This window comes from Catharus ustulatus, chromosome 29 (genome assembly GCF_009819885.2).
Source record: "Catharus ustulatus isolate bCatUst1 chromosome 29, bCatUst1.pri.v2, whole genome shotgun sequence".
Taxonomy (NCBI): Eukaryota; Metazoa; Chordata; class Aves; order Passeriformes; family Turdidae; genus Catharus; species Catharus ustulatus.
The window spans coordinates 3,181,475-3,422,101 of NC_046249.1; the positions used below are offsets into that span (position 1 = coordinate 3,181,475).

The 240,627-nt window shown below is 59.1% G+C and overlaps 16 protein-coding genes and 2 non-coding genes across 23 annotated transcripts; 8 read left to right on the plus strand and 10 right to left on the minus strand.

The window, feature by feature from the left end:
- Positions 1 to 10,993: 10,993 nt before the first annotated feature.
- Positions 10,994 to 24,353, minus strand: MIDN (midnolin). The gene is made up of 8 exons (XM_033082479.1): positions 22,453 to 24,353; positions 20,303 to 20,528; positions 19,229 to 19,316; positions 18,863 to 18,925; positions 13,837 to 14,223; positions 13,235 to 13,367; positions 12,821 to 13,123; positions 10,994 to 11,753 (listed from the first exon to the last, which is right to left on the minus strand). Exons 2-8 carry the CDS (start codon positions 20,518 to 20,520, stop codon positions 11,491 to 11,493), a joined length of 1,455 nt encoding a protein of 484 aa, XP_032938370.1. The 5' UTR covers positions 20,521 to 20,528; positions 22,453 to 24,353; the 3' UTR covers positions 10,994 to 11,490.
- Positions 24,354 to 34,435: 10,082 nt separating this feature from the next.
- Positions 34,436 to 37,396, minus strand: ATP5F1D (ATP synthase F1 subunit delta). Its single transcript, XM_033082016.1, has 5 exons — positions 37,226 to 37,396; positions 36,334 to 36,487; positions 35,878 to 35,966; positions 35,297 to 35,425; positions 34,436 to 34,559 (listed from the first exon to the last, which is right to left on the minus strand). The coding sequence occupies exons 1-4, from the start codon at positions 37,358 to 37,360 to the stop codon at positions 35,303 to 35,305; spliced, it is 501 nt and encodes a 166-aa protein (XP_032937907.1). The 5' UTR covers positions 37,361 to 37,396; the 3' UTR covers positions 34,436 to 34,559; positions 35,297 to 35,302.
- A 140-nt stretch (positions 37,397 to 37,536) lies between these two features.
- LOC117008294 (CACN subunit beta associated regulatory protein) lies at positions 37,537 to 45,685 on the plus strand. The gene is given in 11 exon segments (XM_033082013.1): positions 37,537 to 38,160; positions 40,265 to 40,336; positions 40,907 to 41,052; positions 41,140 to 41,201; positions 41,498 to 41,663; positions 41,731 to 41,905; positions 42,099 to 42,251; positions 42,574 to 42,645; positions 42,647 to 42,782; positions 42,896 to 43,079; positions 43,401 to 45,685. Coding segments are annotated over 10 exon segments (2,325 nt in total). The 5' UTR covers positions 37,537 to 38,160; positions 40,265 to 40,288; the 3' UTR covers positions 44,584 to 45,685.
- A 443-nt stretch (positions 45,686 to 46,128) lies between these two features.
- STK11 (serine/threonine kinase 11) lies at positions 46,129 to 77,728 on the minus strand. 2 transcript variants are annotated; one of them, XM_033082015.2, is made up of 11 exons: positions 76,798 to 77,728; positions 76,310 to 76,685; positions 71,177 to 71,260; positions 67,917 to 68,006; positions 67,033 to 67,165; positions 66,429 to 66,565; positions 65,808 to 65,935; positions 58,859 to 58,916; positions 51,662 to 51,855; positions 47,855 to 48,074; positions 46,129 to 46,678 (listed from the first exon to the last, which is right to left on the minus strand). In XM_033082015.2, exons 2-10 carry the CDS (start codon positions 76,597 to 76,599, stop codon positions 47,866 to 47,868), a joined length of 1,323 nt encoding a protein of 440 aa, XP_032937906.1. In that variant the 5' UTR covers positions 76,600 to 76,685; positions 76,798 to 77,728; the 3' UTR covers positions 46,129 to 46,678; positions 47,855 to 47,865. The 2 variants fall into 2 exon arrangements, with proteins under 2 accessions (XP_032937906.1, XP_032937905.1); XM_033082014.1 differs by having other exon boundaries at positions 76,310 to 77,728.
- Positions 77,729 to 82,394: 4,666 nt separating this feature from the next.
- Positions 82,395 to 129,546, plus strand: SBNO2 (strawberry notch homolog 2). 3 transcript variants are annotated; one of them, XM_033082304.1, is made up of 32 exons: positions 82,395 to 82,435; positions 88,763 to 88,988; positions 90,261 to 90,334; positions 95,026 to 95,149; positions 106,114 to 106,278; positions 109,901 to 109,993; positions 110,481 to 110,577; positions 110,773 to 110,933; positions 111,322 to 111,455; positions 112,015 to 112,105; positions 113,153 to 113,296; positions 113,766 to 113,883; positions 114,272 to 114,377; positions 115,017 to 115,170; positions 115,554 to 115,730; positions 116,396 to 116,493; positions 118,572 to 118,654; positions 119,534 to 119,734; positions 120,088 to 120,260; positions 120,651 to 120,782; positions 121,040 to 121,175; positions 121,484 to 121,596; positions 122,087 to 122,158; positions 123,218 to 123,326; positions 123,556 to 123,630; positions 123,923 to 124,066; positions 124,205 to 124,299; positions 124,414 to 124,506; positions 124,671 to 124,802; positions 124,992 to 125,068; positions 125,459 to 125,649; positions 126,521 to 129,546. In XM_033082304.1, the coding sequence occupies exons 2-32, from the start codon at positions 88,869 to 88,871 to the stop codon at positions 127,081 to 127,083; spliced, it is 4,245 nt and encodes a 1,414-aa protein (XP_032938195.1). In that variant the 5' UTR covers positions 82,395 to 82,435; positions 88,763 to 88,868; the 3' UTR covers positions 127,084 to 129,546. The 3 variants fall into 3 exon arrangements, with proteins under 3 accessions (XP_032938195.1, XP_032938196.1, XP_032938197.1); XM_033082305.1 differs by lacking the exon at positions 82,395 to 82,435 and adding an exon at positions 86,212 to 86,302; XM_033082306.1 differs by lacking the exons at positions 82,395 to 82,435; positions 88,763 to 88,988 and adding an exon at positions 91,650 to 91,848 and having other exon boundaries at positions 90,283 to 90,334.
- A 1,100-nt stretch (positions 129,547 to 130,646) lies between these two features.
- Positions 130,647 to 132,441, minus strand: GPX4 (glutathione peroxidase 4). The gene is made up of 7 exons (XM_033082307.1): positions 132,334 to 132,441; positions 132,005 to 132,099; positions 131,707 to 131,851; positions 131,481 to 131,632; positions 131,326 to 131,350; positions 130,983 to 131,042; positions 130,647 to 130,908 (listed from the first exon to the last, which is right to left on the minus strand). The coding sequence occupies exons 1-7, from the start codon at positions 132,430 to 132,432 to the stop codon at positions 130,876 to 130,878; spliced, it is 609 nt and encodes a 202-aa protein (XP_032938198.1). The 5' UTR covers positions 132,433 to 132,441; the 3' UTR covers positions 130,647 to 130,875.
- Positions 132,442 to 132,809: 368 nt separating this feature from the next.
- On the plus strand, positions 132,810 to 135,281 carry POLR2E (RNA polymerase II, I and III subunit E). The gene is made up of 8 exons (XM_033082418.2): positions 132,810 to 132,949; positions 133,110 to 133,284; positions 133,464 to 133,579; positions 133,988 to 134,068; positions 134,221 to 134,279; positions 134,466 to 134,544; positions 134,671 to 134,744; positions 135,007 to 135,281. The coding sequence occupies exons 1-7, from the start codon at positions 132,893 to 132,895 to the stop codon at positions 134,734 to 134,736; spliced, it is 633 nt and encodes a 210-aa protein (XP_032938309.1). The 5' UTR covers positions 132,810 to 132,892; the 3' UTR covers positions 134,737 to 134,744; positions 135,007 to 135,281.
- Positions 135,282 to 135,671: 390 nt separating this feature from the next.
- ARHGAP45 (Rho GTPase activating protein 45) lies at positions 135,672 to 150,331 on the minus strand. Its single transcript, XM_033082417.1, has 23 exons — positions 150,190 to 150,331; positions 148,176 to 148,503; positions 146,996 to 147,139; positions 145,940 to 146,024; positions 145,782 to 145,854; positions 145,450 to 145,528; positions 145,122 to 145,259; positions 144,848 to 144,912; positions 144,477 to 144,587; positions 144,145 to 144,225; positions 143,799 to 143,978; positions 143,503 to 143,640; positions 143,081 to 143,271; positions 142,644 to 142,783; positions 142,221 to 142,298; positions 141,891 to 141,992; positions 141,503 to 141,666; positions 141,104 to 141,292; positions 140,630 to 140,767; positions 138,414 to 138,652; positions 137,936 to 138,185; positions 137,728 to 137,830; positions 135,672 to 137,560 (listed from the first exon to the last, which is right to left on the minus strand). The coding sequence occupies exons 1-23, from the start codon at positions 150,277 to 150,279 to the stop codon at positions 137,232 to 137,234; spliced, it is 3,435 nt and encodes a 1,144-aa protein (XP_032938308.1). The 5' UTR covers positions 150,280 to 150,331; the 3' UTR covers positions 135,672 to 137,231.
- Positions 150,332 to 151,550: 1,219 nt separating this feature from the next.
- Positions 151,551 to 156,321, plus strand: CNN2 (calponin 2). The gene is made up of 7 exons (XM_033082211.1): positions 151,551 to 151,672; positions 153,783 to 153,904; positions 154,223 to 154,289; positions 154,387 to 154,524; positions 154,679 to 154,795; positions 155,061 to 155,207; positions 155,284 to 156,321. Exons 1-7 carry the CDS (start codon positions 151,610 to 151,612, stop codon positions 155,548 to 155,550), a joined length of 921 nt encoding a protein of 306 aa, XP_032938102.1. The 5' UTR covers positions 151,551 to 151,609; the 3' UTR covers positions 155,551 to 156,321.
- Positions 156,322 to 156,821: 500 nt separating this feature from the next.
- On the plus strand, positions 156,822 to 172,177 carry ABCA7 (ATP binding cassette subfamily A member 7). Its single transcript, XM_033082360.1, has 51 exons — positions 156,822 to 156,873; positions 158,227 to 158,516; positions 158,623 to 158,716; positions 158,892 to 159,033; positions 159,116 to 159,243; positions 159,308 to 159,429; positions 159,503 to 159,697; positions 159,795 to 159,884; positions 159,984 to 160,209; positions 160,295 to 160,434; positions 160,510 to 160,626; positions 160,774 to 160,953; positions 161,030 to 161,238; positions 161,336 to 161,512; positions 161,710 to 161,932; positions 162,036 to 162,257; positions 162,369 to 162,573; positions 162,642 to 162,758; positions 162,933 to 163,104; positions 163,254 to 163,385; positions 163,467 to 163,606; positions 163,683 to 163,820; positions 163,933 to 164,144; positions 164,256 to 164,328; positions 164,597 to 164,799; positions 164,909 to 164,957; positions 165,173 to 165,235; positions 165,674 to 165,691; positions 165,831 to 165,985; positions 166,069 to 166,193; positions 166,269 to 166,367; positions 166,543 to 166,738; positions 166,861 to 166,955; positions 167,129 to 167,161; positions 167,511 to 167,616; positions 167,698 to 167,772; positions 168,007 to 168,176; positions 168,244 to 168,421; positions 168,507 to 168,622; positions 168,776 to 168,920; positions 169,008 to 169,131; positions 169,220 to 169,352; positions 169,898 to 170,018; positions 170,127 to 170,189; positions 170,266 to 170,372; positions 170,604 to 170,745; positions 170,814 to 170,948; positions 171,025 to 171,128; positions 171,224 to 171,316; positions 171,399 to 171,636; positions 171,711 to 172,177. The coding sequence occupies exons 2-51, from the start codon at positions 158,451 to 158,453 to the stop codon at positions 171,849 to 171,851; spliced, it is 6,747 nt and encodes a 2,248-aa protein (XP_032938251.1). The 5' UTR covers positions 156,822 to 156,873; positions 158,227 to 158,450; the 3' UTR covers positions 171,852 to 172,177.
- Positions 172,178 to 172,397: 220 nt separating this feature from the next.
- LOC117008576 lies at positions 172,398 to 172,504 on the minus strand. The gene has a single exon (XR_004420332.1). It is a non-coding gene; the product is annotated as a U6 spliceosomal RNA (small nuclear RNA).
- Positions 172,505 to 172,821: 317 nt separating this feature from the next.
- On the plus strand, positions 172,822 to 184,965 carry TMEM259 (transmembrane protein 259). 2 transcript variants are annotated; one of them, XM_033082322.2, is made up of 11 exons: positions 172,822 to 173,417; positions 175,253 to 175,519; positions 175,795 to 175,960; positions 178,080 to 178,190; positions 179,081 to 179,203; positions 179,524 to 179,624; positions 180,488 to 180,545; positions 180,854 to 180,937; positions 181,418 to 181,550; positions 181,888 to 181,987; positions 182,640 to 184,965. In XM_033082322.2, exons 1-11 carry the CDS (start codon positions 173,193 to 173,195, stop codon positions 183,444 to 183,446), a joined length of 2,175 nt encoding a protein of 724 aa, XP_032938213.1. In that variant the 5' UTR covers positions 172,822 to 173,192; the 3' UTR covers positions 183,447 to 184,965. The 2 variants fall into 2 exon arrangements, with proteins under 2 accessions (XP_032938213.1, XP_032938214.1); XM_033082323.2 differs by having other exon boundaries at positions 175,795 to 175,906.
- Positions 184,961 to 191,337, minus strand: GRIN3B (glutamate ionotropic receptor NMDA type subunit 3B). Its single transcript, XM_033082321.1, has 10 exons — positions 190,876 to 191,337; positions 189,530 to 190,128; positions 188,046 to 189,096; positions 187,520 to 187,665; positions 187,205 to 187,320; positions 186,888 to 187,039; positions 186,644 to 186,808; positions 186,354 to 186,421; positions 185,900 to 186,232; positions 184,961 to 185,515 (listed from the first exon to the last, which is right to left on the minus strand). The coding sequence occupies exons 1-10, from the start codon at positions 191,335 to 191,337 to the stop codon at positions 185,479 to 185,481; spliced, it is 3,129 nt and encodes a 1,042-aa protein (XP_032938212.1). The 3' UTR covers positions 184,961 to 185,478.
- Positions 191,338 to 192,988: 1,651 nt separating this feature from the next.
- Positions 192,989 to 201,733, minus strand: WDR18 (WD repeat domain 18). The gene is made up of 10 exons (XM_033082513.1): positions 201,504 to 201,733; positions 200,895 to 201,005; positions 199,383 to 199,516; positions 198,865 to 199,006; positions 198,152 to 198,295; positions 197,883 to 197,947; positions 197,656 to 197,780; positions 194,755 to 194,921; positions 194,220 to 194,288; positions 192,989 to 193,968 (listed from the first exon to the last, which is right to left on the minus strand). The coding sequence occupies exons 1-10, from the start codon at positions 201,711 to 201,713 to the stop codon at positions 193,837 to 193,839; spliced, it is 1,299 nt and encodes a 432-aa protein (XP_032938404.1). The 5' UTR covers positions 201,714 to 201,733; the 3' UTR covers positions 192,989 to 193,836.
- Positions 201,734 to 203,263: 1,530 nt separating this feature from the next.
- Positions 203,264 to 219,971, minus strand: ARID3A (AT-rich interaction domain 3A). Its single transcript, XM_033082482.1, has 8 exons — positions 219,565 to 219,971; positions 218,690 to 219,005; positions 207,581 to 207,653; positions 206,294 to 206,477; positions 205,868 to 206,115; positions 205,283 to 205,579; positions 205,118 to 205,204; positions 203,264 to 205,014 (listed from the first exon to the last, which is right to left on the minus strand). Exons 1-8 carry the CDS (start codon positions 219,969 to 219,971, stop codon positions 204,809 to 204,811), a joined length of 1,818 nt encoding a protein of 605 aa, XP_032938373.1. The 3' UTR covers positions 203,264 to 204,808.
- A 3,555-nt stretch (positions 219,972 to 223,526) lies between these two features.
- R3HDM4 (R3H domain containing 4) lies at positions 223,527 to 230,722 on the plus strand. Its single transcript, XM_033082501.1, has 8 exons — positions 223,527 to 223,706; positions 225,858 to 226,012; positions 226,486 to 226,604; positions 227,098 to 227,221; positions 227,629 to 227,714; positions 228,640 to 228,725; positions 229,038 to 229,093; positions 229,747 to 230,722. The coding sequence occupies exons 1-8, from the start codon at positions 223,663 to 223,665 to the stop codon at positions 229,848 to 229,850; spliced, it is 774 nt and encodes a 257-aa protein (XP_032938392.1). The 5' UTR covers positions 223,527 to 223,662; the 3' UTR covers positions 229,851 to 230,722.
- Positions 230,723 to 230,826: 104 nt separating this feature from the next.
- Positions 230,827 to 230,933, minus strand: LOC117008575. The gene has a single exon (XR_004420331.1). It is a non-coding gene; the product is annotated as a U6 spliceosomal RNA (small nuclear RNA).
- A 295-nt stretch (positions 230,934 to 231,228) lies between these two features.
- MED16 (mediator complex subunit 16) lies at positions 231,229 to 239,500 on the plus strand. Of its 2 annotated transcripts, none has more exons than XM_033082410.1 (15): positions 231,229 to 231,270; positions 231,510 to 231,684; positions 232,067 to 232,174; positions 232,293 to 232,462; positions 232,973 to 233,404; positions 233,661 to 233,766; positions 234,392 to 234,547; positions 235,130 to 235,341; positions 235,576 to 235,782; positions 236,197 to 236,407; positions 236,526 to 236,659; positions 237,018 to 237,210; positions 237,430 to 237,646; positions 237,997 to 238,080; positions 238,805 to 239,500. In XM_033082410.1, the coding sequence occupies exons 2-15, from the start codon at positions 231,549 to 231,551 to the stop codon at positions 238,929 to 238,931; spliced, it is 2,493 nt and encodes an 830-aa protein (XP_032938301.1). In that variant the 5' UTR covers positions 231,229 to 231,270; positions 231,510 to 231,548; the 3' UTR covers positions 238,932 to 239,500. The 2 variants fall into 2 exon arrangements, with proteins under 2 accessions (XP_032938301.1, XP_032938302.1); XM_033082411.2 differs by lacking the exon at positions 231,229 to 231,270 and adding an exon at positions 231,277 to 231,397.
- Positions 239,501 to 240,627: the final 1,127 nt, after the last annotated feature.

Sequence of the window (240,627 nt, forward strand, 5' to 3'; positions counted from 1 at the left end):
CAGAGCCCCACACACACACCAGACCTCCTGCAGCCCCCCAGTGGGGTCCCACTGCCTGTGTGGTGCAGTCCCCAGCCCCCCACGCAGGACCGTGCACACATGTGGACACATGCAAGGAACACACGTGTGCAGGTACTCACACACAGGTACCTGCACCCCCATCCCAGCACCGGGTACCTGCACCCCCATCCCAGCACGGGGCTGCTGCTGGGTGTGTATGGGGTCACCTTCATGTGACCTTGGCCAGGGTGTGACAGCGCTAACCAGAGCCAGCACTGTGCAGGAAGGGTCAGAGCTGGTGGCAGTGTGAGGTCCCTCTGTCCCCAAGCTGCCCCTGTCCCCAAGTGACCATCTGTGACAGGGTGAATCCCACGCTGCCAGTGCCTCAGTTTCCCTCCTGGCACTGCTGCAGGAAGAACCAGACAGAGCCAATCCCCCATCTGCCAGTGCTGTCCCAGAGTGGGGTCCCCCCCTGTGCACATGCAGAGCAGACATCAGTTCCTGCATGTGCACACCCAGACACGCGTGCACAATCTGCACCAGCACCGTGCACACGAGTGTGCCGCACACCTGGGAAATGCCACACACCTGGGAAATCCCACACACCTGGGAAGTCACATCTGCACAGTCTCAGGCGTGGCTCCAGCGGGTCCCCCTCACCCCCACCCCGTGTTCCTGGGCCCCTCGGCAGCCCCGCACCCGCTGCGCCCCATTGCAGCGTCGCCGTGGCAACGCTCCAGATTTATCAATGGAGACACTGCGGAAACGCTCTGGGGGAGGAGGGAGGGAGGGAGGGAGGGGTGTTCTGTGGGAGCTGGCGGGGGACAGACGGACAGACGGATGGCTGGGGGGGCTGGGGTGCAGGACGGGCTGTCGCGCTTGCAGAGTGATGCACACGCATGTGTGGGGGTGCGCTGTGCACACACGGGGGTGAGGGGAGCTGCGAACGAGGCTGGCTGAGTACTCTGGATCTTCCCCAAGGTTTTCCCAGCCCCTCGGCAAAGCCTTGGGGGCTGGCGGAGGGCTTGGTGCCCCGTGTGGGTGCAAGGAGAGGGTCCTGGGGTGAGGCAGCCATTCCCTGTCTGCATTCCTGCCTGATCTGTCCTTGTGGCTGCTGACAGCAGCAAGGGGCAGAAGCAGCAGCTCCAAGAGGCCAGGGCTGATCCAGGAGAGAACTCTGATCCCAAGGAAGTGGCCAACACGTACCAGGGGTTGTCAGGGCTGCGGGGTTCCCCTTTCCTGGGTAAGTTCTGCTGGTTTCACACGTGGGCTGTGACTCAGGCACCCGACTCTATTCCTGTCCTGTCCCTGACTCAGCGTGTGGCTCCAGGCTCTTGCTGGCCCCACAGGGAAGAGGAAGCAGCTCAGGGACTCCCAGAGCAGCAATGTCCTCAGCCAGTGTGGGATCCTCACCCTGTTCCCCCCGCCAGCAAGGCAGGAGCACCCAGGGCGCCTGCACTGACCCCCAGCCCTGCACTGACCCCCAGCCCTGCAGCCTTCAGCCTCACAGGCTCTCCCTCCCGTATGAGGCACCCGGATGCCGTGGGGATGGGCACAGCTGCCCACACCCTGCACACAGCCGGGACCTTCCCTGCAGTTCTTCCAGGAAGGGCTGGAGAGGAGGAGATGGGGATGGTACGGCAGGTTCACACCAGCTCAGCACTTTCACAGATCTCGCCAGCCCCGTCACACCCGGCTCATCACATGCCTGCTCACACCCACCCCCCGCTCCCGCCCCGGGCACCCGGCCAAACCCACAGCAGAAGGGGTGGAAAAAAATCCAGTAAGCGACTGACCGTTTCCCAGCCTCACCACAAAACATTCCTGACGTTCTGAGTGCGTGTGTGCACAAGGTCCCAGATCACACGGTGCTGATGGTGGTGGCACAGCCCCACCAAGGACTGGGGACATGATGGACCCTGTGCTGGGGCACAGCATCACTCACAGACACACGCTGGCTCTGCCCTGGCTGCAGCAGAGCCTGGGGGAAGCACTTTTGATCTGAGAACAGACAGAACTGGCTCAGTGACGGCACCTCCAGGTCAGGGGCTGCAGGACCAGGACAAGGCAGAGCTGGGCAGTCAGCTGCCACCCCAGAGTTCACTCCCAGCCCAGTGGGCACGTGGCCGAGCCGCAGGATGCCCGGGCAGGCCGGCCCTACCATGAGCTGGGCATTGCCTGCAGTTGGATTTTACACCTGCCAGCCCAGGGAGAGGCTGCACAGCCCCAGCCCAGGTGAGCTTGGACCTTGGAAATCCCCGGCTGCCAGAGCCAGGTGCCCGCCAGGCCCTGGCCTCTGCAGCTCCTGCAGCTCGGCCAAAGGCAGGTGTTTGGAGATCCCCGAATCAGCAGTGCCCATCAGCCCCTGCCCCGCATTCAGGACCCTCAGGTCTGTCCTGTGCACCTTGTGTGACACAGCAGCTCTGTGACTGCTCCCAGTGCTGTGACCACTGTGGCTGATCAATGACTGGGGCGCACCAGCAGCTCCCTGGTGCTGGGGCGCGGAGGAAGCTGCCAGCACAGCTTCACACGGACTCGCCTGTTTGTTTGTTTAACACATGAGTCATTCCCCGATCATGGTGTCCCCGATCGAGGCGTCCCCGTGTCCCCATGTCCCCATCCACACCTGCCTGTGCTGACTCACCGCTGGCCATGACCCCTCATTGCCACCCACTGGCCCCCAGCCCCACCGAGGGGGCTGCAGCCCCTCAGGAACACATGGGGTTCGCTCAGGAAGGCAAACACTGTCATGTTCAGCAGCACCTGGGGCAGGAGCTGGCGAGGGTTAAGGGGTTTGGCTGAGGCAGCAGCTGCAGCAGCACCATGCCGGGTCACGGGCAGTGACGTGGGGGCAGAAGGCCACAGGCAGCGTGGGCAGAGTGGGTCAGGGCGAGCTCAGCAGAGCCGGGGTGGCTGCACCAGTCATTGCGAAAGTGAATCTGGTGAGCAGGGCCTGGGAACGGGCGGGTGGGGAGGGGGCAGCTGCTGCACCTTGCTCTGACTCACAGAGGCTGCCTGTGCTGTGGCACCGCACCTTGGGTTCTGCGTGGCACCTGGGCATTGCACGGGGCCACTGACCCCCAGTGCACCTGAGCACTGCATGGCACTGCTGGCTCCTGGCACAGCACTCTGGGCATCACACAGCACCACTGATCAGCTCCCTCTGCAGCCACCTGTCCCTGCCCAGGTTCACAGTGCTGCCTGCATGACACTGTGGCACGCCAGACCCTTGCCCAGCACTGGGCTGAGAGCCAGAGCAGCTGCAGAGCCCGGTGCCAGTGCTGGCTGAGCGCCAGGGGCAGGTGGAGCTGCAGCCACAGCCCAGATCCACAGCAAACCCAGGGCAGGTGGAGCAGCCCTAGCCCCCCACGCAGAGAACAGCCCCCCGGGCTGGAGCTCGGCGCAGCTCCTGGCACCACTGCCCGGGGGTGGCACAGCCGGAGCCGCCCGAGACACCCGGGAAACGTGCCCGGTTCGGAACCCCACGCCCAGCCGGGGCGGCAGTCGGGGCGTGCACGGTGCCACCCCAAGCCTGGGGCATCCTCGTCCTGCACGCCCGAAGGCACCGATTCCCAGGGACCCTCCGTGGGCAGGGGACAGCGCTCCGAGCATCCCCACGGGGACCAGCACCGGCACCCGCGTCCCGCCGGGCCGGCCGCAGCTCCCGCGGGCTCCACGTGGCCGCGATGGCCGGAGCGGCCGGGGGGTGGGGAGCGGCAGGAATCCAGCACTGAGTCACGGCTTCCTCTGCGAGCCCGTGAGTCATCCCGGCAGCGCCAGGCGCCCGAGTCCGGCGTGCGGAGCCCGCGACGCGCACACGGCTGCATGTGAGGGCAACCCCCGCGTGTAGGGGGGCCCTGCACACCCGCCCCGTCCGTGGGATGGGTGCGAACACACACACAGATGTGCCCGAGAGCACAAGCACAAACACACGTGGGTCTTGAATCCCCATGTCATCCTCATGCACAAATTCGGGAGAATTCTGTGCAAGGCACACACGAGTGCAGCCGAGCGAGGATCCGTGCTCGGCCCCACGCTGACCTGCAGCACTGCCCTGTCACGTTTGTACATCTGGAGCCCACCTGTGCAGCTGGGGCTCACCTGTAGGGCTGCAGCAGCACTTTCTCCTGCACCTGAGGCTGTGACTCCTCATCTCGATGCCCTGGAGAGGAAGAAGAGGATGTGGGGAAGCTTTATCCAGCTGCAGATCCCCTGCTGCATGCCAAAGCTTTCTGCCACCACCCACGCAGAGCTCTGTGCAATGCAATGGGTGCCCACAGTACCACATCTGTCCTCCCTGCACAGCTGGACCTGGGGCGCAAGGAAGGAGGGCTGCAGGGTCTGCACAACGCCCCCCCAAATAAACACACACACAGCCGTGGGTGCACACGTGTGACCTGCACCCACCCTCACATGCAGCACTGGGACACCCCCACCGCCACCTGGCACTTCGCACCCACAGCTCCCCGAGGGCACTCGCTGCACCCCGTCCCTCTGGGGGGGTCCCCACCGTTTTGAGGGGGTGTGGAAAATGCACTCTGCCGAGCCGGAGCTCAGTGCCACGACCACAGAGACGGGGGTGGGGTGGGAGTTGGGGGGGTGGGGAGGGATGGTCAAGGTTATGCTGCGCCAAGCCCGGCCCACGATGGAAACCGCCGGGGCCGGGCTCCTGCCCCAGCCCGGGGGAGCGAAGCGGGGGCCGCCCCCGCCGACGTGGCAGCCGCTGCCCCGAACCTCGGCGGGGCTGAGCCGGCGGGAGCCCCCCCTGCCTGCAGCCGTACGAACGAGGGGACCCCCGGGCGGAGCCCCCCGGGCTCCTGTCGCCAAGACCCCCCCCCCCACACACACACAGAGCACACGGACCCCGGGATGGTCCCTGGTCAGGACCCCCCCTCACACACACACAGAGCACACGGACCCCGGGATGGTCCCCGGTCAGGACGCCCCCTCACACACACACACACACACAGAGCACACGGACGCCGGGTTGGTCCCCGGCCGGGACCCCCCCTCACACACACACAGAGCACACGGACCCCGGGTTGTTCCCCGGCCAGGACCCCCCCCTCACACACACACAGAGCACACGGACCCCGGGATGGTCCCCGGTCAGGACCCCCCCTCACACACACACACAGAGCACACGGACCCCGGGTTGGTCCCCGGCCCCCCCAGCGCTCCGGCTGCGCGCTGGCAGCGGAGGGGGGGGGCGGTTGCCACGGTAACGGAGCTCCCCGCGCGCCGGGATGAATGGGCCGGGAGCGCGCGCGATCTATGAATGAACGAGCGGGGCCGGGAGCGCGGAAAGCCCGAGATGGATCCAGGAGCAAGGACCGGAGCCTGGGGTCCAGCCCCGCCTCCCCACCGGGACCGACGATCCCCGGGAAGCCCCCGCCCGCCCCGAACCCCTCCGAGCTGCGACCTGAGCTGTGCCGGGAACCGGGGCCGGAACTCGCGGGGTGCCCGGTGCCGTCCCGCTCCCTGCCCGCGGATCCGGGCCGGGCTTTGCCGCCGCGGCGGGCAGGGGTCCGACGGGCCGGGGGGAACACCCGGCCTGGATTCCGCGGGCAGAGGGGAACGGGGAGCACCTGACTGTGCCCCAGGCCCAAGACCTCGACGCCCCGGTGGCCGAGGGGCTCCAAAGCTGGACCCCACTTCGTGCGCCCCTAGCCTGGGCACCCCCAGGGCTGATCTCGGTCATGGATGGGGGCTGCTGCTGGGATTACCGAGGGAACCCCAGCCCCGGGCTGCCCTTCTTGGCTCTGGGGTACCCAGGGGCAGAACGCGGGGCGTCCCTGGGGGAGCCTCGACTCCTCCGGGCTCCCTCCCTGCGAGCCACAGGGCCCCAGCCCTTCCCAGCTCCCCCTGACCCCTCACCTCCGCCCCTGTAAGCGGTTCCCAGAAGGCAGGATGGGAGGGGGGGCAGGACGGAGGCGGGGGGGGCAGGATGGGGGGAACAGGGCGGGGAGGGGGCACCGCCTCATCTTCCCAGCAGGGTCTGGGTCAGCGCTGGGTGTCACCGTCCCCCAGGACAGCCCGTTCCCAGCACAGGCCAGGGGCGGGGAGGGGGTGGGGAGGGGGCATTCCTGGGCTGCCTGGGGGCTGAGTCACCCCCGGCCACCGCGGCCACTCGCACACGCAGAGACACGCCGCGGCCACACAGACACGGGGAGCAGAGCACACGGGGACACACGCGTGTGGCCGGGTACGGGCACACAGAGCGACGTGAGTGTGCAGATCCACGCAGCGCTGCCGCCGCGGTGCCATGTGTGGGAACATGCTGTGACACACGCAGACACACAGCATCCACCCTCCGTGTGCGCACACACATGTGCACGCACATATGGATTCGGGGGCGGTGCAGGCACGTGCCCCTCTCAGCCTCCCCCCGCACAGCACAGCCAAGGGCTGAGCATCCTCCAGCTGTGACCAGCGCTCGTGGGGACCTCCCCCAGCACCCCGTTCCTGGGCGATGGAGGCCGGGGGGCTCGAGGGGGGGCTCCGGAGCCGGTTGCGGGGGCGTGCGGCCGAGCGTCGCCGGGGCTGCGTCACCGCGCTGACGCACCGTCGCTACCTGTGGGTCCCGCTGCTATAAATAGCCCCTCGCACGCCCCATCTGCCGCTCGCACGGTGCATTGTGACGGGGGGAGGCTCCCGCTCCGTGCCCTCCGTGCCACCGGGTCCCAGAGGCCAAGTGGCCTCATGCCAGCCCCGAAAATCTGAGCGGTGACCGGGGGGTAGCGCGGTGGTGGTGGCACTGTGCCACCTGGCAGGGCCTGGGCTGGCAGGGCCAGCGTGGACGTCACGAGAACTCCTCGAGGTCCTCGTAAACACGGTGACGCACCGGCGCTGCCCTCTGGCCCCGTGTCCCACTAGCCCCGTGTTTGCCCTGGCCCCACTGCCCGGGGCTATGGTGTGGGGACGAGACCCCCATGGGGCAGGCTGTGGGGTCGGGGTCACACAGGGGTTACCCTTTAATGAGACCCTTCAACTATGCCAGTGTCACCCTGTGGATGCCAGCTGGAGCGGGGAGCTGAGCCCGTGCCCCCTCCCACATCTCGGCTGAGAGATGCTTTTGGGGGATTCTCCAAAAGGAGGGGAGAAGGGAGGTTTGGGGTTTTTGTTGCTGCCAAGGGCAGGCAGCCAGGCTGGGACGCCTTGTGTGAGCAGGGCCAGTTCCCAGCGCGGCTCCTGCTGCTGCTCCGTCCCCGCTGCGACCTCGGCCCCGGCGGGTGGGGGTCCGGGGGGATGGGCTGGCCCCGCCACCCCCGTGATGTCACCGCCCATGCACGCCGGGCTCCACTGGCCGCGGCTGCCGGCCAAGCTGGGGGAGCCGGGGAGGCCCCGGGGTTGGCGAGGACACGGGGGGAGCCTCTGCCCCACCATGGGCTGGGAGGGAGCCGGGGCGGGGGGGCTGCTGTGCACACAACAGCCACGCGTGTCCGGCTGCGTTCCACGCGTGTGACGTGCACTGCACACCGGCTGTGTGTGCACCCGCACAGCCCACCCAGGGGTGCTGCAGCCCCTCGCTGTTTAGGTTTTTTTTTTTTTAGAAGCCCCCAGACCCCCCAGCAGCCTGGGCACGCCAGGGCTGTGCTGCACACGCGTGCACATCGGCTGCGAGCTCCGCATGCACACGCGTGTGCAAGGGCCCGTGGACACGTGTGGGGCAGTGGGAAGCTCTGGGGAGCGCCGTGGGGCCGCGGCCGGCGGGCGGGGTGAGACATTCCTCACGGCGCTTGTTATTTTATCTGGTTCAAAGTCAGTTCCTGGAATGTTTTTAATTCCAGGATCCATCCCTGCGCCGGCAGCTCCCGGCCCCCCCCCGCGGCCGCCTCTGCACCCCACACCGGGACTGCCTGCCCACAGCCCGGCCCCACAGCCGCACCGGGGCCCGGTGTGGGGGCTCAGCATTTCGGGGGGCTCTGCACCCTCAGGGACACCCAGAGCGCACCCATGGGTGCCCCAGCCTTGGCGGGTGCCCCACAGCCGGGTGGTGGGGGGACCGTCTGCAGCCCCACGCGGGGGCCTGGGCTCGCCCCCACCCGGGACCCCGCTGCGGCAGACGCCGTGTTCCCAACTCGTGCCAGGGACACGCGGCAGCGCGTCGCCCACCCGGCGTCTGGCACCGCCGCGCCAGCCCCGTCTCTCGCCCGCAGCCAGCGCCGGGTGCAGCCGCAGGGATTCCAGGGGGCTGTGGGGCTGGAGCTCCGTGATGTACCCCACACCCTGAGGGAGCTGGGGGCGTCCCGGGGGTCCCATGGGACGCGGGGTCGACACACAAGGCACAGCCACCGCTGTGGGCCGTGGGGTTCACGGGCACACACGGGGTTCACACGCGTGTCTGCAGGCTGGGGAGTGCGGGCGGGCGCTGCCGGGAGGCCGGGTGTGTTTGTGGGGTGCAGGGTGCCGCGGGTGGGTGTGCAAGGGCTGGGCGTGCAAGGATTGACGTGCAACCCTAAGCATGCCTGCGCCGGGGTGTGCCCAGCACCGCGGGGCCGCGGCGTGGCCGGCGCCGTGGGCGTGCGCGGGGCCCACGGGTGTGCCGGGAGCCCTGGGAGCCGCGGCTGATGTGGGTGTTTCCTGGCGCACCCTCTGCGGCAAGGGCTGGGCAGAGGGACAAGGGGGGGCACCCGGTCCAGCTGCCCCCACCCACCGGCCGTGGGTGCGTGGACATACCTGCCAGGTGACAGCCATGCTGTCCCCACAGCGGGCACCGCGCTGGTGCGGTGGATTGCTCCATACTGGGAGCGCTGGGATGAGAACAGCCTGACAGCGGTGCCGGGTGCTGGGCAGGGCTGGGGGCAGTGGGGAGAGGAGCCAGGTTGGGGTGCAGGGGGTGTGAACCACCCCAATAGCTGGGTGGTGAGGGGATCTTTGCCCAGCCTCGCCCACCGCCAGCAACCCCCCTTTTATCAGCGGCATCTGGGGGCCCTGGGCGCGGTGATGTCACCCTGTGGCGTGGCTCGGTGCGGCGCCCCGTGTCCCGGCTTGTCTCCTGCCGTGCCACAGACACCTCCTGCGGGTGCCCGCTCCGTCCTGTGCCATGAAGCCGAGCCATGGCTCCGGGGCCAGGCTTGTCCCAGCTCACACCCTGCAGCACCCACTGCTCCTCCAGGACCTCCCAAACCCATGGGGAGGCAGCAGCTGTTGGGACCCCCCAAGGATGGACTGAGGGGTCCCTAGGGGAGCATCCACAGCGGTTTTGTTTGCGTGTCCCCTCTGTGCTCGGCTGCTGGCGCTTGTCCCTGCGCGCACACGCGTGTGCGTGTCCCCCGCGTGCCCTCCCGGCTGCGATTGCCTTACAAGGCCGCCGCCTTGCTCCTGCCGCGGTCGCTGGCTCTTCCCGTTGCCAAATTTGGCACGGGTCGGGGGTGCGGGGGGGGGCCAGGGGCTGCAGCGGGGGGAGCCCGAGGTTTGCTCTACCCGAAATGACGTCAAAGCGGGGCGCGGGGTGCCCGGTGCGGCACAAGTCACCGCAGGAACCTGAGCTGCTTCCGCTCCCGCCCGGCTTCCTCCGGAGCTCGGCTGCTCCTGGGGGTGCAGGGTCCGGCCAGGCTCCCCCCAGCCCCACACTGGGCCCCCTTGGGTGTTCCCCATGGGAAGAACCGCTCATTTCCCGTGCTGTGTGCGAGGTGCTGAGTGCCCCATGGAGCTCTGCATTGTTCTCTGTCCCCAACCCCGGGGCGTGGGGACAAAGCTGGGACATGGTGGAGGGGACATGACAGAGGGGACGTGGGCAGCCGCTCCTGCCCCCTCCCTAAATAACAGCTCCACACCCAGTGAGGATTCACCCCGCCCCAGGTGTGCCTGGAGGTGACAGTGTCACCGCGTCAGTGTCACAGCACAGTTCCGGCGCTGTCCCAGCCCACAGTGTCCCCCCCACGGCCACCGACACCCCGAGCCCCACGGCCTCCAGCGTCCTCCCAGGGATGCTGGGAGCTGCAGGAAGAGAGTTGCATGGATGGGACGGTGCTGAAACATGGCCCCAGGGTCACCCCCACTCACTCCATCACCTTCCCCGGAGCAAGTACAGGTGGGGAAACTGAGGCACGGCCGCAAACTGAGCCACCAACCACCCCCCCACCCCGGCCTGCGGCCACCCCGCCGTGACGCAGGAGGGAGGGAGGGAGCTGGCAGGGAGCTGGCACTCAGGGCCAGCCCGGCTGGTGCAACCGGCCCAGCTCCTCCGGGCAGTGGCCAGTGGGACGAGACCGGGAGCAGCCAGGCAGATGAGCACACACAGGTCGGGGTCTGGCACCCAGAGAGGGCTGGAAACACCTCAAGGAGACCCCAGACCTGTTCCCTTACTGGGGAGGATGGGGCAGCTCCATGGTCCCTCTCCTTCCAGGTGTGGGCACATGTATGGGGGGCACATGTATGGGGGGCACCTGTGGCTGTGCCATGTCCCCCTAACACTGATGGAGTGCCCAAGCAGAACCTGTCTCCCCACACCAACACCAGACACAATTGCATCCAGACTGCCCAAAATTTATTTCAAAAATAAAAAATAAAATATTAAAGACCGAAAAAGCCTTGCTCTCCCCCCCCGCCCCCCCTCTCCCCAAAACACACACAAAAAAAAAAAAAAAAAAAGACTTTTACAGACAAAAAACACATCACATGGGGGCTCTATTTGCACAGATCCTGACGGAAAAAAATCCAAGTCGGACAAGAAAAAGGATCCTACGGCCTATGAAGACTATGTCAGTATTGGCTCAGTCGGGTCATTAATGTCTATAAATACCGGCCCCGCGGCCAGGACCGAGTTTGGGGTTATTTATTCAGGTTTTTTTTTTCTTTTTTTTTTTTTTTTTTTTTTAAGTTAAAAAAGAAAAAAAATCCAACCACCCAAGCGGTGGGTGGGAAGGAGTCCAGCGACTCGGAAGTTGGGCTCGGCCGCGGAGGGAAGGCGCCTCTGCTTCTCCCTCCCTCAAACAAAATTAACACCCCCCCGAAAAAACAAAGCCCCCCCACCCCCGTCCCCCCTCCCCAGGCTGCGGCGGTGGGGCCCAGGCACACGTGTCCCCCCGGGGGGGCCCAGCCCCACAGCCGAGCAATGCTACATATAGAAGGGAAGGAAAACAAACGGCCCCCAAATTGGGGGGGCTCCAGCACCTCCGAGAGAGACTTCATCTCCTCCTGCCTGCACCGGGGGGGTGGCACAAGGTGGGGCTGGTGCCCACCCGGCTGTGCCCCTCTTCACAGCAAAGCAGCAGCTTCGATACACCCCAGGGCCCCTCCAGGTGCCAGGAGGCTCTCCCCCAAGCTGGGCAGGCCGCAGGGAGGGGGCAGCTCCTGCTGCTCCCCCCCTTTGCCCCAAACCCAACTGAGCAGAGGGGTGGGGGTCTCCCCCTGACACGCAGGTCAGCCCAGGGTGTCTGGTCGCAGGAGACAGCAAAACTCGAGGAGCCCCAGCCCGTGACACCGGCACTGCCTCCCCAGGGCGGGGGCGGCGAGCGGGACCCCCCGGCACAGTCCCCCGGCTCTCTATGCTACGACAAACTCGGATTTCATCTCGGCCTTGACCTCCGGCTTCCAGACCGAGTCCTCGAAGTCCAGGTCCAGGCTGCCCTCGCTGGAGACGCTGCTGTTGCTGTTGGTGCGGCCGGCCTTGCGGTTGGGCACCCAGTGGTACGGAGCCCTGGCGTCCCGCCGCGCCTTCCGCCGCAGCCGCTTCTGCTGCAGCAGCAGCTGCAGCCGCTCCACCTTGCAGCGCGTCGCCCGGTTCTCCGTCTGCCGCAGCCGGTCCCCTGTGAGGGAAGAAGGGAAAGGGGGTCAAGGGGGGCTGCCATGCAATGCCATGGGGGATGTGCCAGCCCTGTCATGTGGTGTCCCTGTAACAGGCAGGGTGACCCCTGTGATGGGGACAGAATGGGCACGGTGGGGTTCCCTGATCCATGGTTGTGGGACACAGCCCACCATGTAGCTCCCAGTGGGCTACTCCCATAGCAGGTGCCCTCCAAAAGGAAAAGGGTGAGGTGGTTACAGGGGCGTGGTCTGACCTACATCCTGGAGGGTCACAGAGTCCCCCATGGCACAGTCCTTTGATATCCCAAAAACAGGGTGCCCACTACAGCATCAGGCTGATCCTCAGTGGCCTACAGCCCTTTCTTTTGTGCACCACAAAACCCCTCCTCTATCCCCCTGGATGGATGGGGAGGGGTCCTGGCCCAGAGCAGAGCTGGGGGTGGTCCTGGAAGACCTGGCCACACCAGCAGGGGCTGGAGCCAGCACGGAGCCACCCCCTGTGGAGAGCTGGACCACCCCCCTGGCTAGGAGAGAAGGAAGAGCGAGCCCTGAGGGCGCTGAGCCAGCACTGGTGGTTTCACTTCTTTCCTCTAAGCAAATCACAGGGGGGTCTGGTGCGGGTGCCTGCGACACCTTCCGGCCCTGGCGCTCACAGGTGTGCACCCAAAAATGCCAGGGGAGCCACTGCCATGCCCCAGCCAGGCCCACCTTCACCCCCATTCTGGGGAGATGGGTTTGGAATGGGTCTGGGTGACCCCAAAACCTCTGCCCACACAGCAGGGACAGGCCTCAAGTTCCCAGGGCAGCACGGACACCACAGCCACCTGCCACTCCCCCACATCCCCACCCACACAGGGACACTCTGTCCCCACAGAATTTGGCAAAGATGACAACACAGGGTGCGTGGGGTGACCTCCTTGAGTCCCCAGGGGTGCTGATTATCCTTGAACCCCCTGACTGACACCTGTTCCCAGTCCCTCTGTGCTCATCCCAGCCATGGAGCAGGGACCCCCAAGAGGAACAAACCTCAATCCCCAACCCCTCTCCACTCAGAGGCAGCCGGACTCACCACTGGGCTTGCACATCCGGATCTGGCTTTGGCACTGGACGACGGGGTGCAGGGTGGGGGCGGCGGCCGCCGGCAGCGGCTCTGAGGTAGTTTTGGTGGCGAGGTCTGGAGAGGCAGGCGGCGATGAGGAGGAGGAAGAGGAAGAGGAGGAGAACTGCGTCTGGCAGCGGAGCTGTGTCAGGGACTGGGGCATGCCCTGGTAGTGTCTCGTGGCGCTGAGGAGGTCGTTGAGGATCTGCAGGATGGTGCCAATGTCCCGCCGCGGCCGCCCGCTGCTGTCCTGGCAGTTGGGGTGCAAAGTGCCTGCAGGGGGTGGGGAAAGAGATGGGTGTGAGACACGCAGCCCCTCCAGATTCACAGCCCCATTTCTCCCAAGTTTCCCCCAGAGCCCCCCAGGAATTCAGCAGCACGTACCGGAGAAGGTCCCTGAGAAGACCCCAGGCGCGTGGTTGACGAAGCTCTCGATGACCGCCCCGGGCTTGCGGGATCGGGCTGAGGGGGCTGGACTGCTGCCCGGGGAGCTGCTGCTGCGGGAACCACAGTCCACCTGGGAGGGGAGAAACATGGCATCAGCCTCGGGTAGGGGTGTGGTGGGGCACACAACCCAGCTCCTGACCTTCTACCACTCGGCAAAAAGCCAGGTCAGGAGAGCCCAGACAGGGAGCAGGTGCAGCAGGCACCAATCCCAGCTTTTCCTGGCATGCAGGGAACCACCCTGGGGTCCCGACAGCCTCCCTGCTGTGCTGTGCGAGGGGGAAAGGGAAACAACAAGAGCAGATCCTGCCCACCCATGGGGACAGGCAGGGTGTGGGGACAGGCAGGGTAAGAGCTTGGGTTACACCCTATCCTTGAACCCCTCCCTGGGACCTGGGGACATTCTGGAGACCAGACTGGGGACAACCCATTTCCATACATGAGGAAGCAGAGGGAGGGCCAGGCATGACCACATCTGAGCTGGGAAAGTCACAGCTTCACCCCCTCCTTCCCCAAAGGCCCCAGGACACCCCCAGACTCACCTCTGAGCAGGAGGAGACCACGCTGCTGTTCACCGTCTGCGTGCTGGCCCCGTGCGACCGGAACATGCCGGCGGTGACGGGAGCGGCGTGAGGGGCGTTACAGTACATGGGGGGGGCCGGTGCGGCGGGCGTGGGGCTGGGGGCCGGGCTCTGCTGGCACGTGGGCACCACGGGGATGCGGGCGAAGCCTGAGCCGCCGGCACCGTGCAGTGTCCGGCAGTGGGGGCTGGCGCTGGCCCCCGCCTCGCCGCGGCTGGCGATGAGGTGCCGGTGCTGGAGCTGTCCGGTGCTCTGCTGAGCCGCCAGCTGCAGCTGCACGAACATCATGTGGTCACCCACGCGCAGGGCCAGGGTCAGCGGGGACCGGCCTGACAAGAAGTCATTGACCTGGGGAGAGAGAGAAGGGACCCTCATCAGCCAGGGCACAAGCAGCAGGGCGGTGGTTGCCCTCCCTGGTGCTGAGCAGGGGATGGTGGCTGCCCCTACAGGTTTCCCTCAGCCACAGGGATGGGTCACTGGGGCAGAGAAGGGGTGACTCCCTTCCGCAGCCCTTCCCAGGCCCTGACCCGTGCCAGGCTGGCAGAAGAGCCCAGCTGCCGTCCCCACGCGACCCCAGCCCGGTGCCAGCTCTGTCAGCTGACGGTGCCGGGGGGTATTTTTCTTCCTTCTGCCCTTCCTGCCCTTTATTCCCCACCACTGAGTGGCCGTGCCTGCCTGGCCACCCTCCCCAGCGCTGATCCCGGCGGGCAGGGAGGGCAGGGGCCGCAGATGGGACTGCCCAGAGCTGCAAGTCTGGCCAAGGGCCAGCACTGCTGCTCCGGCCAACGCGGTGCCAGCGGGAGGGGCGTCCCCCCCCAGCCCCAGCTCCGGGGGGTGCTGGCACAGGGAGGAGAGCAGGGGGCAGGTGAGGACATGCCGGGTCCCTGCGTGCCCACCACCGTGACTCAGGCAGTGCAGCCCACTTGCCCTCCTCCCCTCCTCAAGGCAGCTGGGGGTGGGGGACAGGCCCTGCCCAGCCCGGAGGCTCCAGCTCCGGCAGGTGATGGAGCAGCTGCAGCGTGGAGACAAGAGCCAGGGCCTGACCCTCCCCAGGCTGCAGCTGTGGCGAGTCCCCAATGCCCAGCACCTGCCACCTCCCAGCTCACACCCCTCAGCCTCCCCTCAGTCACATAAATCATTTAGCAGCTGTGCCAGGCAACAGGGGAGCACCCCAAGCACTGCCCCACATTCTAGGGGGGCTGGGACAGCCGTGAGCCCTCCCTCATCCTCATGTGTGCTGCAGGGGGGCTGTGCCCCTCACCCCTGCCAGCCCAGACGGGTTAATGGGGATGATGCCCTCCCTTTCCACCCTACACCCCCCTCGCTATTCCAGGGCATGCAGGGCCCGGCTTTCCCAGCCTGTCACCTGCAGCTCCTGATATCATCCCCCCACATCCCAGGGCACCTTTGGGGTGCAGCCATCGAGGGGTCCCCAGTGGGCCCAGCACCCCCCTGTCCCCAGCGCTGCAGCGGGGCCCCCCGGGCCCCCCCAGCCCCGGCCCCGCTCCCCCACGCCCCGCTGCCGCGGAGGCCGGTTCTGAGAAGCCGTGGGAAAAGCAGCTTTAAAAATACCAGCAGCAAAGCCCTGAGCGTGTCAGGCGGAGGCTGCAGAGGAAGGGGTGGGCGGGAAGGAGACGCTGCAGCTCTGGACACGGAGGTTACAGGGCAAGGGGGCGGCAGAGGACGGCGGGCGTGCACATGGGCACACGTGTGCACACGCGTGTGCATGCACACAGCACCTGGCTGCAGGAAAGCGTCACCCCAGCCCCCGTCCTGCCTCAGTTTCCCTTCCCATAGCAGCCTGGATGGCCTCATGCCAGGCTGGCAGCCCCATCCACACTGCTTGGCCCCATCCCGGCTCTCCGGCCCCTGCATGGAGCCCATCAGAGCTCCTGGCCACCCCAGCCCTGCTGAGGCTCCCTGAGCCACTGTAGGGGGTGCATTTCACACAGGAACCCTGCAGACCCCAGCATCATTCACCAAAGCATGGGAAGGGAACCCAGCTGGGTCCTGCTCGGGCTCTTTCACAGCCCCATCCCAGCCCCTGCCACTCTCCTCCAGGCCTGGCTCTGCACCCAGGTGTGCCCGGGGGAGCCCCGCGCACCTCCCCGGGGCCCCCTGACGTCAGCCGGCCCCGCGGCCGCCTCCCGCTCCCTCTGACTCACCCCTGCCCTGCCTGACCCTTCGCCAGCGCCGGGAGAAACCAGAGCACCCCAACCCGGCCAGGCCAGAACCGCCGGCACATCCCACCAGCATCAAGAGCCCCCCCCCTCCATCCCCACTCACGGGGGTCCCGCAGCCCCCCGCAGCACCCCCGGGGCTGGGCCGTGGCACGGAGCCGGCCCGGTCCCCGCGGCGCCCCAGCCTCGGGGCTCCCAGCACCCGCCCCCACGCCGCTGCCAACCTTCCCCCCCCCGGCGAAACCAGCCCGCTCCAATGCAAACACGTCCCACCCAGCCGCCCGCTCGGCCGCCCACGCCGGGAGGACCCCGTCCCTCCCAGCCGGCTCCGCCGCGGGGGCCGGGACAGCCTGGCCGAGGGGGCTGGGACTACTGAGCCCCCTAAAGTCCCCGCACCTAGGGGTCCCCTGGGACCCTGCCGAGCCCGGGGGGCTCAGCTGCACTGTACTGGGCTCGGGGCCCGCAGGGATGGGGCAAGTGTCTCCCAGCTGCTTCTCAGAAACGCCGATGACTCAGAGAACGCCGCATTCCCGCCTCGCTCCGACGCCTGGCCCCGCGTCACCCCGGCCCCCAGCCCCAGACACCCCCGGGCCCCCAACCCTAGGCTGGCAGAGAGCAGGAGCTGCCCCCAACGAGCCCCTACCCCGGACAGGGAGAGCAGCACCCCCAAACAGGCACAAGGAAACCATCCTGGGAGATCCAGATGGCAAAGGCAGGGCCAGGGCACGGATGAGGAGGGGGAGCAGGAAATGTCCCCCCGAAGCCCCTGCGGGGTCCCCAACTGGCACAGCTGGGCCCCCCCATCCAGCCACCTGTGTCGGTACCCAGGGGTTTGTCTGTGCCAAAGGGGGGCAGAGGGACAGAGTCCCCCGGCCACATTCCTGCAGCCCTGGAAGAGCAGGATGTGTCATCCCCCTCCTCTGTTCCTCCCCCTCAGCACTCCTGGGCAGAGGGACCGGGGGAAGGAAGAGCCGAGGCAGTGGGACTGCACGCCTGCCATCCCTGGAAAGCGGGGGCAGCCATGTGGGGAGGAAGGAAGTGCAGGAGCATTTCCAGGAAGCCCCCGTGCCCAGCAGCCGCTTCCCCAAAGGCTGGGGAGGGGATGGCAGCGCCCCGGCCCCCCCGCCGCCCCCAGAGGAAGCGGCTCAGCTCTCCCCGTGCTCCGGAGGCTGCGTGACGCAGGCAGAGCCCAGCAAAGCATGAATGGGAGGAGTGGTTTCCTGCCCCCCCGCCGCCCCCCAGGTGCTGGCGGTTCCTCCTGCTCAGCCCTGGCTTCCTGAATCACCAACCGGAGGAACCTGCGGTGGGCAGGGAGGTGCGGAGCCGCTTCCCGCAGCCAGTGCCAGACCGTAGCCCACCCACCCTCCTCCGCCCGCTGTGCTTGGTCTGGGGGGGCACAGCTCTGTGCAGGGGGGTAACCCTGAGCTCCACGGGCTCCTGGCTCCCCAGTCCACTCCACCTCGCTGCCCACACCCGAGCAGAGCTGTGCAGCCCCATCAGAAATATCTGCAGCCCTGAGGCCAGGACTGTGAACCTCAGGCTGGGCTGCCAGAACCAGCCCTCTCCCATAGCTCTGCACCCCAGCTGGGATGGGCAGCAGCTTTGCAGCCCCTCCACGGGACACCAGCAGCCTCTGGCACTGGGGATCCACAGGGGCTCCAGTCCAAGCTCTCTCCTCCAGCCCCCATGGGGTTAAACCAGCTGCCAAAAGTCAAGGTCACCCCGGGCAGCTGAGGGCACTGCGGGTCAGTCCCTGCGGGCAGGGCAGCCTGGCCCTTGCCACATCCCCACGGGGGGAGGCACAGCAGTGCCCACCAGCCCCTTCTCTAACCCTGGCACCGTACGGGGCTCAGCCCCTTCCCAGAATTCAGCAAGGCAGGTTATAAAAACCCTCAAAAACCCAACCCTTAAAAAACCGAAGCTGCAGCATCGGCCAGAAAAAGGAAGGAAAGAGTTTCACAGCAGTAACAGAGACGGAAAACAAAGGAGCGGGGCCTGCACGGCTGGGGGTAAATTCCACCTTCACGGCAGGAGCCGGCGGCTGCGCACGCACCCACGGCTCACCCACGGCTCTCCCACCCTGGGAACGCTTCCACCCCTCAGCTGAGACCCCCCCAGCACTGAGGACCCCCACCCGCCCACTCCCCCCCTCCAAAACTCCTCAGCGATTCAACCACGGCCCCGCCAACGCCGCCCACTCGGCCCTTTCCGCACCCCCTCCTCGGCACCCGGCGCCCCAGCACACAAGGCCACCGAGCAAGGGACAAGGAGAGGGTCAGAACACCCCAGCACGGCCAATCTGCACCCGCCAAGGACGGCTCCAAGGAAAGGGGGAAGAACCCTTTGAGCACTGGGAGGGGAAGCCAGGCTCTGCAAGCCCCACGAGCTCTGCCAGCCTCCTTAACATCCATCACAGCTGTGGGGCAGATGGGCAGCCCAGGGTGAGCACTTTGGGGTGGGGGCTGCAGCCCCACACCCCCGGGCAGAGCCCTGAGCCACCCAGCGCTGCCACCGACCTGCGGCGTGACCTTGAGTGAGTCACTTCACCTCCCCGGCTCCCGGCTTGTTTGGGCTGCGAGGCTGCGGCGTGGGACCTCCCTGAGCCTGGCTGCACAGGGTGACGGTGCCCGCCCCGGGCACCACCCTCAGCGCTCCCAGCCCTGCTGAAGGTGAAACCTCAGCGAGGCACCAACGCCAAAGCTTTTGGGAGGGGAAGCAAAGTGAGGCCGCAGCTGTCCTTCCTTCCCCCTCCCACCCACCCACCCTCCGCCTTTGTCTCCATTCTGCCCCGGCATCCAGCCCCTCACCTGAGTTTCAGTTAAGCTTTCCAGAGCTTGCATCACCGACTGTTCTGGCCTGGACGCCTGGGACTGGAAAAAAAAGGAGGAGGGGGGGGATTAACGTTACAAATGCAGCAAAGGAGGGGGCGTCCGCAGCAGGAGGGAGGGATGACATGTCACTTCCACTATTTCTACACAAGCCCTGAGAAAGGAGTGAAATACTAAACCTGCTGCCGTGCCCAACCCTGTGCTGCCTCCTCAGCGAGAGCTGGGGCAGCAGAGCCGCAGGGCTGCCAGCACATCACATCCTCATCCTCATCCTTGCCCGGGGCTTTAATAATAGACAGGGACGAGTGGGTGGGATGGAGGGAGCAGCAGGAAAAGGCCACTCACCATCAAGCCGGCCTCCACGGTGGGCACCAGTGTCAGCTTGCTGCCTTCCACAACCCCCAGGTCCTGCAGTTTGCCAGAGCTGAGGCGACTGTGGGAGGAGATGCCAAAAGCAGGGTCAGTGCAGGTCGGGCAGCCCCCCCAGAGGGTACACACGAGAGGGGGACATCAGCTGCATGTCTGGCTGCTCCCAGGGGACCAACAGCCCCCCAAGCACCCCCACCTCAAAAAATTCCCAGCCTGCACATGCAGGAAGGAGCCCTGGCACCTCACTGCTCAGCTGCCCCCCAGGGGAACTCACGGTGTGGGGCACCCCTGCCCTGGGCATGGGGCAGTGCTGAGGGGGCCAGAGAACAGCTTAGCTGCAGGGGGGTGTGTGGCACAGGAATCTGCCCACTGGGGGGGCGGTCAGAGAGAAGTTGGGACCAGTGTAGGTGGGGGAGGCAGCACTGGGAACGTGCTCCCTCATCCCCGCGGGTGCCAGCAGATGGATGTGGTGTCCCCGTGTGTCCCCCCCCTTCCTCCCTGATCCGGGAAAGACTCTCCAAGTTACTCCCGGCCCGGCCCCACGCGGGCCCCGCTCCACGCGGGGGGTGCGCAGCCCCTCGGCCCGGGCCCCCGGCAGACAAAGGCCCCCCCGCCGCCCCCGGCGCTGGGGGCTCAGGGGGGGCCGGGCCGCGCCGCCGCCGGGGCTGAGCCCAGAACAAAGGGCCGGGGCACGGCCGGGCCCCGCCGCCCACAAAGGAGCCCCGGCAGGGCCGGGCGAGGGGGCGGCGGCCGCGCTCCCGGCCCGGCCCGGCGCCCCCCTCCCTTCTTCCCTCCGCCCCGGAGCCCCCCCTCCCTCCTTCCCTCCCTCCGGCCCGGCCCCCGCTCGCCCCCGCCGCGGCCCCCCGGGCTGCCCCCCCCCCCCGCCCCGCACAGGAATGGGGCCGGGAAGGGGGAGGGGGCGGGAGCCTTTGTGCGGTGCCGAGCCCGGTGCGAGGGGGCCGCCCCCGCGCCCAGCCCCGCTGTCGGGGGCTGGGGACCCCGGGCCTCCCGAGCCGCGCCGAGCCCCCCCCGTACCGAGCCGTACCGTACCTCTCTTTGTGCAGCAGCGCCAGACGCTCCTTGGGCACCTTGAGGCGCTGAGACAGCCGCCGCTTCAGCCCCTCCACCGTCTCCTCGGCGGGCACCGAGAGCTCATAGCGGGTGCCGGTGGTGGTGTGGATGTAGAGGTTCATGGGGGGTTCGGGTGGCCCCACCTCGCAGGCGGGAGCCCCGCGGCTGCAGCTCCTGGCGCCGGGCTGCGGGTCCATCCGCCGACCTGCGGGGGCAGCGGCGGTCGGTGTCGGGGGGCGACGGCGGGACGCGGTGGGGGGGGCGGCAGGAGCGGACAAAGGAGGGAGCGGGGCCCGCTCCGCCACACGCCCGGCGGGACCCACGGGAGCTCCGGCTGCGCGGCGAAGCCTCGGGCGGGGGCCGGGAGGAGGCGGAGGGCGGCTAGGAGGGGGGTCCCCAAGCGGGGCTGCACCGGCCGTGCCTTCTGCGGCCCGGGCAGAAAAAATTATATATATATATATAAAAATAAAAAATATAAAATCTCCCGTTCTCGCCCCGCTCCGGTGGCTGCCGCGGGAACGGGGGGGGCGGTGGAAGCGGCGCTGCCTGCCCCTGCCTGCCGCCTCCTTTCTTTCTCCTCGCCGCCGCTCTGTGCTCTCGGTGCGGGGTGTCTGGGGGCGGGGTGAGGCCCGAGGCCGCGGCGAGGGGCGGGGAGGCCGCCTCGCTCCCCCTTCTCTGGGGCCGGACCCGCCGAACCGGCCGCCGCTCGCGCTGCCGTGGGAGCACCGGGGGGGAGGGAAGTTACAATGTAGCAACGTCCCGCGGGCGGGGCCTCGCCCTCATTCACTCCGGCTCCTCCGGCGGCCGCGGCCAATGGGAGCGCGCCGAGCGCCCAGACATCCGCGGCGGCGGCCAATGGGAGGCGGGCGCAGCTTCCCCACGTGGCCCGGTGGGCGGGGCGGTCCGGCCGGATTCCTCCCGCCCACGCGGCCGCGCGGCCCCGCCCCCGGCCCCGCCCCCCGCGCGCCCTCGCGCCGCGCCTGGAGCCATTCATAATCCCGGCGCACAACAAAGGGGCGCGGGGGGCTCGGGGGTCCGGCCGGGCTCGGGCAGCGCTGGGCACCCGCCGGGCCGCCCCGAGCCGGGCAGCCGATGGCGTTGGCGTGCGTGGCCCCGGCGCCGCGGAGGGGTGAACGCGGGACACGGGCAGGCGCCGGCCCGGAGCGCCGCGGCGGGGGCGGTGAGCGGCCCCCGCACCGGAGGAGGCCGCTGCGGGAGGTGACTGCCCGCGGGGCTGGGCGGGAGCCGGAGCCCCCGGAGCCGAGTGACGCCGGGGTACAGAGGCGGAAAGGGCGGGGGGACACGTACAGTCACCCGCGGCCGGTCACACCCGCCCGGTCACACGCACCCGCCCGGTCACCCTCCCGGTGACGCCGTTACAGCTACGGGGAACTGTCCCGATGAGGGGTTAAGCCCCCTGTACCCCTCCAGCACGCTCTTGCCCACCCCCCACAGTCCCGCAGCTGAAACCTCCACCCCAGCGGCCCCAACCCCGCCTGCCGCTGCCCGGGGGGTGGAACGGACACCCCGCAGCCCCGGGGCCCCGTCCCGGCACCCGCACCGGGGGGGGCTATGAGTCAGCAAAGCGCGGGCGCCCTCTGCCGGCCCCGCGGCGCCTCCTGCGCCCCGGGGGGGCCGCGGGGGCCGCACCGGCGGCGCGCCGGGGAGCCCTTACCGAGACACCGGGGAGCCCTTACAGAGCCACCGCGGAGCCCGGGCACGGTGCGCCCCGGAGTCACTGCTCGCCCAGCGGGCTGGAGAACCCCTGCCCGGGAAGCACCCCCTCCGGAACGCTGGGTCTTGGGAGCGAGGAGCCGCTCCCCGGGACGCGGTGGGAGCCGAGCGGGCGCACCGGGGTCCCGACAGCTGGAGCGAGGGGAAGCGATCCAGCTCCCGTTCCCCGGAGGCAGGCAAAGCTCCAGGTGACCGAGGACACGGAGGGTCTCTGAGGGTGAGCAGAGCTCCCGAACAACCGAAGAGGGGCTCTGCCGTGCGTCCCCCGGGAGCCCCGGGGAAGTGGGGCCACCCCACCCGCTCCGGGTAAAGCAACCGAGAGAGCGCGGTCCCGGTCCACGGATCCCCCCGCAGCCCAACCCGGGCCCCCACCAGCCAGGCGCGGCTCTACTTACCGAGCACGGCCCCGCGGATCCCGGCGCGGCGGGAGCTCAGCTGCCTCCGGTGGCAGGAAGAGGGAGAGAGACCCCAGAAACGTCCCGGGGGGAGGTGGTGGTCGGTGCGGTGTCACCTCCTGAGCGCTGCAGCCGGTCCGAGCGCAGCCCTGACGCGGAGCTGCCGGGGAGGTGCCCCAAGTTTTATCCCGCACCGCCCGGGGTGGAGCCTGGCGGGGGCAGGGACCGGGCAGGGACCGGTCTGGCCCCGGCAACGGCCCCGGCAACGGCCACGGCCCCTGGCCCGGCGGTACCCGCACCTGCTCCCGCGGGGGGTCTCGGTCCTTCCCCCCCGGTCTCAGTCCTGTTCCAGGGGTCCCAGCTCTCGTTTCGGATCCTGCTTCCGGGATCCCGACTCGCCGTCCTCTGATCTCGGTATCAGCCCACCGGGGGCGTCTCAGTCTCTGCCGGGGTCCCGGCTCTGCCGCCGCTCCGGGCAGGGCAGGGGCGATCTGCTCTCCACGGACCGTGGGGAGGGGACAGACCGGACACCTCTCCCCCTCCGCGTGCCCCGTCACCAGGGTCAAAGTCAGTCCGTGGGCAGGGAACGGATGGGCTGAGCTCTCCTTGGCAGCCAAGCGTCAAAGCTGCTGCTGCTGCCGCTGCTGCCTGTGGAGACTCAGTCATGTCTAACACCGAGACTCACTGATGTCTAATAACAAGGTTGGACCATTCCTCCCTCAGGGATTCCCTCTGCCCAACCACGCACTTCCAGCAAGGACACAGACTTAGCCTCACGGCGTCTTTTGAGCAAGGGACAAACGGGCTGGTGGGCACCAGTTCCGGGGCACGATGCCCCGAGTGCCACGGAGCAGCAGCTGCTTCCTCCCGGGCCAGCGGCCGCCCCGTGCACACAGCGAGGGTGCCGGGGAGATGCTCGTGACGTCGGGCTGCCTCGCCGGGTCTCTCCCTCGCAGACAATGCCCTGGCACACCGAGACACAAAGCAGCTGGAGGGGGGATCTGGCGGCCAGTCTGCAGCGGGGAGACCCGACCCGTGAGGCAGCAGCGCCGGGGCCCGGCAGGAGCCAAGGGGGGCTCTCTGAATCCCCAAAATGCTGCTGCTGTGTCCCTCCCTCCCCTGGGGCGGGTGCAGATGGCTGGGTGGGAGCGAGGCCACTCGTGCAAGGCAGAGAGCTGGGCTGGGAGGGAGCCTTTGTCGCTCTGCCCACGGCCCCCCGCCCGCCCCAGCCCCCTCCGAGCTCTCGGGGGGAGATGAGCTCAGGCGGCTCCGACTCCGGCTCCTGCCATTGTTGTCCCTGGGAGAGGGGCCGGGGCAGGGATGCGCCATTGTTCTCCCCGGGAGCTGCGGAGCCCCGGGCCTGCGAAGCCGCCCCTTGGGGGGCCACATCCCCAGCTGGCTGTGCGGGGTGAGGCCCTGGAGCAGCGAGGACAGGGGACAGCCAGGGCCACAGGCTTGGCCTTGCCACAGCTCAGGCTCGTGCACCAGGAGGGGCCATGATGGGGGCAAGGTGTCACAGCAGAGCCACTCCCACAGGGAGCAGGGTCCGGCCGGCAGCTCCCAGACCAATCTGTGGGGAGGGACAAGGGGACATTGTGGTCATGACTGGGAGTGTGGCCTGCTTGGGCTCTTTGGCAGAGCAGTCATGCCCCAAGGGCAGGGCATCTCCCCACATCCTGGCAGCCCTGAAGAGCCCCTTTCCCAGTCGCCACCCTCCTCACATGGCTCCATCTCCTTCCTGGGAGGAAGCTCATCTCCTCCGGCAATCCCATGACTCCAGGAGCTGGTGCTTTAGGAAGTGTGTGCAGATTTCAGTATGGTTGAAGGTATCTGGATCCTCCAGAGACACAAACTGGGAGATCCCAGGATTCCCAGCAGCCTGGATTTTGTGTGTTTAGTTTATTGTGTTGCCCTGGGAATAAATCGTTAAAGATTACAGGCAGACTTGGGCATAATTGCTGCGCGGCATCCGAGGCTCCTGCGTCTCCAGAGGGAGCGTTCTCCAAACCCCGCACGGCTGAGCAGCTCGGGGAGAGACGATCCGATGAGCAAATACCTACACAAATCCCGCTGCAGGCCACACGCAGCTCCCGCAATCCTCTTAGCTAACCTGGGCCCTGGGATTAGCCCCCGCGGAGGCTCACGCACCCGGGAGGGCGGCGCGGGCGCGGGCTGGAGCAGAGGGGCTTACCCGGGTCCTGCCGGGACACTTCCCACGGGGCCTGGCTGCCGGCACGTCCCGGTGTCACGGCAGAGCCAGGGCAGGACCGTGGTGTTGGCTCCTCTGCGTCCCACGGTCCTGCCGGCCCCAGCTTCAGCTGGGAGCCCCGAATCTTTTGGAGGCTGGTTCTTCGAAGTCCTCTCCCTCGAAGGAAGGGAATTCCCAGCCCTCCTTCTTCGGGGAAATCCCCCACCAGCCCCGGGCAGCAGCTTTTCTCTTTTCTCTTTTTCCACTCTACTCCCCCCCGCCCCCTTTTGGATTGAATTCTTGGCTGATTCCACAGCTTTGGCAAACTGGGGATTTTATCGCAAGTCTCTGCATTCCACTCGCAGGCGCGGGGTCATGGGATTAGGGCAGAGCTGATTCCAGCTCCAGAGCAGGGAGTGCAGGGAAAGAGGGGGCGTTTCTCGCTCCTGTGTCTGCAAAACACACCGGGCTGCAGCCTAGGGGAGGACCTAGGTGGGACGGGAATCCTTTTCCTCCCTCAGCCCTCATCTTGGGGAGGGGAGCGATCCAGCGGCTTCCAAGGGGCTCCCAGGCCCGCAGTGCCCAGCTGGGGCCTCGCATGGAGCTGCCGCAGCGAGTGGGAGCGTTCCCACGGGCGCAGGGCCAGCGGCCGGGATCATGCGGGGCACACCCCGGCAGGAGGGTGCAGCCGAACCACTGCACCTCCACCCGCCCGGCCGGCCCAGCCCACCAGGGCACCGCCGGCACCGCCGAGGTGGGAGCGGCGCTGGGCTGGGGGTCCCGGCGCCCCCTCCCCGTCCCCCGAGCCCCGCGGGGCCGAGCGGCTCAGCTTTAGTCACGGTGGCAGCGGTGACTCAGTGGCCCGGCGTGCTCAGGTGAGCCACCGCTGCTGCCGTGAGTAAGGAGCTGCTGATCCCACCCTCCCGACACAGCGCTGGGCACGGACCCCCACCAGAGCCCCCCATCCCTGCAGGCTCGGGGTGGACTCGTGGCGGGTGCGGATGTCCTTGGGCAGGACGGCGGTGCCTGTGCCGGTGACGCTGGCGGGGCTGTAAACACCCAGGCGTGTCCTTAGAAACACACAACCGGCTCTGTGTGTTCCCAGCTCTCGGGGACGTGTCCTGGTGGCCTTTGGCAGAGTGTCCGGGCGTCACAGCCTGGGGACACTCCAGCTGCCAGCCTGATGCAGCCGGAGCCAGTGGCCCTGCCTGGCCTCACTTGCCATGCCCTGGCTCTGGGGCACCCCACACTCGAAGGGACTTTGCCCCCCACCCTGGCCTTGGGCCAGGGAGTCCCAGGGACGAACTCACCCCTGGAGTGACTCAGGCAGACCCCTCGGGGGGTGGGCACACGGTGATCAGGGGGACCCCAGCACAGGCTGGATAGCTCAGGCCAGACCCCAGGGTGAGTCAGCTCTGGTGGGGGGCTGAGGGCAGTCCCCAGAGGCCCCCACCCACCTGGCCCTGGCCCCGGGAAGGATGGCGAATCCCTCTGGATTTAGCAGCGCCCAGGTATGGAGCCATACTTGGCTTTGCTGGGCCATGGCCCTGCTGCCACGGTGAGGCCAGGGCTATTCTGGGCTCCCTGAGCTCACGGGCCCCTTCAGGACACTGAACTCCAGTTCCTGCTCCCATCCCAGTGGCTCCCAGCCCTCGGCCTCTCTGCTCGTGGCCCCCTCAGCTGGGGGAAGCAGCCCTGCTTCAGCCTGCAGTTGTGATGGGATGAGCAGGGGAATCCATGGACCACATCCCTGGCTACCTCCTGTCCTGCTCCGTTCCCCAGCTCTGCCTCTGTCCCTCTTCCCCCGTGGCCCTCGTGTCCCCCAAGCCCCATCCTGCCCCCAGCTGTGTGCTGGTGTGGCAATTTTTGCAATTCGGGTCAGGAGAGGTCCTGGTGGCTCCATCAGTACCATGGGGACACGCTGCCAGCTTGTGCCCACCAGTGAGAGCCTCCCCTGGGCACAGCCAGGGGCTGAGACCCCCTCTTAGAGCAGGACTCAGCTCCTGTGCCTGGGGAGCCCTGCAAACACGGGTAGGAAACTATCAGGGTGAGGAGGGGTACCCAGGCCACAGAGCCCCTGCCACTGTGACCAAGAGGCACCAGAGCCCTGATCCCCGACATCTCCTGTGCCCCCTGCACCCCCTGACCTGCTCCACCCCTCCCTCAGCGCCAGCGGCTGTTTCCCAGACGCTGCCACATTTCTTGGTTTGTTTTAAATCCCGGCTCCAGGAGTCAGCCGACAGCTCAGCTGTTGGTGGTGGTGTTATTATTGTTGTTATTATCATTATTATTATTTTAAATGCTTAAGCGAGTTGCCAGCCTTGGGGAGGGGAAGGACTCAGGATTTCGGGAGCCTCTGTGGATGCACACGGAACCTTGTTCTGGGGTGACCCAGCCTTGTAAACCCGAGGGAAAGTAACTCCCTATTCCACCGTATCCAATCCCATCCCACCCTATCCCAACCCATCCCATCGCACTCCAGCCCTCTGATCTCACCGTGGGCTCATCCCGCGAGGCGTCATCCCCAATCCTGGGAATGCTCGCACAGAGGGTGGCAGAACCGTGTGGGATGGATCCCTAGCCGGTGCCCAGAGCCGGGGGTGATGCCAGCAGGGGATCGCGGTGCCCAGCGGGGAGCAGGGGGGGCGTGGGGCGGGTGTCCCGCCGGGCTGCCCCACGCTCTGACACACACGGGCGCACACTCAGCGCTGCGGCATTCCCGCCCCGCGCCTGCCCCCGGCTCCCCTTGGAGCTGCCTCAGGAATGCGGGAACCTCACCCGGGCGGGGAGTGCGGTGCCAGCGCGGGGCCGCGGGCACTTCTCCACCCTCCCCCGCCTTGGGGGGCCAGCGGGGGGCTGGTACCTCCCAGCCTCGCACGGGATGTGGCACACACAGACCTGGTGTGGGCCCTGCCCCCTCCCTGCAAGGCTGGCACCTTTTGACCCCCAAAACAGGGAAGGAGGAACAGGATCCATGCAGGCAGGATGTGCCCCAGGAAACCTCGACTCGGGCGGGATGGGGACGGGAGGAGACACTTCCTCCTGGCCTTGTCCCTTCGCACACAAGTGCAACCCCTTCCTCCCGAAGGGGCACAGGCGTGTGCACAGCCACGCGTGCTCACCCCGCACACAGACACCGGCACACGAGCTCCGTGCGTGTGCTCACTCTCGCTCGGCCCCGGTGGGTGCTGCACCCCCAGCCACGCTCCCACACCCACGTTCCCACACCCGGCCGTGGGCGCAGGCACCCCCTCCCTTCCCGGCCCCCCGCGCTCCCCCGCGGCCGCAGTTCCTGTTTACGGTGATGGAGCCGCCTGCCCGGCCCTCCCCACACCGGAGGGGGGGTGACCGGGGCACCGCTGGTGCTGCTGCCTCTCTCGTGCCTGGCACCGGTGCTGATGGGTTCCCGGCTGAGCGGGATCATCCCATGGATGCAAGACCACGGCTCATTCTGGGAAAAGCAGCAGGAAATCCTGACGGGGAAAAGAGCTGGACCCCGCGTGGCATCGGCATGGGCAGGGTGCCACGAAGCTGCTGTGAGTGGAGTGTGGGTGCCCCTGCCCGGTGTTGGGATGTCCCAGCACCGCCGGACTCTCCGGCTGGAGCAGGGTCCCATGCCCAGGTGGGGGGCTCAAGGCAGGTTCCATGCCCGGGGTCCAGGTGTGTCACAAGGAGCCGAGGGAGGAATCCAGCCCTGGGCCGGACCCACTGTGCTGCATTCCCCAGCGCCGAGCCACGCTGAGAGGAGCCAGGCTCAGCTCATCCCAGCACTCAACCTGTGGGGAAACTGAGGCACCGGCTGGGGAAGTGACTCACCTGCACTGTGGCCTTTAAATGCACTGCTCCGATTAGATAATGGGCGGAAGGATCAGAGGGAGCCCGACAGCCCCTCATTAAACCTTGGGCTGCCCACAGAGCCTTCAGCTCTATCAGAGCCCGTGGCCACCTGGGCCGGTGCTGGCCCGCGGGAGGCAGCCCTGCCCAGAACCCACCCACTCACATCCGCAGGCGGCTGCAGCACCTCACATCTGTCCCTGTCGGAGGGTTCTTGCCCACAGGAGATGCTGCCTCTCCCACGCCCCCCTTGGAGCTTGCAGGAGGTGGGGAGAGGCATTTTGCAGCCCCCTGGCAGGACCCTGCACCTTTGGGGTGCCCTACTTGGGACACAGGGGCTGCAGCCGGCCGGGGTCGGGGTCGTGGCCCATCTGCCAAGACAGGATGTGGGGCCGGACGGGGGATACAATGTGGGGAAGTGAGAAGGGGACAGCAGGGACGGGGACATCCCGTCGGCACAAGTGGGCTCACAGAGGACGCGGGCACCCGCAGCTCCGACTCCTCCAGGTCCCCTGCGCGCCCCCAGCTCTCCGGGTGCTCCTGCACCTGCCTGGCCCGGGGGGCCCTGCCTGCAGCGGCCTGTCCGCGGGCGGCCGGGACGCGAAGGAGCTGGTTGGGCCGGGCAGGTGTCGGGTGGGAGCGGGGTCCGCTCAGCCCACACAGGTGTGGCCGCGCCGGCTGCGGCAGCAAAGCTCCGCGCCCGGCTGGCCCCGTCTTGCTGGGTGGCAGGAGCCTCCCGCGCCGCTCGCAGCCCGGGGCGGGCGGGCACACCCCGTCATTACCCCACAGCAGCTGCCGGCGCTGCCCGGGCAGGGAGGGGACGGCAGGGCCGGCACGGCCAGGTGGGGAGGGGGACGGTGAGAAACCATCGCCCACCCGCGCCTGGCCCTCGCCTGCTGCAGGGAGGGCAAGCGGGGGGCGATCGTGCCCCCCTCCCTGCGTGGGCCCTGCGGGGGCACCCCCGCGCCCCATCCGTGCCCCCGACGCGTGGGGGAGGCAGCCGGGGTCAGGCCCAGCAGCTGCTCAGGACGTGCCCTGCGGGTCCGCAGCGCACAATGACCCCATTGAGGTCCCGCCGGGCGGGGGGGGGGACACCCAAGGTGGTGGTGGCAGAAGTGACTCCAATGTCACGCCAGGCCTCAATCCTGCTATTTATACCCGGCGGAGGGGTGGCCTTTGAGGGAATGGGGATGGAAGCGCTGCCGACCCCTCCCTGCAAGCATGCGGGGCATCCCGGAGGGCAGCGGCCTCGGTCCCCCCCGGCTTGTCCTCCCCACCCCACGCCCTAGCCCGGCGCCAGCCCCGCCAGGAAGAGCCCCAGCGCCGAGACCAGCTGCAGCCGCTTCCTCCCGGCCCCGCCAGGAACTGGGGAGCCCGCGGGGGCTCCAAACCCTGGGGGCTGCAGCGGGGCAAAAAGAACCGAGCAGCGGATGGAGGCCCAGGGCTCGCGGGGGGCTTGCACCGGGCACCTGGGTGCTGGATGCCAGGATCCAGCTGGGAACTCCTTGGGAACCTCCCAGCTTTACCAAGGGCGAAGTCCCGGCACATCAAAAGCGGGCGGAGGCAGCGGGAGCCGGGTCAGGAGCCTTTGGTCCCTGCCAGCGCCCGGCTCCACCACCCCACGGAGCTCCCACCGCCCTGCACCGGGGTCCCGTGCCGGCACACCTGGGTCCGGGGTCGTGCCCCCCTCCACGGCGTGGCACCCAGCCCATCGCTGTGGCAACCGCCACCAGCTCCGGGTGTATTTTCTGCACCAGGGCCGCCGTGGGAACCTGGACGGGTGCCACCTCATTCCGCTGGGCTCTCTGGGCCGCCTTTGTAGCCGGCGTCGAGCCCAGCTGGCAGCCGCTTCCTCCCCGGGCTCCCCCTGCCCCGCGAGGGTCACGGCCCCGGCCGGGAGGCGGTGGGAGGGGGCTTTGCTGGAACCCCCCGCACGGGGCCACGCACCCCCTCTGCCCCCCTCCAAGGCTTTGGGCCACCTCCAGCAGAGCCAAGTGCCAGTGGCCTCCAAGGCCGCCCCGAGCGAGGGTTGTGCCCATGGCCACGGGGCACCGAGTCCGTGCCAAAGCACCTGGGACCCCCAGGGCAGCGCGCCGCCCCCACCGCCCCCTGCCTGGCTCCGGCAGCTCCCGGGGGGCTCCCCGGGGGGCTCCTCCACCGGGGTGGAATCGCCAAGCACAGCAGCACGGTCTGAGATTCCCATGTCCCGTTCCCACTCTCAGCCTGCCAGTGGCGTTCCCCATCCGTGCCTCAGTTTCCCCACGAGAGAACGCGCCCCGGGCCAAGGTTTGCCGCGTGGCCGGCGCGGCGCTCCGGGGCTGCTGGCCCGGGAGCAGCATGACAAGCTCTGTCGTGCTGGCTGCAACACCCGCCCTCCTTAACACCCGCCGGCGCTCGCTCTTGTGCCCAGATTTTGGGGGTGAGGCCGCTGGGGCGATGCTCCCCACGGCTTCGCTGCCATCTGCAGGCAAAGCAGCCCCAGAACCGGGACCGAGGGGCCCCACCGGGACAGATCCTGGTGCCAGACCCCGAGCCACGTCCCGCTCCTCCCCACAGGGTTTTCCCTGAGCTGTGCCATGCTCCCTCCGCGGGGCCACGTGCGTGGGAGGGCGTCGGAAAAGGAGCATTTTCCAGAGCTGGAAACCCAGAGGAAAAAGGCTGCCGGCCGGAACGATTAACGCGGGCGAGTTAATCATTACAGCAGCCCCCCCTCCATCCTAAGGAAGCTGTGAGGATTCGGCCTTCAAGCTGCCCAAGGGCGGCGTGGCCCAAGGACACTCCGGGCTGTGCTGGCAGCGTGTGGAGCCTCCGCTGACCTTCCCACGCCAGGGCCAGCAGCAGCACCCGCGGGCTTGGGGGTGGGAGGGGGCCAGCTCTGTACCCAGGGAGCTGCCCGGCACCCCGAGGGAGCTGCTGCCACATCCTGCTACCCCTGGCAGTGTGAGGGGTGGGGGCAGCCTCTGTACCCCCACCCTGATGCTACAGGGTGGACACCGATGGTGCGGGGCAGCAGCTGGGACAGGCCACGATCCCCAACGCGCCGGGGTTTGGGCAGGGAAAGGGGCGGCTCTGCCGGATGAGTCAGCCCAGCGGGAGCGGGGCTTCCTGGGGCTGCGGTGGGGTTTGGGGTTGTTTTTCCTGCAGGGAGAAGAGAGCTGGAACCTTTCGCCTGCATTCGGGACTGGGTGGGACGGGGAAATGCCACGCGGCCAAACGCAGGGAGGGCCGCCAGCACCGGGAGATTTGGCCTGGCAGAGCCCGGCCCGTCTCGGAAATCATCCCCCGGAGAAGCGACGCCGCCGGCAGAATCCGTGATGCTTCACTTTCCGAGCGCTCCCGGCCCCGCTCCCCACCCTCCATCTGGCAGCAGAGGATGCGAGTCATGGGCGAGAGCCCCGGGAGGAAGGGGGGCAACACCAGCCCTCCCTCCTCTCCCACCACGTTCCGGGCAGCCCTTCCCCTCTCACACCCACCACGCCCCAGCCCAAAGCCAGAGACAAACAGGTCCCGGGCTCCCGAGAATAACTCCGCCACACTGCCGATGCTCCCAGTCCTGCATGGCCACAGCAGAGGCAGGGACCCAAAAGCAGGGGCACCTCGGCACCCCAAAAAGATGCAGAAACCACGGATGGAGGCTGCCCTGCCCCAAGGCAGGTGCCAGCACTCCAGGGACAGAAAAGTGCCACACTGGTGTCACAATCCAGGCTGATGTGAGGTGTGGGGAGAGGAGGGAGAGTCACCTGCTGAATCACATCGTGATCCACACTAGGGCTGCCCCCCACCGCCCTGCCTGCCCCCAAGCTGAGCTCATCCCTGCAGCACCTGCACAGCAAGCCAGGAGCAGAAAAGGGCTTTGCCTCTGGAGCAGCTGCAGCCACACATCCCCTGCACAGTCAGGCCATTTTCGTGGCATGCAGCAGGACGTGACTGATGGAGGCTCTGGCATGGGCAGTGGGAGCCGGGGGAGGAGGAGAACGTGGCTCTGCAGAGCCAAGATAACAAGCAGGGAGGGAAAGGGGCAGAGGCAGAGGTGAGGGGCTCAGAGCTGAGGCTGCAGGGAGCAGACTGAGCTGGGAGTGTGGAGGAACTCAGGGATTCACCCACACACCCCCAGAAGTGCAGCTCAGGGTGAGGAGGGCTATGATGCCAGCAGCCAGGCACCCACAGTCCCTGCCCAGTGCTGCTCCCATCCTGGCTCGGGACAAAACCTTGTCCTTATATCCATAAGGCTCCATCCGCGGGGTCTCTGGACATGGAAAGGTCCCTCACTGCTCCCCCCAAACGCAGCCTACAAGTCCCAGCAGGCGTCAGGCTGCAGAGCACCCGGCCAAGGGCACCCTGCGAGGGGGGCAGGACCGGATCCCTCGGCCCCCCCAGCTCCCCCGGCGCTGGCGGGAGGCAGTGGGAAGAGCTGGTGAGAGGACGCTGACGGAGACACTTTTTTCCCATCCTAAAAATAGCAGCTGGCCGTTTCCCCAGCTTCCCAGCCTCGCCAACGCTCTTCCATTAGATGAAAAACCCGAGGCAGCCACCTTCCGTCAGCGCGGCTGCGTGTGCCGGGGGAGGCTCACGCTGCCGAAATAGCAGCTGGGGACAGAGAGGGGCAGCGGGAGAGGGAAGGGAGCCGGCCAGCCCCAGTAATTCCCAAGATGTTTTAATTAGCACAGCTCTGACTCTGAAGCTTTGCTCATGCTCGGTGCAAAGTCTGACCTTTAAGGAAAAAAAAAAAAAAAAAAAAAAGGGAATGAGAGGGGAAGGGGAAAAGGCACTGGAGCAAGCTGAGGAGCTGGAAGTCGGCTGAGCTTCAAATAGGCTCCGCGTCAGGCACTCGGAGGCTTTTAATAAGCCACAGAGTGAGAAATTTAACACCACGGGCTCTATTTTTGATCACTTGTGAAGGGGGGGGAGAGAAAGACAGAGTGAGCGAGAGGAGGGGGAGGAGGTGGCGGTGAGAAGAGGAGGCAGCCAAGATTACATCCTGGGTGGCAGTGCTGAAAATAGCCGTGCCCTGCTCTGAGCGGGGAGCGGCGGGAGCCGCGCGGGGCCCGCGGGAGCCGGAGCAGCAAGCACTGACCTCACAGGCAGCCAACGCACCTTCCCCGGCTGGAACACTGCAGGGAAAAGGGGATTAGAGCGACGCAGAGGAAGGGATGGAAGCTCTGCACAGCAGTGGAAACTCGAAATCCCTCTGGGAAGGCGTGGGAGGGTGGCACGGTGTGAGGGGCCCGGCAGCAGCTGGTGCAGCAGGACACTCAGGACAAACATCCCGGATGCCTGGCACAGGCAGAGCCGTCCCCTTGCCCAAACCCACCCCCTCCCAGCTAGCCGTGGCCCAGCGAGCCCTTCCTGCTTCCCTGGGCTGTGAGGAGCCCTGAGGAACCCCAGATGCTCTCCTCAGACTGGGCTGCACCCAGCGAGGACCAAGCTCAGCAGAGCAGCTCCAGCCCTCCCCAGCACAAACAGCAGCAGGAAAGATTCGCACCATGCACAGCATCTGCTTCCCTCTGCACACCAAGCCCGTCTGCAGGAGCAGAGGAAGTGCCACTGGCAGCAGCAGGGGTGGGGCAGAGCCTGGCAGCTGTTGTCCAGCTGTGGGAAGCACTGTGCAGTGCCAACGTGGATTCCTGCAGTGCTGGAGCCAGGAGTCTGAGGCAGAGCCAGTGCTGGGGCAGGGAGCTGGCACAGGACAGCTCTGGAACAGACCTGTGCTCCTCCTGTGCTGCTGAAATCTTGCTGTCCAAGTGCTTACTGGAGATGGCTGGAGCACAGGGAGAGGATTATAAACCTGTCTGATGATGATGGACCTTCCAGGGGTGACTCTCCCTTGGGTATGCCCAGCCAAACCCCAGGGCAATGCTGGTGACCCCTTCCCAGGGTGAATCTGCCTTGGGGCAGGAGCTGGGAACTGCTCCTGGCTCCAGCTGCAATTGCTGCCTGGGAAGAAGGCGAGGTGCCACAAGAGGGGGTCACATTTCCTTTTAATTGATCAGAACCATTTCTCCACCTCCATTTGTCCCGTTCTATCTGTACATCCTGGGGAGCAGAACAGGGACAGCCTGGGAGTTCTGCATCCACAGTGGGATTCCTGAAAAACACAAAGTGGGGCTGGGTTAGCACAGGGTGGGCTCGGCTGGGCCATGGATCCCAATCCCAGGGCTTGGCCCCACTCAGCTGCTCAACTGTTCTGAGTAAACACAAGCCACCAGCTCTCTAGGACCAAAGAGCACCTGGACCAGAGATCAGGAGAGAGCAGGAGCTGGTGCCCTCCTGTGCTCCAGGCTGAGCCCGTTGGAGGCTGTCAGTGACTCACAGCCCTGCACAGCACACGCTGCCACAGTTCCCGGCTGCCAGCACGTGGGAAGGGAAGGGATAAGGCACAGTCTGTGCAGGGCAGAGCAAAAAGAGGCCACAAGGTAAGAGCCTGGCCTCACCTCCCCTGAGACTGAAGCTGTTTGTCTTTAGTGGGAGCACGTGGGGCAGAGATCACATGCTGCTCTCCCTGTGGGGCCCAGCATCTCCCCTCTGACCCTGAGCTGTCCCCAGGTATGACCAGTCCCAGTGAGGACCTGGGGCACCAGAGAGACCCCAGCAGGGACCACAGCTCCCAGTCTGTCCCAGCACCATCCACCCACCCTTGTCAGGGCTGAACTCCAGTGTCACAGCAGGGCTGGACCCCACAGTCCAGCCCAGGGTCAGCTCTGGGCTGGGGATCCCCTGAGCCAAAGGACAGCTGTGGTCACTACTCCCCAAAAGCAAGGCAGATCCCCTCACCCTGCCCTAGAGCAGGTCTGCATGCTCAGCCAGGCTGCAGGTGAACCTCACCTGGATTTACTCCAGAGCCTTTACCAGGGCTTCATTAGCTTCTACTTTAATCTGAGCTTCTGCTTTAGCAGCTTCATCGGACGCTGCTGCCATCTCTGACACAGCTTTCTCCAGGTTGGATTTAGCAGTCTGGACATGAGGGCACAAAGAATGTGTGTCATTGGGAGACACTGCAGGAGAGGGGACTGTCCTTCCCTCCCTCCCCTGCAGCCCCTGGTCCTTCATCTGGATGCCAAGGACCCGCTGACTTGGGAGCCTCACAGAGCTACAGACACAGCTGTGCTGGCCCCAGACACCTTATCAGCAGCGAAAAGCTGTTCTGGAGGTGAGGACAAGGTCAGTGTCTGTCCAAGGAGCAGGAAACAGTGTGGAGATTTATGAGTGCAGAGCTCCCTCTCTCCAAAGAGTTCACCCACCAAGGAGGAGCCCCAAGCCTCTAATCCCAAAATTTAGGGGGGTGCAGGCACAACCCTGGGTTCTGGGCACAGGAAGCTCCCAAGACAAGGACTCCAGAGCAGAGAACGGGGGCAAATCCCTGCCAGGGAGGGAGCCCAGGGCTGGTGAAATCTCTGGGTACTCACAGCCAGGTCCAGCATGTCCATGGTCACTGCCTCCTCTGCCAGCACCTGCACCGTGGAGTCGGCGTGGACAGTGACAGAGCCGCTGCTCACTGCAAGGCACAGCATGGGGTGGGTCAGCCAGGGCTGCCAGAGGGGCTCAGCCCAGGCATCCCCACCATCCTTTCCCAAAGCAAACCCTCGGCCCCCTACTGTCACATTTCCAGCATTCAGGGACTCAGCTGCCACCCCAAGGCAAGCTGGAGCAGCAGATTCTCCCAGAGACTGGGCAGAATCAAGACCTGACTCCAGCCCACAGCTCCCAGAGCAGCTTCCAGCAGCCTCTGGCAGGCTGGGAAAGCAGAAATCCCTGGAAATGCACCAGGCCACACCTGGATGGGCAGAGCCTCCCTTGTGAAAGTGCCAAGAACACCATCCCCACGCACACCTTTCCTCCCCAGCTGCTCCTGCCTCGCTCACCAAAGTACTTGGTGGCCGTGCCATCCTCGGCGTGGACTGTGACAACACCCGGCCGGAGCACCTGGAGCGTGGGGACGTGGGATGCCAGGATGCCAAAGGAGCCGGTCAGCGTGGGCACATCCACCTGCTTCACGTTGGCACCGTCGTAGAACACCTGCATGGAGAGGGCAAAGGTGCACAGTCACCAAGGACGGGAGGCATGGAGAGCCCAGGGAAGAGCCCATCCCGAGGGAGCAGCCCAGCTCGCAGCTCCTGGCAGGTGCAGCACGCCCAGGTGTGCCCAGGACAGGCTGTACCTGCACAGGGTGGGAGCGGAGCCGGGCTCCAGAGCAGAACTCCTGGCAAAGGCAGTGGGGAAGCGTTCCCAGCTCCCAGGGGCATGGCAGGGAGGCGGCACATGGAGACACAGAGTCGGGAGTGGGCGAGAGGCGCCGGCACAGCCGGGAGCAGCCTGGGAAGCGCGTGGGGAGCCCTGAGCTGCCGTCCCCGCTGCGGCCCACGCTGCCGGGCTGTCCCTGTCCCCAGCGCCAGCCCGCGCCCTGCCCCGGGGACAGCAGCGGGCCCGGCGGGGGCGGACCGGCCGTGTCCCGCTCCGGGGCTGGCAGGCACAGCGGGGCTGGAAGGGCTGGAGCGGCCTCGGGCAGGCCCCGGGGGCGCCGCGGCGGGGACAGAGCGCCTGGGGCAGGCGGGCAAGGCCCGAGGTCAGGGCCAAGGTCAGCCCGGTGACAGCGCTGTGACAGCCCGGCCGTGCCCCGGGAACCGCAGAGCCCCCGGGAACGAACAGCCCCGCGGGGGCGGCAGCACCGGCCGCGTCCCGCCCGCCCCCGGCCCTCAGGAGGCACCGGGCGAGGCGGCGGCGGGGGCACAGGCACTAGGGCCGGGGCAGGCCTACCTGTGTGGGTGAGGCGAAGGTGAAGGCCATGGCAGTGGGGCCGCCGGCGGGATCGGCATAGCCGCGGGCGGGGGGCAGCGGCAGCGCGGGGCGGGCGAGGCGGAGGAGGCGGCGGGCGCAGAACATCGCAGCCATGGCGGCGGCGGCGGCGGCGCGGGGCAGGCCGGGACGGCGCCGGACCACAGCTCCCGGCGCACCCCGCGCGCCTCCCGGCGGAGGAAAAGCGTCACGCTGCGCTGCTCGGCCTTATGGGAGTTGTAGTCTTCTCCCCCTGCCGAGTGCCGTGGTGCTGGGCGGGGGGGCTCGCTCCGCCTCCGCGCTGAGGGGCCGCCGCACCCCCGGCCCCCGGTCCGGCCGTGCCCCAGCGGCTCGGGGGGCTCCGGGGCAGGGATGGAGACAGGGAGGTGAGACAGGGATGCAGGTAGGGCTATTGGGCAGGCAGGGGTACGGGCAGGAGTGGTACAGGCAGGGATGCAGGCAGGGATAGAAGAGGGATGGTGCAGGCAGGGATGCAGGTAGGGGTGGTGCAGGCAGGACTGGTGCAGGCAGGGTGAGGGCAGGGATGGAGGCAGGGCGGGTGTAGGCAGGGGTGGTGCAGGCAGGGATGCAAGCAGGAGTGCAGTCAGGGCTGGAGCAGGCAGCGCTGTAGTCAGGGCTGGGGCAGACAGGTGCAGGCAGGGATAAAAGCAGCGGTACAGGCAGAGCTGCGGGCAGGGGCACGGGAAGAGCGAAGGCAGGAGTCAGAGGCAGCAGTGTGGGTCGGGCAGAGGGGCAGGGGGTCCGGGCAGGGCTGGTGCAGGCAGGGGCTGGGGCTGCCCCTGTCCCCACGTGACGCCCGCGCCGCGCGGGGGCGGCTCTGGTTCATTCATAAATCCCGGGGCCGCCCCGCCGCACCGAGCGCAGCGGCGGCGATGGAGCCCCGGTCTCGGTTGTAGGTGAGTGTCTGGCTCCGTCGCCTCGCGACAGCCCCTATCGCGACACAGGGAGCCGGCCCGGCCAAGGGGGGACCATCACGCCCTGCCGCGCGTGGAGGTCCCGGTGGCTCCTGCCTCGCTGTCACCAGCCCTGTCACCAGCTCTGCCTGCATCCTTTATCCGTGCTCCACATCCCTGTCCCACATCCCTGCCCGCATCCATCATCGCGCATCCTACATCCCTGTCTCCATCCCTGCCCCACATTCCTGCCTGCATCCCGCATCCTTGCCTGAATCCCGCATCCCTGCCTCCATCCCCGCCCCACATCCCTGACTGCATCTCCGTCACCGAGCTGGGGCGCGGGGCTGCAGTCTCAGGGGGCAGAGCGGGTCCTCCCCACGCCCCCAGCCCAGCCGCGGTCCAGCCGGACCCCGTGGGTCCCACACAGGCGTGGGGCACAGCCCCGGCCCGCCCCCCGCTCCCCTTCCCACGTGCGGAGGCGCGGCACCACCGGGGTCCCCCGACCCCGAGCCCCCGCCCCGGGCACTGGCGGCGACCCAGGGTCCCGCCCCGTGTCCCCCTCGGGGGGGACAGCCCGGGGACCGGCCCCCTCCTCCAGACAATGGCCGTCCTGTTCCTGTCGGGTCGCCATGGAGACGGGATTCCTCCATGATGGGGAACAGGAGGGACATTCTTCCTGCTCCCCCCCGACCCCCGCTCCCCCCGCCTCGGGCCTGAGGGTCCCCCATAGGGATCCCTCCCGTGGGGCTCCCATCCCGTAGCCGCTCGTCGGGGTCCCCCCATGTGGTCGGAAGCGGGGCCGCCCCACCCCCTTACCCTTTCTCGGGGGTCGCGGGATGGGTCCCCTCACCTCGTGCTGCATCCCAGCAGCTTGGAGATGCCCGAGGGCCGGTGTGGGCAGGGGGTTCTCCTCCTCGGGAGACCCCCAACACCCCGATATCCCTCCAAGGGGTGGTACCCCGACCTGTGACAGTGCTGCCCTCAGCCATCACCGTCCCTCACTGCCAGCTGCGACACGGCCACCCCTGCGCTGTCCCCACGAGTGACAGTCCCCACCCCTTCACGGGCTCCATTCACATTTTTCACTGACCTAATTTTGAGCCGCTTCCAAGTGCCCACCCCTGCCCGATCTGGGGGTCCCCGACAGAGCATCGCCCAACCAGCCCAGGCTCAGCCCCTTCAGCAACCTGGGGACACACGGAGGGAACACACGGCCTCGCAGCGGGAACTGGAGCTCAGCAGCCCTCGGGAAGGGCCGGATACGCGGGAGGGTGACGAGGTCCCTGCCGGGTCGCCAAATGTCGCAGGGCCGATGCCGCGGAGGGGAGTGGGACCCCTGTCCCGGCGGCTCTCGGTCCTCAGGAGCTCGGCCCCCCCCCGGCCCCTCGGTGTCCCCCCCGCGCGGCCAGCTCGGTGACGGAGCCGCTCTCGGGATGACTCACGAGCGTCACCCGTCGTGCTCCGGCGACACCCACGCCACGAGCTGTGGGGCGGCCACCTGCCCCCCGTCCCTGCCGGGAGCCCCCGGCGCGGCTCCCCCCGAGCTTCCGCGGGCACGGAGACCCCCGGCGGCAGAGCTAGAGCTGCGTTTGGTCCCCGGGGACGGCAGCGCGGTGTCATCCCGGACCCGGAGCAGGGACTTCACTCCCCGGGCCGGCTCTGGCTACCAGCACCAGCCACCGTTTTGAGGCTCCAGCCCCAGCCGGGTGTGGGGACCGTGGCCGCTCTCTTCGCGGGGCCGGGGGCTGTGCCCACGCGAGTCCGGGGGTTGGGCGCGGGGGGCGGCTGTGCCTGGCGGGGGTGAGGGGCTCCCTGGGGAGGGGCAGCGGTTCTGCCCCCTCCTCCCCATCCCTTCATCCGTCCATCCCTGCTTCGCTGCTGACCACACCCTCCATCCCTTCATCCTTCCCCTGAGCACACCCTCCCTTCATCCCTCCATCCCGGTCCCTCCCTCCATCTCTCCATCCCGGTCCCTCCCTCCCGGTCCCTCCCGGCAGCTCCGCACCGCGGTGCCGGGCAGGGGCCGGGCAGGAGCCGCCGCCGCCGCCCCCGGCCCGGCCCCGCTGTCCCGGCCGGTGCCTCCCTCTGTCTCCCCCCGCCCCAGGACACGCTCGGGCCGGGACAGACCATGAGCGATGACCCAACACCCTGGGACAACGCGACCGAGAGCGCCACGGTGAGTCCCGCCTGTCCCTGCCTGTCTCTGCCGCCCCTCCCCACGCCTCCAGCCTCGGGGTCCCGCGGGAGGGGGGATGCATGTTGGGAGCTGTGGGGTTCTCGTGGTTGCCGTGGGGCTTCCGTCTTTGCTCGGCTGGGGACGGCAGCAGCCCCGCTGTCACCCCTGCTCTGCCAGTGCTGGGAGCGGGTGACAGCTCTCAGTGCCCTGCGCGCCGCTGGGATGCTCTGAGTGCTGGGGGTCCAGGGGGCTGGGGGCTGCTGCCGGATCAGCCCCTCTCCCCCGGGCAGGGGGAGTGAGCCCCGACCCCCGCGGTGGGGCATGGCTGGGGGTCCTGTCGCTGTCCCCATCCCCAACCCGTTCCCTCTCCCGCTCGGCGCGGGGGCCGCAGGCGGTTCAGCCCCCTCGGCTGCCGTTGCCTTGGTGCATGCAGGGCCCGGGGGCGGCGTGGGGTGGGGGGGCGCGGCGGCTCTGGGGAGCAGCGCTGGCGTCAGCGCGGTGGGGGCAGGTTTGGGGTGGGCCAGGGTCCCCCAGCGCGTCCCCGCGGCTCAGCTCCTCGGCCCCGGGCAGGCGGTGCCCGGCGAGGTGTCCCCTCAGGATGGGTACGTGCTGCTCCTCGCCCTGCTCTCCATCTTCATCGGGGGCACTCTGGTCCTGCTCTCGGGCATCCTGATCATCTGCCGCCGCTGCTGCGAGGCCGACCGCCGGCACTCCAGGTGGGCAAAGGGTGACGCCACTGTGCCCGGGGTGTGTGGCACCACGAGGAGGGTCGGGGGGCGCCTCTGACCCTGCTCCCCCCGCAGAGCCAGCGATGACCCCGAGAAAACCAACACCACTTACCTGGATGACTCGCAGCAGGCGCAGGGTGAGTGACCCGAGTGCTCTGCTGACCCTCCCCTGTTGCATCCCAAGTTCCGGGGAGGGGAAGTGAGGCAGCTCCCGGGCCCTCCCCTCCCAAGGTGCAGCCCCCGGCCCCGCGGCAGTGACCACCACACACCCCTTGTGCCCTCCACTGTCCATCCCTGGCTGTGGAGCAGGACTGGAGCAGGGAATTCCAGGCTGGCATTGAGGCCATGAGTGCAGCAAGTCTGCCAAGCCTCAGCTGAGGAAACCGGGGTGCACCACGGTGGGGGAGATGGTTGCTGACCCCCTTCTCTGCAGATATCACCGGCAAAGCAGAGGACCCCGAGTGCCTGTCGTCCTCCAGCTACCGGGATGCGGAGAGTGAGCGGTTCCTGTCCTCCAGCTCCTCCACTGCCCGGCGCGTCTCCTTCAACGAGGCCGCACTCTTTGAACAGGGCAAGAAGACCCAGGAGAAAGGGAGGAGGTGAAGCTCTGGGCTGAGGGAGGGACAGGGGGTTGGGGCTGCTCCTCCTGACCCAGCTGTCCCATAGGTACACACTGACAGAGGGAGACTTCCACCACCTGAAGAATGCCCGCCTGACTCACCTGCACCTCCCACCGCCTGCCCTCAAGATTGTCACCATCCACGAGTGCGAGTCCAGCGAGAACAGCCTGGCCATGACCCCCCGCCTGCCGCCACCCAAACCCGGTCTTGCCCTCTTCCAGGTGAGCCCCCACTGCCCGAGGGGCAGGTGGGGCATGGGAGCCAGACATCCTGCAGCACCCCAGGGAGGCATCGCTGGGCCCAGGGTGGGAGTGGAGGGCATTGCTGGGAGTAGACACAGGAGGTCCTGGGGTGCACGGGCCCCTCCTGGTCCCCACCCTTATGCAGACCCCCTGAGCCTGCTCTGCTTTGCAGTCCCCCACGGGGGCCCTGCCCCGGCCAGTGCTCCCCAGTCATGCTGTGGGCCCCAGCTCTGCCCTGCCCGGGGACACCTACAACTCCACGGTGGACACCAGCTTCACAGAGGCCAGCCCGTCTGCCTCCTCCGACTCCGGGGAGGGACCCTCGGTGAGTGCTGGGGCAGGGGGCCGGGACTGGGCTGGGGAAGGGGCTCCCAGCCTGCACAGCCCCAAGGGTCCTGTCCTGCTCCCTCCCTGCTCGCCCAGATCCCATCCCAGCCCCCCTGCTCCGTGCCAGTGCTCAGGAAGAGATGTGGGCATCCAGCTAGAAACAGATTCTGCCCCCCCGCCTCGTCCCTGCCCCGGGGGACTTTTGTGCATCTGCTGCAGCCCAGCTCTGCGGAGCGGACAAAGGAGCCGAGTGGGATGCGGGGGGACTGGGGGGGCATGCTTGGGTCCGAGCGCCACTCACGGCCCCCCCATACCCCCAGTTCACAGCAGCACCCAGGAGTGGGAAGGCGGCTGGGGCGGGCAGTGGCGGCCCCGGGGAGCCCCCCCCGACCCCCCCCCCAGGGCACCGTCCTGCAGTTCTTCACCCGCCTGCGTCGCCACGCCAGCCTGGATGGGGCCAGCCCCTACTTCAGGATCAAGAAGTGGAAGCTGGAGAGCACCCAGCGGGCGTCCAGCCTGGACACCAGAGGTGGGGGTCAGCCAGGGCTCGGTGGGGCCGGGCAGGGTGGCTGGACATGTGTGGGTGGGGGGCTGGTGGTGCCCGTTGGGTTTGTTCCCCCAGCCCTGCCCTGCACCCCTCAGGGTCCCCCAAGCGTCGGCAGTTCCAGAGGCAGCGAGCGGCCAGCGAGAGCATGGACCAGGAGGATCGGGACCCCCATCAGACCGACATCATCCAGTACATTGCCCACACGGACGACGTGTCCTTCCACCCCGCGGGGGGCCCCTTCCTGCCCTCCCCCGCCAGCCCCCCACCCTCTCTCGGCAGGTATTTTTCAGTAGATAAGAGGGGACGGGGATGGGTGAGCCGGGCACCGGGAATGCACCGAGGGACCTCGCGCTGCCCTGGGCATGGGGGGCTCCCACCTCTGCGGCTCTGGTGGGGCAATCGGGTCTGGGGTGAGGGGTCTGGGGGGCCTGGTGATGGGGAGGTTGGGTTGGGGCATGGGCACAATGGTGGGGACAGCATGGAGGATTGGCTGGCACCATGGCACCGCTGCGGAGCCTGCAGCGGCCGGGCTGCACATCCCTGCCCGCTGCCTGCGGGGTCAGTGCGGTCCCTGACGTGACACCGGCGTGGTGCCCGCAGGCTAGAGCCAGGCGAGGGGGGCGCGGGCAGCCCCGGCGAGCCCGGCGTGCCCGAGCAGCCCAGCGCCTACCACGACATCTGGAGCCTGCGCGCCTCGCTGGAGCTGTACGCGGCCTCCGAGCGCAGCAACGACCAGGACTCGGTGCGCAGCGACGGCGGGGACAGCGTCTCCTCCGCCAGCGGCGTGCCCCCCTGCCCCTCCCCTTCCCTGGACGAGGCTGAAGGCCCCGAGGAGAAGTTCTGGGGACGGCCCAAGTCGGAGGAGTCGGAGCCCGGCACACGCAAGCTGCTGCAGATGGACAGTGGCTACGCCTCCATCGAGGCGCCCAGCCGGGGGGGCGAGGAGGGTCCCCCCAAGGACCAGACGGCCTCCGAGAAGCGCATTTGCTTCACCAGCGCCGGGCGGAAAGGAACCATCTTCGAGAGCTTCGAGGGCCGGGAGCCGGAGGAGGAGGAGGAAGAAGATGAGGAAGAGGAGGAAGGAGGGAGCACGACCCTGGGCGCAGCTGGCGGGGGACACCTCCGTCCCCACAGCCCCCTGGCCTGGTCCCCGTACGGGCAGATGTTCCCGGGCCGGGAGGGGCTGCCCCGGCGGGACTACAGCATCGACGAGAAGACGGACGCGCTCTTCAACGCCTTCGTGCGCCACGACCCCCAGTTCGACGAGTCCCCGCTGCGGGGGAAGCACCGCTCCCGCACCCACCTGCGCAAGCAGTGGCAGCACACCAAGCAGTTCAGCGACCCCGGCGTGCGGTACCCGGCGCTGGAGCGGCACCGGACGCCCCTGCGCCGCGGCGACAGCGCCAACTACCCCCTGGACTCCCGGTTCCACAGCCCCCTGCCCCGCATCGTCAGCGCCGGCGACGAGGAGGCGGCCGAGGCTGCCGATGGGGTCCCCCCTGCCCCGGCGCTGCCTGACCCCGAGATCCAGGTGATCGTGGAGGAGCCCGGAGAGGCAGCTCCCGAGCCCAAGGCTGGCTCCGAGCCCCCTGAGGACGATGACTGCTCCGGCCCCGGGAGGTGCTTGGGGCTGGGCTCCGGCTCGGAGCTGATGGACAAGATTGCCGGCGGGCTGGAGGAGCGGCTCTATGGGCACCTGAGGAAAGCGGCAGAGAGAGAGACCCCCGAGTGCGCGGTGGCCGTGGCGGCCAGTGATGCCCCCCCCGACCACGGCACGGTCTAGGCCCAGTGTGAGGGGCACAGGGAGGGGCTCGGCCCCACCAGGGTTCGGGGCTCCATCCCCTCCTGCTGCCGGCACGGGGTGCCCGGTGCGGGAAGGGGGTCCCGACCCAAGCCAGGAGGGCGACTGTACCCTCCCAGCGGAGGGGTCCGGTAGCGTGGGGTGGCCGAGCCCCCCGGCTCCCGGGAGCGAGGGCCCGGGCTGGGGGAGCCCCGAGATTCGGGGCGCGGAGGAGAAGCCGGGGGTCAGCGCTGAGGGACTTTGCTGAAGCCCCCACCCCGCTGAGCCCCCGTGGCACCTCCGCTCTCCCCTCTCTCCGTGGTTTTACAAGCAATAAGCCTCTCGTCCGGCCGGGAATGTCCCCGCCAGGAAGGGGCCGGAGCTGGGTGTCCCCGCTCCGGGGGATGCTGCGGTGCCACCCTGGCCAGGGGGTAATTTGGGGAGGGGGGAGTCACCTCCTCAATCCCAAACCTCCCCCTCCAAGATCTGCAGGGAGCCTGGGATCTAAACTGGAATCAGTGGGCCTGGGTCAGGGGGGATTCTTGAGGGGCTCAAGCACCTCCTGGGGAGCCCCAGAGTGGCAGCCCAAGGGCTGGGGGGGCAGGATCGGCCCCGGGGACCCCAAAAAAACCCCCCGGAGGGGTGGGGGGCTGCCCGGTGCGTGCCCCTGGTGCTGCCCCCCGGCCCAGGGTTCAGGGTGAGAGCAGAGTGGGGCAACCCCAGCATGTGCTGTGGGTGGTCCCCAGTGCCCCCCAGCACCCCAGGAGCTCAGTGGGGGCTCAAGGATATTTATTGATTTTACAGAGGCGGCGGCTGCTCCGCAGGGGGCGGGGGTGGGGGTGTGTTCGCTTTTTATTGGGTTTTTATTTGTGTTTCAAAGGATGGGTGAAAAAGAGAAAAAAAAGAAACTGCCCCAGCCCAGCCCTGGCTGTGGTACCTGGGACTCGGCAGCCGGGGGGGGAACAGGCAGGGCCCCCCCAAACCCCCATTGCATGCGAGTAGAGGCCGGGTTGCCCCTTCCCTCTGCGCAGGCTCTGCCCAAAGCCCTCCCTCCATCACCTCTGCGTTTTTAAGTCTATAAACAAAGAAGAAAAACCAAAACCAACCGTGACGTGTCTGAGCTCTTTTCTTACCTTCTGCCCCCCCGGGATGGTGCCTGCCTGCTGTGGGGGTGGTCTGGGCCTGGCATTGCCCCACAAGTGAAAGGTTTGCCTGGGAGGGGGCAAACCTCCAAAAGGAAAAGGAAAAGGAGGAGGAGGGGCTGGTTGTGCCTGCTGGAGGAAGCACATGAAACCCACCTGCTGTTTTCACTTTATTTTTCTTTAAAAAAGAAAAAAAAAAAAGGAAAAATAAAAAGGAAAAACAGGGGAAAAAAAGAAAAAAAAAAAGCCAAAAAAAAGCCAAGTTGGCTGCCAGTGCCCCGATCCCTTTGGAGCCCAGATTCTTCCCAAGCTCTGAGCCCTTCCTGGGCCCTGTTCCCTTCCGAGCCCCTCCGAGCCCCCGTGCAGCATGCAGGTGTCATAGAGTTCTGCTTTGTCTTAATACCTGTTTTTTTCTTTTTTTTTTTCCTCATCTGGTTTATTTTAACACATCACGATGTGTAGGAATCTCTAAATATACCGCAAATATAAACAAAACCAAAAAAAAAAAACCAAAAAAAAAAGAGGAAAATATATAATATATAACAGTAGTCTAAAACATAAAGTGCACGGCAATGGCTTTGCACGACTCTACACGGCCGGGGGGGGCCCGGCAGGGGGGAGGGGGAGGGTCCCACCCCCCCGACCCCTCATCCCACCCTTCCCATCGCAAAAATTGAAAACAGAATCAGTGTCTTGATTGGCAAAGAGTGATTGGGGGAAGGGGGGCAGCGTCCTGGCAGCTGCAGAGTTCAACTTCCAGGTGTCCGGCGGGGAAGGTCCGGCCACTGCAGCTCGGTGTCCTGGCGCTGGCCGGAGCAGGGGGTGCAGGGAGGGAAGGGGGGCTCCTTGGTTGGTTTCCTCTGGTTTCCTTTTGGATTGCAAGCACAGTCCAGTCCCAGGAGAGAGGCAGAGCTGGGGTGAGGAGGGGGACGCAGGCTGGCCCAGGCCCGGGGATGCTGTAGGGAGAACAGAGAGAAGGGGGTTAGGGAGGGAAAGGGGTGCCCAGTTTGGGCTGCTGGCTCTGCTCCTGCCCTGCACCCTGCTCTGGGGCTCCCTCTGGCACCCTGTGCTGTCCCTGGAAAGTTCTGGGAGCTCCCACAGAACGTGATCCCTCAGCCAGGTGAGCCCAGACCTGCCCAAAGCAAAACCCCGAGGAGAAAATGGTGCCAAAGAAATGTCATTTATGCCAAGGAGGGGAGCATTCCCTTCCTTCCAAAGGTTTCTAGGTTAAGGGAGGGGAGTGACCCAGCCAGGCTCAGGCAGCCCTCACGGAGCTTTCCCTTCCAGCAGCATCTGAGCAGGAAGGGGCAGCAGGAGCAGCAGGTCCGGGGAGCCCCATCCCAGGCTCCGGCTGCACTGACTCCCCGCAGGTGACTCACTGCCCCCATGAATTAAAGATGGAGCTGCCACGGGCCTCTGACAGCTGCAGGGGGAGGATCCGGCTTTTATTTCGGGCTTTTTTCACACCACAAAGCTGGTCGTGATCCAGGAGATAACAGAGCTCAGCCCCAGCAGCGCCGTGACGAGCATGAGGCCGGGGGCGGATGAGGCTGAACATGAGTCACTGCTGGCTCCGTTATGAATGAGGGGTGGGAAGGAGGGGACAGGGCTCGGAGCTGGGGAGGAAGGAGCCGGAAGGAGGGGGGGAAGCAGGGACTGGGCTCAGCATCCCCTGGAAGCAGCTTGGGCATGGCAGTGACCTGGCCATGGGTGACAGAGCCACCTCCTGGGCCAGGGGCAGGTCCCATGGGGGCTTCTCTGGGGACACCCTGGAGCTTGGCATCCCTCTGTGCTCTCCAAATCCAGGTGTGTGGTGAGGCTGGGAGCAGGGCAGAGGTGCAAGGGAAAGGGGGTGTCCTGGCACAGCCTGGCCACAGCCCAGGAAGGCAGAGGGATCACTATAGCACCTCTCACATGACAGGGCAGAATAGAGCAGAGCCAGGTGGGCAGAGCAGAGCTTTGCACCCCCAACCCCAGCCGATCCAGGCCTTGGGTACCAGGGACTCTGCAGAGGGATGCTCAGGACTCAGGACTACAAAACACCCCTCAACTCCCTCCCCCTGCCCATGCCTGAGGCAGGCTCAGATGTCCCCCCACCCTGTTGGGCAGACCCCAGGGTGCCCCAGCAGTACCTGGGCAGAGCTCACTGCTGCTTGCAGGTGGAGAGCTTGCGGATCTTGCTGCTGGCAGAGCAGGCCTTGCGGGAGGGGTTGGAGGAGGCGCTGGCCCGGCGCTCGCCCTTGGCCCTGGTGCTCAGCTGCCCCGGCTCCGTCCCGTTCATGCACACGGCCTTGGGCAGCCCCCTGCCGCGGCTCTGCCCGTTCTGCCCGGCCTCCTCCTCAGGCACCTGTCCTGCAAGGGAACGGCCACGGTGAGGGGGTGGCAGCAGAGCCCCAAGGAGCATCCCCCTGCCTGTGCTGGGCATTGATCCTGATGCTGCTGGAGAGCTGAACCTGCTCCTGTGAGGAGCGCAAGGGAGGGATCCCCAACCCGGGATGTGCAAGGCTGGGAGCCTCAGAGTGCACCTCCCTCCCCACTCCCCTCCAGGACTGTTTGGCCCTGTTCCCCCAGCACAGTGTCCCCTCCTCCTTGGACTGTCTGGGACCTGAGGCAGCAGCCTGGCTCCTCTGGGGAGCAGTGGATGAAGTCACTCCTCTTCCTCCTGCCTTCTCTGCAGGTCCCAGCCCCAGGTAGCAACTTTGGGGTACCCAGGGGCTGGGTGTGTTTGCAGAATGGGGCAGCACAGCCTCTCGTGGCAGGGCTGGGGTTCAGGTGTGTCACTGTCCCTTGATGGGTGTCATCAACCCCTCTCCCTCCTCAGCTCCCGGTGACTCAGCAGAGCAGGTAAAGAGCCATTTCCAGAGGCATCTCCTGCTGCCACAGCCACAAGGGGCTTTGATCACATCCTCTCACTCAGGGAGTGCCAGAGGGACGTGGCTGCACCCCTGAGAACACGGCGCAGCCCCCAGCCCAGCGCAGGGCTGAGCAGAGGCTTCGTCAGGCCCCTGGCTCGCCCCCACCGGATCCAGCCGAGGCAATTTCCTTCCAGCAGGAACGTCACGCTCCAGGGCCCTTCAGTTATGACTCAGAGGTTTGAGTGGAAGCAAAGGCTGTAAGACGATTATGTATAATTTTCTTTAAAGGATGCTCAATCCTTTCTCCGCCAAGGCCGGGCGGGACGTCAGCTCCGCTTGCGCCAACGATCACCCCACTGCTGGGAGCTGGGGGGGACGTGCAGGGCTGCTGGGAGAGCTGCTTCTCCCCTGGGGGAGCACAGTGGGGGTCTCTCCTCAGACCCCTGTGCCTTGCTACATCATGCCTGGCCACTGTCAGAGATGGGGAGGGAGGGGTGGGTGTATCCTGGGTTACACTGCAATGATTCCCTCCTGGATCTCCCCCTGTATCCATCCCAACAGCTCCCAGCGTTGCCACAGCTCCCAATCTCTGCCTTGTGGCTGCTTACCTGAGCACTCCTGCCAGAGGAACAGACAGGGACTGACTGACCAGGGACAGCTCCTGGTTCTGGGCACCCAACCCTGACAGTTGATGGCACCTGCAGTGCCCACCAGGCTGGAGCAGCCCAGCTCCTGGCCCAGCTCATCACAAGGGATTGTAGTGATGGTGGGGGTGTTCTGCACCCTCCAGGGCATGTGCCAGTGCCTCTGGCACTCTGGCAGTGGCTGGCACAACAGGAGCCCAGGAGCACAAAGCTCATGGCCCTGCTATGGATTCCTCCAGTGCCTGACCCCTCTGGAGGAGTGATGGCTGCAAAGTTCTAGAAGAGGGGGACACACTGGCCCCAGAGCCCCCAGGCTTGGTGCTCCCTCGGGGGCTCACATGGGTCAGGCTGCAGCCTCAGCCCAGCACAGCCTGGCTGCAGCACCCCAGAGCTCCAGGTTTATCTCCCATCCCTCCATCCCACCAGCACGACTGCAGAGCCTCAAACAACCCCATTCAGAGCAAAGCTGAGCATTTCTCCTTCCCCTCCCTCGGCTGAGCTCGGGCCAAGTCAATTAACATTTCTGACTGGGGAGGGAAAAAAGAATCTATCCAAACAGCTCATTTGTCTTTTGTGTGACTCTTCCCTCCTCCCCTCCTTCCTTGCTTCAAAAGCACAGTCCCGGGAGTCTATTATGGATACCAAGGAGGGAGGTGAATCGTGAGCTAATTTTACCTCCTTCACCAATGACAGTTGCTGACGTTCAAATTAATGAAAATAAAAATTCAGCACGGGCTGAAGTCTTGGCAACTGCTGCCCCCGCGGAACCGCTGACCCAGCGCTGTGTCTGCCCGAGCAGCTCCTGCCCACCTCACCCTCACCACCAGCAGGGCTAAAAATAAAATAAATAAAGGGAGGGCTGAGAGAGGAACCAGGAACGTGGCTGCTCATCCCTGCTACCCCTCACATTCTTAATGGCTCCGCATCCAGCTCATTCAGGCACCAAAAAAGGTTTCAAAACAACACCACAAAGAGCTTTTGAATCGCTGTTTGTCAGACTGAGCACACAGGCACCGTGAGCAGCCAGGAATGCACCTTCCTGAGCACCAGGCTTGGCTCAGAAGCTCCAGTCCTGGCTGTATTTTCCAGCCTCAGACTGAAAAACCCAGGAGCAGGTGCTGCAGGATGGGGCTGCAGCAGAGGAGGGGTTAATGTAGGACAGGAAAGAGCAGAGCTCAACCTCTAGACCAGAGGCAGCACAAAAGCACGATCACATCCCTCCACTGCATGAAGAGTGGGGAGAGGATTCTGCCTCCAGCCACCAGCCATCCTCTCCTACATCCTCTCCTAGCACTTCCCTGGATGGGAAGTTTAACACCAATTGAACCAGGGGCTCGGAACATTTACATCTCCCCACAGAGCTGCATGAATCTTTAAATAACCCTTTAAAAATGAAAGCACTTCCTCAAAGCCCCTTCTTCCTCTGAAGAACACAGGATTTAATGAGGTTTCCTCTTTCCCCCCACTCAAACCCAACACCCACCCCCACCCATGAGTCACTCACACTCCTGCTCTGGCTGCCCAGCAGAGCCACAACTGAAATGATCCTTCATGTACAAGGGGGCTTTTAATTTATATTTTAATGTGGGATCACTGCTAGAAATGCAGCACTGGGCAGGTTCAAAGGGATGCTGCAGGAAGACTTTGGTGGAAAAATTCACATTTATTCCCTCTGCAGCTGCCCCCACCTCTGCAATGCCTCACAAATCCACCAAGCTTCTGTGCTGGGACCCTCCTCATCCTGCTCCTCCCATGAGCATGTTCCTGATGTTGAGGGGATTCCTCCCCACCACAGACACAGCACATCCCATCTCACCAGCCCCTCTCATGCTCTAGGTCTCTAATCCCTCTGAAACAGCACAAATTACATGGAGAACATGGAAGATCTTCCAGTAATCTGCCATGACAGCTCTGATTTGGGTTTAAATGCTGCTGTTTGTATGAGGAGGGTGAAATTCCTGGTGTCACTGTTCCCAGTGTGATCCTTAACCTCAGACACCTGCCTGCATGGGGCTCCCCCTGCTCAGCTGGGATGGACATGGGGGATGGGGGGAGCACTGGCAGAGCTGGGGCCAATCTCCCAGCATGCAGAGGATTCCCCAGGTGTGTCATGTACCCTGAAGACAGAGTCATTTCAGGGCTCTGCTCACAAATAATTGATTCTAGCAAAAGTGGTCCAAAGAATTAACTGTGCTGGACAGCAGAGTCCAGCAGCAGCTGTTCCTGGGAGAAGGGAAGAAGCTGGCACAGGAGTAACAATGGGAGGAGCATCCTGGTTGATCAAATCAAAGACTGAGGAATCTGGAGCACCATGGCTCATTCACACCATTCCACAACCAAGAATCTCCTCCTCTGCTGAAAGGATTATTCAGACCTCGAAGCCTTTCCTAAAAAAACTTTAAACACAAAAAATTCCCCCCTACAACCACTTCTCCCCTACCTGGTACTGTGAAGTCCTGAGTGTAGATGATATCATCTTCAATGTCATACAAGTCATCATCCTCTTCCTCATTGTAGCCATGCAGATCTTCCAGGTAAGGCACCGCCGTCATGCTCCTCCACCTGTCCTTCGTCTCGGGGCTGGGAGGGATGGGCACCAGCGCCTCTGCCTGAGCATGTTTCTTCCTAAACCAGCTGCAGAGAGCCCAAGGGCAGAGCTGGGTCAGTGCACAAGGCATGCAGGAGTCCTTCCCATGAGGACCAGCCCACCCCAATGTTCTGAGCTGGGAGCTCCACCCACGGCAGGTTCAGGAGGGATCAAAAGGTCTGGCCAGGTGTCAGTACTGGAGTGTGCTGAAGGGACACTGGGGACAGGACAGGCACACAGGGCAGCTCAGGGCCTCTCTCTCCATCACCAGCTCCAGCCCAAACTACCTGTAAGTCAAAACACATCAGCAGAGCTGCCAGAGCTCCTGAGTTTTACTACCCAAGCAAGGAACTTCCCCTATCCTGAAGCTGAGGCTGATCCAGCCCAACAGACACAAGTTTGCAGGATCCCAGCCTGAGGAAAGGGGCAGTTACTGCAGCAGTTTCCTCTAAAAGCCAGTTTGCACCAAGGCCACAGCAGAAACACTTCTACTTTATCTTTTTATCCCTCCCTGTCTCAAGGGACTCCTATCACCACCAAACCCTGTGCTGCCACCTGGCCAGGAAAGGATATCAGCTCTGAAAGCTGTTCTTAATCAGATCAGGAATCCAGCAGGCTGCTTCCCAGCAGCATCCCAGAGCCAGATGGGATAAACCTCTTAGGTTTTCATTGTACTCCCATAGCAGAGCTCTGACTCCACACTGTCTGGGACATCTCCCAGTGCTGCATGTGGGCACCCAAAGTTTCTTGGAAGTGCTGCTGAAGCCTCCACACTCCCAGTGACCCCCTAAATGCGAGTGGGAGCAGAGGTTCTTCCAGACACAGGTACCTCTAACACACATTTCCAGCCCACACAAGCCTGATGGGACACAAGTGCTTCCCATCCTGCAGTTGGCATCCAGTAACTGCTGGCCTCCAACCACGGAGGAGGGCCTGAGCCAGCCCAAGAACTCTCACCAACCTGAGCCATCTGGTTTTTATCACCCCAGTTCCAAATTCCTTTCAGGAAGGAAGGCTGAAGGCACCTCCTGCGCAGAGCTGTAATTATCATTTTGTTCTAGTCTTACACTGCTTTGACAGTCGGCCTAAAAAAAGTGGGATTCTAACAAAACTATCAGGAAAAGCGAGGAGTGAGGAGATAAACAAATGGAAATGCAGCTACTGGGACAAATCAGGCAGGATTCAAGGGAGGAGTGAGCTCTCATCCAGAAACTGCTTCACCATCAGCATCTTTAAACTGTTTTCTCTGCAGCAATGGAGTTTTGGAGCCAGGCAGCCCCTTGTCTGCAGGGAGGAGGGGACAGGAACTGCTGCAGGTCTCAGCTGGCAATTGTCACCTCTGGTCCCTGAAGGGGCACTACAGGAGTTAAGCAAAGCCCATCCCAGCTGCTGGAGCAGCAGGAAGGGAGCAGGACCAGCATAACTGAATTCTGGCCTAGGGCTCTTCACAGATGCCATGGATGGCTTCCTTGGTGACGTGCGTGGCACACCACTCTCCTAATCCCATCAATCCATTTCCCTTCCTTGGAGACTGTGCTCAGCGAGGAACTGACTGCCAAGACAGCAAATCCAGCCTGGGATGATCCAGCCTGGCAGGATCAGCAGCACAGGGGCAGAGGAGGCACCAGCCACCAGCTGGTTTGGCCAGGGGCACTGGGATCCAAACTCAATACCAGAGCCCTTGGGAGAAGGGAGGATGCAGGACAAATGAGATCAGAGTGACTGCTGGTAAAAGGAGAGTTTTAAAGGGAAAAAGCCTGGAAGTCTACAGCAACTGGTGTTTTTATTTTGCTGTATTTCAGCTCTGCCTCACTCTTCCCTCCTGTCCTACTTACCAGGAGAGTAAAAATAGGTTTTTATTAGCAGCAGAAACCTGAATCACTGTACTCCAGTCATTATGCTTCCATCCTCCGGGAGGTGATTTCAAACACTTGCATATGCATATATGGTAATGAGGATAGAGAGTGAGAAGAGAAATCCATTGAAGTTCTAAGAAAAATCAAAGACCTCTTGGAAGGAGCCTCGAGCAATTCTGTACAGAGTAGTGGAGTAGTTCCTGGCAAGGATTTTCCAGCAGGGACAGACATTCCGCTTTCTGTGCTGGTGCTGGAGGTTGTCACTGAAGATTTGCTCTTCAGCTGAGGACCACTGGCTCTTGGAACACCCTCATCTGCCTCAGGAAGCCACTGCCTGAGCCAGAAAGCAGCACCTCCTGGTCAGTGATGGCAGTGAGATAAAGCCCCTCCTCAACCCTGCCCTCACCACCACCCAAAACAGGGGCTGGGTCACAGCCCTGCTGATGAGTGCCCTGTTTCACCAGTTATTCCCAGTTTCAGGGATGTTTTCTGAGCCAACTGCACTGGCACACACATGGTTACCTGGTGCTTGTGGCAACTGCTTTAACCCTGAGGGTAAAGAATAGATTTTGGATATCTCAGAAGCGCCCCTTGTGCAAAACATCCCTCTGCAAGAGGCAGATTCCTCTCTGGTCTCTCTTTCAAAGGGCTGGGAGTGGCTTAGAAATGCTTCAGAGTGAAGGCAGCAGTAGTAAGGGATTATTTCTTCCTATTCCACAAGCTCATTGAGGCGCCTGCAAAGCTCAGAACCCCCAGCCAGCAGCAGCACAAGCGTTAATTGTGATCCTGCCAGGCAGAAGTGGTGCCCAGACAGCTGCTGTCAGCCACAGGGAGATAAGACAGCAAGGGTCAAGGACTGAAGGAAAAGAGGAATCTGGGTTGCCCAGTGCTTAATGAGCCTGTTTGGTTTGCAGCTCCCAAGCTCAGATCTCCCATCACAAGTCCTCCCTCTGCTCTTTTCAAGTCCTGCTATAAGCAAGGTTAAAATAAGAATCTTGTAAGCACAGCTGCAGCTTTCCAACACTCCCAGCTATTCACTTCCCATTTGGGTCACAAACATTGCAGTTGGCTTGGTTTGCACAGGGATGGTTTTCTCTGAGAGCAGATGCCAAGCTGCAGATCCCTGCCCTGCCAGCCAGGGTCAGGACAAGTGATTCTCCACCTCCTGTGATGCCATGTAAGGGCCTCGAGCTCCCTGGAAGGTCACTGTCACCACAAGCAGCAATGAACAGGGCTCCAGTTTAGCTCAGTTCCCTCACAGGCAATCGTGGAAGGCACACAATGTCCCAGGGAAAGGCAACACATGCCAGCAGTGTCCCTGCAATCACCACTCCAGCTCTTGTTGGATCAAGAGATGTCCAAGCTCTTCAGCCAGGTTCAGAATAAACAGAAGTATAAAAACAGCAGTTTCTCTCAGCTGGTGGTAGGAGCAAAGGTGGCAGAGATGGCTCAGACTCCTACAAGGAGTTCTGGAGATTCAGTCCTTTAACACACCATGTTACAAAACTGATTTGCAGAATGAGAGTAAAAGAAGGAAAGATCCCTTCCAGGTGCTGCCAGAGGGCAGGAAGATTGAGCCAGGTGCCTCAGGAAGGAAGAGGAATGCTTCTTTGTGTCCTGCTGAAGGGAGATCACTGCCTGGCACTACAGAGGAGGGATGGGGAAAGCCCACAAGGCAGCAGCAGAGGCTCAGAGAAGCCCCTCACCCTCCCTCAAAACACAGTCCAGGAGCACAGTCAGCCCCTGCAAAGGAGCCCTCAGCAGCACCACACAGATTCCCAAGGGGTTTGGTACCCAGGATTGAACAGCACAGCATCCCAGAGCCTCACTCCAAACCCCACAGGGAAGGCAGCAGAGCAGCTCCAGGAGGGCAGGAGGAGACCCCAGCCCTGCAGGTTAATTTGCACCTCCACTAACAAAAAGTGGAAGTGCCTCCTCTCTCGTGCTATGAACTCCTGCAATCGGATCTGAGCCTGAACAAATTAAGTGTGATACTTGTGGAGAGGGAAGGGAAGATGGTTGCCTTGGAAACAAGGGACAGAGGTAGAATTCTGCATCCACTTCATCACTTTAAGTGCTGCAGCAGGTCAGTGAATTAGTAACAAAATGCAGTGTATGAGCAGGAAGCCCTTCAGCAAAAGCACAGGGCAGAGGGGAGGTGGTGGATAATCCATAGGGAGGAGGTTGGAACTCCCTGGCTCTTGGCTGCTTTTCCTCCCTGCCCTACAATCCCCATCCCAGGAGCACCAAATATTCAGAGAGCTGAGCTATGAGCATTGGTTTTCCACTGAACATGGTCCCACTTGGATCCTTCCAGGGAAAGCAGGTTTTCAGGCTCTTCCACTGCCATGCAGGGCTCAGCTTCTGGCAGTTCCTAAGCTCTGAGATGACAGGCTGGGAGAAGTTTAAGTCATTTCCATTTCCAGCTCCAGGTCTGCTCTGCATGGACTGGGTTGAAAAGAGCAGCATTTGCTTTGTCCCACTCCAGTTAAAGTGCAGAGACAGGAGTTTGATGCAGTTCAGCTGCAGGAGGGAGGAAGGCAGCTGGTAGGGATGAAACTCAGCAGACTCTTCCTCCAGCATTCCTCTGCTGCTGCAGGGCAGAAGCATTTGGAATAGCTGACAGGAATAATGGGAGGAATGGCTGGATTACCATTGCTGGGCTGCCTGGATGCCTTCCCTGCCTCCTGCAGCTCTGCTCCCTATGGAACAGCTCCCTTGGTGCTTCCTCAGTGCCCCATAGCCACTGATTTTAACCCTGATCCCACTGCAAGGGGCCTTCACATTTTATGGAAGGTGAAGTGGGGAAGGGTGGATCCTGAGCCCCAACTCTGTGGCTGCAGGACACCTTGGGATCACCCTTCCCACAGGGCAGGGGAACACTGCCCCTTCCCACCACCCTGACACAAGCCTGGTCCAGCAGCCTGAGTGCAAAACTGCTGCCTGGGGCCCAGGGGCTGCTCCTGCTGATTTCAGAGCACTTTGATGATCCTGACTGTCCATATGAGTGAGTCCCCAGGAACAGCAGCTCAAAGACATAAAAGGAGACTTCCAGCAGCATGAAAAGGCACGGGGTGATTCTGGTTTGAGACGGGATCCATCCCAGCAGGGCAGCCTAGGGAAGTTGCTTGATGTTTCTCTGGTTTAGTTCCTGCCCTTAGCACATGCTTTTGGGGGGAGGAGTGTAGAGAAACCCACAATCATTAATGATTTACTCCTGCCAATACATGAAATCTTGGAGTTCTAGAAATCAAACCTCTTCTTACTAAAGTGCTTTCCCAAACCCCTCTGCCAATACCCGAATGCCTGCCTGCTGTCCTGGCTGCTGTGTTCCATTTAGAAAAAAAAAAAACCAGGGTCAGGTTAAGCATCAGGGCTAAGTTTCTATTTAAAGAAAAGCCAGGAGAATGAAGCTCTGGATTCTTTAGCACAAAAAGAAGCTGGACAGACACATCCAAGGCCCAGGCCACAAGCTCTGCTGTGCTTGATGTAATTACTAGATGCCACAGCAGGAGGAAGGAGGCAATTACTAATAGGGGAGAAAAGCCTGTTAAGAAGCACTGGCTAAGCTCACACAAAACTAATAAGAGCCTAAGCCTTGGAAATTCTCCTGGGTTTGCAGGTAGAGTCTTTCCTCAGCCCCTCATGGTGCTGTGGGATGAAAAGCCTCAGCACAGCAGCCGAGGAGCTCGGTGGCTGCCCTGTGCCAGAGGCTTGCTCCAGTTTCTCCAGCTTTCTAACTACAGGCAGTGTCCCTGGAGACCCCTCTGTGCTTCCAGCACAAAAAAAATCACTGCCAGGTGGGAGGAGGGCAAAATGGAGCATCTGGAATTGGGGAACCAGCTCAATCACCTGGCAGTGACCCATGGGGGCCCAGGGCAGTTCCTGAGCTCAGGGTGGCCACTGCAGCCACAGGAAAGGAAGTACTTTTAGTGCTTTTCTCAACACCTACTGATGACTCCATAGACTTAATTCCTGTTTCTTTGCAGTGCTTCCTGACAAAGCAGGGCAAGCTGATCCCCTCTGGTCATGGCCACTGATACTGGGAGGCATGTGCAGGGAAAGGCAGCCTCAAATGGAGGCTTTTAGTACCCAGAGCCCCTGAAAAGCTAGGCATGGGGCTTAGCTACTACACAAGAGTCATCCTGACACTTGATTAATCACCTGGGCAGCTCCATAAACCCTGCCCCCCCAGCCCTGCTTGCACCCTGGTCTCTCCAATCCCTGTTGGAGCCGGTCCCATTTGCTCCCTGCAGAGCCCCAGCGCATTTCAGGCCTCTCAGGCTCTGGCTGTGGCTCCTTGGGCACCTCCCAAGGACCATCACCTGACAGCACATGGCTTTTCCAAAGACACAAGAGGAAAGCAGCACTCTTGCTGCAGCATGGAGTGGGCTCAGCACCACTCTGGATCACAGCCTTGCTTTTACAGCTCCCAGAAGGATCTGGGCAGGCTCACAGGCCAAGCAGCTGCAGTCCAGAGGCAGCTCTGCCTGTCCTCAGAAGCACTTCCCATTTCAAGAGGAGATAAGCTAATGCAGCCTCCGCAGTGAAGCAGCCTCATGATGCTTTTTGTTCTTGTACTTTTATCCGCCCAGGAAATCTCTGCTCGGAGCCAGCGTGTTCAAACAGATCCTTAAAAAAATCCCTCAGTGATAACGGGGCATTTCCCCCCCTGACTATGGCACGGAAAATGGGGGAGGATATGGGGGAGGGAGGACTGTGATATTAAAGAGAAAGAAAAAAAAAATTTCCTATTGTCCTGGAACGGTTTTCCACATACTGACTCCATATGGAGCAAATACCAGGGGATATTTCTGTCCCCAGACTGGCCAGACCTAACACACGTTACTGAACAGTCCTACTTCAATAACACAGCCTTCAGGACCTCCTGTTCTGCTCCATTAGTACTTGCTGGCCTCTGGAAAAAATTATCCAGAACCCTTAATTATCCAGAAGCAGGCACGCCACAAACAGACGTCCAACATATTCCTTATTTACTGCTTAGCAATTCCAGCGCTTCACCGGATGCTCTAATAGGAGGAAAAAAAGCCAAGTGGAGGTTGCCAGAGCCCCAGCAGAGCTGGAGGAAGGAGATCTAGTGACTTCCATGTGTCTGCTGTCAGAAGGAAACAGGAGGTGAGAGCAGGAGCACAGGTACAGGAGGAGCAGGAAGAGAAGGACGGGTAACACTCACTTGTGCTGCCTTATCTGCTGTATTGAGAACCTCTTGGCTGGGTCGTATTCAAGCATCCCTGAAAAGAAGGAAAAAATTCCAGGTGTGACCAAACACTCTCAGCTGAGCTGAAGCCAGGAACACAAAGCTCTGTCCTTCCCTCCCCCTCCCTCCCTGACAGCCATGCTGTGTCCAGTCCTGGCAGCTCCAGGCAGGATTTGCTCCATTGGCCACAGGAAACTCAGTATAAAATCCCAATCCCATTGCTGGCCTGTTCCAGTCTGTTCCTCAGCTTCCCACCAGCAAAGTGGGTAAAGCCCTTCCCTCCCTCCCAGTGCAGGGACTGAGGCTTGTCCAGCCCTCAATCACAGCTCCAAGAAATTCTCCAGGTGAGGAAAATCAAGAGTTTGCATTTCCATGGAAGAACCAAAGCCTCTTGCTCACTGTCCCAGATCCTCTGGTCTAGTGAAATTCTATTCTGAGGAGAACTAACAAAAAAAAAATATCCTGCTGCCCATCCCTGTGTCCTTGGCTAGGATTTGGATTTCTGGGATCATCTGCTGAGGTAGCTGAGGTGGGTGGTGAGCAGAGTGGGGAGAGGAAGAGCAGCTCATCCCTATTTTCTCTGGGAGAGAGGGAGGTGGATTCCTTAAACAGCCTCCTGGGATGCCCACTCTGCTCCACTGCCTTTCAGAAGCTTCACAACTCAACAGAAGGGAAGGAGCAAATTTTGCCATATTCCTCAGAAATGAGTCAATGGAACCCTGAGAGTTTTATCCAGCAGCATCCAAGATATTCTCCAATGAAGGTTCCAGGAATATATTCACCTAATGAACATTAACAAGGCCTCCTGGCTGAGCACTTCAAGGAGTTTTGCTTTTACTGGATGATCCCCTGTTGCTCCTGAAGCACCTGCACTGTCAAGTCTTGCATGAAGAATGAGGGTTTGGAGATGGGTTGGAACAGGAGGAACCCATCTCCAGCAACCAGAAACGTCTGGGAAGCAGCACTCACTGTCAAACAGGAATTCAGAAAGTCAGGACAAGAGCAAAGTGCTGGGGAGAGCCAGGACAAGGACACATTGAGAACTCAGGGGTGGGAAATAGATCAGGCTGGAAAGACATATCCTAGAAAAAGCAGGAAGCTACAAGGGCAGGTGAGATCCTACAATTCAAAGGTCATGGAAGAGATAAATCACCACAGCACAAAAGCTGCTCCAGAACATCTTCCCTGACATATCACATCAGATATGGGCAAAGAGGGGGGGATAGGACAATATAGTGGGGAAAGCCTGAAATTATTTTGCCCCAGAATCCAAAATACATTTTGCCCTGGCAATTTGGGAATGTTTATCCATGCTGGTGACAGCATTAAGAGCTTTGAGGCAGATGGGATCGCTACTGATCCACATGACATCACATGAAGTAGGTTAAAGCAGTCCAGGAAGAGCTCACCAGGTCACAGGTCAGGTTCCTGGCTCAGGAACTTGAGGCACTGGAATCCTCAGAGCCCAGTTCCTCAGAGTTTTGGATTGGTTGGACTGAGTTTTGAAGGTGTCTGAGCATGGAAACTCTACAACCCATCCCCTAGTGCAACCTGTTCCAGAGCTCAACCCTGGCAGCAAAGGAGTTTTCTCACGTTCAGACGGAATTTCTCCTCACCTTACAGAACACGAAATAAGTTCAGAGGAAAAAAAAAATCCCACACCTAATTAAAGAACCTATTAATAAGATGATCAGACAGTTTCACAGCTGAGCTGCCCAAATGAGTTGGCTTTTTTTTTTTCTGTTTAAGAAATAGGGCTGCAAAGAGCTCTCACATGAAGTTTAGGGGACATGAAGTTTAGGGTTGGGTTCTCTTATTAATCTTGTGAGAAACAGGGAAGTCAGGACACCACCCACTCCCCCTATTGATTTATTTACCAACCACACTTCAAGGTGTTTTTGAAATTTAAGGCATTTACCAGATGAAACCGGTACAAGCAAGAGAAGTTTAAGGTAAATGATTAAAAGAGGCCCAAGAGCAGAAATCACGAACAGCCAGGGCACAGGGAGCTGTTGCTCTCAAGCCATTAAAAAGGCAGAAGGAAAATAATGGAGCTAAAGGAATTTTTACTCCAATGAAAAATGACCACATTTGGGGCAACATTTGAAAGAAAACGGAAAGTGTCCTCGCTGAAAATGTACATTCATACATTCAGCTCTGAGTCACTCGTGGCAGCTCCATGGCTCAAGTCCTGCACTGAAGAGAGGCTTCAGCAAGACAAAACATCATGTTCTATTCACCAGGCAAGTCATCCCGGAGCGTCTGCCCGCAGCAGCCGCCGCTCGCGGCCATTTAGGGTAAAGACTTCCCTGGAGTTTATCTGCGAGCAGGGATGGGACAGGCTGTGCCAGGGAATGCTTCAGGAGGCCCAACTGCAAGCTCTGCTCCCCAGTATTCCCTGTGTCCATACAGGGGTGTCACAGAATCACCGAGTCCAGCCTGTGGCTGATCCCCAATTTGTCACCCAGAGCACGGAGTGTCATGTCCAGGGGTTCCTTGGAGACCTCCAGGGATGGGGGCTCCAAAACTCACTGGGCAGCCCCATCCACCTGACAGCCCCATCAGCCTGACAACCCTTTCCATGAGGAAATTATTCCTAAAATATAAAGTCCTCTCATGGAGAATTATCAGGTATTAAACTGATAAGAACAGCCACCACACAGTCGTGCTCAGACAGGGGTATCGTGTCCTCTGCAGCACATCAATAGTTTCAAAACCCTTTCAAATCACAGCAAGTGACAACCCAGAAACTGGAGATCATGGATTTGCCCTGAGCTCCTCACAACCCCCAGCCCACACACTCAGTGATCCTGGACAGGCACAGCTCCAGGGCAGAATTCCAGAGTTCAGAACACAGGACAGTCTCAGGTGTGGGGCTGGAGGAACAGGAAGAAATCCAACAGCAAGGTTAACAAATTCAACCTAGATTCCACTTCAGTCTCCAACTCGAATCAACATTTAACAACCACTGTAAAACCAGTGTGAGGCTAATCTGTAAATGAGGCAGGACCTTCTTCCTGCACTCAGCTGGCTGTTCTGGCCTCAAACTCCCTCTGCAGGCAAATCTTGAGCCTGTGATCCATGCCAGACCTCACAGACAGCCCTGGGGACTCCTGCCACAGCAGAATTAAAGCACCCCACTGTCACCAGGACAAATCCTCTCACTGTCCCAGCAAGGAAAGGTCATGGAAGTGAGAAAACAAACTGCTGAGGATCCAACCACTGTGTCCCAGGTCACAGGGCCTGGAAATCAATCCAGATGCTGATTAATGCAGAGCTGCAGCCTCAGAGCTTCCTCTTCCAGTAAAAGTCTATTAGACTAGGAGGAGGAAAGCTGACCTTGTGCATTTTTCTGGTCCAGAAGCAAAGTGCACAGGAGTTGATAAGCCATGGGCAGATGCTGCCAGAACCTTAAAGCTATTTATAAACTCTTCCACTCTGACACATCTCTCCTGACTGCACACACAAAACAGCACCAACCCTTCTTCTTTCCATCCCTGAAGAGTATAAATAAAGCTTCATCCCTGATTAGGGAGACAAAACGAGGAGCAGCATCCCAACTAATCTGGAGGATATACTGTCATGAGAGTCTCTTTACAAGCCAAATACCACTGAAGCTTTAAGTCCTCTAAACTCTGCTGTTCTGGAAAAGGGGAACAAAGATAAGAACAAGCTCAAGGGGAAGAAAAAGTAAAGATGCACTACAAAAGTAGTCAACAGAAGAACAAAAAAACCTTACAAAATGTGTTTACTTCACAGCCCGGCTGTGGGGCCTGTGGTCAGCACAGCTCTGGCAGACAGAGGAAATGAGCACTTTGCTGCACTGAATTCTGCCTCACTCAAACCCAGACCAGGCACTCACAGCCCTACAAGGGCTTTTAGAGCCTTTCAAAGCAACACAAAGATGAGACAAAACCGCCAGAGCGACAGAGCTGAGCTGGGGGTGTCTGTGCTGCTCACACAAACACAGCCATTTACAGAATCTGATCCACAGGCAATGGATTCAGCTCCAGCCTGCTGCAGGAGGAGCGGGCACCAACCAGGAAATGCAGATGTTCTGGAGGAAAAGCAGGAACTAAATAAAGTATCCAGGTTTGTCACCATAGCTACGTGGTGCCACCACTGCACGGCTCAGCCCTGGGCCTCAGCAGATGCTGGGGAGCTGTTCAGGCCTCCAGAGCAGGCAGAGCTGAGGCAATCCCACCCCAAAATTCATCCCCCTCGAGGCCACCTGGCATGCTGACCACTGAAAAATGTGCCTCACACCAAGCAAGGGGAATATCAGAAGGTTTTGTCAGCTTTTGCAATGCAGCAGCTTGCACACGGGAAGATGAGGGGTGGGAGACTGTTCTCAGGTGGGAGAGAGGACAGGAAAAGGGATCCTTGGGCTTCCCACTGCCCTGAAAGAAAGGGGTGCAGCCACCTCCTCCCAGACAAACTCCTCTCCTCACCAAACCCACTCGACTCCCACCTCTGTGGTACACAAGCACAGAAGGGATGCAGACAGACAAACTGACAGCAGTGAGGATGAAAGAGGAGACTCAAGCTGTAAGAGATGGACAAAGGGTACCAAATCCAAGGCTCCTCCATGTAAAATCAGGCAGAGGGAAGAGTAGGTAATTCTGGCTCCAGATCTCACGCAGGGGTGGGAAGAGAACTAGGAGAGGAGTTATTGTGCTAATGAAGCACAAGATTTTAAGCTGTCAATATCCTCAGCACAGGAAAAGAGAAAACTGCCACGCTCCTTTTCCCTGGGGGAATCACTAAGTGCAGCTGAGAGGCTGATCACAAACCTCCAAGGAGTTCTGCTGGATGCTTTAGGAGAAGTGCTGCCGGACCAACAGGACTGTGGGATTTGCTCCATTTGGGCAAAACCCAGCTCATTAAAAGGCCACATTTGGAGTCAGCAGTCACAAGCCAAATGCCACACAGAGCTCAGGCCACTGTCCCCTGGGGCTGGCAGGTACAATGTGAAGCACATCAGGGCAGGAGCAGCCACCGTGTCGGGCTCAGCCGGATCCCGGCTGTGCCGAGCGCCATTGGAAGCGCTGCCTTATGTAACGCCTTCGGAAAGCTGCTAAAGCTGGCTAATGCTTTTGGAAACACATGGAAATAACTGATTTCATCATTGGCACGGGGCCAGGGAAGCTAAAATAACCTCCGAGGGGGGCTGCGGAGGTCTGGCAGCTCCTCGGTGCTGAGGGGCCGGGGGAGCCCCGGGCGGCGGCAGCGGAAGAGCTCGGACTGACAGCACCACCTGCCGCCAGCACGGCCGGCACCGAGCCAGAGCCAGAGCCAGGGCCTGCTCTGAGCCTGGAGCTGTGTCCCTGCACCGAGCCAGAGCCAGAGCCAGGGCCTGCTCTGAGCCTGGAGCTGTGTCCCTGCACCGAGCCAGAGCCAGAGCCTGCTCCGAGCCTGTGTCCCTGCACCGAGCCTGTGTCCCTGCACTGAGCCAGAGCCAGAGCCTGCTCCGAGAGTGGAGCTGTGTCCCTGCACTGAGCCCGTGTCCCTGCACTGAGCCAGAGCCAGGGCCTGCTCCGAGCCTGTGTCCCTGCACCGAGCCTGGAGCTGTGTCCCTGCACTGAGCCCGTGTCCCTGCACCGAGCCAGAGCCAGGACCTGCTCTGAGCCCGGAGCTGTGTCCCTGCACTGAGCCTGGAGCCAGGGCCTGCTCCAAACCCGGAGCTGCGTCCCCGCACCAAGCCTCTGTCCCCACACCAAGCCAGGAGCCAGGGCTGTGCTCTGAGCCTGGAGCCTGTTGTCCCTCCACTGAGCCCATGTCCCTGCACTGAGACCAGAGCTGTGTCCCTGCACTGAGCCCGTGTCCCCACACTGAGCCTGGAGCCCATGTCCCTGCACTGAGCCTGTGTCCTTGCACCGAGCCAGAGCCATGCTCTGAGCCCAGAGCTGTGTCCCTGCACCGAGCCCAGATCTGTGTCCCCGCACTGAGCCTGTGTCCCCGCACCGAGTCCGTGTCCCTGCAGAGCTGACACGCTGCCAGCAGGGGGGCACAGCCCCCCAACAACCCCACAGAGCCCAAGGACCAGGAAAACCAATGTGAAACAAGACAAACATGCCACATTTGGGGGCTGATTCCTCACAAAGAGATGAAGAGAACAGAGAGGATGAGCCCGTGCTGAGAGCTGGGGAGTGTGGTTGTACCTGGCTGTTCTGCTGCTGAGGAGGCACTGGGAATGCTGGTCAGGCTGTCCCACAGGCTGGAATCACATCCCAGCTCCTGCCAAAGGGGCTCACCAGGCTGCCTGCTTGCCCAGCACAACTGCAGCCCTGCCTGACCACTCAGATTCCACAGGTAGAGACAATTCAGCACCAAACCTCACACTGCTGCAATAAGTGATGGGAATAAAAAAACCCCAAAAAGCCACACAAATTTCTCCCCAGAAAGTGCCACTCCTGGTCCTATCCCAGCCCTGCTGTGAAACTGTCACTGCTCCAGTACCCTGCAGCTCTGAATTTGGGGGAAGGAGACAAATGGGACTGAGACAAATAAGTCCAGAGCAGAGGTTGATGAGGAGGGATGGCAGACCCTGAGTACTCAGTGTGTGACATCAGGGAAAGCCTGGACACAGCATCAGAGCACTCTCACTGTCTAAACCTGCTATTATTCCATTTAAAATTTAACCTCTTGTGGCCTTTGTTTTTAGATGCAGAAGTTTCTCAGAGCACAGGAAACAATGCAAGAACCAACTCTCTACAGTAGCGCCTGTGAGCTGTGAAGGGGGTTAGTGGATCTCAGGAAAACACCACTGCTGAAGATCTGCCAAAGTTTTGTAAGGCTCTAAGTACAACCTCCCTGAATAACAGGATCCCATATCCCCACAGGACACTTGGGAGGAAGCTCTGGCACTGTGCAAGCTGTTTCATCTATAAATGTTACCCTTTTGGAAGCAGCTGGGAAGACTCACCTCTCAATAAGTCTGAGAGCGGAGGACCACAATCCTCTGGAATTGTGTAGTCGCCTTTCCCAATGTTTTCAAATAATTTATAGATATTATCCCCTTCAAAAGGGTACAGACCCGTTGTGATATTGTATCTGTGAAGACAGAAGGAGAAGCAGGATGAGAAGAACACAGGTACTCAGTTCTTACCTGACTACATAATTCAAAAGCAGCCAAGAGGAAACCAAAAGAGGAATATTTGGCAGTATGTGCAAAACCTCTTTAAGCTTAGCCTGCCTTCCTCACAGCTTTTCATTCACAGGGGTCAAAACCACCAGGACATCTCCCTGACAGTCTGGGATAGCAAAAACTTAAAAATAAATACTGGAGATATTTGTGGTTTTTGTTACTGCCCTGGCTGAGCCTCTGGGAGCTGAGCAACAGCTGCAGAGTCACTCATGGAGAGCAAAGATCTCCTTGTGCAGAATCACAGGTACTTTGGGGAGCATAAACCCACCCACAGAGCGAGCAGCACCCCCTCTCAGCTCCCCCCTCAACACAAGAGCAGTGATGACAGAGCTGGGCCAGGACTGAGCTGTCTGAGGGTGTCATTAGTTATGAAGTTTCTGGGGGCTCCTGGGCACTCACAGCGTCACCCCCGCAGACCAGATGTCGACTTTAAAGCCTGAAAAGGTGTCAAGGCCATTGGCAATTTCTGGGGGCTGGAATGCTGGCGACCCTTGGCTCGTCCTGCACGTGTCATCCTCCGCAAACGGATGCAATGCCTGCAGCAGGAGAGACCAGTGTCAGGCTTCCAAGGAAAACAAACTGGGACTCTTGGAAAAGTTCCACCTGGGAAACAACAGGGAAAACTCCTCTACTGAACATCTACAGATGATGAGATCATGCCACAACAGCAGCCACACACACCACAGGGATGAGTCTTGCACCTCTCCTACCTAAGACAGTCTCCATATTAAGAAAAGGATGAGTTTATAGAGCCTATCCCCATTTCCCCCCAGTTTTGGGCTCATTCAGGATTGACATCTTCCTTCTCTGTGCTTCCTGAGTGGAGGTTTCATGCTGTTACTAAAAGAAGTGCTTTGCCAATTGCAATAAATTTTCAGAGTCACTCAGAGCACTCTTCAAGTGCAACAGAACCAAAGTCTAAATGCACAATAAATCAATGACACCACAGAGGTGACCTCAATCTAAAATGTCCCATTCTGACTTTGCTGTGCTTCTCACATACCTCTGCTACGCCTAAATCAGATATTTTTAGTGTCCCATTGGTTGTTAGCAGGAGGTTTCCCGGTTTTATATCCTTGTGGACAATCCCTTGGCTGTGCAAGTATTCTAAGCCATCTATAAGCTGACAAAAGTACCTGCAGAGAGAGGCAGAGGGGAAAAAATATCAAACACTTTTAGCCAGCAGAAAGGAGCTTTTGCTGTGGTCAGAGACTCTGAGACATCATTGTAACCCACACACAGCCTGGCAGTTGTAGAGGCAAGTGTTTCATCTCATAATACCCAGAAATAACATTAATGTGCCTGAATTTCACTTAGGCTGTCTGTAATCTCAGAGATCTCTTAAAATAAAATGAAAATATGATCATAAAATTATGTAGTTGTCACAGATTTGCTGCTCTGCCTGATTTGATCCTGACAATGTTTTTGTAGCTATTCCCAGACTTCTCAATTTTTTTCCTTTGAGGAGTAAAAGGGACTCCAGCTTATCCCAGCTAACCACCCCAGCTATCAGATCATGCTGGATATTGCCAATCCCTAATCCATCCCAAGGCCTTTAAAGTCTTTTCTGATGCTCAACTGTGGCTTGACCTCCATTTAGGTAGGAGATTACCCCTCACACCCCTTGGGATGGCAGGAACACAAGGACCAGGGCGCTGTTGGGCAGCTCAGGAAGTAAAAAAAGAACAGAAAAATCAACAGAAGGATGGTTTTCCTCCCAGAATCTAAGGGTAATCCCTGATGGCCACTTCAAGAGCTTTTCACCTTTCTGCATGGGTGTAAAATATGACATTATTCCAAAGGCAGGTTTGCTTTCAAACGCAGCTGAGCAGAGCAGAACCTGCTCTTCACTTGAGAGAACACAGTGGGGAGAGGAACAGAACTTACCCGTGAGCCTGAAACACTGGAAACCTCTTTTCTGGGACACTGTCCAGCATTTCCTGCATCCCACACACACAGTACTCCATCACCATATACGTGAGGGCAGAGTTAAGGAAGTTCCAGGGTTAACAATCCTCAGTGTTAAACATTCCTCAGCAGAGGAATTCCCTCATCCCAGAGGGAATGGCTGCACTCCCCAGGTACTGAGGGACGTTTCTCCAGCTCCCACAGGACAGGAAAGCCCCTACAGGAAAATCCTTCTGTCAAATGATCATCTGCAGCTCCGTGACTAGACCTGGAACAGGATGGGAACTCCACAGAAAATAAGCTGGAGATCTCACAGGCATGACAGAGTACAGGGAAACACCCTGAAGTGGGCACAGAAAGTTGGGAACTCCCTGGCAGAAGAGCTGGGTTTTCTGCACCTGAGATGACAGTGAGCTCCTACCACCTTCCCCAAGGTTGGTTATTCCTCATTCCCCAACCCAAACAATCCAGCTGTGTGCTGTATGGAACAGCTGTTGATTACCCCCAGCTCCACAGGAGCACTCCAGTAGCAGTAAAGAGGATCCTTGGAGAGCTGGGAAGCTTTTTGAAAGCACGTGGATAAAAACAGTTACAACAGAATGCCAAGAGTTGGTGGCACTTAGCAGCATTTACTCCCTTGGAGCATATTTCAGTTCTTATCTCTGTAAGCTTTAATCTTGGGGCCAAAAATTGGGAACCAGACTGCCTGATGCTGTCATTGCCTGTTTCCTCCTCTCCCTGGGCTTTTAAAGACAAAGTCTGGCTTGGAGAACAGACCTGGGACACTGGGGAGTGTCCAGAGGCTGCCAGGGCTCCCCTGCAATCCCAAGCATGATCAGTTATTCCTCCAGGCAGGTGCCTTCTTAATCTAAACCCAAAATAAGTTACTTTTGTCCCAAGAAGCAAAAGTTGATTCTGCTCCTGAGAAAGAAGAGGCAGAAGGGAGACTCCTGCCCTGGGTTGAAGACTCTGCTGCCCCTTTCCAGCATGTTCCATCTAGCAGTTCCAAACACTGAAAACTCATTAAATTCCTGCTCCATTCCCCATGATCTGCTCTTCAGAGAGACCCTAAAATACTCTAAATATACTCTAAACAAGATTTTATGATGGGCATGAAGACACTCAGTAAATCAATAAAAGCAAGAACAGGAGAAAGAGCTCCAAAATTAATTTCTACCCTTTCTTACTCTGGCAGAAATCTGTGAATTATTTCTATCAGAGTGATGTGGAAGACATCAACTCTCCCACTGTCAGAAGAACAGTGATGGCAGATATTCCAGACCAGCTCCTGGGGAGCAAAGAGGCTCAAGGACAGCCTGGCTGGGTGTCATTAACAGCCAGAGTGCTCCTCACCCCTCCCTGGTCATTGATCCACTTCAGGTTGATCAACCAGATTAGAGAACAGACTTCCAGGCTGGAGCAGATCTATTACAGGTGCCCCAAGCTCTCAGTTCTCCTCCTCCAGGGGTGCTGCTCCCCCACTCAGCTGTACACACTGGTAAAAGAGTCCCTGGGATGCTGCTCATGGAACTGGGTTCACTTTCTGCTCTCCATTCACCTCCAGCTCCACACTCCCAGCCACAGCAGGCCAGCAAACAGCCCTTAAATACTAGAAGTTGTTGATATTTTTAATCCAGTCACCACAGCTTTCCCCTTCCCACAGAAAATCACTGCAGGTTTTTATTAGGTGAGGTGTTCAAATGCTGTCTTAACCTGAAAGGAGCCTACAAGGGAGATGGAGAGGGATTTTTTATAAGAGTGAACAGTGACAGGACAAGGAGAAATTTCTTCCCACTGACAGAGAGGGGGGTTAGATATGAGATTAGGAAAAAGTCTTCCCTGTGAGGATGGTGAGGGCCTGGCACAAGTTTCCCAGAGAAACTGTGGCTGCCCCTGGAACCCTGGAAGTGACCAAAGCCAGACTGGACAGGGGCTTGGAGCAGCCTGGGACAGTGGAAGGTGTCCCTGTCCATGGCAGGGGGTGGAATGGGATGAGCTTTAATAGCTTTACTGTCCTTTTAACCCAAGCCATCCTGTGACTTTATGACAAACAGCTCAAGCCTGCAGTGCACTTCCACCAGCAACGGAACACTCAGGTGGGAACAGAATCCTTCATTCCACAGCCCCAGTTTCCAATCTCACAATGCTTGGTCTGGAAATGAGGATTTTTATTTTTTTTTTTTAATCACCAAGGGAAAAGTTGACATCTCCCCCTAAACCCCAGCTCTGCCTCCTGCAAGGAACCAGCACAGATCTGTGCATGACTAAGGGCTCTGCCTCCAGGGCAGCCTCAGGGAAACAGTCCCTTTTCTGCTGGATCCTTCCCAAACCTGTTCCCCATGTGGCTGCTCAAGGTCTGCTCTGTCACAGCCCAGGAAATGCAGCACAGGCAGCGCCAGCCAGGAGCTGGGGAAGGGTTTGAACAAAATCATGGATGAATTCCTGCTCCCAGTTCCAGTGAAAACAAATTCCCCCAGTTACTGCCAGAATCAGCACAGGGAGAAACAAACTTTGTGAGCATGTAGGAGCAGATAAAGATAAAAATAACAAATCAACCTGTCCTTGCTAGGAAAAAGCACTGAAAACCAACTGTGGACCAGCACTGCTCAGGAAGTCCAGCAAAGAGCATCCTTGGAGAGATCCCATTTCCCAGAGATGGCTTTGGGTTGTCATCACCTGGTACCAACACACGATGTCTCTCTCGGGCTCCTTTTCCCCACGCTGCCTCCTCCCTTCTACCTAATTAAACAGGATCTCTCTGTCAGTAATTGACTCTCAGTCCCCCTGCTCTGTCGAGGCCACAGCACAAGCAGAAGTTGTCACACTGCTTTATCCTAATGATCTGGTGGCAGAGTGTTTGATCTAATTAACGCACACAATTAAATTACTCCTTTTCTGGAGTACTGTAATAAGACAGTAGTTAGAAAACACTGTCAAAAATAAAAGCATCCCTTGTAGCATTTATAACACATGCTACAAGGGTTCAGCTCCAGGAACTTCCACTTTGGTTCCAGGCAAAGTGCTCTCACATAAAACTCAGCAAAGTGAGGATAAAATTGCCTTGATCTGTGTGAATTTGTGTTTGTGTGGAAAGTCTGCCAGGTGGGCAGTATGGTTAATAGCAGTGAAAGTAATTTAGCTGCAAAAATTTAAGCTTAAGAAACATCCAAAAGGGCCTTCCCAAAAGCAGAGAACAGTGGGATTTCAAACCTGATGAACAGCCCTGTGCAAAAGGATATATTTTCTGCTTCTCCTCGTTGTACAACACATCTACCAGCTGGATGACGTTTTTGTGCCGTAATCGCCGCAGGAGCTGGATTTCCCTGCAGGCAGAGACAAGGAAAAGGTTACATTTAAAAAGCTTATTCCCAACTCCATTTCTTCCAAAATTTCACCCAAGCTTGACTGAATGGCTCAGAGACATGAACTGAATCCTGTGTTTGTGGGGACTTAATAAGGTAAAACGTGAGGAGCCACCTTCCCTTGGCTCAGGGAACAGCCCCTTGAATGTCACTTTCTGTCAGCTGTTCTGATCTTGGTCTCCAGGGATTTTGTACCTGCCCCAAACCACAGTTTAGTCTCTTTTGCATTAAACTCATCCTGCAAAATCCCACTGGATGCCAGCTGTGGAGAAACAGGCAGAGCAGGACAGTCAGGTCAGGGTGGTTCTGTTGGTGCCTGGCAGTGCAGGTCCTGCTTTTCTCTTTGTTCTGCTGCTGCTCCATCCTGGGCTGTGCTGAGCTCCCAAATTCTCCTTCCCAGCTCCCTTCCAGAGCGATTTGGCAAGTGCTTTAAACAGTGTGGTCACACTTCATCAGCTCAGCCTCTGGGAAGCAGCATTACAAGCAATTCTGAGCACAGCTTTGGAAGTGAGAGCCCCTGCCCAAAGCCAGCTCAGAGCCCCTCACGGGCACAATTAGCAGCTCCAGTAATGAGCTGGGGCCAGCACAAAGGCTGAGCAACGACCAGGAGCTGCTCCTTGGAAAGGCTTCTCTGATGCAGGAGTGCAAGGAGAATCCTTGCTGATCTTTAAAGGATGCCTGTACAGTGTGAATTATTTCACTACCAAAGTTAAGGCCAGACACACTTTTCTCAGCTCTGGATTTAGAAGAAGCCACCAAGAGCTGAGCAGAGATCGAGGATACCACAGCAAAGCTCCCAAGTGTTCTGTGGACATGGCAGACAAGTCTAATTATAGGAATGACCAAAGGGCTGAAGTGGATTAAATTAGCACAGGAATTGCAAGCCAGTGTCAGTGTGGGGCTGAGGAGATCCTGCAGCATGGAGGGAGAGTGCTGAGAGCTCCAACCAGAGCTGCCAGAAGGGAACAAACACAAACACAACTGCTTTAAGGCCCAAATACTGGGGACACATTTAAAATCCTGATCCCAACAGCTCATTCCCATAATACAGCTCGGAAGCACAAACACTAATTCCTCCCACCTTCAACGGGCTAATAAATATCTCATATTTCTGTGATGATTTCCCCCCCCAGGAGGACTTTGCGAACCAATCCGAAATGCCAGGGCAGTGCCCCCACCCCTGGGGCAGAGGCCAAGCCGCCCTTTTCCCAGAGGAAAGATTACTTCTATTTTTAGCCCCTCTTTTGCTCTGGAATGCCTGAGGAGCAGGGACAGCCAGCCCAGTCACCTCCAATCCCGTTTGCTTTGCAAACCCTTCGAGCAGGGGAACATTGGTCTCACCTCCTCAGAACAGGCCTAAATTTGATTTTTTTTACCTTCCAAAACTAACAACAAAACTCCACCACAGCCCACTGCAAGTGTGTGACTAGACAGAATGCAAGAGGGCACAGTCTGCTTCCAAGTTCAGCCCCCTTGGAGGGAGACAAGGAGGGAAAAGACTTTCTAACTCGAGCTCTGTCAGATCCATTAAGCTCATCCTGGTGGATTAAAGCTTATCCCTTGCAAGGTACCTACTCTGACAAATAACAGGGGATATTGTTGCTCAGAACTGTAAATAGCAAAATTGCCCCCTTATTCCATGTGCCACACCATCTTGGAAGATGCCAAAGGCAGCCTGGAAAGCACACTCTCCTTCCTGGACATCTCCCCTGTTCCAGTTCTTCCTACAGCTTGTTCCCAGCCATTTGTGCCTAAACAAAACCCAGCCATGCAGCCAAGATTCATTCCCTTCCTTTGGCTCACAAGGTTCTTCCCACAACATCCTGAAAGCTTAGGAAGTGAAGCACCTGCTCCAGAACTGTGTGAGCCCAAGGGCTGGAAGTGCCAGGAAGATCCTGGATTTGCTTTTTCCTTTTCCTAGTCCCAAGGGTCCATCCACATCCTGCTCCTGCAGGGATGTCTGGCATTCCAAGCTCTATATCCATCACAACCTGTGCTTTTCCATGGAGTACAGGTCCCAGCATTTCACCTCTCAACATCCAGCTCAGCAGAGAAAATCCTTGAGCCACGCAGCTCCATGGGGAACACGTGTCTGGGGAGATGGGATCAGCCCATTCCCAGCTGAGCCCACACCTCCAGGGCTTCCAGCACGTCCTTCCCCAGCAGAGCTGTCCCTGTTTGGGGATTACAGCTTGGGACTTGCAGACCTCAGGAAGAAACTGTCACAGCACAGCCCCATAACCCAGGTTAACCCTCTGAGGAATTCCAAGGAGCAGAAATTCCAACCTGAGCAATTGCCGAGGTGGTAAGTACAGCACAGGGCACTTGGGATCCCACAGAGCCCCAAACACTTAATTAACGTGTCAGGCTATTAGCACACAGCATTATTAAACCTCTGCTGCTGCAGCCACAGGCTGCCAGGTTTTCCTGCCTCTTTTTGGCAATCCCACTAAACTCCTTTTTTTTTCAGGGATGAGACCCAGCAGTGTCTGCCTGATTGAGCCACCTCCACCTGCTCTAAAGAGAAATGAAGATTCTACCAATGGATTTAAGGAAACTGTGTCTTGCAAGTTTAAGCCCTCAACGTCCTCTCCAGGACTCAGAGAGTCCTTCAGGGTTCATTTTCCTGGAGCAGAAGTGGAGTATTTTGGGGGAGAGAAAAATAATTTGATTTTATGTAAGTCCCAAACGCATTTTAGTTGCGATTTCTGGGTCTCCAGAACACCAGAGACAGGGTTGGCATGAGGCTGTGCCCTGGGTTAGCAGCAAGGAGTGACCCAAGTATGGCATTTACATCCTATTTCCAGCCAAACATCTCCAGGTGCCCAAGGCCCAGCTCAGACCTGTATGATCCTCCACTGCTCATTACTGCATTTTCATTACTCCCTGTGTGTTACTGCTTGTGGAGTTACCCAAGGGCCACAATCTAGGAACGTTTTCCAGGGAATTCCTTGGATGACAGCTATCAGCACAGCTGGGTACCTGTGAAGGGGCAGAGGCAGGAGCTCACCACGGTTACTCCATCACCTCTGCCCAACAACCCAAGCCTCACGTGCAGCTTTTCCGTGTGTGATAGGAAACACTGGAAACCACTTCAGTGATCAGATTCCTAGAGAGAAAGCAGAACCTGACAGTGTGATCCAGCCCACAAACTGATTTCCTGCTCTTCTGTGCACAGGAGCAGTTTTTGGGTATAAACTCCTCAAAGCTGCTCCAACACAGCTGCCCAAAGTGAGATTTCAGTGCACTCTGGTCACATTTACAATAAAACACTGTGTCAGTGTCCTGTCCAGCACTACCTGGAGACCCCACAGCAGTTTGTTCCTCCCACACTGACCACTCAGACACCTGGGTTTGGTCACATTTCTCCACACTCAGAGTAGACACAGGTTTCACTCCCTTCAGCAAGCAGGGATAAGCTCAGAGTGCCAGGGTACCACAAAATACAGCAGTTTGCCTTAAAATTCCCCACTGAAGCAGCAGACAAAGCACATGGATAGGTGGGCAGAGGGAAAAGGATGAGGGAACAGAAATAGGAATTGAACTAAAGTAAACCCCTGGGTACAAGGCAAGACCTAAAATCTGCCTCAGTGTTTTGGAGCAGGTGGGGCTGAGTCAGGAAACGTCCACAGAAAACCCCTTGTAACAACTCCCTTAATGACCCATCTGATACTCACAGCACCACTCTAGACATGAATAAAACTTCCACGGAGTTCATCTCAGGACATAGGAGCATTCCCATGGCTCTGAGAGCAGGGAACTCTCCTGATGTGGGCAAGCTCTTTTTACCTAATTTACATGAAAAGCTTCCCTAAGGAGGAAACTCTCTCCAGGTTCCCCAGTGGCAGCTCTGGATGTGCCCGTGGTGGGACCCAGGGACGGGGCACTCAGCCTCCACCAGAAAAACAAGAAACATTTTATTACACATTAACCAAGTTTGCTCCATTCTGAACCTGCGCCAGGAAGCGAGAGACAGGGAGGTCCCAGCCTTGGGATGTGACTGTTCCACAGCCAAGGCTGTCAAGAAAGGTTGGAAGGCAGAGTGAGAGAGCTCCCTGACAGCAGTGCTGGGACAGGATGTGAAATATCTCACAGCTAAACTGGGAAATCAAACTGAGGGACAGAAACAGGACTCTGCAGGTCAGGGCTCACCCGCAGCACAACACCACAGGAGTCTCCTCGACCTCTCAGAGTTCTCCCTCCCAGCCTAGATAAACCCTCATGGGTTGTTTAGGCTGCAGAGGCTCCTGCACGGCTGATAAGCAGCTCCTGGCAGGGCTGGGACGCAGCTGCTGCGAGGTCCAGGGAAGGGAAAGTTCCCACAGCAGCCCCACAGATCCAGCCCTGCATCTGGCTTCTCCTGGGGTTCACTTCCATGAGGGCTTTGTGCCCTGAGTAACCAGGTGTGTCAGAGGCACAGACAGCCAACAACCCTTGTCCCCATTTTACAGCCACAGAAATCAGCCAGGGAGAGCCTTGAGTTACCTCCCAAGGACTTTAGAAATGAAACCAAGGAAAAAACCCAAAACTTCCTGTGCCCATGGGGTGCCCCATATATTGGATTCTGTTCCAGGCACCTTCCAAGTAGGTGGGAGAAGGAATTGCCACCACAGAGAGCTCCAGGGCTATGGGACACACCTGGGCAGGTACAAGAATAATAACCCCAACTGTGAGGACACCAAGTGTGTTTGTGTCCCCTCATCTTTCCTAGCCAGGTGAGGGCAAGGTGAGACTTTACAGAGGAATTGCTTTAAGAAACACTATTTTATCCATTAAACGACACCAAGTGGTGCATTCCAGACTGTCCCAGCCCTTGGGAACCTGTCCCTTCCCTGTGCCCAGCCTCACCCCGAGCGCTGGCTGCTGTTCAGAGGGAAGAGATTCCTAAATACCTGTGGATTAGGAAGCACTTCCACAGCAGAGCCACGCTGCCAGCTAAAACAACACAGGAGCTCAGCTGGTAAACAAGGACCAAGTTCACCTCCTCAGCTCCCAGAACTCTTTACTCACTTTTTCACGTTGGCCTCCCCGTTGGGGATCCGGCGCAGCTTCTTCTTCTTCAGGATCTTCACAGCTCTCCTGCACAGGGTCTCTGAGTCCAGCATCTCCTTGACTTTGCCGTAGGAGCCCTCTCCCAGCAGGTCTCCCATGAGGTACTTGCCGATGAGCTTGGCCCGTTTGCGCCGGGGCTGGTAAATGACCTCGGTGGAGTCGATGCGGTGGATGAACGTGTCCATCCCCACCGACATCAGCTCGCTCTCCGCAAACATTCCCAGCTGCTGGGGCTCCTGCAGATCCATCCTGGATTAAGTTCCTTAACCTGTTTTTTCCTTAAGCGCTCAGGGCTTTAATCCTGTTTGTTAGTTTCCAACACTCCCTTTTACTCCTTCTCGGAAAAAAAATATCCAGAAGATTGTACAAACATGAATAATAATAATAATAAAAAAACAACCAGAAAATAGAAGGGGGGAAAAAAGAAAAAAAAAAGAAAACCAAACCTAAGAGCTGCTTCCAGGTCAGTTGGATGCCAAAAGATCCCGGTCTGGCTCCAGAATGTCTTTGAAAAAGAACATAAATCTGTGACGGGACACACTCAGTTTGGGACTCACTTTGCTTCCAACCCGGTCCCACTGCCGGGGGCTCTTCCCAGTCAATTGGCCTTGACTGGGCCCAGTTTGATCCTGCAGAGTTAGGTCATCTCCGGGCCGTCAGGCCACCCCGTGGAACCACAGCAGCTCCCAGTCCCTCTCGTGACTTTCCATCCCTAGGAGCTCATGGTTCCCAGCCGGGGTGGGAAGCTGTGCTCCCGCCGCCCTCCCGGGAGCACGGGCCGGAGGGGGGGGCTCAGCCGTTGGGGAGCTGGAACCAAGTTTCCTTGAAGGAGTTTTCCGAAACAATTCTCGCGTCTTCGCTTTCGCCTACAAAAGTTTGAGGCCTTGGGTGCCTACCGAGAGCTCCCGGGGGCATCCTTCATCCACCGGGATTCCGCCTGGCACATGATGTGTCACCACCTCTGCTCCGGGTGTCAGGACAACACAACCCACCCCGGCCCCGCCGACCCCGGGGGTCAGGGGGACCCTCAGCCCGGTGCCCAACACCCGGCTCCTCCCGGGGGGACCCGGGGATCTTCTACCCGGTGCCCGGCCCCTCACGGAGGGAGGTCAGGGATGCCCACCTGGCCCGGACGGTCTCTCCCGCACCTCCCACAGGTGTCAGCGGAGCTGGGAGGGTTCAGCGGTGGGGCAGGGAGGGGTGACAGGGGACGGGACACTTTTAGTGCGACAAAATCAGCGCTGGAGCCGGGACGGGACGAACTCCGGGGGGGTTCGGTGACCTCCGGGCCCTGCCCGGCCCGAGCCGGGTCTTTCCCCGCAGGCAGCTCCGGCCGCTCCCGCCGGCCCGAACGGTAAACTGGGGGAGGGGGGCGGGCGGCCGAGTCCCCCCTCCCCGCCGCCGGGCGGGGGAGCCGGGCCGGGCCCCGGCTCCGCGCTCCGCCCCACCGAGCCGCCGCCTCCCGCGTCCCCCTAAGTTCAGGGGCCGCCCCTCGGCCGCTGCCCCCCGGCGCTCTCCCGGCCCCGGTCCCGTTCCTTGTCCCGGTCGCGCCGCCCCGTTACCGCCCGCCCCGCCGCGCGCGCGCCGCCGACGCCGCTGCCGCCATCTTGTCCCCGCCCGCCCCCGCCGTTCCGTGCCCCCCCCGCTCCGCGGCTCGCGCCGCCCCGGCGCGCGCCCCCATTGGCCGCTCTGCCGGCCCCGTCCCTGAGCGCTCGAGCGCTGATTGGCTGCAACCGCACAACGTCGAGTTCCGGTTGGTTCGTTACGAACAACCCGCCCACCTACTCCGGCCGGCGGCGGGGCTATGTGATAGAGTAATTGAGCTGTCCGTCACGTCTAGAGGCGGGGCTTAAGGTGCAAGTCAGATGTGATAGGTCCTGGGAGATGCCCAACGGCAGGGAGGGCGGGGCTGGCTGCGGCAGCGCGCTGTGATAGGCTGGAGAACTGTCCGTCACCGCTCAGAGGCGGGGCTGTAGGAGGTGAAGGGCGGAAGGGCAAGGGGCACGCGGCTGTCATGGAGACGGGGCCCGGCCCGGAGCCGGCCCTGCCCCGCCGGGGACCGGCCCTACCCCGCCGCGCTTGGGCCGCGCTCCAGCCGCTTCGGGTTTGGGATGAACCCGCTCCCCCCGCGGTGTTCCCCAGCCCACGCGGTTCTGCTCGGCTCCGGCCGTGCCTCCTCCCCTCCTGCCCCTCCTGGCCGTGTAAGTCCAGCCAAGTAGCTGCGAGAGCATTCCCAGAATTACGGGGGTATCCCCAAAATAACAGCGCCTGTCTCCAACGCCCCAGCCAGGCGCCGGCACGGCCCGGGCTCCTCTCGACGCTGCCTGCCCCTCATGGCCACGGCACAGACGTTTCTCCTGCGGGGATCCTCGTAAGGGTTGGGCTGCACTGCTTTGCCTGCGGTGGCGTTACAAGGGTCTCCTCCCGGTTTAACCGGACACCTGAGCCCCCCGCCCAGCTCGGGGAATTGTGGTACAACACCTCCAGCCTCTCCCACCGGGAACAACGGGAACCGGTGCCGGTACATTGGGTTTGTGCAGTGCCAGCTCAGAGTAACCACGATGCCCCGGCAGACACCTCCAGCCCCGCTGTCCCGGAGGGTCAAACCCTTTAGTAAGAGAGCCAGACTTGGCATGGGAGCACCAGCTCCGAGAGCTGAGTGGTTATTTTGAGGCAGGGCAGGACAAATCCATAACTTCTTCCTTTCCACGGGAGCTGCTGGCACTGCACGGATTCCAAAGCACAGGTGGGAGGGATCTGAGCCTGTTTTTGGGGGCCTGAGCAGGGTCAGAGCCCCCAGGGTCCCCAAAGGGTCAGAGCACAGCAAAACTCCAGGGCCGGTTTGATCAAAGAATTTGAGCCTGTGAAGGCTTGGGAGGAGGTTACAAGGGCTCCAAAGAGGGGGTGCAAAGGAGGGGAGCTGCTGAGCCCTCCACTTCTGCTAGCACCGCCTTTCCCTCCGCCCTCAACGGCTTCTGTCACGACAGCGCCTGGCCCCGAGTGATTTACTCCAGTCTTGGCACTGAGTCCAAAGTGCTGGAACCCATCCCCGAAATTCTGGTAAGTGCTGTGCATCCCCTTCCCGAGGTGTTCCCAGCAGTGGGAGGGCAGGATCAGCTGGAGGAGCTCCTCGCACTCCACACTCTGCTCCCTGCCCGTCCCACTGCCTGTCCTGCTCCCTCTCCCACCAGGGTGGCAGAACAATCCCCTCCAAAAGGCAAAATCCTGCTTGACTCTCCAGGAAGTGGCCACTGGAGCTGGGCAAGCCAAGGACTCACATGGGGTGTCCCCAGGAACCCCTAAGCACCCCTGCCCTATCTCCCATTGGGGTTGTGGGTGCTTTAAGCAAAGCCAGAGGCTCTTGGCCTTTCCCAAATATTTGCACCAGCATTGTCCCCTGCAGTGGGGAGGTCACAAGCTGGGCAAACAGGCTGAGACCTGCCAAGCTCATGGCACATGGGGCACTGCAGGACCACAGCCCCTGCTGTCCCCTCACCCTCCACAGCCCCACAGCCTGGCTGAGGGGGCACAGAAGGGTCTATCGGGACATGCAATGGTTTTGTCAGACCCTGGCACCCCTGCCAGGTCCCATCCCTGCCCCCTGCATGGCCCCAGCCCAGCACTGCACTGCCAGGATCCTGCACAGGGCAGGGTCTGTCCCCTGGCTGTCTCTTCCCGCAGCTCTGGGGGCACAGGGCCAGCTGGCGGCATGGCTCCACAGCCCTCACCCCACGGAAAGTCAGGGGATTTCCAGGCTCTGGGAAAAAACAGGAACTGGCAGCGGGTGACAGCAGCTGGGCACACCCCGAAATGGAGCTGCTGTGCAGCAGAGCTCATGGGATCAGGGCCCCAAAACTCCCATCTTTGTCCCCATTTCCTGAGACTGCGTGTCTCAGAGTGAACAGCAGCCTGGGAAAGGCTGTTCCAGGAGAAGCCAGGCTGTTTTCCAGGAACATTGCTTCTGCACAGGGGCAAACAGACCAGGACACAACTCAAGACATTTCCCCACACCTCCCACCAGTGCAGGCACAGGACAGCCCCAGTGCTCCCAGCCCATCCCAGCAGCACTTCTGCTTCATCCCCATCTTGGGGTTTCCTGTGTGAATTGGGATCTGGACTGGGATGAGAGGAGGAAGAGATCCTGGTAAGGGAAATCCAGTTTTGGTGGTTCTGAGAGGAGGCTGATTTGGTGCTGGATGGATGCCTGTGTGTTCTCCCACTGTATTTATTTATGTGTATTTGTGTAACACCAAATAAAGAACTGGGGGGAATTAAAAAGAAGGATCTTTGTAAGAAGGATATATTGGAAAGTGTGACAGGATTGCCTTGATTAATTACTGTGTGCACATGAATGAAGCCTGGGAGCAGCAGGATTAGCAGGGGGAGAAAGGGACTGTCACAGACCTTCCTGGTTCCCCCTTTGCCTCTGGCACACACCCACTATTCCCAAGGACCTGGTGTTAATGTGGCTCCCATCTGGCAGCACTTCCCTTCTTGAGGATAAATGAGTTCCCTTTGGTTGCTGCTGTGCTGATGTAAGAACAGACCCATCTGGGAGGCTTTTTGTGAGACCCCTCGGGATTTTGTTCCTACCCTGGGACTACAAAAGTGGCATGAATCCAATGCAAGCAATGGGAAATTAAAAATACTAAAAGGCCTGGTGTGGGGAAAACGAGTGAGTAGCCGAGGATGGCCAGAGCAAGTAATTCTCATTTAATTCCTACAGCAAGACTCATGGCATGGCAGTGGGCAGCATCCTTGGAAGCTGCTCAGGGTTTGAGTGTTTCCAGCTCTCCTGTGTCCTCTGTGGGTTGAGCTGCTGCCTTGGTCCTGCAGGGAGGAAAAGTGAGGAATTTCCTTTCCTTTGGAGAAGAAAAATACTGGACAGACTCTGCTCGGGCTGCGGGCAGGTGTTGAGAGTGTGTGCGGCCAAGGCTGCTCCAGGACTTTGGTTTGCCTCCCATTTCCATGCCATCCCGGGATGGATGGGTGGATGGATGACACCAGGAGAGCACTCTGGATCTACACGGACACAAAGGCTGCAGGAGCGGGCCTTGCCGGCACCCACAGGAGCCCCCCGGGTTCCTCCTGCCCGCTGCGGGGGCAGCTCCCGCTCCCGAACGGGGAGAGGCGGCCCCGGAGGCTTCCCCTCCCTCGCGGGCTCCTTCAGCCCCGGGCCTTTGCCGGTCTCCGGAGCCGCGGGCCTCGCTGCCCGTTCATCAGCCGGGACTGCACCGGCACCTCCCAGCGATCCCGGGTTCCGAGCCCTGCCTCTCCTGCTTTCCGCTCTGCGGCCTGGCCCGGTTGCCCCGGGCCCGGTTCTCTGTTCTCCCGCTGCCCATCCCGGTTCTCCCGCTGCCCACTCCCGGTTCTCTCGCTGCCCCCGGGCCCGGTTCTCCCGTTACCCCGCTGCCCATCCCGGTTCTCCCGTTCTCCATTCCCCCGCTGCCCATCCCGGTTCTCCCGTTGCCCCGCTGCCCATTCCGGTTCTCTCACTGCCCCTGGCCCCGTTCTCCTGTTCCCCCGCTGCCCATCCCGGTTCTCTCGCTGCCCCTGGCCCCGCTCTCCGTTCCCCCGCTGCCTCTAGCCCCGTTCTCCGTTCCCCCGCTGCCCAGTCCCAGTTCTCTCGTTACCCCCGGCCCCGTTCTCCGTTCCCCCGCTGCCCATCCCGGTTCTCTCGCTGCCCCTGGCCCCGTTCTCCGTTCCCCCGCTGCCCATCCCGGTTCTCCCGCTGCCCCCGGCCCCGTTCTCCGTTCCCCCGCTGCCCATCCCGGTTCTCTCGCTGCCCCTGGCCCCGTTCTCCGTTCCCTCGCTGCCCAGTCCCAGTTCTCTCGCTACCCCCGGCCCCGTTCTCCGTTCCCCCGCTGCCCATCCCCGTTCTCCCGCTGCCCCTGGCCCCGTTCTCCGTTCCCCCGCTGCCCATCCCGGTTCTCTCCCGGCTGCCGCCGCCCCTTTCCCCGGAAGTTCTGTGCCGCTCACACCATGGCGGACCCGGAAGCGGCGCCAGGCGGCGGCGGCCGGCCGGGAGCCTGAGCCCCGGAGCCCCCGGGATCCCCCGGGACCCCCCGCGACCCCCGGACACAGGTAAGGGCCGCCCTCTCGCTCTCCCCGGGACTCGAGGCTTCTTCCTCCCCGGCCCGATCCCTCCGTGGGCGGGGGCCGCGGGCCCGCCCGGGCCGGGCTGGGGGGTTCGGTGGGGACACGGCCCCCGGTCGGGCCTGTCCCGGGAGCGGTCGGTCGGTGCCGCGGGGAGTCCGGGGGCTGCGGGGATCGGGCCGGGCCCGGAGCAGCCTGTGGGGACGGCAGTGCCGGCCCCGCTCCCCCTCACTTCAGCCGCCCGTGTCCCCCACGCGTGTCCGTCCCGCGTGTGGAGCGGGGCCGGGGGCGCTCGGCGGGGCCGCTCGGGGCTGTGCCGGCACCGGCAGCGCGTCTGCCTCGGAGGGAGCCTGAGAGGCTGCGGAGCCTCTGTAACCGTGATCGCACCAAAAACCAGACCCCTCCAACGCTGTCAGAGCCGGATCCGGACAGGGAATTGCCCCAGTACAGCCGGGGTGGCCACAGCCAGCGAACCCTCGTGTTTCTGACTCCCTCTTCAGCTGCTTTTTCACTGAGCGCTGTGAAAACTGTACAGAATCGTGGAATGGTTTGCGTTGGAATGACCTCAAAGCTAATTAAGTTCCACCCCCTGTCCTGGGCAGGGACACCTTCCACTATCCCAGGGTGCTCCAAGCCCTGTCCAACCTGGCCTCGGACACTTCCAGGGGTGAGGCAGCCTCAGCTGCTCCGGGCAACCTGTGCCAGAGCCTCGCCATCCTTACAGGGAAGGATTTCCCAGTATCTCATCCAGACTTCCTCTCAGTGTGGAGCCACAAATCCATCATGCACCATGCTCCTGCTGTGGTGCAACCTGTACTGGCCCAATTCAGAGTCTCTGCAGTGTGGAACCAGTGCTGTCAGACCTTTAACTGGGCTGGCACCAGAGACTTCACCTTATTAAATACGAGTGCCAGCTCTAAAACTCCTCAGAATAACTGTAAATCCCAGTGTAAGAACTGTGGCTCCCCATCAGCAGGCTCGATTTACAGTGAAAATGAGATGGGCTGGGCAGGGCAGGTCCTGCAGGTTCGGCACTGGGATCCAAACCCCCAGAGGGTTTTCTGGTCCATACACTGTCCCTGGAGTGAGTCTGGAGTGCAGGGGGGTGTTGGCTGTGGCCAGCTGTGCCTCTTTGGGGCTGTTCAAACTGCACATCATTCTCATGTCATCAGAGCATTGAGCTCGCCCTGTGTCGTGTGGGAATGGCTGAAGCAAGAGCAGCTGGTGGTGGGAATGTTTAAGTGGAAAATGATGTGCTAATACTGTTGCTGTGGGGTTGGGAGTGCTGCGTGTCCCGTGCAGCACTGCCAGGTTTTGCAGAGCTCCGTAAGCTGCCAGCTGGAGCCTTTGGAAGCCTGAACTCTGCTATCTCTGCCAAAAGCTCTTTACTTCATGGGGGTCTGATTGTTGGATGTTTACACCCTCATTTTCCTAAAATAAGCCCGTACCTGTCTTGTTCAAATGTTGCTGGGAGGTCTCTGCACAGGAGCAAGCCACGCTGTGACTTGTCACCATGAGAGTCTGGATCCCTCAGGGATCCTTCAGGAAAGGAATGCCTAACTGGGAGGTTTCTACTCTCCTGAGACATTTTTCTGTTTAAAACTTAAGACTCTTAAATCTTTTATGGTTACGTGATCGAGGTCTGTACAAGTGTGGGTGTGATTAAGGTGAACACACGCCTCTCACGGAGCAGGTGCGTGTTGAGTCTGCCTTGAGGCTGCCCTGATCCGTAGGGAAGTTGGCTTTGATGTCCTGAAGTGGTTTTTCCACCATGAGTGGCTGCGTGTGAAACAGAACGTTGGGACCTGCTCAGGTCCAGAGGATTTCTCCCTAGTGTCTCTTGGGAGAGAAACTGGGGGGAAAAGTGTGAAGAATTTGGGATCTATGTTTTCTTTGCTTCTGACCTTGCTTAGCCAAGTTGTGGAAGGAGAGTAGCCCCAGCGCTCCCAGTGCTCTGCCCCATGCTGGGGAGTGTCCCAACCCCAGTTTTTGGGAATATTCCATGTACCTGGTGTCTGAGTCACAGCCTCAGCCTTAGCTCTGCCTTGCAGGGATGTGTTTGTGGTTTGGGAATGTTGGTTCTGGATGTGTGAGGGTGATGCTGGGTGGATTTACACAGGAACATGCCGAGTTCCTCGGCAGAGTGTGGATGGTGTCTGATGAGGCATTTTTGCTCTGTCCAGAAATAGTCCTGTGTGTTCTCCCAGGTGGAAAAGCAGGGACAGGTGGACTCTTCCTGTGGGGGGCAGTTAAAATTTTCTCCTAAAGGGGACTTTTCCTCCCAAAAAGCTGTATTTGAGTGGTTTTCCCCTTTATGGTCTGAGTGTCAGACGAGGAGCAGCAAGGATCAAGCTCTTCCTTTTCCCTGTAGAAACTCTGCTGTCCTTGGAGGGCAGGTTTGTTATTTTGCCTGCACTGCCACAGCTCTTGCAAAAATCTCTGGAATTACCCAGATTTTTCTTCCCTTTCCTTACAGACTGATTCCCACAGTTAATTGTTCCATGCTGCAGCTCTGCATTGACTTGTGGTGCCCAGGTGATGCCAGGATTTGCCCTGGAGCCTGGCAGTGCCATGCTCAGCTCCAGGGCTGCAATGCTTGTGTCCCAGGAGCCTTTTCCATGCTCAAAGCATTCAGGAGATCAGGGTGGTTCAAAGTGCTGGCTTAGGATGCCCTGAAGTGATTCAGTTTTCATCACCCATAATACATGTTTTCCTCTCTGGTGTTCTCCTTTGCTTTGGTAACTGGACTGAGTCCTATTCCCATCTGCTTGTTTGGTCTAAACTTCCCAAAAATACGTCAAGGAGAAGCATGAAAGGGGAACTTGAAGGTGCCTGGGTGCTTGAGATGTAAAACTGGCTGTTCAGAGTTCCGTAGTGTTGAGTTCCCATTTCTTTGGGGCTGTTACATCCTGACTGTATCCCGCAGAATTCCCTCTGGTGGGTGTCCGTGCTGGGGGCTCATGAGTGGGTGCAGCAGGGTGGGGACACTTTGGGGCTCCACCTCTGCTCCATGGGGGTGGGCAGGGTGAGGGGAGCTGATCCCTGAGCAGGAGGAAGAACAGGATCACATTCCCAAGGTGGTTTTTGTTGTTCCCAGCGCGTGGTAATTCATGATCGGCAGGTTTAGCTCCGGCTGCTCCAGGCGTGTCTGTGGGTTTCTGGCTGTCTTCCTTTAACGGAGACAATTTAAAATACACCAACAAAGGCTGGAACACAACAGGAGGAAGTGCTGGCTGCGTTTGCTGGGTTGTTTTCACCTCTCCCATCGCAGTTATCAGTGATCCGAGCCCTCACCCCCAGCTCTGTCCATCCTGATTACACCACAGCAGTTCTTTGTGTGTTCCCAATTGGAATTTTCCTGCTGCAGCGCTGGTCAGAGAAATGCCTAAAAAGCTCAAACTCTTAAAAGCCAAAAATTATGTTCTGTAACCTCTAGACATGATGAATTCCAGAAGAATTCCAGACTGGAGCTGCCCCATAGCCCTTGTGCTGACAGCAAACTGTTCGGAATATTGAAACCATTCTGGAGCTCAGTGATAGGATGAAATCACTCAGGGGCTTCGTCATCCTGTGCAGGGAGCTGCTTTCACTTTCAAACCTGGGCTGCCTGGCCAGGAAGGAAAATGTCCGGTGGGATTTTTAGCGTCGTGCCCACCCTGTGGATCTGGGGGTGTGCTGCTCTTCCCTAGTGCTGCTCCAAGAAAACGTGGCTGAAGTGGTTGAAGTTGGGAAGAGGCTCTGTGTGCTGGGCTTTCCTCTCCCAGCCCTCTCCCAGCACGAGTGCTGAGACCGGGAGCGTCGTCTCTGGGGATTTGCCATAACAGCGGAAGCTGCTGCTTGGTCGGAGTATGTGTGGTAAGAGAAGTGGTGGAAAAACACTTTAAAAGTTTGCTTTAGTTGTTCCCTCACATGTGTGGGCCTCTGTTGTTATCAGTGTTTACTGTCCCAGCAGCAGGATGGGATGTGGAAGTGGAAGCACTTTGGAACTTGCTGATTTTTACGATTTTCTGTGATGTGGCTGCCTGGAGGATGGCGGGACAGGCACAAACCGAGGGCTGTTCCCACTTCTCTGTTCTCGTGCCGGGTGTTGTCCTGCTGTCCTCACGCTCATGCAAGTCTCTGACTCTGGGTTTAGTGAATTTTTAATTTAGTTTTTTCTTGGAATTTGGGAGTGCAAGCTGGACAGCAGCCCTTGGTACTGCAGTGTGAGCTCAGAGTGAGAGCTGGGCCAGCCTCACGTTCATCACCAGGAGCTCGTTTGGCAGCACAAAGACTTAGCAGGTGCAGGTTGGATTTTGGGGTGTCCAGCAAGTGCTGGTGCTGTTCTCCTGGGGTAAGGAGTTCCCTCAGCATCCTGCAGGATTGAGGTGTGGCTGGAATGGTGCCAGCTGTAGAGTGGTCTCTTGGTGCCTCTTTTCCCCCCTGTTCTCAATGCTTGGATGTATTTTTCACTTGCACTACAGCCCCCCATGAAAAAAGGCCCAGATGATTCGATTCCAGCTTTCTTGCTAAGCAGTTTTCTTTTGTTTTGCCAGTGGGGTGTGATCTGTTGTGCAGTTTTCCTAGAAAACTGGTGCTGCTTTAGAAGCAGCCTCTGCTCTGCAGGGTCCACCAGTGAGATCTGGTGGTGAGCTAATGCAGAGCAGGCACGGAGGGACACTGATATTGATTTTACCCTTCCTAAGTTCCTTCAGATATGTAAGTAAAGCTGTATATATTTGCTATGGGTCTTACGGGAAACACAGCTGCTGATTTCATCTCAAAAGCTGTTGCAAGTAGGGGAAAGAAAAAAAAAAAAAAAAAGAAAAGCTGCAAAACCCCAGAAGTCTGGTATAAGGAAGAGTCACAGGGTTTTATAGACACCGGTGCAAGTGGTGACATTGACCCTGAGATCAGCAAACCTCAGCCCCCTCTTTTTGCAAAGAGAATCTTTGCAAAATAGAAAAGGGAGACTACCAAAAAACCAGAACCCAAATAATCCCTTTGGCAGCTCTGCACAGCATTCCATAGGTGGGATGTGAATGTTGAACTCTTGCTTTTCACACAGAAAGTTCCTTAACACATGGGGGCTTTGCCTGTGACTCCATCACGGGCTTGGTGTCCTGGCTGGTTCCTGTGGGCCCTGCAGCCCCCACACAAGCCCTGCCCAGAGGGCACTGCTGGCACAGCTGTGGCACCACAGGAAGGCAGAAAGAGTCACTTTAATTTCACTTTCCGTTGCAAATGCCGCAGTCATTTTGTCCACCGCAAGGTCACTTCTTTTTGAAGGGCCTCAGAGTCAGAAATGGCTTTTCAAAAATATTCTGTGTAGCAAATAGTGTCTTCTGAATGATCAGAGGTGGCTGTTTTAAATTACAGCTTTGGTCTGTGCTCTGTAGGTGTTGTGTGTGGCTGGATTGCTCCACCCAAAGTTTTTGGCCATTTTGATTTACTCAGCTTCTAGGAAGGGTCAGGGAAGGCAGGAGGGGACAGAGAAAGATTCAGTGGAAGTAAAGACATAATGGATACTTTTCTTTACTCTTTGGTTGTATAGGTTGGTTTCACTTTCTCATTTTTATTTAAATCCATTAAATCCAGTTGGAAATTGGTTTCCTGTGGGATTATGGACAATTTAGAAGAAAATGAATCAGTTTGGAGTTTTTCACTGAGAAGCTGCACTGGAGGCAGGGTGTTACTGTGGGGTTAATCCTGCCAGGACAATGCTCCTGCATTGGATACCCTTTTGCTGGCAAAATGTAAAGTGCCAGAAGCTGATAAATTCAGGGATTTGTAGCATTAATACTATTAATTTCAAATGATTAACAAGGTATTGTTGAGTTTGGTGTGGGAAAGGTTTTGATGCACAGAAACATCTTCACTGGAACTGGGGAGACCCCAGTGTGCCATGGGGTGGGAGATGAGGGTTCACTGCTGGCTCAGCAGTGTCCCCAGAGCATATTTTCAGGAAAACAAGTGATTTAGGGGAATTGATTACACACGAGTGCAGAGTCTTCTTGTGCATTAGATAAGCAAATTCCTGAGGCTGAGCCCAGCTCTGTGTGCAGTGACCCAGGCTGTGATCGTGGGGACCAGGGGGGCTCCTGCGGTGTGAAAGGCAGGAGAGGTTTGTTCCAGTCCCAGCCTGGGTGAATTCCAGGTGTGGTGGTAATGGAGAGCTCTTTTTCCCATAAACCCCTCTCTTTTCTGAAGAGGCAGCAGCATTTCACAGGCTGGTGGCTGTTTGCTCATCTCTCAGCTATGTTTAAGCTTACAAGTGTTGTTCTTTTGTTCCCCACCTCCCCTTTCACAAAACCTAAACGTGCCTTTTTTTCCCAGCCCAGGACATGGTGCAGGGTGAAGAGCACAGATAAAGACGCTCCCACCACTCACTCCACAGCCTGTCCCACCCTCCAGAGGACTCCATGAGGCAGGACACGGGCTGATGCCCTCAGCTCACCCCGCCATGGATGGGGGGAACAGCTTCCCACAGCACCAGCAGCCGGGCGATGCCGTCCATGGCATCGCCGGCCTCCGCTCCCAGCTCGCCGTGCCAGACGTGGAGGTGAGGCCCTGCACATCCTGGGGAGGGGGAGGCTGTGCCCAGGAGGGGTTTGGGCAGAGCAGCCTGGTCTGGTAAATCCTGGGAGTCCTGGTCTGTGTTTACAGCAGCGATTTCCAGACTTCCCAGGCAGCTGTGCAGGATTGATCGGAGGGGTTGAGGTTGGATTGAGGAGGGAAAAGCAGGGCTGTGGTTAAAACAAAGCCTCTCTGAGAGCTGCTGGGTGCCAGCTCTTTGAGGAAGGACTGAAAAGACCAAGAGAATCTGCCCAGGATTGGAGACCTTGTTCCTACCCCAGCACATCTCTACCAGACATGTGAATCTGTGCCCCGGTCCAGCTGTTCCTGTTCCCAGAGCAGCAGAGATAAATAAGTTTTATTTGTCCTGATACAGCTGCTAAAACCAGGCCAGGTCCCTGATGCATTTGTCCAACAGGGCAAAAAGCAAACCCTTCCCAAAATAGCTGATGTGTTCCTGGAGTTTTCTCTTTCTGTTTCAAACTCTGGAATGTGTCACATGCAGGGACGCAGGTTCAAGCGAGGCCCAAGTTCCTGTTGCTTCACATAGAAGGTTTCATTGCTTTGGGCACAAAAAGAGCAGATTAAAGGCTGCTGTGGAGCCAAGGAGATACTGTGTTCTCTCCCTGATTTTATTGGTGTGAGCTGAGCTAAGAGCTTCCCGTTAATTGGAGACTGTTCAGAGGAGTGGGAAGACAAAAGGCACAGAAGGACATTTTTGAGTGTGACCTCTGCCAGCCAATATCAGGTTATTGGGTTGCTGCTGACATCCCACAGAGACTGAATCATAGAACCATGGAATTACTGAGATTGGAAAAGACCTTCAAGGTCATCAAGTGCAATCTGTGACTGATCACCCCCTTGTCACCACACCAGAGCACTGAGTGCAACATCCAGTCCTTCCTTGGACTGCACCACCTCCCTGAGCAGCCCCTGACCACCCTTTCCACAAAGATATTCCTCCTGGTGTCCAACCTGAACACTTCTTGGCACAGCTTGATGCCATTTCCTCTTGTCCCTTCAGAGTGTCCTGTGAAAGGGCTGGGGAAGGGGCCTGACCCTGGTGACCATCCGGGGACAGTGGTGGGGGAGTAGGTCCCAAAGCTGAAACTGGAGTCCTGCTCAAGAGTTGAGGAGCCAGCTCAGCCTCTGGGAAGCACTGAGGGAGGGAAGCCACGGGCCTGCCCTGGGATCTGCATCCCCAGGGAATGGTTCCAGGCCTCTGCTGCTCTAACTGTGTTGTGCCTTCTGCTTGCAGAATTCCATGCTGGCCGCCGACCCATGGAGTAGCTGCTACTCTTTCCCAACCTCGTCTTTCCCAAGTGAAAACCAGTGAGTGCTGTTCTCCCTTGTCTAATCCCCTCTGCTCTTGCACACCCCGTGATTCAACTGTTTCTTTACTACTTTCCATGTTTACTTTATTTCACGGTCTGATGGGGAAATAATTGCATCATTCACTGATCTTGTGGTGTTTCAGACACTGATGAAGCTTGGAAACAGCAGCAAACAGCTTTTTGTTTTTAAAAATGAGGAAAAAACCCTTTGTTTTCTGGTAAACCTGGAGGCTACAATAAGGGAGGAGCAGCCTTGGTTTAGGCTGGATGTGTAACACTAATGGAATTCTTAAGAGATCTGACTGAGCAAACACACTGGGCAGTCTGCACAGATGTGGAGGAAGGTGTTACCTGAACCAGGTGTCAGATTTTAAGTGAAGTTAAAATCCTTTGTCATGTCACTGGAAGTGACTGACACTAACAGCCATGTCATGTCTGTACTGAAAGATGTTGTTTTCCATTTTCCCTCTTTACAATGAACCTCCATCCTGGATCACCAGGTGGGATATGACAAATGTTTGGACAACATAAAGTGGCCTTGTGCCATCACTGAGTGACTTGGTGGGGCTAGGGGTTTGGAGGCTGATCCATGGCTTCTTTGGTCTCTTTGGATCCAGGGAGTGGCACAGATACACAGGATGTGTTCTTTATCTAGGTCAGAGGTGGGAGGAAGGAGAATTGAAAGAAGCAGATTTCAAGATCCTGAACTAACAACTGTGCTCCGAGTGCCTGGAATTAAACTGGGAATTTAATGTAACCTCCCTCCTCAAGGGATTTTGGCATCTCCATGGTGGGATCCCTCCCTGTGAAGGTGTGAGTTGCAGGCAGATGGGAGCAGTGAGGATCAGCCCCTCTGTCAGGGAGATGAGGGGAAGCATGTCCCTGTGTTGGTTCTGCTGCCCTGGTCCCCTCTGGTCCCCTCTGGCCACAGCAGGAGTGGATGGACAGGGCAGTTCCACATGAGAGGGTACCAGAAGCTGCCCCACAGGTGCTGAGGGAGCTGGGCTGTGCCAGCTCCTCCCCACAGGAGAACAGGAGACTTCTCAGATCCATTCAGGCCCTTTGCTCTCGGCCAGCCAGGCTGATTGGAAGGGGCTGTGCTTTTTGAGCAGGATTCCTGTAAATTACACGTTGTGAATCCTCCAGAGAGCTATAACAGAATTTCTGTTTTGCTGCATTGAACCACAAGATTAGATTGTGTTTATCTATTGCATTGGGGTTTTTTTTATTTTTTATTTTTTGTTTTTTTTTTCTTGACCATTTGTTCTGGTTTTGCCCCTCACTCTCTTCCTGTTTGGTGCCGCTCGTATCAGCACTGCCGGGAACGTTGCAGCCCAATCCTGCAAGGACATGCCTGTGTCTGACACAAACCTGGACTTGCTGCCTTTGCTGGAGTTACTTCTGGAAATGAGGCCCATTGTAGTAATGATTTGCTAGGGAATGATTTAGCCAAGGCTGCACCTTTAGCTTCCTGTTCTTCATACCCCAGGAGCTGTAAAAATCACCTTTCAGGTGAGATTTTCCTTATCTGCATTTCACGTTAAAAAAAAAAAAAAGTCTGTGCTTTTTGTATTTGAAAATGGCACTGACTCTGTTTTAGGTGGATTTAGAGTGAGGGGGTTACAGGCAGGAATCCTGGAAGGAATGGAAACATTGAAAAGTGTGATTTAAAAGGCAGTTGTAATTGTAACCCATGCTGTAACATAAAAAAAAATGCAGCTGGCAATAAGAGGTGGTGCACGTTTTTCTTCAGAATCCTTGCAGAGAAATCTCATTTGCAAGTGGCTGTGTTTGGACAGGGCTTATTCTCATAGCAACACCTTTATCCTGAAGCAGGTTTTTCCTGTTTCCTTTCAGGAGTTCACTTTCATGCTAGGGAATTTCTTTAGAATACCCCAAAAGTGGCCTCTTTGGTTTAGATTTTCTTAACCTGACAAATGTCAACAGTGTATTAAACCTCCCTGAAAGAACCAGGGAGGTTCAGGGCTCTGAGGAGCAGCAGCTCAGCTCTTTTCTGAGGAAATTATCTCTGCAGAGCTCGGCTTCCCTTGCTGCTGGAGGCTCAGCACATTCCTGGCTGGGGGGGATCTGGGGCAGCCCAGTTGTGCTGCTGGATGAGGTGTCACACAGTTGCAGCAAAGCTTTGTCCCCAGTTTCCAAAACACACAACCCGTTTTCTTGCTGTTTTTATGCCTTTTTCTGCCTCTGAAATAGTAAAGCAGGCTCTGAAAAACATGGATTGCTGTCTGATGAGGAAGGAGAGCACCGGGCTGGTGCTGAGGCAACCCATGACCTCTCAGCTCTCCCTGCTCTTCCAGTGGCTTGAGATGTGAAGTTTGTGTCTCTGAGTGGAGGACAGAGGATGGAGCCTGGCCAAAACACACGTGGCAGGTCTCAGAGAAGTGGCACTGTGGGCCCAGAAGAGTTTTGGATGCATTGGGTCACGGATGAGCAGCTGGAATGCAGCAGAATTGCAACGGAGCATTCCTGTTCAGGTGGCTGGTGTGATGAAACCAGCACAAATTTCCTTTCTGGAATGGTTTTGGGTTGTCCAGTGAACCCCTTCAGCCTCTGAGGGAAGCTGCTGATCCACAATAGTTTCCATGGAGCAGTTTGCCAGGAGCTAAGCCCTGGAGGGGCTGAGCAGGTGGGGACAGGGCAGTTTGCTGTGGGCTGTGACAGGGTCACTGACCTGATTCTTGCAGTCAAAGCATTTTTGTCCCAGTTTAATTCAAGCAAACTTGTCAGTGGCTCTGTGCCAACCCTGCAAATAAGGGGGACCAGCTTTGAATTCTGACTTAGTGCAGGTAAAGCCCAGCTCCAAAGGTACTGAAGGGATTTGGGGGCTTTCCAAGGAGGATCTCAGAGCGGTTCCTGGAGCTGCTGTGGGCTCTCCCTGCAAACTGCAGGAACCAAGTGCATCTCACATGGACAGATTGGAAGACCAAGATTAAGGGTAACAAAATACCAACCCGAGCTGATCATTCCACAGCAGGCCAGGGAGGTTGGAGCTCTCTTGGTCTCCTCGTTACCTTGACTGACCCCTGGCCAGGCCACAAAGTGCCAGGGAAACAGGAGGGGGTGTTCACTTTTCCAGTAAAAATAGTTTTTCTATTCCTTGGTTAGTTCCTTGGCACTGGCCAAGCTGTGTCCTCATGTGAGAGACGGCGAGACCACAGCGGCCTTGACTTGAAAGCCTTTTAAACCAGCCTTTTCCTGTGTGGAAATACATTCATTCCCAGAATTTATGCCCAGATTTTAATTTCCTTGGATGGATTACAAAGAGCCAGGGCTGGACTGTGGGAGCTGGGATGTGCAGGTGTGTTCACACAGGGTCTCAGGTGTCTCTGCAGCAGGTAAAGCCATGGCAGCACAGAAAAGAAGGGGAAAAAAATGAAAGGAGGAAGGAGCTGTTCGTTTTTGATGATTTTATCTTTAGTGGTGGGAAACAAGCAGAAGCTGTTCGTTTTTGAGGATATTATCTTTAATGATGGGAAACAAGCAGGAAAAATGCATTTATCAGAGGAGATAACTGTGTTTGCTCATAAATCCACATGTAAATGTTCACCGGGTGTGTTAACGAGCTGCTGGCCACACATGGCACCTTAATTGCTTAATAATCCTTTGGCAGCTTGGCATTCCCAGCTCCTGGGCAGGAGTTCTGCTCAAACTCTGTTTCTCCCTCCCCCAGCACTCTGTGGGTTCTCTGGGCATGGGGGAGAACAGGAGGAAAGCATCCAGGCAGGGTGGATATCCCGTGGCTCCAGTGCTGAGGATATCGGTGGCAATTGCCCAAGCAGGAGCACAGCCCCTTACGGGAAGGATTACGAAGCACATTCCTAACTCCTGCAGGAGAGGGAAAAGGCTTGTGCAAACCAGGAGGTGGCGTGGAGCAGAGGCCAGCAGCTGCTCCTGGGCAGGAGGAAGGAAATGGGGCTGCTCTTGTGCAGTTTTTTGCCCCTGGCTGCCCGGAGGAAACGGATGCTTGGCACAGGGAGCAGGAGGAAGCTGGCATGGCCCTGCCCAGGAGGAGCAGGCAGGATCTTTGCTTTGTTCCCTTGTTAGCTGAGCAGAGATCTTGCCTTTGAACTCACACCAGTCACATCCCTAGTTCCTCTCTCTGGGTAACAGTTCTGTCTGTGTTTCCCAGTCTCCAGCCCTTCCATTCTGACCTGCCTTTGGGGTCTGTGAGTGGTGAACCCCCTGTCCAGGTGGGTTAACAGGGGTGTTTCCTTATCAGAGCTGGTTGTGGGGCTATTTTGGGGGTTGTGTGACCCCAAACTGGCATTCAGGTGTGATGTTTCCCTGCACCTTGTGTTCTTACATGGTGTGCCTGGCAGGTCCAACACACCCATCATGCTGGGATGTCCCATGGCTTCATTCTGCTTTGTCATCAGAGCTGAAATATTGGTACTGCAGACCATTGTAATCTATTAAATCCCTCTTGGTTTGCACAAATTGCCAAGAATTATATTTTTAATTCAGCATTCTTACACTGCTGAGTTTGGGAAGTGGGACAGAACTGGTAGAGATATTATTTTGCCATTTCTCTTCTGGATAATATCCAATAATACCCCTCTCCTGTATGTGACATCCTGAAGTTTCACTTTCACTTCTGACAGAGGCTGAGGTGACCTGAGAAATGCTGGGGACTGACAGGGAGTAACTGCTTCTCCCATTCCCTTACAGGCAATATTTTAACCCCCCTCAGGATTTTTATATGGATTCCATCAGCAGACCACATTTCTTGGATACAAACTATGCAACTGTGGACCCCACTGACTTCTTACCAAAAAATGGGGATTTTCCTCAGGTAAGTGCAGAGTTCCTGATGTCTTTGAGGAAAAATCTGGCTTTGTGGTGCTGGGGGTTATTTTTTCAGTGTTGCCTTGCTGAGATATAATGAAGAGATGGATGATAAATTTGTCCAGCCCCAGAGAGGAATTGTGTGCAGTTGAGATCAGTCCTCTGAATTAAAAAGGTGTCCATGGTTTGGTAGAAGCTTCTCTGTGGTAAATCTGCTTCTATCTTTAAAAGGGGTGTTTGGAATAAACACTGGCAGTGCTGGGGGTGGTCCTGGCTGCTGGAGGCTTCCAGAGTGTGAATTGAACAGACTCTTCAGTTACTTCCCTCTCAAAATGCTCTTGTGCTGTGGTTACAAGTGGTGGATTCCTGAATAGTGAATATTTAGGGATTACATCAACTCAGTGCCCAGCATTCCAAGAGTGGAGCCAGGTCAGAACTGAATGTGGGAGGAATCAACAGTGACCCCGAGTTGCTCAGTGTCTCTGGGGACCCAGAGCTCCCTCACCTCGGGGATCTCTCTTTCCATGAAGGTTTTGGAATGTTGAACTGGCTTTTGGCAACATCTGATGGTAAGATTAGTCAGTAAAAACTGCAAGTAGTTGATAGTACAGAGCTGACTTTGGAATAAAGAAGGGATGGGCTATATCCTTTCTAGGAATTAATACAGACATTGGTGTCTGCTGGTGCATGTGTTAATTCCCCTCTTGTTGTGTTTTTGATTTCTTGGTGTGGCTAAATAGTTTTGTCCCTCCTTGGGGCTCTGATTTCTGCAGGTTTGGATGTGCAGGTGCTGGGGTTTTGTGCCTTTTGTTGTAGCCACTGGTGTGGTCCCCCCACCCATCTCCCTGTGCCTCATGTCAAGGACCCACCTGAGCAGTCACTGGGCAGCTGCTGGTCAGGGTTTTCTGGCTGGATTAAACCAGATAAATAATTGAATCACAGGAGCATTGATTTCTGCCTCCTGCAGAATTAATTGTGGGAGGAATGAGGCAGAAAGGTGATCTCATCAGCTTGTGAGACCATTTACCGGGCTGCAGTGGGAAGGGGAGAGGGGTCCCTGCCCATAGGTCTCACCTCCAGGTCTGGTGGGGTTTGGTTGATGGGTTCAACGGGAAAAAGCTTAATTATTTCTTTAACTTATGTATATTCTAGTATCTCAGTGGTCAGTCAGCTTCCTTCCCTGCTGCATCACAGAAATTGATCTCAGGCAGCTTGGAGGAGCAGATTTTTTGGGGGTTCTTTGTGAAAGGAGAGGCTTTGTCTTGGCTGAGTGAGAGAACAGCAGGAGGCTCTGAGACAAAGCAGGTGTGAATGACCTCAAATGATTCCCAGAGCAAGAAATAATTCTTGTGCTGCTCTTACTCTTTGGGAGAGGAAGCCATGGGTGGGGATTGAGGTGATTTTAGGCAAATGGGCTTTTGTTTGGACTCTTTCTTTCTGTAGTGAGACTGCACCTATTGCAGGTGCCTGCAGGTGTTCTGCCCCCAGTGTGGACACAGCAAAGTGTCCTCTGAACCTAACACAGCCAAACCAGTTCCTTCACTGGGCTGTTGTACCACCAGGCAGTGCCATGTGCTCCCACGAGGAGCAGAGCAGCTGTATGTTGCTGTCCTGTCCTGTTCCATGGTTTGTCTATGAGCCCATGCTCTGCTCCCTGGAGATTGCACAGGGCAGTGATGTGTCCCCCTGTGTGTGCTGAAAGTGAGGAGCAGTGGATCAGGCTTTGTTAGAGCTCTTTTCTAAGCTGAAGTTCCCTGCTGGAGTTGGTACCTCTGAGTACTGAGGTGTGTCTGGAGCTCCCCAGAGCCAAGGGACACCCTTCAGTTATTTCACCTCTGGGGTTATGTCTGGAAGAGGAATTTCAGGCTCCAGTCATCCTCTAACAGCTCATTCTGCAGCATGGAGCCAGGTCAGTGTTCTAGAACTCTCAGCTTTGGACCCTGCATGGTCTCTCCTGGTGCTCACTCGGGTTAGGATGCACACAGACATGGAAGGAATGGATAAACCCAGGGGGTCTCTGAGCCATCAGGCATTGCTCATCCAGAGAGGAGCTGCAGGTCTGCTCACAGGAGCCAGAGTTGGAGCCAGGCTCTGGTAGAGCAGCAGGCCCTGAACTGGAGACAGTGGCATCAGTCTGGAGCCATCTGGGAGTGTCTGGAGCTTTTCCAGCCCTTTCTTCAGCAGTGTTTTCCACTTTACTGATTTCTCATTGTCCCAGACGCCAAATTGTTAAATATTAACATTTGTCTTGGGGAGCTGAAATGTGCCATCCAGGAGGGGTGGGAGCAGCTGGGTGGTTCCATCTTTACAGGGGCCTGTACAGGAAAGTACCTGTCTTTTCCAAACTTTATTGCTGCCACTGTAGGAGTGGCAAGGGCTGGTCCAACCATGCCAGATGAAGCACTGGAGCCCAAGGAGCAGCATGAGGAGTCTGCTGAAGGTGCTGGTAAGAGATTCCTGATCCAGTCTGTGGTCCTTGGGCAGGCAGAATGGATCAGGTGCTTGTGTGAGGACTTGTGTTGTCTCCACACATGGATACAGGCTGTTCTCTTGGCTTTGCTTTCATAGCAGAATCCAGAATTTTGAGGAATAATGGGGAAGGATTTGAAAGGTCTAAAGAGGAAATGATTGAGGCATTTGTGTAGCAAACCCTTTCTGTTGGTGGCAGTGATTGTCCATGTGCTGTGGGGTTTGGGGAGTGGGAGTTCTGGTGCTTTTTCCTCTGGCATTGGCATTTCCCCTCCTCATCCTTCCATGTTTTGTTTTGGGGGAGTCCTGATCCTGCAGACCTTGCTGACCTGGGGATGCTGAGAGTGGGAATTGCCGCATTTTCTATTGGCTCTGGGAGTTTCTCTGTAGTTGAACCATTCACCTTGCTGAGCAGGGAAGATGCCTCTCTGCATGGCCAGAGCAGCCTGATGTGAACTTGAACTTGTTTCCTCCACAATATTCTTGTGTTCTGGCTTGCTCCTGGGTGATTCATCCTTGCCGATCTGTTGGCATTTTTTATATAAACAAGTGGCTTGAGCAGAGGTTCAGAAAATAGTTCTGGGAGGCCACGTTGGGTCTGACAGAGTTTCTGGTCTTGGGAACTGTTGTCTTCTGCCAAAGTCTCATCCCAACCACATGGTGCCATCTCCTTATGGAAAAGTCTACAGCCTGCCCACGTGTCCTTACAAATCACAGTGCTGAGAGGAGTGGGGTTTGGTTTCTGGTGCTTCCCTCCCTTCCTGCTGGTTATTGCTGCAGTCCCAGGTGCTGCTGAGTTGGGATCTGGCACTCATGAGCAGCAGTTCTGCAAAGTCACTGTGGTCATGGTGGTGCTGTCTTGTGACACTGATGGTGAGAGCTGTTAATTGTCATAATAAAACATTGAATCCAGGAGGGTTTAACTTCTCCTCTGGCCCGTTGTCCCTGTGAGCTGTGTCTGTCCCCACAGCTTTATAGAGCCAAAACATCCTGCTCTAGGAGAGCATCCCTGCCATGTGATACCTGCTGCTCTTGGCCACCACAGATTTTTCTTTACTTCACTGCCCTGGTCAGTTTGGAATTAGTTGAAACGTGGACTCTGATTCCTCTGAGCTCTCTGTTATCTCTGATGGCTTTTGCTGACAGTCTGTGTTCCCTTTGCCTAATTTTGTGAGACTTGTGGGTCCAGAGCAAGACTTTGCTGAACACACAGAAACCTTTTCTGTTGACTTCATGTGCCCTGAGGTTTATTGAGAAATAAACCTGGGAGGGGGAGCAGCTCCAGGGGAAGGTGGAGCTGGGGACATGGTGAATGTGGCAGGGACTCTGCAGATCCTCCTTCTCTCTCCTCTGGGTGTAAATGCTTTGGGAGGAGCTCTGGTCCCCTCCTTAAAACATGGGTTGTGCTTGGGCTGGAGGGAGGAGGTCAGTCCAGATTGATTTATCCTGTGGGCCAGGAGGAATTGACTGCTCCCAGGCAGAGTCACCTTCAATAAAGATGCAGTTCCAGCCCTGTTTGAGCTGCTGTGCTGGATGGGGGCTCCTGCCCACATGTGTTAATCATAAACCAGCCCTCTCCTCACCACCAGCCCCTTGCAATCTCCTGTTAATCTTCCTTGTTAAAGCAGGAGGAGAAATTAACCTGCTCTTAAAAAAAGTATTAATTTTTAGAAGTGCTGCAGTGCACAGAGCTGTGGTGATTTAGGAGAAATCAATGCAACAGTTATTAAATTATACTGAACACTTGGTTGTGGCTGAAACAAAGAGTTTCCTGGAATAAGAAACGTCCTGGAACTTCTGTTGCTGTCCTGGAGTTATGTCTACAGGGAACACAGACATTAAAATCCATTTGCAGGCAGTTACCTGGCTCTTGGCCTTGGGTGAACAAGTGGCTTTGCATGCTCATGTCTTTGTTTCTGCACTGCAGGTTTGGGGTTTGGGCTGATGTAATAATGCTTTATAACCCCTCTGGCTGAGATACCTGACACTTCCTGCAGGCCTGGGGTAAGGAAAGTGAAAGGTGTGGTTATAACAACTCACTGTACACTGACCAAGGGCTTGGGGTGATTCAATTGAGGCACCCTGAGCTGGTTCCCAGGAGGAGGGGAGGTATAATTTGGCTTTTGAGGTATCATTTGTTGTCAGTGGATTGTAGGAGCCCCCTCAGATGCCTGTGGCCCTGGGAAAAGGGGTAAAAGAGCCTGGAGGGCTCAGATATCCCCCCCATTCCAGTCTTGATATTTTCATCTTGTTGCTGTCTCCAAGCAGCGATGTCCACCCTGGGCAGGAGGGATGGAGATTTGCCTTCTGAGGTTCTTGGCAGGCACCATTCCCTGCCTCCTCTCTTCCCAAAGCCAACAAGTCGGGAAAAGCCAGTCTGAAACTCTCAGTGCTCTTAAAAGTGCTGGTAATAGAATCCAATAGCAGGCCATGGGGACGTGGTTGAAAATAGATGCTTTAATTCAAAGCAGAGTTTGGTCTGAGTCAGGGGGTGCAGAAGATTCCTCAGCACAGCGACTCCCTGGGCTTGGCTGGAAGGGGATAAGTCAGATGTGAGTGCTGGAATAACCCTGCTTTCCTTGTCCCTGTCTGTCAGCACATGAGTTCTTGGGTGAGTTGTGGGGAGGAGGATTGCCTCTCCCCTTGGAGAGGCTGGGAACATTCCAGGTGGTGGTTCCACAGTGGTTTATCTTCCCCGTGGTGATTACACTGCTGCGGTCTTGCAAAATCAATGCAGCAGCCCTGGGTGTCTGCGCTGTGTTCCCACTTCCTTCAGCAGCACAGGTCTCTCATGTCTGCATTTTGCCCCAGTGACAGAAAAGGAAGAGGAAACAATCCACCTGCTCTTCCAAAGGTTGCACAAATTGCAAGATCTTGATTGGCTCAGGCAGGACATAGTGGTTCAGTTAAGGTTACACAGTAAGTTGCTAATTAAGACATTTCACAAATTAATTTGGCCTCTTCACTCCAAACGTGTCATTAAAGCACCTGCCCCATGGACCAGCAGAACCTGCCTTTAAATACAGCCAATTCAGAGAAAAGCAGCCTTGGGAACCCTCAGCCTTTCTCCACCCTGAGCCTGCTGGCCACAGAAACCAAATTCTGTTGTCACTGTAGTCCCTGCAGGATGCTCTGCTGGCTCTCAGGGAAGCTCTGACTCTCAGGGCAGTGCTGCTTGCAGGCTCCATGGCAGGTGAGCTGGGTCCTGGGAACAGGGAGAGCCCAGCAGATGCTCCAGCTCCTCCTGGGAGCCCCATCCATGACTGCAGACCCTGCCATAGCTGCAGTTGTGCCAGGGAAAAGGTATTCTTCTTTCCATTTGCTGATTGAAAAAACCTCCTGGACTCGGTGTGAGCTGATGTCTCAGTCCCTGTGGAGCCATGGTTCTGCCCTGCTGCAGATTTTTGCCCTGTGGGTGGTTTTCCATCCTCAGTACCTGGCAAGTTTTCCTTGGAGGGGCCCATCCTCCTTCCTCATCTGATGGCATAAAGCAGAATTCCTTCGCTCAGCTCTCCCTGGAGGGCTTTGTCTGCTCGCCTCTCTCACGAGCCTGCTGGGACTTTGTGCCTTCTTTCACTCCAGAGCTCTGTTTTTTTGAGAAATGCCTGATAAAGATGGGATTTCCCAGCTGTTCTCAGCACAAGGCCCCGAGAGGAGTTGGCTGAGCAGTGAGGCACCAAATCCTGGCTCAGACATGGAACAGGGATGAGCTGTGCTCCCTCAAAGTCGTGCTGTGGGTGCCTGGCAGGGCTGGGAGCAGGGATGGAGAGACTGGGAGCAGGGATGGAGAGACTGGGAGTGCTCAGGGCTCCTCTCCCTCCCCATGCCCAGCACATGCACTGCTGGGATTGCTGGGCAAACTGGAACTGACCCCGGGGAAGAGCAAACAGGAGCCTCTTGCACCCAAAGCAAACATGACAGTTCCCAGGGATTTTCCAGAGGGTGGGGGATGCTTTGGATCATTGCTTTAATCTGCAGTGCTGTTGGAGGAGACCTTCATTAAGTTTACATCCCTTTCACATGTCCCTTTTTGTGCCTTTTTTCTCTTTCCCCACCAGAAATTTTGCTTATTTATGTTACCAAAACTGTTAAAATTAAAAAGGGGCAGCCTTGAAAAGAGGAGGCAACGGTCCCTGGGAAATAACAGCGATCCGGGGAGGAAAGGGAAGAGAATGGGCCACTCCTTTGGATTTCTAAAGGCACAATTTGGGGTGGGGCAGCCACCAAAGACAAAGAGAGCACATGGCTCTTGGGGGGACACCAACGTGAGAACACTCCTCATGAGCTTTGTGACTTCACCTGAGCCCTGAAATCGGGGGAGGGGGGTCAGGAGGGCAGGACCCCCAACCCCGAACAGCCAAGGGGACAAAGCCTGGTTTGGGTGGCCGGGGAGGGGAGCAGAGGGAGCCCGGAGCCCTCTGGCTCTGCAGAGCCCGGCGCTGTTTACTGTGCTCTGTGGTTGGATTACACCACGTACAGTAATTCTCCTCGCACTGCCAGTAATTTCACTGACTTACCAAGCAGGCATCATTTCCTGAAAGTCAGCCCTGGACTTAGAGGAAGTAAGAGCCCTCACGTCGTGACTAAACACTCTATGCAAATCTCCGGGCACAGGACGGCTCTGCCGGGCCCTGAGTCTCCATTTTCCCTGCTCTGGCTGCTGCCTGTTGGCTTTTAAAGCCCCCCATGAACCCTGGCTGTGAATGGACCTTTCTCCACTTTGCGCTGAGCACCCTCCCCCTGCTGCTGCCTCCCGCGCCGACAGCCCCCCGAATGCTGCTCTAAAATGTCCCAAATGCAGTTCTGGCTGAAGTTCCCGTCTCTCTACAAGGTAAAACCTCATTTTTCCTGGGTTTTTTTCCTCCTCCTCTGTGTGTTTTTGGTCGCCAGGGCAGTTGCTCCCCGGGAATTGTGCAGTGGCTGTGGAGTTTTGGGGGTGATGCCTTTCTCCACGTTGGGTACCGGGAATAATTTTTTTTTTAATTTTTTTTTTTTTTTTTGTCCTCAAGATGTGATTTTATTTTGCTGGAAGCTGCATTGCTGGACGCTGTTCTGTCAGTCAGAACTCGGACTCTGAGTGTAGAATTTGGAGGGAAGGAGCTGTCTGAGGATTGATCCGTGTGTTTGCGTGGGTGTGATGGCTTTGAGGGGTTTTATTTCCAAAGTTGATGTGGGGTGCAGGAATCGAGGGGAGCACCATCCAGCCAGATTTAAACCCTCCACACTGCCCCAAATTTAGACAGACTTTGGGGTTTGGCAGCTGAAAGATTTTATAGGGATCATCTGCAGCTGTTTATTCGGTCACTCTTGAACAATAATTTGCTTAATCTGTGACTTTTGAGGTGCCAGATCTCTCTTGGGTGGCAGTGTGGCTGTGGTTGTGGGTGTGTATTTGGGTATATAGATATGGTTTTGGGTTTTTAATAAAACCCCCTCTTCACTTGGGTGCTCTGCAGAGCAGTCATCCAGAGCTGCTCTGCAGACACTGTTTCCTCAGTGTCTGGATTGTGAGAAAACAAACCATTTCTATTGATGGCTTGATGGAAAAAAAAATATTTTTAGGATGCTTGTTCTGTCTGTATTTAGACTTCACCTGTTCTTTCATTATTTTTAACACTTTGTTTTGACTGAGGGAGCTGAACTGTTCCCAGGGGCTTGGAGAAAGATCAAATGTCTGGGCTGGGGTATGGGGTACCCTGATTTTTTTCTGATTTTTTCCAGGAAGATAATTGTCTGATAATCTCAGTTTTGGGATAATGACAGGAGTACCATGTGCCACAGTGGCCTCTCTGCTCTGAGATTCACTTGCAGCTCTGCCTCCAACTCTGGGTCCTCAGCCCAGGAGAGGCCTGGATCTGCTGGGGCCAGTCCAGAGGACACTACAGGGATGCTGAATTCTAAGAATAAGATCCATATAAAAAACTGTTGCAGAAAAGTATCTGAAATAAAGATCTTGCCTGTCAGGACAACTTCCATCTGGTGCAGAAATTTGACTTCCACTGAAACAGAAGTGCTGTTACTGTAGAACCTCATGTTTCTAATGAGAAAAACTCAAAATTCTGATTAATTCATCTGAAACAGGGACAAAATTACATGTTTCAAATGTACCCCGTTGTCTGAGCTGACCCTGACCATGGGCTTTTGGTTGAGGTGATGATCCTTCCTTTTCCCTGAGGTCACCAAGGTAGCTGCTTCCGTTTGCAGCAGATAAACCAGTGGTGTGATTAGTCCAGGATGGTTTGTACTGGTTGTGGTTATCCGTGCCCTTGTGCTGAATAATTACCCTGGGTTTGATAAATGAGGTGGTGGTGGAAGTTCTTGGGGCAGGGAAGCTGGCAGGTGATTAACTTTGCTGCTCTTTAGATAATGCAATTAGTTAAGACAAATGAGAGATTCTGGAAGTTTGTGACTAATGCCACGTAATGCTGGCAGAGGATGGGATAAGTGGATCACATCCAGGAGGAGCATTGTCCTCCCTCTGCCTTGGGGCTGGTTTCCTCTCCCCAGTTCAGCCCAGTGGTGGGGCTGGAGTCTTGCCTGGGGTTGCAAGGGGCTGGGTGACATTTGCTGGAATGTCTCAGGCTGGGTCATGAGGCTTTCCCATATCCTGTTGCTATTCCAGCCCAGCCCTTGCCTATTGTTGGGACCTCGATGGCCACTGTGCTGCCCCACAGCCTCCCCTGCCATGGCATGGGTGTGCAGATGTTTCCCCCTTCCCCAGCTTCTGTTGGTGCCCTCTGCAGGTGAACAAACCCTGCTTGGAGGTGTCTCAGCAGTGGGACTGGCTGAGATCTGGGACCATCTGGCTCCTGCACAGGCTATGGCCAGACCCACCCAAGCGTTCTGCTTTCTCGAGTGTGGAGCCCCTTAATTCCAAAGTGATAAATCTGTTCACTCTCTGGATGCTTTTTTGACTTCTGGGTAATCCTAAAATAGCCACAGAAATATCAGGAGCAGGAGCTGCCCAGGAAGTGCTGCCCTCACCCCCTGAGTCTTGAGGAATCCAAACTCCCCACATCACACCTGCCAATGCTGGAGAGCTTCCAGCCCCTGCACTGAGGGCTTCAGATCACACACTGGCCAAAAGAGGCATCCCTGGGAAGAAGGGGAAGGGAATGTGTCCCAGAGGTTTAAACACTACAAGCCCACAATTTTGATAGCAATTGAGGAGGGTCTGACCCAGCTCTTGGCCTGAAGCCCTTGGGAGCAGCAGGGCCAGGCTCAGCTGCTCGTGGGTTTATGTTAGGCAGGGCTAAGTGACTTTTAAGAGACTTTGGCTGCCTTTCTGCCTGTGGTGGGAAATTGGCCCTTTACTGGAAGTGAACAGCAATTCCTCCTGTACCAGCCCCTGGCTGTGCTGGCAGCAGCCTGGTGGGTTACTCTGGGCTGTGCTGACACGGCTGTGAGAACCACAAACCCCTCTGTGGGGCCACCAAGACAGACCTGTTGATCTGTTTGCCCTTCTCTGAGGGACAGAGGCTCATCTCTGGCCAGACCTGAGAGCTGGAGTTTGCTGCTGGAAGTGCATTGCTCTTAATTAACAGCAAAGTTTTTCTGCTTTGACAAAATTTGAAAATGCTGTTTGGTGTTGGAAGAGGGCTGGGGTGATGGGATGGAGCCAGGGAAGGGGCAGGGTCTGTGCCACAGTGAAGAATGCAGAGCAAGAAGTGCTTATCAGCCCTTGGTTCTTGCCACCTGAAATAGGGAAACCAGAGCAAGGCTTGATGTTAGGGAGGGGATTGATGGCTCCTTCTGAGCCAAAGTCTGTGTGGCTCAAACCAACAACATCGCTGGGCTGACACCAAATAAAACAGTTGCAAACCATTCAGCCCAGTCACCAGAAAAAGAGCAGGGGCAGAACCCTGTTGCTGAAGCATGGTCTTTGTTCAGGCTGGGGCTGGCCCTTGGGAAGAGGATTGGTAGATCTGCCTGAATTTACCTAGATTCAAATCCAGGTGACACCAGCACTGCTTCCCCTGCTCCTGGCAACCTCATGTGTGCAGAACCTGCCAGGAGGAGAGAGATGTTTCCCACAGGCTCCAGGTAGTGCCACGTTGGAAATTGCAGAGAAATAGCCATGTTGTGATTGGGTGTAGCTGGATCTCTGCACATGAAGGAATCCTCGAGTCCTTTGGGGTCAAACTGAAGCCTTTGCACCCCTCAGCATCCTTTTTTAATCAAGCACAAAGTGGAGATAAGTGATGCCTCGTTGAATGCACCTCTCTCTCCCAGTCCTGGTGTAGGGATGTGCACAGCCCCAGTCAGCCTTGACTTGTGTACTCACACTCCTGGCCAGGGCTTTCCCTGCTTTTTCAAGAAACAGATTTCAAACAGCACCACAGAGCGCGTCCTCAGTTCCAGATTAATTTCTGGGACCTGTGGAGCACAAAGGAGCAGAGCTGCTCACTGAGCAGCAAGAAATCACAACTTGCTGGCTGAGTGAGGAAGGAGCTCTCTGGTCTCATCCTGCCTCCTCCAACCATGGCTGTGCCTCTGTTCCAGGATTCTTCATACCTCGATGAGCTCTCCAACAACAACTCCCTCTTCTCGTCCCCCGCGGATTCCCTGTCGGACATCGCGGATCCCAAGGACTTCCTGCCCGCCGACAGCCTGAGCCACGTGCCAACACTGTGGGATGTGAACACACCACAGCAGAACCAGATTGAGGTAGGGGCTGCTCCTTTCCCATGCTCCCAGCAGGCACGAGGTACCTCAGCTCCATCCCGTGGGGGTTTTACTGAGGAATTAAGAAACCAACCCAGTTCCTTCGGGTGAAGTTTGAGGTGTGGTGATGTTATTCTGCTGTTACTGGAGGAGGGAAGGGGTGAAATGGTGTTCAGTCTCCTGGAAGCAGGGAATCCACTCTTCCAGAGTGCAGAGCAGGCAGTAGCTCTTTTTCCTGGCAGGTAGCTGCATCCTGAGGAGCATCTATCCCTAAAACATTCAGCAGATCCAGGGTGCTCAGGAATGCTGAAGGGATGGACTCCAGGAAAACCATCCTGACATGGATCATTAACTTCCCCCCTGCAGCAGCACCTTTTGTTTGTTCACCAGGGCAGATAGTTCAGTAACAATGACTAAATAACTGTCTCAACTTCAGACTCACCATTTGTGTTTACTTTGTGAGTCCAAGTCCCTGCAAGCTTTTACATCCCTGAGTTTTCTGGGGTGTGGCAGCTCTTTCAGCATCACCTGAATGCATTTTTGGGTGTTTTCATCAACCTTCTGCTCTCTGCTCTGCCTCAGCTGAGAGACTGACATGGGCACCACAGACACCAACTGGCTCTGGAGGTTGTTGGAGCCACATCATCCACATCCACTGGATCTGGGTCTCAGCTCTTGCAGTGCCTGTCCATTTGTGCCTCACTTTTCCTTTGGAGGTCATTCTCTTTGGAAGAATGAGGGAAAAACACCCCAAGTGGCTACCCCAGGAGGCAGCTGGGGTAGTCACTGCTACATTTTGAGGTTCTGCTGTGCTCAGTGTCTCTGACTGTGCTTCCCTGATCAGTCTGCAAGCCTCAGACCAGTTGGAACTTGCAGTTTGAGGCAGCAGGAAGAGAGCTGAGCTATTGGAACACAAGAAATGGCTGCAGACTTCCCAGGTTTACAAATTGGATAGTTAAAAATGCTGGAGAGCAGATGAATCTCCCAGGACAGAGGAGCCATGTGCCACATTGGTCCTGTTCTCATATTATTCTTAGGTTTTTATGTAGAAGCCCAAATCCCTGCAGAAACTGTTCTGTGATGGCCTCTTTCCAAATATGTGAACTCTGGTTGAGACATTCAATGCCTAGAAAATCCTGGAGTTCTTTATCTGTGGAGTGCACAACAAAACCTTGCTGGGAAATGCTGTTCTAAATCCAGCATGAGGGAAACAAGGGAGAAATAAATGTTGTGTGTGAGACTGACTCGTGTGAGCACAGCAGGATCTCCAGCAGAGTTCTTGTCCCTGTGCAGTTCCTTGTCCCTTGTGTCCCATGCTGTTCCTCACATCCTGCCCTCTCCCCTGGTGTCCTGCTGAGCTCTTGGGCTCAGATAAGCCCAGTTAACTCCTTGGAATTCCATTTATAAACGACTTCCTTTGGAAAGGAATCTCCAGCTAATTTTAAATGTTGTCTTACCTGTGTTTGCTGAGGCAGCTGGGGAGGGGTTGCTGCTTTTTTGGGCTGATTTTGTAAGATTTGCTGAGGTGATGTCAGTCAGGTGCATCCTGGACTGGACGTTTTGGTTTCATTTTTACGTGGAAGTGGAACCATATACTGGGGCACTGGGTGAAAGAACTGTCAGATTGACTCATCACTGGCCTCTGCACATTGCTGTGAGATGTCAGCAGTTTAGATTATCTTGTCCCTCCCCACATCACCACACCATCATAGTTTTCAATAGAATTGCAGGAATTTTGGTTTTTGAGCAGCCAGAGCAGTCGCTAAACTACAGTGGTGGAACATCAGTCACCTTACATCCTGATTCCTGTGATCCAGGACATCCCTCAGCTGTGGCTGTGCAGCCAGCTCTGCCCCACAGCCTGCTGCTGGGTTATCAGGAGTGTAGTTGTTCCAGAACTTTTGTCTCAGAGACCCAGACAGAGCAGGAACATCAGTCCCTCACAGTTCTGATGCATGGGACATCCCAGGATGCATCCTGGGAGAAACCTACCTGTAGATCCCAGGTACAGGAACAACCTTGTGCTTTGTGCTGTTTAAAAATCAACATTCCTAGCTGGCTGAGAATCCCTGGATTGAGGTGCTCCAGCTGAAGCTGGAGGTGGTTTGGGATCAGAGTGGAAAGTACTGGACACAGAACTGCCTCCATGTGCCTGTGGAGAGAGCTGTTATCCCAAGGAAAGGAGCTGTTTGCAATCTGTTGACTGTTTATCACTCAGGAATGGGCAGAGAGGGAAGAGCTTGCCACCCTGTGAAATATTTGTAGGAGCAGCAGACAAAACAGCTTTGATTGTAATGGAGTTGTGAAATAACCTTTTAAAAATAGTCCCTGTCATACATTGTGTTTTCTGTCATCCATCTCACACATTCCCAGTGTTTTTAAGGCTGGGAAGAACAGCCCAAACCTTGGAAGCCTGTGACTGGAATTTGTGAGCTGCTGATGCAGATTTTTTGTTGCTCATTCACAGTATGTGGAGCAGCCTTCTCCCAGCTCAGAGCCCAGGGAAGGGATTTACACAGGGGGGTTGGCTTGGCAGCCACGTGGGACTGATTCACTTCCCAGGGAAGTCACAGCAAGGTGGGACAAAATGGAGAATAATGCAGAGAGGAAAAAAAAAAGTGGAGTAAGAGTGAGGCTGTGATTGTGCAATTGTCAGTCTCTCTCCAGTTTGCAGCCCTGTGCTCTCATGGATCTGTGTTCCTTTCCTCTGGATGTCCTTAGCACAGAGGGAGGAGAAAATCAAACCAGGAGGTGAGGGAGGGTAGGGAAAGGCAGGAATTTTAAGGTGAATGATCCATCTCCCACTGCAGCTCCTGCTCCCACCTGCTTTGGCCCTCACAGCACATTCTCACCTGTGTGGGTGGTTTTCAAATGCTCTGAGCAGCCAAGGCTCCTGTTGTTTCCTCTGCAATTCCCAAGGTGGAATGCTGAGTGCCAAAGCTGGGTCAGGATAGCAAAGATTTGTACTTTGGGGATTTTTGTGATGCAAACTCAGCCTTGCATTTGCTTCCTGCGGCTGGAGCTGCGAGAACACATCCTGCCCTTCCAGCAGCTCCTGGCCTTTCTCCTGTCCAAAACCAAACTGAGCTTGGATTTGTAGGTGGGGATGTTTCACCTGCTCTCCAGATTTGCTGGCACTGAAAACAGTTCTTCTGTCCAGCTTCCTTCTGGTAATTCTGACTCAGGCTTCCAGGAATGGAGGGTGGGTTTTTTCTTTCTTCTTCTTTTTATTTTTCTTAAATTTTATTTAAAAATAGGAGTGTTTATGCCTGAGAGCTTCCCATCTGTCTCTGCTGCTGGTGAAGCATGGATCTGTCATTGAGCCTGGTGCTCTGCACAGGCTGTAAACTTGGAGTAGTGCTGCTCCTGGAGCTGCTGATTGCTTTGGATGCCATGAGCTGCTGGCCTGACCTTGCTCTCTGTCGGGAAATTCCAGGGTGAATTTGTTTGTGTGGGAGCAGATGAAGGATCTCCTCAGCCTGGAGTATGTTGGGAGCTCTGTCTCTTTGTGGAGTGTCTTGGGAGCTCTCTCCTGGCATGCTGCATGGTCCAGGGATCACAGTGTGCAAGGATCTTTGTTGGTGCATGCCGTTGCCTTTCCTCACCTGCACCCTCTGTGTTGCAGCTGTTCTCACCCAGCACACCGTTCCCTAACCTGAACAGCTCCAGTGACCACGGTCCTGCTGTCCCCAACACCCCTCTTCTCATCAGCTACCAGGTGAGAGCCGTGCTGGCCTCAGTGGGATCCTCCTGGTGACATCCCAGTGCTGGGGGAAGCAGTTCTGACCTTTTTCCCTTCAGAGGGAGTGAGGCAAGAAACTCAGGCACAAGTCCCTGCCCTTTCCCAGAAGTGTGTTACATTTCCCAGACGGGAAGCTTCCTGTGTTAAGGGGCACTTTGGGATCTCAGGACTTTGCTCTGTGCTGTGGGCACAGTGCTGGGTGTAAAGCTGGGCCAGGTGCCTGCTCAGGGCAGGTTGGGCAGGGTTCACATGACCCCACAGCCCATGCCAAAAGTGCTGCAAACATCTTTTCCCAGTTTGATGAGAACCAGGCATTGGGCAGCTCTTACAGCCCTGGGGTGGGCTTCCACTGATGGCTTTCCTTAAAGAGATGGATTGTGTTTAGAGGACTTTGGGGGATGGTTTCAGTGGCAGTTGTAGCTCAGCAAGAATATTAATGTTGGGTCAATGCTGTTTTCTTCAGTCTCAGGCTCCTGCAGAGGAGGAAGATGAAGGTGAGGAAGAAGAAACAGAAGAGTTGGGGCAGACAGAAACCTATGCAGAATATATCCCTTCAAAGTGTAAGTGTTGCCTTGGGAGTTGCAGTTCACTCCATTGCGGACCAACCTAATTTAATTGTGTGTTTGCTGTGGCACCTCCCAGGCTTGTGGTTTTCTAGGAGAGCTCTACATTGCCCTGAGCTCCAGCTGGTTGATGAGCTCTGAGATGCCCCTGGGAGTAAAGACCTGACTGACCTGTGTTCTGTTGTCATTTAGCCAAGATTGGGAAGCACCATCCTGACCTGGTGGTTGAGACAAGCACCCTGTCCAGTGTCCCCCCACCTGACATCACCTACGAGCTTTCCCTGCCCCACTCCGTGGCTGACAAAGGCTCCCTGTCTGCACTACAGCTGGAAGCCATCATCTATGCCTGCCAGGTACCTCCAGCATCTCAGGTGTCCCACACCTGAAGGAAAATACTTCTCACAGGGACAGGTGTTCACATGTGTTTTACAACGTCTGTAATTTGGGTGATGAAACTCCTTTGGCATTTTAAATGCCTTTTGAAGGATTATTTGAAGCTGGGGTCTGTTTCCCAAAGATGCAAGAACCCTGGATTTTTCTTGCAGAGGGTTTTACATCTTGTGGGGGCTTTTCCATGAACTTATGAGCTTGGTCATGACCCCTGACCTTTCCTGCTGTCGTCTGGCTGAGCTGAGCACGTGCATCCATGGGATGTATGAAAGGGTTAAGTGATGCTCACATCAAAGCCCTTTAGTAAAGGCAAATCTTGTTTAATCTTCAGTTCTGTTTTTGATTTTGCAGCAACATGAAGTTTTATTGCCCAGTGGGCAGCGAGCTGGGTTCCTGATCGGGGACGGTGCTGGAGTCGGGAAGGGCAGGACTGTTGCAGGCATCATCTTTGAAAATTATCTTAAAGGGAGGAAAAAAGCTCTGTGGTAAGCTGCTTCTTTTTTTTTTTCCCTCATTTCCCGTAAGACCTTGGAGTTAGTTTGGATCTGGAAGTAAGGAATTCTTTAGTGCTGATGTTGGCTTTAGAGTTGAGTCATGCTGTGGCCTTGGGTAAGTCGTTTCCACCTCTTAGTGCCTGACTGCTGCCTGTGAAATGGGAATATTCCCCCTGCAGCAGGGATGGAGAATGAGTCACTGTGAAATAACAGGTTTTGTGCTCCTTGGGGTGAGATATCAGACCTGGCCCTGCTCTCCCTGCAGTCGTGAGGAGTCTCTGGAGCTGTTCCTGGGCTTCCCAGGTGCAGAGCCAGGAATATGGGACATTGCTGCAGATCACAGCCTGTGCCAAGGGGCAGACCGGCTGTCAGCTCTCACATTGGGGTGTGTGGGCAGTGGGAGATGTGAGAACTTTGCACAGCTCCTCCTGCTTTAGTCAGAGCTGTTAATCACCGTGTGCCCTGACTCCCCGGGACCACAGCCAGCCCCAGCTGCAGGGGGACATAACCAGCCCCGGGAGGAGATAACCCCTCCACATCTCCCTCACAGGTTCAGCGTCTCCAACGATCTCAAGTACGATGCTGAGAGAGACCTGAAGGACATCGAGGCCTCCCACATTCCTGTGCATGCTCTGAACAAGGTAGGAGAAGAGCTGCAGCCCCTGGGAGCAGCTGGGGGCTCTGGCTGAGCATGTGGAGCAGGACAAGGCTCAGGCAGCAGCAGAGCCTCTGTTCCCTCCTCCCAACCAGCTCTTCCCACTCGGGGCTCCTGCTATTTTTATTGTGGAGCTGCACAGGGAGCACAGAGCTGTTCCCTGCAGGGAGTGGGAAGTGTCTGCAGACAAGTGCAAGTACAGCAGAGCTGGAACCTTCTTCACCATTATTAAGGAATCCTGTGGAGAGAGCAGCTCTGTGATATGTGTGCTCTGCTGTCCTGGGCCAGCCTTTCCCCGTGCTGGTTCATGGAATGATTCTCAGAGATGCCCAGACTGGTGTCTGTTGTGGCCTGTGGTTGAATCTCTGTCCAGTGTCTCCAACTTTACTTAAATCCTCTCCTCTGGTTTTAATGGTATTGAACAACCAGCTCTTACAAAGTCCATAGAAACCACAGGTGTTTGACACCTCTGAGTGTGCTCCACTAAGAGATTGAAAGGAATTTTGTTTTCAGCCCCAAAAGACTTCAAATGGAACTTTCTTCAGCTTGGGACCAGGGTTTTCCCCCTACCTTGTATTTCAATACATGTGGGATCCATGGCAGTGAGACAGGCAACGATCTCACCTGGTCATAGAGAAAATTATTTCCTAGAAGGAATTAAAACAGACAGGAAGGGTCAAAGCAATTAAAGACTAAACTGTTGCTTAAAAAAAAGGAAACACTTTTTTTGCCAGAAAATCTGTGTCCTCACAGTTCACTGCAGGCTTCCAGATGTGCTGACACATTGGCTGGGGCACTTCTCCAGGCATTTACAGTCCCTGTCATCACCACATTTCAGTGTCAAACATAAATACTGAAGACATCAGCTACCAAAAGCTTTTTTTCTGTTCTTAGCTCGAACTGGGATTTGTTCTCGGAGCGGGAATGTGTGTCCTGCACGGCTGCTGCACACGGAATGTGGGCAGGGATGGGTGTGACACGCTGGGGAGAGCAATCACAGTGTGTGTGTGTGCTCCTGCTCTTCTTCCTGCAGATTAAATACGGTGACACAGCTACCTCAGAAGGAGTCCTCTTTGCCACCTACTCAGCGCTGATCGGTGAAAGCCAGGCCGGGGGACAGCACAGGACACGCTTAAAACAGATTTTGGAGTGGTGCAGGGAAAACTTTGAGGGAGTTGTATCCTTAAAAAAAAAAAACAAGAGACAAAAACTGGAGAGTGAGAGGAACTGCTGCTTGTGATTGCTTCAGCAGGGAACAAAGAGCTTGAGGCCATGTGAAGTCACGGGGAGCAGCCCATGCCTGCAGGAGACAGGAATCCCCCACACTCACATCTCCTCCTCCTCCTCCTCCCAGGATGCAGATAAGAGGAGGAGTGGAAGAAGCAGCTGGGATTAACCTTTTCAGCATTCCTCTCCCTCAGTATTACAGGACACACCTTGGAGGTGAAGGGAGGGTGGATGGCTTTGGGTCTGAAGAGCACAGGGCTGGGCAAACCCAGCAGATTCCATGTGTGACCATGAGTCAGTCCTGTTGATACTGGGACAGGCTGTTCAGTTGCTTGGAGGAGACTGGGCTCTATTTTCTGTCTGCTCCCATCCTTGGGATGAAAATAGATCCTTTTTCCTTAACTGACACTCCCCTCCAGATTGTGTTTGATGAATGCCACAAAGCCAAAAATGCCAGCTCTACCAAAATGGGCAAAGCAGTGCTGGACCTGCAGAACAAGCTGCCTCGAGCAAGGGTTGTCTATGCCAGTGCCACAGGTGAGCTGCTGTGCCCACAGTGTTGGTTTGAGAGTGGCACAGGTCCCCTCTGACCCAAAGGGGCACCCTGGGGTGTGAGATCCTGTAAGGAAAGGCCAGTGCTGCTGCAGGGCTAGAGAGGAGCTCAGCATGCTGAGATCTGCCTCATCACTGATGTTACTTGTGAATTTTTGGCAGGTCAGATTAATTTCTCTCCAGTTTAGCTTGTTCCTGGCCAGCTGTTCCAGCTGCTTGGTGATGTTCACCCACCGAATGTGGGGAGGGCAATGTTTGGAAAGGTCTCCAAAGGCACAATGGCAAATGACAACCTCTTCAGAGTTCTCTTCACTTGAGTCACAACTGTTTCCAAGTGCTGTGGGTTTGCTGACAGTGATTTCTGTCCCAACAGGTGCCTCAGAGCCAAAAAACATGATTTACATGAGCCGCCTGGGGATCTGGGGGGAGGGAACCCCATTCCGAGCCTTCGATGAGTTCCTGCACGCAATTGAGAAGAGGTGAGTCCTGGCCAGCCCTGTGCCTTGTGTGGGAAGTGGTGCAGTGCCCAAGGATGGTGTGGGCAGCAGGAGCTGGGGTGGAGCTGGTTCTGGAGAGGCACCTGCCCTGTGCTGCTCCAGAGTAGAGGGAGAGTCCCACAGCTGGGGCTCAGAGCTGGAGTTCAAAGCTGGGGTTCAAAACTGGGGTTCCACAGCTGGGGTTCAGAACTGAGGTTCCACAACTGAGATTTCATAGCTGGGGGTCAGAACTGGGGCTCAGAGCTGGGGTTCACAATTGGGGTTCCACAGCTGAGATTTCGCTGCTGGGGTTCAGAACTGGGATTCAAAACGGGTTCCACAGCTGGGATTAAAATCTGGGGTTCAAAGAAGCTGGAGTTCAAAGCTGGGGTTCCACAACTTGGGTTCAGAGCTGACGTTCACAACTGGGGTTCAGGACTGGGATTCAAAACTGGGCTTCCACAGCTGGGGTTCAGAGCTGAGGTTCACAATTGGGGTTCCACAGCTGGTGTTCTACAGCTGGGATTCCACAACTGGGGTTCAAAGCTGGTGTTCCACAGCTGGGTTTCAGAGCTGGGGTTTATGACTGGGGTTCACAGCTGGGGCTCTGAGCTAGGTCCCACAACTGTCGTCCTCTCCCAGGGGAGTCGGTGCCATGGAGATCGTGGCCATGGACATGAAGGTCAGTGGGATGTACATTGCTCGGCAGCTCAGCTTCACTGGGGTCACCTTCAGGATTGAGGAGATCCCTCTGGATGAGAACTACAAGGCTCGCTATGACAAGGCAGCCAGGCTGGTGAGCTGGGCCCCTTGTAGTGGGAGGCTGAGGTCTGACCATGCTTTGGGCACAGCCACTGTGTGGGAGGGTGTGAGGCTCCTAAATGTGGCCATGACCTCAAACAGAGGAAGGAAAATAGGTACACAATGCTCAGCTGATATATTAAAAGAACTTAGACTTTTTTGTTTGTGTCTGGGAGTTCCACATTGGCAAACCAAAGCTGCGTCGTGCTCATGGAGAGGATGACCAGTGTTCCCTCAGCCCAGTGCACACTGATTCTAAATCAGATTATCAACCCTCAGACTAATCAGATTATCAACCCTCAGACTATTCTGATCACCTCCTGCATAGCAGGAATGACAATGGGAATTACATTAACTCATTCTTGGTATTATCTGCAGTGGGCAGAGGCCTTGGTGGTGTTCCAGCAGGCAGCTGACATCATCGGGCTGGAGTCTCGGAAGTCGCTGTGGGGTCAGTTCTGGTCGGCTCACCAGCGCTTCTTCAAGTACCTCTGCATTGCTGCCAAGGTGCCACGGCTCGTGGAGCTGGCCCAGGAGGAGCTGGCCAGGGGCAAGGTATGGGAGCAGCACCCACCAGCCTCACCTGGGCTTTTGTGTAGTCTGCAACCAAAGGGAGTTAATTATTGCTCAGCTTGGCAGCCAGTCCAGACCTCTTCAAGGCTGAATTTGTATCCAGAGTGAAGGGCAGTGTCTGGGTTTCTGAGAATATTCCCAGTGAATGATGCTGGGGAGATAAGGTGGTCTGGTCTCCTGAAATTTTACCTGCTGGCATGGGAGAGGATTCTAGGTCGTGTTCAAGCTGGAAGTGTTCAAGGCCAGGTTGGATGGGGCTTGGAGCAACCTGCTCTAGTAAAGTTCTCTCTGGGTTGGAATGAGATGAACTTTAAGGTCCTTCCAGCCCAAACCAATCTATAATTCTACAATTCTAGAAGAGCTACCAAACCCTTCACCTCAAACACAGCTCTGTCCTTTCTTCTGTCTGGGTGCACCTTGGAGACTTTAGGCAGAAACTTCCTAGCACAGTCAGTGAGGTTCTGTGCTCAGAGTCCCCCTCTGTGGGGTCAGCACAAGGGGGTGTTGATGCTGAAAGATTTGAGAGATGGTTCTTTCTCAGGAGCCCTGCTATGGGCCTGGGAAATGCCTTGAGCCTGTGGCAGTGCAGCTGCCCTGGCACCTCACTGTGCCATCCCTCATGTCCCCCATCCCTCGTGTCCCCACAGTGCATTGTCATTGGCCTGCAGTCCACAGGGGAGGCTCGAACCAGGGAGGTTCTGGACGAGAACGATGGGCACCTCAACTGCTTTGTCTCTGCTGCAGAGTGAGTTAAAAATCCCTGTTTTCTATTGTGGGGTGTGTGGGAGGAAAGCTCTGCCCTGGGGCATGGAGCACTGGCAGGTCTTCAAATGCAGTTTGATGTCACCTCTTCCTGTACCAGGGAGGGGACACTCAGGTGGGTTCTGAGGCACTGTATCCTCAGTGGGACTGTATGAGCTGCATCCTGGATTTTGAATCTCCCATGGACTTACAAGAAAAGCCTGATTCCACTCTCACACATAATGAATTAGCAGAAGGAGAGTCAGAAATGTAGCTCGGAGGTAGTTTGTGTGGATCTGCCTCTGGAAAACGAGGCTGTTGACACAGAAGAGAACTTAATGTGATGGCAGATGCTGGGATGATGCTGTGAGGAGGTGTCAGTAAAGCAGGGGAGGGAGGAGTGGTCTGAGGAGTTTAGATCCATCAGTGTTGGCTTTTAGCTCATGTATAAAGCAGGACCAGTGTCCTGGCTGTGTGGCCATTGTTTCCCAGCTAACAGGAGAGCTGGAGCCAGCAGCAGGACTTGTGCTACCCATTCAGCAGAGAGTGAGGCTCCTGCTCCCCCTCCTTCCTGCAGCTTCCAAAACCCCAGCCCATCCCTGAATGTGGCTGTTCCTGCATGACAGGGGACAGAAACCTGGGACATGGGTTGGGGTTCCTCTGTTCTGCAGAGCTGTTTTCTTCCAAGTGGCTTCTGCTGCAGGTGAGAGCAGGGAGAGATGCCCGAGGCAGCGTGAGGCTGGGTTAGGCTGAGCTTTCCTCCCTTGTGGATGGGGGTTTGGGTTGATCTGTTCCTCTGCCTCCAGCCCATTTCTGAAAACCAAATGCAGTTTGGTGACAGTGCACAGGGCAGGTCTGGCAGCTCCTTGGGTGATTTGGTCCCTTGGCTTGGTTTCCATGTCCCAGAACTCCAGTCTGGAGGATGGCGTGGTCCCTGGCTGAGCAGTGCAAGAGGAGGGGTCTGTCAGGGGTCCCACTCTGTGTGAATTGCCCCCACTCCCAGGGGCAGGAGCTCTGTGTTCCACAACCCTGGCCAGATCACTGAGTGTCTCCTGGCATCTGCTCAGTCTCCAAATGTGTGTCCTGATGTTCCAGCACTTCGGGGGATTTCTGGAGGGGAGTGTGCTGGGAAGGAGCAGTTTCAAGATGCCGAGAAATGGGGTTAAAAATAAACACGGTCCTGTGAGTGGATTCCAGCCCAGGGCTCTGTTTTCAGGGAGATGGGGAGGGTGAGTACGGGAAATGAGTGGAATTTCACAGCTGGGAGGCTCCAGAGTCAGTGGTCATTGGGTCACCCCAGCACACCCAAGGACGAGGGGTCATTCCTGGTGTCACATAACTGCAGTCACAGAGCTCTGTCCATCTGGAGAGCAGTGTGGTCACTGTTCCCTTCAACCCCTCCCACCAAGGGTCCTGGAGCCCCCTCCCCAGTTCCCAAGTCTCCCTTTTCTCACCCGGGGGAGTTGTCATGTCCATCCTCTCACCTGTTGCTTGCAACTGGTTTTGGGGTTTTTTGTATTTTTTTTTTCCAAGCAGAACTCCATCAACACCACCCATTGCCCTAAGGGGTTCATCCACACAGTCAGCATTTAAACATTTGCTCTTTGATTTGCAGAACACCTCACAGAAACCTTTGATTTTCACCTTTTCTGATTTTTTTTTTTTCTTCCATACACTTAGAACCACTGCAGATCTTTGTTCTGTCCCTTGGTTTTGTGGGAAGCAGGCCCACGGCCAGGGAGTGGGAGAACTTTGGTGGAGCACATTTGTTGGATGGCCTGACAGTGGTCTGTGCTCCCAGGGCATGGAGAGGGGCTGGGACACTGGCACTTACTGGATTTTTGTTGGAACAGCTTCCCAGTGTAGTGTTTCCCATTTAAAACTCCTTTTTGGTTGCTATAATATAAAGGACCTGCAGGTCCAAGAGCCCCCTTGTACCGAGGGCTGGCTGAACCCAAGCTCATGGATGGGGTGGATTGGCCTCTTTTCCATGGAATGTGGGGTTATCCCAAACACACATTGCTATGTGATAACCAGCACGTGTTGCTGGTAGCTGGAATAAATTTTGCATCTTACTTTCAGAGGCGTCTTTCTATCACTAATTCAGAAGCACTTTCCTTCAACCAAAAGAAAGAGAGAAAAAGGAACTGGCATTAAAAGAAAACGTAAGAGCTCCCTCACTCCCAGCCCAGCCCCTGCCTCTTGCCCTGCTGCTCCCCCACAGCCACTCAGCTTCTCTGCCTGTTTGCCTTTCTCCCCACTTGATGCTTTTTGCTGCTCTCCCTGGTTTTGGTTTGCCCTCCTGCATATCTCCCATTGCTCCCTCATCCAGAGGACAGCAGCTCTGGGTCATCCCCTCTTTTCCTTTTCTTACCCTGACCCTTCCCCTCAACCTGTGCTGGGGGCAGATGGCACAAGGCCTGGCTGGTGTTTGAATTCTTCCTGCAGCAAGGTGGGTCCTCCACAACCTCTGACTTAGAGCATAGCAGGTGTCTTGAGGAAAAAAAATATTTCCCTGCTGAATTATTTGTTGTGGCTGCGGGTAAGAAGAGTATTGGGATTTCTCCTCCAGTGGGGTGTGGAGCAGGGGGAAGAGAGGGCAGCAGCACTGACAGATTGTGCAGCAGCCTGTGTGAGCTGATCCATGAAACCTCTTAGGCAGAGGGGGCACGTTGTGCTGTGCTTGGAAGCAATGTCCAAAAACATCAGTGCTTTCCTGTGTCCTGCACACTCCTCTGGAGGCAATCCCCTGAGATTCCTTCCCTGAGGAGCTGGCACTGCTTAGAGCCAGCCATGCTGCCATCCTGACGTGTGCAGCCAACTTCAGCCCTGCTCAGGAGTGCCTTGTTCTTCCTTTCTCTCTCTTCCTTTCTCTTTCCTGCTCTCCCTCCCTCCCTAACTGCCATCCCACCCCAGAGGCTCTGTGTTTCTGAGGTTCAGGTTTGGGATTCCTCCTCCTGTCTCTGAGCAGTTTCTCTGTGTCCTGCACTGGTGCCCTGCTGGGGCTGGGGCTGTGGCTGTGACACACTCACTCTCTGGCGCAGGGAGGCCGAGGGGACGCTGCCCCAAGGCTCTGAGGGGTCCGTGTGACCAAGGGGTCGTCATCAAGATCAGCGATGACAGCAGCACTGACTCGGACATGGGGCTGGACAGCGACCTCACCTCCTCCCCAGAGTCCCTGCTGGAGACAGACGATGTCATCTTCGTGGATCACACGTTTGGTGGCTGTGCTGTCGAGGACAGGGGTGAGCAGGGCAGTGACATGGGGACAGCTGGGGAGGGGGGCACTGGGTCCTGCAGGAACCCCTCCAGGCTTGTGATCCTGGCTGGATTTTATCCTTGGGGTCACACTTGGGTTTGTGAGGTGGATCCACATTCACTTGCTGTGATCAGCGAGCAGGAGGGATCTGCCCTGTGTGCTCCTTCCCCCAGCAGAACGGGGAAGCTCAGAGGGAATTCATTCCATGCTCAGCATTTATTGCAGGTCATAGTGCCTTTGTCCAGCAGCAGTGCTCCCAAAAATCCTAGAGACAACTTTTCCCCCCTCTCTGATGTCCAGTTACCAGAGAACTCTAAACTTTTGCCTTTCACATTGCAGGTAATTTCCACATGCTGCCTTCCCAGAAAGACCTGCAGGGCCTGAAAGAGCTGAAGGTCGAAAAGATGAAACAGGACCTGCTAGCAAAAGTGAAAGCACTGGGCAAAGAGCTACCTCTCAACACCTTGGATGAACTGATTGATCATTTTGGGGGCCCAGAGAAGGTGGCTGAGGTACTTCCCCCTGTCAGAGTATTTTGATGGCACTGGGTGACAGGGAAAGGGGCCAGTGAAGAATCGTAGAATGATGGAATGGTTTGGGTGGGAAGGGACCTATCTCCTTCCACCCCTCTCCCTAGGCAGGGACACCTTCCACTGTCCCAGGTTGCTCCAAGCTCCATCCAGCCTGGCCTTGAACACTTCCAGGGGTCGGACAGCCACAGCTGCTCTGGGCACCCTGTGCCCATATAGGGAGAAATTTCTTCTATTAAAAAAAAAAAGAAGGTTCTTGCTGGCAGTGGGTTTCCTCTCCCTGGCAATGTGAAAAAGCTGTTGGGAGTTGCCTGGATGGCCTTGCTGGGCCGTGTGGGTGCCCAGCCTGCAGCAGCCCTGTCCTGTGTGCAGATGACGGGCCGGAAGGGACGCGTGGTTCGCCGGCCCGACGGCTCCGTCCAGTTCGAGTCCCGCGCCGAGCAGGGGCTCTCCATCGACCACGTCAACCTGAAGGAGAAGGAGCGTTTCATGCAGGGGGAGAAGGTGAGCTGGGGTTGGGCTCTAGAAACCTGCATGGGACTGAGTGTGCTGAGAGTGGGAGGGCAGGAGGGTGTCTGTGCCTCGCTGTGCCCTGCCAGCCTCAGGCCAGCAGCTCTCTGTGGGTTGCACCTGCTGGAGGGTGACAAAACCTCCCAGATCCCTTTGTGGGCTGGTGCTGCTCTAGTGCCTGGGGCTGTTTCTTGAAGCTGTTTAGCACGTGTCTAGGAACCTCACTCTGATCTCACTCGTCTCTCCCATAGCTTGTAGCGATAATCTCAGAGGCCTCCAGCTCAGGGATCTCCCTGCAAGCAGACAAACGGGTGAAGAACCAGAGGCGCCGGGTGCACATGACCCTGGAGCTGCCCTGGAGCGCAGACCGGGCCATCCAGCAGTTCGGTGAGGGCTGGGTGTGCCTGGGCACTGTCACCTCCCCTGAGCATGGGTCTGGCTGTGGGAAGGGCCCTGGGAGGGTCAGGTGTGGTGGTGACCCAAGGTGCATTTAGGAGATGTCTCTGTGGGGCAAAGAACATAGGCACAGTCACTGGTGCTGCTGAGACTTGGCAGAGCTGGATTTACATCCCTGAGCTCTGGGGCAGAGGATTGACTCCCCAGGGTGAGAAAGATGGGCATTATGTGGCTTTTCTGGTTACATTCCCGTTCCAGACAGGCCATCCCAACCTCCCATTCCATCCCTGTCCCCATAGGCCGAACGCACCGATCCAACCAGGTCTCTGCCCCCGAGTACGTGTTCCTCATCTCAGAGCTGGCAGGGGAGAGGAGGTTTGCATCCATCGTGGCAAAACGCCTGGAGAGCCTGGTGAGTGCCCACAGTGGAGATCAGCTGTGATCCCAAAATAACTCTGATTCCCTCTGGGGAGATTCTGGGTCAGAGCTCCCACCAGCGTGGCCACTGGAACTGGGGGGATTGTGTCACCCCTTGCAGTCATGGAATGACTGCATTTTAGCATCCTGGGATCTGGGAAAGGAAAGAAGAATACATAACCAAGGCATTAGGAGTTTCAGGGAAGCAAGAACCCACTTCCAGATGCTGAAATTTCCCCACTATTACTGGAGCATACACCAATATTATTCCCAAAAAGCTGATAAAATAAGTAACAGAATAATTAGTTTGCCTCTGTTTCATTTTCTTCACTTCTGATAAATCTCCAAATCCTGTGGTAAAGTCTCAGCATTCCAGAGAAACACTGCCTCCCCATGGCACATTCCTGGACATGCCTTTAGCCATCCTTCCCTGCTGTTTTTCATCAGCTCAGAGTAAGAACCTTTTGCTCCCTCTGCCTTCCCAGGGTGCCTTAACTCATGGAGATCGACGGGCCACCGAGTCCCGGGACCTCAGCAAGTACAACTTCGAGAACAAGGTAACAGGGCTGGGCTGGGGCAGTGTGGCTGAGAGGGGATGGGAGGAGCTGGGAGAGGGAGCCAGAGGCAGGAGGATCATTGCCAGCATCTGCAGGCAGAGGCCAGCCTAGCACCCAGCTCCTGGCTCCCAGCTCAGAGCCATGGTCACACTGAAGTCTCCCACAGGGAGATGGGAAGGGAGGCTGGGAAGGGCAGCCAGTCCTCTGTCCCCAGGGAGGGACCTGTACTCCATTCCCCTGGGGACATGGGAGGCACTGCCACAGCTTCCCCCACAGCTTGCCTTGTCTGTGGCCTGCCTGGGGTGACAGTGTTCTCTGTAGTGTGTGACACCCTCAGCAATGTGACACTCTCAGCAGTGTCACTTTCATCAGTCACCCTCAACTATGTGTGACACCCTCAGTGGCATGTGTCCCCTCAGCAGTGTCACCTTCAGCAGTGTGTGTCCCCTCAGCAGTGTGTGACACTCTAACCAATGTCACCCTCAGCCATGTGACATTCTAACCAATGTCACCCTCAACTATGCGTGACACCCTCAGCAGTGTCACTTTCATCAGTCACCCTCAACTATGTGTCACACCCTCAGTGGCATGTGTCCCCTCAGCAGTGTCACCTTCAGCAGTGTCAGCCTCAGCAGTGTGTGTCCCCTCAGCAGTGTGTGACACTCTAACCAATGTCACCCTCAGCAGTGTCACTTTCATCAGTGTCACCCTCAGCAGTATGTGACACCCTCAGCAAGGTGTGTCCCTTCAGCAGTGACACTCTGAGCAGTGTGTGACACCCTCAGCTGTGTGTCATTCTGACCAATGTCACCCTCAGCAGTGTGACACCCTCAGCAGTGTCACTTTCATCAGTATCACCCTCAACAGTGTGTGACACTCTTAACAGTGTGACATTCTAACCAATGTCACCCTCAGCAGTGTGTGACATCCTTAGCAGTGACACTCTCAGCAAGGTGTGTCCCCTCAGCAGTGTGTGTCACCCTCAGCAGTGTCACCCTCAGCAGTGTCACCCTGCCTGTGTCCATTCCTCCTGTGTGTGACCCCGCTCTCTTCCCACAGTACGGGGCCAAAGCCCTGGACAGGGTCCTGTCCACGATCCTCAATCACATGGAGAACAGGGTTCCTGTGCCCAGGAGCTTCGAGAGAGGGGAGGACGCCTTCTTCCATGGTAAGAACATTACCAGGGTTCCTGCTGGATGGGTTGGTGTCAGGTTTGGGATTCTGGAAGAACTGAGCAGGAGGTCAGAGGGAGAAAACAGAGGGGAAAGTGTTGCTGGCTTACATGTCACCCTGCCAGGCATGGGGAGGGACTGAGTTCCTGGAAGGGAAGCAGTCCTGCAGGAATGCTGATGAGAGGCTTAACCCCAAAATGTGAAAGATGTCTTCTGCCATTCCAGAAATGAAGCAAGGTCTCATCTCTGTGGGCATCTGCTACAGCCAGATGAAGTATGGCACCGTCTCTGTGGAGAAGGGTACGTGTGGAGCTGCTCCTGTCCGAGGCAGGGGGCAGATGGAAGGGGTGTCATGGCCCACCTGACCTCATGGGGTTTGCTGTGCACCTGGGCAGGATGTTTACCTTGAGGGGAAGGTCCTGTGGGACCAGCCTGTGCTGCAGATCCCCCCCAGCTTCCTCACAGGAACTTCCTTGGGCTGGGCTGGTGTCAGAAAAACCATGGTGGGGCTGCTGGGGGGGCTCTTTGGGAGGGGGCTGGTGGGTTCCATGTCCAGCTGCACCACATCCCCTGACCTACTGTGCTCTTGCAGACTGCTCCATCACCAAATTCCTGAACCGCATCCTGGGCCTGGAGGTGGACAAGCAGAACATGCTCTTCCAGTATTTTTCTGACACCTTTGACTACCTGATTGAGAAGGACAAGAAGGAGGGCAAATACGACATGGGCATTCTTGGTATGGAGAAGGAGGGGTGGCCACAGCTCTGCCTCCTGCACCCCTGGGGTTCCAGTTCCTCCCAGTGCAGAGATCCTGAGACCCAAGGAGGTGCTTTTGGGAGGATGTTCTTTACAACAGCCTGTTCTCCTTCCACAGATTTAGCCCCAGGAGTGGATGAGATCTATGAGGAGAGCAAGGAGGTTTTCCTGACCCCAGGGCACCCACAGGATGGGCAGGTTGTGTTCTACAAGGTGAGCACCTTTCTGCCTGGTTCTAGGCTGTGCTGAGGGGAGTTTTGTGAGACAGACACCGAGGCACTTGTCCTGCCCCTGGAGTTACAAATCCCTCTGTGTGTTCCTGTTCAGATCAGCGTTGACAGAGGCTTGAAATGGGAGGAAGCCTATGAGAAATCACTCAAACTGACAGGAACCTTCGATGGGTTCTACCTCTCCTACAAGGTACGTCCTTGGGCTCTGCCAGGGGTGATTCCAACAGGAAATCTGCTGTGGTTGTACAAGGGCTGGGAAATGCCTCCAAGGACCTCCACTCTGGCAGGAAGGGGTTAGTTTAGAGAAATCTGGGGAGAGAGGCTGTGCCTGTGCCCATCAGCTGTACCCCACAGGTGCGAGGCAGCAAATACACCTGTCTGCTGGCAGAGCAGGGCCGTGGGAAGAACTTCATCCTCTACAAGCCAAATATTGGGAAGCAAAGCCAGCCTGAGAGCCTGGACAGCCTGCAGAAGAAATACCGGCGGGTAGGTGGGAGCTGCAGCCTGCAGTGTGGGGGCTGGGGGAGGCTGGAAGGGACATTGCAGCTCCTCCTGACTCTGTTGTGGATGGGCAGGGATGGTGGTAGCACCAGGTGTCTTGACTCCCAGCCCTGGATTTCACTTCTCTTCATCCTGGACTGTGGAAAATTCCTAATGCTGAGTGTTCTGCTGCAGGTGCTGCCCGAGGAAGCCAAGGAGCACTGGGAGAGCAGCTACCACTTCTCCTTGAAGAACTGTAACCACGCTGTGTGGTAAGGCAGCTGCAGCCACAGCCTGGCACACAATCTCAGGATGGTTTGGGTTGGAAGGGACCTTAAAAAATCCATCCAGTTCCATGGCAGGGATGGGCAGGGAACTTTCCACCAGTTTGCTTCATCCAACCTGGCCTTGAGCACTTCCAGAAATGGGGCAGCCACACCTTCTCTGGGCAGCCTGTGCCAGGCCCTCACCACCTTCACAGACAGGAATTCCTTCCCAATATCCAGTTTAAATCTCCTCAGTTTCAGTTTAAAGCCATTAAGCCACGTCCTCCCTCTGGGGGTCCCTGACTGTGGCAGTGGGGGAGGCTGTGGGGAAGTGAATCCCGCTCAGCTCCAGGAACCTGTGCTAACTCCAGTGGTTTTCTCCCATGGTCCCTGAAGGAACAAGAGCTGCAAGCTGATCCAGGAGGGGAAGGAATGCTTCCAGGGCATGCGCCTGAGGCACTATTACATGCTGTGTGGGGCCCTGCTGCGAGTGTGGAGCAGGATTGCCAGCATCATGGCAGACATCACCAGCAGCAGCTACCTGCAGATCGTGCGCCTCAAGACCAAGGAGAAGAAGAAACAAGTTGGTGGGTGAAGTGCTGGGAAGGGGAGCAGGGTGAAAGGAGCAGGGGGAAGGGGTCCAACTGGCCAGCACCAAGATTCCCTTCCTAATAGTGGTGTGTTCAGCACACAGTTCAGCACTGCTGGTGGGAAGGAGGGGAGCTGGGTGTGTGATGAGCCAGGCCCATCATCCTGAACACCCCCAGTGCTGCTACCCTTTCCCTCTGTCCTCACAGTGCCCCATCCCTTCCCAGAGAGGGAATGGAGAGGGGAGAGTTTAGACAAGTCCCTGCCTTTGACAGGTTTCTGGCACTAGACAGCACCCCAAAACCCACTCTTGCTTCCAAGTTCAATTCAGGCCGTGAATTATTTATTTGAATAGGCCAAGGAAAACAGACATAAACATACACAGAATAAATGAAAAAAACATTACTAATAGATAAAGGTACCTATGTTACAGCTGGCAAGGAAATAATATAAATTAGGACTCCGTGTCACTTACCAACAAATTACAGCACTGTGCAGAGAATCTCCTTAATTTCTCTCAATCCTTAGGGGAAGTAACTTGAGGAAGAGCTCAAGGAGAACTCTCCACATGCTCAGAGAGTGTATAAGAGATTTCTGATTTCATTAAAATCATAGTGCTCTTTTATAGTTGTAAAAATGAGTATGTTCTGCAGTCACTAATTTTCCTTTTTCAAGACAGAATGGTTTTCAGCTCCTTACCCACCAATAATTAATAACTAAGGCAGAGGTAGAATAATTAAGAGACAAGCCAGAGGTAATTAATCACATGACAATTTCCAGTCTGACTTAGCCACGTGTAATGGGGAGATAAGGTTTTGTTGGATCGGGGTGAAAGGTCCTGCCTTTCACTGATGTCTGTTCCTCCCCCAGGGATAAAGATCCCGGAGAGCTGCGTCCACAGGGTGAGGGAGGAGCTGAAGCAGATGGACGAGGATGTGAAGAGGAAGCACAGCCGGCTGCACCAGGCCCAGGAGCAGAGCTCATCCTTCCCCCTTGCACTGCCCCTCCTGCCAGGGACTGGGCTGCCCCTGCGCTCCCGGTGCCAGGATGAGATCCTGGACTTGACCTACAGCCCTCCCAACAGCATTCCTGACTTGTTGAACCCTGAGACCAGAGCTCTCTGCTTCTCCTCAGAGCCCTCCCTGCAGCCCCAGCCCCAGCAGCAGCACACATTGTCCTGTGGCTTTGGCCACACTCCTGGCCTGGAGGTTAGCGCAGCCCCCGGCCCCTCGCTGCACGAGCCCCCTGCCCTGCCTCCCCCAGCCCCCCTGCAACAGCCACAGGAGGATTTTCTCCGGCAAGATGCGAATATCAATTTTAGAGAGATCCTGGAGGAAATGCTGAGGACGATCAATGGGCCCTCCCAGGAGAACTTGCTCCCCCCTGAACGCCAGAGTGTGATCCAGTACAATGGGCCTTTCCCAGACTTCTGAATGCCAGCTGGGAATGCTGCTGTGGATCTGTGTCCTCTGGTGCAGAGGTGAGAGTTAAGGAGCCCTGACTTTTCTGCTGGTTTCGACTGACCCCGCTCTGGTTTTGAGGGAAGAAAAAGCCTGGAGTTCCGTAAAGGGAATTTTATTTATATATAATATTCAGTCAGGCGTGTACAGGTTTGTATGGAACGTGCCCAGGGGGAGCTGAGCGGGTCCCGCTGCGCTGAGGGGCTCTGCTGGGTTGAGTCCTGCTCACAGGTCAGTGCCCAAGTGGGATTGAAGGGAGACCCCTCCTCTGCCCACCCCCTGCAGACTACTGAGTGTCCAAGCCTTCCTCATCCCTCCAGCCCAGCAGGGCACAGCCAGGCTCTGGAATGACCCACTGACCATGTGCTGGTCACTTAGGGAAGGATGGGAGCCCAGCCCCCAGCTTGGGCTGCCCCAGCACTGCTGCAGACTCTGAGGCTGTGCTGGCAGGCTGGGATTAAGGGGAAGGAAATGTTGTCCCAGAGGAGCTGGGAGATGCTGAGCTCAGGTGTCCTCTGGCAGGGCTGAGCAGATGTAGTGAGAGATCCAAAACTGCCTGTGCTGCCCTTCCCAGGCAGGGACCTTGGACTGCCTGAGTTCCGTGGCAGTGGTGAGAGCTGCTGCACCCCCACAGTGACAGAGCTTGAGTGTGTCAGAGCCAGGACCAGCAGGATTCCCCAGAGCAGAAGGGACACATGGCCCCTGTCCTGCACTTTAACCTCACCAGGTCGCCGTGACCAGACGTGCTTTGGCCAGTTTCCTGCTGTCACATGTTGTCCCTTCACCTGGACATCGCGCTGGTCCTGCCACTGTCCTTGGCCAGGCCATGGACCCCAGTCCAGGGGTTTGGGTCAGGGCAGCCCAGCCAGGCTGTACAGTGTCATTGTCACTGTTTAGGGTGAGCAGTGTCAGTGTCACTGCCTGAAAGATGCAGTGTTATTGGCACTGCCAGGGTGAGCAGTGTCACTGTTTAGGGTGAGCAGTGTCACTGTCACTGCCTGAAAGATGCAGTGTTATTGGCACTGTTTAGGGTGAGCAGTGTCACTGTTTAGGGTGTGCAGTGTCACTGTTTAGGGTGTGCAGTGTCAGTGTCACTGCCTGAAAGATGCAGTGTTGGCACTGCCCAGGGTGTGCAGTGTCACTGTCACCACCCGGGATTTGCAGTTTGGCTGTTCCTGCTGCAACCTCCCCCTCGGATACCAAAGAACAAAGGCTGCTTTGCAAAGCACTGCCCCACCCCCTCCTGCCTCCTCTCCAGCACAGAGGGCATCCAGGCGTTCCCTAAAAATGCCAGGGACCATCCCTGGCTGACTTGGCTCTTCCTCAGAGTGCCCTTGGGGAAGGAGGTGCTCTGTGCCCTAACAGGGCAGTCTTGAGGGGGCTGGAGCTTCACAGTGCCTGGTGGTGTCACCTCCTGTGGGCAGACACTGTCACCCCCATGTCCCCCCAGGGCTCAGAGACTGGCCCAGTGCCCTGTTTGCTGTTGGGAATCGCTCTGGATCCGTGTCTGGAGCGTTGTGCTCTGGCTGTGGCAGGAGCTGAGCCCTGACACCCCGAGGTCCCAGACCTGCCCTGGTGCCACACAAGTGGGCTCAGTTTGAGGCTACTCTGGTCCCTGAATTTCATTTTGGGGGCCTGTCCTTACCCCCCCTCCCCTCTCAGCACCAGACCAGGCTCAATCTCTGCAATCGGGGGCACATTTCACCTCCTTACCTCAAAGTGATCACCAAAGATGGGGGAGCCCCCTGTGCCCCCCAAAGCCCTGCTGCTGCCCCTGGGGCTCCTGCTCTCCCCCAGCTCTGCTCCTCTCGACCCCAGCAGCCTCCCCCAGGCCCAGGCAGAGCCAGGCTCCCCCTCTCCACACTCTCCCCTATTTAAAGCACTGCTCGCTTGGGGCTGAATTCTCAGCAATGAGGGAAAAGGACGCCGGGGAAACCCAGCTCAAAGAGGTTTAAACTCAGGAATAGTGAGGGGGAATTCCCTGCTGGGCACCCTCTGCAGTCACCAGAGCCTTACCTGGTGGCTTTGACCTTAACTTTAAAACATATGCAATCCTCCCTCCCTTGGTCTCTGCAAAGACAGAGCACCTTCAGAGAATCCCTTCCCTGCCCTGTTCCCCTGTTTGTCAGGGTTAATAATATGTAATGTTATCTTTTAACTAAATTATTCTGCTGTTGTCCTACTGATTGTATTTTTAATGAGTCCCTGTTTTCTTCCCTGACACCTTTGTGTTGGCACTTTTTAATCTGCTTGTCGTTTACCTTTTGTTTCTATGTATATTTATAATTAAGTTGTATATATGTAAAGAGATTTTTTTAGAATATGTGCCTTGGACTAATAATTTCTGAATTTTCTACTTGCCTTGAAAAAAATAATTTTTCATTCTGCTCAGTAAAAATGGAACAGAAGTCCCATGTGGGATTTCTGTAACTCCCAGCTCTGTCTCTGTCTATCAGTCTGTCCAGTCTTCCCCAGGAGCCCAGCTGGGGCTTGGATCAGGAGTCCCTGGGCCAGCGTCCTGCTGGCAGCTGGATTTTGTATCTCCTGTGTCACCCACTCTATGGCATTGAGGGCTGTTGTCCCAAGCCTCCTCCTCTCCCTAGGAGAAACCTCTGCTGGTGCAGAGGAGGATCCTGGCTAGATCCAGCCTGGCATCTGGCCTTGGATGAGGCAGCTCCCCTCTGGCTTGGCTGGAAAAACAGATAAAGGAGCCTCTGTTCCAGTGTGTTCCCCTAGCAGGAGCTGCCACAGCTCGAGGATGTCTCATCCAGGCACTGCTGGCCCTGTTATCCTGTGGGAGGAGGGATGGGGTGACCCCTGTGAGTGATCCCTAAATGTCAGCAGGATCCTCCAAGCATCCCTGATGTGCTGGGCTGGAGGCTCTGCAGGGGTGTCAGACTTGTGGGATTTTTCCTGGGGGCTGTGGATGTGACAGGGAGACCCAGCACGTCCCAGGCCCTGGGAAGAGGTGCAGCAGCATTCCTGCATGACAGAACCTGAGCTGTCCCTGCCCAGGATGGGACACCATCCCCATGGGCTTGGCTGGGCACGGCTGTGCCTCCATAATCGCCCAGACGTTGCCCCGAGGAGGAGGAGGATGATCCTGCTCGCTGTGGTCAGACACATCCCTGGCTGCAGGGGATGTTTTGCCGTGTCACAACACGCCCGGGCTCTATTTTGCAGGAATTTCTCCTGGTTGGGGCTTGCACCACTGCTGGACCCATCCCCTCTGCTGTCCTGCCCTGCCAGGATTCCTGGAGACAGGAGGGATCCCAGAGGGGACAGGAGGAATCTCAGAGGGGACAGGAGTGATCCCAGAGGGGACAAACCCTCCCCAGCTCTGCCTTTGCCCATGGAGCCCCTGGAAAGCACAGATCATGCCGGATTTGCACTTCCTCCTAAGCACTGAGGATTATCCCTGCTCGGCTCAGGAGTTGCATAAGGTCTTGGCTTCCCAGCAAACTCCAAGTTCTCAGCAGGTGCAGTGCAGCAGCCCCAGCCCCATCCCTGCTCCATCCCACACTGAACACAGCAGCTCATTCCTAACATCTTTATTCCTTTATTGCAAGGGGACTCGTTAGTGTGAGGGGGCTCTGGCTGCTCCTGCCCGCAGCGGCCACAGCCCCCAGAGCCTCCGTCCAGCAGGTGCACGCCATGGGTCAGGGCTGCCCCACCAGCAGCTGGGTTGGAGGCAGCCCTTCATAGGGCTGGAGGAGGCTCCACGGGCAGCAGGGTTGTGACAGGCAGGAGGACAGCAGAGCAGAGCTACAGGTAGGCAGGCAAGTCCTTCTCGATCACCTGCAGGCAAGAGGGGAGCGTTGGACCCTGAGAACATCCCCGGCCTCCCCCTCCTCCCCAGCAGCAGCACTTACATAGGGATCTTCCATCGGGCTGTACCTCTTCACCACTTGACCTTCCCGGTTAATGAGGAACTGTGGGAGTGAAGCAAGCCCTGGTGAGCGAGTCCAGGGCTCCCAGGGAGCCGGAGGGGATGTGGCAGCTGTCGCCCCCACAGACTCGCTTCCCCCTCAGCTGTGCTTGGGCAGGGCAGGGGTTCCCAAGGGTCTCTAGACACAGGAACCCCTTGGGATGTTCCTGCCCTGACACACGGGGTAACAGCACAGAGCAGAGCCCAGTGTGAGCCTCCCTTCTGCCTCAGCGACCCCCCAGCTCCCCAGAGGTAGGTACAGCCCAGAGGAGGCAACTGTGTCCTACCTTGGTAAAGTTCCATTTTATTGCACTAGGAGAGAAAAAACAGGAGTGAGTTTAGAGCAGAAAAGCCCTTCCTCAGCCCCAGCCAGGCCATGAGCCAAGCCCTCCCTGCTGGCTGCAGGACTGGGGGTCCCCAGGGCTCCCCCTCCCACACTCACTTGCCCAGGGTGCCTCTCCCTTTGGGCTGCTCCTTCATCCACTTCCAGAGGGGGTGAGCATCATCCCCGTTGACATCGATCTTGCTGTACATGTCAAACTTCACTCCGTAGTTCTCAGCAAATGCCTTGATTTGAGCGTTGTCCCCGGGCTCCTGAGGGGCCACACGGGGACCGTGAGGGGCCATCCTGACACTCCCGAGGAACCCGAGCCCCCCACCCCACGTACCTGCTTCCCAAACTGGTTGCAGGGAAAGCCCAGGATGCGTAAACCCTTCTCAGCGTATCGGGCGTGCATGTCGACAAGCTGAGTGTAGTTTACCGCGGTTTTCCCTCACTTGGAGGCCACGTTGGTGATGATACAGACGTCGCCCCTGCAGAGGGGGTGGATGAGCTGCCCTTCCCTCAGGGCAAGGGCAGAGGTCCCTCACCCTCCCGGCCGTGAGGGTTACGCAAGAGCCGCTGTGGCTCAACCTCGCCCGGCCCTGCATTCCACACCCCCCGAGCCCCCGGCCCCTCCGTCCTACCGGTACTTCTCCAGGGACACGTCGTTGCCATCGATGTCGAGGGCGTGAAAGTCGTAGATGGCCTTAGCCGAGCGCCAGTCGTCCGCCTGGGCACACTGAGGGGCGGGCGCGTCACTGCGGAGCTCCGCGCCGGCCCCGCCGCCTCCGCTCCCCTGTGGGACCCTGCGGAGCCTCTCAGGCCACGCCAGGCCAGGCCCGAGCCCGCACCGCCCGCCCTGGGCACCCCGCGGGAGAGACGCGGGGCCGGCCCCAGGCCCGACCCCCGCCGCGCGGACCGGTCCCGGAGCGGAGCGGGCCGAGCCTCGCTCTCCGAGCGGCCCCGCACTCACCATGCTCCGCACCGCGCTCTGCCCTGGTCCCGATAGCGCTGCCCGCGCCACCGCCCACCTGCACCGCAGCGCGCCCCGCGCCGCGCTGGCCCAGCCCATTGCGCACAAACCCCGCCCCTTTCGCCCCGGTCAACCAATCAGTGTGCAGAGAGGCGGCCTCGGCGCGATGATGGATGGAAATCTGACCAATAGAAAGGCAGGATGGGCGGGGTGGCCGCAGGGGTGTTTATCGGGAGAGACCACGAGGGCGGGGGGCAGGGACAGACCAAAGGGCGGGGTGTGGAGTCAGGTGCTGCGGACGGGAGCCCCCGGGCGGCGATTCCCTCCCGACCGCCCGCGCGTTCCGAACAGAGCCGCAGCCACCCAGAGACCCACCCCGGCAGCAGCAGAGAGACGCCCATTCCCTCCGGAGCTAACGGTAGGGGGCAGCTCTTGGCGGACCACATCTCCCAGGAGGCACCACGGTTGAGGCCCCCTCCATGTGCGCTGCGGCGCTGCCTGTGTGTGCGTGCGGCGCAGGCGGCAGCGCGGGCAGTCCGCGGGGGCCTCAGCGGGAAAGATGGACGACGAGGAGGAGACGTACCGGCTGTGGAAGATCCGCAAGACCATCATGCAGGTGCGGGGAACGGAGGGACCGGGAGGGCCGAGCCTGGTGTGCGGGGAGTTCCGCAGGCGCTGCAGGGTCGCAGGGTGGAGGTGGGGGACGTGGAGGCCGGTCCGCCCGCCTGTCCGTTCCCGATGCGGGCGCGTTCCTGAGCCCGGTGCTGCTCCCACAGCTCTGCCACGACCGCGGGTACTTGGTGACCCAGGATGAGCTGGATCAGACACTGGAGGAGTTCAAGGCGCAGTTTGGGGACAAGCCCAGCGAGGGCCGCCCTCGTCGCACCGACCTGACCGTGCTGGTGGCTCACAACGATGATCCCACCGACCAGATGTTCGTGTTCTTCCCCGGTGAGCCCAGGCCCGGGCGGGGTTCGGAGCGTGGGGAGGCTCTCGGTGTCCCCGGGGGATTCTGAATCCAGCGGGGATTCAGTCCCCCACAAAGGGTCTTTCAGTTATCCAAGCCCTCGGGGAGGGGGGTTCAGAGCACGGGGAGCTCTCGGTGACCCCGGGTCTGGTTCTTTCCTCAGAGGAGCCCAAGGTGGGGATCAAGACGATCAAGATGTACTGCCAGCGCATGCAGGAGGAGAACATCACCCGGGCTCTGATCGTGGTGCAGCAGGGAATGACCCCCTCGGCCAAGCAGGTCTGTGGGGACAGGGCTGTGTCCCACTCCGGGGCTCTTGGGGGAGCCGTGAGGTTTTCCCTGTCTGGTTCTGTGGGTAAATAAAAGCTCCAAATTTCCCTCCAGGTGAAAGCTTTTGCTGGAGCCTGTTGTACCTTAGCACAGGCTCTTTTTTAGCACCCAAATGTGTTTAACCAGAGTAGCTGGTCCTGGTGGCAGTAGCACAGCTGAGGGCCCCTGAGCAGGCAGGAGGTGGGGGAGGGAACAAGAGATGTTTCCCTGTTCCAGGAGATCCTTGTGCTCGTTCCCAGCCTACCTGTGTGTGTGTGAGCCCAGGGCTGGGTTGTGAGCCTCAGCCCAGAGCTGAGGAGCAGCTCTGAGCACTGCCAGGGCTGACCCAGCCGCCTCTGATGCTCCTTTTCCTTCCAGTCCCTGGTTGACATGGCTCCCAAATACATCCTGGAGCAGTTCCTGCAGCAGGAGCTTCTCATCAACATCACAGAGCATGAGGTGAGCAGGGGCAGGATGGTCCCTCCATGGCTCTGGCTGTGTTCCTGCTGTTCCCAGAGTCCTCCTGGCTGGGCTGAGGGACACAATTGTCCTTTTGCCCTCCCAAATCCCCTCCAGTTGCTGCCTCATCTCAGCTTCTCTCGTGTTTGCAGCTGGTGCCAGAGCACGTGGTGATGACAAAGGAGGAAGTAACGGAGCTGCTGGCCCGATAGTATCCTTTGGGTGTCTCTGGTTCCCTTTGGGTGTCTCTGGTTCCCTTTGTGCGTCCCTCCCTCCTGCCTGGGTACAATGAAATTTGGGCTGAAAACCCCTTCTCCTGCCATGCTTCATTTCTCTGTTTCATGAGCTGCCAACAGCCCAGGGTGTGGCTAGAGCTTCTCCTTGACTCCCAGCTCAGCAAACTGAGGGAGAACCAGCTCCCCAGGATCCAGGCTGGTGACCCTGTGGCCCGGTACTTCGGGATAAAGCGTGGCCAGGTGAGAGGAGCAGGCTGAGGCAGCAGCTCCCTGTGGCAGGGCAGGGAGGGGATGATCCTTGAGGGCATTTTGGAGCAGAAAAATTGTCTCTTTCTCCTCCTCCTGAGCTCTGTGTGTGCCTTGCAGGTAGTGAAGATCATCAGGCCCAGTGAGACGGCAGGCAGGTACATCACCTACAGACTGGTGCAGTGACACAATGGGTAAGGATGAGGGGACCCCTGCTTGGGGCTCTGGGCAGTGCCAGGGGATGTTCCAAGGTCAGTGTGAAGCAGCTGCTTCCAAGGAAATATCTCAGAGTTCTAAATGGCTCATGGAGGGAGCTGCTGGGGAGAGCAGGGTGAGGCTCTTCTGTCACTTGTGCCTCTGCTCAGGCTGTGCCCACTGGGATTTGGGGTGTTCAGAGGGACCTGGAGCAGCATCAGGTCAGGGGCAGGATGTGATTCCCATCTCCTTCTCTTCCAGCTGTGAGGAGCTGTGTGGCTCCCACCAACAGTTCACAGACACTCAGAGATTCCTGCACTTCAGAGATGGCCAAGGAAATCCTCCTCCCACGTTGCCTCTCTGCAGCCCTGTCACTGGGGCTCATTCCCTGTCTTCCAGCTTGGACTTTGTGCTGACCCCTCAGTCCCATCCAGGTTTGGCCATGGAGACCTGAAGTGATGGGAGGAAATGAGAGGGAAAGGTTTTTGCTTCCCTGTTTTATGGGCTCTTGTTTAAAATAAAGGTTTGTACCCTCAGTGCTGTGCTGTTGATCAGCTTCTCCCTGTGGCAAAGCCTCGAGACTCTGCAAGTTCCCGATTTTTCATATGTTTGGAATCTCTTCCTGCTGAGACTCTGCATCCTGGCTGAGCCCTGCAGAGCCTTTACCAGCTACCCTGGGCAGTTTGGAAGCTGCAGTTCAGACTTACCTCGTTCCTTCCCTCATCTCCTGCCCTGTCCCCTGGTTTGGGACCTGGTCTTCCGACACTGCCATGGAGAGTTGCTCATCACCCCCAGCTGCACTCATTTAAATCCATCCCAGGACTCTGGGGGGCTTTAAACTTCACTTTTTGTTCCAGAAGCACTTGGATTTGGCCTCCTGCAGCTGGGGGAGCCTGGAACACCCCGATCTCCAGGACAAACACGGGTCAGAACACACTGGTTTTATTGTTTTTTTGGGAAGCTTGTCAATGAAAAGACAGCAAGGCAGCATCGTGCAGCAGCACAGGCCTGTCAGGACAAACACAGAATTGACACAACCAGGAGGGAGCTGCTGCTGTGGGAAGCTCAAGTGCAGCTTTAGCCCCTTCTCTCACTCACTCACCCTCATCATCCTCACCCACCCTCTCACACACACGGTACCGCCGTGGGAGCAGCATTCCCACATCCTCCTGCTGCCCTGGAAAAATCCAACTATCCTGTGGAAGAGCTGGAGAGCACAACTGATCCTGGGGGGTCTCCAGCTCTTCCCTGGCTCAGTTCCAAACCTGTGAGTTAACCTGGGTTTATGTACCTTTGCTGAGATGGGTTCTCCATCGATTTCAGAGAGCTCAAACCTCCCGTTCCTTGCCTGGTTCTGCAGTACCAAGGTGTCTGAGACCCCTCAACACCACCTGGTCTGTCTCCCACAAGCAGGAGAATGGAGGAAAAGGCTCTCAGCTCACTCCAAGCTAAAACTCTACTTGTTTCTCTGTGCCTCAGTGCAGGAAAGTCTCATAGCTTAAAAAAAAAAAAAAACAAAAAAAACCCAAAACCACTTTGGCTTTAGTCTCTTTGCCAGCAGAGGTAGTGGCGTCACGTTGAAGGGCTAATTGATGTCTTTACAAAAAAGGAAGCTCAAGATAATACTGGCTGGAGCTGGGGCTGTGGTGGCCCTGAGGAGGAGGAAGAGGCACCTCCCCAGGGGGACCTGCCCCCTGCCCAAATCCAAGAGCAGAGGGAGTTACTCCTGGACTTGTAGCGCAGCTTTGTGGAGGTGAAATGACTGTACAATGCCTGTACAAACCCTGAGAGCTCAGCAGGGCTCAGGACCCTGCAGCCAGGTCACTCTGCCCTGAGGCTGCCCACATGGCTCCTCTAAGGAGGGAAATGCCCACCAGTCCAAATGCCTGTCAATCCAAGCACCAATGCAGATGCCAGCAGCTGGGCCAGGACCACTCAGTGCTGAGGTTTTTGGGGCAGGAAATCCTCTGAGCTGCTCCCAGTTCCATCCATCCCTGTGGTGCCATTCTCCTGCCCATCTTCAGTGATTGTTGTCCCCATGTCACTCCTGGCAGCCTTGGCTCCCTTCCAGTCTCAGACATCGGGGATGATCAAGCTCACCCAACCTCCATCTCCCAGCACAGGTGTGGGATTCAGGGATTCAGGAGCACAGCAAAAATAAAACACCTGGCACAGGCACAGCCCTGGGTTCCTTCCCAATCCCCAACAAGTGCAGGCTCTGCCCAGACTCAGCTCCCTCCCAGGCAAAGTCCTTCATGGCCCTGGCTGAGCCGGGGATCCCAGCACGCTGTTACTCTGCTCCCCAGCAGGGCACCAAGGGGCTCAGGGGTTTTGTGTGACAGCTCCAGGCAGGAATCAGCCAGGACTCTCCTGCAGCTGACACACCAAACCCCGCCGGGCTGCCGCATGTCCCTCCCACCCTCCACATTCCAGTTTCCATTGTCTGGGCAGCCTCTGGGATTTGCCCCTTTGTCCATCCCAGCGGCTTAGGTGAGCCGGGGCTGCAGCTCGTGGCTGCCATGGCCCCGAGGGGTGCCGGGCTGGTTTGTGGCATCCCTGGGGCTGGCAGGGCTGCGGCTCTCAGGGTGTTCCTCCACATCGCTTTGCTCGTCCCCAGGGCTGCAGCAGCGGGGAGCTGAGCCCTCTGCATCGGACTGGCCCACGCTGCAGCTCCGGCTCCGCGGCCCCTCGCTGCCCTCGTCATAGAAATGAACTTCCTCCGTGCTGGTCTCGCTCCCCTGCTTGGTCAGGTGTGTCCGTGGCTCCCCGCCGTCCTCCAGCTCCGAGTCAGAGTCCACAGAGCGGTCGCCGGACTCTGTGGGACAGAGGAGCTCTGTGCCACCCTCCAGCCCAGCACGGTGGCATCAGCAGCAGCTTCATGCAGCAAACCCGGAATGCCTGGGGCAGGGGATGGGTCTGTGTGCCCCCCGTGCCTCCCAAGGGACCTGTGCCCACCAGGAACCCGCAGTGCCTCTCACTGACCTGCGAGTGAGTCAGCGCTGAAAGCCAAATTTCCCTTCTCCGAAGGCAGCTCCAGGTAGGGGCTGGTGCCCAGAGGAGCCACAGGCTGGGAGCCTGCATGGGCCTGGGAGGGAACAGGGATGGTGGTGAGGGCATGGAGGAGAGTTCTCACTCCCAGAGAAGGTTTATGGAACATCCCCTGAGGTCCCCCCTCCCTGGGGATTCCCACCTGCTCAGCACCACTGGCCACCTCCTCTGTGCCTGAGCCACGTCTGCTGGCCGACGCCAAGTCCTTGTGCTCAAAGATGGTGGGGTAGAAGATGATGAGTGCCTCAATGATCCGAGCTTGGTGGGGATAATCCACCAGAGAGGACAAGGAAATTGTGGCATCCGTAGGCCTGGGGCGCATCAGTGTTGGCCCAAAGACGATGCCCAGGTTGCCTGAGGTCATCTTGTTGTCCTGTTCCACTTCCATGATCCTGGGTGGGAGGGGAGGAACAGCTTGTGAGAGCAGGGAGGGAGAGGGGAGGACGGGCAGGGCTGGGGAGATGCTGGACTGGAGCAATCCCCTCCGGATGGGCAGAGAAGCAGCTGCAACCATGGACCCTCCTCCTGACTCCAGTGAGGAGGCTGCACTCCCCTCCCCAGCCCAGGGGACAAAGGGAAGGTGCCCACAGCCACACAGGCTCTGGCCATGCCCCTCTCACCTCCTCAGGTGCTGCAGGAGGTACTGCAGCGTGGCCATGTTCTCACTGGGGAGCTCCTTGAGCAGCTCCCTCAGCTTCAGCACCAGGCTCAGCACCACCTGGTCGGTGTCAGCTCCTCTGTCCACCAGCTCGGGGCCGCCCTTCCCGCTGCGGCCCTTGGCCTCTCCGCCCTGCAGGCTCTCCTTGGCCAGCCCCATCAGCTCGTTGTACAGCCGGAACGGCATCAGGGGCTCCGGCAGCTGCGGGGAGGGGAGGGACAGGGACAGGGGAATTATTCCAGTCCTGGGAGCAGCTCCCACCTCCAGCAGACCTGCACCAGTGCCGAGCTGCTGAGCTGGCAACACCTGGGGCATTTCTACAGTGAGGAAACATCCCTAGAAGCACTCAAGGCCAGCTTGGAGAGGGCTTGGAGCACTTTAAACATCCATTTCAGAATTCCATGTGTTTGCGACCTGCAGTGCTGCAAACCTCTCCCCAGAGGTGATATTTATTTATCCATCTCCTGGAGCATGCCAATCCAGTCTCGTTAGCTCCTGGCTCTTGTGAAGTTCAAGCCAAAACCTCTGTTTGATCCACCCATGGGTGCTTCCTGCTAGGATTGCTAGGTTGCTGGGATTCCCTTTTTTCCTGGAAAATCCCTGGCTGGGGTGGGCCCAGCTGCAGGCTCCCCAGTGGACAAAGGGTGGCTGGGAAGAGGACAGGATTGGGTTGTTCTGGGTGGGGGAGGGAGGATGTGAAGGGCACAGGATGTGCAAGGCATAACCTGCAGCAGAGGTGGGGCTGCAGCAGGGGAAACTCTGCTTTGAAGTTTGTGTGAAGCTGGTGTTGACAGCTGGGTGTTCCACATGGCTGGGGATGTTTTCAGAGCAGCCTCAACGGATGTTTTGGGGACAGATTGCCTCACAGCAGAGTGGGTTCCTTCCATCCATCCCTTCATAGAAGGACTTTAACCCATTTCTCTGCAGCAAGGGGTCAGGTTGGAGCTCAACACTGATTTCCCCCTCTCTTTCCACTCTGCTTCTCTTTGGAGAAACCATGGAGGCCACTCAGAGCCCTTGACTCCTGATGTGCAGGACCCAAGGACACAGCTTTCCCTGTGAGGTAACACAGAGCTGCCCTTCCGGGGGTGTCAGAAAAAGGCAGCACAAAGGGTTAATCCACGGCTGCCTGCGGGGGAGAAGCAGCTTCCGCTGTGCTGCTGCGCTGCTGCCTTGTGGTGGTGGCTGTTGGAGGATGTGGGTGACGCTGTTTGCAATGACAGTTTGGGTACAGGGTGGGGGTGCTGGGGATGAGCACGTGCTGGGGTGGCCTCAGGGGCAGAGACCCTACTGAGCCCACCCCAGAGTGATCCCAGGAGCAAGAACCCTGCTGAACCCACCCCAGGGTGATCCCAGGGGCAGAGACCCCACTGAGCACATCCTGGGGTAGTCTGAGGGGTAGAGACCCTGCTGAGCTCACCCTGGTGTGACCCCAGGGGCAGAGACCCTGCTGAGCCCACCCCAGGGACAGAGACCCTGCTGAGCCCACCCCAGGGTGACCCCAGGGGCAGAGACCCCCCTGAACCCACCCCAGGATGATCCCAGGGGCAGAGACCCCACTGAGTACATCCTGGTGTGACCCCAGGGGCAGAGACCCTGCTGAGCCCATCCCAGGATGATCCCGGGGTAGAGATCCCCCTGAGCCCACCCCAGGGTGATCCAAGGAGCAGAGACTCCACTCAGCTCACCCCAGGATGACTCCAGGGGCAGAGATCCCCCTGAGCCCACTCTGGTGTGACCCCAGGGGCAAGAACCCTGCTGACCCCACTTCATGGTGACCTCAGGGGCAGAGACCCCACTGAGCCCACCCCAGGATGACTCCAGGGGCAGAGCCCACCCCATGGGGACGTGACTCAGCCCCTGCAGGGTGATCTTTGCTGGCCCCTTCCCTTTTTGGGTAGCCAGTTCCCCAATTGGAAGGGGTGGAGCGTTCCTTGTTCTGTGCTTGGGCACGTCGCTGTTCTGCGGCTGTGACCGCAGTGACGCCGTGTGGGACCAGCTGGGGGGGTCACAGTGGCCCCATCTCCAAGGCCAACCCCACCTCTCCCCCCTGGGAAGGACACCTCCCTCCCCACCCACCCAAACTGAGCCAAATTTGTGTCGAATTCCTCCTGCCAGGTTGGTTCCTGTGGCCAACTCCCCTCCTTCCCCTGCCAGGAGGCACCACCAGCACCTCACCTGTCTCAGGTAGAGCTTCAGGACGTTGCTGATGTCATGGGGGGAGGCCTGGGACAGCTCCACCAGCTCCTTCCCATTCTCAAAGGCTTGGCAAAGCTTCTCCACTCGGGTCTTGACACCGTTAACTCGGTAGATGCCCTGTGAAAGAGAGAAAAGGGCAGCTGAAGTGATGGGAGAGGTTCCTCTTCATGTTTGCATGGGACAGTGAGCTGTGTGCTCCCACCCTCTCCTTTTGGAGTGGGAAATCCCTTTGGGAAGTCATTTTGGGATATCTCCTTCCAGGTCAGTCATTCCTGCTTCATAGGAAAGCAGGAGGCAGGAGAGGTGATTTTCCAAAGGCAGAGTTTGGGATGTCTGCACCAAGCCCATCCCTGTGGAAATCTTAAATCAAGCCTGCTGATTTTCCAGAGGATCCTTCCAAGGGGCTGTGGCTCAGCCAGCTGAGGAGGAGGAGGAGGGGGGAGTGTCACTCACCTTTGTTTTCAGGGCCCGCTTCTCGATCTCTGAAATGCATTTCTTGACGATGAAGGGGATCCCATCTGGGCTGCCCTCAGACGCCTTCGTAAAGTCTTGCCCAAAGAGCTGCAGCTTCCCTTGGAGCTTCTTGTGCCCACACTGGATGGCCAAGGTCTCCAGGCACTTCTTGTGGCAGGCCAGGTAGCACTGGAAGAGAAAGGAGAACATGTGGAGGTGGGGGGCAGCCACAGAGACACCAGGAGCTGCTCAGAGCATGGCAGGAGACAGGAAAAATGCCTTGGGCATTCTGCAGCACCAAGGGACAGCCCCATGCTCCACCTGGAACCCTCCCCACAGCAGAAACGTCCTCCTGACAATGGTCAGAGCTGGGTTCCACCCCCAGCTGTCCCAGCTCACCTCCTCACACTCAGCTCCCTGGAAGTAGACGTAGCTGTTGCACTCCCGACATTTGGAAGGGGCACGGAGCTTCCTCAGCCGATGGGTCTGGGCAGCTTTGGACAAGCCAACATTCCTGAAGGGCCCTGTGGGAGCTGCCAGCTCTGGGGTGATCCCATTGATGCCTAGGGAAAAGGAAATGTGAGGTCAGGCAGAGCTTGAGCAGGACTGTCACTGTCACCAGTCTGAGCAGGGCTCATCCCTCAGGGACACCACCGGGAATCTGCAGCAAATGCTGGGTTTGCCTGCAGAAATACTGAATTTGGGAAAATTCAGGGCTGGGGCTAGTGGGGGGTATGGCAGCGGCACTGTCCCCTCTCACCCTGTCACCTCCCACCCTGTCACCTACTCTGCTCAAAGGGAGTGGTGGTGCCGTCCTTCTCCTCCAGCTCCTCACTGGAGGACGCGGTGCCGTTGGATGACAGCCGCTGGAGCTTGTGGCTGAATTCACCTGTCCCAGGAAAGCACACAGACCACTGAATCACCTGCAAAGCTGCTTCTCTTCTGAGAGCTCACCCCATCCCTCAAATCCCACCCTGTCCCACTGGAGATCAGCACAGTCATTTACAGCAGTGCTCTCACAAGGCAGGTGGAACAGGGGATGCTCCTGCCTAACTGGGAAGCTCTGGGTTTAGACTGGCTGTGCTGGGAGGGGCTCCTGGGCTGTTCCCATATCTACCTGCACTGGAATCCAGGCTGCTGTCAGCATCAGCAACAGAGGTTGGCCAGGATTTATGGACCTGGTGTCCCCTCCCACCTGCAGAAAGAACACACAGTCTGTTGGGATTGCTGTGTGTGTTTGGGAGGGAATGGTTGGAGAGCAGCCTGGAGAATCTGGGATGACTGGGGGAAGCTGCTGGTGGGGTTTGGTGCCTCCAGTGACACCCAGCAAGGAAAGGGGAGATGGGAAGATGGGCAATGGTTTGTTAGGGAGCAAAATGCCACAGATCTGACTTAGTGTCCTTCAGGAAATCCAGTTTGGGAGGCTCCCAGCCCATCCTGCTGCTGCAAGCAAAGCCCCTCATACCCTGAGGGTCCCACTCTGCTCCTGCCTGGGAGGACATGGGGCAGGTGATGAAGAACTCTGGGGCTCCAGACTCACCTCTTCTCTCAGCTGCTCCAGCCCCACTTGGTGACTCCTTGGGTCCTGCTGCTCCCTCTGAGCCAGTCCCAGCCCCCTCTGCACTCGTGGAGAACTCGCTGGCGTTGAAGCTGCCCTTCCGTGGCCGAGTAAAGGGAGACCTGCAGGGGGAAAGGGAATGTGGATGGGAAGGAAGGACATTTGGAAACTTTATCCATGGCTGCCATCCACCAGTCTCTGGAATCAAGCCTCTTAAATACTCAACAGCCTGTCTCAGCCACTAAAGCATAAGAGGGCAATTCCCAGCTGGTCCAGCCCCAGCGTTCCCAGCACGAGCTGCCTTCAGGAATGCTGAAAATCATCCTGCCTCCTTCAGGAGAGCGTGGGTGGCAGAAGATAACGAAAGGAACAGCGCTGAACTGGAGCATTACCCAGGAATGAACCCTCTCCTCCCTTACCAGGCGTTGTGGGACACGTAGGGCTCGAAGTCGTACTGGACGTCGGGCTCGTCGCCGCGCTGCAGCTGCCGGACGTGGGACGCGTACTGCTGGCCCGGGTCGTACAGCTTGCTGCTCTCACACAGAGTCTGGAAATTCACGGGCAGCGGCGCTGTCTGCATGTGCATGGTCTGGTAGAAGGAGATGGTGGCCTAAAAGTGACGTGGAGAGGGATAGATGTGAGCTTGGCGGGCTGGCACGTGAGGAGCTCCGGGTTAGGTGGGAAATCGGGAGCATGAAGTGGTGCTTTTCAGAGGGGAGCTTTGCATCCACCCAAAAGCCTCTGGAATAGAGGCAGCTCTGCTGGAAGGCAGCTCTGAGCTCTCCAGAGCAGGGCACAGCCACCTCCTGCCCTGGGGATGCCCCAGCCTGGCCCCACTCACCGACTTGATGACCTGGTCAGTCTGTTTGATCACTTCATGGATCTGCCTCAGGGCGTTCACCTTGGTGTCCTCCAGCTCCTGCTTCTGCGTGTTTGCATCGGCCACACAGGTGCGATACGTGGCCATGGCCTCTTCTGCCTGGGAATTGGGAGAGCAAGGGATAGGAACAGCTCAGAGGTGAGGAGAATAACAACAGCCCCTTGGACCCTGCTCATCCAGGCATTCCTGAGGATCAGTTCACCCCACGAGGGGACAGCAGGAGCAGGGAGGCCCCTCCAGAGCTGTCACCTTCCTACCTTGTTCTTGGCTTCCTCTTCCAGTCGCCTCTTCTTGTCCAGGGTTTTGGTGGTGATGCTGCTGGTCGTGTTCTGCTGCTCCTCCTCAGCTTTCACTGCCATGTACTTGGCCTTGTCGTGCTCCTCGCTGCGCTGCATGTACGTCTGCTTGGCCTTGCGCAGGTTCACCTCTGCCTCTTGCTGCCAGGGAGAGCCAGGGTGAGGATGGAGCCCAGCAAGGGGTGAGCAGCTCCTGCTGGGAGCCCCCAGCACAGCAGAGCCACCCAACACTGCTGGAGAGGGGCAGGGTGCCCAGCACCCTCGGAGGAGGTGTCACTGAGTTGGAAACACAACTCCAATCACTCACCAGTTTCCTCTGTGCCCGGTGCCACTGCTCCTTGATCTCCTTCCTGCGTTTCTCATGCTCCAGGCGTCTCACCGTGAGTGGCTGCAAGGGGAGGGAGGGAGGAACAGCCCCATGATGAGCTGAGCTGAGCTCTGCCCTCACCAAGACTCTGCACAGAGAAGTGCCCTGTGGTGGTCACTATCACTCCCAGGACAGGTCACTGGTTTGTGCCAGGGATGGAAGTCCACAGCCTGGGAGTGCTGGATGAAGGTTCCCTCTGGGCTGAGCTAAGGAAGAGCCACCTCTGCAACACCAGGAGCTCCAGTCCCAGGAAGGACCTTCTGCCCCCTCACCTGGAGGAAGGTTTGTTGCTGCAGGGTGTTGGCTGCCTGCAGAACTGAGGTCCCGTGCTCCATGTCCTGCTCCAGGGCCAGCAGATAGATGGACAGGAAAGGCATGTTGGTCTGGGGAGAGGGAAAACACATCTCCCTGAGCCTCAGCACCCAGTGTGAGCCCAAGGAGATGTGTCCTTCGGGGAGGAAGAGCCAAAGGCAAGGTAAGGCTGGTGACTGCTGGTAAAAGCCCAATCCTGAACTTCTCCAGGCAGAGCTCTGGAGAGCTGCCCCCATTTCCTCCCGAGCTGGGGCACATGGAATGGGCTCTCCAGGGCTGCTGGCTCCCAGTCCAGCCTGGCACTGGGGGCTTCAGGAACTTGGGGACTTACCTCTTGACTGATGGTTTGCTTACAGCTGTTTGCCATCTTCTGGAGCCCTTTGGCAAAATCCATCTCTGGAAGGAAGAGGTTGAAAGTGAAAAGACACACGAGACACTGGGATTTCCCTGGTGGAACCCAATCTCCTTTTGCAAAATTAATGAGGAACTTGAGGAGTGAGGTTCCCACTGACCTGGCAGCATCAGCCTCCTCCAGGAGGGACCTCAACCTGTCCCAGGGCTCAGCCCTGCTCCAGAAGGGACCCACCTGCTGTCCCCCCACTCACCCAGTGTGGTTCTTTTCTCCAGGTACCCAATCAGGTCCTTCATGTACTTGGAGATGGTTTTGGCGTACTGGAGGGCAGCGTCCACGCCCCCCTCACAGCGCTGCAGCATCACGTCCACTTCCTCGGCCGGGGGACGGGCTGTGGAGGGACAGACACTCTGTGAGCTCCCAGTGCAAACCCCCCAGCTCTGTGCAAGCCCTGGTGCCACCAGCTCTGCTGCCTTGCCCCAGCTGAGCAGTCACGTGTGGCTCAGGATGGCAGTGATGATGGGGAAGGTGCCATTTCCTGCACAGACCCCAAACCCTGCACCCAGACTCATCCTGCTTACCTGTGTCATAGCTGTCCATGCCTGAGGGCACTCCATCTCCTCCAGGCCCAGGAATCCCCCCATAGAGGCTCTCCATGGTCTTTGGGAATTGGGAAAGAAGAGGGACTGGTCAGCCAAAGGGATGGGGAGCAGCTGGAGGGGCTGGCAGATGGATGGAAACTGGAGCAGCTGGAGCCTTTTGGCCACTGCTGGGAGTCAGCTGTGCCCAGGCTGTGCCCAGGAGCTAAGGGAACTGTCACTGGGGCAACACCCTGCTCTGGGCTCACACCAGAGCCCTGCACAATCCCGAGCCCCGTGTGCTGGGAGCATCCAGGTATCCGGGCATCACTCACCTGGTTCTGGTCGCTGGGTGGGATGGAGAGGAGGGTGCTGCTGTCCACCTCCCCCATGAGGAACTCAGACACCCTGTGGGGAGAGGAGCATGGCAGGGTTCAGCACAGGGACAGTGGCAGGGGCTGTCTCCAGGGGATGGCTGCCCAAACTCCCTTACGTGCTGCTGAAGGACACGGCGATGGTCTCCACGGCCTTCTCGAACTCCCGCTTGTCTGCCTCATTGTTGGATTCGTAGTGGAAACCTGGAGATGAGGAAATGTGGGAGCCCTGTTGCCACAAGCAGCTGTCCCTGTCTCAGCAGAAAGACCTGCCAGTTCCTGCTGGTATCAGGGGCTGCTTTGGGGCTGGGGAAGGGGCTGGGGTGAATCAAGGGAGCAGTGGGAATAATCATCACTATGGACAATGGATTTTTCCAGTGCAGCAGTTTCCCCCTCCTTCTTCCCAGGACTGATGTCCCTGACAGCATCCCTTGGCTTGTGTTTCTATTTATTCCCGTTACTCAGGGCTGCTGTAAAAGTGCTACTGGACCTGTTCCACTGCCTGGCTCCTCCAGATCCCTCTCCAAGCAGGATGAACTCCTTCAGGAGGGCTCCTGCTCACAGTTAAATGAGGAACCACCAACAGCCACAGGAACTCGGGCCAAAAGCACTTGGCAGGCTCCCACACCAAGGGACACCAGCAGCCAGGGCTCTTGGGCAGACCCTGGATCAGCCCCTTGGGGTGGGGAGAGGTCTGCTCCCTCCCACCCCTGTGTGGGACCAGCCTCATGGCAGCCCTGTTGTCATCCTGTCCCCTGTGGTTGCTCTGGGGTGTCCAGGAAACTGTGGGTGACTCACAAGGTTGTGCTGTGCCTGTGGTAGGTGCAGCCACCCCCTCCCCGTGGGTGACAGCGCCGGGAGGTGCTGCCCAGCTGGGATATGACCTCCAAGACCCTGCTCCATAAACACAAGAGGCTGCCAGGAGCAGGATCCGATTATTTCAGTGTTTTTCCTGTGGCTGTGCCTGGAAACCCCCAGGCAGGATCTATCATTTCTGACACTGCATCATCCTTAAAGCTGAACCACGGCAAGAGGCAGACGATGCTTCTGCCCTCTCCACCAGTCCATGGGGCAGCCTGGCAACCCCTCCATGGGGGAGAGCTCCCCAGTTCCACCCCCATCCCACTGTGGGGCAGGAGGGGAGCGGGACAGAGTTCCCAGCCCCACTGTCTCACCCTTGACTTTGGAGATCAGGGTCCCAGCAGCCGTCAGGGTCTCCAGGGTGTTGAGCAGGGGGTACTTGCTGATGACCTGGCGCAGGATGCGCAGGGTTTCACCCAGGCACTCGTGGGCCAGCGGCCGCTGGGGCTCCTTGGGATCTGCAAGAGAGGGGGGCTGAGATGCTGCATCCTTGTCCCATGTCCCTGCCCTGTGTCTCTGCTCTGCATCCCTGCCCTGTGTCCCTCCCCTGTTTACCTCCCAGCCATGACCCAGGCAGGGACCTGCTGGCCTCAGGGCTTCCCAGGACTGGCACGGCCACATCCTGGTGTCCCACACCTCCCCACAGCCCTGGCCATGTGTCCCCTGCCCAGCCTGGTGTTGCCCAGGGGGCAGTCTGACCTTTGAGGCATTTTTTCCTCCGTAGTAACTTTTTCCCTTGAAAGCAGTTTGGGAATTTCCTCCATTTCCTTCCCTCCCTCCTGCCGGATGGACGCTCCCAGCCGGGAGGGATGGGCCTGGTCCAGCCAGGCTTGCTGCATCCCACAGGTTTTACACCCCGGGATCCCCTCTTCTGTGGGCTCCAGTTGCAAACCCAGGGGTCTGGTCAGGACCCCCCAGTGCAGGGCTAGGGCTGGGGACTGAAATCCTCGTTGGGAAGTGAGGAATCTCCCACAGGAAAGTGCTGGGATGGGGAATCAGGACACACTGCCCAGCTCAGCCAGACAAAGCCCACTCCCCATCCCAGCCCCCAGTTCAGGGTTGGGAAGGGGTATCTACAAAACCAGCACTGACAATGTGGTGTCACAAGCCCCCAGACCACGGGATCGATTCATTCCCCGTGTCCCCTCGGGCAAGGAGAGCTGCTCGTGAACCTGCAGACCACCCAGCCCCTCCTGCTGGCTGCCCTGGTGGGCTGGGGGGCCGTGCCCGGGACCCCATGGGGGTCGGGGGGCCCTGGCAGGCGGCTGGCACCGCAGCGCTGTAAACAGGAAAACGGGCGGATGAAAATAGCTCAGGGCAGGAAGCTGCGTTATCCTGGCTCCGAGCTCCACTCACGCACCCCTCACCCACCACCTCTGACTGCGGCTGCACGGTCCCCTGGGGGTCCCGGTGCCCTCTGGCCCAGGCTGAGACCCCCACCCACGGGTGGGTCTGTCCCAGGGTGTTGATGTTTGGCACGGGGTGGGCACTCACCATCGCGCAGCACCATATCCCGCAGCTTCTCCAGGGCATCAGCAAAGCGGGCGACATCCGCCAGCAGCTGGGAGATGTCCTCGGGGTCGATGAAGGGACCATCCCCGCCCTCCATGGGGCTGTAGGATGTGGGGGTCTTGTGGCCCTTGGGCATGGCACGGGGGGCCGCGGGCAGGGAGAAGCTGGCGGCGCTGGCATGACGGCTCAGGCTGGTGGGGCGCTTCAGGGTGCCCACGGCGCTGGGGCTGCTGCTGAGCTTGGCACTGCCTGGGGGCAGCTCCCCCACGCTGGAGCCCGGAGCCTCCAGGCAATCCTTGCGGGAGAGGTCCTGGGGAGCAAGGGAGAGTGTGAGGGCACAGCCAGCATGGTGGGGACCCCGGAGAGAAAAACACCTCAAGACCCCCCGCACCACCATCCTGGGCAAGAAGTTGTTGCTCCCTTGCCTTGTTGCCAGACCCTGCAGCTGTGTCGTGCCTCAGTTTCCCCAGGTAGGGATCACCTTCTTGGCAGAGTGGGTAGGGTCTGGGCGTTTGCCTGGCTGCCCCCACCAATCCCTGCCAGCTCCTCGGGGTCCGTGTTTGTCATGAGGGGCACACAGTGACGGCGTGGGTGACACTGCTTGTCCACCCCATCACCCACCGTGATGGAGCTGCCCATCTCCAGGGGCTGGGGACCCAAACACAGTAAAATGGCAGCAGGGTCCGGCCCGCAAATCTCTTCCTCTTTTTCAGCTGCTCCCTTGCTGGGGGAGGAGGCAGAGACAGGGACACCTCCCAAGCTATTGTTGGGCGCTTTGCAGGTATTTTACAGATGGAGGAAGCCCCAAATTTCTAGGGGTAAAATTGGACTGAGGGAGGGGCTGGTACCGGCACTGTTCAGAGCCGTGCATGGCTTGAGAGCCACCCATCCAGCGCGAGTCCTTGGGAATGAGGAGGGGACCCTGCAGCCCCTCAGCCCCCGCAGCAGCTCCCACCAGTGACCCCCAGCAGTCGGTGTGACGAACGTGCGGGGTCTGAGCATCCCCGGCCGGGCGCTGCCGGAAGTGTTTTTGGCACCGGCGAGACAGACACGGAGCGCCGAGACCACGAGGCTTCCGCGGGCGAGGGCGAACGGGGGAGCCCATCCCCGGGGGGGGCCAGACCACCATGGGGCTGTAAGAAGGCAGAAACGCTTCCACCTCAAAACGCCTGGGGCCACCCCAGCCCTTTCTCAGTCCCCCCGGGTTGCAGCGCCCCCCGTCCCTCCCTCCGGCTCCCCGGGGTGCCCCCGGCCGTACCGTCAGCCTCACGGCGGGCGTGCGGGGCAGCGAGTCCAGGGAGCGCTGGGGCGGGTGGGCTCTGCCCGCCGCCGCCGAGGGGCTGTAGCTTTTCTTGCCCGCAGCCCGGCCGAGCATCCCGCTGGCCGCCACCCATAGGCCCCTCTCCCGGGGAGTCGGGACGGGGATGGGGATGGGTGTCCCCTGCTAAGGAGCCGCGGGTGGGCTCCGGGTCGCCGTCGGGCACATCGTGCCAGCCCGTTATCGCCCCACGCACCGGGACTGGGGCGCAGGCGCGGGGCGGGCAGTGCGGGGTGCGCCGGGGAGCCCCGGCCGGTAGCGTTTCCTCCTGGCCCCTCCGGCACCGAGGGGGTCCACACGTCAATAAATAAATAACTGGCAGAGCCGAATCAGCGGGGCTGGCCGAGCCTGCGCTCGCCCCGCTCCCATCCCGGTCCCCACGGATATTTGTGAGTCTCTCTGCCGTTGCCAAACCCTCGGCCTCAGCCCCCCCATTTCCTCTCTGTCCCTTCCTGCCCTCCCACCTCTGTTCGGCGGCTGCTCCGTCCCTTTCATCTGGGGCAAAATCCCCCTCACCCCAGCCCCGTGGGTAGGGCTCTTTCTCGTTTCCCTCCTCCTCACAGACCTCCTGGACGTATCCAGGGCCCCATCGCCAACCTGTGGCTCTACCCAGCAGTTCCGTGGGTGCTGTTGCCCCTACAACCCCCACCGTGCCAGGGCTACGGGGGGGACACTCACCGGTAGGGTCGGTGGGACGGGGCTTCCCGCCCGGCTCTTCTTGGAGATGGAGGGGGTTTTAATCAGCTCCCGCTTCTTCCGGGAGAACATCGTTCCCGGGGGGCCGAGCCGCTGCCCTCAGCCCCTCGCTCGGCCCGGCCGCCGTTCCTCACGGCGCCGGTCACATTCGCGGGGCGCAGTGTCAGGAGGGCGCGTGTGACGCCGCCTCGTTTCCTCATCGGCCTCGCGGCCCGACCTGAAACAGGAAAAGCCGAACTCGCATCGAGGAGCGAAGCCGGGGCTAGGGGCACCTTGGCTGCCCTGCGGGGTCGCAGGGGGCAGCGGGACCCCGGCAGTGCTGGGGACGTTTGAGAGGGTTTTAGTGCTGCTTACAGAGGGGTGGGGGGCTGAGCCCCACTCTTGGGATCGGTGTTGGCTCCCATGGGACTCCCGCCCTCGGGGGAGTTCACCCTATTTGGGGTCCAGGGAGGACAAGCTCCATCCCTCTGGAGGCCCCAGGTGTGGGGGTGAGTGGGATGGGGGGCTCTGGGCTCCCACTCGTGGGATGCTCCCACCTCTGCCCTTCTGTGGGCTCAGTGTTGGGATTGACCCTCTGGTGTCACAGCCCTGCCCCCTGTCCCCACCGGGCTCTGCGCAGCCACAGTCTCTCCCACCCACGGGACATCGCGACCTCACAACGGGAGTATCAGGGAACGTCCGATAAACCCCTGTTGAAGGCCAGGCCGGGCCCTCCGGGCGCTGCCCAGGGGCTGCTCGGGCTGGCGATGGTGTCCCCCCGCTTCATCCCGGGACCTCCCCGCGGAGCCGGGGCGGGTCGGGGCATCTCGCGTGGAACTTATACCGACCCCGTGGGGACAGGGGCTCAGCCGGGTGCGGGGCAAGGGGAGCGGGACGGGGTCGGGGATGGGTGAGGTGTGAGGACAAGGGAAGGCGTACCATGCCCTGTGTGTGTGCGTGACCGCGGGTGCGCGCGGGCAGGTGCGTGGGAATGTCTGAGGGTGTGATTGAGTAAATGCGTGTGCAGGGCAGCGCCCGTGGGTCGGGGGGTGTGTGTGTGTGATGTGTGTGTTGTGTGTGTGTTGTGTGTGTGCCCACACCCCCGCACAGGGATGCACACGCGTGTGCCCGTGAGTGTGTGAGTGCCGAGTGCCCTGTGCTCGTGTGCCCGTGACGGCTCCAGTCCCGGCTCCCCGGGCTCCCCGGGCTCCCCCGATTCCCGGTGCCTCCCGGTGCTCTCCGAGTCCCAATGTCGGGGTTCGGGACCCTCCCCTCCGGCCGCTCCTGCCCTTATTTGGACATTTCTCCCCGTCCAATCAACTCGGGGGGGCCGGGCCCGACCCCGCCCCCGCCCCGCCCGAGCCCGCTCCGGTACCGGCCCCGTTGCCCACTCCCCGCTCCGGTACCGGCTCTGTTCCCCGCCATGAGCAGCTCCCAGTTCAACAAGGGCCCGTCCTACGGCCTCTCCGCCGAAGTCAAGAACCGGGTGAGCCGCGGCGGGGACCGGGCGGTATCGGGACCACCGGGCTGGGGTGAAGCGGGGGCTGGGGGATACCGGGGCCATCGTGCGCTGTGGCTGCCGGTGCTCCTGGAGGCTCGGGAGAGCCGAGCATCTTGCTGCTGCTAAGGCGTCCCGTCCGGGTTCTGGAGAGCCGGGGGTTTTTCCGGTATGCCCCAGGAATGCAGAGCCGGCCAAGAGTGGAGAAGTTGGGGGATTCCGGGAAGATGGAAATCCGGGGCTTCCTGGGAGGATGCGGAACTGAAGGACCCAGTGTACTGCGGTCTCTGGGGGCTGGGGATACCGAAGCTGGGGTCCCAGTCTCGGGGTGCCCTGAGCCTGCCTGGAGGGTCCCAGGGAGATGTCTTGGGGGACCGGGGCTGGCTGTCTGCCGTGCGGTGGCCGCTGTGGCTTCGCTGCCCCTGGCGAACCGCGGGGCGCCCTTCCCGTCCCACCCGGGGCTGGGGGCGATCGCCTCGATCCTCCGCGGCTCCGGAGCAGCTCCACGAAGCTTCTCCACTTTCTGCTTCCCCTCAGCTCCACCTCGCTCTGCGGGATGCTCCGACCTGGCAGCGTCCCCGCGGCCGTCTCTGGGGATGCGGCTTTTGGCCGCGGTGACTGTCCCGCCGAAGCGCTGCGGGGCCAGGAGGGGAAAGAGGGGTAGGAGCCTCCGGCTGAGCTGTTTGCACCCCTAGGAGAGATCTGGGTGCAGCTGCCAGCACCCTCTTGCCCCATAGACAGCGCACGGGGGTCCTGCCGGGCCGGGGGGGCTCAGGGGACACAACAGCCACAGGTCCGTGGCTGTGCCCGGCCCCAGGCGAGCAGAGATTGAGCCGTGGTCACCCCGGGGCAGGTGGCCAGTGGTTTGAGTGTGCTCTGCCTGGGGACACCTGGACGGGGCCAGGGCAGGCAGGGGAAGGGACGAGTGGTGACAGACACGTGGGTGCCACGGCCGTGGCGGCGGGATGTGGTGGCCGTGGCGGGGCACTCCTTACCTGGCTGCGCAGAGGATTTGCATTTCGTAACGGGGAGCGGACGGGCCCCGGCCTGCCTGGGGCTGGGCTGCCCCAGCTGAGAGGGTGGCACGAGCCGCCGCGTGCTCTTGGTGCTTCGTGTTGATTCAGCAAGACGTGAGCCAGTCCGACTGCCCCGGTGTGTCTGATGGAGGTGACATCACTGACTGGGAACCAGTTAAACCAGTGACATGCTCCCAGTCTGCAGACTGGGCTGTGGTGGGATCTCGGGGGCTGGTCCACTGTGCATCCCCCACGGCCTGGGAAATCCTCAAGCAGGCCATGGGGAGGGAACAGGAACTGGCTTCAGCTGCTTGTGTTTGCAGGAAATCAGCTGGTGGGAGTCTACAATCCCCCAGCCAGGACACACGTGGTGTCATGAGGGTGATCTGTGTCCTGCATTTGTCAAGCTTCCATTTGGGACTGGAGTGTCTCCCTGACACATAGCAGGGCTGGACTGTGCCCATCCTGGTGTCTCCCTATGTCCGGGATCCCATGGGACTCATGGCCTCAGCACATAACGGGGCCAGGAAGGGACAGGATGGGCGAGAGGTTGGTGGCTGCCCTGGGGCCACCCCCGGGGTGCCAGCTGAGCATCAGAGGTGCTGGAGCAGGACAGCACTTGGGGTTTCCAGGCCCTTCCCTCCCCAGGCCAGGAGAACTTTCCCTTCCCTTGTGGGCTGGGAGATGCTGCCGAGACGATGCTGCTGGAGATGCTGGCGGCCCTGGCAGCTGGTCTCCATTTGGGAGGAGGCGTCCACATTCCTGGCATAGCCGCGGTGACCGAGGAATCTGTGGCGGAGGTTGGGCCTCGCCGGAAGGCAAAGGGAGAGCATCTCGTGGCCAGGACCCCTGTGGCTCAGAGCTGAGCTCCCACGGGCTGCAGGGGACAGGGAGGAACAGATCCAGGGGGGCACTTCCCCCTAACCCCATGGTCAGTTCCCTCTCATACTTTTGGAATGGTTCAGAAGCTGCTGCGTCTGCTGGCAGCATCATCCTCATGCTCCTGTCCCCGTTCCCATCACTGTCCCCATCAGGGGTTTGTGGTGAACACTGGCTGAGCTGTCCTCCCACTTCTCCCCCAGCTTGCCCAGAAGTATGACCCACAGAAGGAGGCCGAGCTGCGGACGTGGATCGAGAGCGTCACAGGAAAACAGATCGGACCTGACTTCCAGAAGGGGCTGAAGGATGGGGTGATCCTCTGCGAGTGAGTGCTGGGGCAGTCCTGAGCATGGCCCCCAGCCCCTGCTCCAGCTGGGTGGAGATGGGGGACACCAAACCTCCAGGAGACCCTCACCAGACCTTGTGGTGGGAAGGGTGGGCTGGATCCATGCCAGTGGGATCTGCCAGAGTCACCCCCAAGGCTTCTGTGCCTGGGGAGAGCCCTGAGGACAAACAGGGACCTGGGGGGAAATTTGCCTTACATGGGGGAGGCCTGGGCTGACCTTCCCAAAAGGAGCCTATGCCCTGCAGCCCCTTGAAGTTTCTTCCTGCCACAGCCTCATGTCCCCCTGCCTCCCTCCAGGCTCATGAACAAGCTGCAGCCCAACTCGGTGAGGAAGATCAACCGCTCAGCTCAGAACTGGCATCAGGTAGGTGCAGCTCTGCTGCCACCCACCTGCTGTTCCTCTGAGGAACACCACCTGGTGTTCTTCATCCACCAGGACTCACCCCTCTACCTCTCCACAGCTTGAGAACCTCTCCAACTTCATCAAGGCCATGGCCAGCTATGGCATGAACCCCGTGGACCTCTTTGAAGCCAATGACCTTTTTGAGAGTGGGAACCTGACGCAGGTGCAGGTGTCACTGCTGGCACTGGCTGGAATGGTGAGCACGGGGGGAGGAGCAGCTTGGAACCCCCCAGCACCCCCATGGGGACCCCCAGTTTGGGGTGGTGCCTGTGGGACCCCACAGCTCCCCCTGCACAAGGAGCAGGTGGGGGTTTGGGACCCCTGTCCTTCCTCACAGTCACTCCTGGCAGGCCAAGACGAAAGGGCTGCAGAGTGGGGTGGACATCGGCGTGAAGTACTCGGAGAAGCAGCAGAGGAATTTCGATGAGGCCAAGATGAAGGCTGGGCAGTGTGTGATTGGGCTGCAGGTGGGTTGCCCCACGGGGTCCCATGGGTGGGGGGCTGGGCAAAGGGTGCCCAGTGCTGTGAAATTCTCAGCACTCACAGTTCCAAGTGTTGCTGGAGGGACCTGAGGCCTGAAGTGCCTCAAGTGCCCTTGGGATCTGGGACCATCTTGGTTCTTGATGGCTGGGAGCCTGAGATGGGTTAGGGAGCACAGGCTGCGGGGACAGGGACATGGGAAGAGGGGCACATGTGGGGCAGCACACGCTCCTCACCAGACTCCTTTGTCAGATGGGCACAAACAAGTGTGCCAGCCAGTCCGGCATGACAGCCTATGGCACCCGGAGGCACCTCTACGACCCCAAAAATCAGATCCTGCCACCCATGGACCACTCCACCATCAGCCTCCAGATGGGCACCAACAAGTGTGCCAGTCAGGTGAGCCCTCACTCTGGGCTGGGGAGGGATGGGGTGACCACAGCTGAGCCCTGCTCCATCCTGTCCTTCCTTCCAGGTGGGCATGACGGCTCCCGGCACCAGGAGACACATCTATGATGCCAAGATGGGGACAGAGAAGTGTGACAACTCCTCCATGTCGCTGCAGATGGGCTCCAACCAGGGTGCCAACCAGAGCGGGCAGGTCTTTGGCCTTGGCCGCCAGATCTACGACCCCAAGTACTGCCCACAGGGCAGCCAGGGCGAGGTGGCCAATGCTGCTGGGGACCAGAGCGGGGACCCCCCTGGGTACCACTACTACCGTGAGGAGGAGGAGAGCTACTGAGCGGGATGGCTCGGCCCCACCCGCACCGTCTCATGTACAGCCCCACATTCCAGCCTCTACTTCCATCATTCCCTCTTCTAAAACTCTTTTTTAACTTTGGAAATTAATCTATTTTTCTGAGCAAGGAAATAAAGACCCTGTTTCTAGAGAGGAGCCCAGCTGGTTCCCCCAGGAGCCCCAAGACCCTGGGGCAGCAGGAAGGTGGGAGATGTTCCAGCACCTGGGAGTGGACAGTGTCACCTCTCATGCACCCAGCACCCACCCCTGTGATGCCCCTGGAGCCCTCAGCAAGGAGTGTGAGTGGCTGCACTTGGTGGTGCTGCTCATCCCTGTGCTGGCAGAAGCCTCCTCAGCCCTGTGGAGGGGAGGGACTGGGGTCAGTGGGACAGGGGGGAACATCTGGGAGAGACTGTGGCCTTGAGATTGCGCGTGTATGTTTGTAAGTGAATGTGTGTGTGTGTGTGTGTGCACAGGTTTGCACTCTGCTGTGATCTCTAAATGCTGGAAATGCCCTTCAGAACTCATAAGGACCAAGTTTTCAAGGCCACGGTGACAGCTGCAGGGCTGGGCCGGGAGCTGGCACACCTGGCACAGCCGGCACACCTGGCACACCCAGCGCTGCAGCAACCTGATCGCCCAGGCTGGAGCCAAGGCTGACTCCAACAGCCTCATTCTGCACCGGGGCGGTGTCCAAGTGGCAGAATGCACTCGGTGCCCATCGATGTCTCTCCTCCCGTGTGGTTTTTAATGCAGATACTTTCAGACTGAAACCTTTTATTAAAAAAAAAAAAAAAGCTCTTTCAACATAAACAGCAGTTGGTCTCTGCTGCAGGTGCCTTGTCAGGGCTCAGGTGGGTCTCTCTGTGCCTGGGGGACTGTGAGCTGCTGCAGACTTGGGTGAGACCCCCGGAGTGCCAGAGTGGTGGGGAGGGATGCTGCGTGTCCCAGGCGGAGGAGCAGGAGCCGGGAGCGAGCTGTGGGTTTGATTAATAGATGTGCGGTTGATAGATGAGCGATTAACAGCGCCAACGGGACAGGACGGGACGTGCCTGTCTGGGAAGGGATCCACTTTTTTGAGGGGAAATGCTGCGTTTTGAACAGCCGCGGTGCTCCGTGGGGCTCCCAAGGGTGGGGTGGGATGGGATGGGATGGGATGGGATGGGATGGGATGGGGTGGGGTGGGGTGGGGTGGGATGGGTGGGGAGGGGGCGGGGCTCCTACTCCTACAGCGGCTCCTTTAAGAGCCGGTTCCCATGACGTCACGCCCACGGTTACTTTGTAGCGCGGGGAGGGCGGGGTCTGTTAAAGAGACAGCGGCACCAGGTAACGGGGGTCCCGGGCCGGGGGCTGCGAGCGGGGAGAGGGGAGGCTGTGTCCCGGCGTCTGCTCTCGGATGTGGCCGCCCAGTGTCCCCACGAGGCTCTTAGTGCCTCCCCGCGCCTCCCCCCCACCCCCAACCCCGTGTCCCCATCGTAGCCCCGAATTGTCCCCGTGTCCCCTCTGGATTGTCATCATCACCCCTTCGAACTGTCCCCATGCCCCCTCTGGGTTGTCCGTGTCTCCCCTGGGCTGTCCCCACGTCTTCCCGGCCCGTCCGCCTCCCGGTGACTCCGCACCCTGCCCAGAGCGGGGTTCCGTGCGGCCGAACCGGCTTGGAGGGGGCCGGGGCCGGGAGCTGCCGGTCCGGCTGTTGCCGGGGTCGCGGGGGGTCCATCGAGCTCCAAGTTGCAGTGATGCGGCGTGTTTGTCCTCGTAAGATGAGAGAGCATATTTCCACACGAGTCCCCCGGGAGGATCCAGGGATTCTGTGGTTGTGTTGTCCCGAAAAGAGCCGCCGCCCCCGCGGGGCTGGGGCTCCCCTGGACCGGCAGTTCCGCAGCACCCTCCGGGTCCAGCGGATGGGGACACCCAGACACCTCTGTTTCCCCGTGTCATCCCCACCCCGACAGCTGCTTCTTTCTCTTCGTGTCACCCCATCTGACCCCTGTGCATCCCCGGAGGAATCCTGCCCCCGGACCCACTCGTGTCCGGCCCCGCAGGCCGATTAGTCGGATTTCCCAGCCGGGATCCTAATCCCACTGCCCCGTGCCCGCTTATCCCGCCTGCGCCCGGGACCCGGCTTAGCCCCGGGCGCGGGCGGGTGGCGGCGAGCGCGGGGCGGCGGGTGAGTGTGCGGCTCCCCCGGCCCCGGGGAAAAACGAGGGGCAAATCGGGGGTGGAGGTGTCCCAGGCTCACGGTGACCGGGGAGCCGCCCCGGAGCTCGGTTCTCCCGGGGCGCGGGGTGGGTGCACCGGGCGGAACGCGGCGGGTTGGGTCGTGTCGCCGGGCTCATCACTGAGCCGCCTTGGCAGAGCTTTGCTGCCGGGCCCCGGAGCTGCTGGCCCCGCTCCAGGGGTGGGTGAATTCCCAGAACTGGCAGAGACGAGGCTGCTACCCGCGGGATGTGGATGTCGGAGTTAGCGCCTCGACTCCACTGCACCGGAACAATTCTGCTCCTGGGCTGATGAGAGCCCCACCCACACCCCTCTCACGGGGAAACTGAGGCACGGGCAGGTCTCAGCCTCCCCCGGGCTGCCCAGCTCGCCCGGAACTCCTCCTGAGCCCGGCGTGAGCAGTGAATCGTGCTCCTGGCCCCTGGATAGAGCTCATGCCTAATTCTGGTGCTTTTGCTTTAGGAAAGAATGTGATTTGAGCCTTTAGCTCCGGAAAGGAGCTTTGCTGCAGGAATGCCGTCCGGCTCCTGCCGGCCCCGGAGCTCAGCCCTGTGCCCGGCACTGTGCCCGGGGTGTGATAAACCCCGAAGCAGAAGGAAGTGAGAGCCCAGCCGTTGCCCTCAGCTTGGGGCTGCCCCCCTGCTCTCACCCGCAGCTGGAGCGGAGCGGGGCCCGCGATCCCCGCAATGGCCGTGGGCACCCAGCTGGGGCTGCTGCTCTGGAAGAACTTCACCTACCGCCGGCGGCAGCGGGTGAGTGGGCGATTGGGGTGGGGCTACCCAGAGCCGCTGGTTCCTGGCACAGGGCTGTGGACACTGATGGGGACCGGGACCCCCACCAACCTTGCGTCTTCCCCAGATCCAGCTGGCTATCGAGATCCTGTGGCCCCTCTTTCTCTTCCTTATCTTGATCTCAGTGCGGCGATCCCACCCGCCCTTCAAGCAGCATGAGTGTGAGTCCCCCGCAGGACCCCCCGAGCCAGCCAAGACCCCTCTGTGTGCCCCTGTACGGGAGCCCTTCGGGGTGACAAACACGGGAGGTGGTCACAGGGTGGGGGCTCACTGGGGTGTATGTGGGGTCCCGGGGGTCCTGCACTGCCCCCCTGAATCTGCCTCCCTCTCCCTCAGGCCACTTTCCCAACAAGGCGCTACCCTCGGCGGGGACCCTGCCCTGGCTGCAGGGCATCATCTGCAACATGAACAACCCCTGCTTCCGGCACCCCACGGCGGGAGAGGCCCCTGGCGTGGTGGGCAACTTCGATGGCTCCATGTGAGCGGCGGGGCTGGGGAGCCGCGGAGCAGAGCGGGGCAGGGCTGGGGTCTCACTGCCCGCCCCATGTCCCTTGTCACAGCCTCTCCCGCCTCCTGACCGAAGCCCGGCAGGTCCTGCTCCGCGGCCACGGGCAGCGGCTCCTGCACAGCTTCGCCCGGCTCCTGCCCGCCCTGCGCCGGCTCCGGGACAGTGGGAATCAGCGGAGGGGTGAGCACCGGGGGCGGGGGGTGCCGGGGCAGCGAGACCCCTTGTCTGACACCTGCTCCTCCAGCTCTGCCGGTGAGGGAATACTTGAGAGAGGACGAGAACTTCTCCCGGTTCCTGCGGACCAACACATCACTGCCCCCGGCGCTGGTGGATGAGCTGATGGGGGCTCGGCTCAGCCCCCGCATCGTGAGTGTCGGCGCGGCGCTCGCTCCCGGCGCCCGCTGCCGGTGACCGCATCATGACTGCCCTCTCCTTCCAGTTCTCCCTGGCGAGCATTCGCCTCCCGCTAAAGGCCCTGGTCTGCAACGCCTCGGTCCTGGGGGGCTTCCTGGTGGGCGGCGACGCCGACTCCACCCAGAGCCTGCAGCAAGGACTGTGCGCACTGCCCAGCTCCCAGCTCCGTGCCATGGAGGGCTCCTTCCTCTCCCAGATGGACTTCTCACGGCTCCTGGCGGTGAGCCCCCAGCGCGGTTGGGTACTGGAAGGCACCGAGGCAGAGACCTCTGGCCTCCTCGGCAGGGCTGTGACCCCCTTCTCATGCCCCCTTGTAGGAGCAGCTGAGCTCAGACTTGGGCGGAATCACTGGCACCGTGGAAGCTTTGGGCAGCTTCCTGCGGGACGCGGCGTCCCTGATGGAGGAGGTACACCCCTCCCTCCCCTGCCCCTTACCCACCCCCACCGTGTCCCTGGGTCCCCCTGTTCCTCAGTGCCCCTCTCCACTCTTATCCCACTCTCCCCAGGTCTCCTCCATGACCAGCCTGGCCAAACTGCGTCAGGAGATTGTGGGGCTGAGGGCCCTCAACACCAGCACAGGTGCCTTCACAGCCCTGTCACGCATCGCCTGTGGACACCCCGAGGGCGGGGGGCTCAGAATCCCCTCTCTCAACTGGTACGAGGACAATGATGTCAAAGCCTTCCTGGACCGTAACAGCTCTGAGCAGAGACCCGTGGCCTCAGGCAGCACCAGTGAGTTGGGGGCTGTGGGAGGCTCAGCCAGGGGTTGTGGGGAGCAGTGGGGGCTGGTGGTGAGGGCTCAGCTCTGCACCCCCAGGTCCCTTTTGCCGGGAGCTGCTCCACAGCCTGGAGTCCAGCCCCTTCTCACAGATCTTCTGGCGGGGGATCAAGCCCCTCTTTGTGGGAAAGATCCTGTACACGCCTCCTGGGCCTGGGCCTGACAGTGTCATGGCTGAGGTGAGTGGGGGCTGCGGGGGACCTGGAGGGGTTTGGGGGGTCTCATCCCTGACCTGCCTCACCTCCCTCACACAGGTGAATCGGACCTTCCGTGAGCTGGCAGTGCTGGGGGAGTTGGGGGGTGCCTGGCAGGAGCTGGGACCCCGAATCTACACCCTCCTCAACAGCAGCCTGGAGATGCAGGTGCTCCAGGTGTGTGACCCCAGACTCCTCCCATTGGGAACAGGGTTGCTGTGGGGTACAGATGGGGTTTGCTGGGGTGCAACTGGCCAGGAGCGGGGTGGGATGCACCTGGAGCAGGGTGGGCTGCATGGCCTCCCACATCCTGGTGCTTTGCAGGACCTGCTGCTGGCCCCAAGCACAGCCCAGCTCCTGGACGGGTTCCTCAATGGCACCTCCTGGAAGCTACCGGACCTGGCCACATTCCTGGTGGGGCCAGCGGGGGGACCAGACCTCACCTGGCACCAGGTGTACGCTGATGTGGATGCAGTCCTGAGCACGCTGTCACAGTTCATGGAGGTGTGTGTCACCCCACTGTGGGCGAGCTGGCCCCGTGCATTACCCGTGCCCTCTGAGCCCTACCTGCCTCCCACAGTGCATCTGCCTGGACAAGATTGAGGCAGTGGCCACCGAGGAGCAGCTGGTAGCCCGGGCCCTGGAGCTGCTGGAGGAGCAGCAGTTTTGGGCAGCAGTGGTCTTCCAGCCCCCCATCAATGCCACAGCCCCCAAACTGCCACCCCACGTCCGCTACAAGATCCGCATGGACATTGACGACGTCACGAGGACCAACAAGATCAAGGACAGGTGGGGGATGCCCACCCTGTCTGTCTCCATGACCAGCCAAGCAGCCTGTGCTGATTGAAAGGGGATCCCTGATCCCAGCACCGTGCTCTGCCCCCAGGTTTTGGGACCCAGGCCCTGCAGCTGATCCCTTCAGTGACTTGCGCTACGTCTGGGGGGGCTTCATCTACATTCAGGACCTGGTGGAGCAGGCAGTGGTGCGGGTGCAGACTGGGGCTGCCCCACGAACAGGGGTCTACGTCCAGCAGATGCCCTACCCCTGCTATGTGGACGATGTGTAAGTGGGCAGGGGCAGCCCTGGACCCTGACACTGTAGAGTGACCCCCCTGCTGCCATGGGGGACACATCCAAGCATCCTGCAGCATCGCTGCACCGGGGAGGTGGCACAGGGCTGGTCGTGCCCTGGTGTCCCTGGCCCTAGAGTGGCCCAGGAGTGTTGAGCTAAGGGTGGAATGTCTGGTGGTATCTCTCCAGGTTCTTGAGGGTCCTGAACCGCTCGCTGCCTCTCTTCATGACGCTGGCCTGGATCTACTCAGTGGCCATGATCATCAAGGGGGTGGTGCACGAGAAGGAGACGCGTCTCAAGGAGACCATGAAGACCATGGGGCTGAGCAGTGGGATCCTCTGGCTCAGCTGGTTCCTCAGCAGCTTCATCCCCTTCCTCCTTAGCTCTGCCCTCCTTGTCCTCATCCTCAAGGCAGGTTGCAAGTCTCAGGGGACAGCGTGGGTGACACAGGGAGCATTAGGGCTGGGAGCCAGCATGGGGGGCTCCATAGACTCCAACCTGCCTTCATCTGCAGCTGGGAAACATCCTGCCCTACAGCGACCCAGCAGTCATCTTCTTCTTCCTTGGCACCTTCTCAGTGGCCACCATCAGCCAGTGTTTCCTCATCAGCACCTTCTTCCCCCGTGCCAACCTGGCCTCAGCGTGTGGTGGCATCATTTACTTCTCGCTGTACCTGCCCTACGTGCTGTGCGTCGCCTGGCGCGACTACATCACCTTCCCAATCCGTGTCCTTGTGGTGAGCACCCAGAGCTGCCCCTCTGCAATGCCCTGGTGCTCTGGGTGGGGGGCTTTGGGCTGCACCCCCCAGGCCAATCTTAGCCCACACTGCTCTTCTCACCATTCTCAGAGCCTGCTGTCCCCCGTGGCCTTCGGCTTTGGCTGCGAGTACTTCTCTCTCTACGAGGAGCAGGGCGTGGGTATCCAGTGGCACAACTTGGCTGCCAGCCCTGTGCCAGGAGACCCGTACAGCTTTGCTGTGGCCATGGGGCTGCTGCTGCTAGATGCTGTCCTGTATGGCCTTGCCACCTGGTACCTCGAGGGTGTCTTCCCAGGTGAGTGCAGCTCCCCTGAGCCCCAGCTTCCACTCAGTCCCAGCCTCACTCAGCCCCTTTTGCTGCAGGTCAGTACGGGATCCCCAAGCCCTGGAATTTCCCCTTCCTGAAAAGCTACTGGTTTGGAGAGTCGTCCTCATCTGAGCACTCCCTGTACCACACCAGCCCCCACACTGCACCCCAAGGTGAGTCCCTGCCCACCCTGGAGCTGTGTGCCTGAGGGCAGTGGCTGTGGAGCAGGGCTGGAGCCCTCCAGCCCAGGCCTTGCTCCCCAGAATAGGGCCCTGCACCCCATGGCGAGGGGTCCTGCCCCCAGCAAGGAGTCTTGGCTGGGGATGTGACCCCTTGGTGGCCTCCAGTGCTGGTGGAGGAGCCGCCTGTGGAACTCCAGCCTGGTGTCTCCATCCGCAACCTGGTGAAGGTCTATGGCAGCAGTGGCCGTGCAGCCGTCAATGGGCTGAGCCTGGACTTCTATGAGGGGCAGATCACATCCTTCCTGGGCCACAACGGCGCTGGAAAGACAACCACCATGTGAGTCACAGAGGGGCTGCGTGGCCATGGCTGGGGACAGGAGTTGAGCCTGACCCTGTCCCCACCTGGTCCCCACACAGGACAGGGTACCCTGGCCCCAAGCCCTGCTGCTGCTGTGCTCCATGACCCACTTTCCTCACCACTTCCAGGTCCATCCTGACTGGCCTTCTGCCCCCCACCTCGGGCACTGCCTATATCCTGGGCTGGGACATCCGCTCCGATATCGACAGCATCCGCAAATCCATGGGGATGTGTCCCCAGCACAACGTGCTCTTTGACATGTAGGCGGGGTGGGGAGTGATGCAGGGCTGCCCCCCTCAATCCCTGTGCCCCTCACCCTGCCTTTCCCCCTGTCCCCACAGCCTGACGGTGGAGGAGCACGTCTGGTTCTATGGGAGGCTGAAGGGGCTCTCGGAGCAGCAGGTGCAGGAGGAGATGGAGCAGCTGCTCCAGGACACGGGGCTGCCCCACAAGCGCCGGGAGCAGACCAGGAACCTCTCGGGTGCGTGCGGGGGTCAGGCTGGGTGCCTGAGCGGGGCTCGGTGGCTCCCAGCCCCCCCAACGCTGTCCCTCTGCAGGTGGGATGCAGCGGAAGCTCTCGGTGGCCATCGCCTTCGTGGGGGGCTCCCGGGTGGTCATCCTGGACGAGCCCACGGCCGGCGTCGACCCCTTCTCCCGCCGCAGCATCTGGGAGCTTCTGCTCAAGTACCGCAAAGGTCAGGGTTGGGGGTCTCCACTTCACCCTCTGAGCCCCCCAGCCTGGGGCGAGCAGGGGGATGTGCTGGTCTGGTAAGGGGGTCTGAGATCAAGGCCGTTCCTGGTCCCCAGGCCGCACCATTATCCTGTCCACCCACTACATGGACGAGGCAGAGCTGTTGGGGGACCGCACCGCCATCATCTCACAGGGCCGGCTCTGCTGCTGCGGGTCCCCTCTCTTCCTCAAGGCCAGGCTTGGCACCGGGTACCACCTCACCCTGGTGAAGCGGGAGAGGAGCGGGACAGGCAGCAACGCTGGCACTGTCCCCAGTGTCACCAAAAAGGTGGGTCCCTGATGATCATCCCTCAAAGAGCAGCCAGTGTCTCCATCGCAGGTATTGGGGGGCACTGGGTCCTGCTGTGGGGTGCCAGGCTCCAGCCACCCTTTCCTGCAGGACGGCAGTGACTCGGAGCACAGCAGTGACACCGGCCTGGGCAGCGAGCGGGGCAGTGACGCCAGCACCGTGGGTGAGCAGTTTGTCCCTCACAGGGTCACCCTCAGCTGCTTCCCATACACACCCCCTTAGCCAGGGAGGGTGGGGTTCACCCAGCCCTGCACCTGCCCCCTCTCCTCCTTTCACTGGAGGTACAGAAGGCGATCTCAATCCCCTCCATCTCCATCCCCTCCATCTCCACTGGGGACCCTCAGGCTGGGATGCCGGGCACATGGAGCTGTTGCCAGCTGTGCCAGCCAGCAGCCCCTGTGCTGGATTTCCAGCTCTCCCCATCCTTCCAGATGTAGCCCAGCTATCAGCGCTGATCCAGAAGCTGGTCCCTGGCTCCCGGCTGGTGGAGGACATCGGGCACGAGGTGCTCTTTGTCCTGCCCTACAGTGGGGCCAGGGACGGGGCCTTCGGGGAGCTGTTCCGTGAGCTGGACGCACACCTGGGGGAACTGGGGGTCTCCAGCTATGGCATCTCTGACACCACCCTGGAAGAGGTACCCAGGGGGGGCTGTGGTCAAGGGGCTTACCCCCTGACCAGGGGTTTTCCCTCACTGGGCTGTGGGTGCTGGTGTGTGTTTAACACCAGCCCTCCCACACCCCCAGATCTTCCTGAAGGTGGCCGAGGACCCAGCACTGGACACTGACACCACAGGTAAAACCCCTCAGTCCTGGCTGGAGCTGAACTCTGGGGTACATTGGGGCTGAGGAGGTGTGCTCAGCAGCCCAGAGCAGAGGGGTGGGGTGTCCCCAGCACCCTGTGTGTCCCTGCCACCGCTGGGGGCTCTGCTGGGAGCACCTGTGGATGCAGAGAGGTGTCACAGCCTGGGGCCTTGGTCCTGCCCTGACATCTTGTTCTCATTTTGTCAGGCACCATGAAAGGAGCAGTCCCTGGCGAGATGGGGGATGGGGATGTGGCTGATGGAGAGATGGGTAAGGATGGGGGAGGTGGGACTTCTGAGCTGCTGCTGCTGCTGAGTGCTCCACACCTCTAGCCCCTGGGCTGGCCCAATGGCACTTGTCCATCTGGGCAGTTGTCCATCCTAGCAGAAATCCCTTCAGGAATGTGTCCCTTCAAGCAGGAGGATACTGAGGGACCCTCATGCAGTGTAGCTACCTCCCAGTTTTGGGGTGTCCCAGAGCAAAGATCTGGGAAGAGGATGGGCTTGGGGGAGCCCAGCTCTGTGCAGGAACTGCGATGGGGTATGACAGCCCAAGGGGCATATCCAGCCCTGGGAGGGAGAACTGGCATGGGGACAGCCACAGGGGTCTGGAGGGGGAGGCTGTGATGGTTTGGGACACCAGCTCTGCCCTGGGTGGGTGCCGACCCCCGCGTGGCTGTAACCCCTCTCTCCTCTCCTTTACATTGAGCCAAAGGAGCCCGTCGAGGTAGGAGCTGGGGGCTGTTTGGGGAGGGACTGGGAACTCCTGCATGCAGCATCCCGTCCCTGCTGGGGTGGGGGGATCCCCTGTCCCCCCGCATCCCGCCTGGCACCTGCCCCTTGCCAGACCCTCTCTGTCCTGGCAGCGGAGGAGCCCCGGGAGACGGATCTGCTGCGGGGGCCGGCGGGGCAGGCCTGCGGCAGGGTGCGGGGCTGGGCGCTCACCTGCCGCCAGCTCCGCGCTCTCTTCACCAAGAGGATGCTCCACGCCCGGCGCAGCACCCGCGGCTTCCTGGCACAGGTGGGGCCGCGGGGAGGGGATGGGGCAGGCACGGGGCAGGGTGGGGCAGAGCCAACCCTGATCATCCCCCACGATCTCCTCAGATCGTCCTCCCCGCCGTCTTCGTCTGCATCGCGCTGCTCTTCAGCCTCATCGTGCCGCCCTTCGGGAAGTACCCGCCCCTGCAGCTCCAGCCCTGGATGTACGGGCAGCAGTTCACCTTTTTCAGGTGTGTCCCCAGCCCTGTGCCCGCCGTGTCCCTCGTCCCTCGCTGCCACCAGCTCACTCCTGTGTCTCCCGGCAGTAACGATGCTCCGGGAGATCCCGACACAGCCCGGCTGCTGGACGCGCTCCTGGCTGAGCCCGGCTTCGGCACCAAGTGCATGAAGGAAGAGGGGAAGGCGTGAGTGTCCGCGGGACGGGGGCTGGAGGGGGCACCTCAGTGCCCAGCTGCCCACGGAGCAGCTCTGCCACCTGCTGTGACGCTGTGGGACCCCCAACACCCCGTGGTGGGTGCTGGTACCCCTAGCTCACACCAGGCTGGTAACAGGATTCTCTTTCTCTCCCCGGGTGCCCAGGACAGGGCTGTGCCCACCAGCTTCCCACCCCGACGGCTTCTTGGCCCCCTCAGCCTCCCCATCCGTGCTGGAAGTACTGCGGCATGGGAACTGGACACAGGCTGAGCCATCCCCCCCGTGTCAGTGCAGTGGGCCGGGGGCACAGAGGATGCTGCCTGAGTGTCCTGAGGGGGCTGGGGGGCTCCCACCACCCCAGGTAACTCCCAGCCTAGCAGGGGCAGCCCCAGGACTCCATCACTGCTGGCTGTGGGGGGCAGGTGATGCTCCAGGGATGCCACAGGGCTGGGTGTCCATCCAGCCCATCTGTCCATCCCACAGGTGCAGAGAGGCACAGGGGACATCCTTCAGAACCTGACAGGCAGGAACATCTCTGACTACCTGGTGAAGACCTATCCCCAGATCATCCGTCAGGAGTGAGTGCTGGGGCTGGGAACACTGGGGACACTGCAGGGACACTGTGGGGACACCAAGGGAACACCCCAGGGACATCTGGGGGAAGGGGACACTGGTGGGGACAGCAGGTGCTGCCCTAATGTCCCCTCGGGGGGTTTCTCTCTCCTGTCTCCCCCCATCTCCTTTCTTTCAGGCTGAGGAACAAGAAGTGGGTGAATGAGCAGAGGTGAGCTGGGCAGGGGCTGGGGCCTGGCACAGCCAGGGATGGAGGGAAACAGGAGGTCCCTGGTGGGTTTGGGGAGAGTCTGAGTGCTCCCTGGGCAGAGCCATCATCCAGATGCCTTCAGCCTTCTGCTGTGTGTCCCTTACTCTGGCATCTGGGGGAGTGGAGGGTTGAGTTTGCACAAGGGTGGCAATGGGGAATGGGTGGCAGGTTTCATAGGATTGTGGAATTGTACAATCTCCTGGGGTGGAAGGGACCCACAAGCCCAGCTTGTGGATCCTCAAGCCCAGCTCCTAGTATGCTGGCAGTGGGAGTCTCTCCAGCAAGTTTGGGAGCTGCATTTCTCCTGCAGGTACGGCGGCTTCTCCCTGGGCGCCGGCAGCTCCCAGGCCCTGCCGTCAGCAGCAGAGGTGGATCAGGCAGTGCTGGAGCTCCGGGTGCTGCTCAACATCACCCTGGTACAGCTGGACTCAGCCCCTGGCTCAGCTCTGGTGTCCCAGTGCTGGGAGACCCCTCCTCATTCTGTGTTCTGCACCCAGGGCAGCCCCTCGGATCGGCTCCTGGCCAACCTCAGCCGCTTCATCGAGGGTTTGGATGCCCGCAGGAATATCAAGGTGTGCCCAGATCTGGGGGTCCCTCAGGGGAGAGAGCTGGGGGGACAGCAGGGATGTGACAGTGGTGTCCCCTCAAGGGGTGGAGCAGCCCAAGAAGGACTGAGAGTGGCTGGGGTTGGAGGGGAGCAGGAGCTGGGTGGGGAGTGGGGGATGCTGCTGGTGGGAGCAGGGGCTGCAGGCACAGCCAGTGCCAGTGGGAGGGCTCTGAGCTGCCTGGCCCTTTCCATGCTGCAGGTCTGGTTCAACAACAAGGGCTGGCATGCCATGGTCTCCTTCCTCAACGTGGCCAGCAATGGGCTGCTGCGAGCCCGGCTGCCCCCTGGCACCGACCCCGCACGTTTCGGCATCACGGCCACCAACCACCCCCTCAATCTCACCAAGGAGCAGCTCTCTGAGGCAGCCCTGTGAGTGCTGGGGATGGGGGTCCCACAGCCCCTTCTGGCCCCTGCTGAGCTCTACCCTCCCTGGTAGGATGGCCACCTCTGTGGACGTGCTGGTCTCCATCTGCGTGATCTTCGCCATGTCCTTCGTCCCAGCCAGCTTTGTTGTCTTCCTCATTGAGGAGCGGGTCAGCAAGGCCAAGCACCTTCAGTTTGTCAGCGGGATGAAGCCCATCACCTACTGGCTGGGCAACTTTGCCTGGGACATGGTGAGGATGGGGATGGGGACAGTGGCCAGTTCCAAGGGGTTTGGTCCCACCCCTGACCCGTTTCCTGGCTTTTCCATCCCCACAGTGCAACTACCTGGTCCCTGCTCTGCTGGTCATCCTCATCTTCCTCTGCTTCCAGCAGGAATCCTACGTGTCCTCGGCCAACCTGCCCTCCCTGGTGCTGCTGCTGCTGCTCTACGGGTGATGGGGCAGCAGAGCCCAGCAGGGGCAAGGGGTTGTGGGGCTGGGGGCAGCCAGGGTGAGGGGGTTGTGGTGCTTGGGAGGGTGGGTGCTGTCTCAAGCCCCCCAGGCCAGGAGTGCACCTCAGCCAGCCCCTGCCTCTCCCCCCTGCAGATGGTCCATCACCCCCCTGATGTATCCAGCCTCCTTCCTCTTCAGCATCCCCAGCACTGCCTACGTGGCCCTGACCTGCATCAACCTCTTCATTGGCATCAATGGCAGCGTGGCCACCTTTGTGCTGGAGCTCTTTGTGGACCAGGTGAGCCTTGGGATGCCCTGGACTGCCCATGCCTTCCCTGCAGGGCCAATGCCAGCTCCCCCACCGCTCTCCTTGCTTCCCCATCAGAACCTCAATGACATCAACCGCGTCCTGAAGAAGGTTTTCCTCATCTTCCCCCACTTCTGCTTGGGCCGAGGCCTCATTGACATGGTGAAGAACCAGGCAATGGCTGATGCCTTTGAGAGGTTTGGTGAGTCTGAGGGGGTCAGGGCTGCTCACCCTCCCCAAAGCCCAGCACAGGGGTCCCCTATTCCTACAGCCTCTCTCGCTGCTTGCAGGGGACAAGCGCTTTGTGTCCCCCCTCTCCTGGGACCTGGCAGGGAAGAACATGTTTGCCATGGCCATCGAGGGCATTGTCTTCTTCCTCTTCACACTCCTGCTGCAGTACCACCACATCTTCCTGCGCCTGAGGTGAGCACTGGCCAGGGGTACAGAGTCACAGAATTACAGAATCACCAGGTTGGAGGAGACCTTAAGATCGAGTCCAACCCATGCCCTAACCTCAACTAAACTATGGCACTGAGTGCCCTGAGTGCCACATCCAGGGATGGTGACTCCACAACTTCCCCAGGCAGATGATTCCAGTACTTTACAATTCTTCCAGTAAAAAACTTTTCCTAACATCCAACCTAAATTTCCCTAGGCACAACTTCATATTGTGTCCTCTTTTTTGTCAGTTGTTGCCTGGAAAAAGACATCAACCCCCACCTGACTACAACCACCTTTCAGGGAGTTGTAGAGTGATAAGGTCACCCCTGAGTCTCATTTTCTCCAGGATAAACAACCCCAGCTCCCCCAGCCATTCCTCACAAGGCTTGTGTTCCAAACCCCTCACCACCCTCATTGCTCTCCTCTGGATGTGCTCACTGTCCCAACGTCCTTCCTAAATGAGCTGGACACAGTACCCTGATGCTCAAGAGCCAGCCCTGGATGTGCCCTTGCCACTGTTTCCACAGGCCACGGGCTCTGGAGCTGCCCTCGCTGGGGGATGAGGACCGGGACGTGGCCAGGGAGCGGGCAAGGGTGGGCAGCATCCCCCCACACGGCCACCTCCTGCTGCTGAAGGACCTGACCAAGGTGGGTGAGTGGGGCTGGGCCTTGCTGTGAGCTCCAGCCTGCACAGAATCCCTGGCCCCACTGGCAGTGACAGGAGGGGACAGCCAGTGTCACCTCTCCTCCATGCAGGTGTACCGGCGCAGGAAGGCTCCGGCCGTGGACCGGCTCTGCGTGGCCATCCCCCCCGGGGAGGTGAGGGACAGATGGACAGACAGACAGCTCTGTGGGCAGGGCCAGGGCTGCCAGTGACCCTGCTCTGCCCTCACAGTGCTTTGGCCTCCTGGGGGTGAATGGTGCTGGGAAAACATCCACCTTCAAGATGCTGACGGGGGACACCGAGGTGACGCTGGGAGAGGCCTGGTTGAAGGGGCACAGGTGAGTGAATGCAGTGACTCCATGCCTTAGATCCCTCTCCAAGTCCCCATAGCACCTATGCCACCATCTCTGTCCCACCCTGTGCTCTTCCTGGCCCTTTGCCCTGCAGCCTGCTTCATCCTCATCCCTGCAGTTTCTTGTCCCTATTCCCACAGTATCCCCAGCACATGTCCCCATCCCACAGCGTGCTCACCTCTCCCTGTCCCATGCTCACCTGTCCCCATCCTGCAGTGTGCTCACCGACCTCCAGTCTGTCCACCAGCACATGGGTTACTGTCCCCAGTTTGACGCCATCACAGACCTGCTGACAGGGCGGGAGCACCTGGAGTTCTACAGCCGCCTGCGTGGGATCCCAGAGGAGGAGACACCCAGGGTAGGGCCTGTCCCCTGTCCTCCCCAGCCCATGGGGAGCCCCCACACTCACCCTTCTGTCTCTCACAGGTGGCTCAGTGGGGCATCACTGCTCTGGGGCTGGGCCCGCACGCGGATCGGCCGGCGGGCAAGTACAGTGGGGGCAACAAACGCAAGCTGTCCACGGCCATCGCCCTCCTCGGCTGCCCCCCTGTTGTCTTCCTGGTGAGGGGGGCATTGGGAGGCCCCATGGCAGCTCCAGGGTCCTGCCCAGGCTGACCCTGGGCCGGGACCATTGCAGGACGAGCCCACAACGGGGATGGATCCACAAGCCCGGAGGTTCCTGTGGGAGCGCATCCTTGGCGTTATCCGGGACGGGCGCTCCGTGGTGCTCACGTCCCACAGGTGAGTCCCCACAAAGGGGAGCACCTCCCTGCCTGTGGGAGCCCCCCAGAGGGGAGTGTCCCTCTGTCCTGAGGGGCTCACATGTCTTCCCCCAGCATGGAGGAGTGCGAGGCGCTCTGCACCAGGATGGCCATCATGGTCAACGGCCGGTTCCGCTGCCTGGGCAGCGTCCAGCACCTCAAGAACAGGTACAGGGTCAGGGGGCTAAGGGAGTGTCCTGAGAGTGGTGGCCATGGCCAGTCCTTACAGCAGTGTCCCCTCTCCCCACAGGTTTGGGGATGGGTACACAGTGGTGGTACGGGTGGGGGGTCCTGGCCCAGCGGCAGTGCAGACCCTGCTGCAGCAGCACTTCCCTGGCATTGTGCTGCGGGAGCAGCACGGGGGGCTGCTGCAGTATCACCTGCCTGCCCGTGTCACCTCCCTGGCCACCGTCTTCAGCCTTCTGGCCACCCACCGTGGCCCCTGCCACATAGAGGACTACTCCGTGTCCCAGACCACACTGGACCAGGTGACAGGGGAGGCAGGGTGAGGGCAGGGTGGCCCTGTGCCATGGTGCTGCCTCTCATCATGCCGTTCCTGCAGGTCTTCATGCACTTTGCCCAGGATCAGAGCGATGGGGACGCCGGGGAGGTCACAGCCGCAGGGCAGGATGTGGCCTCCAGCCCCGGGAGGAGGCTGAGCACATTCCTGGAGGATGAGAGTTACCAGGAGAGCGCTGTCTGAGTGGGCCATGGTGTCCCGCGAAACCCCACAGATCTCTCCCTGGTTGTCACTGCAGCACGAGCCAGGATCACAGGGCTTTGGGGTACTGCAGACCCCCAGAACTGCACAGAAGAGGTCTGGGCATATCCTGCCCACTGGCACGGTGTCACCATGCCGTGGGACAGTGGGTGCTGGGGGGGGTCAGAGTGCCAGGACAGGGCTGGCCCCCGCTCCCTGTGGATGGGGAGCTGGATCGGGGGTCTGGGGCTGGCCTTGGGACCCGCTGCTCCCCACCGGAGCCGAGCTTGCTGTAACAGAGCAATTCAATAAAAACCCGCGGTACTGCCGAGGGGCTCGATCGCCCTCTCCACAACGCGACCGCAGTGAGGGACAGGGCGGGGACACAGAGGGACAGGGGCATCAGGGTGGCCCTGACACAAGCGAAAATCAACTCATAGGGCCGCACCTGGGGCTCCCCTGACCGCAGGGGGCTGGAATGCCCCGTGCCGCGTCTCGGGGGACCCAAAAAGATCCTCCCGGGGGCGGGCTCTGAGACCGTGCCGGGGAAAAGATATGGAACGCTTCACGAATTTGCGTGTCATCCTTGCGCAGGGGCCATGCTAATCTTCTCTGTATCGTTCCAATTTTAGTATATGTGCTGCCGAAGCGAGCACGAATCCAGCTGCACCCGCAGCGATATTTAAACCTCCTTTAGTTAAGAACTTTTACCTCAGTGCTAGTGTGGTTTTCCTGGTTCGCGTGCCTTTCTTCATATATCACTCTCCCAGTCGATGCGTGCTGATTTTTTAATTCTAAATCTTACACTTTGTGGAAATTGTTGCCTTTTCGCACGGCCGCCCGAAAGTGCCGGCTGCGCGCGATGCATAGCGGGAGATTTTTCTCATTTGCATGGGGGCGGGGCGAGGCCCGGAGTGTGTCCTCCACCGTCCCGTCGTGCCCCGGGTGCGCGTGCGCGCGCACGCGCGTGAGGGCCGTGGCCGGCAGAGGAAAATGGCGGAGGAGCGCTGAGGGACGGGACAGGACCGCGTCGGGACAGCTGAGCCGTTCACCGCGCCCGGGCCGGGCCGCACCGCGCCGCCCCGCCTCCACCGAGGGTCCCCCATGGCCACGGGGACATCCCGGCAGCCGCGTCTCTGATGCGTCTGCTCCGGCCGCGCAGTTGCCGAGCCCTGCTGAGCGCCCAGGCCTGACCCGTTGGGCCTGACCCGCCGCCGTCCCGAGGCGTCTGCGCCGGGCAGGGGCCGGGGAGGGGGACGGAGGCAGCGCCGGCCCGGCCCCAGCCCGGCCCGCGGAGGAGCAGCAGCCTTTTCGGGCCCAGCCCTCAGCAGCCCCGCCGTCAGGATGTCCGAGAACCAGCCGAACGCCAACAACCACCACCCGGCCAACAACGCCGGCGCCGCCGGCGGTAACAACCGGGGCGTCCGCAACCCCAACCTCAACCAGAACCCCCTGATCAACGTGCGCGACCGCCTCTTCCACGCGCTGTTCTTCAAGATGGCAGTGACCTACGCGCGCCTCTTCCCTCCCTCCTTCCGCCGCATCTTCGAGTTCTTCGTTCTTCTGAAGGTGAGGGGCAGCTCCTCCTGCCAGCCCGCGGCCGGGCTGAGGGCAGGAATTTCATTAGAAACACAAAAAGTCGTGCTTCCGCTAGAGGTAGCAGGCTATGTTTGGACCACGCACACTGAGCTGTGCCCGGAGCTCCCGTGGGCCCCTCATGTGAGGGAGACCGTGGTGGTCCCGGTGTTCTCTGTACTTTGGAGCTCTTCCAGATCTGTAAATCAAAAAGCAATTGCTGAGCCAGCTTTCTGGGCAGCCAGGCTGGCGCGAGGCAGGAGAGGTTCCAGTTTCTGTTTCCTAGCAATCACACTTTTTGGATACATTTCCCACATGACCTACTGGATTGTTGGAGTTTTGTTGGAGTCTTGTCTTTTCTGGAAGCAGTTAAGGCACAGCCCCTTTCTAACCCCAATTTCAGCAGTTCCAAGAACATGTCACTGTGCTTTGAGGTGACCCCACCTTCCTGCTGGGTGATAGGGACCCTCCCAGAGGGGCCTGTCCGTGTCCAGGGCTGGCTGCCCTTAGGTAAAATTCAGAATGGGAAATTAGAGGAGGGAGAAGGGAGAGCAGCTTGCCAGGTAACAGCAGCACACTTCTCTAAATTTCTACAATTCAACAAGAAAACATTCAGCACGGCTTGTCTCATGCTGCACAGATACATTTTCTACCCTCTCAGGGTTGAAAACTGAAAACATTTGGGTTTTTCACATCCCTGTTCCCTCTCCCGGTTGTACAGCTGCATCCCAGCAAACCGGCTGGGACAGGGGTAGTGCTAACGGTTCAGTGGTCTGGCAGAGTGGCTGGGAGCAGTTTGTGTTGTTTCTACCTCTGATCACAGCTCCTCCCAGAGAAGGAAAAACTTCCTCAGGGCTCTGTGGAGAGCAACCTGCAGGGTCAGGGTTCATCAGCCTGCTCCTTGCTCTCCTCCAGCTGCTGGCAGGAGGGAAGTGGGAGCCCACATTCCCATCCTGAGCCCTAGAATTGCCCCTGGCTTTTCTGTGGCTCCTGCAACCAGGGAGGTGGCTCTGCTTTTCCTTCCCTCACGTCTCCCTGTGCAGCTGCTCTGCAGAGTGATGTTTACCAGGCTGTTTGTTCGTCACAAATAGGTCGGGGCGGCGGGGCTGATGAGGACAGAGCAGCGCAGGGTGGCTGGGAAGGGAGTCTGAGCTCAGCAGTGCCACTTTCTGTGCCAGCTGTGCTCAGAGCTCTGAACTTTGGACATCTCTGCTCACTCCAGGGAACAAGGTTTTTTTTAGTCCACCCTGCTTTGCTGTGGTTTATGGCTGCTCCTGGGATGAAGGCGGGGCAGGGAGCTGTGGTGCTCAGGGACCAGCTCGATCTCCCCTGAAGCACGACCTGTTCTTTGGGACAGCTGATCTCACGTGGGTTTGGATCACTCTGCCCAGGGGTGGGTTGGCTTTGCTTAGAGTTTGTTTTAGTCTGCCTTTACAAAGCTGGCTTCTCTAGGTTTCAGCAGGAAACTTTGTGCTGAGGAAGGAAGGGGTGGAAGGCACTGACGTGTTCCCATGTCCTTCAGTGGGCCTCATGTCCTCATCCCACACTGTGCTGTGTGTGGTCGGTTTTGGGGATGCTGCTGTTGGATGCAGGACCTGTTCTTGGAGAAGGCCTTCACTGCCAGCTCTCATGAGTGGGAGCAGTTGGTTCTTGATCCCTTTGGTGCGTTCCCTGCTGGAACTGCCAAGGTCTGGCTGCTGTGTTGTTGATGCAGGGAAGCATCAAAGCTCTTGTACGCTTGCCCAAATTATTCTGGTGTTTCACAGGCAGAGAAGAGCTGGTGATTACTAGGGGTTCTAACAGTGTCTGCCTTGTCTCTTGCCCTTTAGGCTCTCTTTGTGCTCTTCATCCTGGCCTACATCCACATCGCCTTCTCCCGCTCTCCCATCAACTGCCTGGAGCACGTGCGGGATAAGTGGCCCCGTGATGGCATCTTGAGGGTGGAAATCCAGCGCAACTCCAGCCGGGCCCCCATCTTCCTGCAGTTCTGTGGGGTTGAGAAGTTCCCAGGAATGGTGGTTGAGTCCACGACTGAGGAAGAGGAGGAGGAAGAGGAAGAAATGACTGTGGATATGTTTGAAAACAGCTCCATCAAGGTAAGGACATGCTCCCCACTGGAGTGATGGGCTGGGAAGAAGTCTTGGTTGGAAGTGAAGTCCTTGTGTGATCCCTTTGTCTCCTGGAAATAAAGCTTGTTCCTTGGCCGCTCCTGGGTCCCCACATTGGCCTCTGATGGTTTAACACAGAAAGGAAAGCCAGAGAAAATGTCCTTTCGGGGTGGGGGGAGACCTTTGTGTGGATAGAGAGAGCATGGCAGGTGAGAGGTGAAGAGGCTGCTGATGTGGCTTTCCCTGCTCTGCTTTTCTAACAGTTTGAGCTGGATATCGAGCCCAAGGTGTTCCTCAAGCCATCCCGGGTGAGCAGCACTGAGCTGCCCCACAACGACAGCCAGGAGTTCTCGTTTAGTGACGCAGGCACTAAAGGTATGCAGCCTCTGCGGGAGACTGTGTCCGAGTTTGAGATGCTAGCCCGAGCAGGTAATCAATCACACCTTCACTGCTACCTGTGCTCCTCCTTCCTCCCATCATCATCCTCCCCACACGTCCCATCCTGGCTCCTTGGGGCACCTGCACGGTGACCTTGAATGTCTTCCCAATGTGTTTACCTGGGGATAATCCTGTCAGTACCAACTGCAGACCCACAGCAAGCTCTGCCCTGAGGCTGGGGGGAGGCTGGGTTTGAAAATTTGCCAGGCCAAGAGGCTTCAGATGAACCACAAGTGAATGAAGGCTGTTGGCCCAGCAGGTTCCTGTGGTGATCAGTGTCAGGTATCTCAGATGAGCCTGAACCCTCTGTTCTGATCCACTCAGTATCCTCTGCAATCCACAGGGATCTCCTGACAGTGACATTCCAGGGTTTGGGCTGTGTCCTGGGTGCTGAGCCAACACCAGCCCTTGGAGCAGCCAATTTGCTACAATTAATTAATTCCAAAAGTCACCCAGCAGGTTTTGGTGGATTGTGATACAGCACTGCTGTTCCACTCAGATGTTCCCTGGCCTTATCCCACCCTCTTCCTGCCTGGCCTAAGCTGCTCAAGCCTTGAAAACTCTAGAGGGAGATTTGGTAGCTTTGTGTTATTTAAAATGGAATTCCAGTGTGGAAAAAACTTCTGTTTCTAGTGATTAAGGTAGAAAATCTACTAAGAAATATTTGTCTTAAAATAGAGATATAGACTTGAATTCTTTGTTTTTTTCCCACAAAATTTGCAAGCAGTTGGCCTCTTTCACTACACTCTTGTCCCTGTGAATACTGGAATTCTTTGCCCTGCAGACACACTGGGGTTGTGGCTGTGGAGGAGGATGAGACTGGACACTGCCCTGTTCCTTGGTCTTGCAGTGGATTTGCTTGATGCTCATCCAGAGCTCATTAGTCCTGAATTAAAGGTCATTAAGACCAGAGAGCAGTAAATGTTTTTGGTGCAGGACCTTTATTGCTGGTGCCCAGGTTCTGAGAAGAGCTATGTTGTGCTGGGCTGGGGCACTGGTGGGAAGTCCCTTGTTTTGCCGAATGCCTGATTGGAAACGATCCAGAAAAGGAGAGGAAAAGAACAGACTGTTTCCCAGATCAGTTACAAAATTCACATCTTTAATTCAGTCCCAGATACCTGATTTTATTGGTTTTTTCCAGGTTTTCTGTCTTCTCAGTGCACCAAATTTTATGTTTAGTCAGAATACTTTACCACAAAAAGATATTTTATTATACAAAGGAAGTAATTGTTTGTTGATATTTAAACTCTTGATTTCCTTTTGAGCTTAAAACTGTTTGTAATGGAAACAAAAGACAAACCCAACAGCCCAGCTTGTGTTTGCTGCCCAATAAGGGTGTCAGGGGATCTCTGTCAGTGCTGGGTCAGGTGTGTCTCTGTGCAGTTCTTGTGTCCCTTTAACTGTCACTGTGGTGCCAGGAGCTGCCTGACAGCTGCCTCCCCCCTCCTGGAGATACACCCTGGCAGTGTGAAAGAGCAGGGATTAAATTGCTTGGCTCTGGCTTAGCGGGAGGTTTTGTCCTTTCAGAGATGATGTAGCAAAAAAGCATCTCTTTGGAACCTTTCTTGGACCAAAAAAACAACCAAACCAGGGAAACTTCAGGCACCACCAGTTTTTGGGAAAGCTGTAATTGCTGTTGCCTTCAGTTCTGACATGTAATTGCAGCAGTGACCTCAGTCCCCTGGGAAGTGCAGGGCTCTTGCCTCTGGAGCATTTACTTGGTGTTCAGCAGGTGTAAAGTGGATTTTCCTGCTGATTCCTAAACAACATGGGAAGCAGAAATTGAACAGAGCAAGAACAAGTGGCTCTGGGCTTGCTAGGCAAAGGTGTGGGCAGGTTTTAGGTAGAGCTTGGAATTGCTGCCCTGAAGCTTTCCCAGAAGTCCCACATTAAGGACTAATGTCAAGGGAATGGGCTGTAATTCCAAAGAGTTTGAATTGATTTATGTTTAATTGGTTGAGCCCACGTCTGCAACCAGTTCCCTTTTCAAGAACATGATGGGAAGGAGGGAGGGAGGGAGGGAAGGGAGCCCAAAGGGGCTGTTTCTTTGTGCTGCCTGTTTGCAGCTGTGGGTGTTGAGTGTCCCTGTGTCCCTGTGTCTCTCTCCCAGTGTGGCCACAGGAGGAGTACATTGTGGAATACTCTCTGGAATACGGCTTCCTGCGCCTGTCCCAGAGCACACGGCAGCGCCTCAGCATCCCCGTCATGGTGGTCACCCTGGGTGAGTGGGAGGCAGCCTGGGAAGGGCTCAGGGGTGGGTACCTGCAGTGCAGAGACCTCCACACCATCTCTGGGAACTCTTCTGAAGCTGACAGTGCTCACTTCCCACGCAGGAGAGCTTCTGTGTGCAGCCTGTGTGCCTTTAGTAGGTCACAGCTTTTCAGGAGGAGCTGTCTGAAATGGTGCAGCCTGGTTCAGTGAGCCCTGATGTCATGCCCAGCACAGTTTTCCCACATGGAGCAGGGAAGAGCTCTCTGCCTGGCTGGAGGCACTGAAGCTTTGGGCTCAGTGTGGAGCAGGAGGGTTAGAACCTGGTGGCCAGAGCAGCTGTGCAGATGCTGGGGATGGTGCTCACAGCTCTGTCACACCGTGTGTGGTGCTGTGCCCCTGTGAGCACCAGCAGGTCATTTGCCTGAGCAGTATTCTCTTCTCCTGGCATTTGCTCCTTTAAAACCTGTCTAAGTCAGGAACACAGCCTTCTCATGCCTGTGAACCTCTGTATCTATTAGTGCAGCAATCAGAGAGGAGCTCCTCACTTCCTCCCACTCAAGCTGAAGCAGAGCTGGATGGGGATTCAGCAGCTTTCCTGTGCAGTAGTGGGTATTCAGGGTGAGCCCTGGAGATGGGCCAAACCTAGAGGGCAAATTCCCTTTGTATCTGTGCCAGGGCAGAGTGTGACATCCCTGACAGTCCTTAAGGCCCGACTGCCATTTGCCCTTTGGTGTGGCTGGATCTGTTGGGGTGAGATTTTCCTTCTCAGTCCTCCCAAGTTTGGTTCTACTGCCCCAGGTCCACATACAGATGCAGCTTTGCTGGCACAAGTATCCCTCACCTTGTGCCTTTGTGGCTCCAGGTGTGAACAGTGTGAAAGGGTTTTTGTGCTCTCTCTAGATCCTACCAGGGATCAGTGCTTTGGGGACAGGTTCAGCCGCCTGCTGCTGGATGAGTTCCTGGGCTACGATGACATCCTGATGTCAAGTGTCAAAGCTTTAGCTGAAAATGAGGAAAACAAAGGTAAGGCCTGGAGGAGTCTCAGCAGTGGCTGCTTGGAGCAGTGGGTGTTTGTTCTGTGGATGCCTGACTATCATCTTCTGACTATTGATTAATCTGTAATGCAGGGAACAGCTCCCTGTGTTATTGTCAAGGACAAAATGAGAGAGGCAGGAGGGGAGAGGTGTCTGGAAACGTGATTTCCTCCCGCCTCACTGCCCTGCATGACAATGAATGCTGCCCTGAGGATTTGCTCCAAATCCTGTTCCTTTAGCAGGCACTGGAGCTTGGTTCTTAGTCTGTGGCTTAATCACACTGAGCTTGTGTTTGTGCTTTTTCTCCAGGTTTCCTTCGCAATGTGGTGTCTGGGGAGCATTATCGCTTTGTCAGCATGTGGATGGCCAGGACATCCTACCTGGCAGCCTTTGTCATCATGGTCATCTTCGTAAGTCACTGTGAGCTGGGCAGTGCCTGGGCTCAACCTGGTGCTGGGCAGGGAGTGGTTGGTGTTACAGCAGAGCTCTCCTCTGCTTTTAAAGTGTGGTTGGTGGAGGATGAGGCCCTATTCTGGGGCATGTTTTTGTTAGTTTGGGGTTTTTTTAAAAGTCCACCAGTGAAATGAACAGAAGAGCTGACCTAAAATGCAGTGTTGTGTTTTTTGTCAAAAGGGAGCTCTGTTAGTTTCTGTGTCGTTAAAACACTCCAGCTGTCAGTACAGGGTGCAGACATTTGTCCTCTGAGACTTTTAAGAACAACCCAGACTGATTTGCTGGGAGTGATCAAGATAAACCGAGTGATGTGTGAGGTGAGGTGAGATGTTCTCAGATACGCATCAGACAAGATCCCAAGCCATAACTACCCCGTGTTGTTATTTTGGGTGGCTGTGGGTGACTGTCTCTTTGTGTGTGGCTGTCCCACCCATAGGGCAGGTCTGTGCACAATCACACTGTGGGCACTGAGGAGGAACCGAGTGCAGGGAGGTGCTGGGAGCCGCAGGAGGAGCGGGCTGGAGGACGGGAGAATCCCTGCTCCCAGCTCTGTGGGTTGGTGTGGCCCCAGTGCAAACATTCAGGATTGGTCCCTTTACAAACAAATCCCTTACTGTCTGTTCCCCTGCAGCAGCACAGAGATTAATTGCTGTTTGTGAAGCTCTAATTACTCTTTGGGAAATGGCTCTGCACAGCTCTAGCTAATGAACGTGGGATGTGCAAGCCCAGGCTCGCCCGGGCCTCTGCCGCACTGCGATTCCAAACGACTCCCTGCAGCCATGGGGCTCTAATCTGCCTCCCCTTCTCTCTCCTGTTCCAGACTCTCTCTGTCTCGATGCTGCTGCGCTACTCACACCATCAGATCTTTGTCTTCATCGGTAAGGACTGCCTGAGGGGTTTGGGTTCTGCTGGGCACTGTGCCTGCTCCAGCAATGGGGTGTTGTAGAGTCACAGCAAGTTTGGGTTGGATCTTTGAGGATCATTAGTTCAAATTTAAAAGGGTCCTACCTGTAGCTGCACAGGGAATACATCCTCCTGCTCCCAGTCACTGCAGTTCCCAGAGCAGTTCTCTGTCCTGAGAACTAGAGACAGAGGATGTGGCTGCACTGAACCGGCAGTACTGTGAGATGGAGGATTCTGTGGCCCTCCATCCTCCCCGTTCCTCACTGAGTTTTCCCTCTTGCAGTTGATCTGTTGCAGATGCTGGAGATGAACATGACCATTGCATTCCCTGCTGCTCCACTCCTCACTGTCATCCTGGCTCTGGTCGGTAAGGACTTGCCTCACTGCTTGTGTCTGCTGCACGTCCCTCTGGGATCTGTGGGAAGTCTAATTCCCTGTTCCAAGCTGGCCGCGGCAGGTGGTTACTGTGGCTGCTCATCACAAGGCAGAAGGCTCTGGAATTTGATGGCACAGTGAGCTCCATTGTCCTTCTGGGTGTCCCCTGGAAAAGCAGCAGTTTGTTGGGAAATCCCAGAATCCAAAGCTTTGTCTGTCCCTGGAGCTCATTGCAGACTCGCACTCTGCGGCCACGTTGCATTTGTACAATTTAATTTTAAAAGCAGCAAAACCTCCCAAAATCTGTCCTGTGGAATGCAGCTGACCTGTGGGACTTGGCAGGCAGAACATTCTTGGCTGTAACTTCTGCCATAAGCAGAGCCCTGGGCAGGTGCAATCACAGCCCTGCTCTGAGGAGACAGAAGACCCCTTCCCATGCCCTGCCAGGTGCTGATGTCCCCTCTGTCCCCAGGTATGGAGGCCATAATGTCTGAGTTCTTCAATGACACCACAACTGCATTCTACATCATCCTCATCGTGTGGCTGGCGGACCAGTATGACGCCATCTGCTGCCACACCAACACCAGCAAGAGGCACTGGCTCAGGTAAGGGCTGCCTGTGGCCACATTCCCTCTGCCTGTCCTCCCCCATCTGCGCTGAGTCCTTCCCAGCACCCTCAGCACAACAGCCTCCACTCCTAAGGGTATCTGTGTGGCTGCCTGGGAGCTGCCCCACACATCACAGGGTCCACTTTAGGTTTGGGCCCAGATATTGGAATCACCTTGATCTTCCCCAGCCTCCTGTTTTGTCCTGTTCATAGACAGGCAACTCTAATTATCTGCTAATGAGTCTGTTTCATCCTGTGCAAAGTGCCCCAGCTCAGGTTGGTGTTGGGAGGAGAAGGGAGCTCACATTTTTCCTGATTTTTCTTACCTTATCCAGATTCTTCTACTTGTACCACTTTGCCTTCTACGCCTACCACTACCGCTTCAACGGGCAGTACAGCAGCCTGGCACTTGTCACCTCCTGGCTCTTCATCCAGGTGAGTCCCTTCAGGGCTGCTGCAGGGAGGCTTTGTCAAACTTGTTCTCAGGCTGGGTTGGAGGAGGGTTCCTTGTTTCTGTAACAGATGGAATTAAGCCTGGTTTGGAAATGGAGCAGCACAATGAGGCTGTGGAAGAGGGGATGTTTGGGTTGCTGCCTCTAGTCCAGCCATGGGGCTGACAGTAGCCTGCCTGATGCCACATGGGTGTTGGGAATTATTTCTGTTCTGTCCTTCTGGAATAAATCCTGGGGAGGGTCTGCCTTGCAGAGGAGCTGTTCAGGTTTGTGCAATGAAGATGCTGGCAGGACCAACTCCAAGCTGATGTCTGATATCCTGGATCAAGCAGACCTGTTGGGTGTCTTTGCTGCAGGATGGGGACAGGGAATAGAGGATGGGCTGGGGGAATGCTGTCATCCTTCTTTTCCCAGCCTTTGGAAGTGAAGAGGGGTTGTACTCTGTTGCCTGTCTTCAGAGAGAAATTATAAAGCAGCTTGCAGTAGTCACAGTGGAAGGGATAAATCTTTGCAAACTTGCTGCTGACCTTCTGGCTGTCAGAGCAGCTGGATTCTTCAGGAGAAGTTTGGTTTTCTTGGGATGTGGTGAGCTGTGACCCAAGCCCGGGGTGACACCTTTCCCTTTCCTCCACCAGCACTCGATGATTTACTTCTTCCACCACTATGAGCTGCCAGCCATCCTGCAGCAGATCCGGATCCAGGAGATGCTGCTGCAGAACCAGCAGGTCGGGCAGGGCACCCAGACCACGCTGCAGGACAACCTCAACAACAACACCACAGCTGCTCCAGTGGAGGCTGGGGGCCGCCGAGCCCCGCTGGCCACCGGGCCCCCCGGGGAGGGCAGCGGCCCAGCCGCCCTGACCCCCGGCGAGGCCTCCAGCGTCATCGCCGCCGCCGCCTCCGTGGGCAGTGACCTCAACTGGGTGGCTGAGACAGCTGCCATCGTGACAGAGGCCTCGTTTCTGTCTGACCTGAGCACCACCCTCCTGGAGCCCACCATGGTGCACGAAGCCGTGGCCAATGGGACCCCTCAGGAGGCGGCCACGGCCTCCGGGTTGGTCGCCCGCATCAGGGTCAGCAGCGAGCACCCAGAGACGGCCGTGGGCTCCATCACCATCGAGGTCACCTCAACGTCCGTGGTGGCTGCAGCAGATGCTCCCCCTGCTGCTGGGGCTGCACCCCCTGCCCCGCTGGAGGAGGGGGCGGTGCCCAGCCCCTCCCTTCCCAAGCAGACTGAGGCTCTCGAGGGCTCAGACAGCCGAGCAAAACCCAGCGGCAAAAACTGCACAGGCAGCAGCAGCAGCATGGCAGAGCCCCTGCCAGCCTCGGGTGGGGACAGTGACCAGGACAGAGGTTTGGAGGACCGAGGGGAGAGCAGCCCCTGCCCAGCACCAGCAGAGAGAACGCCCAGCTCAGAGCCAAGCTCCAGGAACCTGTCCTGAGCCCTGTTGCTGTCACTCTGGACTGCCGGGAAGGCATTTGGATTTTGTTTGTTACTATTTCTCACTTCACCATCATCCTTAACCCATGGATCCCTCTGAGCAGAGCTGGAGCAGCTGGGACAGAGCAGGGCTGCTGTGACCTCCCTCCCCTAGGAAAGGCACAGGGGACTGTGGGAAGGTTGGGGGGTTTTGGTTCCCACCCTGCCCCACTAGTGCCCTGGCTTTTCCTGGTCCCCAGTCCCCGGCTTTGCCCCTGCAGCTGTGTTTGCAGTCCAGGTGCTGATCCCAGGTGGGAGCTGACCTGGGACAGGCCACAGGCCTTGCAGCTTTGTGGTTAGAGTAGGAGCAGATAGCAGAGTGTCTAGCCCCTATGGGAGAGTCACAGGGGCGATTCCTGGTCACCTTTTTTGCTCCTGAGGGGAGGAGCTTTTCTCCAGGCACAAAGTCTGCCCAGGCCAGGGCACAACCAAAGCAGAAAGCTGCAGTTCAGCCCCTTTTTTTCTGTCCTTAAACTTCCCTTGGTGGGTGGGTTGGGAGGTGGAAGGTGCTGTGTCCAGGTGGGAGCTGCCATCCCAGGAGCCAGGAGTGATGCTTGGAGGGAGCCGTGCTGCAGTGGGTGTCTGGAGAGGCTCTGTCCTGCACAGCTCTGCTCTGGGTGAGGCAGCTGCTTTCCAGTGCCTTGTCCCTCCCGTGGGACACGTCTGTGTTTAGGATCAGCCCCATCCCAGAGGAGAGAGTGGCTCCTCATGCCTGGACTGTTTGCATGAGCTGATTTAGCAAAAAACCAAAACACTAAAAGCCAAGACATTTCAGCTGGTTTTCCCATATTTCCCTGGCAGTGGAGGGGAGGCTGGCACAGCCTGACCTCTCTACCAAGAGGCTGAGCTGGGGGGCTGCCTGTGGACCCCTGCAGAGGGCCAGGTCCATGCCAGGATGTGCTGGAAGGAGGGTTTGTGCAGGGAGGTGGAGCAGAGTGAGGCGAGATGAAGCTCTGGGAGAACCGTGGTGGGACTGGGCAGGGACAGGAGGTGACATTAGCTCTTGGGGATGGCTGGGTCCCTGCACAGATGTCCCCCAGTTCAGTGTTGTCCCCCTACAGCTGAGCAGTGTTTGGAGTCCATCTCCCTCGAGGGCTCCGTGCGTTTCAGTGTTACCTTGTCAACACGGGGGGGCTCAGAGCCCCCTCCTCACCCCTCTGCCTTTCCCACCTGGGTGCCCCCTTTTTGTTTTTCCTTTTTACCTGGAGCAGCCGTGGTGCTTCTCCAGGGTAAGGGGGATCCCGTTGTGACCAGCAGGTCCAATCTTGCTGCTGCCAGCACTCTGAGAAGGGCCCTTGTGGCCAACTGGCCCCCAGCCTCTGGAGCGCCAGGAATCACCATCGGCTTTTCAGAGGAGTGGGTGAGAGGGGAAGGGGGGACACCAAACCAAATGATTTGATGAATGAAGAGTAGAGTTCATTCTATTTAATTAATGTACAAAATGTGTTTGTATATAATAATAAATATTATCTCTTAACAGCTCCTGCAGCGCTGCCCCATGTCCTGCCCACGGCTGTGCTGGGCTGACGTGTGGGAGTCCTGGGGGCAGGGGGTGCAGCGAGGGGAATGCTCAGACCTGAGGGTGCCTCCTCCTGCTGTCCTGAGGTGTCACCATCTGTCCCCTTGCAGTGTGCAGGGGCGGTGGCAGGGCAGAGAGCCGAGCACCAACCCTGTCCCGGCCATGCTCGGTGGTGCTGGGCAGCCTCCGTGCCAGGGCTGCTGGGCTCCGGCTCCTTCCACAGCCGCCTGGAGTGGGGTGGGGAGCTATTCCTTGTCCTCAGGGGCGGGCAGAGCCCTGAGCCCGCAGTCCCGCTCCCTGTGCAGCGTCTCCATCCCTCACCCTCCGTCCGAGGAAGGCTCCGGTTCTGCTTTGCGGTGGCTCTGGGACCAGCCCGGTTTTGCCGCCCTGGAGCTGCTTCTCCAGAGGGAGGTTCCGGTCTCGGCTTGTCCTGCTGCCCCATCCATGCGGGAGCTTCCTCTGCCTCCTCCTCCTCCTAATCGCGGCCGTCCTGCGGTGGGGCTGAGCTGCGCCTGCGGAGGAAGGAGGGAAAGGGGAAGGATTGCTCTCAGCCAGCCCTGGCTGCATTTGGGGAAGAGGAAAAGCAGACTTCGTCTTCTTTCGTCATCTTTATTTATGTGGTGTTAAAAACAGAGCGGGGGCGCCAGGCTGAGCTTTGTCCAGGCACTGCGGAGACCTCTCACCCCACCTCAACCCCCCAGAAAGAACCTCCCGGCCCTTCACACCCCCGGAGGGGAAGAGACAAAGGCCCCAGAGCTGGGGCAGCCCAGGACATGCCCCCTCCCTTTTTCCTTCCACTCCCTCTCCGAGCCGCAGGAGCGGGTGGCCCGCCCTGCCCCGCCCCGGCTCAGCAGCCTGTCCTGGCAAGTTTTGGGGGTCCCTGCCCCCCAGCTCACCTCTCCTCCCGCTCGTCCTCGCTGGCCAGCGGGGCGGGCAGCGTCCGGCCGCCCTTGGTGGTGCCCAGCACGGACACCAGCTCGCTCTTCCTCAGCAGCGCCGCTCGCAGCTGGTCCCGCATCTCCTGGATCTTCTCCTCCAGCTCCCGGAGCTCGTTCTCACCGGCCGCTCTGTCCAGGGGCTGCGGGGGCCGCCCGTTCCCGGGGTGCTGTGGGGACCCCTCCGCCTCGGGGGGGTTTTTGTCCAGCTGGAAGCGGACCCGCCGTGCCTCCTTCCGCAGGGCGCTCCAGGGCTGAGCTGCCGCCGGTGCCGACCTCGGCTGGGGCTCGCACCTGCGTGGGGAGGGCTGAATTGGGATCTGGCTGCTGTGGGGTCCCTCTGCACCCCCCGGAACTCTGTGTGTTCACAGGGAAAAGGAGGAGAGCGGGGCAGGCTCAGCAGTCCCAGCTGTACCTCTGCTCCAGCTTCAGCTCCTGGCTCTTCTGCTCCTCCGTGCCCATATTCAGAGCCCGATGGATTTTCTGTGGGAAACATAGCGAGATGAGCTGGGGAGTGATGGTCTGGAGGTTAGCAGGGCAGGGATTAATTGGAGGGTGATGGTCTGGAGGTGATGGTTCAGGGGTTAAAAGGGGGTTGGTGTTCCAGGGCTGGAGAAGGGCAAGGGTGGTGCAATTTATGAGGGAGCAGCGACGTGGGGTTAGGGATCTCTGGGGCGCTGTGTGAGCCCCTTCTCCTGGCCCCACCTGGCTCGTGTGCAGCCAGTAATTGAATTTCTTCTTGCGCCGGATGCGGGGCAGGACGAGGCGGTAGAAGACGTGCTCGCCCAGCGAGGTGAGGAGGGAGCCGCTCAGCCCGATGCACAGCAGCACGAACAGCCCCGAGAAGTGGTAGATGCCCATCTGCAGGGTCTGCGGGCAGCAGGGGGTGTGGGCTGGGCTGCGGGGGGTGCCAGACCCCAGAGCCCCCCCGGCCGAGGAGCCGCCGCACCTCAGTGACGGCGAAGACGCGTTTGCCGCAGGGCACCATCTTGTACCACTTGTCGTGCAGGAGGTCGATGAACCCCGAGGATTTGTAGCGGCTGATGAACTCGGAGACGTTGGAGGTCAGCGGCGAGTTCTGGGGGAGGCCGATGCCGTAGCCTGGGTGTGGGGGAGAAGAGAGGGACAGTGCTGGGATGGGGGTACGACCCCCAGTGCCCACCATGGAGGGGGCACCTCCCCGCCCTGCGTGGTTGTGGCAGGGCACGACCCCGGCCCGATCACACACACACAGCAGAACCCCCTTCCCACCACAGCCCTCCAAACCTTCGATGGCGAAGGGTTTGCCCACAGTGAGCAGTTTGCAGTCGGAGTCGATGGACACCTCATAATCCAGCAGCGACTTGTCCATGATGAAGGCGTTGAGCTTGGCGGGCTCTGTCCTGTACCAGCACAGGGGGATGCTCAGGGAGGGGCTGCTCCCCCTTGCCTAGCGTCCCCCCTAGCCTGGCACCCCTCCCAGAGGTGGGGAGCTCGTGTATGTGGAGTGAGGGGGCGCACAGGCTCCAAGGCTGGGGCAAAAGATGCCCTGGGATGGGTAAAAGGTGGGGGGGACCCCCTCATGCTCTCCCTGCCCCTCACTTGAGCATGGTGACGCCGTCGGGGGTGGTGGGGACGTTATAGCGCCGCATGTACTCGTGCATCTCGGGGAAGCTCTTCTTGATGTACTCCTCAGCACTGCTCTCCCACACTGTGCCGAAGCGGAAGCCCTGTGAGGGGTGATGGAGCTGGAAGGAGGCACCAGAGCATCAGCACCCTTGGCCCCAGGAATGTGTCCCCACTCCCTGCGGATGTGTCCCCAGCCCTGAGTCCCAGGCAGGGTGTCTGGGTGGCCCCAGAGGTGCAGCAGCTCTTGTGGCTGTCTGGAAAAGAGCTTTCTCTCAGTGGGAACTCATCCCACTTGCCTCTGCCCTGGAGCTGAGGCTGGGATTAAACACCAGTGGGATACACACACAAAGCTTTCTGCAGGTCTCCAAGACACCCCCACTCTTAGAAATGCAAGATGGAGGCTGGAGAGGAGGAGGAAGGTGCAGAAGGAAGGACAGGACACCCCTTAGCCCCTTCAGCCCTCTCCCAGTCTATCTGAAGCAGCCGGACACTTGCTCACCTTTGGGTCGTGGATGCCCGAGAGCTCCTCGAAGGTCTTGTCCCCCACCATGACAGCTGCCAGGTTGGCCGTGTAGCTGGAGAGCACCAGGAGGCAGAAGATGGCCCAGAGGTTCATGAGGAAGCGGCCGGTGCAGCACTTGGGCGTCTTGCTGGAGACAGTGCGCCCAAAGAGGATGGCATAGCAGAGGTTGAGGGCTGAGGAGTAGGAGAAGATCTTCATGCGGTTGCGGCCGTGGGGGGTCATTCCATAGGGGCTCTTCCACTCGTAGAGGGTGAGGAAGAGCGCGGTCATGTGCAGCGCCACGAAGATTCCCACCCACATGGTCCAGTGCAGGGGCCACATGAAGGCCCCAATGGGTGATGCCGTGTCCTTGGTCCTCACCAGGATGCCCAGGCTGGTGGAGAAGAAGGGGCTGGTGAAGTCGATGACTTTGCTCCGTGCTGAGTTGATGCTGAAGGAGGTGACAGCCATGTGGGCTGTGCCACTGAGCAGGTCCCCCACCAGACCTGTCCAGCGCCCATTCTTCCAGGCCCCATATTTCCCATCGCCCACGATGTAGAGCTCAAAATCAAAGACCATGTCCTCAGCCAACTTCTCCAGCAGGTCAATGCAGTACCCATAGCAGCATTTCTTGTATGCCCGTGGCACTGAGCCGTTGCCACTGCCAATCTGCTCAAAGAGGGCATCCAGAACAGCCGAGTCGTTTGTGCCGGGGTCCAGGCAGAGCTGCCCGGCCGGGCAGTTCCCCTCCTCATCCACCTCCCTGGTGAAGACAAAGGGATGCTCCACCAAGGTCACCACCCGCAGCCGTGTGTGGGCCCCCTCGGCCGCCTCACTGGGGCTCCTGTGCTGCCTCTGGCTCTGCCACACGCCCTCCTCCAGCTGCAGCTTGCCGTGGCTCCAGGTGCCCACTGTCATCCAGGTGGGCACCCCCTGGGAGTCTCTGCGCAGACTCCAGATGCGGAACTGCTGCTCCAGCCTCACCAGTGCTGTGTTCTCCACGCGTACCAGCCCCATCTGGCCATGGAAAGATGTGTTGGCCAGGACCCTGCCAAGGAAAGGGTTTCACTGCTCTAGTGTTCTGGGTCATCTGGGACCAAGGGATGAGGCTGGGAGCAGAACATGCCCGATCCAGGCAGGGACAAGGTCACAGAGGAGCAGCAGGATCCAGCCCCGCTGCGCTGCCCCGCAGCTCGCTGCGCTGCCAGGGCCAAGTGTTATTAATATTTATAGAGTGACCATGCTCGGGCAGTGTTAAGGAGATCTGAAGTGACACATCCCCCCTGTGCAGCGCTAACCGTGTCCTGGGGCCTGAGCCCCATGGTGGTGGCTGCACACACTGGGGACAGCACTGCCCTGAGCCCAGGGCTCCCCTGGCTCTCTGCCTTACCCCCATCCCTGGTCAGGGCAGAACCCTCCCACGCACCCCAGTATCACAGAGCCAGGATAGGTGAAAAGAGGAGCCCCCAGCACCCCCTTACCGGGCAAGGAAGAGCCCCGGGGACTCGCCGCCCGCCCGGTGCCTCTCATTGCAGTTTCCCGTGGTCTGCAGCTGTGCGGGCTCGGGGCGGCCGCGGGCAGCGTGGGCAATGGCCTGGGATACCAGTCCCACCATGTCCTGCACGAAGAGCTCCAGCGGTGGCCGGCTCACCTCCCCAAAGGCCAGCAGCCCTGGGGGCAGGCCCTCGGTCCACAGCTCACTGGCACTGAGTGGGAAGCCCAACATCCAGTGCAATTCCTGCGGTGGCAGCCCCAAATCCTCAGCTGCCTGGAAGACGAGTCGAGCACGGTGCAGGTCGCAGCCCAGCATCAGCACTGGGCTGGAGAGGGTCCTGACACGGTCTCCATGCTGCCGCAGGTAGCGGGTGGCCCTGGGCTCATCCAGGTAGCCCAGGTCCAGGACAGTGCGGAGGAAGAGCTGGGAACGCTGGGCCCAGAGATCGAGGAAGCCGTCGATGTCCCAGGGGTGGCAGAGCACCAGGCTGGTCTCCTGCCAGTCGTTGGCCTGCAGGATGCTCACCACCACATCCACCAGCATCTCTGGTGAGCTCTGCCGGTCCATGTGGAAGTGGAAAGGGCTCTGCCAACACACAAGGGTCCTGGCTGTGCCTCTGCCCGTGGGAAGAACCCTGAGGCAGCATCAGACATGGGCCCACCTACCCTGAGGACGTCCCACACTCCCTGCCCATCCTCTGCCCAGTTCCTGTCTGGGATCCACTGCCAGGACACATCCCCGGGCCCTTCTGGAGACAGAATGGAGTGGGGACCGGGGCTGAGGGCTGCAGAGCTTACAGGGGAACCAGGGAACTTACCTTGGAGTGAAAGCTGGAATTGGGTCTGGGATAGAGCTGGGCAAGGGGCCAGAAGAGAGCTAAGATGGGAGCTGGGATAGAGCCAGGATAGGGCTGGAATGAGGGCCAAGAGGGGGCTGGAATAGAGCTGCGATGGGAGTCAGAGAGCCAGGATGGGGCCCAGGATGAGGCTGGGGTAGAGGCAGGATGGAGGTGGGAATGAGGATGGGATGGGGCCAGGGTGGGAGAGAAGACAAGAGGGAGAACAGAGCCGGGACGGAGCCCGAAGGAAGTCGGGATGCAGCAAAGATGAGTGGTTGGGATTCGGAATTGTAGCTGGAATCGGAGTCGGGATCGGGATCGGAGGCAGGTCCGAGCTGGGAGGAGGACCCACGGAACAGAGGTATGGAGTCGAGAGGGGGATCGGGATGGAGCTGGTGTGGGTCCGGGAGGGGAATCAGGAGCACGGACGGAGCCGAGACGGGAGCGGGGACGGGAGCTGCATCCCCGTGCAGTGCCGGCGCTGCGGGGCTCACCTGCGCTCGGAAAGGCAGCGGCCAGCGGGTGTCCAGGATGCTGACGAAGGGGACCTGGAGGGCGGCGGCGAGGAAGTCGAGCTGGAGCAGCTCCCGGCGGGAGCGGGGCAGCGCCAGGACGGCGGCCACGCCGCGCCCCGCCAGCGCCCCGCACAGCCACCGCGCCAGCGAGCCGGGGTCCCGCGCCGCCGGGCCGCCCCCCACCACCTCCAGGCTGAGGTTGTGGGGCAGCGTCACCTCCCCGGGGCTCCCTCCGGGGCCGCTACCGGCGGCTCGGGCCAGCGCGGCGCGGAGCCGGGCGCGGGCGGGCGCGGGCGGCAGCAGCGCCCCGAGGCGCACGGTGGGTCCGGAGCCGGGGCCGAGACTGGGGCCGGGGGAGACCGAGACGCGGCAGGGATGCGGGTGTCCCCCTGCCACCCCCAGCGCTGCCGCCAGCAGCCAGAGCGCCCGCAGCCCCGCCATGCACCCCGCACCGGCCCCGCCGCTCTGCGCTCCGCCGGAGGCGGCTCCGGCTACGGGCAGGGACCACCGGCCGGGTCCCGCCGGGGTCCCCCCTCCCCGGGTAGCGCCGAGGCCCCGCAGCCCCCGGTGCGCGGTGGGTCACGCCGGACCCGGCCCACGCAGCGCCGGACCCGCCCGCAGCCGCCCCGTCCACGCCCACGCACGGCGCGGGTCCCCCCCTCCCTGCACCCCGCAGCCGAGGGGGCCCCCACCCCACCCGGGCGGTGCTGCCGTCCGAGGGCTGCGACCCTGGGCTACCCCGGCGCAGAGATGCCCACTGATCACAGGGTCGTCCCGGCTACTTCTGGACCACTGGGGATGTTCCTCCTCTTCCTCCTCCGTCTCCTCCGGCTCCCAACGAAAACCCCCTCGGGTCCGTCCCCGAGCCGGGAACTGCCGCCTCCATCCCGGTAAAGGCCCCCACCCCGATCTCTGTCCTTCCACAATCTGAGGCGCAGGTTCAATATGGGGGGTCCCGAGGCCGGGCGGTTCCAGGGCCGAGCGATTCCTCCTGCTGCATGGGGAAGGGGTGAAGGGAAGCGGCGGCGCAGCCTTCCTCTGCTGAGGGAGGGGATGCGGGGTCACCCTCCTCATCCTCACCAGGGAAACTGAGGCTCAACCCAGCCCAAGGGTCCCCACCACACAAACACCAGCAACTGAGGCTGGAGCCACGCTAAGTTAATAAGGAAAAATGAAGGATGGAGCCAAAATCCATCTGGCAAAAAGTATCGATTCATGTAATATCGATAAATGTAATGAGTCACAGCTAATGAATTCCCCTGCTGAGCCGGACCTGCAGGGAGGGCAGTGCAAATCCTGCCAGAGCACGGAGGGTCAGGGGGTGCTGCTCTCCCCCAAGCAGGACCCTGACCACAGGGCCCCTGGCAGCTCCTTCTCACAGGGATAAACACAGGACAGCCCCCACTGTCCACACAGGAGGAAATGAAAAAGGATGAAAGGGATGGAATGAAAAAGCCCCCCCAAAAACCAGGCACAGCACAGAGGGGGCTCTCTGGGAAGCCCCATCCTGCCTTCTGCTCTAAGTGCAGTACCCCAACAGGAACCCCACTGTGGGGACTGGGAAAGTGTGGGATGACTGTGAGTGCTGGGTTTGGCTGGGGGCTGCATCCCTGGGGGTCTCAGAGGGCTCCCTGCAGCAGGGATGTGCTCCCACCTCTTGCCTCACTGCAGCCCCTGGCTCTGGGTGACAGTCCCTGCTGCAGCCGATGAATGCTGATCCAAAGCGATGGGAGGAAGAGGAGGAGCAGGAGAGGAAGGGAAAGGAACAGACTCCAGTGATTAAGCTAAAAGCATCTTCTTGGGAACTGGCGGGAGCTGGGGATGCTCCGGTTTTAAAATGCACTTTAAATTATCTGCACTTGGTGTATTGAACAGGGTGTATTGAATGGGGTGGGGGACGGCACAGAGGGATGGCCAGGGGATACCTCAACACTCTGTAAAGACAGGGAGGGACCCTCAGGGTGAAGGCAATGGGCAGTTTGGGGATAAGGAAGCACTTTCCCACTCCCAGAGGGCAACCCCAGGGATGCAGTGATAGGTGGTCAATGTCTGTAGCCATGTGAGGGTTGTTAAAGAAACCAACGTGGGCATCTTTCACTATAAAAAACAAATCTTTTATGTAAAAAATAAACCTAAACAAAACCCACAACCCCCGCTGCCATGCTGTGACAATACAAAAGACCGAGTCTCCAAACACCGTGAAAACAGAGTCGGTAGATCCAAATATATATAAACTGTTGACTGATGAGATTGGAAATAGCACCTTGCTGGCCCCCCGCCCCTCCCCACAGTGACCCTGCGCCCCAAAACCACCACCTGTGCTCTAACCCCGGAGAGGCCCCAGGCTCTGCCTGCCAGATGGAGCAGGAGCCCCATCCTCAGACCTGGTAGCCTGGGACCCCTCCACTTGTTGCAGCAGCCCCCCCACTGCACCCCTGGATCAGGAGCTGCTCAGCCCCTGCTGTGCAGAGCATGGGGTCCAGTGGCACTGAGCAGCAATGCCCCCAGGACAGGGTGGGCAGAAGGGGGTCTCCGAAATCCAATCTCAAACCGGTATTGAGAGGAGAACACTTTTCTGTCTGCACTGCAGGGTCAAGTAACGAAAAGAAACACAAAAGGGGCAGGGGAAGAGACGGGGAATGAGCAGGAGCTGCATCCTGAGCCCTCCCAGGAGCCGGTGACGCTCCTCCTGCAGCGGCCGCCCGATGCCCCCCCAGGCCTTGAATCAGGGTGAACACGGTCCCTGTGCTGTCCCCCCGCGGTCCCCGCGCCGGTCTCAGTCCCGTGTCACGGAGCAGGCGAAGGCAGCGGCGTGTGCCGGGTCAGGGGAAGGTGAGCCGGGTGCTCGCAGCCGGCTGGGCGGCGCCCGAGGGCGGGCAGGTTCTTCCCCAGGAGCCGGACAGGGAGAGGCGGAGGGGTGCGAGGGCGGGGGCAGCCTCTTCACTTGGCTGGTTTGGTGATGATGCGAGTGGAGAAGTCAAAGAGGTCCTTGTTGATTTTCCGGAGGTTGCTCACCTCCTCCTCCAGCTCGCTCACCTGGATCGTCAGGTGCTCCTGGTCTCCCACCAGGTTCTGTGACAGGAAAACACAACAGACAAGTGTCAGGGCCTCAGCTCTGACAGGCACAGGCTGCTGCTCTGTCCCCAGCAGTAAAACCCAAATCCTTTGCTCCCCTCCCTCCTCCTCTTCCTCAAAGTACAGCCCCTCCTGCCCATATCACTAGCAGATTTCAGGGTTCTCAGGGCCTCATGAGTCAGATCAGCTGACAAGGATCTCCCTCAAGGGGTTCTGTACCCAATTCCCAGCCTGGGAGCAGCTCTCACCTTTTCCCTCGTTGAGTACATCTGCGAGTACATCTTCTCTGCCTTCTCTAGGTAGCTTTGCCCAGGCTCCTGCACGGACCAGAATGGAAGGGTTGGCACAGCAGACACAGACCCTCTCCCCATTCCCCATGGGAGGGACCCTGGGAGATCCTGCTGTCCCCGCTGCCATTCAAACAACCAAGCCAACAACGAGCTTATCCATCAGCTCTGGCAGGACTGTCACTGTCACTCACTCAGAGAGAGATGCTGGCAGAAGGGAGCAGCTCTGGCACCACTGGCAGAGAGGCTGGGATGGGCAGGACACTGATGGTGTGTGACCCTCCCTGCCTGGGGACAGCCAGGCCAGGACCAAGGAAACGGTGGGACAGCAGAGCCAGCCCATACTGCAGCACGGGGCTGGGAGGACAAATGACTGCAGCAGCTAGGATGGGGAGGAAGCAGGTAGAGGTTTCACCAGCTAGAGGAGAGCTTTGCTCTGGCACAACCCCTCCTGGATGTCTGTCCCCCCTCCCCAGGGCCCACTGGCCCCCAGTACCTCCTGGTGCAGCCCCAGGCGCAGCGTCACCCCCTCAGTGCCCGGCTCGTCGCTGCTCTCGGTGCCGTGCAGGTGTCTGCTGAACTTGGGCAGGGGCACGCTGGGCTTCCCATCGGGGTTGAACATGTTGGGAGGGGCCAGCACGATGAAGGCGTTTGTCACTGGGCCTGTGACAGGACAGAGGGAACAGGTCAGGCTGGACCCTGGTGGGTTTGAGAGGTAGGGCAGCCCCGAGAACAGCAAGTATGACCCTGGCACAGGTAGTGGTCAGGATTCTCCACCCTCCCCAGCAGCTCTCCCTGCCTGGGGCTGCAGCTCTCCTGGCCTCCCCTCTCCCTGAGCCACCATCCATCAGCAGCTCCGTGCTGCCACGATCCATCACACGCTCTCAATGGCAGAGCTGATGAGCACGTTAATTACTGCATTTACCCACGGCTGCTGCCGCCCCCTCCCAGCTCCTGCTCGCTGGGAGCTCCCACTGCTGTCCCCCACGCCCTGTTCAGGCACAGCAGCTTCCAGCCCCACTCCAGCTTGGCCACTGCTACCACAGCCTGGCCATCCATTTCCCCTGGCCAAAGGCAAAGGTGAAGATGCTCCACTTGCACCTGAGAGGGGATTGCCAGTGCTGTGGAGAAGGGTATGGGGTGAGGGACTGGACATGGCAGGGCCTAGGGAGGCTCGGAGCTGATGGAGGATTTTGGTCTCTGCAGAGCAGGCATACACAAGCAGCTCTGACATGGACAAGGGCTCTGTCACAACAATCTACCCCTCCAGAGCCTGCTCCTAAATCTGTTCCTCCCAGGATCCAAGGCTGGGTCCCACCAGCAGAGCAGCAGCTCTGCTGAGTGCCTACCCCTAAAGCTGTTCCTGCCAGCTCTGATGGCTTCACTCCCTCCTTAAAGACCAGATGTTTGTGCTCCTGAGGCAAGTGCCCACCAGTGAGATTCCCACTGCTCTGGCAGTTCAAAAGGAAATGTGGACAGGAGAAAATCTTGCGAATGAATCCAGAGTTCCCCAAACCTGGTCACCACCCAGCCACAGCCACCACAGGGCCCCAGTGCAGATGCAAGTCCTGTAGCAGATCACCTTGCCCCAAGGCCTGGGGCAGTGTGTGACCCTGGGCCAGCCTGGGCATAGGGACTAGGCTTAGCTGGGGGGAAACAAATAACCCAGCTTCCAAGACAGAGCTGCCAGCAGCACACATCAGCCAGAGCATCCCAGGAAGGCCTTGCAGAACTGAGCCCTCGGGGACGCTCTGTGCCACGCTGTGTTTGCAGAGACAAGAATGGAGCTCGTGTGATAGGATGGGAATTGAGGCCTGGAGGGATCTGGGGGCAGTGCTGGCTTCCAGCCTCATCCCACAGGTCTCCTGTTTCCCCCCGAGTGGTGCCAGCTACACAGAGTGACCGGGAGCAGCCCTGTCTCAGCTCATTACCCAGGAGCAGCAGCTTGACTTCTCAAAGTCCACCCACTCTGCCCCCACCAAGGACAAGCCATCCTTGGTGACACAGCCCCCTGTGCCTGGCCTGCCTGCCTGGCCCTGAGCCACACTCCAGCTCCCTGGATTTATTTGCAGCAGTGTTGAGTGGAGGGCAGTGGGTCCTGTGTGCCCCCAGCCACCCTCGTGCCCGGCAAGCGGAGTGACCGCGCTGTCCTGAGGACGCCGGGCCAGAGGCTGCTGTCACATCACCACGTCAGAACCCTGTCACCTCTGCCTTGGGGAGGGAGCAGGACACACTGGAGGGGCAGCAGGGACAGACCTTGCTGGGGGGCTCATGTCACTGCTCCGAAGAGGGGGCTGGGTTGGGGCAGCAGATTCCCCCGCCCTGGGAGGCTGCAGGGAACTGTGGGGACTCCAGACCCAGGGCACAGCTTGGAGGTGCTGGGCTCCCAGCCCATTCCTGAGCACACACAGCACAGCACAGCACAGCACAGTTATGCCAGTGCCAAGGCTGCCAGGGAAACCAAATCCCTGCCCCAGCAGAGGCTGCAGAGCACCCACAGCTCGGGGTCAGCCTGCTCCTCCTGGGAAGAGCCTGGTGCATCCATTCTTCCCTGCAGCCTCAGGAGGACTCCAGTGCCCGGCTCACAGCCAAAGCCTGGCCCCCCCTCCTTGGATGACTCACAGCTCCATTTGGTCTGTTTTCACCCTCTAGTGCCAGCGGCGCCAGGCTGGATGGACACTGCAGTGGGTCCCAATTAGGAATGGTCCTTGGCAGCCAAAAGGAAGAGGAAAAGGGTCTGCAGGCAGCCTGGCTTCCAGAGACTGCCCTGAGGCAACAGCTCAACCACTGCAGAGGAGCAGGGTCTGGCTTTCCCCACCATCAACTTTGGGAGGGGTTTGGGCCATGCCCAAGGCAGCTCAACTGGACACTGCGGCACCAGGGGCCAGAAACCACCACAGCTGGGGGAGGAACACAGTTAGCAACAGGAGGGGTAAATCCTCCATTGCTCTGAGGTAGCTGAGGCGCCCAACTGCTGCTCCTGCAATTTACTGGAGCCATCAAACTGAAATCCCAGACAGCTGCTCATATGGGATTCACTTCAGGCCCCATGAGCTCACGGGCACTCACTGCCGGGGTTACAGAGCTCTCTCCCCTCCAGACACAGCTGGGGTGCATGTGGGGTGACTGCTGCCTTGGGAAAACAAGGAGGAGGATCCTGTGTGGCCTCAGTGACAGGGTGAAATCCATGACTCACTCCTGACAGTGCACAGGGGGTTGTTAACCCATGGGGCAAGGTCACGGCACCACTCCAGACAGCCGAGGCTCCCTCCAACACCTCTGCCCTTCCCAGGGCGTGAAGCAAGGGGCAGAAACGCACCTGGAGTGCCCAGGGCAGCAGAGGTGAGACAGCAGCAGCCTCTGGCAGTGAGGATCCTGGAGATAAGGACATTCCTACCTTTGTGATTCATCGTCTTCAGGCACTGCTTGCTCTGGATGTCCCACAGCCTGACAGTTTCGTCGTGAGAGCCTGAGAGCAGGAGGCTGCCGTCTGTGGAGACCGACAGACATGTCACCTGGTTCCTGGAATGGGGAACAGGATGTTTAAACTCAGGATGACCCCAGGACAGCCAGAAGCTGGTGAAGTGGGCAGATGGTGGCTGGCAGGTATGTCTGGTTCCTCACCTGTGCCCTTTAAAGACCTTCCCGTTCTCCCGCTCTGTCTGGAAGGTCCGGTCTCTCTGAACCGGCTGCAGAAATGAAGGAAGGAAGGGAGGGAGAGGGATTAACATTCAGGAAGGCTGAATCCAGCAGGTTCATCAACATGTCTGGAGGGGGTAGAGGAGACACAGGGGCACCAGGTCCTCCTGTGCTCTGGCAGGTCACACCAGTTGCAGTGGGGAGGTGACAGTGGCTCGGGGTGACAGGGCACACCTGCAGCCCCACACACTCACCCAGGCGCAGAGGTCGACCTGGAAGATGGACCCATCCATGCCCCCACAGAACATGTGGTACTCAGAGAGGTCCAGGGTCACAGCCATGATCCCCACGTCGAAGAGAACGGAAAGCAGGAGGTCCCCAGATGAGATTTCCCAGAGCTGGATTGAGAGGGGACAGGAGAATCAGGAGTGAGAATGTTAATGGTAGGATTGGAGGAACACTGACATCCTGGCATCCCACACTGGCATTCCAGCCCAGCATCACCTCCTGGCTGCGGCTGGGAAACTGAGTCCAAGGCAGAATCAAGGCAGAACCCAGGATCAGCCTCTCTGTGAGCAGGAGAGAAGTTTCCCACGCAGCTTCAAAACAGCTTTGAACCCTCTCTGTGGCCATCCTGCCCCCAGGGCATCCCCAGCCCCACAGATTCCAGCATGCTCTGCTCCCTGTGGACATCAGCAATGGAAAACAGAGGAGCTGACCCCGACACTCCCAGGACAACAGGGACTGCAGCAGTCCAGCCTGGGGGCAGGTGCAGAGAAACTGCTGTTGTTGGAGAGGCAGAGCCCAGGTCTGGCAGCTCTGAGTCATTGCAGAGACAGCCAAGAAATTAAGCTACTGCAACCCGGGAAAGCTTCAGGACAGCTTGGGGACAGGGACAGCTTCCTGCCACCTGGCAGGAACCCGGCTTTGACCCTGCAGGGTCTGGCACCTCCGAAATGAGCCTCACCTTGGCTGTCTGGTCGAGGGAGGCGGTGGCAGCCCGTGCCAGGGGCCCTCCGAAGCCGCAGCACAGGTCGGTGATGGGGAGGCTGTGCCGGGACCAAACGTGCCGGGGGTCAGGGATCTGGGAGGGCTCTGCCTGCAACACGCTGTGAGGAGAGCAGAGACAGGTGGGTCACTCAGGACAGAGCCCCATGGGGAGCTGGGCCAGGCTCTGCTCCAACTGGGAATGTCTCTCTTGGCTGCAGGGACCAAGTGGGACATAGGAGCTGCTGGCAGCCATGGCACACAGACACTGAGGCTGAGGGGCTGAGATCCCTATCCCAAAGGGACAAAGACCCCCAGTAAAGGGCACAATCCCCCCTGTGTCACCCATGGAAAGAAGTCAGAGCCATATGCCTGCTCCCAAGAAGCCCAGGTGAGACCCCAAGGAAAGGCTCCCTGCCCACATGGCGGGCACAGAGGGAGCTGTGAGCTTAGAGGGATCTCCTGTCCAAAATCCCTGTGCCCCCCAGCCCCCCTTACTTGTAGAGGTTCCACACCAGGGCCAGGCAATCCTTGGCCCCTGAGAGGAAGTGGCTGCTGTCATCAGTGAAGCAAAGGCACGTGAGGTCCTGGTAGTGTCGGTTCAGGATGGCGAGGAGGTTCCCATTGGACACCTGGAGCGAGGGGAAAGGCAGGAGGGTGTCAAGGATGTGTTCGGATAAAGTGGTGCCCTGCCCCTGGTGCAGTGAGAGGAGAAGGGTGGGTTCTGCTGCCCACATGAGCCTGCTGGCACCTCGGGACTGTAGCTGACACTGCTGAGGTACAGCTGGAACAACAACCTGCACTCAGGACCACAGGGAAGTTCAGCACATAGCAGTGGAGAGGTCCTGGTACATTAACTCTGGAACCCAGTGATGCCATAGCTGCTCCTCTGGTCAAGTGACAAGTGTGCAGTAAAGATTTCTTGTTCACTCTTAATATTCAGATTACTTTGGCAGCTTCTTCCCTCCTCCCACAGGTCCTCAGGAGGTGGCAGTGGGGTTGTGAGAGCTGTAGGACACCCCAGGGCTGGCTCGTGGTCCTGGGCCAGCAGAGGCTTTAGGGTGGACAAGGAATCCCCCAAATCCAGTGCATTTCTTAATAAAAGGCAACACTGCAGATGGGGAGGGAACTAAGAAGAGAAAAAGCCTCAAATAAAATAAAATAAGAGACTACATCTTCCCATGGTCTGAATTACACAAAAAAATCAAACCAAGCCTCAATTCAAGGGATTTCATAGACAGCACAAAAACAGGGCACTAGGGGCTGGTTCCAGCTCCATGATGGTTTCCATGGAGCCTCTCCAATGTGCCAGAGGGACAGTGCCATACTCTGGAACACATCTGTGGGTGACAGGAGCTGGAGCAGGGCCCAGTTTGGAGCATCACAGGCAGCAGCCCCCACTGCAGGAATTTTATTCCAGCTGCTATAAGCAGTGGTACAAACAAACCCTGATGGGTTCAGGTAGAGCCACCCACACCATGAGGCTCGAACCTCCCCTGGCATAGCAAGCTCTCCAGGTGAGGCATCCTGGGGTTTAATCCCAGGCTCAGGACAAGACAGTGCTTTTATATGCTCAGTGGTGTGCTAGGAATGCAGCGTAATCCCAAGTAATCCAGCAGTAATTAACCAGCAGGACAATGACCAGAGCACAGCAGGGACTGCTGGCACCCTGGCGCACACAAATACACAGTTGAAACGTGGGAGAAGCACTGAAGGAACACCAGGTCCTGTGCTGCTCCTCATGGGAGCAATGCCCGACCCCTGAGACATCAGAGATGCTCAAAAAGAGGAGAAAGAGGCTGAGTGAAGCCTCTCCCAGAATTCCTCCCACTCCAACTTGCATAAACTGTCCCGTGGGCTGAGGGCAGCACAGCCTTTGCCTGCTGTGGCACCCCAGGATCAGGATTTACAAACACTCGAGGGATGGGGACACTCCCTGACTATCCAGGGTGTGAGTCTGCGTGGCCCTGAGCACCCCAGCACCTCCTGAGCACCCCAGCACCTCCGTACCTCCCACAGGTAGATGCTCTCGGCGACCCCCGCCAGGATGTAGAGCCCGTTGGGAGATGCTGTCAGGCAGGTCACGGGCCCGGGACAGATGATCTTCTGCTGCAGCTGGTCCTGGGACAGAGAGAGCACAGCGAGGGCTCAGAGGGGGGAAGGGGCTGCAAGCAGAGCCCCCCGACATGGGGGCTCAGGGGGAGCTCTGTGGGGGTCTCTGCGAAGAGAGGGATGGGGGGCACTGCCCGTGGTGATGGTGGTCGGAATGAAGGGAAGGGGGAGCCTGAGGGTCTAACCGGGGACGGGGGGGGTCTCTGTGGAGAGAGGGGCCATGGGGGTCTCTGCAGAGAACTGGGCCATGAAGGGGTGTCTGAACACAGAGAGGAGTCTCCATGAAGACAGGGGCCATGGGGGGTCTTTGTGGAGAGAGAGGCCATGGTGGGGTCTGACCATGGATTTGGGGGGGCTCTGTGGGCGGACGGGCTCCTCATCACAGGGCCGGGAGGTCCGCAGGAAGGATGGACCCGCCACATCCCCCACGGGGCCCGGAGTCCCCCCGCGAGGCCCGGGGGCGCCCCCCGAGCCGAGGCCGCCCGGGCCCGCCCGCCGCGCCGGTACCTTCCTCTGGAGCTCCCAGACGTTGATGTAGCTCTTGCCGAGCTGGGCCCCCAGCAGGTGCTCGCCGCCCAGCAGCGCCAGCCCGCGCGGGCCGCTGTTGCCGCCGCGGTAGCCGGGCAGGGCAGAGCCCGAGTGCAGCTCCCAGACCGAGCAGTTGCAGAGCGGCCCCGCCGCGTCCGACACCAGCGCCACCTCCATGGGCGCCGCCATCTTCGCGGTCCGCCAGGGCCACAGAGAGCGCGGCCGCGGCCCAGAGCGCCGCCTCCCCCCTTCCGGCGCTGACCAATCAGCAGCGGCGCCGCCGCGGCCGCGCGGGGCGGGCGCTGCGCACGCGGCAGGAAGCTCAGCAGGGCCCGCCCCGGTCGGAGCTGGATGGGTGGCCCGGGACACCGCGTGTGCACATGGGGACCCTAAGGACGCCCCGCATCCCGCATCCTTCTGGGCGCCCCATAGCCCTATGGACCCCCCCACAGCCCTGTAGGGACCCTGTGGACATTCGAGAGCTCCGTGTGGACACACAGAGCTTTGTGGGAACCCCATGAGCACCCCACAAACCAAAGGGTGCTCACGGGTACCTCCCAATCCTATAGACACCCCACAGCATCACAGCATTGTACACATCCTGTGGGTACTCCTATGGAACCCCAACAGCCTCAGAGGGACCCCATAGACACCCCGCAATTCTATAGGCACCTCAGAGCTTTGTGAGAACCCCATGAGCACCCCACAAACCAAAGGGTGCTCATGGATACCTCCCAATCCTATAGACACCCCACATCCTTGTAGGCATCCTGTGGGTATCCCATAACCCTATGGATCCCCCACAGCCCCAGAGGGACCCCATGGACACCCCGCAATTCTATAGGCACTCCATATAGCTTCGTGAGAACCCCATGAGCACTCCACAAAACTAAGGGTGGTGCCCTGGACACCTCCCAATCCTATGGACACAACAGGGACCCCATGGACACCCCACAGTCTTACAGTCACCCCACAGCTTCGTGGGGAACCCCACGAACGCCCCACAGCTGTGAAGGTGTCCTTGGACACCCCATAGCCCATGCACATCCCATTATCCTATCAGCACCCCATAAATCCATTAACACCCCCCAGACCCACATGGATATCCCAAATCCATAAGGAAATTCACCCCACAACCCTGTGAACACGCCTGGCCCCCCAGGCCAGAAACTCCAAACAACACAACTTTTTTTTTTTTTTTAATACTTCTTCACTTTACAGGGTTACAATTGTCTTAAATATTCTGACGTTTAAATACAATCTGTATAATAATGTTATTATAAAATGTAAACTTTCAGTGTTTTTTAAGTTTATTTTCTCTTTTTTTTTTTAATTTTTAATTTTTTTTTAATAATAATCAAAAAGTCTCAATACCTGAATGTTTTGCAAAACTGAAATCTTTCACCGGGGCCCCGGGTGCGCCCGAGGCCACCGCGCTCAGAGGTAGAATGTGGTTTATTTTTTTATTCCTTTTTTTTCTTTTTTTTTGTCTTTTGTGGTTTTTTCTTTTCTCATTTTCCTTTTTTTACCTGAGTTAAGATATGCAACGCTGGGGGGAGGGGGGCGGCTGCAGCTGGGGCCGCTCCTTTAGTTTAATTTTCTTTCCAAAACCCCCCAAAAAAACTGATTTAGGCTCTTTTTTATTATTTTTAAATCGATATGCAAAAAAGAAAAATAAAGTGGAAAGTCACCCGCTCTCGAAAACAAAAATAAAGGGGGGGCAGGGAAAGGAGGGGAGGGAAAATAATTGAAAAAAACCCCAAAACAACCCAAAATAGTGACTGTACAATGCAAAAAAAAAAAAAAATCACTAAGAAAAATCTAAGCCTGCCCTGGGCATGAAAATTCCCCCTTGGAATTTCTCCTTAAGGAGAGCTGGGCTGGACCCCAACAGCAGCAGGAGCTGGACGGACCCTCCCAGGCCCCCCCAAAAAGGGTCCATGGAGCCACCAAGACCCCCCCACGGAGCCACCAAGGGGATTCCAGCACGGAAAAATAAAAAACCACCCTGCTGAAAACAACAAATAAAACAGCTGGAAAAACCCCAAATCCCCTGAGATCGCCACTTCCCCGAGTGAAATTAAAAATAAAGGTGGGGGGGGGAGGTCCCACCAGCCTGGACCCCCCCCAATCCCCCGGGGGCACCTGGGGAAGGGGGAAAAACCCTGTGCTCCAGGTGGGAACCTGAGAACGGAGATACCGAGGGGGGTGAGGGGGTTTCGGTATCAGGTTGGATTGTGTCTCACGCAGATGTGGGTGAATTTATTTTTTGGGGGTGGGAGGGGAATAGTAAAAAAAAAAAAAAAAAAATTATTGAGATTGTGAGGCTTAAAATAAATCCTCAGGTCCTTCGGCTTCTCCGTGAGCTCCGGAGCGTCCTGCAGCTCCGAGCATCCCCATCCTCTGGATCCTGCTTGTTTTTTGGAGGAAATAAGCCCAAAGTGGCTTTAAACAGTAGTTTTATGCAGGGGGAGGAATAATAATTAGGATTTGTCGGTGGGGGAAGGAGCAGAGCTGGACCCAACCACCGATAAGGAGAGGAGAAAGGAGATTCCAACTTTTTTCCAAGCTCCCATTTTCCCTGATGAAGACTAATATATATCATTTGCATGTTAAAAGTTTGATTCTTTTTTTTTTTAAGAGAATAAAATAGAAGCTATTTACAACAAAACAATCAAAAACAACCTCTTAAAATCCTGCAGAGAGTGGAGTTCCCAAAACAAAGGAGGGAAAAGGATGGAAATGAATAAAATATCTCCCTATTTCCAATTTTTTTTTAGGATTTTTGGTTTTTTTTTTTTTTCCTTTAGAATTCCGGGGGGGTTTCGCTAGAGCTCGCGTCAGCAGGCGTCCGTGCGTCTGTCTGGAGGTAACACGAGTTAAAAAATAATAATAATTATAATAATAATAATAATAAATGTACAGTGCAAAGTGTGATGTGAGTGAGGTAAACGGTCCCGGAGCGGCGCAGCCGGACAGCCGGCGGCTCCGGCAAAACCCCCCCGGGCTAAAGCTTTTCTGCCTGGAAAAGGAAAATCCAACAACACGAGAACAAGGGCAGAGTCCATCGAGACCCTGATGAGACCCCGGAGAAACCCTGGTAAGACCTCGGGCGAGATGAGACCGCAGTGAGACCCAGGCGAGATCTCAATGAAACCCTGGTGAGATCCCGGTGAAATCCTGTTGAGACCCCAGAGAGACCCTGGCAAGACCCCGGCGAGCCCCGGCGCGACTCCGTCCCCCCACGGCCGCCGGTGCCGCGAGGGGCCCGAGGCTCCAGGGCGTTAAGGCGAAGCGCTGTTGGAGGTAGAGCTGGGGGGCACAGCCAGGCTGGCCGGGGCGGGGGGCACGTTCCCAGTGCCACCACCACCGCTCCCCACCCCGCTGCTGCCGCTGCTCCGGCTGCTGCCGCCGTTGCCTTTGCTGTAGGCAGAGGAGGAGGAGGAGGAAGAGGAGGAGGAAGGGCCAGGCGTCTGGGCGAACAGCACACCTGGGGAGAGAGCAAAGCTGAGCTGGAGGTGCTGTAGCCATGCCATGGAACAGGCTGGAGGGAGGCAGGAGTGTGGCTCAGCGCAGCCTGGGGAGCCCCTCACCTGTGTAGACGATCCCGTTGATCTCCACGGACATGCTGATGCTGTTGGTGCCGTTGCTGCTGGCGGCAGCGGCGTCCGGGCGGTTCTCTGCCGGGGAGAGCCGCGTTACGGAGCCCGCCGGGGCCGGGAGCTCGGCCGGGGCGGGCGGCCGGGGCCGGCACTGACCTGGCGAGCGCGTGCCCTGGCTGTTGATGCGGATGCTCATGGGCAGCTGGGCCGTCATGGCCAGGAGGTTCTGCTGCAGTGCCCGCTGCATCAGCCGCTGCTGCTCGTCTGTCACCAGTGCCAGCTTCTTCTCCGGGGGCTCTCCCGATTCCAGCTTCTCCCGCAGTTGCTCCAGCGCCGCGGCCTGGGCGGCTGCTGCCACCTGCACCGCGGCTGCCTGCGCGGCCACCACGGGGTGCCCGGCCAGCGAGACCGGGAGCCGGCTGGGCATGGAGATGGGGATGGGAGTGTCCTCCTCTGCCGGGGGAGCAGGTGTCAGGGATGGGGGCACAAGGGTAGGTGGGTGCCACCACCCCAGGGTGTCCCCAGCCCTGGCACAACAGTTTGGTGCCCTGCTGTCCCTCTAAAGGTCAGAGATGGGTGATTGGAATCAGGGTCCCTGGTTGAGCCCTGGAGAGGAGCATCACCCCCTGCCCACTTCCCCCAGTTCTCCCCATTACTCCCGGGGCCAGGAGAGGGCTAAGCTTGCAACCAGACCCCACAGCAGCCAAACCCTGGGGCAGGCAGACCCCAAGCAATCATTACCTTTCTTGATCTTCTGGCCTGGTGCGATGGCCCCGCCGTTGGTGGCAGACGCCAGCCCCAGCGCCGGCACTGGCAGCTTGGGCGAGGAGAGGAGGCCGTGGGTGCCACCGGGCGAGTAGGCAAAGAGGGAGCCACCAAAGCCCTGCCGCCGGCCCTCCCGCCGGTTGCTGTCGATGGCTGCCTGCAGCTCGTTGGGGTTGCTCAGCCCACGCTTCTCACACTCGTAGGGGTACAGGTACTTCATGTACCTGCGCCGGACAGGACACAGGTGGGGATGGTGAGGGTGATGCAGTGGCTGGGCACCCCTTCCCATGTGCCACCCCATTGTTCCCTCCCCACTGCTCCCACACTGGGGGCTGTGCTGAGCCCCCATCCCCTGACCCCCAAGGATTCGCCCCCTCCCCTCCCCTCTGAGCCCCAGCTCACTGGGTGCGCAGGGTGAAGGCCGCGCTGGTGATGGAGGTGGGCAGGCTCAGCCCCTTGGTGATCTCCCGCCACAGCTTCTTGTTGATGACCTCCACCAGACCCCCCTTCTCGGTCACCAGCGTGTACAGCATGTACAGGTCCAGCACCTGCTTGGCCATGATGGGGATCCGGTTCACGGGGGTCCCTGGGGAGCGGCGGGAGGAGAGAGCAGGTCTGGGGTGCTGCTTTCTCACCCGAAGCGGGGGTGCAGCTGCCGAGACCCCTGAGGGGCAGTGGAGGGGCTGGGGGGCTCCTGCTTCTCCCTCCCCTTCCACCGTCCCCTTCTTCCCCCCCAGGCCCTCCTGCTGAGATCAGCCCCAACAAAGGAAACAGAAACTTGCAGTTTCCAGCCACAGCCCCGTCGTGGCCGAGCCGGTTCCTCGGGCTGAGCCAGCACCCAGCAACGTGAGTTATTTATAATGGGGATGGCTCACAATCTGGCTGTGAGGGTCTCCTGTGAGCTGGGGGGCTCATCCCTCCAGCATGAGGAGGGGGCTGGCAGCATCTGCTCCCTCAACGGGGTCCCTCCCCTCCCAGCCCTGCAGTGAGGGAGCTCTGGGGGCCACAGTGGATGCAGGTGGGGCAACCCCAGGGGATGCAGGCGGGGGACCACAGGGGACACGAGCAGGGTGAGACCCCACAGGGGACACAGCCAGGGAATGGGACAGAGCCAGGGGAACCCTGGGGACCCAGCCAGCAGCTCCAGCCCCCCTGTGCAGGCACACGTGCCTTCCCAGTGCTGTCTGACAAAGGGCCAGAGCCAGCCCTGTGTCAGCACTTCCAGCACTGTTTTCCACGCAGGAACCAGACCCTCGAGCAGGAGCACGCTTGGATTTCAGCCCTTCCCACCCCTGGTTCCCTCCCCCATGGCCTCTCCCTGGGCAGAGAGAGGGTGCAGTGAGGGGCTTTGCCCCCTGCAATAACCCAGGGAATGGGCAGAGGGGGCACACAGTCAGGGTGTTGTGTGGGGAGGGGCTGCAGGTCTGGGTGTGATGGGTGAAGGGAGGGGGGTGAGGGGGGGCTGCAGGCACTGGATCCAGTCCAGCAGGTTTGACCCTGCTGTGCTGAGGGGTTAAAGATTAACCAGCAGCTCAGCCGGAGCCGTGACCTCGGGGCACTAATGAGAAGCAAGGAAATGAGCCCCCAGCCTTGAGGGGGATGTGGGGGGCACAAGGTGGGTGTGGTGGAGCAGGGTGGGCACAGGATGGGCATGGGGGCACAGGGTGGGTGCGCAGCTGGGGAACTCACCTCGCTTCTGCATGAAGCTGAAGAGGTCGTCCAGGAACTCTTTCCTCCTGGGGTCACCATCCAGCTCGTACAGCTGCATAAGAAAAGAGAGATGCTCAGAAACCCCCTCACCTCATGTATCCCCCCCACCTAAGACCCCCCAGCTTCCACTGCAGCAGCTGTGTGGCTCAAAGGACATCAAGCAGCCTGGGGTCCCTGCATGGATCCAGGGGGTTCCTGAAGCTTGGGCTGACCTTTGCCTGTGTCTCACTCTGCCATTCCCTGCCTGCCCTGCTCGGAGCTCAGCTCTGGGATGCTGGTGCTGGGATCACGGCCGGAGTGGCTCCCAGGCTGCCAACACCGTGCTCGGCCTGGCCTCCTCCCGGGAATGCTGATCCCAGTTATTTTTAGCATCCATTGCCTGCTCAGCACAGCAATGCTTCAGCATGGTCCCTCCATGCTTGGGGTGCCACAGAGAGCCACGGCTGGGAGCCAGTGGTGGGAGCCACTTGTGCCTTGACGTGAGCTTGTGTGCCATGGCCCTGCAGGGATACGTCCTGCACCGGGGAAGGCAAAGCAGGGCCAGGCTCTGACACGCTGCACCTCAATCACCAGCTCTGCTTGGGGCATCTTCAGCCGGGACCCCCCACCCCGCTAGTCCGGCACATTCCTGCCTGATTTATGGCGCAGGATCGGCCGGTTGGAGCGCCCGGCACGCTGGAGGCACACACCACGCCACGCCATGCGGCCTCTCCCGAAGCCCAGCGCTGTTTCTGCCTGGAGGCTGCTGGATAATCCCCCCCATCCTGGGAAGGGTGTTGGAGCAGAGGCTGTAGGGGCAGGCGTTGCCCAGACACCAACAGGGGTGGCTGCCACAGCTCCGCTTTTCCCAATGACAACTCTGAGCAACTGCCAGTGGGGCTGGGAGGGGCCTATAAACCCCCCCAAAATACGCCAGGCACGCACTGTGGGGCCACCACTGCCGGTCACTGGGTCACCCATGTGCCCACCCCCTCCATGGCTATGCCCTGTGGCACCAGGACCATGGGCAGGTGGATGGGTGGGCATCATCAAGCGCGGGGCTTGAGCCCCTTCCTTCTGCAGCCCCGCAGGGAGGATCCGGATCCCGCAGGGCTGGACTCGGCCGCCGGCACCGATCAAAGGGATCAATGGGGCCGCATGATAAGCGGGGCCATAAACTCCCCCCAGTTCCCCTGGGAAACTCAGCAGGCTCGACCGGCCCCTTGCACACCCCCAGGGCAAAGGCAGGAGCCACCAGCACCACCGGCAGAGACCCTCAACGCCCCTCTCCCACCCCAGCACCCCAGCAAGACTTCTGGTGTGGTAGTGGTGTGGGGAGAATGATCCATGGCACAGCAGCACCGCTGTGATTTTTGGAGCTGAGCTGCACCAGGCTACTTGTGCCAGCTGAAGGATGTTGGGCTGGTGCCAATCCAGCCTCCCCCATTTCCTTGAGCAGCTCGGAAAGCCACACACAAAGAAAGGGCTTCCCCAGCACCCGATCTTGCAGGGTGCAGAACCGTCCTGGGGACGTGCCAAACACATCAGTTCATCCACTGCCAAGACCCTTGGGGTCATGATCCCCACCCCCCCGGCCACAGTCCCGAGGGGAACGGACGCGTTTAAGAGGATGAAAGAAAATTAACTGTCAGCTGAGGAGAGCGTGGCCGGCCAGGACAGGGGGATTAGTGGCTGCAGCGGGTGGCTTCCCCCTGTGCCGGCCTTCCACCAGCCCTGGTGGTCCCATGCCAAGCTCAGCTGGCTGCAGCCACCCTCACCCCTGCCCAATTGGGATGGAGCCATAGGGGTCCCCAGGGACGGTGGGCAGAGAGATCCCTGTTCTTGGGACACCCTGTTCTTGCCAGCACACCCGCCACGGCTGCCGGGCAAAGGATGTTGCACAAGCTGCTGCTGACGGTTACCGACGAGACTTCGACAGCTTCGCTGCACTTGCCAGCTGCTCACTGACCACTGCAGTGCCAAGCACAGAAACAAACTTCCCTGGGGACCCCCCAAACCCTGGTTTAACTCTGCCACTCCCAGCAGAACCAACTGCCAGTGATGGGCACCTGCCCAAGGTGCTCATCTGGCATCACAGTGGAGCGAGGACATGCCCAGCCATGGCTGGGACGTGCCCAGTGTGCACTGTGATGTGTGACAGAGTGGCATTTGACAAGCTGCCCTTTTCCTCCCTTACCACCCCTGCTCCCCCTCGCACAGGCAAGACATGCAAGGGGACAGAGACGAGTGACTCCCGGCAGCCCCTCACAGGATTTCCTTGCTTTGACGCCATCCGCAGCCAACGGCAAAGCAGCCAGCGTGAGCCCCAACGGCAGCGCAGGACAGCTGGGACAGCAGGGCTCAGAATGCAAATTGAGGAACAGAAACGTTCTGGTTTCAGCAGCATGTGAAACCCAGTGCGCAGCTGAGCTTGGCACAGGCTGGCGGCTGCTGGCACTGCTGCACCGAAATCAGCAGGTGTTGAGTTGTGTGCCTGCTTGGTGCTGATCCCTGCCCTGTGCCCGTGCCCTGCCTCCTGCTCTCAACCCTGGTTTCTGCTCAGCTCAAAGCTGGCTCCTCACAGGGACATGCAGTGTCTCAGTGCTCGGTGCAAAGGTACTGGAGGGCAGGAGCCGCAGGCAAGGCCGCCCTGTGCTGCTGAGTCAATACATTTATGTTTCGTAATTAGGGAGGTGGAAACTACTTAATCCATAACGCAGCTGCCCCAGGAATATCCTCTTACCGTGGGGTCCCCATGGCAGGGTGTGGTGCCAGGGGACACTGAGGCACAGCCACCCCAGCCTGGCTGGGGGGAACACGACATATTCCCCACCTCCCTGAGAGTCCCCTGGGCTGCGGGATCTGACACCACCCGGTGCTGACCCACCCCAGGGTGAATGCTTGATGCCAGCGGCATGGCCGGCTCTGGCCACAGTGTCCAGTCCACCTGGCCACAGCGCAGCCCCCTCGGCCCTGGCCCCCGGCCGGCTGAGGACACGGAGCCAGATGGCTGTTGCCAGCAGATCCATAATTAAGTGGAGGAGGAATTAGGCAGGCGGTGGGCGGGTGGCCCTGACCCCAGCCCAGCGCCCCGGCAGGATGCCGGCCCGGCGTTTGGTGTGGATGACCGGATTAATGTTTCAAACCAGATTACAGGAAAATCCCAACCCGCTGGCTTTCAAAGGGCGGGCGGGAGGCGGCCCCTTGGCAATGCCAGGAATGCGAGAGAGCCCTCGGCACGGGCGCGGTTCGTGCCGGGGGTCCGACCTCCCCCCTGAACGGGGGGCAATTACAAGCAGGAGGGGAAGCGCCATTTCACAAGGCTCCGGGAATGCCGGGGATCATGCTGGTGCCAGGCAAATCCCCCCTTCGGCAGGAGTCCCTTGTCAGCCCCATGAGGCGACATGAAGGATTCCGTGTCCCTGCATCCCGCGTCCGAGTTAAAAACACCTCCCCTTCCCCCCGCTTGGTTCCGGGTTTTCAGGCCGTGGGGATTAATTTTCAAGTTTCTCTTCCATCGCCAGGAAGTGGCAACACTCTCGGTTTTCCTCCTTCTCTCCAAAACCGGTTTGGGACGTGCATACCGTGACATGAGCCGGGCCTGGGGACAGACCCAAGCGCCACTGCAGCAGGGATGGGGGCTGGTGGCAGCCTCCACCTTCCAGGGGCTAAACTCCCCCAAATTCCTGTATTTAAGGAAAAAACACAACGCAGGCAGCGGCGGGGAGAGCCCACCCTGTCTCGACAGGTAGCAGGACCGGCGGTGACAGGCTGAGGGGCTACTTCTCTCCTTTTCTTTCCTTCCTTCCTCCGGCAGCCCCCGGGGATGCATCCCTTTGTCCCGCGGACAGCCGAGGGGCCACGCTGGGCTGGGGAAGAGCCCGCAAACACTAACGAGTTCTTTAACGAAGAATAAACACATTTATGGCGCGTTTCCCGTCCCACTCCCAGCTCATACACACCCCCCGGCCTCTGGCACGCCGGGACCCGCAGTGGGGTCGGAGAGAGCACTTATTCAGAAAAAGAAAGTCATCTGTAAAAACCAGAGCCAAGGATCGGCAAGGGCCCCGGGCCGCGGCATTTCCGAGGCGCTGGGGACGTGATTTCCCGTAAGGCCACGGCTGACTCAGGGCTGGGGGTGCCCGAGGCCGCAGCCCCTCTCCAGGCACGGCCCCCCCGGCCTGGGGTGAAGGGTTTGCTGGGGCCAATCCCTCCCGGTGAAGGGCAAAGGGAGCGTCCAGCCCCGGAGCAGATTCCTCCGCAGATAAAGCGCTCGGCTTAGGTACAGGTCACCCCTGGCTGTCCCCATCCCTAATCCCCTGCGAGCCCCCCAGGGCACAGCCCCCCGTGGGAAGGGGTTGCTGGGGGCAGGGACGTGGTGTGCCCCCTCCCCAAAATCTCCCCAACACCTTGCTGGTGGGGGATGTGCTGGCGGGAGCCTCGCCCACATGGCCAGAGCCGGTGACTCCACTGACCGGCCCGGCGGGATTCCTGCCGCCGGAGCATGGCTGGGCTGGGGGGCCGCTTCCGCAGGGGCAGCTGGGGAGGGGGCCCGGGAGCTTCCCGTCAGCACCATTGTTCACACCAGTTCCCAGCATTGTCCCCTCCGCGGGGGGACACGGGCCCGACCGCAGGTGCCTCTTTGCACCAGTGCTCCTCCTCGGGCCGGGGGACCCGGTGGGCAAAGGATCCATCAGTGCTCCCGTGACTCAGTGACAAACCCACCACCATCGGCCCACGAGTCTGGGGGTCCCTGAGACCACCCGGTGCCCATCTCCTCCCCATACAGGAGTCGTGCGGGTGACCCTGGGGGTACGCGGGCGGTGTCAGGGCACGGCGGGTGTCCCCGAGCGGCGGAGGGGACGCTGAATGGGCGAATTAGTCACCGTTTAACCTCCCTGACCCCCCATTGTCCGTGCGCTGTCGGCCGCCCTCCCCACCACGGCACGGGCCGCTGTGCCCGGCCAGCCGGCAGCTCCCAGGATCCCGGCAGCCCCGGACTGACACCGGCTCCCGGGACTGCCGTTTGCTCTCTTCCCGCAGAGGAGGAAGCGATTCCTGCTGCCGTGGCGTTTCCAATAGCAGTTCGCTGCTGGGCGGCAGCGTGCCAGGCTCTGGCTGGCTGGAATCAAAACTGGTTCTGTGTCTGAATGCGGACGTGTGGCACAGGCTGGTGAAAGGTCACAGAGGGGGAACTGGGGTGCTGGGGGTGTTTCCCCGGCTGGGCCAAGCCGCTGGCTGGATGGGAGCCAGCCCGGCAGTGGCAGCTCTCCTGGCCCTTGCTGTGTGCGTGCTGGTGCATGCCCTTGACACATGCTTGCTATCACACCGGACCTTGTACAAATATTAATCCAGTGGAGTCAGGCGCTGTTGAGAAAGCTTGTCCGAGGAAGGACACCAGGCTAGCTCCTGCCACCAGGCAAATCCCAGGGAGGGCAGCTGAGAATGAGCTATGCAGCACTGAGATGGCAAAATATGGCCAGAGGAGCCAACTCAAATTCTTGGGGCACTTGGTGAGCCCCTAACTTGGGCTCTCTCCTGTGTGACTCCCGAGCCTCCCAGGGTGAAACCCCTGAGGGCTGGAGGGCCAAGACCCTCATTCAGGACCTGACCCGGGTGGCAGCAGTGGCAGCAGCGAGGCCGGGAAGCCAAGACGGGGGTTTAAATTCCACCATATGTAAATGATCGTCTTAGAAGGGGATCGCGGTAAGCCCCGGCAGATGAGTCACCGGGGCTTCCACCGCCCGCTGGGATTTGGCTAATTGCAAATCTGTTCCTGAAATGCGAGGTCCTGCACCTCTGCCCTCCGTCAGCACCGCGGCAGGGGTCCCAGGGGTCCCGTGGGCCGGGTCAGGGTGCACGGAACGCCTGGGAACCCCACCATGGAGCTGCTGGAGGAGCTGGAAGGGGTCCAGCAGCCACAGATGGGGTTGACAGGAGCCAGCTGTGGGCTGTCAGCCCCAGGAACCATCACCGCTGAGCAGCTCTAGCACTGCTGAAATCTCTGAGTTTCCTCGCACTGAGAGGAGGGGGTGGTGGTGGGCACAGTGATGGCACCAGAGTGACAGACCCCCTCCCACTGTGGCACCAGAGCAGGTGGCAGCGTGGGTCAGCACGTCCGAGGTGCTGGAATCTCCAAAATCAGGCACTGGTGCCCAAGTTGGAGGATCCACAGTGGATGTGGGCAGGTGGGGAAATGGAGGCAGGAGGTGAAGCCCTTTGCTGAAGGGGTTTAGGGCTGGTACCTGCCAGGGTGCACCCCCTGCCACCTGCAGCAGGGTGAAGCCTCGAGCCAGCTGCTGTGGGGGGACAGGGAAGCCCTTTCCCAAAGGACTGTTGCCACAGAAGTGGCATGGCCACACACTCCCCGTGGGACACATGGGGAGCAGGGGACTCTCCTCAGGGGTGAGCCCTGGCCTCCAGCAGCCCCAGTGCAGGGTGGATTATCCCGAGCTCCAGCCAGAGCGGGAACCCAGGCACAGGCAGATGAAGTGACCACTGGGAAGGGTCAGGAGCTGCACCCTGAGCCCCCCAGTCTGGCTGCCTCAGGGGCTCAGAGCAGGGGGGCCCCCTGGCCCCAAACCACCCCTGGCCCTGGCCCCCGATTGCAGCACGTCCGGCTGGGCCCTGGGACCAGCTGCCATTTCTCCTGTGGTTTGGGCCAGAAATAGGGTGATGGAGCAATGCTGCCCTTGCCCAATGCTGCAGTGGGGGCAGGGGGCTCTGCTGACAAAGGCCCCGCTCCCTGCGCCGCTCTTCTTTTTTTTTTTTTCCCTTTTAAATAAACCCTGTTAGTTCAGCTGTGCCGAGAGGGGAGGCGGCCGCCACCTCCGCAGCCCTTGAGTCAGCCCAGGGGGCTGGGGTGTGGAGGGAACAGGGCTCTGGGGGGGCCAGGGGTGAGGAAAATAAGGTTCCGGGGGGCTTGAGGCATGGGGGGAAATGGGGTTTTGGGGGGGGACACAAGCAGGTGATGCCCAGGCTGTGGGGAGCCAGCCCAGCTCCCGAGACAAGGGGTGTTAGGGCACAATCTCGCTGGGTGAAGGCACTGGCTGGGCACCTGGAGCAGGAAGGATATGTCCCCTGTTCCTCAACCTCGTTAATCATCCTGGGTCTTGTTTGGAGAAATGGCTTCACGGGTGCCAGGATGCCGGGACCAGCACCTGTGAGCACCCAGGCGTCTGGCTGGGGGAGGCACTCAGCGGCTAAGCCGCTCTCGCTGAGAAGTCCCTGACCTCTGGCCAGGGATCTGGTGGGATTACAGCCCCGGGAATGCTCCCTGAGCACTATGAGCCAATTACCGTGCCGGATCCCTGGCTGGGAGCACCCCTTGGCAGGCTAGGCAGTGGTGCCGGGTGAGAGGGGTGATGGCTGAGTGTGGGGTGAGGGGGAAGGACGCAGCCCTTTTCTCAGGAGGGGTCCACTGGTGACTCCCCCACTGCCCCCAAAGTCCTGTCCTGCTCAGGTCCCCTCTCGCCTTCGTTATCTGCTGCTGGCCTGGCCAGGCACCACAATCACCTCCCCGGCACAGCAGCGCCCAACTGGGGGCCCCAGGGCACTCCCCCTTATCTGGGAGCCAAATTGCCTCTGGGTGGGGGGCAGTGGCCCCTGGCTGTGTGATGACACTTGGGTCCCCCTTCCCTGTGCAGGGGCCCCCTCACCCTCCCCGGGGGCAGCTCATCCGCTCGGCTGGCTAATGCAATAAAGCTCTAATCAATATTTTAAAGAAAGTAAATGGACCCTCCCGCCCTCGTTAAGAGGCCACGGGGCCCCTGCTCAGGCCCCACGCCCCCAGCTGGCTTTGAGCTTTGAAAAGGAGAATAATCCACGGGAGAAAGGGGTTCAGAGGGGATCCCTCACACCTTAACCAGCTCCTGGGAATTCAGAGGAGGTACGGGCTCTCTGCTCCTCCAGACCCTCCTGGAAAATCCCAGCTCCACCAGCCATGTGCGCGGGGCTGCTCTGGGCGGAGGGGGGTCCGGTTTCACCCACCCCCGCAGCCCTGCTGAGGTCACTGAGTTGCTTTCGGTTTATTTTTCCCCCACTACTGCACTTTGAAACGTCGTATCTCGGGGTGCGCTGCACCGCCAGAGATAAGGGCTGAGGTTTTTGCGCCCGTGTGCCACCGGCATGGCTCAGATGTCCCCAGCACAAGAAACCTCTTGCCCCACTAACGCACCAGCATCCCCCAAAACCCCCCCTAACTGCCAAAGCCTCCCACTGGCACTGCGGTGACTTTTTAAATCCTTCCTGAGGCAGAAACAGGGGGTTAAACATCAGCCTGAGGCAGCCACTGCAGGACACCCCAAAAGGGAGCGCCCAAAATGGAGAGCCCCAGAGGGAGAGTGGTGGCTGCTGCAGCCAGATGAACACAGATGAATTCCTCGAGCTCCTGTGATGGGAGACGGGGTACCAGTGTGCAGGGTGCCTGTGTCTGAAGGAGCACCAGCAGCACAGCAAACTCCAAAAGAGGTAGAGGCTGGAAACTCCAGCTCCAGGGGCTGCTACTCCTGGTATTAGTGGGGAGCAGTAATAGCAAAAATGAAAGAGAAAGATCAGAGGAGGGATTTTAGGGGTCAGCAGCAACAGAGCCCCCACAGTGCTGGGGTACAGAACTCAAAGCAGTTTTACCCCAGCAGCCCCTTGCTGGATTTTTAGCCATTTCCCATGGCAAGACTCTTCCCACCCAGAAAATGTCCCCTTTCCCCCCCACCCCGATGCCCTCGGCAACCGCTGCCCCCGAATTCCCCGTTGTGCTGGGGGCTCCTTTGTTCTGCTGCCCGCGCCGGCAGCGCCCGGGTCAGGCTGAGCTGACCTCTGCCTGTGCAGTAGCCGTCCCTGGGGACGGGGAGGTGCCACGCGCCGGCTCCCTAACCTCCCTCACCTCCATAACTCTTCCTCACGCCCTCCCCTTCCTCCTCCCTTGAACTGGGCCCCCTCCTCCTCCCTCCGGCCCCCCACAGCTCAGCCGAGCACCAGTTCACAGGAATCTGTCCCATATGGGTCAATAAAACCTGGCAGTGGAGGATGGGGGCAAGCCCCTGGCTGCTGGTTGGGTGTGGATTCAGGCACGGGCCCTTGGATGGTGGCATTGCCCGGTGAGGATGGTGTTCTCAAGCACAGAGAGCCACGGGCCAAGGATGCCGGCAGCACCAGCACAACCAGAGCTGAATCCGAACTGGATCTGAACCCCCAGCAGGGAGAGATGGACAGCTGGGGAAGCACCAAGGCTGGTGGAAGAGTAAGCTGAGGAGCTCTTTGGCAAAAATAAAAATGAACCCCGAAAGAGCCCTTCCCTCACAGGGCAGACAGGCAGAACACTGGCACAGCCACCCACAGCACCACGTCCCCGCTGGCTCGCCCACGCAGGGACCCAGCTGTGGTCTGACATCCCGGAGCTGCCGGGGCTCCCCCTAAGGCGCCTCCGCCCCAGCGAGGAGCGGGGATGGGGTACGGCATCCCTTGCCCCGCGCTGCCCTCGCTGTTTACATTCCTGCTGCTCCTTCCCAGGCCGCGCCAGCTGGGCTGGGATGGAGCCTGGCGGCACGCGCTGGAGGCCAGCCAGGAGGAGCTCCCGGCCAGCACCGGCTGCGCCAGCAACCCCCTGGCCCCGGGCCAGGGGCCGCGATCCAAGCGCGGTCGCTCGGGCTGACGTGCCGGGGAAAGCCTCTCCAGGCCCTGCGCGTCGCCTCCGCTCCTCCGCCCACGGAGGCTTTCCAACCCCCTCCGGCTGCTTCCACAATTCACCACCGAGCCTGGCTCTTCCCAGTGACCCCAGGAAGTGATATGGAGGGAGAGGGGGTGCTCAGGGAGAGGGGGCACAGCTTGGGGGCAGGGGGAGTGCTGGGAACGGGGCTGTTGTTCCCAAGTGAGAGGGGACCTGGCAGAGGGTACGGCATGGACCGTGGCACTGACACACTGACAAACAGGAAGATCAGAGCTGCGGTATTGAAAAGCCTTTTCACAGCTACGAGTTCACAACCCTGGCCCCTCGCTCCCCGGCGGCAGGAAGCACAAGAGAGAGAAACCACAAGAAGAGAAGGTGGCTTGGGTGCAGCGGCACGAGGGATGCACGGGGGCAGGAGCATCCCTACAGGTGGACAGGAACATCCCTCCACACCACAGCTGGACAGGAGCATCCCTCCATCCCTGCAGCCGGGCAGTGCCAGGAGGATGGCCACATGCTCCACGCTTGCTGGTGCTCCCTCCGCCAGCCCTGTTCTGAGCCTGCCCAAATCCAGATGTGCCAGCAGATCCTGGCAAACTCCTTCCTCCATTTTGGAAGGGATGCGACAGCCTCCTGAAGGTGAAGGGGCAGAGGTGGTCACATCCCTCCTGAAAGGCCACCCTGCCCTGGCTGCTCCATCTGGGTCCCATCTGCTGCTGCTGGTCCTGCCCCTTCCCCCAGCCCCAAACCCCGATGTATTTAAGCACACATCAAAGGTGCCGGGCGGCCCCCGGGGAGCCCCGGCTGCAGCACGTTTTCTTCTATCAGCGAGAGTGGAGTGCAGCCAGCTCTGGCGCCGGGAAGAGTGGGAGCATGCTGGCCTCGTTGCCTGGGGAAGGCAATGAAGTGGGCAGCCAGGTGATTTCTCACTGGTTTCACTCTTTCACGGCATTTTGGCAGCAGCAGGGGGGCAGCTCTGCCCCCCCAGTAAGCATCCATGGGGCCCGAGTTGTCCTGCCAGGCATCACCTCTATAGAGATGGTGATGGGAGACAGACAGGTCCCCATGGAAAATGGCTTGGGGAGAGTGGAAGAGGAAAATCAAGAGACCTGTCAGATTTGCAAGTTTGGGGTGATTTTTTTCATAATTTTCAGCAAGAATCCTCCCAGATCCCTGCAGCAAACCAAAATGCACTCTCTGCCTATGCCAGAACAATGCGGACACAGGATCCACTTGGAGTCACCCAACCAGGGCGGGGGAGAGACCGAGCCCAGCACTAAAACCCCGGAGAAATCCCACGCATTCCTAATGACAACAGCAGCTGGATCTGAGCACACTGCTGGAGGCGGCACTGCCAGAGACATCTCCCCACGCTCGCGAGGACACACGGGTGCGCAGGAGCAGGGAGAGGGATGGCAGGGACACGCGTTTCGGTGGGCACATACCTGCTTGAACTGCTCTTCGTAGGTCCAGTCGCCGTGGTCAGGCGCCGGTGGTGGGGGCTGAGCATGGCCCAAGCCAGAGGGCAGCCGCTCCTGTCCCCCTGGCAACCGTGGTGGCTCCCCCCGGTAGTGCTGGGGTGCTGGGGGCTTGCGGAGCAGCAGGGATCCCGCACCTGCCCGCACTGCCTCTGCTGAGCTGAGCCCTTCTTCTCCCATGTCTTCTTCTTCCTCATAGTCTTCCTCTTCCTCCTCCTCTTCTTCTTCCTCTTCCTCCTCACCCAGGTCCTCTTCAAAGTCATCTTCATCCCATTTGCCCTTTCTGGAACAGTGGGGAGAGGAGAGGTTTGGTCCCACGCTGGTTCCCAAGGCTCAGCTCTCTCTCCTGCCCACCCCACGGGCCCTCCCCAGCTGCAGGGCTGGGACCACCCACCCAGCACACAGTAGAGCCCGGTACAGCCCATTGGCAGGGGCAGCTCTGTGGGGCACAATCAGTCCCTGGCATCCCAGGAGCAGCTCTGTCACGGAGCTCTGCCAGATGGCTCCTGGCCTGGCCCTGCCCTGAGAGGATGCATGCTGGAGGCAGCCGAGGGTCCTGCATAATTTAACGCCAGTCCAGGGTCCTCTGTCACAGCCCCACGTGGCTGCTGGGCAGAGATGGGATGTTGTGCCAACCCAGCGTGAGGAATCACAGCCACAGAGCTGAGCTGCTGCTCTCAGCACCTCCTGCTCTGAAATATCCTAACAGCTCTAATCCACCACCTGCCCCAAGCCACAGGATCCCCACTGCATCACCAGCAAGCTGTGCCCAAACCCACCAGTGTTTGTGCCACTTCCCTACCCCTTCCCCAAACCCACATGAACTGCCCTAGTATACTCACAGGTCCTCCTCCTCGGAGCCCATCTCCTGCTGGTACCCACCGCCATCTTCCTCCTCTTCACCGCGCTCCTCCTCCTCCTCATCCTCAGAAGCCTGGCTTTCATCCGACAGCCCTGGGCTGGGCGAGTGGCTGAGGCCAGCGGCGGCCGCCCGCATGGCAGCCAGGGCGGCCATCTGTGCCCGCTGGATGTGCGCGCTCTCAGGCTCCGCTCCCTCCTCCGAGGGCGCCGGGGCTGGATCCTGCCCGCGGCCCCGGGCCGGGGTGCTGGCAGGGGGCTGCCCCGGGGGCTGCGCCGGGGGGGACGTGGAGCGCGGCGGCTGCTGCTCCTGCTGCCGCGCTTCCAGCGCCTGCTGCAGCCGCGCACGCTGCTGCCGCTGCAGGTTCTCCATCACCGCCTGCAGCTTCATGGCTCTGCCGGCGGGCGGGGGGTCCCCGGGGGGCCGGGGGGCGATGCACCCAGGGGGCAGTGCCCGGGGGGCAGCGCCCGGCAGGCTGCCGCGCTCCAGCGGGGCTGGGGGCCAAAGCTGGGCAGTGCTGGGGCGGGCAGCCCTGGAGGGGGCTGCCGGGGGGTGAGGGCAGTGCCGTCGGGGTGTCAGGGCAGGAATTGACACCGGGTCAGGAAAGAAGGATGTGACCCGTGACCCCTCTCAGGCTTGGCCCAATGTCTCCTTGGCTTGAGGGCTACGCCGTGTCGCAGGCTCGGTGCTGCCCGTGGGGATTGGGGTGCTGCTGTTGTTGGCAGGCTCCAAAACTCCTCCTCAGGCTCAGCAGGCAGCAGCTGCAGCACGGTGCATCACCCTTTCCCTTGCAGACCTGGCACTTTCTGGTGCCTCAGGGTCCCCTGCTCACGGTATCCCTAATCCTCAGCCGGGTCGGTGTCCGGCAGGCGTCGGCGCAAACCTGTGGGAGAAGTAGAGCAGAAGGTCAGTGGAGCTGTGGGCAGGAACTAGCGAGCAGGAAGGAGTTAAAGACAGCGCAGGAGCCTCATTAATCTCGAGCTAATGAGATAGGGCGGCTGGGCCTGCTGCTGGAGGGGGAAGGGGCCTGCCGGACCCGATAGCCCTGCCCGGCCCTGCAGGCAGCGGATACCGGTGGACCCGCGCCCACAGATAACAGACACAGAGGAGAGAAGTCCACCGGGTCCCCCACAGGGGACAAGGCACATCCCCACCAGGGACATACAGCATGGGGAGCACTGGGCTCATCGTTATGGCACTGGGGTCTGCACTGCACAGTGGAGGGGCCCCAAAGCACCCCAGGGAAGATCCCAGGGGATGGACAGGCAGAGCCTTGAAACCCTGGCAAACAGGCTCTGCCAACCGCCCCCAGAGCTCCCTGCTTCCCTTCCCTGGGGGCTGGGGGCCCTCTGAGGAAACGTGAAGCTGCAAGCAAGCTCATCTCTGCTTTGCCCCCTAGAAAACACTAAGGGGATCAGCACATTACAGCTGGTCCCTGCAGAACCCCCACACCCCAATAGCCTGGTCTGGACCCCTTCTAGCACTGAGCTCCCAAGCCCTGGTGCGGCCAGCAGCCCCCGTGGCCAGCCAGTTCCCAGCTGTGACCTCGCCTGCGCTGAGGGCAGGGAGGGAGCTCACCGCAGCACCGTGGCCGTGCCGTGTACGAGCAAACCCCGTTTCAGCTGCCCGGGGGCCCGTGCAGCGCACACACGGCAGGACCCGCACGGGGACTGAACGTGGGGCCGGACCCAGGGGCTGCGCGGCCAGGACAGCCCGGCAACTACGCCACGATCCCGCGCATTCTGGAAAGAGGAACCTGCTGCCAGTGTGGGCCGGGGCCGCGGACGGTCGGGCGGGAGCCGCTTCCCCCACGCCTCGCCGCGGCTGCATCCGCTCTCGGCCCGGCCGGGCTCCACTCACGCTATGGACGGACACGTCGCCATCGCCACGGCACCTCAGCAGCCACCGCCTCCACCGGGAGCCGGCAGAGGCGCGGCACAAGTGGGCCAGCACTGTCCGTGCCTCAGTTTCCTCTCCTCTACTCTGATCATCGCCGCCTCGCCCCCACGGACGAGAGGTCGCGGCAGGGACATTCCCCGCCCCGGAGCAGCCGCTCGCTCACCAGCCGTGGCCGCGCTCCTGCCCTGCACCGCACCTGAACCCCGTCCCCTGCACCATCCACGAGCGAACCGGAGCGAGACCGACCCGGGCACGTGCTCCTCGCCGCCGCTGTGGCTCTGCCTGGTCACGACTCCCCGAGTGACTCGGTGCCAGCACCAGCTGTGGAGCCGCCTCCTCGAGCACAGCGGGCCGTGGCCGTGCCGGAGCCACGCTGCCGCTTCTCCACAGGGAAGCCGGAGTGGTGAGGCCACAGCCAGGGCCCCGTGGCACCCTGGCCCGGCGGCCACGGTGACCTTGAGCCGTGCCCCTTTGTCCCTCCGGCTGCTCGGGGCCACGGGGCCCGGTGCCTCCCCGCCGTGGGGCGGTGACGGGGGTCCCGCGAGAGATTCGGGGCGGTGTCACCCGGGGCAGGTGCTCGGGAGCGACAGCGGCTAAAAATAGGCAGCGGGGGTGTGACGGACGGGCCTTTGTGCCACCGACACCGGGGTTGGGCTGGCCGCGGCCGGACACCCCCAGGCTGGCTCCCGGCGCTGCCGAGAAGGGCTCCGGGGGTGTCGTGGAGGCTGAGTGAGGAAGAGGAGGAGAGAGACAGGGAGGCCTGGCCTGGTGGGTGCTGTCCCCGGGGACGGACGGGGCTGGGGACGCGGCGGGAGGCACCCCCAGGCAGACAGGAGTCCCGTCCCCGAAACCGAGCCCGGCCCCGCTCCCGGCAGCACGTGGCACCGGCGGCCCTCAGAAGGACCGGGCACGGACACAGCGGGGCCCAAATGGGCCCTGGACCCGCTGAACGGGGAGAAACGACCGCCCCCGACACGGAAAGGCGAGCCCGGGTCGGCCCGGCCTGGCCCCTCCGCCGCCCGGACCCCGGGAGACCACGGGCCTAGAGGGGGCACAGGGCGGGGCCACGGGGCTCTGCCCGGCCCGGCCAGCAGCGCCCGGGGAGAACGGAGAGTCAAGGCCGGGAACGGCCGCGGGGGAGGAACCCCAGCCCCGCGTGAGGGAGGCGGCCGGTAACCGGCCGCGGGGGGAGGGGGCGCCGCGCTCCCGCCCAGCACCGGCAGCGGAGGGCCCAGCCCACCTCGGAGAGGCGGCCGGTCCTGGGCTCCGGTCCCCGGCCCCGGTCCCACCCAGCCCCCGACTCCCAGTCCCGGCCACGGCCGTGGCTAGGGTCCCGTTCTCGCTGCTGATCCCATCCGTGGAACCGGTGCGGCGGCGCGTCCCCCTTACCCGGTGCAGGCCGTGCGCCGCGAAGCCGCATAGCAGCCGCGGCCGCCCGGGGTCGGGCACGGCGGGGCCGGGCTCGGCGGGGCCGGTGCGCGCGGGGCCCGCGGCGCTGCTCTCCCCGCGGGCGGGCGGGCGGCGGGCGGGCGGTGGGACCTGGCCCCGCCCCTCGCTGCCCCGCCCCTCGCCGCCATTGGCCCGCCGCTCCCGGAGCGCCACGCCCCTCTCCGCCCCGCGCTGTCATTGGCCCGCCGCTCCAGGAGCGCCCCGCCCCCCGCCGCCATTGGTCGGCATGCAAATGTTGCGCGCCGTGGAGCCGCGGGGCCGGGTGGGGGCGTGGCCGCAGCGCCGCCTCGCGGACGGGCGGGGAAACGGCGCCGTGCGGGGCACGGGCCCCGGTAGAACCGCGGGGAGCGGGCGGTTAACTGGGGGCCATGGGGGGGTTTAACGGGGTTAACGGAGGTTAATGGAGCTTTAACGGGGATTAACTGGAGGTTCATGGGGATTAACGAGGGAGGTAACGGGGAACAGCGGGGATTCACTCGGGGTTAATGGGGTGCGGCAGCCGCCGAACCCCGGTTCCAGGGGCTCCCCGAAGCACCCCCGGTGCCCCACCTCCCGCGACGCCCGGGGTGGGGCTCCCGTGCTCCCGCCCCCGTGACGTCACTTCCCGCGGGCGGTGCCGGGCCCGGTGCCGCCGGTGCGGGCCGGGGGTGGAGGAGGCGGAAGAAGGTCCCGGTCCCGGTCCCGGTCCTGGTTCTGGTTCTGGTCACCGTCCCCGTCCCAGTCCCAGCGGGCCATGGTGGTGCTGCGGGGCGGCGCGGGCCCCGAGGAGCCGTTCCCGTGAGTGCGGGCCCGGGGCCGGGCGGGCCGTGGGGCGGTCGGGCCGGGCCGGAGCCCCCCGGGCTGGCAGTGCGGGCGGGGAACGGCGGCGGTGCCTCCCGGGACAGCCCGTCCCCAGCTCCCCGGCCCCGGGGCGGTGTCAGAGCACAGCCCGGCACCGCGATAATGAGCCTTATAATTAGTGTTTATCCCGTCGAGGTCACGGTGCTCCCGGTCACCGGGGCTGGCGACACGGGCCGGGGTCTCTCGTGGTTTCGGGGTTGGGCTGGAGCCCTCCGCTCCTGCACGGTTTTACCGGGGACCCTGCGGGACGGAGCTGTCACTGACAGCCCCGGCTGTCCGGCCGCGACTTTGCTCTGCAGGTCCCTGCTACGTTCTGCTGCCAAAGGGCAAATGACAGGAATAGATCAGAAATCCCCCGGCAGAGAACAAGTTCCTCTTCCAGGCTCGTTCTCTGCCTGGAAATGGGACGTGGAGGAGAAGCCACGAATCTGTCCGTGCTCCCGTGTCCCCGGAGTTGCTGGACCCATTGCCCTGGGGTTATGGTTTGCTGTGGTACCCCAGGAATGACCTCTCCTGGGGTCCCTTCTCAGCCTGACCCAGCTGGTCACCGGACCCTGACTCAGAGGGTACCGATGCTTGTCCGACACCGGTCACTCCCTCCGTGGGCAGTGACCCGAGGTCAGTGTCCCCTGTGAACCTCCAGGTTGGCACTGGGCGGAGGTGGCAATGCCAGGGCAGACGTGGCAGTGCCGGGTGCCAGGGCAGCCACAAAAAGCCCTGGAGGCTTCAGGAAGAGAGTCGAGTGGCTCAGCCTGTTCCCCTCCCAGCCACAGGGCTCAGGGGGTCCTGTGGGGTCCCGGGGGTGCTCCCACGCTGCTGACACTGGATTTTGACATCCCTTTCTGGGGCTGTGCAGGATCCAGGGAGTGCCGGGTTCACAGCTGTGTACTCAAACCCCCGAGCTGGGGCCAGCGTAAGGTGACTCCTTCTGTTTGTTCAGGTTTTTGTAACCATCTTTGTATCACAACTTGATCCACCAGCCCTCCTTGCTCGCTGTGGCAGGTTGGGTTACTCCCCACCCATCCTCTGGGCATTGCCTTGATACCTGAGTCTCTTATTGTTTCCAAGCCCACCTTTGTCACAGTTTTACCTCCAGCTTGGAAGGGGGTGGTTGTTTCTCTACCCCCTCGCAGCAGCTGAGACTGTATCACTGTCCCTATACAGGCAAAAGGAAAAAAAAATCAAGGTTTTGGCCAGGGCGAGCAGCTGGCTGTTGGCCCAGGCTGCAATCGGACAGCACAGCCTGCTCTGCCCTGTGCCCAAATCAGCTCTGCTGGGACCTGATTGCAGGTTCCCACCAGCCCCAGAATGCTGGAGAAAAGGGGACACTGTGGGGACATGGCCCTGTGGGTAGAGCAAGGCTGTGGTGCTGTCGTGGCAGTGGAAACAGTGGTCACTCTGGGCAGCCGTGCTCCTTGTCCTGGATGGACAGTCCAGGGTTTGTTTTGGGGCTGTCGATTTTCTCCCCCACCTTCTGCTGCACTAAAGGAAACCAACACAACCCTGAGGGGAAGCTCCTTCAGAAGTGAAGGCAGTGAAACTTCCTGTCTTTGGCGTTTAGTAAACTTTGAAACCCAAGCAGTTGCGTTTGGCACCCAGCGAGCTGCTCGCTCGTCGTGTGGCTTCATTTTCCCATGAAGTGCCTCAGTTTTATGGTCATTCCTAAGTTGTGCCTGTGATTAAGCAACGCCCTGACCATGTTGGGAGCAGAGGCCAAGAGCCTTTGGGTGCCCCATGGCTGGGGCAGTGTTCCTGCTGCCCTCAATAAGGAATGGCAGGGCTGCCGCCAATCTGGCCAGCACCTGGTGAGCGTGAGGTGCAGCAGGGCCCCAGCAGGAATGCATCCATCGTTTTGCTTCATTAATTACCCAGGTTAATTAGCTGGCCGTTCCAGTGCTGACACACAGCTGCTTTGAGCAGAGCCAGCCCTTGGAAGTGGCGGTGACCCGAGGGGGACAGTCCCCGTGGGAGGATGCGGTGCCAGTTGCAGTAACAACGGGACTGATGCTCTGATGCCCCATGTCCCCCCATCCTCACACCGCTGTAGCTGCCCCAGGTGGGCTCACCCCTCCTGCTGTGTCCCTGCAGGAGGATCGAGGACTGCCTGCCCCTGCTGGAGGACTCCCCGTCCAAGCGGTTCTCCCCGTCCAAGAGGAAGCAGTATTACATCAACAAGGCCATCCGCAACTCCGACCTCATCCCGAGGGCCAAGGGCCGCAAGAGCCTCCAGAGGCTGGAGAACAGTAAGGAGCTGGCCAGGGTCTCTTCTCCAGGGCAAGGACAACCTTGGCAGGCAGGGGTGTACTGGGCGAGGGAACCTGTAAAGAGATCAGTTCTACTTCCCTTGCACTGAGTGACATGCTAACAGATGTTAACAGTAATAAACATGCAACTTTGGAGAGCAGGGCTGCAATTGGTTTTCTTTTATTAGCACATGGATGTGAAGATTTTGAAGGAATGTGTTGTATAAATTTATCTGATCATTCAGAATCCATCCACAAGAACATACAACTCAAGGAAGGTGTAGCAAAGATGAGAATTGATGATGGAATTTGGTTAGATGATCTGTTTGACGGATTGAATTTAACATCATGGGTGAAAAAGCTTTTAAAAATGGGTTTGTACATTTTAGTTCATGGTGCCTTGTTTCCTCCAAGAGGCAAGGGGCCTCTCTGGAGGTGCTTCCTCCCCTCTCAGGCTTTGCTCTTCCCCCCAGCTCGCTACCTGATGACCCTTCTGGAGCAGGATGACTGCGGGAGTGACGAGGGAGAGCTCACCCACTCAGCTCCCCCCAGCATCTTCACTGAGGCCTGTAACAATGAGACCTATGTGGAGGTAGGTACAGCCACCCACTGGCTTGGGGCTCACTGGGGGGCTCTGGCATGGCATGACATGCTTGTACTTCATCCCTCTGCCTTCCTGGCCTGAGCTGCTGCGCCCCAGCTTCTGCCTGGTCTGGTGTCAGGCTGGGATCTGTGGGATCTGCTGTGTGCCAGGGGGTGATGGGGTCCTGAGGCCCCCTGTCCATGGGGTGGGGGAATCTCCAGGCAGATCCTGTCATGAAGAGTTGTGCCTGCAGAGCAGCCTGGTGAGCTGCAGCACTTCCTCTGCCACAAGCCCCTTGCCAAACCCCCATTTCCTCACACTGGCCCTGTAACCGGGTGTTTTGAAACGTGGCCTCTCCGTGGTGCGGTGCTCAGGGTCATCCTTGGGGACAAATGGGTGAGGAGGGGGCTCATGGAGTGTGGGGAGGGGCCCTGGGTGGCCGTGCACTGCCTGGTGCTCCCCACAGACCTCCGTAGTGGGGCTTGGTGGCTTCTCTTGTCAGATCTGGAACGACTTCATGAACCGGTCAGGAGAAGAGCAGGAGCGGGTCCTGCTGTACCTGGAGGAGGAGGCCAGGAAGAAGCACAGGAGGAAGCTGCCTGTCAAGAATGAAGACAAGTGGAAAGGTGCTGGGAGGGGACGCAGGGTGGGGACAGCCCCTCCCTTTCCTTCCTTGTGTACATTCTGGGAAGGGTGACCTTCCTTGAGGGCTGCACCCACTCCTTGTTAATGGTGAAGTCAGGAGATGCCTGAGCCCACCCCATGGGTGTGGCAGTGGGGGAATTATGCCTGCAAACCTCCACCATGGACCAGGGAGGGGTTGTGGGAGCCAGAAGTGGCCACAGCATCCATCCCCAATGTCACACCCCCAAATCTCTGCAGCCCCAAAACTCCTGTGCTGGGGAGTGTGTTGTGTGAAAGGGGTGGCCAGGGGGGCCTGCAGGGCAGCTGGGGGGACACTGAATCCTCCCAAAGGTGACGCTGCAGGCTCTGGAGCTGTGAGCTGTGCCTGAATCCCTTCTCCCTTCTCCAGAGCTCCCAGCCTACACACCCCAGGAGTGTTTCCAGCGCATCAGCCGCCGCCTGCGCGCCACCCTGAAGCGGGGCCGGATCCCCATGGTGAGCTGGGGGCCTGGGACAGCAGGGCTGGGGCTGGCAGGGGTCACTCCACAGCCACATCCCCAGAGCTGTGCCCTGACCCTGTGCAGGGCAGTGCCAGATTTCAGAGGAGCTCCTGGGAATGTGATCCGGTGCTTGTGTGACTCTGCAGCGGTGGCTGGTTGCAGACAGACATCCTGCTCCTGGCAGATGGGTTTTCCTAGCTCAGTTCAGATCTTTCTGGCAGTTAGAGGGCTTTTTTTAGTAGTTTCCAGTCTCTGTGCAATGACCAGCAGGTGACAGGTGAAACCAGGCATTTTTGTGCATGGGGACAGCAGTGGAACATTTGGGTCACATTCACCGTGACCTATACAAAGCTATTTGGGAAAACTCCAACGTGTTTTGAAAGGGGGTAAAAGTGCACCAAGTGCTGAGCAGGAAGGAGAGAGGTGAGTGCAGCCCTGCACTGCCTGCCCAGACATTGGCTCTACCAGCCCTGGGGGTGCTGGCTCCCTGCTCTCTCTGCTCTGTGGGGCTTTGTTTGTTTTTCTGGTGCTAATTAGAACTTCTAAATGCAGCCAGGGCTCCTCCTGCCCACTGGCTTGTTTGTCTTCAAACGAGACTTGTGTGCTGCTCGTCTCTGGGGTCACAGTGCTTTGGAGACCAGCAGAGCACTGAGCTTTGGCTGTCAGGAGGCACAAGGCTCTCCTGGCTGCTCTGAGCACGAGGGATGGTGCCAGCCCTTGGCACACAAAGTGTGGAGTTGGCAGGAGCCGGATCCTTCCCTGCCTCAGGGGCTGGAGATGGGAGATGTCTCCTCTCCCTGCTGTCTCCTATCCAGATAACTTGCCCAGGAGCTGCTGGCAGTAAGTCCTGGGGAGTCAGTTGTGCCAGGGCTGTGCCCACCATTGCTCCTTCCTCGCTCAGCCCCTGCTTCTCTTCACAGGGAACGCTGGAGGGGCTGGAGGAAGAGCTGCTGGCCTTCTTCTCTGTCACACCCCACTCTGTCTACACAGCACTGATGGACAACAGGTATTTCCCCATCTCAGGGGAGATGGTCTCTGCGGTTCCCTGTGCCCCAGGTCTGCCCCAGGCTGCAGAGGGCTTTGGGGAGCACAGGAGACCCCTGTCCCAAGGCCTGAGTCTCCACCTGGGGACACCCACCTGGCCTGGTCCCCATGGAGCTCCTGAGGGAGGGATGCACCTGGGGATCCCTGTGTAGGGGCTTGTGGCACTTTGTGCTCCCCATCTGCTCTGTGGGTGCCCGGGAGGAGGGAGGGCAGAGCAGCCTGTGGGACACACTGGTCAGACACATTGGCTCTAACGCTGTCCTCTCTCCCCCAGCTTTGAGCGGCTCCTGCTCCACGCACTCTGCCAGTACATGGATCTCGTCTCTGCCAGTAAGAGCCGCGTGTCTGCTTGTTTTTAATTTTGATTTTGATTTTGTTTTTGTTTTTCCCCTTCTTTCCATCCCTATCTCTCCTCTCCAGCTCAGCCTTTTCCTCCCTTCCTCCTCCCGGCCCCACCTCGCCCTGGGGCTCACAGATAACCCCTCGGTCCCCACCCCCGCCTGCTTCCTCCCCACCGCAGCTCCCTCGGCAGCCCCGGCCGTGGTCACCAGCGCAGCCACAGAGCCGGGGATCAGCCGGACCCAGCTCTGACGGGAAATTTGGCTGCTCCAAAGCAAGAATCTGCTCGCGAGGTTCCCTCTCCTGCAGCTGCTTCCTCCTCCCGAGGAGCAGCCGCGCTCTGGCACTGCCCTGGGGCTCCCAGAAGGTTTTGTTGCCAAGGCAGGGAAGGGATCAGGCTCCATCCCTCCAGAGGCTCCGCGTTTCATTAGGAGCCGCTTGTGGCAAACAGCCTGAAAGCGATAATGATGGGGAGCGAGCCCATGGTGGCGGCGGGGACTCGGCTGGGGACGGAGGGGACAGAGCACGGAGGAGCCGATCCCCAGGGAGGAGGGGAGGGCGGTGGCTGGGCTGGGAGCGCCGTGCTGGAGACCCCCGAGATCGGGGGAACCAGGGGTGTGCTGACCACTCCATCCCACCCGCAGGTTCGGACATCGAAGGGAAACGTCAGATGAAAGTGAGCAACAAACACCGCGTGTTCCTGCCCCCCGAGCTGCTGCTCTCAGACTACCTGGGGCAGATGAGCTGATGCCCCGACAGCTGCCCAGCCCCTCGTGTGTCCGCTGCAGCCTCTCCCGGCCCTGCAGCCCTTGTGCAGCCCTCGGACCCCCGGCTCTTCCCCTGCTCCAGCAGCCGCTGCCCGTCGGGGCAGAGCCGGGGGTTTGTGGCTGTGCCCTGCCCGAGGAGCAGGTGCCTCTCGCCCGCCCCGCTCCCCGCGCAGCCCTCCTGGAACTGTTTGTGTGTCTATTTATAACCCAGGTGTTTTTAAAAATAATCAGGCGGGGCCAGCCCCCCTCTGGCGCTGACGCTCGTGGGGTGATTTCGGTCCAGATTTTTCTGCGGTGAAACAGCTCCTGGCGGCTGCTGAGCAATCGCTGAGCCGGCGGAAGAGCCCGGGGGCTGCCGCGTTCCCGCAGCCGCAGCCCCGCGCCCACGGGGTGTCCAGGGGGGCTCGGCCCCCTCGGGCAGGGCGCGGTGTGCGGAGCTCCGGGTACTTTTGCCCCACACCCTGCGCCCTGCCCGCGCGACGGGGCTGTTTTTAAGTGTAATATAGCTTGTGTTTTTTATCACGTGTGTGTATATTTACATGAGTGTGTGTGTGTGTGCGTGCTGGAGAGGTGCAGCTCCCTTCGGGGCTCTCTCTGCTTGTCCACAGCTGCCATGGGGGCAGATGGGGCATTTTGGGGGTGCCTCTGTGTGTCCCCCGTGTCCCTGGCTTGTGCCAAGGGTTGCTCGCAGGGTGTGCCCTGGGTGCTCTTTGCTGGTTGCTCTGTCCCATGACGACACCGACTGCCATTAACCGTGGGGACCCCCAGACCCAGGGGAGCCCCTCGCGCCTCCTTTGCTGATGTGACTCGGGTACGGGCGCGTTCAGGAACAATAAAGACGGTGCTCCCCTGCTCCGGCTCTGTCTTTCTTTCCTTGGGGACGGGGAGGAGGCTAGGGAGGTGTCGCGGGGCAGCCGGCTGGGCGCGGGTGGCAAAAAGTGGGTGCGGGGAGGTGCGAAAAATATGGAACGCTTCACGAATTTGCGTGTCATCCTTGCGCAGGGGCCATGCTAATCTTCTCTGTATCGTTCCAATTTTAGTATATGTGCTGCCGAAGCGAGCACGAATCAAGGGGTAATCTCAGCGGTATTTAAAGGCTGGGAAAGCCAACATAGTTTCCTTAGGGTGACTACTGGTTGGCTCGATATTTAACGTAAAATGATCTTTCTAGATTTTCTTTAGTGTTTCGTCCCCTTAATTTCTTCTAATTTCCCCCAACATGTCCCAAATCTGCGATTATATTTGCTACGTCTGCCCGATGGGTTCTGGGTAGTTTGTTATGCTAATTAGCTGTGCTCTGAGGGTGTCCGCGGCGGTGCCTGAGCGCGCGGCGCAGGCGCGGGACGGGCAGCCCGCAGAGGCGCTGGGGTCCTGGGGAGCGGCGGGAGGCGGCGGCCACCGGTGAGTGCGGCCGGGCCGGGAACACCGGGGAGCCTCCTGTGACCTTCCCGCGATCCCAGGCAACCTCCGGCACCACCCGGAGTCCGTCCCTGGGACCCTCCCGCCCACACTCTCCCCCCGCCGTAGGGTCGGTACCCGCGGCCCGCTCCCTCCTCCTGCCCCCGGGACCACCTGGGTCTCTCCCGGTGCGGCGCTGTCCCCACCCGTGTCCCGGGGACTGTGCCTTGTGTCGCCCCCAGGCAGGACCGAGGCTGTCCCGTGTCCCCTCCTGGGCCGGGATGGACCTGGCGTACGTGTGCGAGTGGGAGAAGAAGCCCAAGAGCAACCACTGCCCTTCCATCCCCCTCGTGTGCGCCTGGTCCTGCCGCAACCTCATCGCCTTCACCACCGACCTCCGCAATGAGGAGGAGAAAGGTACCGCGTGCCTCTTGGGGAATCTCTCCTGCGAGCTCCCGGTGCTCTCGGGAAAGTCCCGGATCCGCTGGGCCGGAGCTGTTCCCTGCCCCTCATAGTGCCGGCTGCTGCTCCTCGTTTCCTTCCATCCCTCAGCCTCTGGCAGTGTCTAACACACGTTTGGTCCCGGGGAGTGGGTTTGGTTCCCCTAAGCCAGGACCAATTTCCCTAAACCAGGACCAGGCCCACGTTGGTGTCTGGTCCATCCCTGAGTTCCAAGCACAGTTGCTACGCTACCCCAGATAATTTCTATAAAATATTTTATGTTTTCTCTGTATTAGCTGAGGCTGTGAGGCTCAGAAACAATGACAAGGGGCAGGGAGTCACTTGTGTGTCCATGCAGATCTCACCCACATGGTCCATATCATCGACACCGAGCACCCCTGGGACGTCTACTCTGTCAACTCGGGCCACACTGAAGTCATCACATGTTTGGAGTGGGATCAGTCAGGTGGGTTGGGATCCCTCCTCATTGTTGCTGTGTCCCACCCATGCTGTGCGTGTCCCAAAGCGATTCCTTGTGGGGATTTGGCTGTTCCTGCTGTTCTCAAGCAGTGCCGTTGTCACAGGCTCCAGGCTGCTCTCGGCAGATGCTGACGGCCACATCAAGTGCTGGAGCATGACAGATCACCTGGCCAACAGCTGGGAGAACACGGTGGGCAGCGTGGTGGAGGGGGACCCGGTGGTGGCCCTGTCCTGGCTGCACAACGGAGTCAAGCTGGCGCTGCACGTGGAGAAGGTTTGTCTCAGCTTTGGGAGGGATCTGGACTGGAACTCTGGCTCGGGTCTTGGCAAGGAACTCAGGATCTTGCCTGTGTTCTCTGGGCTCTCTTGTGGCCTTGGGGAGTTTTTCCAGTGGAAGAGAAGTCAGATCCCTGGTTCTTGCTGAATTCTGAGGGGGATTGGAGCCTTGTTTCTCTTGGTGTGTCTCCCTTAGTCTGGTACCTCAGTTCTAGGCAGGAGCATGGAGATAGAGCAGTTCTTTCCCTACCTCTGGGAATTCAGAGGACATGAATTCAGTGTGCTAAGGTTTGATCCAGGGATTTGGACACAGAGATGAGCTCCTTGTTTGGAAACGTGTGTGATTCTGCAGACTCTGAAAGCCCAAAGCTGCCAAGCACAAAAGTTCCTGCTTATATTTTTTTAACTTGGAATGTCCCACATAAATCCTATCTGTCTCCCACAAGAAGAGCTGTTCAGGCAGAAATTTTGGGTGCAAACACTTAGATTTTGTTGACCTTTGTTACAGTCTGGAGCCTCGAACTTTGGTGAGAAGTTTTCCCGGGTGAAATTCTCTCCGTCGCTGACGCTGTTCGGTGGGAAGCCCATGGAGGGCTGGATTGCAGTGACCATCAGTGGACTGGTCACCGTGTCCCTCCTCAAGCCCAACGGGCAGGTGCTGACGGCCACCGAGAGCCTGTGCCGCCTCCGCTGCCGCGTGGCCTTGGCCGACGTCGCCTTCACGGGCGGGGGCAACATCGTGGTGGCCACGTCTGATGGCAGCAGCACGTCCCCCGTGCAGTTCTACAAGGTCTGTGTCAGCGTGGTGAACGAGAAGTGCAAGATTGACACCGAGATCCTGCCGTCCCTCTTCATGCGCTGCACCACGGACCCCGCGCGCAAGGACAAGTACCCGGCCATCACCCACCTGAAATTCCTGGCTCGGGACATGTCAGAGCAGGTGGGCAGCTGCTCTTTGCTCCACCTGGCCTTCCTTGGGCAGTCTGGAGATGACCAGCATCTCCTGCAATACCCTTGGCATTCCTAGCTGTGCTTCTGGGGGGGAATTAGGGACCTCACCATCACCTCCCACTGATTTGATCCTCTGCTTTTTTGCTGACCTGAGTGGGAGCAGGACCCTGGAAATGGAGGGTGGGAATGACCAGGGCAGTGTTCTCCCTGTTGTGATGCTTGTGGTGGGGCTCTCTGTTCTGCAGGTGCTGCTTTGTGCTTCCAACCAAAACAACAGCATCGTGGAGTGCTGGTCCCTAAGGAAGGAGGGCCTGCCTGTCAACAACATCTTCCAGCAAATCTCTCCTGTGGGTAAGTGCCTGCACTGGGGACTGAAGAGCAGCAGCTTGGTCTGAGATAAAAAGCAGCACACTTTCTCACATTCATTATCCCATATATGGGATTATTCAGAATCTCATTTTTATTTTCAGGTGTTCTCAGTCCATTCTGTCTGTTTGCATTCATAGGCAGCAACTTGCTGTTTCCAGGAAGGGGTTTGGTTGTTGCTTTCAGTTGATAAAAAGCATTTTCTGTGTGTTGCTGCACAGCTGCCCTTCCTGCTGCCAGTGTAGCAGAGGTTCCCAAAGGACCAGGATTGAGCAGCAGAGCTGGATTAATCCCCTGCCCTGGCTGCCTGGGCTCCACCTGATCTCACATAGAGCTGAATTAATCGGGGTAGTTTGTTTGGTGAAATATAAAGGATTATTGTATATAAGGATCTTAATCACCCACAGCAGAGCTTCCCATCAAAAGAGATTTAGCAAAACATGTTGTTTGTATAATTCAGAAAAAAAATAGAGAAATATGAGGGAAATATATGGGAAATATAGCAGTGCCTGATCTGTGATCGTGCTTGGGGGAGTGTGGGCAGAAATGAGGGGTGGATTTTCTGATCTCTCAGGGACAAAATTCTCACTCATTTGCTTCTTTTCCCAAGTGGGAGACAAGCAGCCCATGATCTTGAAGTGGAGGATCCTGTCTGCCACCAACGACCTGGACCGGGTGTCGGCCGTGGCGCTGCCAAAGCTGCCAATCTCCCTGACCAACACCGACCTGAAGGTGGCAAACGACACCAAGTTCTTCCCTGGGCTGGGTAAGGAATTCTTGTTGTCTTGGTCCTAAACATGTGGCTTTTGCCCAGAGTTTCACCACCTGAGCTGTAGCTGAAGTAAAGCACGTGGAATGCTGAAGGAAAGCTTTCAAACAGGATGTCTTCCCAGCCAGTGTCTCGTTGTGGGAAGAAGCTGTGAAATGCTGATGGCAGGGCTGTGAGCCCCCAGCCCTTTGGGTTCTCCATGGGCTTCAGTGGAGGCCACTGCTTTGGGCAAGGGCTCTTCCACACTGGGAGGAGCTGATTCAAAACTTATAAAATCATAATGTAGGCATTGCAAAGACTTTAGAGGCTATTTTTAAAACAATTAACTGTAGGAAAACTAAAATTTAATGTTGATATTTGAATAAGTGTCTGCTGATACTTGAGTTATAACAGATTGTTAAATGTAAGTTGTATCTATTCAAATCAGGTATAAAATGTTTTGTACCTTCATTATTTTAAGAATTTCAGCATAAAATAGATCTTCTTAACAACAATGCAGAAGACAAACACAGACATACAAGAGCTGTGAAAATGGAGTTGTGTCTGATGTCTTTGTGCTCACTTGTCTCCTGTCTCCAGGCCTGGCCTTGGCTTTCCATGATGGCAGTGTGCACATCGTGCACCGGCTGTCCCTGCAGATGATGGCCGTGTTCTACGGCTCCTCCTCGCAGCGCCCCGTGGACGAGCCGGCCCTGAAGCGCCCGCGCACCACGGGGCCCCTGGTGCACTTCAAGGCCATGCAGCTCTCCTGGACATCTCTGGCCCTGGCTGGTGTGGACAGTCATGGGAAGGTTGGTGCTCTCTTATGGTCGGGTTATTTCTCACATGGGCTCTCTGAGATTTGATGGGCTGCTCAGAAAACGCTGGAAATTTCAGCTGTGAGATCCCATGATGTATCCCTTCAGTGCAGAAACTGTCACTAGGTCAGGGCTGAGCTTCATTGGGCCTCATGTTGTGTTGTAGCTTTGTGGGGTGATTTCAAGCCCACTGCTGAAGCCAGTTTCCCTTTAATTCCTCCCTTCAAGCTGAGCATGCTCCGCATCTCCCCCTCCATGGGCCACGTGCTGGACATGAACATGTCCCTGCGGCACTTGCTGTTCCTGTTGGAGTACTGCATGGTGACAGGCTATGACTGGTGGGACATCCTGCTCCACGTCCAGCCCAGCATGGTGCAGAACCTGGTGGAGAAGCTGCACGAGGAGTACATGCGTCAGAACGCGGCCCTGCAGCAGGTGGGAGCTCTCGGCTCACTCCCTGGTGGGCATGGGGACACTGAGGGACTTGGAGTGGGGAGCAGCCAGTGCCAGTCCTCAGGACATTGGTGATTCTGCCTGCTGTGCTCTCTGGGTGCCTGGCTCAGGCAGTGATGGAGCTGGGAGGAGCTGCAGTGTCAGCAGCGTTCACTTTCACTGACATCAGCAGGGTCTCTACCTGTGGGGAACTTGGGGTGAGATGGTGAAATCTATTTTTGGCAGATTCTGGGAACAGCAGCACGTGCCCAGCACAGCTCTCACGTGTGCAGCATTCACTGTTCCTGTCACTCCTGCAGCAGAAAGGGAAAGCAGAGAATAAAGCAGCAGCTTTAATGAGCTTATGCTAATTCCTGCCTCTCCTTGTGCATTTTGCTGCGTTTCCCTGTGGCTCAGGTGCTCTCCACACGCATCGTTGCCATGAAGGCGTCACTGTGCAAGCTCTCCTCCAGCACCATTGCCCGTGTGTGTGACTACCATGCCAAGCTCTTCCTCATTGCCATCAGCTGCACCCTGAAGTCGCTGCTGCGTCCACACTTCCTCAACACCCCTGACAAGAGCCCTGGGGACCGGCTCACTGAGATCTGCTCCAAGATCACGGATGTAGGTACTGACTGCTCACAGCATCCTGGGTTTGAGGAGGAGGACAAGGGTGACCTCTGCAGGGAGAGTGTGAGGTTTGGATCCATCTTCCTGAGCCAGGCAATGTCTTCCTTCTCTCCCAGACATTGACAAGGTGATGATTAACCTGAAGACAGAAGAGTTTGTGCTGGAGATGACGACGTTGCAGTCCCTACAGCAGCTCATCCAGTGGGTGGGGGATTTTGTGCTCTACCTGCTGGCCAGCCTTCCCAACCAGGTGAGACCTGGACTGCTGGGAGCACACTGAGAGGACACAAGCACCCATGGGCAGTGCTGGGGAGCTTTAGCCAGGGCACACAGGGCCCTGTCAGCACAGGCACTGGGGAGGAGTAAGGGACAGCAGAATTAAGAGAATGGCCCTTCCCATGCCTGTCTGAGTCTGGTGACCAGCACAGTATGTGGGGGGATTTGGGGACACTCTTGCAGCTCCTCAGGAGCGTCACCTTCAGCAGTGGGTTCATAGGGTGTGTGCTGCTGGAAGCAGGAGCTGTCTGGATGAAGTATGCTGGCTGGGGGTGGTGTAAGCCCCCACCCAGGCTGGTGTGACCCCCACCCACACCACTGTCCCCCCACAGGGCTCCCCAGTGCGCCCTGGGCACAGCTTCCTGCGCGACGGCGCGTCCCTCGGCATGTTCCGGGAGCTCATGGTGGTCATCCGCATCTGGGGGCTGCTGAAGCCCAGCTGCCTCCCTGTGTACACAGCAACCTCGGACACCCAGGACAGCATGTCCCTGCTCTTCCGGCTCCTGACCAAGCTCTGGCTGTGCTGTGAGTGTGGCTGGTTCCCCTGGGCAGTAATTCCTGCAGCAGTGAGGTGGGACGTGACTCCGAGGGGGTCTGGCACATTGAGAAAGGGCAAGTGCAGCTGCCAAGGTTATTGTTTTCCAGGCTGAGTTGGCAGTGGAGGAGGAGGCTGCACGCAGTTCTTTGGAGCTCTCAGGGAGAAATGTAAAGGTCACAGGGTTCTTTCCTTTGTTTCCCACGCAGGTCGTGAGGAAAATCACATCACAGAGCCCGATGATGCCCTGATCGACGAGTGCTGCCTCCTGCCCAGCCAGCTGCTCATTCCCAACATTGACTGGCTGCCCATCAACGATGGCATCATCAGCAAGCTGCAGAACAAGCAGCTGGTTCGGCTGCAGTTTGGGAAGGCTCCTGGGCTCGTTGGCCACACTGTCTCTTCCCAGTTCGATGCCTTTGTCAGGTACAAACCCCTGGAATGAGTCACTGCCATGGTGACAAGGAGTCTTGGCAGCTCTGAGGTTTGGCTTGTCTCCTTGTTGCCCCCAAGAGCAGTTTGTCCTTTCTGCTTGAATCCATTTCTCAGCTTGTGATGGGCTGGGAATTTTAAGTACTGAAAAGTGATAGCAAATGGGGGGGAAAAAACCCATTAATTAATGTGATTAATTGTGTCATTGTGACAACGAATCTCATGGCATTGGGTGGGCAAGCGAGCAGAGCCTGTGCCATGTTGGCCAGTGAGATGCAGCTCCATGTCCTGGGAGCAGCTCATGGAAAATGACACTCTAGGAAAGTTCTGTTCTCCCTCCCCAGGGCCCCTGGACAGCCCAAAATCGACCACCTGAGACGGCTGCACCTGGGCGCGTACCCAACGGAGGAATGCAAGTCGTGTACCAGGTAAGTGACACCTGCAGTAGAGCTTGGCAGGACTTGGACTGTCCTGTGTCCTCCAGGAGCTCTCTGAGGCCAGTTGGGATTGTGGTTAAGGTGTCCCCAGCCTCACATCATTATCAGAGAGTGGCACTGTTGCAGCCTGGCCCTTGGGTTAAAAATCAAAGAGATCAGATAAAGCTCCTGAAGTAATCTGGCCTGGAGGAGACCCTTTATGTGATGCCCAGTTCTGTGGGTCTGGTCATTAAAGCACCTGTGTGGTCATAGCACACATCACCCCACTGCCCCTGCTCCCATTTTGGAGTCATCTTTCCACCAGGCTTGCATTTCGTGCTGCCCTACTCATCCACCCTCATGGGAGAGCCTGGATTTCAGGATAATGGCTCAGGGAACAAACATCCATCTAAGTCATGTGATTGAATTAGCTTTAATTACTGATTTTAATAGAAAGCCTCTGTAGCAGATCATTTTTGTGAGATGACTGTCAGTTGTTTCATGTATAAACAGCAGCTGGGGCTGTTCCTTGCCAGGCTGCAGCTCCAGCAGAGCCCTCAGCGGTATTGCTGCTCGCTGGTTTCAGCTGGTTTTGGTGCTCACGAGTGTCACCTGCAGATGACAGGAGCTGGTTTCCCCCACGGATACCCAGATCCCTGTGTGATCCATGCAGCACCCCAGCAGTGCTGGCTCTGCACTGCTGCCTGGGCTGGCTGCACCCTCCGTGTCCCCCCAGGTGTGGCTGTGTCACCATGCTGAAGTCACCCAACAAGGTGACAGCAGTGAAGCAGTGGGAGCAGCGCTGGATCAAGAACTGCCTGTGTGGGGGGCTGTGGAGGAAGATGCCCCTCAGCTACTCCTGAGCCTTTCCTGGGGTGCAGTGGGGGCCAAGAGCTGCACGGGGCTCCCTTCATGGAGATTTTGGGACAAGGGAATGGCAGCTCCTCTCCCTCCTACTGGAAAAGCTGCTGTTTCTTGTCCTTGGTTGAGCTGTGCTGGAAAACAGAGCTGAGCTCAGCCTCTTTTACCAGGGAAGAGCTGGAAAGGAATGCCAGAGGTTTCCCCATCATTTGGGGCCCAGGAGGGGAGAGCCTGGCTGTGTTTTGGGGCTGTGCCAGCAGAGCAGCGACATCCTGGCAGCTGCCCTGGCCTGGTCAGAGAGTGGTGATGGGGCAGCTGGTGAGGAACAAAATCCCAGCTGAGGGGAGCACAGCTGGTACCTCACATCCATCCTGTGCCTCCGGCTGCTTGGGAAGTGCCACATGGGCTGGGCACTCCTGGTCCTCAGCAAACTTGTCCCTGAGACACGAGTTGGTTCCTTTGTGCCCATCAGTGTTGGATGGGAGCAGGAACATGAGTGCTGCTGCCTGGAGTGAACCCTTCCTTTGCCTCTTACTGATGTAAATAAAAATTATCCTGATTTTGTACAGAACCATGTGTTTTGTGTCTGTGGTGTGACGTGGCTGCCCAGCATGGGGCCGGGGCAGTGGAGCCACGGGAGGGCTGCCAGAGCATCTGTCGGGAAAGGAACTACCATCCTTGGGAAGAGGGAAAGGGGAAAGGTTTCAAGGTTTGCCTTATGGACACTTGAGGAAAAAGCATCAGATCATGGGGTTGTGTAAGCCTGCAGCTTCAGCAAGGCTGGACATGAGCATGCCAGAGGAGGAACATTCCTGGTCCAGCCAAAAATCTGAACTTTCAGACTTTTGCCCTCCGTTGCCCTCAGCTGCTGCTGCCCCGGGCAGGAAATAACAATCCCTGGAGCCAGCGTGGCAGTGCCTGTGGAGCCCCAGCCCTCTGGGGGTGATCTGGGCCCGCTCCTCTCCCACGGGTCCTTCAGCTCTTAGGGAGAAAAGCCTGGAGGCTTCTGCTGCTGAATCCCAGCCAGCAGTTCCAGGTCCCCACAGACCGTTTAAGAGAGGGAGTGAGCCAGTCTTAGTACATTCCTTTCCCTCTGGAACCGTGATTTCATTATTCTTGAGAGCTGGAGCTGGTGACAGAGTTCATCCCTCGACTCCAGCAAATGTTTTGCTGCACAGAGCTGCAAGAGCTGTACAGACCTCTCCCCCTCTCTGCTCTGCTGGTAATTAGGGACAATCAAATAGCTAATTAGGAAACTGCACCTTATTAAGGCTCTTTTCCCCTGTAAGTAAAACTCAAACTGGGCCCTCTGTGAGCTCCTTATAGAACAGGTTTGGGGTTATTTAATGTTTGATTGGGAACAGGGAACAGCAGGGGGATGGGGACACATTTTTGTCCCCCTTAGCCCCCTGCTGACCATGGAGCTTCTGGGATGGGTCTGCAAGGGTCTGGCAGTGCCCTGGGATGTGCTACTGCCCTGCTCCCATCTTTTGTGCCTTGGCCCTGTTCCCTTCAAAGACAGGGCTGTGGCAGAGCAGGGTTCAGGTGGTGACCAGGGTTCTGGGGGTGACCAGGGTTGTGGGGGTGACCAGGGTTGTGGTGGGAAAATGAGGGGTCTGCCCTGCTCTGCCCCTGGGCTCCTGGGACAAGAGGATCCCAGTGAGAATCCTGCTGGGTCCCAGTGAGAATCCACCATGG

What these genes read in the sequence shown, in the direction of transcription:
- GRIN3B (XM_033082321.1), bottom strand. Translation starts at nt 191,337, where the DNA reads ATGGCGGGGCTGCGGGCGCTCTGGCTGCTGGCGGCAGCGCTGGGGGTG. An exon ending in CCGGGGCTCTTCCTTGCCCG is followed by an intron (nt 189,097 to 189,529) that starts GTAAGGGGGTGC and finishes TTTCCTTGGCAG; the next exon opens with GGTCCTGGCCAACACATCTT. An exon ending in GAGGACGAGCGGGAGGAGAG is followed by an intron (nt 185,516 to 185,899) that starts GTGAGCTGGGGG and finishes CTTCCTCCGCAG; the next exon opens with GCGCAGCTCAGCCCCACCGC.
- POLR2E (XM_033082418.2), top strand. Translation starts at nt 132,893, where the DNA reads ATGGACGACGAGGAGGAGACGTACCGGCTGTGGAAGATCCGCAAGACC. An exon ending in GATGTTCGTGTTCTTCCCCG is followed by an intron (nt 133,285 to 133,463) that starts GTGAGCCCAGGC and finishes TTCTTTCCTCAG; the next exon opens with AGGAGCCCAAGGTGGGGATC. An exon ending in TCAACATCACAGAGCATGAG is followed by an intron (nt 134,069 to 134,220) that starts GTGAGCAGGGGC and finishes TCGTGTTTGCAG; the next exon opens with CTGGTGCCAGAGCACGTGGT.
- ABCA7 (XM_033082360.1), top strand. Translation starts at nt 158,451, where the DNA reads ATGGCCGTGGGCACCCAGCTGGGGCTGCTGCTCTGGAAGAACTTCACC. An exon ending in CCCTGCTATGTGGACGATGT is followed by an intron (nt 161,513 to 161,709) that starts GTAAGTGGGCAG and finishes GTATCTCTCCAG; the next exon opens with GTTCTTGAGGGTCCTGAACC. An exon ending in TCCCCAGTGTCACCAAAAAG is followed by an intron (nt 164,145 to 164,255) that starts GTGGGTCCCTGA and finishes CCTTTCCTGCAG; the next exon opens with GACGGCAGTGACTCGGAGCA.
- ARID3A (XM_033082482.1), bottom strand. Translation starts at nt 219,971, where the DNA reads ATGAAGCTGCAGGCGGTGATGGAGAACCTGCAGCGGCAGCAGCGTGCG. An exon ending in GGCTCCGAGGAGGAGGACCT is followed by an intron (nt 219,006 to 219,564) that starts GTGAGTATACTA and finishes CCACTGTTCCAG; the next exon opens with AAAGGGCAAATGGGATGAAG. An exon ending in GCCTTCACCCTGCGCACCCA is followed by an intron (nt 206,116 to 206,293) that starts GTGAGCTGGGGC and finishes TGTCCGGCGCAG; the next exon opens with GTACATGAAGTACCTGTACC.
- MED16 (XM_033082410.1), top strand. Translation starts at nt 231,549, where the DNA reads ATGGACCTGGCGTACGTGTGCGAGTGGGAGAAGAAGCCCAAGAGCAAC. An exon ending in CCAGCAAATCTCTCCTGTGG is followed by an intron (nt 233,767 to 234,391) that starts GTAAGTGCCTGC and finishes TCTTTTCCCAAG; the next exon opens with TGGGAGACAAGCAGCCCATG. An exon ending in GTGTGGACAGTCATGGGAAG is followed by an intron (nt 235,342 to 235,575) that starts GTTGGTGCTCTC and finishes CCTCCCTTCAAG; the next exon opens with CTGAGCATGCTCCGCATCTC.
- CNN2 (XM_033082211.1), top strand. Translation starts at nt 151,610, where the DNA reads ATGAGCAGCTCCCAGTTCAACAAGGGCCCGTCCTACGGCCTCTCCGCC. An exon ending in TGCTGGCACTGGCTGGAATG is followed by an intron (nt 154,525 to 154,678) that starts GTGAGCACGGGG and finishes CACTCCTGGCAG; the next exon opens with GCCAAGACGAAAGGGCTGCA. An exon ending in AGTGTGTGATTGGGCTGCAG is followed by an intron (nt 154,796 to 155,060) that starts GTGGGTTGCCCC and finishes CTCCTTTGTCAG; the next exon opens with ATGGGCACAAACAAGTGTGC.
- R3HDM4 (XM_033082501.1), top strand. Translation starts at nt 223,663, where the DNA reads ATGGTGGTGCTGCGGGGCGGCGCGGGCCCCGAGGAGCCGTTCCC. An exon ending in ACAATGAGACCTATGTGGAG is followed by an intron (nt 226,605 to 227,097) that starts GTAGGTACAGCC and finishes TTCTCTTGTCAG; the next exon opens with ATCTGGAACGACTTCATGAA. An exon ending in GAATGAAGACAAGTGGAAAG is followed by an intron (nt 227,222 to 227,628) that starts GTGCTGGGAGGG and finishes TCCCTTCTCCAG; the next exon opens with AGCTCCCAGCCTACACACCC.
- MIDN (XM_033082479.1), bottom strand. Translation starts at nt 20,520, where the DNA reads ATGGACCCGCAGCCCGGCGCCAGGAGCTGCAGCCGCGGGGCTCCCGCC. An exon ending in TGGTCTCCTCCTGCTCAGAG is followed by an intron (nt 13,368 to 13,836) that starts GTGAGTCTGGGG and finishes CTCCCCTCCCAG; the next exon opens with GTGGACTGTGGTTCCCGCAG. An exon ending in CTTCTCAGGGACCTTCTCCG is followed by an intron (nt 13,124 to 13,234) that starts GTACGTGCTGCT and finishes CACCCCCTGCAG; the next exon opens with GCACTTTGCACCCCAACTGC.
- WDR18 (XM_033082513.1), bottom strand. Translation starts at nt 201,713, where the DNA reads ATGGCGGCGCCCATGGAGGTGGCGCTGGTGTCGGACGCGGCGGGGCCG. An exon ending in CCCTCGACCAGACAGCCAAG is followed by an intron (nt 198,296 to 198,864) that starts GTGAGGCTCATT and finishes CTCTCAATCCAG; the next exon opens with CTCTGGGAAATCTCATCTGG. An exon ending in TGTACTCAACGAGGGAAAAG is followed by an intron (nt 193,969 to 194,219) that starts GTGAGAGCTGCT and finishes TTCCTGTCACAG; the next exon opens with AACCTGGTGGGAGACCAGGA.
- ARHGAP45 (XM_033082417.1), bottom strand. Translation starts at nt 150,279, where the DNA reads ATGTTCTCCCGGAAGAAGCGGGAGCTGATTAAAACCCCCTCCATCTCC. An exon ending in CCGTCCCACCGACCCTACCG is followed by an intron (nt 148,504 to 150,189) that starts GTGAGTGTCCCC and finishes CTTGCTCCCCAG; the next exon opens with GACCTCTCCCGCAAGGATTG. An exon ending in AGGGAGCTGAGTGTGAGGAG is followed by an intron (nt 141,293 to 141,502) that starts GTGAGCTGGGAC and finishes TTTCTCTTCCAG; the next exon opens with TGCTACCTGGCCTGCCACAA.
- SBNO2 (XM_033082304.1), top strand. Translation starts at nt 88,869, where the DNA reads ATGCCCTCAGCTCACCCCGCCATGGATGGGGGGAACAGCTTCCCACAG. An exon ending in TCGCCGTGCCAGACGTGGAG is followed by an intron (nt 88,989 to 90,260) that starts GTGAGGCCCTGC and finishes TTCTGCTTGCAG; the next exon opens with AATTCCATGCTGGCCGCCGA. An exon ending in CTGTGCTGTCGAGGACAGGG is followed by an intron (nt 119,735 to 120,087) that starts GTGAGCAGGGCA and finishes TTCACATTGCAG; the next exon opens with GTAATTTCCACATGCTGCCT.
- STK11 (XM_033082015.2), bottom strand. Translation starts at nt 76,599, where the DNA reads ATGGATCTGCAGGAGCCCCAGCAGCTGGGAATGTTTGCGGAGAGCGAG. An exon ending in AACGAGGAGAAGCAGAAAAT is followed by an intron (nt 68,007 to 71,176) that starts ATATCCTTTTGC and finishes CTCTGCCCTCAC; the next exon opens with GTATATGGTGATGGAGTACT. An exon ending in TCAGGACTTCACAGTACCAG is followed by an intron (nt 48,075 to 51,661) that starts GTAGGGGAGAAG and finishes GTTCCCTTGCAG; the next exon opens with GACAGGTGCCTGAGGAGGAG.
- ATP5F1D (XM_033082016.1), bottom strand. Translation starts at nt 37,360, where the DNA reads ATGGCTGCGATGTTCTGCGCCCGCCGCCTCCTCCGCCTCGCCCGCCCC. An exon ending in CACGGCCACCAAGTACTTTG is followed by an intron (nt 35,967 to 36,333) that starts GTGAGCGAGGCA and finishes TGTGCCTTGCAG; the next exon opens with TGAGCAGCGGCTCTGTCACT. An exon ending in TGGACATGCTGGACCTGGCT is followed by an intron (nt 35,426 to 35,877) that starts GTGAGTACCCAG and finishes CCTCATGTCCAG; the next exon opens with ACTGCTAAATCCAACCTGGA.
- TMEM259 (XM_033082322.2), top strand. Translation starts at nt 173,193, where the DNA reads ATGTCCGAGAACCAGCCGAACGCCAACAACCACCACCCGGCCAACAAC. An exon ending in AGTTCTTCGTTCTTCTGAAG is followed by an intron (nt 173,418 to 175,252) that starts GTGAGGGGCAGC and finishes CTTGCCCTTTAG; the next exon opens with GCTCTCTTTGTGCTCTTCAT. An exon ending in CCTCCTGGCTCTTCATCCAG is followed by an intron (nt 181,988 to 182,639) that starts GTGAGTCCCTTC and finishes TTCCTCCACCAG; the next exon opens with CACTCGATGATTTACTTCTT.